Source organism: Diadema setosum, chromosome 1, assembly GCF_964275005.1.
Source record: "Diadema setosum chromosome 1, eeDiaSeto1, whole genome shotgun sequence".
Lineage (NCBI taxonomy): Eukaryota > Metazoa > Echinodermata > Echinoidea > Diadematoida > Diadematidae > Diadema > Diadema setosum.
The window spans coordinates 47,516,302-47,746,364 of record NC_092685.1 but is presented as its reverse complement, the minus strand read 5'-3'; the positions used below and the strand labels follow the sequence as shown (position 1 = coordinate 47,746,364).

The window sequence follows — 230,063 nt, the reverse complement described above, 5'->3', positions numbered from 1 at the left end:
CCGACGACGCAATGCCAGGACGATTTCGCTTCCCCTCTCAAAACCGCTCCGAGGAATTCCGAAGAACGGACTGGCATCTCAAGCTGGCCGACCAGAATTTATAGCCCCAAACACTTCATTTCAAGTCCATTTCCAAGTTGTGAAAATAGAAAACTATAAGTACACACCCTCCAGAACCCAGACTGAAGATGCCTTTACCTTCATGTCAGAAAAGATGTTTTTGTTTTTGTGTGGGTGTGATATATTTTCTATGCTATATGTTTGTTTTTTGGAGGGGGGGGGGGTATAAGTCTTCTCTACATATATGATCATTATGGAAAATTATGTCACCATGACATTCTTTCAAATGCCAAACATAAATTCAGATTCATGGCACTCTTTATGGCTTGGTGTATTTCCTGTTTCTTGTCATATAAGAATGCCTCCCACTTGGCAAATGAGCAGTGAGCTGAAATGATGATTTCTTACATAAAATTTTCTATTCTTTCTTTGATAGCAGCCATCTCTCGCATAAACTAGAGAGGAACAGAATTCCCAAGTTGCCAGTCATGTAATATTGTAATATGTAACAGTCTCTTTCCTCGGTGAATTTTAAATGCGAGTCTATTTATGCTACAGCCCCACCCATTTTACAATGACGATACAAGGTTTTTATCACTAATAAAAACTATTAAAAAAAAAAAAAAACCCAGATGACATACTTCCCGTGAACTTTTTGCAGGGGTTTCTCAGTGGGAAAAAAAAAAAAATCTGACACACTTTCATATACACATGTGTATATAGCAAAGGTTGCATAAGATATCATCACCTGCATCATGGCATTTTCTTTTTCCTAAATAATCAGTGACAATGCTGTCTCTTTTGAGATATCTGTATTTCAACAATTTGCTCTAAATGAAAGAAATGCAGTAAATATGAAAATGAGCACACAATGAAGCATACGATGGCTAGACATCAGTAAAAGACAACTCTTGAAAAAAAATGAAAAAAAAAAAATGAAGCGAATACACTCCCATACACCTTGTAGATCATTACAAAGACTCTGAAGCTACTAATATTAATCTTGATATGTGGACTATGTATGGCTACATTACAATACCAGTTTGTAGTACAATACTAACTGCCACAGCCTTCCAAAATAACACACACTATGCTTTTCGAAATGAAAGCATACAAATGGAAAAAGAAAGGTTAAAGGCTATTCAATTGCTGTCTTTACAGACTTGACCCTATAAATTCGGCTCTTCAAATTGCTGTCTTTACGAACTTGTCAATATAGAGCTGTGATAATTCTTTGATTCTTACAAGCTGTATCTGCCTATGGTATAGCATGGAGCTAACTGTTAGTAGCTCCATGATGGAAGACTGGGACATGGCCCATGTGATGTGCATCTGAAGTATCAAACTATTTGGGGTCACTTCAAATGCGGGTCAACAGAAACAGTTTTTCTTCTTCCTTCTTCTTCCCATACGTGTGCATTCGCTTACTTTCATTGAAAGTGTAGATAGAGAAATGAGAGGGGTGTGGTCCCTCCCACTCTACACACTCTTCGTCATCTGGAACAGATGGTATTGTATCTGGGGTAAAGCAAAACTCTGTAAATCTTGCCGACACTCCACTGAGCATCCAGGCCACAAGTTTCATTGCGCCATAAAACAGGGCGGAGTCCAGACAGCCTGTAATCGTTTGCCCAAACGAGGCAATCTGCCTCATCTTGATGAAAACATCACCATGGATGGTATTTACTATCATGCTCTTGTGCCATATTCAATAGTTGTTATCAACTTCGTGAGATGCTCTTTGGAGCTGAAAAGAAGAGACTATGAAAATAAAGAATATCATTTCCTGATGACTTGTAAACAAGCTAAAAGGGAAAAAAACTTCACAGCTACACTAGGATTTATGACTTGAGGGCAAAGATAAATGACCTTCTAGCTTCTAAAAAAAAAAATAATAATAAAAAAAATGTAAACACTCAATGCAAAATCAATTATCCAACAATCTACAACTGCTAAGCCTGACAGCTGCCCTGCTGATTGCATGTCTCCTACAGCTACCAATAACTTAGAGCAAGGAACTTTTTGATAAGAGAGACTGCAAGAAGACAGCTACCAAAACACAGAAAGAAATAGATTGACCTAGTAGAAAGTCTGCCCTCATTTTCAATACACACATGCACAAACATTGTTCAGATCCATGAGAACCATTATCTAGCAGGATGTAATTCTAGCATGTTACTAAACTATTGGCATGGATGAAGTATTCATTTTCAGCAACAATAGAGCGCATCATCCACATCATGTATAGACATATCACTCACCACACCCATGGAATCAATGCCTGTATCTATTCCCTACAATAATCTTGACAATGCTACCAACACACACAACACATGCAGCCGAGAGTTACAGTGACAGTATTTTACGCTGGCTAGCACACATACATCAAAAGAAAGAAAAAAAAAGTTTCCTTTGGGCAGTCTGAGCTGAAGACTAGGCTAAATATCGGCTTTGATTTCATTACATCCGGAAGGACTTTCTAAACCAAGTACAATAATGTATCTGTCAGCGTACTCCAGGCAGGATACAAATGAGGTATTCATCACAAATGGGCCACACCCAAACCATCCAGGGTCTCTATCTTGATTGATGACCACTAGATGCCATCTACAGCGTGTGTGTGTGTGTGTGTGTGTGTGTGTGTGTGTGTGTGTGTGTGTGTGTGTGTGTGCGCGGCATTGGTGAGGTTCCATCGTAAGGCGTGTGTCCCTTTTCCCAGTATTGGCCTAGTCTCTGTCACAGACACTTTCTGCTCGTATGTGAGACACCGGTGAAGCATTATGAAGTCCACGCAAAATGTGTAGATATAGAATTTGTAAGGAAAATCTTGCATTTGAACCTTACTTAACTCAGTTAAATAATAATGAAAGAATTCATTTGTGAAAATTTAAAATTTTGATACAATGTATTCACCACTTTCCATGTGTTACTAGTCATTATGTGAATATTTCTAGGTCTGAGAGAATACGAAACCTTTGTAATTTGAATGCAATGGGAGACGTAATTCACTTTGTTTCTCAATGTCTTTTTTTTTTAAGTGATTGGAATAAATACATTTCTTCTTACTACAGAATTCACAGAATTCACAGAAATGTCCACCTTATCTAATGCCAAAGATGCAAAAACTTTATCAAAACTTGCCAAGTTTGCTAAAATTATAACTTTAGATGTAGGCATCATATTCCCCTACTTAAATGTAGGACCCAGTATATTGCCATAATATTGTAAATATGTTATGTTTATATCTTAATTTTCACTGAACTGCTATCATTTAATTATTCTGATTATATTCAATACTTGATTTATTGTTAAATTTTCTCGATACGTTTTTGTATTCTCGTAATCCAGAAGGCAGTGCTGCACACTAACCCCCCCCCCCCTTTTTTTTTCTTTCTTTCTTTTCTGGTTTGACCTGTCGGTTGGACCAGTAGATACTCTGTTGGTCCATTCCTGAAAAAGTTACTGGTCCTACAGTGATTTTAACTGGTACTGGACTGTTGGACCAGTGCCAGTGTGCAGCATTGCAGGAGGAGTCATCAGAAATGAATAAAGTTCATTATGAAGATATTGACCCTCACTGGGAGGTAGAATGATTAAAGGACAAGTTCACCCTCATTAACATAAGGATTGAGAGGATGCAGCAATATTAGTAGAACACATCAGTGAAAGTTTGAGGAAAATTGGACAATCGATGCAAAAGTTATGAATTTTTAAAATTTTTGTGTTGGAACCGCTGGATGAAGAGACTACTAAGGCTCGTGATGTCATATGAGTACAACTGTATAAAGAAAATGTAAAGAAAATTCAACATATTTTCACTTATTTTGCATAATAAAAGAGCACTTGACTTGCCTCTTTCTTAAGGCAATGGGAATAATATTACCCGTAACATAAGTCAGTAACGAGTCAAGGGAATGTGTACTTTTTTCAAAAGATGAAATCTTGTGAAATTCTCTTTATATTTTCCTTATATTGTTGTATGCATGTGACATCATACACTGCAGTAGTCTTCTCATCCAGCAGTGACTGCACAAAAACTTCAAAAATTCATAACTTTTGAATGGATTGTCCCATTTTCCTTAAACTTTCAATGATGTGTTCTACTAATATTGCACTACATTCTCTCAATCCTTATGTTAATGAAGGTGGACTTGTCCTTTAAAAGAGGAAAATTGGACAATCTGCCTAAAAGTTATGAAGTTTTAAAGTTTCTGTGCAGCCATTACTGCATGAAAGGACTACACTTGTAAGTACTACTAACAGCTTATGACGTCACATATCATGTACAATATAACAAAAATACAAATAGAATTAGGCCCTGTACAAAATTTCATTATCTATGAAAAGTTCACTTTCCCTGGACTTGTTACTGACACATGTTTATGAGTAATATTGTTCCCCCTACTTTCTGCAAGAGGCAAGTCATGCACTCTTTCAATATTGAAAATATTCCATTGTTGATATTACCTTTAACACTTGTATTTCAGCATCACAAAGTGGGAATGTTGTGTGTGTTTCATATTCAAAAAAAAAAAAAAAAAAGGAAGAAAAGAGAAACACATGGAGATTCCACACAGCAATAGTGTACAACATGTTTCTCATGTGGCTAAAACAAATACCCAAATCAGGGGGGCTTATGTATTCTAATGCCAAGACATAATGTTTAAAAATTTCGGTTTCCTGGAAGTCTCCTGCACAATCAGGCAGACATGGCAGATCTGCTACACATACATAAACAACAACAACAACAACAACAACAACAACAACAAAAAGCTCCACTCCTTGCTAATGGTTCGTTGAAATTCTGAACAGTTGGCAAATATTTTTCTGAATGTTCCCAATAATGTCACACTGTATTAAATCAGTCTGTACACAGCACATTACAATAAGTCATCTGTTCATCAATGTACTAGGAGACCGTATTCTAGACCTTGTATCAAACATTACCACCCCTAAAAATATTTCACAATGTTACCTTTCGATGAAAAACGCATGGATATGCTGCGATCATCTATATTTCATAAGTGCGAGACATGGTATATTGTCTGAAAAACAGGGACAAAATCACCTGCCCAGCAGACTTCCATGTAATCATTACGCTGACATAAACATGCTAAGTATACGGGCGACGCCCATTAATGATTGCTTCCATTACAGAGTGTATGTAACATTTCCCACTGATATCATTAAACACGGAATGACCATATGAAAATTGTTTTGGTTAAATGCTACTCCTTGTGCCACTACGTTTGGCTTTGTTTTTCTTTTACCTTGCATGGCTGGGTGAAAACATTACTATACTAGCCAAAGTACCTTAAATGTACAGTGTACAGGGTATCTGGGGTAAAAGTGTGTGTGTGGGGTCAGTAGTGCTTACACTGTATGTTCTCCAAAAGCAGGGGTCGCACTTAACTTCTTTTTTTTTTTTAACTAGCCAGGCAGACTACTTAGAATCAATTTTGACACTGAAGCAATATTTTGGCTAGCCAGACGGACTAGTAACTTCAGAATTTTACGATTTGTAGCTAGTCCGACGTGATTTCAGGTGGCCAATGGCCAGCGGACCATGGCCAATTTCGAACCCTGAAAAGGTGTGTGGAACACACCACTTCTGCATACTACTTGTTCATCCTGTCCTTTGTGATGAGAGTGAAGAGAAATCCTCTACCTGCCCCACGTACTGGTGATACTCTCTATGGGCAGGTCCTCAATTTCATGTCTCATCCCAGGGGAAAGACCAAGTATTCTGCCACTTGATAAAAGGAGGACAACATTTTCACACACAACACTTTTTTGTTAACTTTTGGGGGGAGGGGCCTTGAGCCAGTTTCTCAGTGACTTGAATGGTATCTAGTTCTGTTCTACATAAGGTGCATTTATCAACTCACTTCTGGCACAGAATTCAGGTTTCCAAACAACTTTCAGGGAGTTTTGGGCAGTTGATAAACACAAAACTGTTGTGATTATGGAGTTAGAAATGCATTACTGAAATGCCCAAATAAAAAAAATAAATAAATAAATAAAAAAAAGTTCGACCCCAAATGCATTTGAGCCAGAAACTTATTTCTCTACAGTTGACAAATGTAAAGTCATTTTGAAACACATTTTATAGCTTGACCTGCCTACACCAACTACACATCTCCACTCCTCAGGTCCAACTGCCAAATAGAGAGCGTGTGCAGTGACAAGGCCTCCCAATCGACTCTTGACAGAGTTGATCAACAAAATCAAGAGATATGTGATCTGAAAGATGTTTGCAAACGTGCTTTGACAGTGGGTATTGAAATGCATTTCAAATATGGGGAAGTTGATTTATACACTACCACTGTCTATCTTAAAAAGCATGTTATGTATCATACACAAAAATCAAAGAGGTTGTAATACTCACTGCCTATAGAGGGCAGACTACAGACACTGTAAATAGTGTGATTATATCTGTGAATGTGATCACAAGGAGGGTTGGAGTGCCCTATTCAGTAATGGCAGACTTACTTACTTTGCTATAAGGCGTGTGCGTACCTGTGCTCCTCACTCTCACAGAACAATTGTACAGGGTTCCCTTGTATATCTCATGAAAGAAAGTGGACTGTAATCTTTTGAAAAATTTGACTGGCAGCTACTAAAATGACAGGAAGGAACTAATATTTTCATATAACATCAAGGTTTCATCTATACTGTATCAATTACCCCACAAGGACAATTCCCCCCCCCCCCTCCCCATGCCGATTAGTGATGGGGTTAGTAAAGATTAGGGTTAGGGTTAGGTATAGGATTAGAATTGGGGTTGGGGATAGGATTAGGTTCAGGGGAAGGATCTGTAGTAATTGTTCTAGAACCATCTAGACTATCAAAGTATCATCAAAAGAGTGACTATTCAAGTTTGAAATTGACTTAAGTTGAGAACACAAGCAGACACTCGATTCAATATCCATGTTGGTTCCTTGGGTGTAACTTTGTGAATGGTCACAACAGTGAAATGGCTCTGTGTCAGTAATGTAGACTTCTACATTCTTTTAAAGCACTAATACCCAGTTTCTAATAATAGATATTAAGTCCTCTAGAGGTCTGTGTCAAATTGTATCAATGAAAATGGCTGATTATTGATGAACTCAAAGGAGCAATGTTTTTAAAGCTGTTTTAAAGCCTCTTCCTATTAAATAACTGATAATGACAAGTTTGCAACAGGCAAATGTGACAAACAGGTAATAAGCTATTATGTAAATGCCTAAGGACATGCTGTGACAATTCACATGCTCAGACTAATCAAGTTCTTCTTGTGACTGCAGTATTGATCCTTGGTTTGTGTATCTGTTGAAAAAGTGTTCCAAGAGCTACTTGAGTACATCTAAGTAAGTGCAATTCAAGTTTGGTTTCATCAAGTCAGGCTCTCATGAAGTATTGGTAGCTCTAGATATATGTGCTGGTGCTAATGTACTTTCATTTCCATGCACTAGGTTTCTCATATTTGGAAAATCCTAATTGCACCAAAATTGTAGGAAATACCAAATAGCGGTAGCTTACAGGGGCTGAGTGCATTCGAGCGCGCACAACATGTCAGTTACTAGAAATGACACATTTTCTGTGATCCATACGCCATACATGTGCACATGCACAAGGCAGTGCCTAGGGTATAGTACCGGTACGCATGTATTAATACATGTATAACTAGTTAGCAACGCAGTAGATGCCTATATGGCTATACATGTACATAATGACTGCTTGTGAAAAAACACGCTTTGTTGATAATTGGTACATGTAGGTACTCTACAGTAGGAACGCTTCCAGATCATCATGATACAATGCAGATTTTGTTATTCATGCGTTTATCTTATTCAAACAGAAGTTAGGGTAAATAACACAAGCTGTCCAACTTGATGAGCTCTTTTCAGTACTGTTCCTTCTTGAGAAATCTGTATATTGTCACTAACTCAGTAACAGCCAAAACTATGCAGTGCAGTGCGCGCCTGGGCGTTAAACAGGAAAAGGGGATGTGCTCTTAGTGCAGAGGATGTACAGCGAATACCCAGCGCTATAAAATCTTATCAAACCACAACTTTTGATAAAACTAGTGTATTGAGATCTGTAAAGATCTAAAAAGTGCAACCGTTTCTTATCTATGAAAAGAAACATTAATCTCCAGTTAAAATCTACAGTTCCAGAAATTAGAAACTGCCCAAAGATTAATACTATAGAACCTACTCCAAAGTTAAAATTTGTCAAGCCTATGAATGATTGTACACTGAGCCCCCGAAATCAGGAAATTTAATGAAATGCCCATAGAAAAGCTGAAAACATGGACATTTTAATGCCAAAGTGCAACTCTTTCCTCTCATAGTCATAGAATAAAAACTGCATATTTTGTACAACTGTATGTAAACCTTTTAAAGTTTCAAATAAAATCCAACCCAAGGTTTTTGTAAAGAGTGACTTACTTCACATAGGGCCTAGATTGAATTACTACATTGTAGATCTAATCATAGTCAAATCAATCCATCAAAAAGCCCTAGTTTCGATGTTCACTTCCTGTGTTAAACAAGATTCAACGGGGCATGCAGAATAGATGCATGCAACTTCTTCATATGGATGTCTTCTGTTTGAATACTGGTATATGTGTAGACCAAGATTGCCGAACTTAAAGGCACATAGACCCGGTGGTTTAGTCGAATGCATACATGGCGGACGGTGCAAGTTTCCTACAGACACCTATGCTATCGACTCCTCTTCAGCGCTTACGCTTTGACCCATTGCCACGAGTCCGAAGAAGTCCGATCCACTGTAGTCAGTGGTCCGATCACAGTTCGGCTCATGATTTGGCTGATGATGACGGCTTTAGCGAACTTTTCCTGTGACATCATACTATTAGAAGCACGCACCTTGGCATGGCATCACTACACAGACTGCATGATGCGCAGTTCAGGCAACGTTACCTAGCAACACCTACGTGCTTTACTCAACAGCTCACCTTTGCCTTTGGCAATCTTCGTATCAATGCCAACATGATCGGTACTATCATCCAACACTGGCAACAGTGCCCCTGCAACTGCTGGGTCTATGCGTCTTTAAAAAAGGTTAACCTGTATCAAGGCTGTATCAGTGTATGCACAAAAATTCTCAAGCAAATTTCACGTATTGTTATTGTTATTTACTAGACAACCTCTAGAGTCTAGACTAGAGTCCATACAGAGTAATAAACAACACACAGTGAACAGAACCTCATGCGTGACAGACCTATCCTGCTGTGCCGGTTAGAATCTCTCCAAGACCACGTCTACAGATGGACAGACTCAATCTTGACCAGTCTAGAGTCTTGTTGTGGTGGTACAGAAAGCCGGAGCCCTTACCCAGGGCAGTCCCATATCTGCTGAACAGAATATCTAGACCGTTCTACTTTAATTCCAAGAAGTAAAGAATTTACCCGTAACACACTCGGCCACACACTCCATAAAAGGATAACATAGAAAGCGGTTATCATTGACATTGTTGTTGGGTCAAATGAATACTAGACCTAGGTCCTAGTAACCGTTTATAGTATCTACAATATATTACTACCAGATTACGGACTTATTACGGTAAAGTTCTAACCGTTAGTTTTGTTTAATTTGACTAACTTGTTAATATTAATATGTTAACGTTAGACAGGTTAATGACTAGAGACCAGAGTCTAAATGTGTTCTTCAAAATTGAATTTAGACGGGTCTACGAATCTTTACTTGTCTTTCAGACTTTAGCAACCATCCTTAAGTTATACACACTGCAAATGTCGTTATGGGATATATGTACGGCTTACCTTTTCTTCTGACAAACACTGACAAAAAAGGTAGAGAATAACAACCCTCAGACAGTCCAGTCGTACGCCAAGCTGTACGCCAAAAGTATCCTCTACTGGTCCAAGTTGTCACATACTAGTACACACGGCTAGCTAGGTGCCGCCCCCACTGCTGCCGCGTTCTGCCCGCTTCTCGCGTCGCTACCCCTTGCCTTCCCCTTGCTGGATACCAATGGCGCCTCACAGAAAGCTTTCGCACAGAAGCGTCTCGGGCGCGGTAGCATTTTTTTCTGTATCCAACTCCTACCACTTCTTCCACGGTAGCCTCAAATACGTCATATTATATTAAAATCCAAAGAGATTTTTCTCATTATGAGCTCTCTGTACAAATCCAAAGAGATTTTGCTATCTCTTTGTACGAATCTAAGACGTGAGTTTTACAAAGTGTTCGTATCTGGGGCGAGGGTGTGGCAACTCCATCAATGTTTGAATGAGTCCTTGATGTCGAACAACTAATCGAGGAATAATGGTATTGATTTATGCTTCTACTGCATGTGGGTTATTTCAAATACTCACTCTACACTTGAAATCTTTAAACATTTCAAAAGGGCACAAACGTACTGGTAATACTTGTAGAGCAAGTCTGTCATCTGCCGGGAAAGACCACCACTAACAACAATTGTCAGTAAATATGGGATATTGCAATATTATGATCATGTTCATATAGAGACATGAAAAACAGTCTTTGATCATTAAAATGTCACGATAGTATTGTTCTCTTATACTACTTTACCCAAAGTAAACTGTAGATGCCATATGAATCACAGGCAGACAAACACTTATTCAATTTGTTTTGCTCTTCTGTTGCTTGTTTTGTTGTATTTTGTTCGTGCTATTCGTTGTTTTTCTGTATCTTGTTTTGAATTCTTCTACATCTGTTATGTTCCTGTACCACCTCTCTGATCAAACAAACATATGAATAAAATATCAACATAAAAAAGAGGTAAGTCTCTTCAACCTGAAAACAATCGTCACCCTGAAGGAAATTAATGTTGAGTACAAACTTTACATTTGATAGGTCCTTCTGGCTAATAATAAATGGGTATACCAAGGTACGTGTATTCTTCATAGACACATCTAGCAGGAAATACATATTGGATATTTGTTTCATGAATTGAAGAATATTTTCGTCATCATTTGTCCTTTTTAGAAAAATGATTGCAAACTGTAATCACAAGCATCGTTCTATCAGCTTCAGGTAGTCCACTCTCTGGATATGTAGAATATCTTTTCTTGTATTTTTCTCTCTCACTCTATACACACTATATTGCATATCTTTCTACCATTTTCATGCTCATTCTTTTCTCATCTTCATGGCATTTCCAGTCCCCTGATTATCCATTTCTTCATTTCTGTGTTTCCATATGATAATAGAAGTTGTCAAAATCACCCGATATCAGATTTTAGTCGGTTTTCTGCCAGCTACCGATACAGAGGGCGCACGACCTTACTCTTCGGTTGACAGTGATGGAGCTACAACCAAAGAGTATAGAAGCTAGCGCTAGCTTCTATACTCTTTGGCTACAACCATTCCTTTATTATTACTACTATATATAATACAATCATTATTGTTTATTGAGCGTAAAAGCGGAAGTCCCCATTACCATATAGGTCTATCTAAGGGGCCGCGGGGCAACTTATCCCTTTAAAGTTGAATGTTGTTTGTTTGTTTTATAGACCAAGTGTGTATAATGTGTGTGTGTGTGTGTTTTGCAAGAGTATACAACCCGCCCCCTTACCATTTCTCGACTCCATGACACAGAATGTTTTGAAAAAGAAGAAGACGAAAAGAAGAAGAAGAAGAAGAAGAAGAAGAAGAAGAAGAAGAAGAAGAAGAAGAAGCATGGGGAGAGAGAACAAGAGGAAAACAAATAAAGAAATAAACAAAGAAGAACAAGAAGAATACTGGGAGAACAGACTAAGTTAGAGTGAAACGACAGTGATTCGTGGGTTGAAAAACATTAAAAATATGTCTTCTTATAACCGTCATAAACTTGAAGTTGCAAAACTCGTTGACAGGGGGATGAGGAGATCGGGCGATATCTTAATCAAATAAACGTTAAATCCCTTTTGGAAGTACATGCTCTTTCATACTTCATAAGAAGTATTACATTATCTCACTAAAAAAAAAAATGTTAAAACCTGAAGTATAGGTCTCAACTAAAACTATACAATCCTTTTAACTTATATGCCGTCATTGCTAGGTAAATAATGAAGATTACAACAGTTCGTGACGTCACAGTAAAACAACAATAAAGATTAAAAGAGAAGTCAACATTTTCATTTCTCTATAGCATAATGAAAGAGCACCTCACTTTTACCTCTTTCAAAAAGGAAGCGGAAAATCACCCTTAACAAAATCATGTCAGTATCAAGTCGAGGAAATGTGCATTTTCAGTGAAAAACAAATGTGAAATTTTGTGGAATTCGCTTTATATTTTCTTTTTATCGTTGTCCTGCAGTGACCTCCCAAACTGTTGTAGTCTTGTCATGCGTCCAGCGATGGTGGCACAGGAACTTTAAAAATTCCTAACTTTTGAATGGATTGTCTGACTTTCTTCAAACTTCACTGATGTGTTCTACTTGATATTGCTGCATTCACTCAATCCATGTTATTTTGGCAAACCTCTCCTTCAAGTAAGTTTGCAATGCTCATATTTTTCTTCACATGCAGATGTATACATAAACATCACTATCTTATAAGGATATTTTAATGTGATAAGGGCTTTATAAATATGATGAATTATTATATTAAACAGAGGCCATTCTTTAGATGAGGCCATCTTTAGATGAGATATCTCAGAAACTATACAGATGCTTGGATATTAGGAATGCGGGTATTGAAATCAACAGTCGAGTAACAGACTTTTCGAATAGCCTCACAAAGAATGCTATGATATAAGTTTAAACGATTCTCAATAGGGTGGCTTAAGAGCAGTGTATAGACAGCCGCCTTTAGGTCGAGTATTCCCAGTTCCTTTTGATAATCGTATGTCCCTGATGGGTAGGTTCTTAGCAGGTGTAATCCTCCTCTCTTCGGACAAGTTCCCATTGGGACGGAGTGGAATTCAACTTTCAGGATCAATATTCATTAATATGCATCACTCCTATATACGTCGTCATGATTTTGATTTAATAAAGCAAATCAAAATGAGTAAAGGGGAAGATGAAAAATATAAAAATATGAGAAAGAAGACCAAACAGAAAGACAAAGAAAATTGATATCGTAAATACATGTGTGGTCTCTACTGAAAGTACATGAAAAATGCATGCTCCATAATGATGTCACGATCGACTAGCCCAGTACAAATCTGTGACAGACTACACAACCTGTTTAGGAGGTGTGAGGGGCAATGATTTTCTGAAGTATAACAATAATGGCCTTTAAAAGGCTTGGCAAAACTGACAAGGAATAGGGCAAGAGAATTGAAACGAAAGCCAGGACTGGGGATTAGGTACCTATGGCTATAGATGGGAAAGACGCTGGCGTACAGAGTATCAAACAAACTTGGAAGGATGAACGTTAGAGATTGCGATGCCCCTGATGGGGGAACTTAGTGAAGAGATTTACGCCGGAGCCATAGGACTGAACAAAAGCTTTAAAAAACTGACAATAGCACTTGCCGATCATGATTGTTATGTATCGTGTGTGACTTTCGGAATTCAGGTCATCCAGGTAGGTTTCCTTCTCTCTCTGCACGTTCTTATCATAGACGTTTGGAGCACGGCTTCTGAGAATGATAAGAATGTTTTGGCGTCTGGTGGAACTATTGGGTGTATCAGAGTCTTCTAACCAGTGAATCTTGCTTTTTAACAAGACCTTCCGTATAACCAAGGAGGTATGAGAGAACCAGAATATGATGTTTACGGATTCAGGAGTATGCCTCCTCAAGTTTCTGCATTTACTCAAGCTTCGATTGCATAGTCCACGAGAGTTCGATACTGGCAAGCTGATTTTTTACGTCGCTATCAAAGCCATGGGATGTAGGCCCACTCTTTTTTTCATTAATGATAAATGGCTAGTAATTAATAATCTGTGTACTCAATATTAATCGTGTGTGCCGGTGCGCACCATATCCGCACGAGGTTTGATTTCTCGGTCACATGACCGGCCTATCACGTTGACCTTTGGAATCTGCGAATATTTATCAGTACACTCCCGATGTAAACGAAGAACAGCCTGTGATTTGTATATTTGGATAATATGATCTACAATGCCAGCGTTTGTATTGGGAATCACACGCCATTTGTTTCTTCACACTGACGCTTCTTGGACATACCCACTTTAAAAGGGATCTTAGTCCGAATGTATGCCATATATCTCACGGGAGAATGATCCAACGAAGTTCATTATTGGATGTCGACCCTGGGCAGACTTAACAACAATAAAGAAATCTTCGTGATTTCATTTACGCGCTTTGTTCAAACAGACAACATTCTCGTGGAATGGCAGCGTCGCAAGGATCGCCACTGATTTCTGTATGAAGACAAAGCTTTTACTGCATGTCCTTCCACTCTCATTAGCGCCATAGAAGCAGAAGAAGATTCATTATAGTAACAACCAAGAATTAGAAGCTACACAAGACGAGAAGAGCATTATCCATGTACCTGTCCCATTTTCATCCATGCGTTGCAAGTCTGCTGTTTAAGATTTCTGCTATTTTTATCACCACCCCGTGTACTTGCAGGTCAACAACGGTCAAAGTTTGATATCACCGGACCCAACGTCGTGGATTTCTTCCGAGCTGTATTTCTATATATTCGCCATATATACTATTTATATTAGCAGTCACTATTGCTGTCGTACTATCAGCATTTAGTCACACACTTGGAATTACAGCACTTCACCTGAGGCAAAATGACTGGAAACTGCTCCTTGATCGAACCTACGCTGGTTGAATTCATGGACGGTAATGTATTGAAAAGCCCAAATTCGATCTCGTTCAATTTGTAACGTATCGCACAGTAATTAACTACATGCACTTTGATATAGAAACAAACTTTGTTGAATAAATAAATAAATAAATAAATAAATAAATAAATATATATATAAATATATATATACACTGTATATATTTCATCTACAAGGTACATACTATAATATGCTTCAGTAAATATGAAATTATCTATACTGGGATTTACATTTTGAACTTCGCATTCTATGCTTTATGTGCTTTACATAATACTCTGTCATGAATCATAATAGTTCTAGTGATGATCACAACTACGGCTTCGTATAGCTCAGTTATCCATATTTATTATCATCAGAGTATATTCCTTTCAACAACTATGTTTTGCATCACCTCTTTAATTTGTAGCACAATCACCCCCCCCCCCCCCAAAAAAAAAAAAAAAAAAACAACAACAACAACAACAACTTCTGTTTCTCACAAAATTCATGAAATCAAATTTTGAACACGAATTACATAGAGAGCAGTGACTTCTATTATCGTTTCTCCAAAACTTGTTCTTCACTCCACTGAAGAGCTTACCAATCAGAATAATCGTATACAGAGAATCGACACAGGGAATTACGTTCTACGTGATTTTCTTCTATAGTATTTGGCACCGTTTTTATTGAAGCTGATAAAAGAAGGATTTCAGTGTGATGCTGTAGCTCTCGAACACTACCGGCAACCTTTAAAATATTTTGTGCTACCCATAAGGCATGATGCTAAGCACAGCCAGTCATAAAGGATGGCACAGTTTTTGGTTTGGATGGGGCTGCAGGTTTACAGCTTTTGTGTGTGTAATGTGTTTGTGAGATAATGAGAAACCTCTTATGAAATATGAAAGAACATGTAATTCTTAGAGGAAGGTAATTCTTAGAGGAACTCACGATTTATTTGACGAGAATAATGGTCTTGAAATCGGGCTGAGATCAAACAAGAAACAGGTCACGACTTTTATTGGGATCTCTCTGTTTTACCTCATTTTTGGATATCTCAGTCATTTCAAAATCGATTTTCATCAAATAAACTTTCAGTACCCCTTAGAATTATTGTATGCTCTTGAACATCTCATAGAGTGGTTTCTAAATATTTCGCAAAATGTTACAAGCTGAAGCCTCACCTAAGCCAATGCTATACATTATAAAAAAATATTTTTAAAAATCCGGGTCAGAACTGACCCGGAACCTGGTCCGTTGGGGTCACACCCCGTTCCGGGTCAAAAATGACTTGGAATTTGGTCATGAAGACCCGGAATGGGGTCACCCTGACCCAATTCATGACCATGTTAAAATGGGGTCATATCTAACCCCATTCCTTGTCATTTCTGACCCGGAACGGGGTGTGACCCCAACGGACCCTTTCTGGGTCAGTTCTGACCCAGATGTTTTAAGGGTGTACCATCTCTTTATTGTGATAGTAAGAAAACATTCTGATTACATAAACATGCCATTCGAATACTTCGAAATGAAACATCAAATAATGTATAAGAGTGCAACGCTCAAACACATAAATACACACAAAAACAAAACAAGCTCATTAATTCTTATTGTCTCTTTGTAATTCAGAAATCTCGGGAAACACGAGACTGCTGGTGACGATAATAGTCATGTCTGTCATCACTGTTCTCCTGCTTTTCCTCTTCACCGAGTCCATTTTCTTCATAGCAACCAAGATACCACACAGGGATCGCTCCATCAGCCTTATTTGGATGATGGGCATATTTCCGGTAAGGCGGCCGATAGTAGGCAGTGGTATTTGCCAAGGCTTCATATTCACTCTGCGTTAACACATTCATATTGCATATGATATCAAGAATATTCAAATGAATTTAATGATACTGAGAAAAGAGAATCGTTCACAGAGTCATATTCAATAAATATATTAAAAAGGCAAATAGAATACGATTAAATGTATCGTATAGTTTTGGTTGAGACCTGGCTTACGTTTCTAACTTTCTTTTTTTTTTTTTTTTGGTGAGATAATGAGGAATCTCTTATTAGATATGAATGAGCACGTAATTCCCAGAAGAATTCAACGTTTATTTGATGAAAAATCGGTTTTGAAGTGACTTTGAATTTCTCTTTAAACAGTATTATCTCTATGATATTATGGTAATAATGATACAGTATTATCACGTTCTTGTCTGTATAGTGAACGCTAATCAAACCCTGTACAGGTATAAAATCACACATTCAATGATTCTTGTATACCTTTCTATACATTGAAGTCACGTCGCACAAGTCATTATATAACGAGATTAATCCGCAGTCCTGTTATTTTCTTCCTCGTGGTGGCAGTCGATCTCATAGTTTTGCTCATCGAAACCATTTTCATTTGCATATATACCATAACTTTGTATCAAAAACCACTTCCTTTCTCGTCCATAGATTTTTGCTCTGACGTCACAAATAGGCCTGTTCATTCCGAGGGCAGTGGTGATGTGCAACCTGACTGCGTCAATGTGAGTTCAAAGGTCAAAATGATTATGTAGTAGCCCGGTAGTAGCGTCCAAGCCCCACGTAAGAAATTTTCCTTACCAACGCAAATACCCTAAAAATTTGTAGTTTTACATTTCTATACATCGTTTGTAAATCATTAGAAAAGTAAAAGATATCCTTTTGTCAACATTCTGTATTATTATTGTAATCATGTATTACATAAAACAGAATAATCAAAACATTACAAAAATCAACGAACAAAAAAAAAAGACTAACAACAAAATACTGAAAGGTTCTCAAGGAGACATTCTCATGTAAATACTAAGGGCACAAGACTTAGTGGCCAGAAGCATTGCAATATGTGTATTGTAATTATTTCTTCAAGTTAATAATCCGTGAATATTTTCTTATCATAACAGTATTCAGAGCAATTTAATGTAAACTTCGAAGTATCATTGCCTCTGCCTTATGGATTTTTTTTTTTTGTCTTGTGACATATTCGATCATTTTAGATACACAATGCTGAATTTATTGATACATAAGCTGAAATCAATGAAGAATGTCGTATCATCATGAAACGTCAAGCTCTGTAGAGGAATTAAACTGATGAAGGATGATGACAGTGCTGATGATACTGATGATATCCGCCATGTACTTTAAAACAACACTGTTTACAATCTGCTATCATCATTATATACACATCATTTAACATAATATGATCTAGCTGTAAGGTATAGATATATTGTGAAATGATATGTTATTTGCTTATTGTTTGTCAAATGATCCACGTTCTCCCCGTCTCACTTTTCAGTACGATCATCTTTTTCCATCGCTATTTTTACTTCTTTGTTATCTTCGCAAAGTATATACACATGCATCGTTTTTCTCATTATTTCTCTCATGTGATATACTATACAGGAATAATTCAAACCTGAATCATTATGAATCATCATCTGATCTCGATCACATTTTCTATCTCTCCCCCATATACAGCTACTTCGCCATCAGCATCTATCACTTTCTTCAGCTTGTTATTTACTACTACGGCGGCCACGACGCAACAGAACGAAAAATCGGAGAACATCAAATATTTCGGCAGATGCACTTAGCTGAGTACGATTACAAGTAGATATTTTTCCTATGATGCATGATACTATAGGTTTTCCCGGCCAATTTCGCACTTTTTTCAGTCCAATTCCTAATTTGTGCATTCAATTTAGCAGAATTTAGCCTAGATGGCATGTTCGGTATTTCAATTTTATAATCTTTTCATTCAAATTCATTTTGGAGCATTCAAATTACATTTAACATCATTCGAATCAGTACTTTTTCAGTTCAAATTTGTAAGACAAGCACCAATTCGCAAATCGTTCATTCAATTTAGCATGATATAGTCACGTGATCACGTATACGCTGCGCTCGTTCATTCGAATTCATTCTTGGGCATCCAATTTCGCATTTACTGCAGTCAATTTAGCAGACACGTTAAGCATTTATTCCTTCTTTTTTTTCCATTTTCATTCATCATAGGTAGTGTTTGCACGCATCTTAACATTTCATTTTTCGTATTCATTCTTTATTCTGATATCACCTTTGCAACAGTACTTTCAAAATATGTGTATGCGTTTAAAATGTTGGATAGCATTATTTCATTCACAGATACATTAATCTTGTTTTGTTTTGACATTAATTGGGAGAAGGAGGTTTCTTACATCTTGATTATTTCTTTCATCCTCATGTTTCATTATTTTCATCTGGTGGGTGCTACATTGCGGTAATCATCATTAAGAATAAAGTTCTTGGATCGGCTCTAGCCATCAATTTGTCAAGGTTGTTACCCTCAAATGCTTCTATGATTGTTTCCCTGTCTTCTTGAGAGATACGCCTGTATCTTACTCGTACTGCCATGACTGGACATAAGAAAGTGAAGTGATCTATGGTACTGGTGCATGTATAGTTCTGATAACATGTATAAAAGAAGAGGGGCGTTACAGAATAACAAACTTGAATTATTTAGGGTCAAAGATACCTTTGCTATATACTTAACAGTGTGTGGATGAAACAAAAATTCACCTTTAAACGTTAAATACGTATAAACCACGGTTCTCACCTTTTCAAAATAGAATTAACATTACGCCAATTTGAATGAACATGTTTGGAATTTGACTGCCCATACGCGAAATTGAATGACTGAAATACCATTTTCCGCCAGTGCTGGCGAATTTGAATGACTGAAGAGCACGTGCCAATTTGAATGCCCGTTTTACGAATTCGAAAGGCACATGTGCGAATTTCATTGATCGAAATGCTAAATTGAATGAACAAATTGCAATTATGAATGACAGAATGTGCAGTGACGAGGATTTTCGCTAAATTGAATGAACCTTTTATCAAATAGACTGACAAAAGTGCGAAATTGGCCGGGAAAACCTATAATACAATATAATTGAACATTGAATCATAATATTTATGAACCATTATGTGATCTCGGTGACATTTGTTCTCTTATTCCAGTTATGTACAGTTACATTTCATCATTAGCACATATCTAATAGCTATCTATCTATTATGTATATCTATCTATCTATCTATCTATCTATCTATCTATCTATCAATCTATATCTATTTAGACATATCTATATATCCATCTATCTGTACTATGGATGTATGTATGGATATAGAAAGAAAGATGGATAGATGGATAGATCAAAATATATCCGATACCAGTATATATACCTCTGGATCCAGTATTAGGGAGACAGTTTACGGAAGATGTGTATATAGCGTTGCCAGCAGTAAAACATAAAAGCAGGATACTGGTATCATACTGTAGTTGAAAATGGTGAGGAGACTCAAATTTGTCTCTTGAAGGGCCAGTGTCTCCTTAATGTAGTAAGTATGACCATCTATTGTCATAATGGAAGAAAGAAGTAGGTGTTTTAGATCTCAGAGATTTCGTTACATAGAGAAATGTTATAGGAGAGAAGGATATTTCACAATGCTTTACGTAGACCCCCAACTCAACTTGTAGAAAGTAAGCATATTTCACTTATCCGGCAATGTCTCTTATTCATTATGATAATAATGGCAGACGGTCCCGGCATATGACTGTATAACTGCACTATATTATTATGTTGTCTAACCATCGAAACCGCTTACATGCGTCATACACCATACATAGAGATGACAGTGCATGGATTGTCCTCACGTGTTGCAGTCGTGTCATAAAATCAAAATCAGTGGCAAAGCATTAACATGAAGTGAAACTAATTAATTCAGAGACAGAACTAACTCTCGATGGAGCAACCGCACCAATCGGCCTCTGTTTGTAACACTTTGTTTCGTCCTAGCTGCTCTTGTAACACAGAAATCCATATCTCTTTACTTTCAGGAATAGTTTCTGGGTGCTTGAAATCTGTATCTATCAGATGGCGATTGTCAGACCCATAGTCTTGTTTATCGAGGACATCTTGTGGTTGAACGGGACGTACAACACGAGTTCGGTATGATTTTTGTTGTCATTTGCATCGACTAAATTCAATTTAGTCTGTATTAACAATATTGTGCTGTGAACAATCATGAGGTCTATCTTCTTTCATTCGATGAGGATATGTTTGCAGTACCATGACGTCTGTATCATAATTATGACTTTGTCCTAAAATTACTTCATCATCAATATACTGTACACTGTCCCCCTGCTTATTGGCATTCCTGTCAACTTGATTTTATATGAATAAGAATTGGAAAAAAAATTAATCATTATTACGATAATGAATGCGATAAGGTACGTCAAAATTGCTCAAAATCATTCATTATTGTCAAATCAATCGCGCTTTCTGTCTTTCCTTGTACATAATGTATCAGTCACTTGTATAAACTTTCGTCATCTACCCCTCCTGTATCAGCCCACTAGACTGTTTCAATCCAGCACCCATAACTCAAGTCAAATCAAAAGTCATACGTTGGTATCCTTTCAAACCTTTCTTTTCATATGCCATGTTTTCCCCGTTTCTCTCCCTATCTATACGATCTGACCTCAGCTAACCCCTGACGACGCCTACCTGTACCTCAACATCTTCACTTTTCTCTCTTCGCTGGTGGCATCCATTGCTTTGCTAATTCTCTTGCTCGCCTCGTACCGACACCTGAGGGCGTTCTACATCGGCATCAAGTTCGGCATCATTGGACTCGCTCTTTTCTTCAGTAACATTCAGATTCTTATTCTCGACGTCCTGGTCTTTTCCAATGTCATTCAGTGTGAGAAGCCATTCGATTGGGAGTCCAGAGCGAACAGTAAGTGTGCGATGGTGTCCATTCGATGAGATATTAATGAAAATGAACAAGAAATTGTAATGAACAAAAAAGGGTCAAAATTAGAAGTAAACCCATGCTAACGTTTCACAAGATTTGTCTGTGAACTGGCCACAAGTTCAATCCACTCTTTAATATGAACTACATACCTTTCTGGATAGCGCCATCATTAGATCCTCGCTTTACCGCCCCCTTTTTTTTCTCTCCCCCCCCCCCCCCTCTATCTCTCTCTCTCTCTCTCTTTCTCTCTGTGTGTCTCTTCCATTGTTGTTGTTGTTCTTTAGAATAGCGAGCTTTAGATCTGCGACGCGAACTCTAAGAGGACGCCAATTAGGAAAAATGGTATTCTGCACATGTGCGAGACAGCTGCTTCCATTGTCCAACCCGGGAGGTTACGTTGTCTTAGCGTTCGCGTCGCAGATCTAAAGCTCGATGATATTGCCGCATGTCGCCAAATGAGTAATTCTCTATAGTTCCTTTGCCGCCGATGATTTCACCTGAGTGAAAGCTAGGATCTCGTACGCAATAACAGAATACATATTTTACCCTTTGTTATGTCATCTCTTTCTTCGACAGTGGTATCTCCTAACGACTAATAAAATCTTATACTGGACAATTAGGTGAATGGAAGGTTGTGAAAATATCGTAATGCTAAATTATTTTGAAAACGTATTCGGTTGATTTTATCACTTGAAGTCAGTATTTGTTAATCTATGCACATTGCAAATAACATGACAATAAGAAAATGAGTGTGGATAGAATTTCATATTTCTTCTTTAATTTTCCTCTTCCTCATCGATCTGTTGTACATCCTTATTATCAACATCATCGTCGTGTAATCGACATCGCCCTATCATCACAAAAATGCACAATCGACGTCATCCCAACCACCATCATCACCACCTTCGAATTCTTTGCCATGGTCTTAATTTCTCTGTTTCACTCTTATCGCCGTCATCACATCTTCGCCGTGATCGTGACCGTTGTCGTGCACACACACACACACACACACACACACTACTAGGTTGGCAGTGCGTACTGCTCGTCTTCGAATCCCTAATCCTCTTCCCCGTCAGCTTCCTCTTCTTCCGCACCCGGCGGGGGAACATCGTGGGCGTGCTGGAGATTCCTCACATCTCCGTGAAGTCCCCCGTGGACGGCAATAAGAACGACCAGGTCAGTGCCAGAAGTCCGCTCCTGAAGGACCCGAACCTCCTGCGGGTGAGAGCCGAGAGCGGGACCGGGATTCCACGAACGAGAAGCTCATCATCACTCTATAATTCCTACACCACCGTGTAACATCATAGGTGTATCTCAAAGTTATTCTTTTCGTACGTTTTGTGAACTGCTGCATCTTATATTCTAATCTAAGAATGAAAATCATAGTCCTTAAAACATGAATGAAGGACACTCATTACCAACCATTACTGTCAGACCGTGAACTCTGAAATGCTCCTGGAATATTTGAAAAACTATATTGCTTTTTTGTGATATTGATGTTGGATTTGTGCAACTGTTGTAGACATCAGGTAATATGATAAGCAACAGGGTGAACAGACAAAAGTCAGTGCGTTTTATCAAACGTCGTAACAGCACATTAGACCTAACTTGCATGAAAAGAACTGAAGAAAGTGATTATGGAGCGACCGCCTAGGTCGCCCATCACTTTCGTCGTCTGAGCGACGTCTTCCTGTTAACGCGTCACAAAGCATCCATCATCGTGAATATTCATGAGAACTACTCGGAGAGAAGAATCTTCGTCTCAATGATTGTATGTTAAATGGGAAAAGCGCGCCGTTTTAGTTGCCTTCACCACATTCAATTGCGTTTCATTGCAGCGTCACAATCTACTTGCTGTCTGAATGGAACTAGCGTGGCAAAGCTAATGTGACTAGTAGTTGACTGAATGAAATGTGAAATGCCATGGAGATCCAAAAACCAACAACAACTACCATGACTACTGTCACTGCCAATTTGCCATCGTCAGACAAACACACCGTGGGAACTACATTGCTTATTACAGTGTGTCTTTCGCAGCTGTTAACTCCACTCACGACAGAGTTGAATGTACTGTAGTTGAATATTTCATGATTTTGGCGCCTTGTTGCTTATGTTAGCTGTGAATTACGCATTACTTTCACGGTAGTTAAGTCATTTGGCTCTTATCAGTATCGAAACATTTATGAGTGCGACGTCAGATCTACATTACTCTACTAACACATTTACTAAAAGGCAATTTAAGAGGAAACTAAAAGGTGAGACACGAATATACAAAAACTCACACGCACCATAAAATCAGGTTTGCCAAGGTTTAGTAACATCTGGATCCAGTTCCGTGAGGCAGATTACAAAAAGCTGTATATATATATATATATATATATATATATATATATATACAGCTTTTTAAAGGGTGAAATTTAATTTTTGACGAGTAGGCAATAGCCAATCGTAGGCAATGTCCCGTTGTTACCATGGTAACCAAAATTTTTATACATTTTAGTAGACGGTTGCAAACCTATGAAATGGGTTCAAGATTATGTATAAGAAAAAAACAAAACATGAGTTCAAGCGTTTTCGGTATCCTGAATTTTGATTAGAGATAAATCCAGACCTCAAGCCCAAGTTTGGAAATTCTAGAAAGCGTATATATGATTTCTCTGAAGTTTGTTCTTATATCTTTACCCCGAATTAACGGATTGTGTGCGTCATCCACCTCTGTTTATACCAACTGATGCAACTAAGTGGGGGGTTTTCGGCAGATATATTCAGCCCCGTTATTTTCGTAACTGTCACAGCGTTTTGGAGATATAATAGAGAGCATAAAAGAGAGAGGAGTCATAAAGACAAAAAGAAGAAAAAAAAAACAGGGGACAGACAGACAGACAGACAGACAGACAAAGTAAAGACGGGCAGAAAGATAGAGTGAGAGGGAGGGAGAGGGAAAGAGAAGAGGAAAGGAAGAGAGACGTGCCAAGTGAAGTTCAGGTTTATTTTTTTCCCTCCGTCTCCAACATATTAGTAATCAATAACACACATACGCACAATGTAATCAAAATGAAATAGATGTGAACATTACGGTAGTCCAAAAAGCAGGGTACATAAGACTTTCAACGATGATTAAAGAAGTGAAACATTTCATTGATAAATGATTTGGAAAGTGGAGATGGGGGACCCACTAAAAAGCGAAGCTTGTAGATAGTGGATCCCGCGTGTTAACAGGAAACAGACGTACATGCTGAGAGAAGTAGATACGGGAGAGGGGGAGGCAGACATGAGTGTGAAATTAACAAAGTTTGACTTGCTTATCATTTAAAACAAACGACCAGATGTACTGAAGGGCATTTCTCTTTAGAGAGTCCTTAGTTCACAAACAGGAACAAAATAAAGTGGTCATGAGGAAATTGTGTGATTTTCTCTTAAATATTTTTCTTTCCAATGAGCTTGCGGTTTATAATAATATCTATCACCAAGTCTATATTCATATCTACAGTGCACTTTGCACCGTCCAGATTATATAAACCTGGTATCTACGGGATGTGAAGTGTTATCCAAAAAAAAAAAAAAAAAAAAAGAAATGTGCATTTCTTTGTTTAAAAGTAAAATAGAAGTCATCATAATTGAAGACATTGGCATAGCTAGTATCGACAGAAATCCGCGTATTGGGGTCATCCCACAAGACCGACACCCACAAGTCATACAGCCCACGAGTTCAACATTGAAAACAGGTCCATGAGTCATACAGTTCACGAGTCATACAGCCCATGAGTTCGACACTAGGTGAAAACAGCCCACGAGTTCGACAGATACAACACGGGGCTTAATGTGTCGGTCTCGTGGGCATTGTTAGCTTAGTGTCGAACTCATGGGCTGTATGACTCGTGAGCTGTATAACTCATGGGCTTTATGACTTGTGGGTGTCGGTCTCGTGACGTGCACCCCGCGTATTGACGATTTCAGCAATAAAATGCGTTCTGACGAAAAAGTTTCCGCCATACAATAATGGTTTCAATTCATATGTTCTCATGGTTATTATACAGTATTCATAGTAACGTACAGTGAACTTAAAATAATGATCTCATTTGTACCTCTGAATAAGCAGCATATATATAAATGAATATGTATATATATATATATATATATATATATATATATATATATATATATATATATATATATATATATATATATACACATATATATATATACATATATATATATATATATATATATATATATATATATATATAAGCTGTTGTCGTGGTGACTTCTTTCACAAAAAACATTTTCCCAATTCACCTCTACGTGTATCTCATTAGAAGATCCAGCTGAGGCACGCGGCTGGTTATTATTCATAACTCTCTGCCCCAAAAAGGAACGTGTGCATAAAGTCAAAGAGTTGAAAGGTTGGTCCGTCGGGTATTCGAGCTTGGGTCTGCCTGAACCGCTATGACGTCTCCGTGGCCGAGCGGTTAAGGCGTTGACGTTCCATGCCAAAGACCCGGGTTCGAGTCCCGGCGGAGACCAATTTTTCAACTCTTGCGCTTTTCCGAAAAGGAGGAACAGTAAGAGGAATAATAATGTCAAAGCTACGCACCGATTTTCTCCTTCCTTTCTCATATCTGACATATATGTATATATATATATATATATATATATATATATATATATATATATATATATATACATATATATACGTGTGTGTGTGTGTGTGTGTGTGTGTGTGTGTGATTCTATTCATCTGTCAAATACTGGTTATGCACTCACACCATCATTACATCTGTACTCATTACAATGTACCTGTACTAACAAGGTTTCAGTTATTGTTGTTTGCTTTGATCGATCCACATTGTCTCGTGTACATTATTTCTGTCACTAAAGAAAGTGAGACGTATGTAACTGTCGAAAAATGGAAATAAACTTGACCTTGAACTATTTCATAATGAGATCACTTTGTTTCTTACGAGAAGATCGCAAAGTTGTAAATTTAACAACACACAATCTATACTTATTGATATCCATAATTTGCTTTGTTTTCGGTTTTTTTTTTACTAGATTTACATTTTGTGGAGATGACAAGCAAATCTTAAAATCTATGATTAGTTGATATATCAGTAGTTATAGTATAGGATCGAAATATGATAGCAGATTAATAAATATGTATAATAATGATTGATCAATGATTCAAATCGATTCATCCTATGAATACATTTTCAAGTACATTTCTTCTAATTTTGCATACTTAGAATCTTGTTTCACAAATTTTGCAAAGGTTCCTGCAACGAGTAGGTGAAAATACACTCATCCTTCACCCTACCATACTCGGACCCGCACTCTATTGTTGAAGACTAACATTTCTTTTCGCCAAGAATTGTAACCCCCCATGAGATCGATACAAAAAGAAAAGTGATAGTAATATAGAGCTAATAATTAGTGATGTACACAAATACACACACACACACACACGCACACACACACACACACACACACAAACATACAATTTACATATGCATATATATCCATAAACATATCGTGCATCCATAAATCGGGAAATCCTAACACTTTATTCCATCATATTTATCACAATAAAACGTAGATCAGCTGGAAAAGAAGTCTGATTTGTGGTACATGTGTAAAACAACAACATCAGTCATGATTATGATGTGAATATAAAATCGATGAAAACAATGAAGTATTTGGCATTACATCGTGTACTCTCCAACCTAACAAACTAATGAGGTGTCAAGTAACCAGAGACGGTTTTTCGCAGTAACTTGACCGAACAAAATGATTCGACCTGTACGCAGCCTTGGCTATCTCCACGCTGAACTAGGTGTACAGGAAGATCAACCGTCTAATCTTCAAATCAAAGTTCAAACATTTCAAAACAAACTGACTTACGACTGGCATAAGGATTTTGATATCTTAACGACACTGATCATAATTTGCTTTGTGATCTCCACATACCCATGTAGATTGACAGAGGTCCCCCATTGTTCTACGTCAAGACTCAGAAACGACGCAATGAGGGGTCATTTAAGGTTCCTATTGACACATCCTGTTTATTCTGTAATCAACTAATTACAAAGATCATGCTTGTTGAATAACATGGCTAATGAAAAAAAAAAAGCATGCACAAGAACTGCTAAAGGTCTGGATTTTATCATAACTACAAATTAAACCTTGTAATCTGTAGTGGTGAACAGAAATCAAGGCTTGGTGAGTGTTTGAGATAATTGGAACACATTTATCTTTCTCACAAGGATGCCATAAACAGAACAAAGTCTATCTCTTTCCCAATTTCGTCGGTTGAGAATGATAAGGGCGTTAAGTGACCACAAAACCCATAGTGTTCGAGAAGACTTAAAGCCCTTCTCATTCTCAACAGACGATTTACGAAATGTGTACGTAATTTGAGTGCACTAATTGTGTTTTTTACAAGTGGAGGTGGCACCAGTGAGGACGCTGTATGTTCTTCTTGGCTAGTCCCATGTGTGGCGTCCCTATATCTAGACATTATTCTCGACCAGAAACGACGGGAGAGCCACTAAAAATCGTGTGAAGGGTATAACTTTTCTCTGACACGGTGGCTAACCGGAGCCAACTATGTTGCACGTCTACGCCAAGTCGACTCCAGAGCTACTGAAATGGGGAATCAGAACTGCACACTGGAACCCGTGCCGAGTTCAAGAGAACTCTTCCAGGGTAAAACTGGAAAGACCTCTGCTTTATTCCCTCATCTTTCACTCCTGTTATCATCCTGCTTATCATATCATCTAGCGATTTGACTTTGACAAACCATGACGATGTTGGACCATATTGATGCCAATGCTAATTATGATAGCAATATAGAATAGGCCTAATTGATAAGGACTCATAACTATTATTAATATTACCATCAATCGTTGTTACAAATAGACTTTTTTTTTTACTAATCTTATCGTCATATCTTTGAAATAAAAATTACTATATTTCTCTGACTAATTATGGTCGATTCATAGAAGTATGGATCTGATGAGAGCATGATATACCTGTCAGGAAGTTTTACCGATCCCTTAACATTATGTCTTATGTCTTATGTTCGTGTATGGTGTCAGCTGCTCGCTCAGTTATCTCAGAATGTTTTGTGTTTCTTTATGCTATGACCAACCTTTATAAGTCTTGTATATAAATAAGAATACACTCATTGATGAAAGCATTATAGCATTATCATTTTTCAAATACGATAATCGTTGAAATCGTTTCGCCTGTAAATCAGTTTTAAGACTTAAACCTTAGCATATCAACAATTTAGAAAGAATAAGTTATATTTTGTGCTTTTTCCATTCCCATTAAGATTAAAAAAAAAGATAATTATTAAATTTAAACTTATAAAGTTATCAAACTTTTTTCCTAAAGAGTAACACAGCGATTAAGAAGAATAAGTAATAAAACAGTTGATCAAGCCCACGCAAATTTTAACAATCACTGATTCCAGGAAAATTAGATGGACTTTCATATTTTATCTCTAGCTCGGCCCACTTGTGTTTCTTTATGCCTTTGTATTCAAAGAAAGATTATTTTACGACAAGACAGGAAGTCAATAAATCCCTGAATGAGTTATATTTTGTGCTTTTTCCATTCCCATTAAGATAAAAAAAAAGATAATTATTAAATTTAAACTTATAAAGTTATCAAACTTTTTTCCTAAAGAGTAACACAGCGATTAAGAAGAATAAGTAATAAAACAGTTGATCAAGCCCACGCAAATTTTAACAATCACTGATTCCAGGAAAATTAGATGGACTTTCATATTTTATCTCTAGCTCGGCCCACTTGTGTTTCTTTATGCCTTTGTATTCAAAGAAAGATTATTTTACGACAAGACAGGAAGTCAATAAATCCCTGAATGAGCTTTAAAGGAGGGGATTTTTAGCCTGTTTTCTCCCTCGAACCACACTTCTCTAAAAATGCAGTACGGAGTGGGCGACTAAAGCGAGAAAGAATATATCTTAAAAAGTGAAAATTTGCCATTAACGACAGGTAATAGGCAGGATGAAAATAATGCTGAAGATTAATTCTGTCAAAACGAAAATGTTATGGAGATGTACCAACGTTTTCTTTGGCCATACACATATTGAATGATGACTATATTACTATCATTTATCATGTATTATAGCGCAGATGGCCAGACGTGTGGTGTACAAAAAAAAAAACACAACAAAAACAAAAACAAAACAAAAACAAAAACGAGTAGACGAGGGGTGAATGACATGATTCAGAAGTACGGAATGATGGGATACAAAAAGTCATTAAAGTGGTTATAAGAGTAACAAAGAGTAGCCACGAACTGCGCAGTTCGAGACTGCTCAAGCGATGGCTGTCCCAGATACGTTAACAGTTATAACTTTCCAACGACTTGTCCAATTCTCTTCAAACTTCACTCATTTGTTCTTATAATACTTCTACATCCACTCAATCCACATATTCATTTCGGTAGTATCCCCATCTAAACTGTGCTTCAAGACAAAGAAATAAGTTAATGAGAGAGTTGATATATTAAAACTTATGGATTACGTCATTCTTCATCCAGGTGTATGAATGGGGAACTTGGCACCACCGTGGTATACAAATGGTAGATTGGTAGAGCAGTGGCATTACTAAAGATGCTTACTTCGATAAGGGAAACGATGTTATTATCATAATTATTCATTGCAAATTAGTCTTGCTGTGACTCACTCATTTTACCCAAGTTACATGGTTTCTTGGGGGGGGGGGGGGTTCGGGGTTTTTTTTCAAATCCATCAAGCATAAATCTGATAGTGGAAAGCTCCATTACAAAGAAAATATAGATGATGGTCTCGTCATTATTTTGCTCTCTTGGCCGCTAGACCTGAGTGAACAGCCCATTGCTTTGACGATCATCATTGTCTGCACAGCGATCACGGTTTTCCTGATCGTCCTCCTCATCGAAGCTGCGCGTTTCCTCGACAAGCGGGTTCGACCGTCGGCAGTCTCCAATCATCGGATTACGACCTGGTGGATGATTGCAGTGTTTCCGGTTAGTGATCGTTAGCATCGTCACACTTTGTCAAAATATATTGTTTGACTAACAGACATCTTTTCTCTTGCAAGTGTTGGAAGTACTGTGTCATGGCGGATAAGACTCTTGATGTTCAATGGAAGGTCTCGAGTTCGAATCCCGTCAAATGCATTATACGTCCTTGGACAAGATGATTTTACCAACCATTTCCCTCTTGACCCAGGTATATAGATGGGTTCCTAGTAACCTAGTATAGAGCACAATGACAGGGCCCTCTGGTAGAGCAGCGGCAACAATGAAGAGGCTAATCTTGTGCAAAGAAGACCGTATTTGTGTAACATCATAAATGTCTTGATGATGCAATATTTATTCTTCTATTCGAAGAGAAGGAAAAGAGGATGAATAATGACTTATGATGACTATGATATCAATATCATTCGTTAGAATGTAGAATCTGACTGTCTGGTCAGAGATTTAGGTTCTTCTCACAACATGTTGCTATCATGGGCCTGGTACGTGTAATAGAATATATACCTTCAAAGATAGCACAACCTACATTAGAGAGGACCAACAAATGTTCAAATTCATCAAGATCCTAACAAAGAAATGAGAATAAACAGCACATTGTCGTGACTAGTAATATAAATGATAAGTAGTTGGTAGGCAGCTTCTAATCCCTAGAAATCAAGGCGTCTTGCTCTGGATGTCTGGTTGGGAGCAGCATCTGTGATGGTCCTGTGTTATAGGACAATGCAGGAGTGCCAGTCATGGGTGCACGCATACGTAAAGTTGAAAACTTGCTCCCCCAGTACCTTCGACAGTAGATTTCTGTGGAATCCCCTTTGAGGATATTATATTTTCTCCTCCGCCTGTTGTGCTGTGGTCACTGAGGAGTCCTACATGTATCTTCGTCTTGGCTCGGAGTCTGGCAGGATTGAAGACGTTTCCGTCAGACCTTCTGCAAAGGTAAATGCCATCCGGCTGTTCCGAGGGCAGGGTCTTGTGCCGCACAGAGAACAATGAAGAAAAGATTCCGAACAGAATTGGAGATATTAGAACACATTCTTAATTGCCCAACTATGTCCGCTGTTCAGTTCGAATGGTGCAACAATGATGACAGGAGATGGTGCCCTCATCTCCGTGAGAGCATCTTATCAGGCTAAACAGAGTAAGATAGTAACTGAGCTTCGCCAGGATTTTTAAGAAGGTCCTTCCTGCTCACAGGGTCTAAGGCCTTAGTTACGTCGATGAAGGCATTGTTCAAGTCGTTTCTCAAACAACCATAGTATACTCAAGGCAGTGTAATATACTTAGTAAGTTTAAAGATTTAGTGTAACTGCAATATGGCCTTCAAATTCATGAAATTCTTCCGTCGAGATGTTTTCATTGCAACTGATTGACAAATTGCCCTACATCGACTTAAATAAGCACTGAATTGATCAGTGTTTTATGGCTACTACTAAAACACTGATCAATTCAGTGCTTATTTACGTCGATGTAGGGCAATTTGTCAATCAGTTGCAATGCAATATGGCCTGTTTACCATCTACCCTTCTATTAATGAAATTCAATGAAATTCAAATTTTATTTCATTTTTCGAAGAGAACATAAACATTAATTTGCTTTCTTTGGTAACAGAGTAAAAGGTTTTATAAGCCAAACAAAATAAACTAAGAAGAGTTAAAATAATTGTGGAAACTTGTAGTAATACGTTGTCATGAGAACTGAAGCGATAAAGATGAAATAATACCCAAACTCTAAAAAATGGAGGGACCCAATAAAAGCTTGTAGAATTTACAATCTTATTTGCGCAGCATACTTTAATGTATGTGTGTGTGTGTGTGTGGGGGGGGGGGTTCCACTCCAATGATCTGTAGTGTTGTATCATAAAACATTGTTTGCTCTATTGGTATACAAAATTATGAAATATGATAGACAAAACTTAATCTCGTTTTGTCGATAGACAAATCAACAGCTTAGCCGACCTATTCATTTACATGATTTCGGATAAGAAATTCTTAGTAGATAAAAGTTTTCAAACAAATTTGACTTTAGATAATCGTCTTTGTTAACCAGCAAAGTCACTTTGAGATGGCAGTCAAAGAATAAGTAGTGTGTTTTTGTTGTTACTGTTGCAATAGTTGTTGAGGCAGCAAGGGCAAGTTTTTGTTTGACATTGAGCTCGAGTATGGGTCGAACACGCAGGTATGAGATTGATGAAAACATTTGAAATGTACCAAAACAGAGTAAGCAAACATGTTTGTGAGTCTTTCTCTCGATTGCTGCGTTTGACCTTGCTCGTTGGACAGGTAATGAGTTGCGTGGTCCTACCGGGCATTTACTCACCCATCTCCGCAAGCTTTTGCCACCTGATCGCATCATTGTAAGTACACCAGTCGTTCCTTCATTACCTCGTGTATGCAAACAAAAATCACAGTGCGTACTCTTTTGTGCTAAGGAGACATTGGGCAGTGACGGTGAAGGTTGCTGTGTTTGCCATTGTATCTGTTTTCCCGCTCCAAAGTGTTCTCGACTCGATGGAATGAAACAAATATCTTGTTTGCCTTTGCCCCTGGCCTGAAAGTAATGTCGTTGAGAAAATCTAAAAATGTGGGCGACATTACCACATTTCGTTAACCCGGCATACTTTTTTGTTTTTCTTTAAAGCAGGGCTTTTACTTCTACTTCAATTAGTGTAGAAAATGAACAAACAAAGAGTCATTCAGAAAACCAGAAAGAGGTCAGAACAGATCAACAGAAACCCATTGATCCTAAAGAGAGAGAGAAAGAAAAAAAAAACACCAAGTCATGCCATTATCGACATAATTTGCAAATATTTTTTTTCCTTTCTTCTGAACCAGAATCCATAGGCACATTGGCTGTCATTGTGTGCTCATAATATGGTAAATATACGGTCTTTGACTAAAATCACTACCCAGCACTATGGCAACAGCAACAACAAAAATGAACTACAACTGTTCACATCCCGCACGTCTTATCGGAAATAATTGGCAAAGTTACATAAAATATATTCAAGTTCTATCCAATATTATGCATGCCAGTGTTAGTTAAGAAGGCTTGTATGTTTGTGTTTGACTTCTAAACATAACGACATAGATACTGAAGGAGAAGTTAACTTTGCTGGCACATCTCGTAGATTTAGCGTGAGGAGCTTTTCAAAAGACAGAAAATTGAAACATTGAACCACATTTCGAACTTGATCAGATAAAACAACAACAATAAATGCATTTGAAGTGATTTGAATGTTACTCTCTATCTCGTGAAATACAGATGTTTCTCCTTCACGATGTTCAAATTCTTGATAATCTTGGTGAACTATTATGGCGGTTACAAAGAGATGGTAGTCTCCTTCTCGGCTGAAAACACTTCTTTCTCTCTGGCAAGCGCTCCTCTTTTCTGTTGCTGTGACCGATGTCTCCCGAGAAAAAGACTTACCAGGTAAATCTTTAATAATATACAACTCGCTTTTATTGGTTTCATCATTTCATGGTTATGTTACAAGTCGTTCATGCCTGCTGTCCTTACTGCCATTATCACTGGCTTCACCACCACCACCACCACCAACATCATCATCGTCATGGCAACAAGCATTTGCATCCTCCCAGTCATCTTCTCCATCCATACCGTACCACACGGAATTTCATCAATCACATTTTGTTTATACATGTATGATACATATACAAAGATTGTCTTGAAAACCAATATAGAACAATGTATATAACAAAAACTGATAATCGTGTGGTAATGTGATTGTTTTCGTGTTATTCATCAGAGGTTCTTGGACTTACGTATTTCTGTACTAGATGCTCAACCTGCCTCGAATCTCCGTGGTCTGACGTTAACCAAGAGAGAGAGAGAGAGAGAGAGAGAGAGAAGGAGACATTGAGGAGCGTTTTGCGATGGATGTCAATGAGAGCTTTTAGCCCTACACTATAATTTCTTCATTATAAAGATATTTATCAATTATACATATCGTGCATCTTTTAGTGTCTCATTTGTGGAACTACAACAAACAACAAATAGACAGTACCACTGCTACCACTGCAAATCATCATAACCATTAATGTAGCCGGAAGCGACATCGACGGAAATATTGTCACTGATGGTGTAACTCGTATTTTTGTCACACGTCTGACATCGCCCGTCTTCATCCCTTCCCATTTTTTTTTATTCAATCTTTATTAAGAAGAAGAAAAAGAAGAAGCCACTTGAATAATAAACCGATAAATGTTAAGTTATATTCTTCAGAGTTCATGTTGATTTACATAATCCTGTATATTTTATTCATCAATAACCTTTCACGACATTGAATCCGTGACCATACCATGGTAACAGTTTAACATGACAGCATCGTGAGCAATTAACTGTCGTTCTTGTATAATCCAAGACAAGGGCAGCTGAGACGTCAACATTAGGTCATCAAGAAATTATGGAGTGTGTGCGGGATGGAACGTCGTCATGATTAATTACAAATATTCCGTGATGGAAATGACATCAACGGATACTTTTAAAGGAAATTTTGATGGTGTCGAAAAGAAAGGGCAAATGCATTTTGCGTTTAGCCTAACACCAATAGATGTTCCTCGCATTGCGTATACATAGGACCTACAGATATAATAGGTCCTATTTATACGAGAATGAGGTTTCTCCAGCCAGAGATATCTGTGGAAGCAAATGATGATGCTAGATATATTCTGGTGCACTTATAGAACACCATGGATACTTTGCATGAAAACAATTTTCAGGAGTCCTTTTCAAGAATACATCATTCATTACTTTTTTTCCTCTCTCCCATAGTTCTTCCCCAAGGAGTCCTTCCTCTAGGGTGCAACCCCAACCCCCCCTTTTTTTTTTTTTTTACTTTTCGGTAATTTTTGATTTCATGTTCGTTCCATAATCCGCGTTCTCCACCGGCTTCATGTTCTCTCACATCGTTTTTTTTTTTTTTAAGCATCATTTACTAATTCACATCATCATCATCACTTCTATCTCTTGTCTCCATGAATTTCCAACCACCCCCTTCAGGCATGTCAGGTCCCCAACTACTTCCTTCTTTCCAGTTCATCTCTTTCCTTCCACTGACTTTCAAATTCTTTGCCCTGATTCTCGCTTTATTCTTCCTTACAACTCTCCCTGCCTCTTATCCTTCCGTTTCCATTAGTTTAACCTCAACTTCCAGCTCACCGCTGCCCTTTCGACTGTCACTATTTGCCTTCCTTACAGTCTTCCCATGTCACTTCTCTCCTCCACTCTCCTCTTTACTATAGGGTCTTCTTTCCACAAACTGCAGTCATTTCTGGGACCGCTTACAGATGGTGATACCACAAAACTCCCTTTCTAAAGCAATTTCTGTTCTTGAACCGTCAAGAAACATCATGCATGTCTGAGTGACTTTTATTCCGTTACCGAATTCGATGTGATGAATTCGTCTCGCTTCAAAAGCTGAAGGTTTCGACGTGTCTGTGTGATGACTGCGTTGTTTGTGTTACTGGTACAAACTATACTGTGACTTTCACGCGTTTTTAGTGCTTTCTTAGATTAATTGACTTTATACAATCTAAAAAGGTGTCTTTGTATTCTCGGTATACCTTTATGTGTCTTAATTGGGAGCTATTGTATACTGTTAGGACTAAAAACGCACATGAGTTCTTCATAATGCAGGGAGAATGACGTCTTGATTTTTCCTAGACACACAACAGCTCATCTAACATTGAGACTGGCATATGAAGTTTGGAAGTTAGGTATATTCATGATGTATGATCTACTCTGACAGGGTGATATGTTTGATATACCTAGAGATGTCTCGAGTTTATCCAAGCTATTATGCCCCATCACTAGTAAAAAAAAAAAAAAAAGCATGTGCTTACGTGTCATGTATATCGACTTGTGTCATTGCAACGTGATTGCATTATGTTTCGAATCAATACCATCGAATAAAAGCGGATGTAATTAACACGTCATGAAAAGACACGTCTAAACATTATTTTGGTCTGACATTTCAACGATGAAAAGAGATAGGTGGAAATACAACTCATCATTTAGGATGAGATTGCTTTATGACATCCGATTACACTTGCTGCTGGAGTTCCAACAATTAGAGGATAAAAAAGAATGATGAAATATCTTTTGTGAAAAATTGATATCAAGGATTGCACAATGCAAGAGGTGATATTTACAAGCTTTACACGTCATGAAAAAACACTTCTAAACATTATTGTTGTCTGAAATTACAACGACTGAAAGAGATAGATGAAATTGCAACTCATAGTTTAGGATGAGATTGCTTGTTCTGATATGACATCGGATTTTACTTGCTCTTGCAGTTCCAACAATTAAAGGATAAAAAAAGAATGATGAAATGTGTTTTGCACAATTTGATATCAAAGCTTGCACGCTACAGGAGTTGATCTTTACAAGCTTCTGAAATGATCAAACGGTAACCAGTGTTTTCTGATGTATCAGTGTCGGCGGTCCATCACCATGGCAACGGATGAGGGAGACAGAGTCGCAGAATGCGAGAAAGTGTCTACTTCCGTATTGGATACTCGGAGTATGACAAAAATGGGGCATTTCAATACTCTCAGCTGTAAGGACGGGGTGATAATACTGGTAGCCAACGATAAAAGAATGTGAAGCAATTATTGTTTGAATCATAATGCAAAGAAGCTTGCCAAATTAGCAACAACAAAAAAGTCAAAGGCTGACATTAGTCATAATTTCTTATTACTATCAGTTAAAGAGCTGATTAGTTGTTCTTAAACATCATACAATACAACATTACAAGAATGAGAGGAGGCTAAAGTTCGTTATCCCAAAGGTTAGTTAATCTGAAAATGAAATACAGTTCCTTATTCCGAAGGTTCGTTAATCCGAAAACGAAATTATTTTCCCTATTCCGAAGGTTTGTTGGTACGCAGCTTCTTTTTGCATTTTGTTTTCGGATTAAAAGACCTTCGGAATAAAAAACCTTCTTCCTTTTTCATTTTCGGAAAATCGAACCTTCGGAATAACGAGCATCATTTCATTTTCGGACAAACGAACCTTCGGAATAGCGAACCATATTTCATATTCGAATTAACGAATCTTCGGAATAACGAACCTTCAGAACAAAGCTAAAATTCGGATCAACGAACATCCAGGTATAGGGAATTTCAGCGAATTTGTGTGTTTCTGAATAACGAATTCACCTTATTTCATTTTCGGGTTATTGAAGATTTGGAATAACGAACATCTCCCGAAAAAAGGGCGCAAGTTAACTATAAAAAGGTCAACATTATAGGGATGCCATAATGGATGAGCACAACACTCTGTCGATGATGCACAGGACACGCCTTTCGATATTGCCTGCTTTTACTCTGCAGGGGACTGTAGTTATCTTGCTGTCAAAGATAATTATGATTTCACGACCCGGGGTACACCTCTCCTTTGATTGCACTGCTCCTCCACTTAACCGTCTATACCATTATAATTACCTCAGCGGTGTACCAATGCCTATACGCCACTAGGCCTCATTTAAGGAAAACTAATCTGTAAGAAATTGTGTCCCTGCAATTACAAAAAAAAAAAAAAAAAAAAAAAAGAGTACAGGGTAAAAAGACTTGTCTACTTCACGGAAATGCCCCGCAGGTCAACTGGCTTCAGTATTACTTAGGCTGCGTCTGGCAGCTAAGTGAGAGGGTATGATGTCCGTATTTGTGATTCAGGATTGATGACGCAGTCTTCCCGCAGCGTGACTGAAAGAGTATTGAAAGGACCATGAAAATATAGCAACTATACAAAAAGCAAAACAAAACAAACAAACAAATTAACACTGACAATCCTACAACTGATTATCTTACTGCATGATTATTCATTACTATTGTTACTTTATTTCATATACATGTAATCATATCGTTATGATATTGTCATCATAAATCATCATCGTTGCAGCTATCATCACAGTTGCCATCGTCGTTTCAATTTACACTGCAAGTATCATACATGTTTTGTGTTTTGATGCCGGGATTATTGCGTGAAAACGTACATGTACTTTTATGTGCTGGATCATTTCATTTCATTTCATATCATTTACTAAGTTTCCACACAAATTATATAGTATTTTAGTTGCAACATACATCCATGACAGTGTAACACATAATTTGTAAATTCAGTATGATATCATTGCAAGTGTACAATAACGTTCCATCAAAACTACTAGGGACAATTAGATTGATCTCATAATTTGTTTTTCCTCTAATACACTCTGGTTTTCTGCCCTTATCTAGACGAAGCTTCAAGTGGCTAAAAATTGCCGTCCTGCAGACGGCCATTTTCAAACCTGTTACATCATTCATCGGGGTGGTGGTGTGGCTAGATGGCGTGTATTTAACGAGTCGGGTAAGAGATACGCTCCTCTCATCAATGGTGTGGTGTGCACACGCCTAACTTGTCAAACATACAGAGTGAATCAAAGATCGATATTTAATGATGTCAAATGATGTCTTAGTGTCGCAGGAGGCCAGATTCTTTCAAGCTTTCAACGTCCTGCGATATCACTTGTCATAATTTATCACACCTGTAATACACTCCAAAGACGACAAAAGCCAACACACAGTGCAGGCATCATACCATTTTATTCATAGCGATATATGTATATATATGTATATATACATATTATTATTATTATTATTATTATTATTATTATTATTATTATTATTATTATTATTATTATTATTATTATTATTATTATTATTATTATTATTATCATCATCATTATCATTATTACAACAACAACTACTACTACTACTGCTACTACTAAATATTGTATGTATATGTATGTGTGAACTGATGCACATACTAAATTTCAAAGAAAACTGATGTTGGATAGGCACCTGCACATACAGCATTAGTTGTACAGTGTGTAATCATCCTGTGTATATAGGTTATTGCTCTCTGCTGCGCGATATTACTTTATTGTGTTTGACGTGAAAATCTACATAATTATACAGATGCCAAAGTTTACTGATACAATGTCTTCTCAAACAGGATGTGTGTTATTTGCGCCATGAGTTTTCAAATCTATTCAAATCTAGATTATACACGGCATGACTGTTATACCTCAAGCAAATTCACGGATTTGTTTCATTTTGTTTTGTTTCCCTCTAATGTCGGTCTCCATTATACGAAAAAAGGCAACACTTGACTTTATGCTGAAGGCTGACATCAATGCAAATATAAGGCTTCATTTCTTTAAACAAAAAATACCGATAACAAATAATGTGTTGTGAAAAGTATGTCGAAATACAAAGAAATCACGTTCTGACGCAGAGTGTATCTCCATGTGTTGTTAAGAACCCAGATGTAGTTGAATTCTAAAGATACCGGACGTAGTTAGCGAAGGAGGGTGCGTATGCATGTTTTAGTTGCTCAAGGCCCCGTTTTTATAAAAAGATATAATCGATTATAAATTTCCTTACCACACGGGTTGCCACAGACTTACCATGGAAATCAACTATAATAATCAATTATAACTCTTCATTAAACACTGTCGGTTGTGGGAAACTCGCTCGGCCGAGATTAACGAGGGAGCGCCCGACGTTAGACTCATGATCGCGTGTCGCGCCAGACGATCGATGTAAACTGTATAAGCAGAACTGAGTAACATGACGAGATGTTGGAGAGTTCAACAAACTTTATGTCGATGTTCTTCATCAACGCTGTACTTGTATGCGGACAGCATTATCTTGTATCATCATGAACAGGATCGTCTGTTGTAGTTTACACTCATTCATTACCCGTTATGGAATTAAATTTTAATGGAATATCATATCACATTTTTTATACCTCCGCCAACAAGTATCGCCGGAGGCAAAATGTTTTCGGGTTGTCCGTCCGTCCGTCAGTCGTAGTTTTTGTGGACAGCGTAACTAAAGAAATGTTGAAGTCTCCCATCCCGTATCAGACTTATGCATACGAATGAGTGGACGCAGCTGCGCCTATCAACTTGTGGGTACGTGCCCGTGGTCAAAGGTCATAAGTCAAAGTAAAATCATAAAATTACACTATCCCCCATCTCTCTCTCTCTAAAAAAAAAAAAAATAAATAAAAAAAAATAAAAAGACGTGAAGGTTCTATGCATTTAATACCAGTTAAGAATTCTGATAATATAGGGAAAATTTTGGGCCATAAGTCAAAGGTTACAGGTCGAGTGAAAACGCTAAAATTACACTTTTTATCCATATCTCGGAAATGGCTCAAAGTATAACGTCATAATCCATGCTTTGGCCAACAATGATTTTCTTGATAAGTTTAGGGTCATGGGTCAAAGGTCAATTGTCAAAGGACAGGTTTGTGCTAAAAGTACACCATTTGATGCTGAAGTCACACTATTCTCTCCATGCTTTGAAAATTATTCAGTGTATCCACTTCAGGAAACTTGGTTGGCTATACACATGTACATGCAAAATCATTCTGCGGCCGCAGAATGATTTTGTAAGGAAAGCTTTGGGCGATGGGGTCAAAGGTCATGGAAAATGCTTAGATTTTACCGTTTTTCTCCATAATTATGTTCAGAATGTATTGTCAAAGTATTTTTATGAGAATCAGCGTGTATATATTACTAGGTAGTGATTATTTGGTAAAGGTTTTAGGGCCATAGGTTAAAGGTCAAGTGAAAATACCTATTTCACTATTTATGCATTATAATATTTCGGAATTGGCTCAAAGTTTTTCAGTGCAATTTATATGTAAATTAATGAAATCAAAAGTTGCAATCTCTGGTGCAGTTTTGGATGAATTGGGTCATGAAAGGGTAAGGACATTGACGCCAATAAGGTCAAATTTCAACAAAGTTGTATCTGAACAGTTCGCAGCAGCTGCAATCACGAAACTTCATACAAAAATTCTTACATAATTCTTCTCAGAATTACAGAATCAAAATTGCCATGCCATCTAAATGAAGCTTGTTAGATATGAAGGAATGAATACACATTTGGGTTTGTGGTATCATACTTTCATACTCTCAAACAAACATGTCATTTAAGTTTCTTGCCCATAATGTGAAACTGTGTTCTCACATTGTCAAGATGTCTGTAGATACTATGGCCCGAATTCACGAAGGTGGTACAAATGAAACCATGGTTTAAACCATGGACAAAAACCACGGACAGTGGCGTATCTAGGGGGGGGGGGGGGGGGGGGGGCAAGGGGGGCACGTGCCCCGGGCGCCACTTTTTGGGGGCGCCGAAAACGAAAAAAAGAAAAAAACAAGAAAAAAAAACGAAGAAGAAAAAGAAAAAAAGAAGGGAAAAAGAAGAAGAAGAAGAAGAAGAAGAACAAAAAAAAAAAAAAAAAAAAAAAAAAACTCGCCCGGACCGGGAAGGAGGGAGAACGGGGGTGGGGGGGGGGGGGGGGGGAGAGAGAAAACCAAATCAAACAAGATTAAAACAAAAAATGACAATGTTTATTGTGTTCACACAGGAATTCCATGTTTTGTAAGCTGACATTTTGGCTCGCTCGTTGCGCTCGCTCGCCAAAATTCATATAAAGAGAAAAAAGAAGATAAGAACAAAACGTGATGATGACGCGGACAAAATGACAATGTATATTGTGTTCACACATGCCATCGTTAGAAGGCAAAATGTTACACGGAGCAGCGGCTGCAATTTTATTTCTTTCGTTCTGAAGCGATCGCCTATTGGATCAAACGAGGGCGCCAAAGGTGTCGAACATACGGGGGGGGGGGCGCAAAAAACCAAATCAAACAAGATAAGAACAAAACGCGGAAATATACAAATTTCGGCTCACTCGCGCGTACTAATTTAGAGTATTTTTTTTCAAGTCCTCAGTTTGTTGGTATAAATCGTTATCTATAAGGCCGTCACCATTAATTTTCTTGATTAGAATTGTAAGATTTAATAAGCAAAAAATGACAAGAATTCCATGTTTTGTAAGCTGAAATACAAAAATTTTCGGCTCGCTCGCTGCGCTCGCTCGCCAAAATCTATCTAAATTTATTACATTTAAATCACCCTCATCTATAAGGCCGTCACTATATCTTTATTAGAATTGTAAGATTTAATAAGCAAAAAATGACAACAATTCCATGTTTTGTAAGCTGAAATACAGAAATTTTCGGCTCGCTCGCTGCGCTCGCTCGCCAAAATTTATCACACAAAAAAAGATAAGAACAAAACGTGATGATGACGCGGAAATATACAAAAATTTTCGGCTCGCTCGCTGCGCTCGCTCGCCAAAATTTATCTAAATTTATTACATTTAAATCACCCTCAAAAGACCCCTTTTAAGTGCTTGAAAAAGCATATCATGTAGACTTTTTTAAAGTCCCTACCGGGATGGGCTTGAGGTTGAACACTTTTTCAGAAATTAGGAGTGCAATTTTCGCGCTTGCCCCGGGCGCCGTTTTCCCTAGATACGCCACTGTCACACACCAAGTGTCGCACGGAATATTTCGTTATGAAATCGGTCATTTCGTCGAAAAAATTACCGTTTCGTTAACGAAATTATCATTTCGTGGATGAAATGTTCATTTAGTTACAAAATTTTGTAATTTCGTTACGAAATAATAATTTCATCGACGAAATGGCTGAATTCGTAACGGAATATTCCGTGCGACACTTGGCGCTCCATGGTTTTTGTCCATGGTTTAAACCATGGTTTCATTTGTACCACCGTCGTGAATTCAGGCCATTGGGAACATTGTGTTATATAACGGAGGCATGCCAGTCGCCATAGCGACATTTTCCACTTCTTTCATTGTATCTTGCTCTTGGTTGTTTACATCCCAGCTCGACGAAGACGAACCGTTCACCTTCGTCAACATCGCAAACATCCTGTCGTCGATGATCGCAATGATGGGCCTCAACATGCTGTACACGGCGTCCACGGAACGCCTGGAGAAGTTCAACATCGGGGTCAAGTTCACCTTCATCAAGCTAGGCATTCTCGTCTGCAACGTCCAGCCGGCCATTCTCGGGCTCTTCATGCGCTTTAGACTCCTTGGATGCGCGCTTCCGTACACCAACCAAGCTCGCGCAAACGGTAAAAACGGAGAAACATGGACTTAAGATTCCTATGTTAGGACCTATAGACATGGGCCCAGTTTCATGAAGATTGGGCGTAAGATTAATCGCAACTCTTTGGAAACAGGGCCATGGAGGAGGCAGGCGGCCAACACCGTTTTCCCATTACCAACCTGTCTTTAGATGGTTGTTAAAAGTCGTGAAAAGATTTCAGGCATTATGTCAAATTTTAATTTGATAGTTTTCAGTTATATATTGTGAGTGCTGGAACTATAGTCAACGATTGTGAACATTTTTTGTTTTTTCAAACAAAACATCTCCCAGACTGGTTTATACCTACAATTAAAATTTATGCATACCTTCATATTAAGAACAGTTTCTGAAAACCAGAAAGCTTGTATGAGGCATAAGAACAATAATCTTTAGGGCCTATACAAAGTGCATTCCAATCATTGAAGTGCATTTTGATTAAACAGGTGGATGAAATAGCCTGTTATGAGGCCATCAAAAATATCCGTTAAAAAATTACCCATAACACTCGGTACCACCGATGGAGATTTCTGACATTTAGCTTAATACAAAAGTCTTCACTGGTCGTAAAAGACTAACTTGCGAATTTTATCTCTTCAACTTTATGTTCAGCAGGAATGTAAAACAATATCGAAGTAAATCTATTTTGATATAGTTTCTAACATTAATTCACCAGTGCTGCTTTGTTCTCTTCCTTATCTCGTACATTCAGTTCTGCAGTGCATTTTACTCATTGTTGAGTCTGGGATACTGTTCCCCTTCGTACGTCGGTACTACCGAAGACCCAAAGGAAATGTTGTCGGGAGCGCGTCGCAAGTACCCTCTGGCATCTTGACCATCTCGGGAATCACAATTCGACCCGTCCAACTGTTGCCTCGCCCCTCGATAGCCAGCTCAGCCGATGGTAGATTGCGAGGATGGACTGTAATCGGTAGCGGTGATATCGAGAAGGAATTATCGACGATACCCGAAGAAAACGACTGTGACTGTAGCGTTCACTCAGACGATAAGGCTTCGCAGGCAGTGACTGAACAGTTTCCCAGCAGACAGACTCTTGGCAGGAGACATACAATCTGCTGACCTCTAAAATGTAACACCGTGCGCTGTATCGAAGTTACCCCCATACAGGACGCTTGTTTCTTGCTGCCATAGGTCGAATTATTCAAATCTTTGGCATTTGAGCATCCCTTGAACCAGTCTATTTCAACAGTGTACAAGGAAAAGCGATTACAGCATGAAGTGACAAGGAAAAGCCAAAATCTCCTCTTCAACCCTTGAGCATCACAAGATTAAGATCCATAAGTGTGATTTGAAGTAGTATGACGTGACCTAAGCTCCATAACGTAGATAAACTGCTTGTATTGGTTGCTTAATTTGCTCGATGTAGAGGGAGATATGATTGAAATAAACGTTTTTATTCTTATGCAACGGTACTTATCTGTAGATATCTTTTGGGATGTATCATAAAAAGAAATCAATTGAAATATATGGAGTCTATACATTATTAGAATCATGCATGGCTTCTGACGACTGCTGTGATGTACGCCTCCCCACCCCAGTCACACGAACAAAGACTCCCATGTATCATAGAATAAGTACAAACACACAAGTACACACACACACACACACACACACACACACACACACACAAACACACACACACGCACACACATACACACTTGTTACACAACAAAGGATATTCTTGAAGTTAAGATTGAAATTAGCCCGTATTTCCTGTTACTGTCCTTGTTTTTGACAGCTTTAATCGCACACAATATATCTCAAATTAACACGAATGGACTTAACTTGTTTAGCCATGAGGCTCATCATTTACAGAATTACAATTACATCTTTGGTCATTATTTGTGAAATATATGACGTATGTTTGTCTGTATGTATATGAGTGTTCTTAATAGTAAATAATCTCTCCTTTTTCTTCTGTCTCCACAAGGATTACCGGTCGTTGAGTTACATTATGTGATCCCTGTCCGCCGTTTTCTCAATGTGATTCAATAGCCTCAAGATAATGAGTTATTAAAAGACATAATATGTCCTTCGCCATGTAATGAAAACATGACCCTATTGTGTACACCTATATTTTCACCCAGTAATGATCTATCTGACTTTTATCTCCTCTTGCGTAGAAGATCAACCTTTCATTGCAACAGTGAGAGCATATGCGTCTTTTACGACATGTGAAAACGTGACGGAAGGTATTAAACGGCCTTGTACAGTGTGCTGTGATATTATTGTAATGGTTGTAAAGGAAATACGTTATCAAAATTATTTCTAATTATCTCCGATCCCTCCGCTTTATATCATGTCATTAATTCTTTTTCATGTATACACTGACCATAATCTTCTTATACCTCTATACCATAATTCTGTCTGATCCTACTATACAGTATTCATGAATATGCGATGATCCTAATTGCTTTCCCCGTGTCTGACATATTCTATCCACCTAATTATCATCATGATCCTCGTTTTTTTTTCTCTCACCCCTCTCAGTTCTTCTATCCCCTTCTTATGAATTCTGACATATTTATATATGTATATTCTTTCCATTTCATATGCGTTTTCCTTGTTCTTAAGTCTCTTTTGTAATTTGCCAAAAACCCCTTTAAACGTCTTGTGGAGTTCTTATTAGTCTTCGTCTTGCAAATTACTGAGATTATGTGTGTCCAGGGTGCTGAAGTGAAGTTCTGAGCTTTCATACCTTGGGATGTGATGATCCGTGGAACTCTTGCTCATTTCACTTTTAGCCCATCACCAATAAATGGCCTCGCAGTCACCTTAAAGCACAACATCTTAAAGCAAAACATATAGTGAGTAATGACAATGCAGATGCCACTTCTTCGTTTCTTCTTCTCCATCATTTTCCTCTTCCTGTAAACCGTCCAGGAACATCGGAGACTTTACCCCACATTACGTCTCAATGAATGCCTATTTATAGCATCATTGTTAGGATGTGAAGCTGTCATTCATTCATGGCGCAGATTATGAAGCAATTAAAGTCGCCTGCAATTTCAATGTGCTGCTGAGTGCAACCTGGTTCCTCGTATAAAAGGGAGTGGGATTTCCTATACACTCTCTGCGACGTTGATTATCTTGCTAGAGGCGGAGCATGCAGAAGATACTTTTTCTCCGTTTATTATATTTGTAAAACACACACACACACACACACACTCACACTCACCAAACAAACTCAAAACTTTAGCTTTTACTTTCTTGTTCTTTTGTGTGAAGATCTTGATGCCAACTATAAGCTCCATGGCCTCATTGTTTGTTTACAAAATGTTAATCTCGCCCATCGTTCTTGAGTGTACTGTTCGTAAGGAAGTATTTGCATTGTTATCACAGGTACTATACTGATTAATGTGCAGTCATCAAGAGTAAAACCTGTTACAGGGCAGGCATTGACACTGATGGAAACTCTTCGTAAGAGAGTTCAGACTATTCATTTAGATTTGAACGTTTCGTGGTCTGAACTGAGTTTGGAGTCATCACTTTGGTACTTGCCGAAGAGACTGACACAACTGGTATCGCTTAACCTAAACATCATCATTAACCTCCATGTATGCAATGTTAAAGTCTGTACAACTGCAAATACCATACAAGAAGAAAAATTGAGGTATACAGGGCAGTGAAAGTTTGAGGAAACTTCAATTAAAACTGAGAAAGTAATGATCTATTGAAGTGATCAATCAATCACAATTAGTTACTCCCACTTGCTCTGTGCAAAAATCCATAGAATCCCGGGGGTTGTGTTTTTTTTTCATTATTAATTTATATATAAACATATATATATATATATAATATGTATCAAGAGTAAACACAGCTATATGAAAAAAAGTCAGTCCAATTTTTTGGCTCCTACGATGTTTTCATATGACTGTTTTTACTCTGATATCTATTTACTACACACCGACGCAGAACTTTCATATTTTTATTAATATATATATATATATATATATATATATATATATATATATATATATGTATATATATATTATATATACATATATATATATATATATATATATATATATATATATATATATATATATATATAATATGTATCAAGAGTAAACACAGCTATATGAAAAAAGTCAGTCCAATTTTTTGGCTCCTACGATGTTTTTATATGACTGTTTTTACTCTGATATCTATTTACTACACGCCGACGCAGAACTTTCATATTTGAATTAATATATATATATATATATATATAATGATGGAGAAGTTGTATTGTTTATGTAAAAGATATCCATCAAAGGAGCATGTACAATAAGAAATTTAGACGATGGAAAAATCAAAATTTCTTCCTTTTAATAATAGTAGGCCTACAGAGCAAAATGATGGTGAGCTCGTGTGTGACATAAAGGAAGCGCTAAGTGTAATATGCGTTTGATTGCAATGATCATAACTCTATAAAGTCACAACTTTTACCGTTTTTATCAGAATTTGCTCATAACTTGAAAATTATGTTCCAGTAATTTTTCTGCTTCCATTCACACAGACTAATTTAAAGGACAGGATTCCCCTTCAACATGTTCAATGCATTTTGAGACGCCGGTCCAGAGGGGGTTAAATCGCAGAATCGGAGTCAATAAACTCCCTCATGAGACGTGACATTAGATGTAGATGATCCCTAATAAAACTGTGTCTGATGAGAACTCAATTTAAAATTAGATTGAGTGTGAAATGTTTAGCAACAGTCTAGCTGCTGGTAATTGAATCATCAAAGTGTGATTAGCACTCGGGGGGAAAAGAAGAGTCTCCCACTCATTACACGCATCAAAAGGTGCGGTCTTATATCGATTTCGAACGTCTTTGTGATTGTGATGAAGACAGACAAGAAAAAACAACAACAACGAAGAGGAGGAAAACATACCAACGCTGAGAGCTTCATGAATACGTCAATACATCAATTTCCATCTCCTATATAGGCCTCTTGAGTACATGGGAGGGAACGACTAATGTTCACAAAATGAAAGACGGCAACATAGAACGAAAAAAAAAAAGCGAGCAGGACTTTATAAGGAATTATTCATCCTTTCTCCATTGATTCCGCATTCTATAGTCGGCATTGTTCGCCGACTTCGTTCTTCTCTTGGTTTCATGAATCTTCACTTCTCTCTCCTATCTCCATGATTTTCCAACCTTCAACTCCTTCCTCTTCCTCTTCCCTTCCATTTCATCTTTCTCCATCTAACGATTTCCGAACATCTTATTTGATTCTCACTCTATTCTTCCTTACCACTCTCTCTGTTACTTTCTCTACCGTCTCCACCGTTGTCCACTAGTGTAACTTCAACTTCCAGCCCATTGCTGTCTCCCACTCTTCACTTTTTGCCCTCCTTAAAGCCCCCATATGTCGCTTCCTTCTTCAATTCTCCTCTTTCTAGGCTCTTCTTCTGCCAAGCAACGATCCGGTTAAGGACTACGTACACATGGTGTCACTACAAATCTTTCTCCCTCAAGTAGAGTGGAGTTCAGTTTTTACACTTGTAGCTCTCACTAAATTACATGGTAGGATAATGGAATCGCAAAGCATAAAAAGGGTATTTTCAGGAAGATAACTTTTGGTCTTAGAAAGAATACCTATATTTTTGGAGATACAAGTTGGAACATGACGTCTATGGTCATTCCAAGTTCAGTTTTCATCAATAAAAACACCTTAAAAAATTAACAGAACTTTTACCTTCAAGAGGTAAATCGTCAATCATTATATTGGATACAAAATCATTCGTGTGAGTATTTATTTACCTAAAATGAATATGATTAGTTTTAAAATTGTATCAATATTGAGTGATAATCTATTACAATAATAAACCAATTTAAACCAATTCAATACATTTGGTAACTGCATTGAGGTTGAGGTGAGGATTCAGCTTTTAACATTTTGCGAAATAATTAGAAACCACTTTGTGTGAAATGTCAGAGCATATCTAAGGGGAATTCAAAGTTTATTTTGATGAAAATCTTTTTTGAAAGGGCTGAGATATCCAAAAACAAGTCAAACAAAGCGATAATAATAAACGATGGGTCCCACCTTTTATTATGATTGCTTGTTTCAGATAATTCAGCCATTTCAAAACCAAATTTCATCACGTAAATTTTAAAGTCCTCTTAGAATTAACATGTTCTTTCATATTTTGTTGTTGCATCAAGAATAATAGCACAAATTCTTGACTTCTCAATAGCAATCAAAGTAAAGAATATAGGGCCTGCATATATAATATACACAGTGATTGTAATGATGATTTATGTCATACACAACAATTTAGCCATTCACATTCCCTTGATTATTTTTTAAGCTCTTGATTGAAAACTCCAAACTATTCCACAAAAGTGTGCACTATAGATTGTTGCATGTCAGTTCTAGAAATGCCAAAGCTCCCTCGTGTGGGCAGGGTTTTTTGTTCCCCCTTCGACACCCTCCCCGCTCGGTCGGTGTTCTGTGTACACATTGGATTTCAACTAATTTGATTGGTTGATCAGTAAAAACACAAAACAAACAAACAAAACAACAACAACAACAACAACAACAACAACAACAACAAAATCAGGCAAATAAAAGCTTTCTCGTGCGGGAGAATTCAGGTTGGGGAGGGAGAGCCCCTTGCGTGCGGTTCCCCAAATATTGAACATGATTCTTTTACCCTCCCCTCTATGAAAACCTTTCTGTCTATGAACTCGACCTCGATCGTCTCTTGCACTCCTTTACGTCTGTATTACCAGAAAGTGATGAACCCAACAAAGGTGTATGGTTGACATCTTCAGCAACTCGAATCCAAGGAGGATAACGCTGAACTTGTCACGTCTGCTCTAGGACTGTCTGTCTGTACCATGTGTGTACACGTTTCCTCCATCCAATGCCGGAAGCGCTTCAGCCACCAACGTGTTTGGCCTTGCAAGGCTTTCTTCATTAGCTCTGCCTGTCCATTGATTATGTTCTTCGAGTCGATTGCGTTTCCGTATTTTAACTTTAGCAAATCGCTTCTACACACCGATCAGATGGGTGATTACTGTTGTGTAATATTCATAAGGTTGCAGCGTCGAGTTTCTGTCACGTGTCCATGTTTTGACTTGACCTTATCAATGGTAACCGAGGGCGTTTTTTTATAACCTTAATTTGCTCTTCTTTTTTTTTATCATATTTCAACCTCCCGACATTAGTCTACCTTTTCGATTAACAAATATATAGGAAACCAAAAAAAAAAAAAAAGTTAACACATTTGTATAGTTACCAGGACTGGACGAATGCACTTCGCTGTGTATATGGCACAGTTTCGCACTGTAGTAGGAAACTGACAACTATTGAGGCCTTAATATTAGCGGTAAAATACACACAACACCCCGTCTTCTCCATGCAAACTGAACAATACAGCTCGGGTCTTCTTGGTTGTGTTCCTAGTGTGGAGACCCTTTTGATAAATGTTTCTAGTTATATTTTAAGGGAAATGGATTCCGGATCCGTCACAGCAATGGTTTTGTTGGATCTGTCTTCGGCCTTCGACACTGTAGATCACAGAATTCTTGTCAATACACTTAGAAGTTTGGGTATCCAGGGACAAGCTCTCGAATGGTTTAAATCATACCTATCACACCATTCACAGTCTGTTCTTTTGAATGGTGTCACATCGTCTTCAAAGCCATTAGGCTGTGGTGTACCTCAAGGCTCTGTTGGCGGGTCCACCCTTTTTTCTATCTATTTGATCGGTCTGCGGAAAATATTTCAAAGGCATTCTGTTCGGTATCATCTATATGCAGACGACATACAAGTTTTTGTATCTTTTCCGCCACATCAAATCCAAGCATCTCATGCACTGCGCTGTCAAGAAAATTGCATCATTGATATTGATGCTTGGATGAGGTCTAACTCATTGTTTCTAAACCACAGCAAGTGTGAATTTATCCTTTTTGGTTCTAAATCTCACTTGAATAAGTTGGATATTAATTGTATTTCGATTGTAGGTAATGATATTCCTCTGTCAAAATCATGTCGCAATCTGGGTGTTATGTTGGCTCTCACATGGCTATGTCCGATCAAATCACTAACATTTCTAAATCAGTCCGTTATCAATTGCGCAATATTGGTTTTATTCGCAAGTATTTGACTCGCTCTGCCACGGAAAAACTTGTTCATGCACTTATTTCTTCACGCCCTGATTTTGGTAATGGTTTGTTTTTCAATCTACCAAACTCGCAAATTGCCCAATTACAAAAGCTACAAAATGCCGCTGCACGTATTGTTCCTTTGTCAAGTAAACGCAGTCATATCACACCTATCCTGAAGAGTCTTCATTGGTTGCCTGTACAGGAGCGTATTCGGTTTAAGATACTTCTTTTGGTTTATCATGTTATTGAGGGAACAGCTCCTGATTACAATGTTTGTTTGTTTCGTCAATGCCAACCTTCACGAACTCTTCGATCCTCAACTTCAGGTCTCTTACATATTCCGTTTTCTAGGAAATCTTGGGGGGAACGTGCTTTCGCTCACGCTGGACCAACACTGTGGAATTCACTTCCTCGTGAGCTGAAAGACTCAAGCTCTATAACATCTTTCAGGAGTAATTTAAAATCCTATCTGTTTAGCAGTGCATTTTGAAGACCAGTGTCTTTTGAAAACAGACTTTCATGTCTTTTTTTTTTCTGCTTCTTCATCTTCTTCTATTACTGTGATGTACTTGTATTTCCAATCTGTTTGCTTTGATATACCTATTGTAAAGCGCCTTGAGCATTTAATCAAAGTGGAGAACGGCGCTATAGAAATTGTATGTATTATTATAATTATTATTATTATTATTATTATTATTATTATTATTATTATTATAATCCTGAATACACACACAGACACAAACGTTATACGATATGTATATATATATATATATATATATATATATATATATGTGTGTGTGTGTGTGTGTGTGTGTGTGTGTGTGTGTGTGTGTGTGTGTGTGTGTGTAATGGTCGAAATACATGGTAATGTCGATCTTTATGATTTGACCGTTGTCCCTGACTATTTTTTCGAGTACTTATACCGCGCGGATCTTTCAAAGACAACGTTTGCTTGCTAGATTGTCATGAAAATTTACGTATAACAATGTTATGTAACAGGTACGTAGTATAGTCAACAGACTGCTGTTTAAGTAAAGGCCCAAGACTACGTCTCAATCTACATAAGATAACTGTGACCGGTAGAGTCTGACATGCACGGACGTATAAACCTACGTACAGCGAATCACTATTGAACCTGTGCAAAAGAGAGAGCACTCCCTACGCTCCCTCGACCGCTATACACAGAGCTTTCCGTCGTCGATCTTGATAATGGAGATGACGGCGATCGATCATCATGCCATGCGCCATCTAACAGCGCACTCTTGAATCCCCTATCTGTGAACCTTTAATTTCACCTGACAGCCTCATAGCAAAACCATTCAAATCGGAAGCCATTATCCCAATTAATCTTATGCAAGGAAAAAAAAAATACATATTGTATTGTAATATCCCAAAGTAAGAAAGAAGGTTATCCGTCACAATACATTACAAAACATTATTACAAATATCATTTTTATCAAGCAAGCGAGAAAGTTATCCATCACAATTATAATATTATATCATATTAGAAATATGCTATAATTTATTACAACCATGTACTTCGTAAGTTGTACAGAATGTACAGAAAATTCATTACAATCAGTGCCGATATCCATCTCATTCGGGGGTAAAAGCAACCAATCTCTCAAAATGGGTGCAAACAATGTGGCAGCATCATTCGATCAACTCAGACAACCGAATTGCACGAGATGTCTGGTATCGCACAGACCTGTCAAAGACATGAGATGAACGCTTTTGGAAATTTCTCTACTAATATGGCAAAGTCAATCACGTGTGTGTTCTTCCGACATACTATATTAAAAGTCTATACAAGCGAATTCATCATAATCTTGTTTTAAAGCACGATAAAAAGGCCATGGTTACTTCAATAGATGTCCCATAGTAAGCTATCCACTATACGTATAACCCTTAATTATATGATATTGGATGGCCTTGAGGTTAATACAAGGAAATATTTTGCTTAGCGAGTCCAATATTTCCTTGTATTAACCGAAAATAGGACATCCAATATTATCATTATTATCCTACAGAGGATTTTAGCAACAAATATTTTCACCTGCCCTTTCTGTCTCTGAATGCTGTATGGTCTCCTACTGTACTTGATCCTGACATGGGGTATGGTACACTCTTCAGTGCAAGTTAATCCACTTCATTCCCAGATAAACAGTGATCTATGTATTTTGATGTGCAATTTTAACTGATTAATATATGAAATTTGTCTTAATAAACACATAACTTTAGAAGAAAAAAAACACGATATTTTAGTTAATTCGTGATTGACCAATCACAGACGTTTTTTACTTCATATTTCGGGTCATCTCGTATATCTCAACCAATCACGATGCAGTTTATAAAACATTTGGGGAATCCCCCTCTTGCCGTCCAATATTTTAGATATTGGTCGCCTCGGCAAAAAATATTGGTCGAGTTCAACAAACTTTCTAAGTGGGTCGGAGGTCATGAGGTGGGTCGACAAAATAACACTTGTATTTGGGCTCTAAAATCCTCTGTATGGATAATAATGAGATATATTGTGTGCCATGAGGGGCTTTGGGTAATAATGTGCAACAATATTTCTGTGCCATCAATCGTCAGTCAAAGCACACAAAGGGTTAAATTACATCAATCCTATTGACGGGTAGACATCCCCCTTCGGTCCATCTGCACCAAACGTATCAATGCTTATAGTACACATGCAGAAAACACACGCGGAAAAAGAACTGACAGATATAACGATTCATATGTCCTGTATAGAATTTTCATTTTTATTATTGAGATTGGTAATTTCAAAATATTCCGCCAAAGAGTGTAAACCAAAGTGTTGGCTTTCATTCCTAAAAATTCAAAGGCTCCCTCGTCGGGGGGGGGGGGGGGGGGTACCCCCTCCATAACGACCTCCCCCGCTTGGTCGCTTCCTCGCATGTGTGTTCCCCGAAATATTGAACATGATTAATTTTACCTTCCAAAAATATTCCTGCATACGCCCATGTTTATAAGCATCACAATATTGCACATGGTATGGTTGCTTTTACTACCCGAGCCTTTATAAGAATGTGTAGGCACAGGCACGTAGAGAGGGTACTGTTTTGTGCAATCATTGACAGATTTATAGAATAGAAATCAAAATTATTAGAACTTAAAAAAAAAAGGTTGAGAGTATTTATTCTTGCTTGGTGCATGATAACGAGAAATGTAGTCTCTGATTTTATCCGAGGATTTATTCAGCGTCAACGGCTTGCATGCATCTGATCAGTATGGTAATTGCAAAATGAGCTATCACATAGTACATCATACACTTGTTGATGATAGAAAAGATCTAGCATACAGAGATCGTATTTGGAGGGGGTGTTATCCCTCTGAGGAAAGTATGGGATGAATTAATTCAGCAATCAGAAAATTTATTGAAGATAGGTGAGAAGCGAACGTTCTCTGTGCGCCTATATGCCCTCTGTCACTTTGTCTGTGTAATTCTTATGAAAAAACAAACAAACAAACAAACAAACAAACAAAGAAACGAAGAGGTAGAAATGTCAACGTTGCGTGACTGAAATCGACCTGTATGTAAAATGATTAGATGAAATACCAAATTGTAGCATAATCATTATCTATAATGGGTAAAGTTGGTAACATTCGATCACCCACCACAACACTGCTAACTCCCCCCCCCCAAAAAAAAAAAAAACAAACACCAACAACAACAACAACAACCAAAAAAAAACACACAAAAAAAAAATCAAGTTGCTAAACCCGATATGGAAACAATAATGTATGACGAATATCAACTCGAACGGCATAATGTTCTTATATTAGGCGTTCGAAGTGAACCGATCGATAGGTACAACAGTTTAACACGCGGAGCTCTGACATGTTTTTATCGATCGAATTAGATGTGTTTCTGAGTGTGTGCATGTATGCATGCGCGCGGGTCATTGAAAAAACAAAACAAAACAAAACAATTATTGTACTTGCTGAATTTCCAGTTGTATATGCCATACATGTCCAGCAGACCTACATCTGTCAGGCTTGACATTTGTATTAGTTTGAGAGGAATTGGTAAAAAGAATCATGTTGCCTCCTGGCATTGCACGGAATTGTGGTCCCTTTTATTTCAGGCGGGAAAAGAAAAAAAAATAGATAATACCTTCAGTCATGTCGTAATGCATTGCTATTACTATAGTAAGTTGTAGTTTATGATAAAGAAGATCCATGAGCTGGGATTCGACAGAATATATGAGTAGTAGACCGCGCACCCTTCTAGAAATCCCTACACGACTTCTCATTTTCTAAGATGTCTTGTCTGAAGAATACTCAAAGAGTGGTAAAAAAAATTAAAAGTTTATCACAGCAGTGAAAAACCGATCAAAATTTGATAATTATTAAGGAAGTCCTTGAACAGTCAGAACGAGCATATTATGTATATGAGGGAGTTAACATATCTCCTCACAACGTGCTATTTATAGTTTGTACACAAAATCATGAAATTACTGTTACCAGGTGGGCTTTTTTTTTTATTCACAAGCGATATTATACCCCATGCAGTCTCAAATTTTGACACATCTGACTGACCATTATTTTGAAGTCATTCAGCCAAAAATAACATCATATTTTACACTTTTATATCAGAAAAAGTATCAAGTTTCGTCAATTCTTTTTTTTAACACCATCTATGAAAAATTATGAGGTGATGACATCATCAGCTCATTCACTTGCATCTGTATATCAACTGGTTGAGACTCGGATATCTTTGTAATACTTTATTCCTAACTACTTGTACATGTATGTGTGCCAGAAAGAGAACGCGTCGTCTACTAATGAAATTCAGGCCGGAATTTCTTTCAACAGGTTTGCATAGGGAAGTGAAAACATTCCGTCGATTAATGCGCTACTAAGTTTTCTTTCTCCTGGACGTGACTTTACACCATTAAGACTCGATTTGCTGCGATGAATGGGCGAATATTGTGATGCTTTTACCATTAAAGTGGAACTTTGGAATACCTGAATGGGAATACCTTTTTAATGTTTTAGGAAATCTCAAGGGCAAAGCGCGCAGTGATGAAATAATAGGGTATAGTGCAATCAGAGTATCCTAGGACCTGGAATTAAACTATGGAAGGGATGTAAGTCCCTGGTTTCTTTCCTCTGCGGGCCTCCCGATAGAACAATGACAACATTACGCAAAATTACAAGCTATTTCGTTGTACCACCTTATTCGCTCATTCCAGGGAGGTGAAACAAAACCCATTCCTGTCGTGACGTTGATATCATCAACAACAAAAGAGAGAAGATGCATGGTGCTCGAAAAGATACCCAATCACAAAGCCATGCTCGCCTTCAGCACTTTCCCCCCTTTTCTTTGCATGCGTAAACAGGTGCGCGGATCGTAGGTAAGACAGTCACCTGTACAATTATTTTAAGTGCTCGGACGTGCATAAAACGACGGAACGAGACTTCGATACCTTTTAGAGCAAAACAGTGCCGCTTGCGAAGTCAGTGGTAGTGTGGATGTTGGCTGCTGGTGTATACGAAAGAAAAGATACCATTCGGAGCGCATCTTCATGAATTGATTAATGGATGGACACACAGCATCTCGCTTGTTTGATTAAGCTGGAAAATTAGTTCAAGTGGAGAATGATGAGATGTTGACGGTTACAGTTGAAACGGTCATCGTAGTTTTCAATTGCTTCCTGCCCGGCAGCTCTGCCGCCCTGAAGTTGACTGAAGATTGCTATCGTCTCCTCACAAGGTGTAGCAGAGTGTAAACATCGTTATTCAGTTTATTTAATGAGAACTGCCGTCCACTGTAAAATTTCGCTCCAAAAATATGAGGCCTTTCAGTCAAGTCACACATCCTATTCAGTATGCTTATACGTATTCAATTTTGGTAAAGAACAATCTCTGAAGTTTAATTTTTGTCCCAATCGTCGCACGATTCGTTTGTTGAGGTATTGCGTTAAAATTCAGTTCAGATTGCATTATTACGAGCCCATAATCAGTCGCGCTTTCTCTCCTTGCTGAGAATAAATAGAACGGAATATTTCTATGCTATCTGTGTAATCAGGATAACCAAAACATAGAGGACTCTATATTGTTGAGGGAAAGAAACTAGCGCTCAACTCTTGCCTGATAAAGACAATTCAGTGAGAAAGGCATTAGGTCTAAATGTGTGTAATTAGTATAAAAAGACAGTATGCTACGAAGCAAGATGAAACCTGCCTTAGTAGTCGGCGAACAAACCGAGAGTTCACGGATTGATGAAGGACACGCAAGCAGTTTATAAGTTTACCTGCCCAACTATACAACTCGAGAAGGCCTCATTACATCGTTCCGTAGGGAAAAAAAAAGAAGAAAAGGAAGGAAGAGAAGGAGGAGGAGGACAAGAATATAGGAGCTGTGAGTAGTGTAACGGTGAAATGGTTTACCAGGTAGCAAGCGCCGTGGAAGCAGGAACCAGTTCCTCCGTAATAAAGGCTCGTTCTACCGGTCATTCTAAAAGTAGTGATAGGATCGCTTATGCATTATCTCTGATAGTTCGAGATGGTGGTTGTTAGGGGCCTAACATTTGCAAATGCTTGAAATGCCGAAGAGTTGAAAACTTGATTTCATCGTGTGACGACATCATTTGCATCCTTTGTGGCTTATATTACTGTGTTTCGTTCATTAAGGGAAAATGTTATCTTCGCATTAGTGAGAGCGTATCTTGTTCATGACACAATGAATAACAGTGCCGATTCCAACCCGTTGCACGGGGAAAGTGATTTCACCACAACTGAAGAATTAGAAACGACGTATGGAGATGGTGACGCGTCCAAATCAGAGTTGAACAAACCCCTCCTGATCATCGGTTACGGACTCGTCATCATCGTCACAGTCGCGGGAAACCTGTTGGTAATCATGGCCTTCTGCCGCTACCAGAGAGTTCGTGCCATTCCGACTAATACGCTCATCTTTAGTCTGAGCGTGTGTGATTTTCTCACAGGGCTCATGGTGCTAACGGTCAATCTTGCGTGGGTCTACAGAGGATACTGGCCATTCGGTGAGGTATTTTGTAAGTTCTGGTCCGCACTGGACTACACTGTGACGTGTATGTCTTCGATCACAATCGTGCTAATTAGCCTCGATCGATTCTTACTCGTGACACAGAAGCACAGGTACCGCATTGTATGGACTCGCAGGCGGGTATCGATCATCTGCGCAATTTGTTGGACCCTCACTGCCGCCATCTTCACCGTCATTGCCTTTTCCTTTCGCTTCGATCTTGTTGACTACCAAGAAGAATGCGAACTGGAGGCCGTATACCTCGTTCCTGCCACCATTGGTCTTCTCGTGTTCGAGTTCGCCATCCCATTTCCCTTGATCGTGATACTGAATATCGTCGTGTTTTACCAAATCTATCAGAGATCAGGGAAACTGAAGCGCCTCAGAACTTCACTGGGAGTCCCTTCTTCTGTTACCCGTCACCATGACGACGCGAACACAGAACAAGACGGCCGTAAGCTGGATGGTGCAGATGGAGAAGCCCGGAGTCATGTTCCTACCGTTTCGGGGGTCGTCAACCACGCCAAGTTGACTCATACTTTACACGATGGCTCGTTGCGACCGCCTGGCTTGCCCTCAACGTACGTTCAAAGTCCTCAACCCCGATCCGATCACAGTGGCGGGAACAGAAACCTGACTGAGTTCCGCCAGCAGCAGACTCAATACGCGCGGCATCGGAAAGCGGCCATCACCCTGTCCATCCTGGTAGGTACCTACCTCTCCTGCTGGCTCCCCTACGAGATTATCAGCATCCTACAGGCTAGGTGTGGCGACGACGACTGTTTCTCTGAGATAACGTGGGAAACCGTAAACGGTCTCCTCTGGTCCAACGCCGCCTTGAATCCCATCCTCTACGGACTGACGAACCCACTGCTTCGCTATCACATGTCATGTCTTCGCTGTAGCGGATCAGGTGGAAGGGTTGCGCCAACGTCGGTGCACTTCTAGCATGGAGCTACCGTAGCTCCAAGCTTCTAGTTTGTTTCTTATTTGGTAGATTGACTGGTTTATATTAAAAGTATAATTAAAAAGAAATTCTAATCAACTTGCAAATATGATTTCCTCATGAGACTTGAGACTTAAAAGTGTAGTTTATATTGTTTAATTGAAAATAAATAATTAATGAGTAAGGTGATATGCAGTATTTTGATGATTCATGTCGGAAAGAGGCAGTTTTAAAACTAATTTTCAGTTATGGGTGAGAATATTTTCAGATAATTGTTATCATTCTGTCACTTAAATTAAATAATGATTATTAAGAAGTAGCTGTTTAATTCAGAATAGCTCTCGACGCGGAATGGTACATGTCGTTCGCTATTATCCAGCTCAGTTCAGCCAAGATGGGTCAATGGTTAATATCACGAACTATTGATCACGAGGTTTGTGGTTCAAGTCCTATGGCGATAGCAGTTGTGTCCCTATAAGAAAATTTAATGTTCTTTTTCCTCACTGCCTTTATTAGTCTACGAAGGGACTTAACGTCACTGGTCTCGTAAGTTGCTTGCTTAGAAGTAGTCATGGCATGTTCAGTCGCCATGTAAAACAAACTAATCACAAAATTAGTTTAATTGAATTCATTGGAGTCACTCTGGTTGATACCTACCATTATCAGCATCATCCTTATTGCAAGGAAGTGATTGTAAAGTACATTCTCGAATGTCTTGTTTGATTCGGTGGTGTTTCTACTCAACGTGCTTCGCTTCATTAACTTTGCGATAGAATATTACATCGTGGTTCCACTGCCTGTATCAGTGATATTCTATAATAACTCTATCTTCTCATGTTTGTGTTGGGGCGTAGGGAACCCAAGCACCGACGTTAATAATGTTAGTAAATGTCATGTCCAACTTCACCACTTGAAATTGAAAGCTGTCACCATTTTAGACGCAGACTTCACGGTCACATATGGATTATATTCTATATATACCTGTAATTATATCTTGCACATCACCATCACGAACTGTCAGATTTTGGTTTGGTAACAACAGTGAATTCTTGCCATCGTGTATATACAATTGTCATGGTATATATATATATATATATATATATATATATGTGTGTGTGTGTGTGTGTGTGTGTGTGTGTGTGTGTGTGTGTGTGTGTGTGTGTGTGTGTGTGTGTGTGTGTGTGTGTTATTTGTTGACCTAAGATCACCACTGCACAGCATCTGACAACACTGATGCATTCCCTGCCTGAGTTACGGCAGCGACAGGTATCATCAATCCGTAATGACGAGTGGCATCGTAAAACACTTACGAGCGTGTGGGTAATTAAAAGAGCCAAATCAAACACGCTCACTGCAGCTTTCCCGACCTAGGTTCATAATATTCTCTATTCCTCTCTTTCTTCGTTTGGAGGCAATCCATATATACTCATGTGAGAGCTTTGTTGACATTTAGATTTTGCATAATTCATTTTATCTGTCTAACGTTGATAACTGAGGTGAATCTGCAATTATGTCTTGTGACGCGATGCCGAATACACAGATATTTCTTATTTTTCTTCGTTTACATCACATATTCACAATCTGTAAATACACACACACACACACACACACACACACACACATACACAATCACATTATGCATATACACAGCATACGTTTAGATGCTTTTAGAGTTGAACCTATGTATAGATATATATGTGTGTGTAATTATTTTTTTTCAACAGCTTTTAAATGAAGAACAAAATGTATGTGATGCCTGAATTTTGTTTCTTCCTTCTTACTTCATAGCATACAACCACACGGTGCTCTTTATTTGCTATGTATAGGGGCAGCGCTTACTATGTATAGTATTGTCACACAGGTTATATGGATCTATATCTAATGCAGAAATAATGATTATAATTCTTTATATATTTTATGGGGGAACCATTCTTTTCCAATTTAACGTATACTGTTTACGTTTGACGTAATGACAGAACAGAACTGATGTTATCATATTTTCCTATTTCTAATAACAGCAAAAACGTTGCCAATTTTAAAGTAAATCATATTTGGAATTATTGTTTGGTATAGAGCGCCACCAAAGGCAGTCCATATTGACACTAATTGCTGGTGTGCAGGCAATCATTCTATCTTCTGATCAGACTAAGTTCCTTTTCCTTGCCTTCCCAAATCACTGCCTTCACGCCGGGTCATCACCTAAGAGTCACGAGTAAAATACCCTTGTTTTTTTTTTGTTTATTAAAATGTATTAATAGTGCTTACTGTGTCTACGGAGTTACAGCATGCTGTACAATCCGCTTTGAACGCATGCACTCGACTCCCGTCTTCGTATTATTATATTGTGTGAATACCGATGACGGATTGTAAGGTTGTAACGTTCATAGTGAAAATTCGATTCAAGCATAGTTATGACTGTGAACAAGAGGCAGAAGTCCCATGTTCTCTTCACTCTATAATACTCTGAGAAGAGTTGTAGCGCATTAGTTTGTTCGTTGGTTTACTTGCGTTGATCCTCTAACCATGGTAACATTCCAATATCATAAAACTTTGCTTTTCCTCACTGTCGACGTTCATATATTCCCAACACCATCAGGCTAATAAGCATGTGGGAAGATTAAATACAAATCCATCCAATGCTCAAATTTGTAATTAGTATAATTGCCAGACGTATGCAGTCAACCTCGCATCGCCTATAAGTCTAATCCAAAGGGGTCTTAGAAAATTCTTCGCCTTAAGCGAGGTTGACTGTATATTGCAGATTGAGTAGTACAGAGAGGGAAATTATACTTAGAAGGTTGCAGACGCGTGCCTTATATAAATTTTTAAAAAATGAATAAAATCTAAGTTTTGAACGTTTCTAAGAAGATGTATTGTATAGCAGCAGCCACTTTAGGTATGCTTGACGAGGCGATGATAAAAATAATGATTATCATATCTTCTGTACAGAAATGTTTATCAAATTTCTCTTTTGAAACAAAGTTAGAAGATGTGTCATTCATATCATAATAACATTACTTGTGTATATAGGCCTACTAACAACTTTGAAGGGGGTAGTTGCAAGACAATACGTACCCAAAACAAATTTGATTTCAATAATAATTTTGGTGTACTAACCTACAAAAGAGTCATTAAGTGATGATCTGATTATCGACTCACCAAACTTGAATAGAATATGTGGTTTGCGACCGTTTCACTCTTTCATGAAAGCGTAAAATTAGAAATATTATTGTGTAACTTAATCGTAAATGTTTGGTATTGACCGCGCTTCTCCCATTCTGTAAGCAGGGGCCGATCCAGGAATTCCGTAAAGGTGAGGCGCAAACAATATTTCTGGCGCTACTTCCGGGTTTCATCTCATTTTCTCCTCTTTATTTCTTTTGTTTTAACAGCAAATAAGAGGGGGCACGCGCCCGATGCGCCCCCTCTGGATCCGCCACTGCTTGTAAGAAACATTTCACTTTATCTCTTTTTGTTTGATAAAGTAAACTCGAGTAGCACTTCACTTTGAGAGAAAAGTTGACATGAGGCTGATATGAAGCTAATACAATGTACTAAAGACAAGAAGTGGGTTTATAATTATGTTATAACCCTTACAATACCCTCTTATTTGTGTTTTCCACTAAAAGTTCTTGACAATGTTACATGGTGATGTCTTTTAACATGCCGCTGTAGATAATCAGCTCACATAATGCAAGTGATATTTACATTTTACTGCAGAAGGCTTCCCTTTATTAGATATTTTTGTACAGTGATGATCTTTGAAACGCATTGGTATCTGCTGGTGTCAGACAAGAAGATCTTTTGTTTGGGATAGTGGTAAACCTTTCTAGGTGTAATAGAGTGGTTGCTAACTTTGAGTGATGCATGTATCTCCAATGGAACGGTCTCGAGTCTCTAGAAATGTGATACAATGCATGAGAATTCCGCTATATAAAATATGCAGAAAAATATCCCAGAGATGTCATTTTCACGAATAGTTCATATCCGTATAAAGGGGTGTCTTTCTATGGAAGAGAGCATTAAGAGGAGTCGTGATAAAGGTTGTGTGTCCTAGAAACCCAGCTAACGGTGCTACTTTACATGCATACACATCCCAAGTGAATCAAACTAAGTTTCCTACCGATATTAATGGTGTATGCTGATGGAATCTGCCTCCGCGGGTGAAACGGGCCCGCTCCCTATCCCCACCATGCACACTCTATCATTTTCAAACGCTTTTTCTGTACAACAGTTGTTTTGGTTCTACACCCAGTTTTCCATATTTTGCGCCTTTCTTGTGTGGAATTCGGCGGTAAGTCATGTCGCAGACGATCAAACATCCCGTTTATGGGCTATCAGCAATTTTCTAATATTTGATTTTGAACAGGCACATGTAAACTGGATCACATAATTTGTTCTTGCACTTAGTAGTTTCTGTACACATCTATTCGCCGTAGTTCTTTTTCTTTAAAAACGAACATTGAGTCGTCATATGATATCGGTGCTGGAATGTGATGTGGTATTTATCTTAAGCCACCAAAATGATCGAATCTAACATAAAGACCTTTTTTCGTCACTCGTGCGGCGCTCATATGCACATCCCCATTATCCATCCAGTGTGAGGATATCCGAAATATTGTGATATTGTAGTTGCAGAGAACAATCAATTGTCCAGAAATGGGTCACGTTCGTTATTCCGGAGGTTCTGTAATTCCGAAGCACTTAAGCTCCGTGTATATGCATAGAATGTTCGTAAATCCGAAAATGTAAAAGGGCTCGATCATTATTATTTAAGTGGCGGTATTCCTTAGGTTCATTTTTCCGGAGGTTCGTTTATTTGAAAATGATACTGGGTTCGTCATTCCGAAAGTTCCTTAATCCGAAAAGAAAAAAAAGAAAAAAAAAAAGAGAGTATGTTATTCCGAAAATGAAAAGAATGCGAGTACATGTACTTACGAACCATCGGGAGTTCAAACCTTATTTTCGTTTCCGAAATAACGAACCTGCCTTCAGAATAACGAACTTTCGGAATAGCGAATCTGACTTCATTTTCGGATTAACGAACCTTCCGAATAATGAGCCTTCGGGATAACATACTGTAATCGCAGAAATAGGCCTCGTTATGTTATCGAAGAGTTTTATCAGCATTGAAACAGTTCTAAAGCTTTGTGGGGTTTTTGTGTTCTTTTTTTGTGTCATACATTTTGGATACAATATGCTCATCGTGTTCTTAATTAGTCTTATTGCTGTGTGACTGTGGTACCTTTTTGAGCACATTTCTCGTGTTTCATTGATGTGGCCATTCACATGTCTGCACAGAAGATTACAAAGAAGAATACCGTGTACTGTGTACCTCTTTACTCAGTTCGAGACAGAGTATAAAACCCATTCAATTTGCACAATAATTACCTGGACTGTCTTGTCATGATTACTATTTCTTGTGTTTGAAGGTAACTCTTGCATCAGCCGTTGTGGTCGTCCGGTGATATAATTGCTGTGGAAATGTCGGAGAGCTCATAAACAATGACAGCAAAATATTTTCACTTCAGTTATTCTCAATCTATCCGATAACCCATTCACCCAATTGGCAACCGGATCTGCCATGAATACATACATTTGATATTTGGAGACTTACAAATTATGTTAATGGCATTTAGTTAGGTAATTGATTTCAAAGAGTATTTTTGGTTTATCATACTTTTCCCTATTTTTTTTTTACCAAGGTAATTCATGTGCTGTTGCACACACACAAAAAAAAGAGCACGGAATATAGGATCCTTTCCTGTAAGATTATCCCCCACTGATGAATAACCTTCTATACTGAAAATTCTATCAAAATGACCTCTTTGAAATTTCTCCCGCTGTCACTTTGAAATAGTATGAGAGCGCCAAAAAGGTCATGTGAGTAAAAATAACATTGCTATCAGCCTATGATGTTGATGATGTTGAAGAAAAATGTCAATGGTTTCATATATTAGCATACATAATATATGAAACCATTGACATTTTTCTTCAACGACATTCGTGGTATAGTGCAATATACCATCAATAGTGCAATATACCATCAATGTCGTCATGTATAATGAGAAAGGCTAAGACATTGAGCGCGTGTGTAAAGTGCTTTTGATTTCGGCCTTACAAACCACTGCGCATTACATTGATCATCTGCGCTGCAATGCCTGAACAATTTGATTTAAACACTTCCACTATGTGTCTTCAGATCCGTTGGAGAGATATAAAACATATAGCATTTTCGAGCTATTAATGGAATTACGAATTCCTTGGTGACAAATATTTCACAATTTTCTCCGGGGCTCCACCCCTCATTAAAAAAAAAAGGAAAAAATGCTATTCTTGCCATCTAGGAAATATGATTTCAACCAGAGTTTCTCAAGAGCGCGAGATATGCTTTATTATATTTTGTCGCAAGTCATTAGCCTTTGACGGCACAAAGGAGGAAAGTGGCAGTCTGAATCCCCAAGAAGTGGTTAGTATACATCTTAAAAGCCGTGACTGACGTATGGAAATCCTTCTTACTGTTTGACTAATCCTCTCAGTGTATTGGTTAAAAGGCAAAAAGGGTGCACTGCTCTTATAGTGGCGTAAAATGTCCGCAATCCTTTATAATACCCTTTGTGGGTATAGCATTAACTTCTCCATGCCACACAAACGTTAATGCAACTCATATGTAGGGCGCAGGCTCATTGTCATCTTTATAGAGATATATGGGATATAAATTTCATGCATTAGTTCTATAGTATAGTGGGCTGTAATGCAAAAAATCTTGAATATTACATGAAGGCTACACAGAGAATAACTACGACGCAATATGCCAAAGTGTTTTGGGTTTTTAAAGAACTGTAGAAATGGAAACACCTAAATAATATCATTACGTGAAGGCGATGCAGAGAATCATTCTGACATGATATGCCAAATTATCTTCTTTGTTTTTTAAAGCGAATTGTTGATTCATCGTCTGCTTTATGTAACTCTGTTACAGTGTTATTCTGCAATTTGTTTTTGTTGAAACGCTATGGTTTGTGCATAACTTATCTAGATGTTATTCATCGAAACAAATCCCTGCCAGGTCGGCGGCGAGATGTGGTATTCCTTTTACATCACATAGAAGTAGAGTAAAGATTGTTTTATTATCGTAACTGAAGAATGATACAAATATAATCATGATTACGTCTGATGGGGTTTGATTCGAAAAGAAATTACCCTGATTTGCCTATTTAAATAGATGTGCAAGAATCAACAATCCAATTGGAAGATTCTATCGACTATGCAAATGGTCTTTACTTCTTCAATATTTTGTATAATGATACGACCTCCCTTTTCATTTACCCTTGGTGACGGGAAAAGTCACCATTACATAACGTTCATGAAAAATCATTCTAAAGGGATGCTTGCATTAGAGGGATTATTAGTGTTTATGCCTTCAAAAGTAGATTTGTTAACGTGTTACTCAATAAATTACCCCGAGTCTACGTCATATGACAGAAATTTCGAGAGGTTGCGGGATAAAAAAAAAACCAAACACACACACAAACAAGAGGGGATGTTTGGGCCTATTCAATTCAATTCAAGTTTATTTCATTTTCCGACAAAACATAAGTTACACTTCTTTTGACAACAGAGAATAAGGTAAACAGAACATTATGTATTGAAAAGAATGTACAACAATTGAGGACCTTTTAGTAATTATACATTGTTGTAAAGAAAGAAACAGAAGTGATCGAAATGAAGTACATGTATAACTTTGCTTAAAGTGGAAAAATGGAGAGACCCACTAAAAAGACAGAGCTTGTAGAATGTGGGCCCCTCTGGAAAAATAACATCAGTGGGAAGATTAATTGAAGCATCATAAATACAAAAGGAAAAAAGAAGAAAAAAAAAAGAAGAAGAAGATACTATGATACTTTCAGCAGCATCATGACGTGACAAGACATGAAGTCATGGTATACTTCGACATGGCCATCATCAAAAGTGCAGCACGCATATTATTCATATGCTTGAATGGAGACCTGCTATTATGAGAATATGAACTTGAAATCTTGTCAATTTGGATTTTATTATCCTACGATATATTCACACTGCTCCTGACACTCATACCCACATTGGCCCCGAATGAAGGTGACATACTGCAAATTGGGCATACAATATAAGGGAGCCTACTCGGGCATCCTAATTTGTAATGTACGTTCAAGTTGATTGTTCAAGTTCAAGTTCAAGTTGTTCAAGTTGATTCACTCCATTTCCAAGAAACAAATATTTTTTTTTCAGCAAACGAATAATTTGTCTCTAAGATTTATTACGTTTGTTTTATGTTGGTATTGTCTGGGCAAGTGTTGTATAGGGCCCCAATTGTTTTTTTTTTCTCTCTCTTCTTTCTTTAAAACAACAACAACAACAACAACAACAACAACAACAACAACAACAACAACAACAACAACAACAACAACAACAACCAAATAATTATGAATTCAATGAAATGTTCGTATATACAGATGTCAGGGAATCAGTACAATAATGCGATGAACATAATAACATGTAATAGAGATACAGCTAAATTATCAACAGAGATACAAATAAATGTTATGTCCTTATGGTAAAAGCAGAAACAAAATTGCTGAAAATGGAGGGGACTGCTAGAAAGCAGAACTTGTTGTATGCAGCCCCCTCATTAAAAAAAAAAAACTGAAAAAATGCAAAAAAAAAAAGAAAAAAGAAAGATAAAGAAAAAAAGAAAGAAAAAAAAGAAGAGACGTTTGTCTCTCTGAAATCAAATTTCCTCTGCAATGTAATTTTCGTGACTTGCATAATATTAAGACCCGCTTTAGACTCTATACAACAAAATTAATTGTCATTTTATCATGCACGCTACCAACTCTTGAATCAAAGGAAAGCAATTATGTCAATTTCAGCAGTACTTGTATTAGGATAAGCCTGCCTAAGTTATGCATGAATCATCGTATGACTGGCTGCTGTATACATTCCAAATATTAGCTATGCAGGAAAAAAAAAACACTCGGGAAACAACTAAAAAAAAAATCTCCAAAATAAAATGCCCTTTTGCCTTCGAAACGGCACACATCCATATGGGCAAATGCATCATCGGATGAATTCAAATCAAGTCAGATCTTGCGATGGCTTCTATTAAGTCATTCATGGTGACTAAACAAAAAAGAAAAAAGACCCCTCGAAATATCAAAAAAAAAAAAAACCCGACAAAAAGCTTTACAATAACATTCAGCTAGCCCGAAGCCCATAACAAATCACTACACCGCTATATGCCTCTTGTGTCAATGCCGATAATGGACCACATTCACAGACATTTGAATGACTTGACGAAGTTTCTGTATAAGAGGAAGAGTTATTATCTCTGGCTATTCGAGGTAGATATCATACGCTGAGAAGCCTTCGTTACCTTGGATACCATGATACCTCCGCGCAACATCGCTGGTATGATCTGCCCCAACAGTAACAAATGTAAAGCGATCGAATCTTCACATCGATCCGGAGCCAGAGAATGTCTGCGAGTATCACGACACGGGCAGACAGAAGTATTATAACCAAATTAGAAACATCGAATTGTGAATGACCCATTAAATCATCAATGACAACTGATGCATTATAAATTCACGAAATGAGACCACAGTGTCAACCTATTGACGTAGATAGAGACAGAGAAATAGATAGACAAAGAGATTATAGTCGGACTATGATTATCTGAAAATTTCTCGATTTAAGTATTTTCAGAACGCTCATTTATTGAGCTTTAAAATGAATTAAACGTTGTTATAATTTCGCTGTAATGGTGCCTCATGATGGTATGTGATCAGCTGGACAATAGCTATTCAATCTCTTCATTGTCTTCATTGCACAGGACTATTTTTTTTTTTCCAATAGTGGAACACCATACACAAAACAGAGTTTAATTAAACAGGATATATATAGAGGATTACAATGTATTATATAGATCCACAGCATTTGTAACGCGCCATAATATATAATTAATTATCGAAAATAGTACCCAAAATACACAGTCTGAGCAAGCGATATAGAATATAGTAGTCTTTGATATTGATAAAGAGAACTGCAATGCATTATTCTTGACCGATCATAATACTCCTAACCAAAATATGACAACGTTTAGCTACAGGATTGAGAGATAATGATCTATACAGCGTTGCTGAAAACTCTTAACCTTTTCCCTTACGTCACTATTACAACACAATGCCAAGAGTGCCCTCCTAATTGATCTGGAGAAGATATCTATATGGAATTGGCGCTTTATAAGATGTTTGGATCGAGGGATAATGATCCAAATACAGGATTGCCGCAAAACTCTTAACCTTTTCCCTTTATGTAATAGTATTTAAACGTAATACCACAAGAGTGCCCTCCTTCTCCTTGATCTGGAGAAAATATGTTTGTATTCGGTACTTTGATGTTTTGATACAGAGATGATGATCAAAACTTATTACAGTGTTACTGTAAACCTGTTAACTTTCCCCCTTTATGTAATAGTATTTAAACGCAATGCCACAAGAGTGCCTCCTTGATCTGGAGAAGATTATTATCCGTCTGTATTCGGCACTTTGGATGTTTGGATATAAAGATGATGATCAAAACTTATCACAGTGTTGCTACTTCTTGTATGTAAACCTGTTAACTCCCCCCCCCCCCCCACCCGTATGAATGCCTTTTAAAGGGATAGTTTTAGTATTGGTGGAGATGAGAATCTGACTTTTAACTATTTTTTCGAGATTCCGGGAAACCACTTATGAAATAGAATACAGAGGATACCATTCTAGGAGGAATTCAAAGTTTATTTGATGAAAATCGGTTTTGGTATGTCTGAGGCACACAAATACAAAGTAAATTGGTCTTTTTGTCTTATGGTTTCTTTGTTTCATCCACTTTTGATGTATATCAGTCAATCGATCATATAATTTACGTGTGGGGGGAATGCACCCTACAAGCCCAGCTTTTTAGCATTCCTCCCCATTTCCAACATTTCCGTACACTTACAATTTTTTTTTGTAAACTTATCCTTTATTTTGTATTATGATGAAATCTAGTTTTCAATTTCTGTAATATATTTATTATTTTGTTTCTGTTGGAAATGAAAAAAATAAATGAGTAAAAACAAGTAAATGAATAAAACAAAGCGATCGTAATAAAAGCTGGGTCCCACCTTTTAATAGGATCGCTCTTTTTTGGATATCTCAGCCATTTCAAAACCAACTTTCATCAAATGAATGCTGAATTCCTCTTAAAATTACATGCTCTTTCATATTTCGTAAAAAGTTTTGCATTATCTCACCAAAAAATGTCAGAAATCTGAAGTTAGGTCTCAGCCTAAACTGTACAATCCGTTTAAACACAATGTCACTAAGAGTGTGCTCTCCTTGTTCTGAAGAAGATGATTATCATTACAATGTATGCGTGTAACGGCGCTTTGGATCTTTGAGTGCATTTATTATACGTTGACTTTCCAGGGTCCTGATTCTGGACAAAGGTGTATGTGGATGTCCAACCGCACCACCACTTCCACTGTCATGTGCTATTCTTTGCGTCTATTAAAGAGCATCCAAACATGATATTACTATGATATTCTGCAACTACGTCGTAATCTGGAGAAGATATTTGAAATTTGCTTACTTCTGTATGGGCATCTCCGGGCCTGCTACACATACTGGGGAAACATACCATCTGATACTTGGGTATCTAAAAGTAAATACATTTTAGATTGTAAATCACAGAATAATAGCAATATAACCCACAGATGACACAACTGAAGTGCATGTAAAGTAGAAGAACACGTTCGATGTAAAGTTATAAACATGTAAACAATAACAGTTATGAAGACCATGAAAGATATAATGGATTAATATAACATTAGCTTTATAGTTATAGTCTGGGAAACATCCATAGAGTAGAAGGAAAGCTGTAAAAGGGATGCTGAAGAGAGAGAGAGAGAGAGAGATAAAAGACATACCGGAAATTACAAGTAAACGAAGAGAACGAAAGAGAAGGGATCAGATACAAATTTATGTCAAAGGTACCGTGACGATCCCAGCTTGTTCAACGACAGTAACTAAAACACCAAGTAGTGTATAATACGCGTTACTCACGCACCACTGTACAAGAGAGGGGGTAGAGTTGACAACTTTGACGCCAAAAATACCTGGCTTTCATTTTAACTTTCATGATAATAGTCCGTACCTCCTCCCCCCCCCCTCTCTCTCTCTCTCTCTCGTTGAATTAGCAAAGAACAGTGCGACGGAATGTCAACACGCTGAAAATGTGTAAAATGGAAGCTTCTGTAATGCATGCATCTCATGATAACATAAATCCCTTACATGGTAAGATCTGCCAGTTGATTAACGCTCATGGGGGAGAAAATTACGTTAATCATTACGTAATGCTTTATTCAAGGTTATGCAAAAATGGTGTCATATTACAATATTGCACCATGCCATAATATATCGTAACATATCATACCATCTTATCATATCATACATTGTCTATCATAATCGTCTACCATATTGTCTAGCATAAATTGTATATGTATATATATATATATATATATATATATATAACTTTTTTTTTCTCTCTCTCTGGTGGCTGGCCCATTTGGGCCACTAAAATCTTTTATTCTGAAGTTTTGATACCCCAAAATGTTATTGTAGTGGTCCGACGTAAAGGGAAATATCAAAGTTTATTTTTAACATTAGCTGCCCGATCGGGCTACCAAAAGATAACATTGTTGAAAGTTTGGTGGCCCAACATCAGTTTTTAGTAGCCCAGGGCCACTGGGCCACCGCTGATGTCGATCTCTGCCTATCATAGTTATGATATCATATATCATATATCATTTTGAAGACCAGTGCCTTTTGAAGACAGACTTTCATGTCTTTTTTCTTCTTCTTCTGCTTCTCCATCTTCTTCTATTACGGTGATGTATTTGTTTCTTCAGTCTGTTTGCTTTGATGTTAAAGCGCCTTGAGCATTTAATCAAAGTGGAGAACGGCGCTATAGAAATTGTATGTATGTATATGTATGTATTATTATTATTATTATTATTATTATTATTATATAACATATCACATCGTATCACATCACATCGTATCATAATAATTATAACATCGTATATACATCACATCACATCGAATCATATCGTTTCATATCATATCATATTGTATCATATCATATTGTATCATATCGTATCATAATCGTAACATATCATATCGTATCATATCATATCGTATCATATCATATATATCATATCATATCATATCATATCATATCATATCATATCATATCACATCATATCATATCATATATCATATCAATATCATATCGTATCATTATTATATTATCATAAAATTATCGTATCGTATCTTATCATATCGTATGGTATCGCATCGCATCGCATCGCATCGCAGCACATCACATCACATCACATCACATCACATCACCATACTGAAAAAAAAAAAAAAAAATCTCTCCTCGGCTATCAGCAAAGTGATGCTTTCGGGCTTTTAATACCCATTACCAACCTCTTTTCTTAGTGTATTATGAATCATCATGTTTAGTGTTATTCATCTCTCACAGTAATATGTTTGACGTGTTGCCCATCTTGCACTGATTCAAGTGTTTTAACGTGCGAGCTTTCGCGCCTGTATCATGCTTGCATTAACGAAAGAGGGCATAAACTTAAACAAATCAAAAATACCCCATCCACCCCCTCAAACAAAAAGGCGATTCGCGTACACTCTACCAACAAAAAGATCAAAACCAGCAATATGATGACATTGCAAAGTCGAAAGCTATAGATTCTTCATCCGTTTACACTTTTGTTTAAGGGGGAATACGAGGACATTCATTTTCATTTCCTTCTGATTGTCTCAAATGAAATAATTTGGGATCATATTGGTCGACTCGTAAAAGGTAATAGAAACTGTGATATTGAGTATTGGCTAGATCTTTCGGAGGAGAGACGGGACAGGCACCAAATTCTTCACCAAACAAGAATGAAGCTTCGTCTCCTTCTTGTTACAAAGCAATGTACTACTTACTATATACAACTAGGAACTATACAAACATTTTGTAGTACAAACTGGGAGGTTTGCTGACCAATGAGGGGAGGGGTCAATATAAGAGTAGATGGTATCCCCCGCCCTCCCCCCCCCCCCCCCCCCCCGGCAAGAATCTCCGCCGGTGGAACTCTCGGAAAGTCATGGGGTTTTTTGTGATTATTTCAGCTTTTTTTTTTTGAAGAACCATAGCCGCCTCTTCTATACAGCGAGAGATTAAAAGTACATTAAACATTAATATTCTCGTACATTTGAACATAATCAAATACTACCCAAACACACGCACACAATATGACATATTTGATTTATAATTCACACATAGTTAGGTCCACGAAATGTGGACTTGACCTTCCTCGTCGAACTTCATCTACCCCACGTTCGTATTAAGATATACAGATATAAAGCAAAAACAAACAAAACAAAACAAAACAAAACAAAAACAAATATTGTGACGTAACCAGAAGGGGTATCTTAATTTCTCCAGAAAATATGTGTAGGCCTACCTAATAATGAGCATAGTGATAATGCTTGTTCAAATCATTACCATTGTGGTAGATATTGCTTTTGCCAGCAGTTATAGATTTATAACAATGATATAAACAATGACAACAACATAGAACAGTATGGCATCAACAATAATGACAAATGATTATGACTTTGGCTATTCTCTGTTTCTATTGTAGTATAGCATGCATGCCAAGGACACTATAGCATGGTATCTGCCAGTGCATGACCATGCTGCACCTCATAAGCATATCATAAGATTATCATATCTGAAACCTATATAGGTAAACCATATAGCTGAGAATATACTGATAATAAATAAATAATAATAGCAAATGATAACGCTAAACATCAAGATGTTCTTATCGTTAAATTGTTAATGAGAATAAAGGTAAGATAGCAATAACTATCATCAACATCAGATTGATCTTTAGCCTATAATACGTATAAATCGGTTTCACAGCTGCATGTTTACAAGAGGAATAGCAAGAGAATTAAGGAGCTAAATTGGTCTTCGCAGCATGATATTGTCTTCCAAAATTGAATGCAATTGAAAGGGATTGAGACCTAACTCCAGGTTTCTAATATTTTTTGTGAGATGATAAGAAATCTCTCATGAAACATGAAAGGACATGTAATTCCAAGAGGAATCCACTATTATTCATTTGACGAAAATTGGTTTTGAAATATATATGGCTGAGATATCCAAAACAGAGAACGATCCTAACAGAAAGGTGGGACCTGACTTTTTAATATTTCGATCGCTCTGTTTTACTTTCTCTTTGGATATCTCAGCCATTCCAAAACCAATTTTCATCAAATGAAGTTTGAATTCCTAGATTGGTATGCTCTGTGCTATTTCATAAGTGGTTTCTTGATATCGCTCATTCCTCATCTCTACCGATACTAAGATTGAAGCTGACCTGTAGTCGAGAAGCGAGGTGCCCGAGATTGGGTAGCAAAGTCAGCTGTCACTGTAATAGATGTTAGAGCGAGTACACGGAGAATGCGTGCTCATCATCTGCATGCTGAAATCGAGTCGGCCAAAGTGGCAAGGTGAGGGATGAGTTCTGAATACGCTTGAACAGTCATGACCAATAGCTTGAATTTCAGTCGTACGAGTGTTGTTTCAATGGGAGCAAGTGCATGGATCACATACCGATTGGGCCTACTCTATGCTTCATGCAAGTAGATTCTAATATACTGATTCAAATCAGGCCGCGAGAATGGAATTCAGTTCCATCTAAATCTAACATGCGATTAGAGAATAATGGGGTTTTAAGATTTCAGTACTTTCACATGTTTTAGCGTGGCTTTCACGAGTCATGTTACACTTGTAAGACCACGTACATAATCATAGATTAGGAGAGGCGACAATGCAGATCAACTCACTGTATAATATTATCATAACAAATCAGATCTTAAATCATCTTTCAGATCATAATAATTTATGTTTAATAAACTTATAACATAACAAGCAAACAAACAACTTTACATGCTTATAATTTTGTTATCCCCCATCCAGTTTCTTGTATTTATACAGCTCTTTGTGATAATTCATAGGCCCTACACATGTTCATGTGAATCATCATGTAAACGTAGTATTGTAGGGACCCCCTACTGTTTGTTGCTATTTTTAATCTTAGTTGTGTTTTGTTAATATTTTACCTGATTGAATAGAATACATCTTAATTATTTTCAGCACTAGCTATGATATGACTGGAGACACTATAACATTGCACATCACGCTGGGTATTTCATGAAGAAATGAGTTTGCATAATAGATATGAGTCAAGCCACTCGTTTCCCTCGTTTCATCTCTGTCATTTATTTTTCTTCATATCTCCTTGCAATTTCGTCCAGTCTTGCAATGAAAATATATGAGAACACATACTAAAGGGCTTTTTACACTTGTAAATTTTTGCTTAGCCCCGGACTATCGGTGGGGCTAAGGGGGGGCCTTAGCCCCACCGATAGTACGGGACTATCCTTAGCCCACTTTCTGTTTACACTCGTTTTTGCCAAAGTGGGCTAGCCCCACCGATAGTACGGTACTATCTGGCCCTGCAAAATAGCAGGGGTTAGCACCGCAATTGCGGTGCTAGCACCGCAATTGCGGTGCCAAGCAAGTGAGTGTAAACAGAACGAAAAAATAATCCTGGGCTAAGCGACGGAGACGAAGTGCGACCCTCACTGACCAATCAGAAACGAGGTAATCAAGTGCTGCCGGTGCGTGCGTGTACGTGTACAGTACACAGCGTAATTATGAATATTCATGTGGTTTGGAAAGTCCGGGGCTAAGAAAGACGAGTGTAAAAAGGTCAGTTTTCTCCTTAGCCCCGGACAAGAGATAGTACGGGACTAATTGGCGAGTGTAAAAAGCTGAAAAAATTGGTACGGGACTAACGATAGTCCTGGGTCAGAGAAAGTCCGGGGTTAAGAAACACAAGTGTAAAAAGCCCTTAAGTAGGCCTAATGACAGTGCTTATCAATCCGTCGTATCGCATTGTTCAAGAACAGAATCACCATCGCACGCACAAGTACGAAGCGCTGCTGGTGATAAGCGTGTCAACCAATCAACGATCGCCCAGCGAGCGACCGTGGGATTTTCAAACTTTGTGTTGACATGATATGACGAGAGAGTGACTGCAGCTAATAAAACATCGTTGCCAATATGACGTTTTCTTGGGAAATCGACGACGTTGAATCACTTCAGCTCATCGTAAAACGAGAACTGAAAAACTTAGGTATAAGAATATCCAAGAAGAAAGACGTAAATCGCAGTTTTCAGGCTCACGTAAGTTTGGAAATTTCGATGTTTATTCTTCGTTTGTGATCAGATGGTGATGATCTGTGATGTGGTGCGTGTAGCAATGTGTGTTGTGGGTTAGTCCCAAACGCGTTTTCCTGTGTCTTCCCAAATACGAAGTACGCGTACGCCGACCGACCGTACTGTGCCTGGCTGCGGCTGTTATGGAACACCACGGTAGCCGTTGATCAAAGTTGATGGTCCCTAATCTATTTAAACTCGGTCTAACAAGTTAGGTACCGGTACGTAAAGTTGAACCATCGTCTGTGATCATCATCTGGTCACATTATGAGGGCAAATCCATGAAAAATGTTACCCAGGGTGAGAAAGTGAAAATCAACATGATCCAACAAACATGATCAACAATAAAAGTTAAAACATCAAGAAACATCTATTCTCAGTCTTTGTTTTACCCTGGAAATATTCAGGAAGGGTCATACTCATAGATAGCATAGAATTAAAGAATAGATAACTTAAACTAACTAACTAAACTACATCTAAATTCAGACAGAAAAATTAATCTGTCTGTCATGTCTGTCCGGAGGAGTCTTATATCAGTTCGGGAAACCCACTCACAAGGGGGGCCCCTCCTTATAAGTAACCCGTCCCCCTTATAAGTAACCCTGTCCCCCTTATAAGTAACCCCCGGGGCACCCCCTATAAGGAGTCTCCATGCTTTTTTGCAATGCAACGCGAAAATGAAAGGACTGCGGCAATTCGCTTGATTATGTCCATAAAGCTTCACAAGTTTCCTAGTTACTCACGAAATTTGAGCAAAATCGGTTCGAGGCATCATATCTAAAATCATGTATTTAAATGCGATGTCAAACGGCCCATGCGAATGCTGAAATGCGAGCGATTACTGGCGTGAGTGTCGCCAGGCGCGGCGGCGCGGCAATGCTTGAGTGCAGACGTGGCGACTGAGTACGGAGACTTTCGTTCATTCAGGTGGCTTTGATCAAACGACCCATGCGAATGCTGAAATGCGAGCGATTACTGGCGTGAGTGTCGCCAGGCGCGGCGGCGCGGCAATGCTTGAGTGCAGACGTGGCGACTGAGTATGGAGACTTTCGTTCACGAAAGTCTCCATACTCAGTCGCCACGTCTGCACTCAAGCATTGCCGTGCCGCCGCGCCTGGCGACACTCACGCCAGTAATCGCTCGCATTTCAGCATTCGCATGGGTCGTTTGACATCGCATTTAAATACATGATTTTAGATATGCCTCGAACCGATTTTGCTCAAATTTCGTGAGTAACTAGGAAACTTGTGAAGCTTTATGGACATAATCAAGCAAATTGCCGCAGTCCTTTCATTTTCGCGTTGCATTGCAAAAAAGCGTGGAGACTCCTTATAAGGGGTGCCCCGGGGGTTACTTATAAGGGGGACGGGGTTACTTATGAAGGGGGACGGGATACTTATAAGGAGGGGCCCCCCTTGTGAGTGGGTTTCCCGAACTGATATTACTAGAATCATTTTTTGACTTTTTATCGGCTTTCCTCGGGAGGGGATTCCGTTAAGCTGAAGCCAGACACAGTCTGTGTGGAACATAAACGAACCCCAGCGCAGGGCGCTGTACACAGTAGGCCCTAGGTTCTACGTGTTGGGGTCGCTGCTGCGGTTACGTGGAACATAGCCACGGGCCACGCGACGACCACAATACAGACTTATCTTTCGGTCAAAACTAACTGCAACCAGCACGATTAGACCTGATTGCGAACAATTTTCAACAGTTTACAACAAAGGGGTGGATCCATATCCAGGAATTCTGGAAAGGAAGGGGGGTGCAAAATGAAAAAATAAAGGGGGATGCACGTGCCCCCTTTCATTTTCTTCTTTAAATTTCTTTTTAATATTCTAACCAAAAAACAAGGGGGGGGGGTACCCTTGGCGCCCCCTGGATCCGCCACTGCAACTGTACGAGAGGGAGCGCTAGCCCCGTAGTATGGAATTTACTGCAGGCTACACTAGAATAGTATGTCATATCGTGCTACAGCCCAGTCGCTGTAAGTAGAGCTGTGTGCTGTATTCGCACAGCGTACTATTAACAGCGTCTGGTCGGGCTACTATATGATGAGACAGAAAAATCCGTCTGTCTGGAGGAGTTTTCATCATTTCTTGACAACGGCTCTCCTCGGAGGGGATTCTGTGAAGCCAGACGTAGTCTCTGTGGAACATATCCCCACCGACCAGATACAGACCTTTCTTTCGGTCAATACATGTAGTAGTACTAGCTACAGCTGGGAACAGTAGTTTGAAGGCTTTGGCCTGATAATATGGGGAATGTATGCTGATAGGTAACGACAGCTTGAGAAGTTTGTGTCCACGTCAGTATACTCATCCTTGTCACAATGTCGTTTATTTGTCTTAGCCTTTCACACATTACAAGTGCAGACTTCGTATCATTTCTCCAGGAGTCGGCAAATACATTGGCACTATTTGGGAAGACCCTGAAGGCATATTCCATCATCAAAGATGAAAGCTCCCATTGCTGTGTTCCAAGGTAAGTATATTGATCTAGGTTTGAATGTGAATTGAATTACTGTTTGATAAAGCAAAAATGATTTACAGACAGAGCTAAAATGGCAATATACCAAACTAATAGTCACACGCATACACTGATCATGATGACCAGTATTATACAGCAATATCATTCTAAAGATTATCCCGAGTAAATCCATGAAGTTTTGGAACATTTTATTTTTTGTTTTTTTTAAACAATAACAGAGCTGCCAAGTCTCCCTGATTCTGCAGGAGTCTTCCCTGAAAATGTCAAAATCTTTTTATATCTGAATAAGAGAATATTAAAATCTCCCTGATTTGGGAATTATTTTTGCTCATTGAAATGCATGTAACACATAGATATCTCCCTGATTGCTGTGTGGAATCTCCCTGATTTTGATGTGGGAATGTTGGCAGACCTGCAATAATCTCTGATCCTTTTACATAAAAAGAGAGTATCCATTACAAACCTGAGCCTAAAGATACTGTTTCATTTAATTAAATCTAATTCCTATCCTATAGCTATTGTGGAATATAAAGCTCTATATGTGTGATAGTGTAAAAAATTGAGTACACATACATGTATATGCATGTGTACGAGCTAAGCCCATGTATCTTAATACCTCTCTTTAAAGGTTTCTGGTAGAGTGCGTCACATTTCTTGACAAGCACCTGAAGCAGGAGGGTATCTTTCGTGTTTCTGGCTCCAAGGCAAGGCAGAAGTTGCTACAGGTAACTTGATATGTTGTGTGATTATCTTTTGTTTTGTTTTCTCACGTCTTGTTTTTGCTCTTTCAACTTGACCCTTGAAAGGAATGTATTGAATTGCTACAATACTGTAGTCCCTTTCTTCCTCAAAACTGCTACTCAGTGAAAGTATGTTTTTGAAGACATTCTTTTACAGCTGCGTTCTATAACAGTACAAACTGCAGGTCAACTGTAAAGCATTCCTGTTAGGTAACCTGGGTAATGTTTTGGCAATCCAGTAGATTTTTTTTTTTCTTTTCATGCAGAGGTGTCACACTTGTGTCAACTTTTTGGATAGAATGGTTGCAGTGCATGTGTATGATTGATGTACCATACAAATGCACTAGTCCGCTAACACAAAATTACTTGGAGTATCAATTAGCTAATAAAGGTCTGTCCATGCCTACAATTGACAATTGTGTCATCTTGCCTCTGTATCAGAAAATGTCATTTATATCTGTGATGATTGCATCATGATGAATAATCACATGCAACATTTTTTTAGCCTGTTTGTTTGTTTTTGTTATGTATTTTTGTGTGATAACATGTATTGATACTTTTTGAAGGAGGACTTCTCAGAGATGGATTGCATACTTTCGGCAGGCTGGTGGTCGACGAGGGATTTGAGCATCAGATATGGACAAGCTGATTCTTTAAAAATATTAATTATTACTATTATTTATTTATTTATTTATTTTTTTTTTTGCATGACATCCTAAAAACAAAAATTTTGAGCACTATGGCTGAATTATCCATTCCACAGGAAAAAAAAACCAAAAAAGAAACCAAAAACGTATCAGGGCAATTATCCCCCCCCCCCCAATACTGGTTAGTGATATAAGGTGAGAGTAAAGAGTAGGGTTAGGGTTAGGGTGTCAGGGAAAGGTCTGGGGTAGATGCCCAGGGGTAAAGAAAAAAGAAGGCACTGTTGTCATTGTCTTTGTCTTTACTCTCACCTTTTAATTGCCCTGATACGTTTTTGGTTTCTTTTTTGTTTTTTTCCTGTGGAATGGATAATCCAAAATAGTTCTTGCCATGGTGCTCAAAATTTTTGGTTCTTCGATGTTCTTCTCCAGAGGGGCCCACATACTACAAGCTCTGTCTTTTTAGTGGGTCCCTCCATTTTTCGCACTTAAAGCAACGGTATACATGTACCTCACTTTGATCACTTCTGTTTCTTTTTTACTATACAATGTATGATTACTATAGGTCTTCAGTTGTTATTGTCCTTTCATTTCACAATGTTCTACTTACCTTATTCTCTGTTATTAAATGAAGTGAAACATATGTTTTGTCGAAAAATGAAATAAACTTTGAATTGAATTGAATTGAATTGTAAAACATGGCAGCTGCACACTCCTTTAAGTAAGAAAATCGTGGAACATTGAATTGAAGTGTATTGCACATGATTTCTTTCTTACAGCAAAAACTGGAGAATGGCCACCCGATTCCTCAGGATGCCACTGCAGCTGATGTCTGCAGCCTCTTCAAGCAGTTCTTCCGGAGCCTGCCAGAACCGCTGCTCACGCCCCGCCTCCAGAGTGCCCTCCTGAAGGGCCACCAATCGGATGATGCCACGGAGCAGCGCTGGATCATCCTAAACATCTGCTACCTCCTGCCGCCGCTCCACCTCCAGACCCTGCGATTCCTCATGCTCTTCCTGCACAAGGTCGGTGCCCAGAACGAGCACAACCGCATGGATGCCTCCAATTTGGCGAAGGTCTTCACGCCAAACATCATGGGTGAGATCACACCTGCAGACAAGAAGAATCCAGACAGAGTGATCGGCCTGCAGACGTCGGTCGTCAAGGTGATGATAGAGAATGCCAAACTGATCGGGGAGGTGCCTGATTGGATGATGGACAGAGTTATGATTGCCGGCCACGGCCGTTCAAGAGAACATCTGGATCGTCTGACATCAGAGGATGAGCTGGAGAAAAGTGATGATAATCTTGAGGACTCCAGCCGTTCTGTTAGGAGGCGGAGAAGGAAGAGTGGTTCATCTTTCCAAGGTTAGGCATATTGTGCAAACTCCCTATAAAATGAAATATGTAACATACATTGTATGATCTATCATGTATTTCAGAAACAATATTTCTCTCTATGAACTGAAAGCACAGGGTAACGAAATTTATTTTCAAAATGAGTCAGTTATCAAAATTGCCGACTCCAAAACCAAGTCAAAATTTAATTTTATTGTCATTGATACTTTTTTTCTTTCTGATAACTGATTTTTTTTTTACTTCCAATATTATGTCTGATGACTGCATTTTTCCCAACAGTCTCCCTCTAAAGTCTGAGTTTTAATAATTACACCCAAAGAGGCCAAGTCTTCCTAATTCTGCAGGAATATCTGTGACCAAAAGCAAAAACAAAAACAAAATAAAACAGAACAAAACAATGACTTTTGCCTAGTACTGAATTGTATGCAACACACGCTGTCAGCAATGTTAAATGTGAATGTTACATTGCAACCCTGCATCTGTTATAAGGCAGAATGCACAATTGTATGTGGCCCTGTAGTTGATTAATTGTAAGGTTTTACGTCAAAAGTAACTCTGAACTACCTTGGATATTTGGACCATAATCTACTCATAACGCGGCTGTATGTAAAACACCGGGAATTGATTGACTTCATTAAACTTGAGATAATTGCAAGTAAAATATCAATGAAATGTCATCATGTTAGTAATAGAAGATGACTCTGCATCTTGTTAACACTGCATACCAACATTTTGTAATGTTTCTTACAGTTCTTGTGAATGGTCTTGGTCACAGTCTTGGTATTCGCAATGGCCCAGCTTCTGGTAAGTGTACAATCTGTATTTTAAAACGTGCATTTTCCTTTGATCAAGTGCTATCATCTTATGATGTGGGAAGATGGATTCTACCCAACTTTTAATACAGTGTTGATTTTGCAGTGAAAAGTACTTGTAATTGTTAGTCAAGTGATCAATAATGACTGCTCAAACTACACATACATAATTCTAGGTGGGCCAGGGGTTATCAATCACATTTAGTGATAGCTTTAGTTTTGTTTGTGTGATGAAAAAAAAAGATCTTACTACTAAAACTATACAAGTACGTTGAGCTCCTGGTCCTGTCTGCACCAGCAGCTATGGGAAATATGATAATTAGAATACATGTAGATATATTCAAGTTTTGTGTTTTTATGAATTACAGACAGTCTGCTATTTGTTATAATATAAGCTTTCTCGGCCATACAACCAGCAATTTAGAACAAATTTATATATTATATATATATATATATATATATATATATATATTTTTTTTTTTTTTTTTTTTTTTTTTTTTTTTTTTTGCATTGCACAATGTATACTGACACCTGAAGATAAAGTAGGTGATTTTTTTTTTTTTTTTGTTCCATGTCATTAACCCTCACACAACCTTACAGTAGAAATTAGGAATGTCTGCAGAGCTAATGAGAGATCCTTCATTTATCCCATCTTATCAGAGACACCAAAGATCATGAAGAGGAAAGCTAGTGAGGATCTTGGTGGTTCAGTTCTATCCAGCAAGAGGTGAGATATTCCTCAAGGGAGAGTTGGAATCATTATATTCCAATGGATGAACACTGTGTTGATATTTCACGATGCTTCCATTACAACAAACATGGTTTCACAGAAATTTTGCTAGAACAAAGTAAAAATTCAGGTCCCTATATTATTATCATTAAAGTCTATAGTGCAAAATTCCCTTTGATTATAAAGAAATTTAAATAGGACAAAAGAAACTGCTGGACCTGTCAGTGTTCTGTCTGGCTATGATAATGTCAGCGATGATGATGATTATTAATATTGTCATCATCATAATCATCATCATTAAAATTATTATCATTATTACGATATAATATATTACCATTGTTGATCTTCCTAATGGGAGAGCTGGTATCATAAACTCCAGTGCATGTACACTGTGGCCAAAAAGTATTGTTATGGCTGAACTGTAATAAGGTGTCATGTTGCAGAAATATTGGCGTTAAGGCTGACTGGTGTAACGGTAATATATATACTGGTATATGTTTCTGCAAATGTTGAGAAATCACTTCACCAAGGTTTGTGAATGCCATCACTGGTCTTAGAAGCAAGAAATAGACATGCCTGAGAATAAGTTGCACTGCTTCATAGCCACAACCCATTTGTGTACATCAGTTGGTTGAAAAAAAAATATAGTCATAATGTATTTATTTTTAGAACAGCAATTAATTAATGCAAGTATCACTGACATCAAAATTGTTATTACTTCATGATTTCAGATGTTGACTTCTGCCTTTTGTAATGGCCAGTCCTTATATATAATCATTCTTGTAAGCCTTGTGTATTACCGGAAACTCTCATCAAATGCAGATAATAAGATATGAACTGCATATTCACATTGTCCAATTTCATCAGAGATAACATCTGAGTACCTTTTTCAGTGTGCAATTATCTAAAGCAATTCTATGTGATCATGGCTCATATGTTGTTACCCTACTGATGGACCACTTTTGTGGACGACTCTATGCATTTCCCAGGAAAGCCATGCTGCATAAGATGACGATGGATCCCCAGTTCAGCAAGCCAGGCCTTCATCTCCACAAGTCCCAGCCACAGGGCTCCGGAACACCCGTCACACCCCTCCAGCCAGCCAGACCAGCCCTGGGAGAGACAGGTACAGTCCACCCCCTAGGGTTGGCTCCTCATGGATTCACCATGGCATTAGCGGGTCCTACATTATGAATAATCTCTTCCAACTCTGTTGTAGTTTTAACAACATGTAGAGAAATTGTTACATAATTTTGACATACAGTGTATCAACTTTTACAGAAATAGAGAAAATGATTATATAAATATTTTGAAGATAAATTCTTACCTACCTCTTTATTTCTTCATTTTTATGACCTTGATAGAAGCTTTAAAGAGATAACTGTATCAAAGCAGTAAATTTTACATCATTAAAACAACCATCAACAGTATTTAGTTAAGATATTGACATTAAATATATTGGAATTTATACCTTGCATGTATATGTTATTATATCCTATGTATCCATCACGAATCAAACTACAAATGTATACTGATGTATTAAATTGCATCATAAATTATAACATTTCATTTATATATTTCTCAATCAACGTTTATCATTTTGTGATTGACTCAGATGCCATCACTGCTGACGGGGAGACCCTCTTCCGCTTTGGAACGCCCTCCATCGTCTACGCCGATGACTCGTTTGCGGGGCACACTCCAAGCAGACTGGCCATGAGTGAGATGACCAGCTCAAAGGGTGGTGACCACTGGCAGGAGACGCCAAAGAGCAAGCTGAGAAAATTCAAAGAACTCAGTGCGAAGAAGCTGAAAAGGTACACTTCCCTTGCAGTTGGACTTGGAATGCTGGTCATTAAATCTGAGGTCAAACCTCATATCACCATTTGGCACGTAAATAGAAAAGCAGCATCTGTAAGAAAGCTCTTTTATCTTGTCATAGTTGAAGGTAAATTTTAGTTTTGTATGAAAACCTTCTGAAAATTAAACTTTGTGTTTCTTTCGGAAAGGCACACTTGACTTTGCCAAGCACTATTATGTAGTGGTAAGATTTTATGTAGTGGTAAGAAAAATGATAACTAATAACTGTGGCTTGATACATTGAACATACATATTGACAGTCATTTGACCCAATGATGTTTGAAGGCAATAATGAAATCACATTATTTTCAGCCCGTCAGCCTGAAATTCTTGTGGCTGGTGTTAGCTTTAGTTTTCAATGTAAACTGGACACAATGAAGTGACATCAACTATAACAATTTGAAGAATGGAAAGATCTTTTTGATATGGATGGTTCTAAATTCAAGTGCCATATTTGAAAGCTGGATAAATTTCCACATCTGTTATGAAGCTCATGAAAAGATAACTAGATCCACTGAGACAGAGAAAAATTTGCTGATTCACTTATTACACATCTATTGTATTGCAGAGTATTGTCTATTTTTCTTCCATGTTGAAGGGGAAAATGCAGCATAGTCGTAGGGAGCTGACATGGACACCTTTTTAATGGTGATTATAGCCTATTTGCTCAGAAAAATGAACACCACCAAGCCTGATGTTCTTTTGTTTCCTTTTGCTTTTCAGGAGGTCCATTGTACAAAGTTTTGAGGAAGGTTCTTCTGTTTCAAAGTCTTCAAAGGGAAGCAAGGTAAGAAATACATGACAATATTTAATAGCTAATGTCATCAAGTCATCTTCAGAGCTGGGATCATGCAGAATATAATTGTCCTACTTTTCAATAGATAACATTTGAAAATCATCTCTCTCTCAAAAAAGAAGAAGAAAAAAACAACAACAAAAACTAAACAAAATGAGTTCATCATTCATATGATTCAATAATGCATTTAACATTCAATCCAGTCACTAAGACAAAAATGCTCTAACCAGTAAACACCATTAACCTTACTCTTTAATAACCCGTGAATTCCCTGAACCTCTTTGCTGTGATTTGGTGTTTTACTGTTTTATTGTGATTTTGTACTATGCATGTGCAGTGTCTGTTTGGGTGGAGTACAAAAAATCTCTTTCTTATGCTCCCTTTGGTCATATCAAATTTGTTTTGTTTTCATAAGTCTCATATTTGCTAAATTTATTAGTGATTCTCAAATTGGTATTTAAAACCTTATAGAAATCAAAGTTCCTGACATTTCTTTCTCAAATTGGGAAAATTTTCCAATTTTGTGTAGAATGAATAAATTCAACCACTTCCATACAATCTGTCATCAGATATGCATTGATATTCAGAGGAGCCAATTTTATGACATGGTGATAATCCCTGCAGCCAAAGTCCCTCACGACCTGATGGGATGAGATGATAGTCCATTCTTGATCTCTTACAAGTACCATTTATCATGACAGTGTGCTTCATCTCATCTAAATGATTGTTTTTATCTCTCGCAATGATGACTGATACCAAAACCACTCTGAAATTCATTGGAAAAAACAAACAAACAAACTGAAGCTGAAGTCTGGTATGATGCCATCACAGCAATGAATCCTCATTTGAGCTGTCACAAAACTCAGAGCTAAAACTTGAATCAGTCCCATACCCAAACACAAATCTTGGTCTGGTTGAGGTTAGGACAAAGTATGACAGCAACATGACTACAACAGCAGCCACCATTGCAACAACGAATTAGTTTAGGGTTTCTGTTTTATTGTAAGATGTTGTTATGATAACTATTTTGAGGAGCTATGGACTGATTCTTTGTGTTTATTGCAACCATTGAGAATCTAATATTGAACATACTTGTAGCCCACATGATGTGCATGTGTGTGACTTTACATTTGATGATTTAATATATTTCAGACCCCACTCTGCAAGAAAAAGGACACCAAAGATGTTGGATGGAGGCTGGCCAACGCTTCCCCACCAGAAGGTGCCCTCGACACCATGAAGCTCTTTGAGGCGCCAGTGCGACCAAGTCCAGACTTCAGCAGCCCATCACGGCAGCGCAGACATGTCAAGGCCCCCAGCTCACCGGCCCGGCTCCTCACTGGGGCATCCCCGGACCTGCCCCAGCCCTGCAAAAAGCGAAATGTGGAGGGGTGGAAGGATGCACACACACCCGTGCGTCAGGGAGCGATAAGGTTCTCGGCAGGGGAATCCCCCAGGGTTCTCATTGTGGATATGCATGACGGCCAGGCCCAATCCCCGAAGGTTGTTGTGGTGGACACCCACTCGGCTATTGTAAAGGGGGATGATCTCACTGAAGAGTATGTCAAGAACCAGCAGGTACACACCTCCCACTTGATCGGCAGGCAGCTGGGAAAAGAGCGAATCAGTCCATCAGTGACGGTGTCGCAGAGCACCAGGGAAAAAATTAAGGCTGCAGAAAGTGTCTACACCACTCTTGACTCTGATGATACATTGGAAGCCAAGAAGGGTCCTGGGATAGCTAACTTGCAGGCATCTTCCACGGACAAAGAGCAGACAGCAGGAGCAACAGGGAAGCCACTGATGCAATCAGTGAGTCAGGTTAGCCTGTCCAGTGTATTGTCTGGCATCAGCAGCTGCAGTCAGAAATCAGAGTTCAGTCAGTTTGGGGTTGAAACACTTGTATCATCAGAGAACCAGCAACAGGCCCCATACCTAGAAACTGCCATTGGCTCTCCATGTGTTGTTGAGTGTGTAGATGCAACAACCAGACCACAAGAAGATCCTGTCAGGCAAGACCAGGATGGCATACAGGATGTGGACACTAAGCACTCTTTTAAAACAGCAGAGGCCTGTGGTACTACCCCTGGGAATGCCTCTGATGAGATGTGCAGTGCAAATGCTGAACCGATTTGTACTTCTGGGAAGAGTGACATCGGCAGTGGCCAGGAAGGTGGTGTCCAGGAGTTGATAAGAACTGTGAAAGATTCCAGCAGTCCACCAAACCGAAATGAAGTGGGTTTGGGAGATTCCGTCACTGCTCCTGCATTTGGAAAGCTCTCCAAATCTGAGTCACAAGACAGTGGCAAGGGATGTTCCATGGAGGATCTCAATGAAGTAGAGGGTGATAAACACTCATTGAATTCAGGTTGCCAAGCCCAAACCATTGTGACAGAGGAAGTGGATGTTGGCATTGGGGTTGGAGAGGGTGAGACCGGAGACGTTGTAGAAAATGGAGATGTATGCAAGAGGGGAGAGTCCAATGACTGTGCAGAAATAGTTGGCAAACTACAAGTTGAGGATGAAGGGATTAGTAAAGGAGACTGTACTGCACATTGTAATGATTCCAGCGGTGCAAAACCACCAGAAGAGCAAAGCAGCTGTGGGGAGTTGCTTGATATTGAGATGGATAAAGAAGAGACTAAGATGGGAAGTTCATTAGCTGATTCCTCAATAGGACAGGATCATGGTGGCAGGGACCAGGACATCTTTAAGATTCCTGGGAGCTGTGCCAACAAAGCAAAGGACAAAGATGTGTATGACATTGTTGAAGCTCTAAGATCTGACTTGAAGAAAGCTCCGAGCCAGTCGCAGACATTGCCAGTGGCTGGAGACCTGCCAGCGTGGAAGGGCAAGCATAACGCTAGCATTGTCAAGGCCAACATCAAGCTGTTCAATTCCATCTCGGCGAGTCATCAAGAACTGGACTCCATTTCGAGGGGCGTGGAGAGAAAGCCCCGAACCAGAGGAGGCAGTCAGAGGGAACCGACAATCCATCCCGCACCCCGTACTCCGCTGACCAAATCAACCAGCATGGACAGTGGCATATGCAACGTCACCGCTACCATGGCGAAGGACTTGAGGAGGAGAGACATGAATGACTCCTTCCTGGCAGCTGTAGGAGGAGAACCCAACAAGAAGACAGTATCATCCTCTGCCTCAATGGAGGACATCTCCACACCAAAGCAGACTAGGAGTGGCTCTTCCAGGGCTGGTGGGAAATCTCGCTACCCAATTCATGGGTCACAGTCAATGCAGGACATCAGCACACCCACACATGAGAGCCAGCCCTTGACTCGACGCTCTGAGAGAAATACAAAGGTCGTGCCAGACATGTCAATCAATAAGAAAGGGGAAGATCTTGCATCAACTCCCAAGAAAGCTGACGAGCTTACCACACCACGATCCATCAAACGTCGTCGACCTGTCTCACAGAAGCAGAGGGCAGCCTTCCTGGAGAGAGAGTCTTTTGCCAAACTACAGAGGCAAAAGTCCTTCAACAAAGGGGAGGGCGAGGCCGTCACTCCACCAGTCAAGCCCCTGGGTGACAACAACTCCCCTCAGCTGGGTCGGCCCAGAAGACCGGCACCGCTCGATCCTCGCAGAGCCACCCCACTCACTCCAGTGCACTTGGCCCAGAGGACAAGGATTCGCTGTCAGGGTGGCAGGAAGGCGGTCATCAAGCACAGATCTCCTGTGAAGCCGGTCAAGCGGCTGGGAAAGTCTCCCTCGCCTGCCAGGTCCAGACACACCCCGGAACGGGAGAACAGGACCCCAAAACAGTACCCAAGGTCTCCTCGGAACCCTCTGACGCTCTCCTCACCGCAGACTAGAAAGTCAAAAAGTGCTGTGCCTGTGCATGTCAGAGAAGAATGGGAGTTGTAAACATGGAGCTGATCAGATGAAATAGAATTAAAAAAGGGTTTCAATCCTTTTATTTTCCTGTAGGCATATGAGGAGATGATATACATGTTGAGTTTTGTAGATTTTGGGAATGATCATTCCAATCTCAGAGTGATTTTTTTTCTGTTATTTCATCCTTTTCCTGTCTTTTCAGTTCAAGTCCTATGCGGCCTTTCTAATATTTTAAAGTGATTTATGAGATATTGCAATTTGTATTCCATTGGAGTTTGTTACTGTGATGTCGTAAAGCAAGATGTGATCTTCACTGAATGTCTTCGTTTTTGTTGTTGAATTATGTCTGCATTCTGTTTTAAGATAAGGTTTCTTATAACTCATGCTTGCCTTTTACCTTCATTTCATCGCTCATTCCATGGGCTGGTGGAGATCAGATTCCATAATGTCACTGTTCTTCAGCATCACACGCTAATGTCTTCATTGTCTTCGTGATCTACATGTATGTTAGGTAAAATCTGTCATTACCAGCAGCATAATGTCTGTAGCAAAAGTATTTTAGACCATAGTCCTGAGATGGTGAAATTGCTATGATCGTGAAAATTATGCAAACACACAGAGGTGCCTGATATGTGCAACTCCCTGCCTTAAACTGCAAGAACTTTGCTACGGTGATCTGTCTTTGACTGTGTGAGTTCACAAGACCAATGTACGTGACAACAAATTGTGACTCAAGTCGGCAAGGTAGTCATCAAACCTGTCTGAGGTGTCTCTTCCAAGCTTTATATTGTTATGACATCTGTACACGCTGGTACAGTATCTTTCATACTCGAGTCCAAGCTGTCTCACACTATGGACAGGTTAACCAAAAACAGTTACAAAAATTGAACTCTCATTGAGAAGAGTGCCATAAGATTATAAAGTATTAACCCCATTGTGTATAGCCCTGTAATGTTGGCGCAGTATTGTCCTTATTTAATGTTGGGAACAAGGAGTGGGTATGAAAGAAGTTTCATGAATTTCATTTGGTCTTCAAGTACTGTAGTTCCACCTAGGTGTAATCTGGTTTCCTCAGCTGGGAATTTAATGTTACAAGTACTGTATTTGTATTTAATGTAAATATGATAATTGACAAGAACAGAGACCTTTCTTTTTTCTTTCTTTCTTTTTTTTTTACTGAATTGAATGAATATGACATATGACATTTGTAAGACTCCAGTGAAGAGTTCATGAAGGGTTCATTATATGGTTTGTCACACAGCGTGTGCGTGTGCGCTTTTTTCACATCTTTTGATTGAATTCAATCATTTTTCCACCTGCTGTTTGAATATGATGAGTGTGTGATGTAGAATTTGCTTGTAGAAAAGGTTTTCAGGTGTTGTAATGTGAGCTTGAAGTAAGCCACGATATTAACTCGATGCAGACATATAACAGTAAATATTTTTGTACAGTACAATGTGCCTTGTCCCAAAATCTGTTTTTAAGTAGCAATTATATGTGCTAACAAGTTTGCCTATGTTAATTCTCAATTCTTTCTTCAAATAATAAAGTCAGATTTAGTGTGAATTATGATAATTGATATGCTGTTCTAAATCAAGAACTTAATGAAGGCTAACTTATTGGTGCTAACTTTTTCCCCTATAAATTGTAATAACATAACAACAGTACTACACTTTAACATAATGTGATGTAGCAATTTTGATACTCGTAAAGCATAAAAATGTCAGTAGATCAATTACTTTTTGATCCACAATGTATGTCAGTTTACTGTAATATTTCGTAACACCTAAGATGTGAAATTGCAACAATAATCTAATTTAATGTGTACAGCATTGTTTGGTTTTTTAAAGCTCTTCATTATTAACAGTTTCAAGTCCCATTGGCAACATGTTTGTAGACAAGAAGTCAATAGGATTTTAGGCTTGAGGTCTGATCATGATAATGCTTATCACTACTTTATGGATATTGTATTATGAAAACTATACACATGAAATCCTCAAGATGTTTAACTTGGATATACTGTATGTGTAAGATTATTTTTGAGGGATTGTAACAAAGCAACTACTGGATTGGACAATAGTGGCATTATTTAGAATTAACATCTGTATTTAATTCAAATGACTTTGTACAACACATTCTAAAGGAATTTACTGTAAAATGAGGAATGTTCACATGCATTTTAATTTCGCAAATTTCGAGAGCGCCAATATTTGCGAAATTAAAATGCACGCAAAATTTCTTGTCTGCACTATATGCATTGAACGCCAGTGGCAATTCGCGAAAATTTCATGCTACGAAAAAGGCTGTCGGCTCCAATTCGCGAAAATTTCATGCCGCAAATATACTGTATCATGTTTTTCAGTATTTCCCTGTTAGTCTGTCAGGCTAGTGTAATTGGAGCTGCCAAGAAGATTGCTGCATGGATTGTAGATCAATGGACATTACAGATATTCATGTAATGTTTTTTGTATGTGATTGTAATCTAACCATCTGAAGGATTGGTCATTCTCCTTCCCCTCCCCCCCCCCCCCTTTCACACGCTCTCAGTATGTCACTCATATAGTTTTCTGTCTTTTTGAACAATGACATGATATAGTATGATATTGTATATTAATTGCCAATCTACTGCTTTGCTGCCTCAAAATGTGTGGTAAACATACAGCAATTGTACTTGTACTGGCATTTGAAGTCCTAATGTTTGTGTTATCTCCACATGTTTATCGTATTTACACACCAAGTACGGTGGTAAGTAATGTGAATGTTAATTAGTGTAATCTTTGTGTGAGAGAGTTCTTGAAAGACCTGTAGCTTGCACCATGCCAAAAGCTGCCCCACCCCTAATATTGTACACTGTACTTTACTTTTTTGGGTTATCTCTCTTATGTTGTTTGATGTGGAAAATCAAGCATTTGTGCATCAAAATACAGCCTTTTCTCTTCATATTTGTGGCACTGTAAGTGGATGTGTGGTAAAGCAAGGCTGTACACGAACCCATTTTTTCCACTGGTCTGACAGGGACAGGTCGGACCAGGGGGGCGTTTCATCAACGAGTTCGTCGGAGGTTTTCACCGACGAATTTGCTATCAGCCAATCAGACGCAAGGATTTACACTGACAACTTTTCAAAGCTAATGAAATCCTTGGTCTGATTGGCTGATAGCAAATTTGTCGGTGAAATCTCCGACGAACTCGTTGATGAAACGCCCCCCCCAGTAGTTACCCATTTTTTTCCATATTTACTGGTCAAAATCCAAATTTACTGGTCGTGTTGATTTTTTATTTATTTTTTTTTCTTTATTTTACTGTCCCCAACAATATATGTATATTTTTTCACCCGTCATGTTGAACCAATAAATTTAGCAATTCCTGAAAAGTTACTGGCCCGACAGTTACCTTTACCAGTCTGGGACCATCGGACCAGTGCCAGTAAGAGTTGGGTAAAGTACTGTGATAAATAGTTGTAGTCTTTTCCATTGTAGTTTGCAGTGACTCTCACTTGTCCTTTTGGAATATGATATTCTCTTCTGTGGCCAAACCTTTATCTATCAATCTCCTATATGGTGCAATACTTTACCGGCATCACTCGATCCTGGGAAACACTTTTTCTTTTTTTTTTATGTGGTTTAGGTTTAGATTTTTGTCTGATTCTGGTAATGTTGTGCAGACATTGTTAGTACAGTATGCAGTGTAAGGAAGTATGTTCTAAGGGCAAGTGTAGAAGATGTAAAGTAGAAAAATGTGTTTTGGACACATATCAGTTGGTTGTTTGAAATATTTTGAATGGAGAGGCACTGTTTGATGTGATAGGGATCATAAGCGTGTGTGCAAAGTTTCTTGGGTTGAGTTGTGTACAATTTGCGTGTTTTTGATTTTGTTTTTAATTTTCACATGTCATAGATCATGTATTCACTGGTTTGCAAGGTTAAAATTTGCAATAATGTACACTATAGGCCTCTCTAGTTCATGCCAGGCTATAATGAGTGCAACTGAAGCATTCATTCAGTAGTTTGGTTTGAATATTGGAATGGCAGCAGCACTGAACTAATATCAGTACCTGAACAGGGGACAATTTTTTTTTTTTTTTTTTTTTTTTTAAAGATGGGACAATACAAAAGGAATGTCACATAATTTGATTTGGGATGAAGTAGATATACATTGTACCGTGCAGTTCATTTCATCAAAGGTCGCTGTGGTAAATGTGAACTGGGAAAAGCACTCTTTGTTTCCAAGTATGTATTTTGTTTTTTCGAGCATTCCAATCAAATGCCTGTAATAATTGGACAATTGCATTGACACAGAAATGTGGATAGAGTATTTTGGGTACATTGGACAAAAAAAAAGAAGAAGATGTAATACATGTGTATTTACATACAAATGCCTCATGCATATCTTTTAAACCAGCTATATTTAGTATTAGTACACTTTCTGCTAGTTTTAATGACATGTGGAAATAACATCTTCTCCATTTACATATCCATGATGTGTTTGCCCTCTTGTCAGTGAATGTTGGTAATTGCTGGTGCAACTTGTGAAAAAGAAATTTGAATGTTAATCCTTTCACATGCTCATGGCTAAATATATGTATACAACTTTCTATATGCTACAAGAGTATTTCCCATAACTATTCCATGCTGTTCTAGGCAGGAGAGCAGTGTCATTCATCATAATACTCCTGTTGTCAGGGACCTTTGAATCTGCTATTCGCAAATGTAGTGGGAATTGTATGATATATCTGGGGTCCGTTGCATAGAAGTTACTATTATGGTAACTTTGCCATCCAATGGTAACTTCCATGGAATTCTTGATTTTGATTGGCTGTTGAGTATTGTTGCCATGGTAGTTACCATTGGATGGCAAAGTTACCATAATAATAACTTAAATGCAACAGGCTCCTGTACCGATACAATGTCCGTTTTTGTCTATCTCACTTATGTGTCTAACTGTCCTCATTTTCAGCAGCTTGTCAAGATGTTTATCTTGAGTAATTCTGTTTTTTTTTTTCCTTTGCTGTGTATGTTACATCTGCTAGATATAATAAAAATACTACGGAGTAATTTGAAATATTTGAGTACCCAATGTCCATTTTATTCTTGTGGTATGGAAGAGCTGTGAAGTCATTCTAGACCATAATACATATATGCTTTCAAAATACACAATTAGCCCTGCACTTGTGCTAATTACCTACTGTATTTTTTGTGAACATAATCTAGTACCTGTACCTATAGTGCATCGAACTTCACGCTCAAATACAAGTAAATATGGGCCGTGACGCGAGAAAAGGGCCCTTAGGGCATTAAATACCGAAAACGAGTTTTCACCTCCATATTGTAGAAGAAACTCTGACGTATTTGGATATGCAAACCTTTTTCTGAAATTCCACTCCTAAATGCCCCAATTACGACATTCAAAACAGCATGTTTGTCCAAATCCCGTCACTTTTTGCTGCGTCTATGCACGTGCGCGTAGTTAGCTAGTTGATCTCTTTTGCGTGTATTGCTTTGTTAAACTTGCGCGCCGTTTTCTGGCGTTTGCGCGCAGCGGCGCTAAGGGCCCTTTTCTCGCGTCACGGCCCATATATATATACATATCGTCGCTGGGGCTACGACAAGACCTCGTATCTACAAAATGTCAAATGTTCAGGAGAGCCAAATAACATGGCGGCCAAAGCACTGCGGCAAATGGGATAGCCTTTCCTTTGACATGCCGTGGTGGCTTCTTTTTTGGAGTAAGACAGTTGGGATTTGGCCAGGACATTATTTAGCCATTATTTGGCCATTAATCCAAAAATGTCATTTTCTCCAAAATTGCAGATACAAGGTCTTGTCACCCCAGTGACGATATACAGTATATATATATACATGTATATATATATGTGTGTGTGTGTGTTCATTACATACATTACTTGGTGTTGACAAAAGATTGTACTTTAGTAAACTGAAGCATGAAAACATTTCTGAACAAGCACAATGTGGTTAAGTTGATTGTACCAAATAATGGCCTTTTATTACCAAGCGCAAACTTGATATCAGTATTGTGTAGCCATGTCACATGTGACCATACATACAGTAGGCATGAAAACTGCTGATCTTACATTCTGCCGTTGCTTGCAATGGCTGCTCATCTCAGTTTTGACTGAAAATATTTAATTTGCGGAGGTCTATGTTTATCTCCTTCATTTTTCTATGCAAAGAAGAGGTGATTATTTTTTTTCCAATCACTAGCACATGTTGAGTTTATGACTACCCCACAACACATGACAACAATTTACAACCCCACACCCCTAATTCTACATGCATGGAATGTCTTGATGCACAAAGTCAGTTAAGTATGGTACATGTACAATCTACACAAGAATCGCAAGTTGAAAACTGAGCATAGTTGGCTTTGGTACTCAAAGACTGCTACACATCAGACCATTGATGCTTGAATTTTACCAGCACTTGGTCATGCACAAGGTACACAAATTACTATACTACACTGTATATTGGGTTCCAAAATGAGGATATTACACATACAGTGTACATGTAATGATTGGCATGTTAGAATGGTGCAATTAAACTGCAACAAAGTGTGAATAAGTCAATCAACAATCTGCAGTAAAATCTTTACTGTGAGCAAAAGATTTGCTTTAAGTTGGCAGTGTTCCATTATACAAAACAGAACGGTTAGAAATTTAAACTTGAGGGATTATTAATTGCATCATAATGTATGCACTCGCAAATTACATAGTTAGCTGTCCCCTGCTAATACAGTGTACAAGTATGTATTTCAAATTCAACCAAACATGACTGTTTGTGATGACATCAAGCTAACTACTACACTATAAACTGTACCTCTAAAATTGTACTCAATATGCAAATGAAGTTGCACTTTTGAGTTGCTCATAACTAAGGTCAGTTAAACATAATATGTTCATTGTAACATTGCCAAAAAAATAAATGCTTGTTTGCTTTCAACATAAAAGGCATACAGGCTTTATTTCATGATGACATTTTCAACAATGTTGAATCACTTAAATATAAAAAAAATCTCTCCTTTTATGTGCCAACATATGAGGTACATACAATAATATTCGGAAATCTGCAACAAGACATACTGTATCTGTCACTCAAAAGGGGTAGTATTGCAGATACACAGCAGCACAGAAAATACAAAAATCCTCTTTTTTCATTTCTTTGTACACATATGATGTACATGTAGTTACCTGGCAGAAAAGAATGGGTAATGACAAATTCACAGGTCTATCACGCTAAGCTAATAGAGGGATGTCTCAATCATTGCAAATTGATGAGTTATCTCTCTGGAGGTGGTATGATGTGTATTCAGCACTTTGCTGTGACACTTTCATTGCACCGATAAGAATTGGCAATTGTGATTTGGAAGCTTATCTTATAATTGCTATACTTGGCTTACAAGAGTTTTAGCTCACATATCACACTAGATCATGTTTGATACTTCATTTAAGTATTTCATTTGATAAGTATTTGTAAGTATCATTTACAGAAGAGATAAGTGTCTCCTCCTTTACTAATCCAAATCCAGATATCTAAAAATCAGGCATCATTCATTAATGCACTGCTTGACCAAATGTGAATTAAATCTTGAAATAGTAGTCAACCTTTGGGTATACTATACTGTTCTGTTGTAGGAATAAGAAATTCAATGTACAGCAGCACAACATCACAAAGCACTAAAAGGGCTGTCAAATGACACTATTGGAGCAATTTACATTGCATACAACAGCCAATAATTGGGACTCCTCATACATGTACTACGCTTACACATATTCTCACACATCATAATGTAGCACATTACTTTACAGTTTACATATGTATCATAATATATATAATTTTGTACATACTGTTGAAAATACAACCTCGATGCAACTGCATGCCTTGCTACCAAAATGTCTGCACATCAAACCACTGCTCATATTATGTTTATTTTCGTGTTAACATGAAAGGAACAGTATGTAAGAAGACCAAGGAACACTTTCCCACTTTCATACTTTCCAAGTTTATCTGGCATGGATACTTTTACTAAGTAAAAAAACTGAAAAACCAGTGTTGAATGTTGCTCATGACACTTCTAAAAATGTTCCATCAAATTCTTGACCCCTTAAAATTGTTAATATTTCAATAGAGTGTGAGTGGTTTTTCATTACCTTTCATCGCCTAAAGCGAAACATTCAGGTGGTAAAGACTGAAAACAAAACCCAAAAAAACTTTTATGTGACTTTTGAAACTAGGGTGACCCACTTGCAATCATTTATCACTTGATGTGCTTTAACATAATGATTGTTTGGACAAGTTTGAAGCAGACGAGAAGGTATGGAGTACACACTAGTCGTGTCACTGACAAAAGGACAAAAAAGCACAGTAATTGAATACTGATGACTTCAATAGCTCACATCATTGAACAACCACTGCACAGATATTTCTTTGTATGCTACCAGATGCAACCTATCTTAACCCGTTGAGGACGAGTCCCCGAGTATACCCGGGCAGGTGACTATGGGAAAAGCGTGTTATAGCAAAATCAGTCCGTCCTCAACGAGTTAATGTTGTACAGGAACAGATGTGTGACAGTTGGCTCTTATTGCTTCCATCACAATCCATGGCAATGCTCGATCTGCCATGAAGGGATTGCTCTAACACTGGCATCACATTTATCGACTATGAACAGGCCTTCACAAAAAAGATGTACACATCAGAATGCTTTCATAGGGCCTACAAATCTTCACAAACCTAATGCATGACATAACCTCAGTTAATAATTGCGCACGTGAAACATATTTCTCACTGACATAAGAGATACTCTGAGACATATTTCTCTCATATTTCTCTATGCAGGCTGCCAGTATGAGAGATGTAGGAAACACTGCTATAATTGTGAGCAGGAATTAACATGGAATACTTGAATGTACAGACATTTTGAAGCAGCTTGCATTGTACAACATTAAAAGAAAACAACAACAAAAACATACTACTGGAAAACTTGACCTACTCTAACTGCCCAAGTGTCATTAACTGTTTGAGGACTTTTGTCTGACTTGTTTCCCTGATTTCTCCCGCCAAGAACATCTCGTCGACAACGGAGTAAACCTTGTAGAAATTGAAAACTAGATCCAGCTCACACACATTGTGGAAGTACTCATTCAGCACCTGCAGAAAATGGGGAAAACATTGTTGCATCAGAATTCCCCGAGAGGGTTGATTCATTCAAAATTCTTTTTAAGACATGACACTTAAAGGTCCTGTTTTCCTTGGGAGCAGTGATTTAACAAATGTTCAAGATATCACTTTTGTTGCATATGTGTAGGTCAGTTGTATCACAAAACATCGTACCATATAAAATTTTTGCAATAAAGCCTAAAAGATAAGGAGTTATCACTATTTTTCTCATTAACCCTAAAAGGGCCGGGGGGGGGGGGGGGGGGGGGCGGAACCCGCCCCCCCCCCTCGACGTTTCACGCTATAATTCTGTAACGCGAGAAGGCCTCATCGCGAGGCTTCTTGACTTTCTTCGTTCAAGTCTCGCACAACTTTTGAGACCAAATTTGCAACGTCCGCGCATACTTTTGCGAAGCCACGCCCATTTTTGTAACAGAATGTCGCTCCAAAACGGGCACAATTTTGTGATTTTGTGTACATTTCCTATGGAAAACAGTGCTCTGTCATGAAAGGCATAAAAACCTGATTATTTTTACAATTAATCACTTTCATTGATTAATTTTGTGCTAATTATGGTAGAAAAGTGGTCAGTGACAATTTCCAATGAAAAAACAAAGAAAAAACAAAAGTTGAAAAACAAAGAAATACATAAGAAATTCTGAAAACAATAAAATACATAAGAATTGAAATGAGTTTTGGAAGTTTTTGTGATGTACAATTGTTGAATATGCTAAAACAGATTTACAGATCAAAAATTAGACTCTCAACGCTTTTAATTAAGCTAAAATATCACCTTGAGCTTAATTTGCATAATTAATTAATTTAAATTAGAAATTGATTGTTTCAAAAAATCTTATAACACAATCTTGTAGATTATGGCGCGGGTCTCACGCATGCAAAATTTCATCGCGATAGCACCACCGATGGCCGAGATCCCCCCCCCCCCCGGTCTGAGCATAGCCAAAAAAGCCCGGCCCCTTTAGGGTTAAAGCATAACTGTAGACAGCTTAGTTTGGAAACATTCTTATTATAACTATTATTCACATTTCATATATTTAACAATACTTAACATTGATGATACTGGTTCAAATCTTTACATTGGTTGTTTCTATTCCTAACTAACATTTTAGAACTATTTCGAGGCACTAATGCTGGGTTTTCATTTCATCTGCAAATGGTAAATTATGCCTTTAAGGACGTGACAGTGATGAAATTGGAACAACACAACACACGGGTGCTGTAGCTTAATTCTAGACTTAACTATGACCATGTGACTATATTCCCCTATCCCTTCTTTTCTTTCTTACTCATTCACACTGTCATTCTATGTCTACCAGCTATACACTCCCAGAATTACTTTTCGTAGCAGGAAAATGTTAGGACAGTCATGAAAATATACACTGTATCTATCAATCACCACACAAAATGGCAAATTAACAGGCAAAAATGGAATGTGATCTCAATATCACCAATAGTCCATGCATTGAATATATGATTACAATTCTATTACACAACACATCCTGCTGTGTAAAAGCTGCTAACAATCTCACGTCTGTGCATCCTGTCACTGCTGATACTTACTTCCACAAAGTTGTGTATAGCTTCTAGGTATGCCAGATTGTTGTCCCCAACGTCAACACAGATACAGAAATAGAGACCCGCGTATCTCCTGTAGACAATCTTGAAGTTGCGATACTGTAAAAGAAAGGAGCACAAACAAGCGTCACTACATGGTGCACACACGCAGGGCATCGCAGACAACACTCATCCATGCAAACAGTGACACCAACAACAATACGAAGTGGTGCAAAACTTTCAGATTTGTGCAGTGGGATGATGAATCCATGCGAAATACTGAAATGTGTCCTAAAAGTCATTATTTAACACTGAATCCACTCTACAAATTGTATACTGACAGCCTAAATAATTCTGTTTCCATCTGTTCAGGGATAGAATAATGCCTATACAAACATTACTTCTTCTTTTTTTACCATTTTACATGGGTCACAATATCATTGGTAACAATATCTCATGTCTTTTACAGTAGGATGAAGGTAAATTTGGATAAATGAAGGACACTTTACCTTTCTTTTTGACATGACAAAGAAAGATGATAATTGTCATGATCAAGTTGAAGTACTGACAAATTTAGTCCTGCGAGTATATATCAGTGTAATTTTGTCAAGTTCCTTCAGAACATACACCTGTTGACAAGAGAAATCTCTTTGTCATGAGGTACTTCATAGTTTAAGGCTGGTCATTATAGTATAATGATAGAAAGAGATAAACATATAACATACAAAATTAGCAGTCATCTGAAAGTTTGAATATTATAATATTGTATGTCAAGAAGACCAATTCGGAATCTAAATCAAATGCAAACACTAGAGACACAAAATACTGCTTATCAGTCATTACATGTACACTATATGTGGGAAACTGGTTGAAAGATGTTTGTGCAGCATTCTGTAATCTGTGCCAGTTTCTTCCCCATCACCTGATACTAAACAGTCAAGCTGGATAACAAACCAAAACAAAAACAGAACAGTACAAGGGGGAAGGAGAGAGAGAATGAATGAAATGAGTAACTCACTTCTACAAAGTTTGTGTGTTTGGCATCTCGTACTGTGACAAGGGCGTGGACCTCCTCGATAAGCTTTTGTTTCTCCTCATCATCGAATGCCATGTACCACTTGGCCAGCCTGGTCTTGCCTGCCCTGTTCTGAATCAGGATGAAGCGAATCTGCAGAGGCAAAGAGTGAAACATGGGCATTGACGATTCTATTTCTTTACACCAGACATTAACCTCTACCATCTTACCTTGCCTGCAATACATGTACATGGATAATTTATATACATACAAGCACACAAAGAATATTCCTGGGGGAAAAAAACAGAAGATACCTGTTTTGGCTTGAAGTGTAACAAACAACTAGAGAGCTTAGTACACAGATGCATGGCTGAAAGCTTTATTTGAAAAAGAATCCTACATCTGCACAATTGCATATCACTGTAGATTAAATAAGTTTCCAGAGCAGCATTATAAGAAACAACAATGTACCAAGAGTACTGGTAATCTTGATTTGAAGCACTGGCTGCCTCTTTGCACTGGTAAAAATTCCTCTAACTCTAACCCCTCATTCCTTCCCTCCCTTTCTTCTCAGCCAATGAAATACATAACAAAGATATTCAAAACATATGTCCAAAATGTATGAAAAGTTGAGCAGTTTGTCAGTATACTGATAGACTGTATCTTGTCACTAACCAGACGTATGAACTACATGTAAATCTCTGACACGTTCTTCTGAAATCCATGTGCTCCAGATCGTCAATTAATTGGAATAGACTAGAAAACTTTTTTATCCTTGTTGAAAATCTGTATAATATGAAAGGTTGTTCTATGTATCAATCATTCATTACAACCTTGTAACCTTTGTCAGAATTAACAATGGAATAAATTATAAACAAAACTTAAGTATATAGAACCCCCAGCATATTAGTAAACCCTGAAAATCAGGATATCATGCTCTACGAACTCAGTACAATCAATCTAAGACACTGTACATTCGAACTTGAATTTTTAAACAGTACAGTTGATAATCACAATTCACAGAATTCTAGATGTACGTGTAAGTACTGGGTATTAGAATGATAAGTCATGGAAAGCACCATATCATTTGGGAATAACTCTCTGTCAATGTTGATATAAAAGTCTTTTTAGTACATTTACAAACAGTGAACACAACTCTTTGCTGTAGGTCCTGCAACGGTATGTTCTGCAACCCAGATCCCCCTCTTGTCATGACTTATGTGTTCACTTCCACAGGTACAAAGTATTGTAGCAGCAAGACAATACATAGATTCAAGAAAGGAAGGGTATACACTTATAGATGTTAGAATGACTGTATGTATTGTGGTACAAGGTTGCCTTAAAAAGTCACAAAAATATGGCTTCCTGTGTACCAGTGATATGTTTTGTGTACTGTTGATAGTGGAGAATCTTTTTGCTCATATAGTGGTCCTATCAAACAAGCAGGGATTTTTTTCCCCAGTTTTCTTGTGGCTTGCCATAAAGTCCAAAAATAAGTCTTCAACATACAAATATTACAACAAAGTATTGATTTGTAGCCCATTATCTAATTAGCCTGGGTTTTACTACAGATTATACAAACATCAAGCTCAGTGTCATACTGTCATGATATGACTTTGAGTATGAGTTATGGCAGTTGCGATCACAATACATTTATTCATCATAACTGATCATGTCATTCATGATTCATCCATCCATTGAACAAGATCAAGATAAAGATTTTAGCAAGCAAAGAATCCTTGAGAAATGTGGCGCTTTACGGCGCATTCATAGAGCTATTAAACGAGTGGAGTAAGAATTCATGACGACTGTTGTTTTGTCTGCAAGAGGTGATTACATGAAAAATACCCACACTTTCTAAATTCACACAGATACAGACACCTCACCACATGTCATAGAGGCCACAGGCACAGCACAGAGTTTTCTTATGAACAGACAACTCCTTAACTCACGTCACAGCCTAAAAACGAATATCTGGGACTACAATAGTTTTATGTTTCAAAATCGTACACTTTATACCATATTCAAAGAATCTGAATACATGTTCAACAGAACATAGCAAACAGACGATTCTAATTTGGTAAGCGCAATAAGTACACAGCATAATCTTCGAAAAATAAAAGGAAATTACCATCTTTAAAGAATTTTCTTGGAGGGCGTCTTCAGAGCAAATCCGGAAATGATCTTGCTAGTTCCATTAAAAGATTAGGTAAAGCATGGTAAGCAGGAGATGAGGTAGGGTTTGAGGGCATTACATCTTTTGCAACATTTATACGTTCGTTATTTTGGATACTCAATGTTGTATAAACTATTTCTGAAAAGCAAACACGATGCACGCGATAGTTTTTTACTTTTCTACGCAAAACATTCCAGTGCATTGTACACAGTGTATAAAAATGTTTGTTTTTTCGGAAATTTTACCCATCTTTAGAATGGACTTTACCAAACCTCAAGTGCGAGGTTCCCGTTGTATTTGGGTACGTGGATAGTTGGCGCATGCACGGTCAGTGAGTTATCGATAGCGCGCGTACACCAGCCCACAGAACTCTTACACCAGCCATGCCAGCAGAGAACCATGCGGCCACGGACGCGCACTGAGAGAGACACGGGATCGATCGCGAGCTAGGAGCAGCGCGCCGCCGACCGTACCGGCCTAGGCTAGCTACTAGCGCCTCGGGTGCGGACGGGAGACGTAAGACCAGCGCCGTGACATCGCCTCCCAACGATCATTACGATTTCATAATTTCTGTTCTGTCAGGATTTTAGTTCATTTCACTCATCTCTTGTTGCTGTCTTTCAAGAATAAGACACTAGTAGACAAATTTACTTAGGAAAGGAGACGCGGCGCGGGGAGAGAGCTCGAATCACAAAGTCAGTCAGAGAGCAAGGATCGCGAGCGAGCGTGTGCAACTATGGAGGAAATGAGAACACGTGTTCGTCTGCTGGAACATGGAGTTGATAATGTAAGAATATTTAAACAACAAGATGTCGAAAACAGCCGTTTGTATATAAATTTATATATATTTTTTTTAAAGTGAGCTATGAGTTGCATCTGTGACGAAGTCTGACAGTGACATGTTTGCTAGCTGGAGAAGCTTCCATTTTCACTGATTTTGTGTGCAGAGTGTGAATTTTGTTCCGGACTGTGTGGAAGAAAATTGTTGGTTCAAACAGCTCAAAAAGTACCGTAGATCTTCATAAAAGTCAAATTTCAGTACTGCTCTCTGGGCTCTGCTGCCGACTGTGAGATAAATACGCACTTTCACGAAATTGATGGAAAAAACGGCATAAATTGGCACGGCAACGACAAATTTCTTTCATGAAAACAATTGCATTAATGAATAATCTTGTCTGATAGGGCCTATATGAAATGGTTGAAAATAATTTGCCTGATTTGTTTACAAGTTGAAAAAACCATTAACAATGCTTAAATTGCCGCAAACGGGATATTTTACTCTAGACCTAGTTGAAGGCCATCATCGATCATAGCCATGCACAGTTTTGAGTAAATTAATCTGACCTCAAAAGACTCTTGACGGTCTCTTTGTTCTACTCACGTCACTGTAACTTTTAGATCTAAAACAGCCTCATGCTTGTGGCATTTAAATTACTCATGGGCCTGGCATTATCCATGACCTGGTGGCTATGGCCCAAGTCCAGTGCAACTGGCTGGACAACTGAGCTAGACCGTTTCTACATCAACATGCAATGTCTTACATCACACACCACCATGGCATTACAATTTAAAGAAAATTGTAGTGAATTAAGATAAAGGCCTACAGGGCACATGTACCTGCACGTGTACGTTTTTACGTACGGGTGTACGTTGCCCATATGTTCATTGTCTTAATGACATGGACCAGCAGGCCCAGATTTCAAATGCTTTTTAGTAGTTTATGTAAAATTTTAATACACATTGTCTTTTCTCAGTGCCTTTTTTTTTTTGTCTTGTCACAAACATTAGTCTGTTTAATTGCCGATTTCACAAGTGTCATCACTCTATGATTTGCATTCATGGATGTAAAACTGATGATGAGCACAGAATTTTTTATTTTCTAACTTTCGTTCACATGTCAATGATTGTCTCTCAGGTACACAGCTCAGATTTCCCCGGGAACTATGTGGGATACGACGATGCATTCGATCTTCACAAGTTTGCCGAGGTTAGACCATGATTGAATAACATCTAAACTGTGTGACAGTCTGACACTCGGCTATAGTTCGTTCCACCATGAACACATCAGTTATGCCCACACAACATAATGTGTCACATACCAATCTGAAGATCTTCTTGTGTGCAACACTGCTGTGGTGTCCTGGTACTACGTAGCTGACAGCACTAGACTGCTCAGCGATGTCTATCATGCATTGACCATATGCTAGGGATGCTGCAGAAATGGCTGATCATTCTGTCAAGTCGGATCGGTGTACTGTAAAAGTGGATATTTTCGTGCGAATAATTTTTCGCGCTCCACCGGGTAAAAAGAGTTTCGGGTGTTCTTAATTCAAGTCTTGAATCAAGACATCAACTACTTATAGTAATTATATGATTTAAAAAAAAACAAAAAACAAATCTGAAGTATAAAATGCCAAATGATAATTCCCAATAAGAATGATGGCATTACAATGGAAAGTATTTTGTAATATGGGAACTGATGACCAACCTGTACAGACCCGTGTAGGAAAATCTATGTCCATGACCATTAGAAATGATGCATATTTGATGTTTGAAATTTTTACTTGAAGCTCAAGTTTTTTTGAATGATACCTAAATTTGCATTTGTTCTTACTTACTGTGAATCCGTTTCAACCTGTTAATTTTGTTTTCAAATGACAAAATTTGATGTGTACATTGGACACTCCAAGGTTTGTTTGTAGCAAGAATGCACGATAGAATAACAGTTTTGCTCCAATTTTTCATTCTGATGCAGAATTTCCGGATCGACATTGTGCGGCTGACAGACACGGAACTAGAGTTTGATATGGTGGGCGTGGACCCAGCGATCGCAAATGCTTTCAGGCGGATTCTTCTGGCTGAGGTAGGATAGGTGACAAAACTCTATTAACTGGTATATTGCCCCCAAACCTCAGTATCAGAAGTAGGCCTAAGTGGTGGCTCAGGTTTTTACAATATTTCCTATTTTATGTAATCACATAACAGACATTTCAAGGACCCGCAAAATTGGCAGAGATGTCAGATATTTGAGTTTAGTTGGCTTTTTTTTTCTGTCATTGGTGTTTTATGGTACTTGCAAGGAATTTGGTAGGTCATTTTAACTTAAAGTGTGATGATTTTGACCTTATTAGGTCACAGAAATGTCAAGTATTTCACCTCCATTCAAGTAAAATAGTTTTCCAGTGTAAATGTAAATATGATACATCAGTGTTGTTTCCTACGGTAAAAAAGTTTACAAGTGTATCGTGTGTGTGTGTATGTGACTACAGAAAGTTTGTAGTTTCTCTTTTGAGTATGAAGATCAGGATAATCCTCAGGCACATCTGCCTATGACAACCTAAATAGCAGTTTTCAAATACTAGAACCATGCCCAACCATGCCCAACCTAGCACTGAGTCAAATGTTCAGTGTGCATTGCATTATACATCTGAAATAACTTCAGCTGTTAGTAAGAGGTGAAAAAATGTTACATACATTGAAAGAAATTGTGAGACTAGCACATTCTGTTGGTATTCTTGCAGGTTCCCACCATGGCCATAGAGAAGGTATTCATCTTCAACAATACCTCCATCATCCAGGATGAAGTCTTGGCTCATAGGCTGGGGCTGATTCCCATCAAGGCTGATCCACGGATGTTTGAGTACCGCCAGGAAGGTGAGCTGACCACCTCAGTGTAGAATACTGTAGGCATAGCCTGTGACTTGGTGTGTTTTGCCTTATAATGATGCACAGCGCTGTACCCTGGGGAACCATCATACCCTGGGATACTGCGTTATATGGTTCCATCTCAATGTACATGATGTATATTTAGACACTGCGATCATGGCAGATATAGGACTCAGCAATAATAATCCCCAATACCAATTCAGCCCTGTTATGGATTTTATATACCTTTAAAGATAATATAAAGTTTTGGAACCTCAAAAGTTTCCCTGAATTTCCTTGTCTTATTTTGTGTTTCAGGTTAAAGTACCTTTCATATAACTAACACTGTGAGACTTACTCGCCCCAAAGTGCTCTCATGTCTTAGTAATCATGCAATAATGGTTTCGTACCAAAGGCGTTAGTTTGACTCGCCGCCGTACGGGAGAGCTACACTGAATTGACGGCCAGCGCATGCGCACACAGACATCTTATCCGTTCATGGGTTTGAAATTTGTGTGCATGTGATGTGTGCGCATGCGCTGGCTGTAGTATTCAGTGTAGCTCTCCCAAGGTCCTCTCGACCGAGTCACATTCAGTCATCAGTTCGAACAGAAAGGGACTATTGGCAGAACCAAACGTTGCCCGAAGCCTGTTTTCAATACTTCAACTTAACTGGTAAGTCTTCAAATTGAAGAAATTTTTGGATTTTAAGTTGATATTTACCCACGATACTATAGTCTGTCATGATCCTGAATGCTACAATGCGAAGCCCCATTACGCTATGCGTATGGGGCTGCTGGTCGCAGTTAATTGCATGATTACTAAGACATGAGAGCACTTTGGGGCGAATAAGTCTCACAGTGTTAGTTATATGAAAGGTACTTTAACCTGAAACACAAACTAAGACAAGGAAATTCAGGGAAACTTTGGAAGTACCAAAACTTTATATTATCTTTAATTACAATATTGATAAAAGTAATGACCCCTTTTTTTAAAAGTATTAATACAATTTTGTAAGTGTACTTGATTTTGCAAAGATGAGGCTTAGTGTAGCAAGATTACAATAAGAAGGTTACCGTGGAATGTTCACATAATCTGTGGATTGCCCTGTAATTCTCTTGCATGATCATTAAAAAAGAATGTCAGCATTACTTCTGAACATCTTTTGAATTGTTACTTGAGAGGGGATATGCCTGTGTATGTTGCTTCTTTAGGAGATGAAACGGGTACAGCTGAAGACACGTTGGAGTTCCAGCTAAAGGTGAAGTGTTCTAAGAACCCCAACGCACCCAAGGATGCTACAGACCCAGACGAACTGTACAAGAATGCCAAAGGTACATAGAGATTCCATTCATGATAGGGTTAACACATTCATTATTCTTCCTCTTGTACATGTTTTTGTTTATTTCTACAAAACATGTATGACACTTCATTCTTGATGTATCTCAGAAAGGACAAACAATATATGCTATTGTCTGATGTTTACTTAAGCTATTACTTACCAGTGTAGCTAAATCTGAAACATAATCTAAAAATACATAAGACGAGGCTTTGAAGATATGCTTTGGTGGATAAAGTTTCCATTAATCGAGCTGTCAGAGAGCACCAGTCAACAGAAAATCTGGCAACAAGATATCACGATCTATAATCCCTGAAAGAGATGAAAAACTGATGATTCATCTCCAACTTTCTATTTAAAATTTGCTTGCCTGCCTGTATCAGAATTTATTGGATGCAGCAAAAAAGGCTACTGAAAACTGCTTATCCATTTGTGGCGAGCCAATGGAGTGAAATGGAATCAAAAGGGGCCTGAGCTTTTGATCCTAGCAGAATCTTTGTCAGAGGCAAAAATCAGACTTAATTTATCAAACTTACATAATTAACTGTGACTTCAAGTCAATATCAGATTAATTTAGAGGTCACTGTTTATTTTCATTTCCATAATTGCAATTGATTTTCTGATCCTCTCTTTACATGATTTTATGATTTAATCCACATATACAAATATGTTTTCACCATCAATCACACTTGTTCAGTCTCTTTGATCTCTCTAGATTGATATAAGGTGTGTAAATCATGAAACTTTATTCACTTTTGACATAGCTAAGCTGGACTAGTGACATCTGTTCTGGTGGTCATTGTGTATTTGCTAAACGTGAATATCTTTCCTTTGTTTTCATCATTTGCTGTTGTTTATGGATTCTTTTGTTTTGTGGTGTTATATTTGTTTACTCTATAATGAATCACAATAGACTTGGCACTTTTGGGATGACTAGGGTTTCACTGTAACTATTTTACAGAGATACATTTCTACTCAAATCAATTAACGGTGTGATGGTGTATTTATGTATTTGTTTGTTGTTGATTTTACCAGTTACAACAGAGCACATCAAGTGGATACCCTTAGGAAACCAAGAGGAACTGGTGAGAACTTAACCATTTATAACTGACATGATTCGTGTCTTCACTACATTCATGTGTGCAGTACATATTGAGGCCCTGACAAGTGGGCGTACCAAGGAATAGGACCAAAGGATGATAGGTCCAAAGGATTCAAGGTTTCACTAGTACTAGGAAGCATTATTTGCCTTCTCTAATGAGCTGGGGATATGCATGTAGACCTTTCTAAACAAGAGGGCCAACTATGACAAAATGTTAGCTAGAGGACATGATTACTTGTGATCAACACCAGTCATTATGGCAAAATGGTTGTAAACAGGCTCATGGATATTGACAAGACTACACTTTCTTTATGACTGACTTCTGCATCAAAATTGTGTACAGACTATTGGTGTTCTGTGATACAATTCAGGAGACCCAAATGGATATAAATGATAGTAGATTGAGTGGATATATTTGTCATTCTGATCAGGTTGTGTAAGGGGATAGAGGGAATTTCATTGTCGGCATGAAAACTATGAGTTTCTACTTATCTTCGTGTAAACTTAAGACTGCCTATTGTTATGCCTCCGCCACTTAGTGTCACCGGAGGCATTATTTTTATTTTTGTTTGTTTGTTTGTTTTCAGTATGGACCCAAAGGCATTGGTCCCGTGGACAAGGACATTCTGATAGCCAAGCTGAGACCCGGCCAGGAGATTGACCTCAAAATGCACTGTGTGAAGGGAATCGGCAAGGACCACGCCAAGTTCTCACCTGTCGGTAAGCATGCTTGGTAAACTTGATGTTCAGTTCAAGTGTCAGTGTCAAAGACTTATTTTGACAGCAAGTAGCTACAAGTGTACATTTTGTTCTGATGTCAAATGCAACACATTGTTGCTCAATCAACCGCTATAAATTACTGTAAATTCTATTGAAGACCATGTCACGACAATGATCAAATGTGGATATTGGTATGTAGGACTGGTTCATTCTTTCAAGCGTATAGCACAATGTGCCTAGTTAATGCTGTTCCCTAACTGTTGCTAGTCACCTGGGGCGAACGATGAGGAGTCAGCATCATTCGCCCGTTTTTCTTGTGTGAGTAGGTGGGGGACTACTTCATTGGGTTAGCACCCTGCTCTTTGCGATGAATAAATGAATTTTGGTCTTTCATGTGTTTGAGTCGGGCCTAACTCACACACAGGATTGATGTGACTTGGCTAAACACAGTCAAGTGATGGAGGTACATTCATTATGTTAGCCCATGGGCGAACATTCTTGTTATGTTCTCCCATGGGGAAAACATTTTCACGTAACAAATACCCGCGCACACAGTGAATTTGGCTCTGCGCGAGCTAGTGCGATCGAGTGCGTTGTGCGCGTGCTGGCCATTGGACCTTATCGCTAAGAATACCATGATGTCAATAAGGTACGGTACGGTTTGATGCGCCACTTTCAGAGCGTGAAATTATTTGATAATGATGGTATTTGACCAACCCATATAATATAACAGATGATGACTTTTGTTGTCCGGAACATACCAAATGTTCGACCCTCAGGGTTTGAAATGCTATTTCGGGAGGCTATAAGTCCCTCGACTTCGTCTCGGGACTTATAACCTCCCTCAATAGCATTTCAAACCCTTCGGGTGGAACATTCGGTATGTTCCCTTCCCCGCCAGTCATCATCTATATAATATGTCTGACCAGTATGGTTGAGTATTTGTGACTACAATTACCAGCAATTTTTAAGACTTGACAGTGTAAGACTTGACATAGTTCAACCAAACATTGTTTGCTAATACTCTGTTGATACTTTCCAGTTATTTGTCAAATATCAATTCTCCACACAGTTCAAAATTCAATCATTGCCCTGCCCTTTGCTGTCTTCCTATCATCCAGCCACTGCATCGTATCGCCTCATGCCTGAGATTGTCCTGACCAAGCCGATCCGAGGGGAGAATGCAAAGCTGCTGCAGAAGTGTTTCTCTCCTGGTGTCATTGAGATTGAAGACAGAAACGGTAAGGTGATCGCCAGCTAGACAAACAGGGATCTCACCTCAAGCAGTTTAACTAATTTTAGAATGTCTTTGTACATAGGCTACATTGTGTCAACACACTCACATCAGTGAATTATGTATGTTTTTAGAGTGCAGCAGTGTGTAGAGGACACAAGTGTTTTTAGGATGGAGACTTTCATGCAAGAAGTGAGGGAAAAAATAGATTTGAGGGAGAATGCGACCCCAATATTTATATGGATTGAGTGAATGCAGCAGTATTGATACAACACATTGGTGAAGTTTAAGAAAAATCAGACAGTCTGCTCAAAAGTTATGAGTTCTACACTTACAGCATTTCATAATGTTATGTACGGACAGTGATGTCAAGAAATTGTGAACAGAATTCAACATATTTCCATTTTTCTGGCATAATGAAAAATCACTTTCAGAAAATTGGGAATTATTACCCTTGACAGGCAATATGTCAATATCAAAAGGAAAGGAATGTGTACCTTTCACGAGAAATTAATTTCTATGGATTTCTATTTATGTTTTGTTTATCTTTGTTGTCCATGCTTGGCATCACAAACTCTTGTAGTCTTCTCATCCTGCAGTGATGGCACCAAAACTCTAAAAATTCATAACTTTGGAAAGGATTGTCTGATTTTCCTCAAACTTCACTTATGTGTTCTACTAATTTGCTCAAATCCTGTACATATTTGGGTTTCATTTCCCTTTAAGGCAAATGAAAAGAAGAAGACTAAGAGTAATTTCTGCATCTGCATTCCATGAAAACCCCACACAGTCTGCACCATTGGCTGTTGTGTCGTATGAGGAATGCTAGAGCAAAGAACGACCCGGTCGTTCAGGGTGGACATCCAATGTGGCTGCCGAGAACCCCTTCACGGTGTGACACAATTTCACCCCACCCACATTCATCCGGTCTGATCTCTCATCTTATCTATCAGCTCCATGGAATTTCTCACCCATTTTCATAGATGCAGATGTTGAGTGAGCAACAGTACTGTGGAGAATGTATGTTAATAGCACAGAATGATTTTGCTGCATTACATAGATTAACAATTTTCATAGAGTTGGTCAAGTAGGAGAAAAGAATCAGATCAAGCTCATGGTCACTTGATTAAATAAATTGATGCGGAAGGACTGCATAGTGAGTGCAGTGATTGTCAAGTTTGATTTTCAGAGTACTGTAATTCACTTAGCTGAAGGGCAATTTTGTTCAAAGATATTTGAATGTAAACTACAGTATGATTATCAGATAACTTTGTAGGATGTGCTGGAATGAAATTGAAGATGAACTCCCTAGAATTTGTTTGGAACGAGTAATTATGCTCAAAGTTTAAATGCCTATATTTTCTGTAATTTACTGAGGTTGTAAGATTGCAAAGAACCTATACACAAGCCCCCAAAGGAGATGATGGTATTTGATGCGATGCATTGCTAATCAGATAATGCATTTTTTTTTCCTTGTAAAAAATATACAATATTTAATTTATTTGATTCTGCAAAGTATTCAGTACAAGAGTTTCCAAAAGCATAATTATGGTTGAATGGATGAACAATCATACTAGTCCAAGATTTTAACTTCTTTGATGATGTAAATGTGTGTTGGTCTTTGCCAGATGATGTTAATTAGCCTGCCTGACACAGCATAATATCTGTTTTGTGTTGGTTGTATCAAGGTGTGCCAGAAGCAGTTGTGGCTCATCCCAGGAGAGATACGTGCAGTAGAGAAGTCTTCTCGCATGATGTAAGTATCTTTCTCTTGGGGAGGGGAGACGAATTGTTGTTAACATTCAAAGATGTGGTAGTGGGGATTCATGGGTGTCCTGATTCCTTCGCGGCCCACTGGGCATCGGGGTACATTTGAAAACCAGGAATAGCACCTGTCAGCGAATATGTGCATCGAAGCGTAGGCTCATCAGTAATGGTCAACTCAAGTTGAGATTCTTTGGCTGTGTATGTGCTTTACACAGAGATCAATGATAAAGCTGTACATGATTCATTACTGAGATTCTCAAATATATCCAAGCCAGGCTGGTCTTCCCACTCCGTGATTTCTCACACTACCTGGGGCCCATTTCATAAAACTTGTCATCAGTGACAACTGCCACATTTCTATGACAAATTTGCTCTCAGCCAATCAGATGCAAGGATTTCAGTAGCTTGTCACATCTATGACAACTTGTCACTGATGACAAGCTTTATGAAACGGGCCCCTGGTCTTTAAATGTATCATCTCTGGCCCAGATTATTGAGCAGTGGGTGGACAGAATTCAGTGCATGAGATTTGTGTTAGATATCAAGTTGTCTGTGTACTACACAAAGTTCAATACATCTGCCTTAACATCACACTGTTAAGTTGCCCTCTCCAGAATACCACTGACAAGCTCAGACTGTGTTTGTACCTGTATGCAGTTCTTACATCATTGTCAACAATTATGTGGAATACCTATTTCGGCCATGGCTGGTCTCATTGTGAAGAGGGACTACCTAATTCACATTACATGTGTGGCAGTAGTAGCTCCTCAGATACTTCTGAATTTTCTTTCCAAAACATACTTTGGATGACTTGTGAGAGTTTATTACTGTTATTTACCTGTGGATTCAATTTGGTGTACATTTTATTCTCTTCCTGTAGGAAGATAGATTTTGAGTTTTTACAGATTTTGTACAAATGTCTTGTGAAAAGTGTGCCCTGTCATATCTCTTGTCCATTCCACTTTGAGCAGAAAAAAACAAAACAAAAACATGCGATGAAAATGCTACCATAATATTATCTTGTTAAAGCAGAGGTCAAATGATTCAAGTTTCAGTTGATAAGTGGTGACTGTACCTGTTTTTCCCCAGGAGCTGAAGGACTGCGTGAAGCTGAACAGAATACGAAATCACTTCATCTGTAAGTATCACGCTTAGTCCCATGTATTAGCAGTATATGTTGGGGTGATGGTTATGAAGAGGAAAACTCCTAGATACTTGTATGTCTTTAGACAATGTTGCTGTCCCATAGAGATACTGAATTTGAATTAGATGTGTGTCATGGACAAACTGAAAAATGAGCCATTTTCATTTTTGAATGATATTTATTAATCAGGTCATCAATCAATCAATTTGCCAATTGGTCAGCAATTGCTCATAAATTGAAAGCTGTTTCTGAATGATCATCTCAACTTTATACTTGTCATAAATTAATTGAGAACAATGAAATTACTGATTCTTCATCATTGTGAGTACTGCAATGTTTTTGTTAGATATTTCTCATAAACTTCTTAACTTCTGTGTTGACCTTGCTTTGTCATTCGGATGTCTGCTTTCCTCCATGTCCATCCCCAGTTTCCGTGGAGTCCACAGGAGCTCTGACTCCAGATGTCTTGGTGTCAGAGGCCATTAATGTCTTGAAGAGCAAGTGCAAGACATTTCTGAGTGACCAGGAAACCATCAGGCAAGGAGAGGAGACCTGATACGGGGAGGAGGTGATTTCAGGAGCCTTGTGGTTTAGTGAACTGCTTCCCGATTGTGAACAATCAAGCCAGAAATATCTTGTGAAAAGAGGCGAGTTGGAAGAGAGATAAGAAAACTCTGGAGTGAGCCTTTGATTTGTGATGATTATCATACTCTGAATTATTTTTGATAGAGCATGTCTCACATCTCACCATAGTGCTCAAAGCGCTCTACAACATGCTGTTACCCAGGTCCTGGAATTGAGACACACCCAAACCTAAGGTGCACTCTCACTTTCCATCAGGTGGGAGTATTCCAGCCAGGCTGTCACTCTCTTTGACTCACACACGCAAGATCCACTCACCGAAATGTTCGGCCTCCCACAGTGAACCTATTCATACACCTTGATAGGTGTGAGCATATGTGGAGAAAGTGTCTTCATTCGGAGATGTAAGTGTTGTGGGAAGACTTGAACCTGTGACCTACATGTCAAAGTGCGGAACATGACATTGAATGGGACACCACCACAATGAAAGTGGGCATGTGAGCACGTTCATCAGAACTATGGTTTTCTTTTAAGATGGACTGTGACCAGAGACCTGTGTGGGATAACATGCAGCCTCCTGGCAAGTTTTGTCCTGTGTTGGTGAACAGACAGTGTGGGTTAGATTGGAGTGTTTACCACTGTGGAAAACTTCCATGACGTTGGACTTGATCAAACACAGACTGGATATGAACATTTGGACTGCAGGCACTTGCTAAAGCATGTAGATATTGCAGCAATTCATTTCTTCTGCATGTTACATGGAATGTACTTTGTATAATACACAGCAGGTACAGTTCTAACCTGACTACATCCTCATTGTCCAAATTCTACAACAGGGGAGTCCCATTATATAGCGAGGTCAGATATAACAAGATTCCATTTTAATGACATAAATTGTCATAATTGTCCAACCTGTACATGTTCAAAATGTAGGAATTCAAATTTTCTTCTAATGCAAGATGAATTTCGGGCCAAGAAGAAAAAGTGGGATTTGTGCGGATGTATCAAAAAGTCTTGGTCCAGACCAAACAGTGGGCAAAATCATGTGCCATTTGAAAACCAGCAAACTTCCCTTCAATTAAACCACTTCCTATACCTGTCTGCAATGATGCTCTCCTGTTCATCAATATTGCTTCATACTATGTGTGAAACCCTCTCATAGCTGAACATGTTCACTATTTATGAGTGTCTTCCAAGTGTACGGTTGCAACAATAGTCCTGATATAACAAGGTAAATAAGTCGGATCTGACACCCATGTTATAATGAGATTCCCCTGTATCCATGACAGGCTGTGACCAGTACACCGGCCTGTTGGCCATATCATTGGGTCACGAGTGTTTTTCTGAATAAAGGCAATGAAATTGCAAGTAGTGTATACCAATGTATTCTTCAGCAGTGATTCGTCTTGGACCCTTAAAGGGGAAATCGAGTTCCAATATAAGTTAGTCTGATAAAAAAAGAGTAAAATCTTACAAGTTCAACGGTACAAATTTCTGACTGAAATCAGATGAAAAATAGGGAAGTTATGACATTTTTAAGTTTTGCTAATTTCTGCATTAGTTCTTGTACAATGGGTATGAATATGCAAATGAGTGAGGTAACCATATCATAACCTCACAATTTTCCATGTATACATACAAAAAATTAAAAAATTCAATATTTCTGTCATTGAAGTCTGAAACATGATGTTATTCCTGGTTGAATAACTTCAGAATAGTGGATGTTTAGATAGAGGATTTGAGCCTCGGGTATAATTGCATGTGAATGAAAGACCGGAAATTTCACAATTTTATGTTCAAACTATATGGCAAGTTATGAGGGGATGACATGCTCACTTTGCCATTTGCATACTGTATACGCCAAATATTTTGTGAGGTTTTTATTTTCACGAATTTCGCGAGTCGTGTGCTAGTCGTGAAATTAAAGACACGCGAAAATATTGACTCTGATCCCGCTGTGGATGTGACGTACACATATTCATTTCTTCGTTCAGTACAGGACTCCACGTTCGCGAATTTAACCACTCGCGAAATTGTCGGGAATTCCCGATTCGCGAAAATTTAGACTCGTGAAATATATGGCCTATACAGTATTCATATTGACCGTTCAAGAACCGTTTCCCGAAAAATTAACGTAACTTCAAAATGTCGTAAGTTCCTTATTTTTCATCCGATTTCCAGCAAAATTATACTGTTGTACTCGTAGTATTTTACTCTTTCTTATCAGATTAACTTATATTTGGACTGGATTTCCCCATTAAGACCTATTGAAGTCCTATGCCCAAGCTACGTTTATGGCCAGGTGGTATAACGGCCGTGGGGACTACACTTTTTCCTATCTCAAAGGGAAACTTACCTCGAATGTACACATGGATTCAGCGAATGCAGAAACAGTGATACACATTAGTGAAGTTTGAGGAAAATCAGATTATCTGTTCACACAACTATTAACATATGAACAGGGAATCACCAAGTGAAAACATTCAGTGCTAGTACTAGTATTGCTGTGTGTTACTCATTCTTATTTATTTCTTGAAAGGTAAAGTGGCAAGACCTGAAAATGCCTGACAAGTAGCAAATCATGAAATAAATATGCAAATTCATGAAATTCTTCCGTCGAGATGTTTTCATTGCAACTGATTGATAAATTGCCCTACATCAGCGTAAATAAGCACCAAATTGATCAGTGTTTTAGTAGTAGCCATGATAACATTATTTATGTCGATGTAGGGCAATTTGTCAATCAGTTGCAACAAAATAAATATGTTCACAAAAATTTCAGCTCGTGCAGTGTATCATGCCTAGTTCGGTGGTTGTGGTACTATGCCAGTATTACAATTGACAAATTGCCCTACCTTGACGTCAGGTCCAGTTATGTGTTCACAAGTGCACACCCAGATTTACACTCGCATGAAAATCAGCATTAGTCCATGGAGAAAACAGACACATGAATCATTTTTGTTTTTTTTATATATATGAACTTGACTTTTATTTTTGTCTGTATGCATTTTTTCCACAGGAGAAAAACAAAAGAAACAAACAGGACGACTTTATGACAAAGAGGTACAGATGACACTAGGTTCTCCATTAATTGGTCATGCATGCAATTCTTTTACAGTTTACAAGCAAGTTGCAATTTTCCTGCTGTTTCCCTTAAAAATTGACAGAAAAACAAAACATCTATAATTCTATGCTCAATGACTACAGGTTTACAAATCGTGGAGAATGTCTCAAAACATTATCTATAGATAGACACATAGTAATGGCAGATTGATAACTACAAAATGTACAGATTTTTATACTTCCCACAAGAGCCAAAGTTCCATGCAATAAATAGAAAACAATTTTGAGAGTAGAAAACAGTATTCAAAGAAAGTGATAACAACATGGAAACATATTTTAAACATAATTAGAATTCACCTTCTTTGTTATCTTTGGTTCATTCTTCCTGTTAACTTGGTCCACCTGTTGGCTGTAGAGAAAAGGAATTTAGTCCTGGAAGAATGTGAATGTATATTGTATGTCCAGTGAAGACGGATAATAATTATTATGTGTCTAATTCTCAAATATCAAACATGGGGGGGGGGGGGGGGTAATCTTTAGTCAATATGGTGTCATGACTCTTTAGTGATGCTCCAGACCCGGTAGTGTGGAGCATTCATGGGTTGGTCCGAATTAATTGATCCATATTTGCTATCCAGTGAGATACATTAAAAACCCTAGTGACCGTTGGCAACATGTTCGCGAATATGTACATCGAGGCATATGCTTATCAGTAGTGGTCGACACCAGTTGAGATTTTTTCAGCTGTGTGTGTACTTGCGTAGAGATCAGTGATAAAGCTGTACACAATTCCTTACTGTGATTCTCAAACATATCTGAGCCGGACCAGCCTTCCTACTCCATGGCATTCCCACACTACTGGGTCTTTTAAGACATCTAACTTCTAAGCCTACCAATCACGTGTCTATCAATTGGCAACGTAACATTAACCTGCTTTACATTACTCTGGCAGGCAAAATCTTGGGAAAGTTAAGGTAGACAGACAAAATTTGCCATCCAGAAGTTGTATCACTCTCTGCATGATCACAGACATGTCATTTAAAGCTTACAAGAAGTTAGAATTTAAGTCCTTAGATGATCACTTTCCACCTGGTACATAACTTTTTAATTCAAAGAAATCTGCTATGATTTCATTGCAAATTTCTCCATCTTTTAAGGTACAAGTAGTCCCTGGGAGAGGATTTTTGTCATATGTACATGCTTGCCACAGTATCCATTCCTCTCTTAGCAATCTATAAAATGCATACATGTAATAGCATTTATATCAATATTCAGAGACAACAACAGTAATATTGCTCTTTTATTCCTTCAAGAAAAAAAAAAACCACAAAATGATAAAAAATAGCACTTACGAGTAAAAGACTTTTGTCCACACAATGAATGCTCTCCACAGAAGCCAACATTTACACATATTTACAGTTTGAGCTTTGCAAGCATAAATATGACAAAAAGCATTGCTAAAACGTGACATTACTTTGTGTTTCCTTTCAAAAATAGCAATATCTGAAAGGATTTCCAAAATATAAAAAAAAAAGATGAAAGGCTGCAGACTTGTCAGGCAAACTAATGTTGATTGTTGGGTGATTCATAAAAAGACGATAACAAAGCCTTCCTTGGGAGTCATTAAGGAACAGCAGTTATCACACAGAGTGTAAAAAAAATGGAAGTATATTACTTATTTAAAAAAAGAAGAAGTAAAAAACATGAAAATAGAAAGCAAAAACCAAGAAAAACAAAAACCCACAAGTGACGCAAGTAACTATGGCCTTTTAAAAGATCAATATATGACAGTTTAGAATTTTGGTGGGATGGGGTTCATAAATTTTTATCAAAATGCAGTACCTCATATATTTGAATCAAAATGCAGTACTTCATATATTTGAATCAAAATGCAGTACCTCATATATTTGAATCAAAATGCAGTACTTCATATATTTGAATCAGAATGCAGTACTTTGAAAATTGGAAAAGAAGCCATGTAGAGTACAAGTTGCAAGGGAAGGAAAAAAAAAAAAGAATGCTTGTGTGTTTCTTCCATGTGAGACTGGCATAACACATAACCTAGTTTGCAATCCTATCATACCATCGTAGAAATTTGTGACCGTAATTTATCATCATTCATGAAATGTTGTGATTAGAAATTACTGTGTTCGTCTCATGGGACCTGCCATCGATCTTTGGATTCAGCTCTCCAGTTACTGCATCAAAACTTGATGATCCTGATGCAGTAACTAAAAGAGAACCAAAGTGATGATGTCAAAGTTTTTCGTTATAGTTCGGGTTAAAACCAGGTGCACACATGAACACTCTGGCCACACAAGGTCATTTAGAACCAGTTTCCATAGCGATGAATGGCTATGACATCACAATTTGGTACTCTATAGAGCAACTTGAATCTCTATGCAAGCTGTCCGAATGAGACCCATGATAGAACAGACAGTTGAAATAATTTCAGGTGCTCCATTACAAAATTAACCTACATGTGTTCATGCACTGATACAAATTAATGGGGAAAACAATGAAGATGGCAAGATAAAAAAAAATCATAATTTATTTATTAATTATTCAAATTTTGAAAACATAATTACAGAAGTACATTAATTTATTGGCGAGTAACCTGTGACCGCACATGCAGCCAGTGAAAGCGCTGTAAATTGTGACCTGATATTGAAGATCCTTGAATGCTTGAATACAATAGTTCTACGAAAGCTATCTTTACATTTTTTTTTTTTTTTAAGTGGAGCCAACAGTCTTACATTTATCATTGACATCACACAATGTGAAATACAACGAATACAAATCAATAACTTAGATTTTCCCTACAAGAAATACAAAAATTGAATATCAAAAGATTGTTGAAAACAAATATGTCTGAATGAAATATTTCAAGATGAATTATGAGTCAAGAGTACTGGTAACAATGAATACAAATTTGTTAAAAAGATTAAAAGACTTGATCATCAAGCTTTCCAAGTGACCAGTACTATTTTGCACCAAGAGAATATTTAGTATAGATGGGAGACTGCTGCATACACTAAGAGTCAACTTATGCCAGCTCAGACAATTGTAAAGGAGGCTTGATTAAAAGTTACTGAATTATGTTACTTTCTCCTATATCACTGGGTGAGAAATGGTAAGACATGTAACATGAAAGTTACTCTTGTGTGCAATTTCATTCTTTCTAAAAAAGAAAAACATATCTCGCTGGTCCCCTTTATGCAGCATATATTCATCATAAAAATACACACACACACAGACGTAGCTCTCTTAGATAATTTCTCAAACCAACATTCACTTCAAGGTAAACACCTGCAGATATTAAAGGGGGGCAAGACCCTTGTTTATAGGGGTTAAGTATTCTGTCTTGGGTATTGGAGAATTATGCTAATTACATCAGGTACTTATAATGTAACTGGCCAAAACTAACAATGAACAGAAGGATCTGTACTAACATTCCACTGTACTTGTGAATTTTAAGAATTTGAAAGACCTCACAATTGCTCATTTCAAATGTCAAGTGTTTCTTTCCAACTACAGTATACTCCAACTATAACAAAGTCCTCAGGACCGGTGGTTTTTATTTCATTACATCAAAATTTTGTTATAGCCAAACAGTATAGTGTGTAAAGATATATAGATTATAACTTTGGGACTTGAATTTTGATTTTGCTGTGACAAGAATTTTGCTATAGCAGTGTTTGGAGTGCACTGTACTAATATCTAGCACGCCACAGATTCTCTGAACTTTTACTTTTTCGGGGGTGGGGGAGGGCATGGTTCTGTCTTACTGCACCAGGTTGAGACTGTAGCAGCTAATGCTGCTACACAAAAGAACACAAACATCTCTAAGAACATATCTTGACAGCCACAACATCACTCTGCTGCTCCAAAACAAGTCATGCCCGTTTTGAGAGCGGATGAGTCTCTAAATGAAAAATTCTCACTGGATAAGTATACCCTGTGCCATATGGTTTTCCTGAACGAGGATTGCCAATGTATGGAAGCATTAATATAACAGATGGATCAGTGCACTTCTTAATGGAACATGTACACACAATAATTCTTGCTTTTGTAAAACAATTGGACAGCAATTATGATTTCTTTGTTTTGTTCTGTTTTGGTCAAAATTATGAGCACATTGAATTTGGAAAAAACTGGTATAAAGTCAAGAGATAACAGACAAGACTTGAAATTTACAAGACCATCTCTGTCAATTGGGGGTGGGGACATTAGTTCAATGCTTGTGGCAAAAGAAAATGTTCAATAAAAAACAGGTTGGCGACTTGTAAGAGTTGCGACTCGTAAGTAGCACCCCAGTAGTCAAGTCAAGCGTGGATCGTTGTTAGTCGGTGACTGATACCAAACTGAGCAGCTTGCCAATGACAGTAAGCACTCTAGACTAAAAGGACAAAAATATGGGACAGATTAACTTCAAATGAACGAACATGTACAATATCTGCAAAGCTATGATCTCAGCACAGTGAAAAATTTCCCACGATAGTTGCGATGAATGAAATGAAAGCTAGAGCACCCTGTATGGATTAGGCTACCCAATAGGAGTTTTCTTTTGTTTTCTTTTTTTTTTTTCTTTACATCAAGACTCTTTAAGCCTCGCAGTTTTTACATACACTTAAAGTTACAGTATTGCATCTATGTACAAGTCACCACCTAAGACATAAATGTTCGTTTCCTCCATGAAACAGCGATGCTTCTTGCCATCTCATGAGCTAAAGCTAGTCCAATGTTTTTGTGGCAAACATTATGAATGACATGCTAGACATGAAAACATTATCAATTTTGTACACGAGTTTCAGACTCTTGCTACATCGGGTATAGTACGCTGTATTTGAACCCTCTCAAATCTATCCACAGGTAATCCTATATAGTCAGTCGCATCTAATTTTCCCTCCAGTGTTTTCTTGCATGTTGTTACAACGATGAACGATGATTAATGTACAATGCCCTGTGATATCAACAAATGCTCGATACTACTCACACAAGTACTATGCGTATGCTGTACTAAGGTACTGAAACACTGGAGACATAGTACTGCACCTTGGGGGAAGAGTCTTCAAAGGCTTTGCAAGGTATAGTTACGTTGAAGAGATTTATACACACATTCTCCACTGTTTCAGAGCTCACAACACGTATCATGTACACATCTGATCTCTGCGACGATCAAATTTGGCAATTCGAGGGATGGGACATCAAAGAGAGAATGAATGTCTCAAGATACGTCTTTCACATCAAACATATAATCTGTACATTGGTCAAATTTGTTAATACATGTACAACACACTGGAAATACTGATTCACTTATCAGCATCCTCTCTTGTACTTTTGTGCCCATATGAACAAAAAATGTGCAACATCAGGTACAGGGAAAATGCATGCATTGTTAATCTTCTCTGAAGGATCTGACATCATGACTTTCCAACACATAATTCACAGATGTAATCTTGACTGCTAGAAAGAAAAAGATGGTCAAGATTTAGAACAATATCCTCTGCAACATATCTCTGAGTTTCTCAATACACATATGATGCATGGTGCATTATTTCTCTTATTCCCATCTCTGGCATCTTTCCTTCACTTGCACAAGTTTGGCAATGCCCATTGCTTCACTTACTGAGATTCATGATAAGATTATGAGGCCCCTCAATGAGCAGTCTCGCCTTACGTTACTTTTACAATACTTATCAACTTCAAAATAAGCGATTAAAATCCACTTGAGTTGCTGCGTTTCCGAAATGTCATCAACATACACAAGACATAATTCACATTAGCACAATAAATAGTATTTAGCCAGAAAATTGCAACAACAAAAAAGAAAAGAAAAGAAAACAACTCTAAATTTCTACTTAATAGTCTTACACACAATTCATTTTTTGAAATCTCAGTGGATGGATTATACAAGATGGCCTCTCTTGCAGGTTTGTCCACCCCCTGAGAGAAGGGCACAGCGATTGCAAGGGGAATTTACTGATGTCACTCAGCTCAAACAGGTCAACAATATGTTGCTAGCAACGTGTTTCCTGGAAGAACTCTCGACGGAATATCCCATCTTTAAAGCTTTACATTAGACTTGCGCATGTCTCACAGAACATCTGTTTACGTAACAAGCAGCCTGCTAAAACCTTCGATTCTCTCCCGATAGACGGTGTCTATCGCTCTACCGGATCTACCTCACAGAGTGCTTGATGCATAGATTGGTATTCCATACCACACTCGCAGAACGCAACAAAGCTTTAGCCAGTTCACCCTATGCACATCCGGGACCATCCGCAGCACCAACTGTGCGCGCAAGCCTGCCGCAGGGAGCGGGCACTGAGCGACGGCGTCTAGACCTGACTGTCTGTGGACATGCGACCCAACTGGTGGACAATGTCCCCAAAAGAGTGTCGGTCCTTTGGACTGTCCGCCCAGCAGCGGTGCATCATGATCTCCACCTCCTCCGGCGTGTCGGGCGGCGTCTCCAGCATGAGTTCGCCGTCGATCATGGCGCGCATGACGGCGTCGTTGTCCAGCTGCGAGTAGGGCAGGGATCCCTGGCTGAACACCTCCCAGACGAAGATCCCGTAGGCCCAGATGTCGCTCTTCGTCGACAGCTCGTCCTCGAAGATGGCCTCTGCCGGCATCCAGCGCACCGGGATCAGCTTCTGGTGGTACTCGTGGTACTCTGCTCGGTACAGGTCCTGGCTGACTGACATGGTGCAAATTTTCACCTCCATGGACGGAGAGAGTAGACAGTTGCGGGCAGCCAGGTCTCCGTGGATGAAGCGGTTGTTGGACAGGTGTTCCATGCCCAGTGCCACCTGGTTGACAACGTCAATCTTCTGGCAGAGAGTTAGGGGTGGAGGCACATTCTTGGTACCATTCTCACCCCTTGTAGCTTGGAGAAATTGCTTTAGATCACCCTGCAGAAGAAAATGTATTGAACATGCCACTGAAGATATTGCTTCCCATATTTTCTCGCATCTAGCTTGCAAGCAGAAATGAGCCTTAAGGAAGCTCAGATTAGAAATTAATTTAAGGCAGGAATTATGGAACCATAATCACAAGTGATATTACTAACGAGGACCAAAAGTTCCCTTCAACTCAATTTGTAGAGCTGTCCCATCAGTAACCTCTTGGAGGCTCACTCAAATCCCTCAAATCAGTCCAATAATTTCTTCCAATGATGATGAGGGCACTCAAGTAAGTTCGTGGCTTGATCACTTTTCATTTTCAGTTTTCATTTTCCCTCTCCTTTTTCCCTTTCAATCTCTTTGAATATACACTGGAAAGATTTTGCTTGAGCTAGCTTCAGCTGATGACAGACACATCCAAACTGTATGGCAACAGGTAGGGATAGGAACAAGTAAAAAAACTCTAGGATGGAGACAATCAAAAATTCACATACCCTTGTCAAACGAGCTAAGATATAGTATAATCCAAAACTCAGTATACGTGTCTGTGAGTGTGTCTGTGTATGTGTACATGTCAATGTCTGTGTTTATGCCTGTGTTTGTCATTATGTGTATGTGTGTGTTTGGGTTTGACAGTGTGTCTGTATATGTGTATGTGTATGTGCACATGTATGTGTCTGTGTATGTGTATGTGTCTGTGCCTGTGTCTGTGCTTGTCAATGAGTGTGTGTGTCTGTGTCTTTGTGTGTTTGTGTTTGTGTCTGTGTCTGTGCCTGTGCTTGTGTTTCAGTAGGCCTATGCTTTTGTCTTTGTTTTTTGTGGTATGTCTTTCTGGAGAAGACACTGGAGTTGAATGATTGAACACCGGGTAATCTGGGAAAAGGAACTCACCCAGTCCAGGTACTCTGTGATCATGAGCTGAGGCTCGGCGTCGCGGCACACACCCAGCAGCTTGACGATGTTCTCATGGTTGACCTTGCACAGCATCTCAATCTCCCTCCGGAAGTCCAGTTGAAGGGACTCCTCCTTGGTCTGCAGGGCCTTGACCATCACTGTGGTCGCCTCCTCGCCATCCTTGATGCCCGCTGCCCTCGCCAGCGACACCTCGCCGTACGCACCGTGACCTGGGAAAGGAAACATGGCCGATTGAGATAATGCCTTCCTGCATAGCTAAATACAAATTGCTTGTGACACTGTGCTGTTGAAATGTTCAGTTCAGTTTTATTTCTGCATTCCATGGCCAATACAATGTAACATAATTAAACAGAATTTAACAAGTGTCAGTATAATTATATGAATTATATGCATCAGTATATATTACATGTTGTACAATTGAAAAATGTATACAGTAAAGATGTAAAGCAGTATGATATTGAATGTGCAATAACTAAGGAAACACTTTGAATAAAGTTGTAATTTTTTTAGGTGAAGTACATTCTCTTCAGACACTGCTGACAGTATATTAGCAGCATTATAATGTTTCAAAACAATTTATTGATCACAAATAAGAATCACATGTATCTCTGCTTGAAGTTGATCAGTACCAAGCATATGCAAACTGCTGACTAATTTCTTGTGCTGCTATCAAACACGTCTGAAATCTACTGATCATTCTGTAATAATTGGAGAAACGGACCCTGTTATAAATGCGAAAGCCTGAAAAACTGGCAGAAAATGACATGATTAGCTGACAAGTTATCAATCACTCTCCTTTTCGGCAACAATGATTGACAGGTGATGACGCAAGAAGTAAAAGAGAACAAAATGTCTCCATGACCTGTGAAGTAAAGGAGACAGCTGATCTAACTTTAATAACAAGTACCCAAGATAAACTGGCACACACTCCAGCTACCAATCCCTGCTAACTGATTGACTGACTGTTCTTTGTTCTACTGAGACGACAGAGCACTCTGGTTACAGATAGTTACCTATAACGGTGATGGTCTGCATGTCATGTCTTGGGAACTGCAGTTTGTCATAGCTCCCTCGTTGGTGGTTCTTGCTGGGCGTCGGGTTCAGCGCGATGTCGCCGTCGGCCACCTTGCCGTTCTCCTCCTCATGGTACTCATTCAGCATGCGGTTGTTGGCGGTCACAACTGCACCGTTGGGCTGCTCCATGCTCTTCATCTTGCGGCGGTACCGGCGGCGGCGCTGCCGGCACCACAGCATGAGACCGACCACCAGCAGGATGTAGGCCGCTGCACAGCCGACTGCTATGGCGATGGTGCGGGTCATGACCTGGGTTGGAACCGGCTGGCTGTCGGGAGGTGTCTCCTCTGCAGAAATTATGGAGAGAAAAAAAAAATGATGATTATCAACCTACTCTACTATTCATGCATTCCTCCCCGTACATTGCTTTGTCACATCTAAACACCACACCTTAATTTTAAAAATTGCTTAATGTTTGTACAATACAATCTTCCTCAGGACAGTTGCCAGCAGACTAAAATATTGGTTATATCGCTGATCAATTTGTGGTAATGCAATACTGCAACACTTATAAATGCATAGCAATGCACCCTTTCAGAAATAATGTAAAGATTGGAGAGGTAATGGCAAGTCTTGTAACAAAAAACACAACAAAACACAGCAACATAATCTGGATTACAATGGGCACTATGCCTTCATATCCACAAACTTACATTTCTGTAGTACTGTTTTTGTATGTGGCATATTTTGTGAGTTTTTTATTTTCGCAAATTTCGCAAGTCAGGTGGTATTCAGGAAATTAACAACATGCGAAAGTATCAACTCTGATCCCAACACGAATTCAACATGCACGCATACATTTTTTCCACTCATCACTGTACATCCCAATCGCGAATTTAACCACTCGCAAAATTGTCGGGAAGTCCCCGATTCATGAAAATTCAGACTCGCTAAATATATATATATATACATATATATATATATATATATATATATATATATATATATATACAGTATTCTTTCACTGCCAATCACCGTCTCCACTTTAAATCAACTTATACGACATTAAATCAACTTATACCACATGTCACTCTGGAAGAAGACTCAGATCAAGTACAACACAGGTAACAATGTGAACTGGGCTAAAGAGACTTGGTGTCTGCATCAAAACTGTCAGGTGACAGCCCGTACTTGGTGTCACATGACTCTCTCACTTACTGTACACGGTGAGTGTGATCTCGGTGATGTTGAACCCAGCTTGGCTCCCAGCAATACACTGGTAATTGCCAGCATCAGTGGCATGGAGTTCCGGAATGTAGAGAGTTCCGTTGGGGTATTGGACAAAGTGATCCGGATATTTGCTGAGAGGTTTGCTGATCCACGTCAGGGTGGGGAGAGGCTCACCATAGGCCGAGCAGTCAATCTGCAGAGAGTAGCCCTCAAAGCCGGAGGTGTTTTGGGGCACAATGCGGAATTTGGGTTTCACTGAAATACAAGACAAACATGGAATTGAAGTATTATGTCACAGAAATTGATAGGCAGAAAAGTGGAAAAATAATGTCAACAAGATGAAGACCATTCAATTATCTTCTTACTGTGACAAAGATTGTATCTTGTTCATGTGTTTAAAATGCCCTGATACATGCAGCTATTGAGGAAACACATTATTTCTCAACACATTCATCAAACAAACACAGACTTGTGATGACCAGGGTGATATTCTTCAAACTTTGAGATTGTGCTGATGATCCATTCACTTTGCTGTGACAAAAGATCTTGCTTACACCAGAATAAATGACCAATGCCTTCATAAGAGTTATCATTTTCATCAAACAGCTTCACCATAATAATCATATCCCATCAAATCTGTTGCTTTCCCTTTTCTACTACTGAAATTCAATTCTACAATCTTCATCTTCTTTTTTCTCATCATCAGCATCATCATCACTGTCACCATAATCAAGGGCCATCATATCATCCTCATTGCCATCTCCATGATCAATATCATCATCATCATCATCATCGTTGTCGTCATCATCATCCTCATTGCCATTTCTCCATCATTGTCGTCGTCGTCATGGTCATCATCATCATCATCCTCATTGCCATTTCTCCATCATCATTATCATCATCATCATCATTATGACCACTATCAACATCATTATCATCACCACCACACCATCATCGCCACCACACCATCATCAACATCACCATCATCACTACCACCACTATCATCATCATCATCACCATCATCACTACCACCACTATTATCATCATCATCACCATCATCATCATCATCATATCATCCTGGTTTTCACTAATGCTACCAACAGCTTGTTGACAAACCCTCAAAAGCGCAGTGAGTTATCAACGTACCCACAACCTCGATCTTGACACTGGCATTGATGCGCTCCAGACCGGTAGACGCGATGCAGATGTATGTGCCCTCGTCACTCTTCATGGCTGGCTCAAATATCAGGGTCCCCGGGGTGGAAGCAGTGATGTGCTCCGGCCAGGTGCCTAAGTGTCCCCTCTTGTACCACGTGATGTGAGGGTCCGTTGCTGCAGTGGCATGGCACACAAGGTTGCCTGTCTCACCCCGCTCCAGGGTCTTGTCCACAGGGCGAGGGTTGAATTTCAGGATAGCTGCATTTTAAGGACAAAGCGATTGGTGCTGTTAGTTAACTCTGGGAAAACTTTCTATGACTGTTCATGTTACTTTGTTTTTCTACTATTGCAACCTACTACTACTGCTACCAGTACTACTACTACTACTACTACTACTACCACTACTACTACTACTACTACTATTATTACTACTATCATCACTTCTACCACTACCACTACTACTACTACTACTACTACCACCACTTCTACCACTACTTCTACCACTCTCCTTGTAAAATGTGCTACTAAGTAGTACATGATACAACTAGGCCTTCGCTGACTTGTGCTGTATATGAAGCATTAATTTCTATGGTCACAACCAAGAAACATCAAGATTAAAGGACAAGTTCACCTTCATAAACAGAAGAATTGAGAGAATGTAGCAATATTAGTAGAACATATCAGTGAAAGTTTGAGGAAAATTGGACATTTGATGCAAAAGTTATGAATTGTTAAAATTTTTGTGTTGGAACCGCTGGATGAGGAGACTACTAAGGCTTGTGATGTCATATGAGTACAACAGTATAAAGAAAATGTAAAGAAAATTCAACATATTTTCACTTTTTTTTCGCGTAATAAAAGAGCACTTGACTTGCCTCTTTCTAAAGGTAATGGGAATAATATTACCCATAACATACTATGTCAGTAATGAGTCAAGGGAATGTGTACTTTTTTCAAAAGATGAAATTTTGTGAAATTCTCTTTATATATTCCTTATATAGTTGTACGCATGTGACATCATACACTGCAGTAGTCTTCTCATCCAGCGGTGACTGCACAAAAACTTCATAACTTTTGAACGGATTGTCCGATTTTCCTCGAACTTTCAATGATGTGTTCTACTAATATTGCTACATTCTCTCAATCCTTATGTTAATGAAGGTGAACTTGTCCTGTAAGTAGAAGTGGAAATAAGAAAACATGCCAAGATGACCCACCTTTCACGTAGACCGTTGCAGAGGCGGAGTCCCAGCCGGCAATAGTGGTGGCGTTACAGGTGTAGGTTCCATTCTGGTGGTTCATGGCGCTGTGGAATACCAGGGTGCCATTTTTCGTCACCTCAATACCCATTTTCTGGAGCCAGAGGAGGAGAGAGAGACAAAACGGATGACTGGTGTACAAGGAGGCAACTCTTGAGTGTACCTCAACATGATCTGGCGTTTGTGGAGGGATTCTGCCCTACTCACTACATCATGGTGATAAAGTAACAAACAACCTGAACAAATCTGAAAAAAAAATCTCTTCAAAGCAACATATACTAAACAATTCAATGAGTTGATCTGCTTGCTTGAAAATAGCTAGAACCTCAAATTGGGGGAAAACTGGACATAAAGCTCCATCAAATATATAATCCCTTCAAAGCTTTAAAAAAAAACCCTCCCCAAAACAAAACTGCAAAAAATTAATTCTATCTCAACTTGAACTTTCTTTTACTTAATAACTTGGAAATGGAAATCATTTCTTGAACTACATTCAATGAAAACAATCCTTGGCACCATATAGATGTGATATAAACAGACTTGACTCTGCACCACTATCTTTCATGCTTCGCTTCATTGCTTTTTATCATACAGGGGGCACAAGGTGTTGTAAGGTCCATGATAAACCCCTTTCAATATTAACCCGTTGAGGACAGGCTGATTTTGCTACAGCACGCATTTCCCACAGACACTTGCCCGCGTATACTAGGGACTTGTCCTCAACGGGTTAACTTGCATCTTGTTCCATGTGCATAATCAATCAATGGTCAGTCGCACTATTCAGATTCTATCGCTCTTCCTACTTACAGACTCGACAGGCCTGCCATCAAATGTCCACCTAATGACGGGTGAGGGGGTTGCCGTGGCCGCACAGTGAAGAGCGGTCTCTTCGTACTCCTTCACGTGAACATCTCGAGGCCGGGTGGTGATCGTGGGGGCAGCTGAAGACAGGATGAAGGAAAAGTTTGTTGAGTCTATGTACATATAAAATCCAGTATTTGGATAAAGTCTGGACAGGAACAGAAGTGTCTTGTAAACAGACACACATGTAAGAGAGACATAAATACTGATAGAACAAATAATAGATAAACAGAAAGATAGATAGATAAACAGACAGATAAATAGATACACAAAGAGATACACATATAGGCATACAAACAAACAAAGATTTTTGTTTGCTTTGTTCAGTTTGGACTATCATGTAGGCAGCTCCCCTATTTGTGGTCTTCTTTTGCAGAGCAATCAAAATTTTGCTTTATTTTAGTCAAGAAGTATGCAAACAAATCCTTTTTCAAACTAGACGATGAAATAAATTCCAAGATTCAAGATGCCTTCTTTGATACATTATTTACAGTCTGAGCTATGATAGATTCATGGTTAAAACACAAGGCAGAATCAACCGATTTTCAGTACGTCCACACATGAAATTGACAGCATCATATTAGAATTCTCAATTTTGATCAATCCAATGTACCGCAGCAATGGAGCTTGGACAGAGCACTAGACTTACTGGCTACAAGCAGCTGCAGAATCTGTGTCTCCTGTCCGGCGATGTTGGACGCTCGGCAGGTGAAGTTTCCCTCGTCCTGCTTCCTGACCGGGTTGATGACCAGCTTGCTGCCGTCCTCCCCGCTGTAGATGCGCTTGGTGTTGTTCCGCGACACCTCCCTACCGTTCGGCTTCAGCCACTGGAGGGAGGGTGCCGGGATGCCCCCCATCTCGCCCTCCTCGTAGGAGCAGTTGATGGACTTGATGGTGTTCTCCACCACTGTGATGGTCTCAAATGGTGGCAGGGGGTGCACAGCTGAACACAGGGGATTACAGAACATGAGAACTCATCATCAATTCACAGGTGATTGAAGAAGACAGCATCACAACTGTCTGGGATGCTCCAGTAATGGTGGTAAATATCAGAAAGTGTGAACACATCATTAATTCATGGGTGACTGCAGGAGACAGCAACACAACTGTGCTGAAGCTGCAGTAATGGTAGTGGATATTAAAAAGTGTGAACACATCATCAGTTATCATGTGATTGCTTAAGACAACATCACAATTGTTCTGAATGCTTTAGGAATGATGGTGGATATCAGAAAGGGTGAACACATCATCAATTCACAGATAATTGTAGGAGACAACGTCACCATTATTCAAATGCTCTTTAGTAATGATGGTGGATATCAGAAAACGTGAACACATCATTGATTCACAGATAATTGTAGGAGACAGCATTATGACTACTCAAGATGCTTCAGTAATGGCGGTGGATATCAACTACTGATCTAGCAAAGTCTCCTAAAGTTTGTCTGTATTCGTACCCACTGCCCGTCCACTCTTAGTCTGGTTCATACAATCAACACATGATTTATGGCCATCATGAGCACTGATATGATCTGTTTCAGTGATTTGTTTGCATGAGATGAGGTGATAATGTTTATTGCACGATGTCATATGTCACCATCCCTCTTATTTATTGCCCTCATCAATGGGATGCAGATAAACTTTGGGACACGAGAAGCATACACTCTGAAATATCTCTGAATATTGACAAATATAAATATTGAGCGGTGCGTCAGTTGTTCCGAGTAACTTCTGAAATTGGCAGCAAATTTAATTTGACCAAAGTACATTGTTCATAAATCATCTGTAAGTTCTGGTTTTTGTTTTGTTTTGTTTTCGATTTTTAGAACTGTTGACCGAGACATACGTCTGTTTGTATTTTGTAACGAATGTGTACAGTGAGTGGCAAATTACATGGTAATTTGCTGCAGTTTGAGATTTCAATATTCATTGATTTTCTTTGGGTCCAGCAAACAAGGTAACAATAGAAACTGAATGGTAAACCCTGGCTTACGTAAACTGCCAAACCCTTTTCATTTAAAGGGGATGGCTAGTAACTGATCAGTGGGAATCAGTGGGGATGCTGGGGGATGATTGTTCCAATCCTTGTGGGAATCATTTAAGAGCACATTATATATCTATTGTTATGTGAAAATCTTTTGCTTCAGAACGGTCTCATATTCAAGTAATGTGCAGTTTAATGCCCCGTCACTGTACAGGCATGCTAACCTGGAAACATTAAACTGCACATTACTTGAATATGAGACCATTCTGAAGTAAATAATTTTCACACAACAATAGATATATAATGTACTCTTAAATGAATCCCACAAGGATTGGAACTATCATCCCCCAGCATTCCCACTGATCAGTTACTAGTCATCCCCTTTAACTTAGCAAAGTGCTCTGGCTATCCGGGACACCTACAGAATACTATATTGGTAGGGCAGATCTAAACGAAGGGGGTAGTGGTCACAGGGTTTCTGCATGCTTTTGTGAGTTACTCAGATGTAAATATGTATTTGTACGAGTGTGAAAGCATGTGAAAGCATTTGTGTAGTCTTTTGTGCAATAAAGAAACCACTGAGTAAGTTTTCCTCTTAAAGTCTGCCAACTACCCTCATGCACGAAGCTAAAGCAGTTTTTCCTTAACAAAAACAGAACCACCAAATACACACAAAGAGTCTTTCACCTGAACTCAAAATGCACAGAAAATGGTGAACTTATTGTGATAGTTGTGTAAGTACAGATATTTCTGTACTCATATCTACATGTGATGTTTTACCTAGATACAATAAAATTCAATTTCTGTTGAACATCAAATTTTTGAACTCAAGTGCATCAGTTATGTAATTTCCCATTTCCTTATCCTCTCTCTGCCCCAAGAAAAACAAACTCATCTCCCTATTGGCATGATTTCGTTTCAAATTGAATATATTTACAGGAAAAAAATGAAGTAAAAACAAATCTTTACGATGGGGGATTAGAAAGGGAAACAAGATTTTTCTCCTCACAAGGATTTCAAAAAACACTGTGAGCATGAAACAGAGCGTGGAAATGAAGTTCAATTTTCCAGCACCCACAATTTCCCCACCAAAATGAAATGCCTGCAAAGCTTCCAGGCACAAATAAACGAGTTCTTTCTGTACAGACAGGAATGAACATTATTACATCTGACTACAATATTCAAAGTCAATACTGAGCTCCTCTTGCAGTTCATGATATCATGGTTATATCTTTGTACGATTGCATGCTCTATGCTGAAGTAAATGTCTGTTGACATAAGTCCGTAACATAAGTCGACAAAGACCTGAACGATTTGTAAGGAATGACATCGATTTGAAATGAGGTTGCATATGTAACCCCATCATAAAGGATGGCATGCTAAGTCTATGATTGAACAAGTGGGGAATGCAACATGGGGGAAATGCTGCACCGTCCTGTTGGTAAAATGTCCTAGTGTTTGTTTTTGTTTTTTTGATATTCTGACTACAGCACAGCCTAATTTCCTCTGAGAAGGGATAAAGATTCTGTTATTACTATCAAACAATAAATCAGTGGATTTCTTATGAGTCACAATGCTCAGATTAGACTGGAGCAAATGGCACTGTGCTATGAATTGAAGAATGACATCATCCATGTAAAACCTGGTTGTAAGACAAAAATTATGAGTGATATCTGGGTATTAAAAAAAGAAAAATGATGTTGAAAATGTCATGGACAGTGTTCAATCTTTTTGCTCTTTATTTTTCTGTAGGCTTTTTGACCTAGGTTATTATCACTCCCTTTTAATTTTGTATTCCCATCATACTGTAAGATTTCAAGTCAAGATTTACTTTATGTCATTTATCTATTAATCTATGCCTCTCTCTTATTTTGATTATATCCTTATGTGCAGTTGAGTATATTCTAATAAAAACTGTGCAATACAAATCTACAATTATCATAATTACTATCATTTTTTTTTTCAACCCGTTGAGGACGGGCTGATTTTGCTACAACAAACATTTCCCATAGACACTTGCCCGAGTATACTCGGGACTCGGCCTCAACAGGTTAATACCACATCACTTGTCAAAACAGAATAGGACAATTTAATCACAGTCATTTGGTAAGTGTTTTCATTGAGCTGCAGTAAGAGAGAGGACATCCTGTATCACATATACACAGAGTAATATTCATACACAACAATCTTATAAAAAAGCCATAATTTTGAGGTGTGAAATCCTGAAGTGGGACAAAAAAATCCTGCTGTACCAGCCCAATAAATCCACACCTGTGTGGCTACCTTTAGATGTTGACAACTGCCATGATCAACTGCCATGGTCTCCTGGAGGATATTAGATTTCATTTCAGTATTGCTCCATCCACACTACCAGTATATTCACAGCAATGTAATTTGCAAATGAAATCATTGTGGGTTAAATTCAGTGAGTCCTTCCTAAAGTGAAATTACTGCATCCATTCATATGTATCTTGGAGTTTCAAAAGGAAGCATTTCTGAATATGAATAATTTTAGCCTCACTATAAACATCATTCCTTTATATACATGAATGCATGATGAGGGTGTTCAACATAAACTGCTCCAGTGGCCATGATAAGTAGCTGACATGAATCCTAGCAACGCTAATGTGTTATTTTGTTTACCCTTACAAAATGCTGTATTTTGTGCACAGACAAACACAAAGACTTGCTCATACTGTTTTTCCCTACATCCTGGTCTTTTTCTCTTGATTTTGAGTGGAAAGAAAAGCCAGGAGGTCATTCACTGCCGGGCCTTTTGTTTAGTTTTGTTTTGAATTTTATATGGCTGTTGTGTGCATACAGACAGGTGCGGCATGCATTCCAACAGGCTGGCAAACACAACCACAACTAAGGATCACTATACCAGCCACTTGGACCAGTAGGTTTGATGGCTTCTGGTCCAAATGTGCATGCATTTCATGAATTGGGGCCAATGAGAAAAATCAAAACTCTAAAACACACGGAGACACACACACATATACACACACACACACTCACTCAAAGATCGGGTTTTAGTCTGTTGTTGCTGTTGTTGTTGTTACTTAAAGGCGCGCCATTCAAGGTTGAATATTTATGCCTATGTCTATAGCATTTTTGTTCGATAAAGTTGACACTGGGGGTTACTGTCTCCCTCCAGCTTAAAGTTCAAGATGTGGTTTCTCAAAGAGTTGAAAGTTCAACTCTTTCTCCCTCTTACAGAGAAAGTCTGAAAAAAAAACTTTGAGAAACCTTAGCCACTGAGGAGAATGTTGTCACTACCAAGCAGCTGTTGCCAGTTTGACTCTGGTGCTGCGGCTATCCCATGAGGCTTTGCAAGAAGAGGTCAAGTTATTGACCCCTTTACTGACAGAAATGTTTCAGAATTTTCGTCCTGTTTGAACATACCACTGGATAAAATATCTCACCAGAAGACAACCAAGACCTTCTTCTGTCGAGGGCTAGAGCTGGGGGCATGGGGTCCCCACTCTCTGATAAATGTCTGGGAGTTATGAAGTACAGAGGGGATCAGTTGCCTTGTCTGGCTTGAATTACTTCCGTCAATAGGACAGGATATAGCACTAATATCACTTAATTTACAGAATTTCCTGGTGGTCCCCAGAGATGCACTTTTTGAGCATACATCATTTCATCTGAACCATCAAAGACACCCCACACATTCCCAACACCTGACGTTCAAAGGAAAACATCAAAGAGTATGTACCCAAAGGAGACATTTCTTCTTGAGCGTGGGCGTAGCAGAGCAAAAGTCTTGGTTCATTAAGAATCCGCAAGAACCGAGACAAACAATCAAAAGCAAAAAGTTACGGAGATATGAATGTTAACAGAGTCATCCACCACTATGGACAGCTCATTATGATCATTTTCATCTCTGATAATCCTCTTGCTCCATGTGTGGAATGTTGTTAACCCGCTGAAGACTAGTCCCAAGTATACTTGGAAATGCACATTAAAGCTAAATCAGCTTGTCCTCAATGGGTTGATCTCCAAAATTCTCAACAAAACAAAATCAACATATTTCCTTTGTACTGTGTGTACCCTATGAACAGACCTAGGATGGCATGTTTTTACACATTCTTTACAAACAGGAATTTCTTCTGTTCATATGTCTCTAATAAATATCACACCTTGCTCTACTTTTGCACACACTACATAATATGAAGAGTCCTACATGTGCGTTTTGGGGGTTGTCACCACAACATCCCTTTCAGTGTCCCATTCTGCTCTGTACAAGATTCATGTAAGTTCCCGTGTTCACAGTAAGAGTGTCATCGAACGGTAAGAACTAGCATGAGTCTCTTTATGACAGCGTCTGATGGTGCAATGTGTAGTCTGCACACCAGCTTGATCTTACCTATAGATGTGATTAGCCAACTGTAGGCATTAGTCCCACTTACTTGCGATGGTGAGAGTGGCGGAGGCGTGCGGTCTGCCATGGTCACTGATGCAGATGCACTGATAGCTGGCCTCGTCCGAGTCCTGGACATTGTCCATTCGGAGGGTTCCATTTGGGAAAATGTATGTCCTGCATGTTTCCATGGATAGGTGAGAAGTAAATGTTAAAAAAAAAAATAAGGAGGATCGCATATTTTTTATTTACACCACTGCTCCGTCACAATATAAAAAAAACCCCACAGAAACGGCTCGCGCCCTAAGACTACGAGTATAGGGACTCTACCCAAGGAGGTACCTCCTTGCTCTACCTAAGACAAATTGTGTTTGCATAGGGCCTACGTCTTGATGACAATGACCACCGATCTCGGCATCACCTTGCTTTGGCACGGTGAGTTGGGGCTTGGACTGAAAATCAGAAGGTCCGGTGTCACGGTGGTTCGACTCCCAATCGGGGTCTTGCTCAACATCTTGCTTTCATTTTTGCTCTTAATTTCTAAAGTATATGTAACGGGTTATTCCGTCAGGCTCAAGGCTAGAGAGAGTAATGAAGTCAAAGACTTGATAGCCGTTTCTTTCGTATGTCTGGGAATTGTGGCGGAGCAGTGGTGTAAATAAAAAATACGCTGCCAGGATAAAGGTAAGATGCACAGAGGCTCCTGGTACTCTGAGGCAGCTTGGGTGAACATTTCCCATCTCTTTAAGTACTAATTCACTGAAACTCAGAAATCATTCACCAGCATTACACCATGTAACTCAATTTAAACAGAATGTAGCTTAGTGTTGCACAGATTGTATTATGATATCCCACCAGTGAACAGTACAATGGCTGTGGTCCTAAAAGGTGACTGAACGCAGATACTCACATCCATAGACATGTCAGAATATGAAAAGTCTCTTCCACAAGACACAGTGGAACCTCAGTACATTGAGGTCAGATATAACAAGATGCCTGATATAACAAGGTAATTTTGCAGGTGCCATACCTTTCATATTCCTTTGTTTTTATCCCTGATATGACAAGATACCTGATAAAATGAGGAAATTTCAGTGGTTCCAAACACCTTGTTATCATAGGGTTCTCCCGTAAATCATGCGCAATATATATGTTTTTCAATTCCTGTTCTATGAAACAGTATTTCTCTTCCATCTTCAGATTTGGATATCCTTTTAGAATGCTTTCCAAAATGAATGCTAGACATTCTCAATTCATATTCTACAAAACAATATTTCACTAAGGCAAGCATTTCTGCTGCAACACATTTCTCTTTCATTTCAAAATAAGAATATCAAACATTCTTCCTGCAAAAGGCTGATGAAGTGACTGCCTGACGTTGAATATTCTCACAATATCACTGTACCATCATCGATCCCCAGAGTGGTGTACCCTCAGCCTGACTTAGCTCCAGCTGTTTGATAGCCCCCCAAAATATTGATTCAAATTTCTCTCATCGCTAAACATGACGTGAGATAGAGAGTTTGATAGATAGATGGAAAGAGAGATAGCCTCAGATAGATAGATAGATAGATAGAAACATAGATAGATAGATAGATAGATATAGAGATAGATAGATAGATACAGTAGATAGATAGAGAGATAGATATATAGAGAGATAGACAGATAGATAGATAGATAGACAGATATATAGATACATGTAGATAGATACAGTAGATAGATAGATAGATAGAGAGAGAGATAGATAGATAGAGAGACAGATAGAGAGATAGGTAGATAGATAGAGAGAGAGAGAGAAAGAGTGAGAGGAAGAGAGAAGGATGGAGTAAAGATTGCAGGATATCGAGCAAGCAGAGGATAGGGTTCCGCGATCACGTACCCAGTGCTGGTTTCATTCAGGAGTGCCAACGGGTCTTCTCCCTTCTTGTTGACGAACCACTCCACCGGAGGTGAGGGGTCACCGCTGAAGATGCAGTCGAAATGGACGGAATCTCCCCTGACTCGGAGGGCATCCTCGGGAGGGGTGACAATGACTGGTATGTTGGAATCTGCAATGATAAAGAGGGTTCAAAATACTCACATAAGGGTGTGACATATCACAAGTTCGAAGGTCATCAGCAGATATACATATCTTGCAGTATCAGGTTTTGTAACATGTTCAATGCCACTGATACAGCACCCTTACACAGTGCCACACTTACCCATGCATTGGAACTGGACTGAACTGAACTGAACTGAAATAAGAAATTGAATGGCATGGATGAAATTGCTTTGAATTACTTTGTATACTCTGTTTTTGGTCGGTCAATTTCACTGCAACTTTGTGAATGATGTGTGACACATTGTGGGAGCCGAGCACCTTTGAATGTTTCTACTGATAAATGGCACAATATAAATGCTGTATCATTATCATCATCATCATTATCACTGTAAGAATAAAGTTTTATAGTCTCCATGACTTAGCTCACCAAATATGAACATGAAATGAAGAATACCAGATCAATATCCTTTGAAGGGCAAGCATAAAAATGTTGGAGCAGATGATAACACACACACACACACACACACACACACACACACACACACACACACACACATACACATAAACACATATTACAACAAACCTGAGTTTTATGTGTATCTTGTGGGGGAAAAAATGGTCAATCCTGACCACTTTATCAAACTGGTCAAGTTGCATCACAGGTCATGAAATATTGCAGACAACAAATAGCCCAGAATGATTTAAAAAAAAAAAACATCCCAATCCCAGCCTGCCCCTTCCACAAAACCCTCGCTCTACAACTTGAGAGTAGACTACAGGAAATATATACTCACATCTACATGGTCTCCTCCAAATATACATTGTATATGTATCTCTCTCTATCTTTCCCTCGTACAGCTGAGAGGGAGTTCTAGCTCAACACGACAGTTATAAATGATTAAGATGGAATTCTGTTAGGAAAGCCTTGAGGGAGAAATGAGTCACATAGAGGAGATCAGTGGTCTCTGAAACAAGGTAAGAGCATCTCTTAACCCCCTCCCCTCCCAACCCAGGGAAAAATAAAAAGGAAACAGAGAAAAGGAGAGGAGATACAGAGTTAAAGCATACATTTGGACTAAAAAAAATTAAATATTGGTCTGTACAAAAAACAAAAACTGATAAAAACATTTGATCTCAGTTTATCACAACTGAAATTAAAGAAGAGAGATATGAGGTATACGGAAGCACAGTGAGATATAAGGATAGTATTGAGAAACAATAAAAGACAGTTCCATCTCACAGACAGAGTGTACCTGTATTCTGACACAGCAAACATAGATTTGAAAATTTCTTCAGATACATACGGAGACAGAGATGATCAAATGACAGATTAAAATCTCCTGACATGAATAGCAAAAAGGAGAATCAAACAAAAGACTAGTTTGACGAGGCTGACATAGAAAATTGTGGCTGTATGTGCAAGGAAATGCATCATTTCATATCTAAAACCTGCATCTTAGAATCATATAATATAAACAAATGATCATAGGATAAAAGCTATGCATACAAAAAAAAAAAAGACTTTAGTTCAAGGATGGACACTTTTCAATCATGGAACGTGAATCAAGATGTCTTTTGAGCTTGCCGACAATGAGACCCACAATAATCCACGCAGCTCTCATAGGATTACTGTGAACTTCAATGCCACCATGTTACAGCTTGTGGACTGCCATAAAAAGTCACTGGGTACTGTAATTCATATGAGATATTACATGCACTGGTAATTTGTCAGAATAGTGACAGCTCAAACACCCTCAGCCTCCACCGCCAGCCTGATGACTTGCTTGATTCTTTATAGTTTTGATGTCCCTCAATCTAAACCCTTCTTCATCATACTCACTTGTTGCAACCAAAGTAATTTACCCTAAGCCTACCATTACTTTTCATTAATTAACTCCTATTCCTTCTGCCTCTGACAGAAAGCACAAAGTTTTCTGCAGTACGCAAATATCTGAAGTACTACTTGTGAGTTAGTATGCCAAGAAGCCATACATGGCAAAGGCAATTTCAAAATTTGCCCTCTACTATATAAAACACATTTTAAATTGATGGAGCAGATTCTAGTAAGATTAAAAAAAATAATAATAATAATAATTTATGTACACGTGACCAGGCATTTATTTTGCCTTAACACATAATTTTGCTTTGTGCATGAGATTGGTATCCAGGATTAATCTACAAGTACTTTGGCATTTTTGTCCATCAAATAAAGTCATTCCTGCTTACAACAAAGAAAAACAATTTAAGAATGAAGGTCTGCTACTGTAGCAATTTAGGGCATCCCTTTTGACTCATGAAGGAAGTATGGATTATGGTAGATGATAAGAATAACAATAACAACAACAAACACACTAACAACTTTGAGGAATGTAGCCTTTGAAAGTGGGGGGCTGGCAGAATTCTTCCAGCCATTTAGCTGACCTAGTGTGGTGGAAGAAAACACTTCCCCTCATTTTTCCTACTTACTTCCAGCAAATGCACCAAAATGTGACCGACTTCGCACCGACTTCAGCCGATGCATGGCATGCCAGATGAGGCATGCATGAATGTTTCTTAAGCACATTGTGCAAGCCCCCCTTTCCCCATTCCCCCTGGAGGTTTTAAGAACACGCAACTCTGGGCTGGAGTGCCGGCGCTTGCCCCAGGGTGCATTTCTCGTCCCATCAAAGGAAGCGACCTGCCCCGGCCTTCTCCTTGAGGTAGGACTTCTTTTTTTTTTTGACAGCACCGGAGGATCAGCAAAGATCCTAACAGGTTTTAAATCATGCTCGATTCATGTTTCCTTTCCCCCATCCCTCACGCAAAACTTCTGGCAGAATAAGTAGCAGAAGAAGAAGGGGGAAAAAAAAGGTGGAATGGGATTAAACATGCTTGTTAAACATTCATGCGAACCTCGGAGGACCTGCCTGCAAGCCCTGGGGCTGCTGGAACCCATTTTGATAAGCGGCAAGATTTGGATTGATGAGGGCGCATTGGGTTTCGGCGTGGCAATGGCTGCGTGAAAGGGAGAGCCGTCCTGCGAGTGTGCGGAGGCACCAAATATAGGCAGGTTGTTTCCCCCGCATCCAACATCTCAATCTCCATCCGTAATGTCACACCCCACTCCACTCGGAGCACACGGAAACGGAGGAAGACTACTTGAAAATTCAAACACAGAACGAGCCTCAGCTGACTCATTCTCAACAAAGTTCCATCCATCTGGGTCGGCTTCATGAATTACAAAAGTGCTGTCGGACACATCATGCGTGTGTGTGCTATGGTTCCAGAAGGAAAACACGACAATTTGGACATTCTTGACGGGGTAAATGCTGACTACCGATTGCTCCACCATCTTGTCTTGACGTCTTCCATGAATCATCATTGAAGATTCAATAGTGTTAAGACAAAATGGCGGAATGCCAATCGCGATCCACATGCCATGATTTTTTTTAACGTCCGTTCAGAGGAACAGAAATATCCCGATATATTTGCCGATCAAAATAATCTGTCGACCAAACTGTGCATGCCCGACATCTTATGAAATGGTGCCCCTTACCCTTGTGTTCATGTGCTGTTGTGATGTGTGTTTTCAGGGAGGTGTTTTGAATGACTAAATAAAAAATCTCAAGATTCTTTCTTTGCTGCATATTCCCACACTCACTGCGGTGCAAATTATCACACTATTTCTCAAATCATCTCGATAATTCCGAAATAACAATTGCAAGATTTCTTGGGATTCCAATTGCTATGCTGATCACACTGGCTAGTGAGATTTTTATGTCTATACAGGTAAAGATCTAGTTTCTGGTTGCGCAAACTGCGCGAAAATTTCAACACCGCGAAAATTTCCACTTTTACACTACAGTAATTAGTATCAGTGTGAATCTCACTATAGGCAAAGCACAGAGACCTACAGATGTAACGTACAGCTAACCACAGCACTGAAGGGTTTTTTATTATTGTAACACAAATTAGGCAAATATTATAAGAAGTTCCTCTTCAATAATGGAAATTTCTGCATTCATATTCATATTCATTTCGTATTTCAAACCACCCATAATAATACCCCACTGACACTGCCATTCTGAGAACACTGGATTAGTCAATAAACCACTGCTGGATATAAGCTACATTACAATTCTTACAGGTACTTTTTAGTACAAGTTTATCCTATTGTGCATCCAGTAATTGCCGCAGACGGCGGTATTTTACAACACGAATTGAACCCTCAGATGAGCTTCTGTACACAAGACCATTGTACTGGCACTCAATTGTTGTTTATTCAGATTAGATAACCAATTTTACTTCCGACTGCACCTCAACGGTTTCAACCAGTGGGGCGCATATCCAGCCCGCATAACACTCATCATCGAAAAATGCGCAAGCAGTCGGCCAAATAGGACAATAGCCTGCTCAGACGGGGCAGAGTTCAGCCGCAGACCAGTCTGTCTGGTCTGGCAGCCACAAGGCTGCTGGAAAACCAAGGAGGGCAACCATCTAGTTCTACTGGCCAAGGGTGAGAGATCACTGTGGTATTTCAGCTCACTACACAAATCTCCACGCACAAGCATTGCTAGAAAGTAGTGAGCACAATCATATTTTGTTATTTCATGGTATGTCAGTGCTTTGCTGGCTGGTACCAGAACGCAGAACACAAGACATACTTGTACAGTTGTAGGTGTACTCTTGGAAGTGGAAAGAGATCCCAGCTCCCTGATGTACTTGACAATTATCATAAAGGGCTGGCACTGTACTCAGTCGCTGGCAGAACTCATGAACGATGAATACTCTTTTTCCTTTGCTTTTTTTTTTCTCTAATGGGGGGGGGGGGGGGGCAGTTTAATACAATTGTCAAACACATATAAAACCATGCTACTGTAGGCAGATTTTTTTTTTTTAATTCAGGGCATAGTTTTGGTACATATCAACTGTAATCATCAAAGTGGTTTCAGAATGAGAGATGTTCAATCTTCAAACCCTGTACTCTACAGTATCTTGAAAGACTCTTTCATGGATTAAACACAAACCAGTAGGTCTATCTCGAGTATTTGAGTATCAATAGTGTCTCTAACCACAGCCTCTTTCTTTACCCCCCCCCCCCCCCAATCCAATATCCATATTCTCAAAAACCTTCAGAATTGAGCAGAGGCACATAACTACAGAAAACCTGAATCATGGATTAAAATGCACTCGAATTCCTTCCTGCATGTGTCACTTTATAATCAACAGCAACAACAGCAAGAAGGTCAACCTTGACGAGGTGTTCATGATACAGATACCTCATAAAAGATACTGTCGATCTATAATTCATAGTGAGGAGGGATCCCTCTTCAACACCTCGGTGGATCCTCCAGTCATCATTTATACATTTCTAGGTCACCAGTCTGCATTATAAACCCCCTATACAAGTCCATTTTCACTTAATAAATGATCTCTTAGCACCTCTACATGTAACCCTCGAGTGCTAATACCTTTGGCAATCTCCCACAAGTACGGGCCCCTTTGGGAATCGAACTATGCTCTTTGATGAAGCATAACATGACAAGCCTGTGAAAATTGAACATGCAGTACCTTTGACAGTTATACAGTATCAATTGCCTTGAAGACTAGCAGAAAAATACCCACACATACTTGATAGTGGCAGTGCACATGAAATTAAAGACTTCTTACATTTTTCATCGCTGAAAATGTAGGTATACATAGTTTATTCTGTGATGAATCCTACAATATCACTTGCCATCTCAAAGCACATCTTCTTAGAAATCAGAATGGTTTAGATATCAAGGGTTTGATCATAAAGACTGAAGACAGTAATAATCATCTACAGGGTAGAAAGAGCAATTATGCGCAGCTACCATGGTTTAAAAAAAAAATCTTGCAGGGCATGGCAGGTAAATGGCACTTCCATCAATCCATCCGCCAGAGCTTTCGGATATGAAAGATGAGCCTTTTGCAATGATGCCATTGGTCTGATGGGATTGCATTGCAAATAAAACCATGTCTATGCATCTAACCAGTTGAAAAGTGTGACATTCAAATATTTCCCTTTGTACTCTTTATGTCTGATTCAAGTTGTTGGAAAAGCAGATTTTTTCTCTCTTGTTGTCAGAAATAGGTGGAGGAAAGAAAAACAATTCCAGGAGCCCAGCTAGTTCTTTCCCAATGCCATATCTGAGTCGTCCCTTTAAGGCTGGCTGATTTTCAAAGGTCTACACCATGGGATGAAGTGAGGCATGAAACACCTTGAATTGAGGTAGGCGGCAGTCTGCCGCTACCCTCGCAGAAGAAAAGACATCCAGTCCATCCCCGCGTTTGATCCCGGCGATGTTGCAACAAAGTCTCCTCAAATCTCCACAATGTGCATTTTTCTCCGCGGGAAGGATTGTTTGCACATTTCATTTTATGCGTGTGCCAATGCAGTTCCGCATTATGCGACTTTCTATAGAAACTTTTCTCTTTCCTTCTTTTTTTTTTGTCGACATGTATCAATCTGTTACCAACTGTTGCCAAAGTCTACGCTGTTTCTATTTCATTCATGAATTTCTAATATTCCATGTAACATATCTTCTCTCTACCACAATGGTGTGGAGAGAGAGAGAGAATGAGAGATAGAGAAAGAAAGAGAGAAAGTTAAAAAGAAAGAGATGGAGAGAGAAGGGGGGTCTGCCAGACTATTTGTACACAAGTACATTTTCGTGAAGTCATTCAGCAAAGCAAACAAAACCAAACTATGTACATTTCTGCCTCAGTGAATTTTTGTATCTGATACAAACATGTTTATTTTCTGCCATAATCCAAGCAAAGCTTTCAATGGCAGCACAAAAATACACATTTTCACAATTAGGAGGGTGAATTCGTTTCATAGAAAAACACAACATAGAACAACACAAAGAAAACAGAAAAAGAGTGCAAAGAGAAAAATCAAGAAACCAAGAAATCACAAAACAATATTCATCTCATTTAACCCGTTGAGGACAGACTGATTTTGCTACAACACGCATCTCCCATAAACAATTGCCCAAAGTATACTCAGGACTCGTCCTCAACGGGGCAAGAAGCCGTATTGCACTGCACACTTGGCTTACTCTCTGTATAATTCTTGTTCCGGTTAAGGACAACCCATAGACAGCGTGAAATTGCCTCATGACCCTTAGCTTTAATCAGCATTCAATAATCCATTCAAACTTGACCTAGTTGTAGATTAACAAGCCCGCTCAGATATAGAAATGTGCCACAGACTGTTTCACAATGGTCCAGAAAACATAACTGCAATGCTGAATTACAATTACCATCGCAACTACATTCCGAATTATCGTCTGTACACACGACTGAGGAAGGATTAGCAGATTCTGTGATTTTGAATTTCAGAGCAAGGAGGGGAGGTGTGGCTTCTTTCTGAGTTTCCATCAATCAATTGACTGGTATAAGTAGCACGTGCTTTGACTGCAGTGCGAGAATTTGAGGAGCGCAGTTTGTCTGCATAAGTGGTTGAAAGGACACTGTAAGCACTGCCCCTGCAAAACGCGATTCGGAGGTTGATCCGTACACATGACTGTTTCATTCCGCAATTTTGGCAAATCAAGATTCGAAAACACCTCCAAACCGTCATTTGAAACACGACTGGAGTTATGATTTAAATCACCCTCCATGATTCCAGTTTGCATTCACATGGCAAAAATGCACGATTTGAATCAAGATTCTTGTGATGCATCATTACAATCCTGTTTCAAATTACGCACTCTCGGTGCATGTGAAAGCAATCTATGACCCACTGGGAGACCATGGACGTGACACAATACGGATTAGGTAATCTCTTTTCATTGACAATTAACTTCCAGACATCTGTACCAATCGGTGAAGACAGCACTCAAGCGTTGCACGCCGAACGGAGAACAAAGCGCGATAAGTTTTAGATAAAGGAGTGTCCATCTCATTTCATCATCACTGTTTGACAAGATCAAACTAACTTGAACCATCAATATATACAGAAATTCTGCAATAACTCACTGCCACATTCAGCCTGCTAGTTGCCGCACCATCCTAACAAGCACGATAAAAACCGCAAACATATCTTTATGGGAAACACATGTCCATTCTCAAAATAGCAGGAAAGATACATATATCTATATTTTTTTTTTCTTTGCCATAGCGCACATAGAGAGAGTTCCAGTGTATCTGCTCTCAAGTAGCCAGGCGTTTATGGGGGGCACGAAATGCAGGCCATTTTCGATGCAAATTGGCCCCCCTTTTATGGGCAATTTTTATCGCCAAGGGACTTGCCCTTTTGCTGGATAGTGTTTGTGCAAGGAGAGGCTGGCAACGATCATAAAAAAACACAAGCCAGCCGTTAGCCTGGGGGCTGGGGGTAAGACAATTGTAACAGCAGTTATTGGCTCCTTGGTATTCTAGCACCTCCTTGTCAGGCAGCCTGCTATATGGCACTGCCTTCTGTTCCCTCTCAGTACACAGAACTGGCATCCGATCGTGAACTCTCCCTCTTTTGAAAGAATTTTTTAAAATGGTGTGAAACCACAAATATCTGGTCATTTCTGCCACATCGTTTGTTGTCAAGGCAGGACGATGTATGCTCATAGTGATTCTTACGACCCTCAAACTGTGGTTTTGGCCCAAGAATAAAACAGCCCCCCCCCCCCACCCAATAGCACATAATCAAACCTGGGGATATCTTCACATGTAGTATTTGTTTGTTTGTTTGTTTGTTCATTTTCCATATGAGAAGATGGCCGGATCGCCCATATTCAGCTACAAACTAAAGAACTTCCCACAAATGCATACAGGACACAAGTGTACAAATTTATACTAAATTCATAATTTCTTTGTCCAGAGCAATCTTTGATATTCATCAGTCAGAGGATTTTCCCTTCCTGTTATGCATTTCCTCAGATATATAAAACTATTTACCTTTAATTGAAAAAGCAAAACCCTGACCCAAATGCCATCCTGCCCACAGCAATATAATAGGCCTTATATCTCAAGTGATGATTTGATATGAGCTACTGAGCATTGAACAATGGAAATATTCACGGATGATAGAGCACAATGATAATTACATGCACTTGATATTGAAATGCTTTGGTTGGGTGGTCAAAGTAAACACCCCACATGGCAGTGGTCGATGACTGACCAATACTGTCCATTCCACTTCACAGTCTTTCACATCATAGTTTTCATTTCATTTCCTCGCGACACCTCCTGTATTTATTCTAGCAGCGTCCTTCACTCCATCTCTGCCCAGGTGAGTGGCTGGGGATCGCAGCGGAAAGGGAGGATTCCGTTTGCGAGAACATCTTTGGCACCCGGGCCCCCGCTGCTGGGAAACATTACTCACCACACCAGCGATTCCAACCACGGTTTGGGATGCCTGCCGCTCGTATCGATTACAGCAGGAGCATGATCAATACTTCCTCTATCCATCCAAGATCTCATTCGAGCGAGGGGTACCGCTGTGGGAAGAACATCTACCATCTACTCCTCTTCCCAGTTACACGTTCTTTCTTCCGAGCTGCAAGCCTGCCCTCACTTTCCCTCAAAAAGTGGTATCCTCAACTTGTCTGACCCAATTAATGGAAACTGCTACACCCGCTGATACAGTCATAATTGATTTAAATGTACTGATACAAGTGCACTTAGTTGTGAAGTCGCAGACCCTAGTTAACTCTTGTTTTGACATTTGATCCTCATTTTCTTTTCCCTGATATTTTACCATCCATAAAAATAAGACAGAGGATGTAATGAGACTGCAAAGCACAGCATCATTATTTGATTGGAAGTAGAGTTGACATGTCCCTGTCTTCCAGTAGGCTTAATCCCCCCCCCCCAACCACTTATTCTTATTTTGTAACAGTCTAATGGTTGTATCTGGCTCAACTTTTCCATGCTCCTAAGTACCCTCGCTGATATTACATGGTTTGGTTATTCACATGCACATGATGCAAACAAAACCAGAAGGATGGTGCTTACATAGCCCCTGTGAAGTCCTCACTTCGTTTACACGCTCACGTCCACAGTGATATCAAATGTTTTTGGCAATACTCCATGAGCCCTCATTTATGATCTTGTGGTACAGAGGACACACAGACAGACAGACAACACACACAAAAAGACACATAGTGTGCAATGCATGTGTGAGAAGTCAGGTGCCTTTTAAAGCAGACTTACTGGTCGTATCTGGACAAGTCACGAAACGTGTGCATGTACAAGTTCTCATACAAGTAACAGCGACAATTCTAGTCCAGTCGCGTTCATATAATCGCCTTTTTTTTATGGCTAGGCCCTCATATTTGCCGCATCAATGATTCCCTAAAAGAGGCATAAAACGTTGCAAGATAATTTCCATTTCAAAGCTAATCAAAACACGTGTATTCTCTCTCTCTCTCTCACACACAGACAGACACACAAACACACATACACCATATATCTCATGATATCAATCCCCCAACCCATAAGCACCTGCAATCACTCCCCGGATTCATGAGAAAACATGAATAATTCAATTACTCCTTGCTTGCTCCAAGCATCTCCCCCCATCCCACCCCACCCCCGACTAATCCTAGCTCTCGGCAAGATATAAATTGATAAACTCCGGGCACAGAAATAACAAATACGGCAGACATCAAAAGCAGCCTTGTCGGCAGCACCACTTCTCGCGACAGCATCTTTCGTGGAGGATATGATATTTACATTTTCAACTGTATCTCCCTCCGGTGCTTCTTTGAATCGCATTTCATTCAAATTCTCACGGAATCAAACAAATATTCTGGCTAAATCTTGGCAAAAGAACATTGAATCTAAAAAAAAGAAAAAAGAAAAGATGCATTACCAAGGTAAATATGTGATAAACAAATATATATTCTGTTCATCTAAATTTCAACATTTGAAAAAAAAAATCTGATGTCTCACTTTGAGAAACAAAATACATAATCATTATTCTTAAACAAAACCCATCATGGAATTTCAACTTACAAGAAACTAATGAAATATTTTCACAATTATTTTGACACTATCTTGCTCTAGTTTTCTTTTTCTCATTTGTTTGTTTCTGAGAACTTAATATTATGATACCTCAAAAGAAAAATAAATCATCAGCCCTGGATTCATTTGACATTTCTGCTGGATGGCCACTATGGGCAAATGGTACGACAGATCAATATATAATAACAAAAGTAATATCTGGAGAGGCTGCAACATGCGGCTAAGGGTGTGTGTTTGTGTGTAGGGAGAGAGTGTGTGTTGGAAACTTTGTTTTGCATTTAGGCTTGTTAAGAATTCATGTACGAGAGTATCCCGTACAAACCAGAGTTCTATCAATTCTAAGGACTCTCTGTAAAGGGTGGTAAAAGCCCATTCTACATTCACATTAATTCAAATGATGGATAAGAATAGTTAAACCCGCAGAATAATCATTATTTCATTGGACTTGGACAAACAAAGAACTCAATTATGAAATGTACAAATTTCACCTGACTGCACATCAGTGAAGTTGGGCAAATAAAACATAGATTTGTGCATATTGTATGCAATAATGATGTAACCCTCTTCTAGAAGTTAGTTTGCATACATTATAAATCCTCACAAACTTGTCAAAATTCAAAACAGACAAAACAATATCATTTGCAAAGAAAAAAAGCCAAAAGAATATCCCCCCCAAAATATATATATATATATTCCTTGCAAAACAGTAGTCTAGAGTATGAGTAATGTTGAGCAGTCCAACTTTTTAGATGAGAGAGTTAAATTAATTAATCTAAGACAACAAACCAAAAAAGTTTGTATTTTCAACAAACAAGATAAAATAATAAAAAAAAGCCAAGAGTTGTGATTTGATGACATCACCAACTCATCCTTCATGGGTTACGTGTGACCAATCACTGCTTCATCAAACACATGAAAATCGTAACTTCCAGTACTTTCTATTTTCATTCTGATTTTTACTGAAATTCTCACTGTTATGTCTGTTTAAATTTGTTTGTTCTGATTAAAAAAAAAACATTACAGTTAACATGAAAATGGAGCAGTGTATTCCTTTAATGCTTGCCTCAAGAGACAGTGCTGGTCTGGAATTGATATCAACCATTCAGCACTTCGGGCAACTGATGATTTATCACACGCCTGATACGTCATGTCGCGGCCGCGATACGACCACCAATTGAGAGCTGCCATGACTTTTTCTTGATGCCTTTACAATGAATTCATTTCCGTTTGAAGGATTCCCCGGATCGGTTGCGACCGGCCAAGGGTTCCCCTCCTATTGTGGGTGTTCTCCTTAACTTTCCATGCGAGGTTATCAATCATGCTTGCCGCCTGACATGTGGATGACTTGCTGCCATGCAATGTGTACACAGAACATTGATTCAATTTCATGCATAAAAAAGGGACAGATTGATACAAACCTTTTTGCATGTTCCTTCCTGCAGTCGTAAGGTCTCCCATCTTGTTTCCTGTCATCCCTCACTCCATTCCCACCCGACCTCCCCCCCCCCCCCACCCCATCGTATCTTTTATGAATGTGTCAAACACGAACTTGAAACTTGAATATGAACATAAAAATAAGAATATTCAATTTGCAACAAATTAATTACTAGTTTAAAGTACACAAAAACTGCATCAAATCTTGTGTAAAACAGCAAGCAATGTAAATCCTGACACAAGTCATGGATAAATTTCTTGTGGCCATATGCAGAACTTAAAATTTTTGTGTGCTGCTGCTTCACTGAGTGAACTATTCAAATTGTAAGAGTGATAAGGTAAGACAGCAAAAGTGCAAAGCTCCCACGTACCAACGATATCTAGTGTGATACCATCAGAACTCCTGGATGAGCCTGCCGAATTCGCAGCGAGGCATTCATACGACCCACTGTCCTTTGCAGTCACGCTCTTGATCTTGAGCCGGTTCGTGGTGAAATCCACGTTGGAGCTGGCCGCAAGCTGGGCGTTGTCCCTATACCAGGTGATATCCGGGGTGGGGCTGCCCGTGGCCTTGCAGACAAGGGTGACTCGGTCCCCCTCCTCAATCCCCTCCAGCGAGCCGGGGCTCTTTAGCTGCACCCTCACGTCACTACCGACCCCTATGTCATCGTGGAGAGATGGAGGCGGGGCAGAGAGAGAGAGAAAGAGCGCATTCAGAGACGAGCATTCCATGTTAGCAATGGCAACAAAACATTCACTGCAGGGGTTAATAGTCAAACGTGGAGAATGTAGCTGTGCATTGTGAGCATGGCAAATGAGTGTGAAAATGGGCAATATGTGATGTATTCCTGACGGTGGAAGAACATTTAACTTGCCGATGAGATGAAATGTATAGACAAGGCTAATAAAATCAAAAACCAAAATAGGTAATGGTCAGCCAACTGGACTTCAACATCTAGTTGCAAAGTAAATCAGTCTACTGATTAGCTGATCAAATGTAACATTTGGGTGCTTTCATGATGAAAATATTAATTTCTTATCTCTTTGAACTTTCAAAACAAGCCGATTATAGTATAGAATGATTTTGATATGACCTGTGAAAGTTCATTTTCACTTAAAGTGTATATTCAAACTCGTATCAATAGGTCTCAACAGGTATATCAAAATTTATATCTGCATTCATAAAATGTATATCTATTCAAGTGCATATCTATTCTTATGTAGATATTTGTTCAATGTTTTCATCCTAACATTCAAATTCATATTAATTTTATCCATCTTTCCAGCTTTGTCAAGGAAAAAGCCAATCTGTATTCTTGATTGGCAATGAAGTCGCAAATTTCCCTGGAAATTAGTAGACTGTGATGACTGACTCAAACAAAATACAAATTTTCTGCAGTAATTGAATAATAAAATTGTATCATGCACGTTTGAATATCTAGCCATGGTGATGATTTCAACACAAAGCAATCTCTCTATCACAACATTATAAATTAGATGCTGCATGCTAATTGTGGAGATACAGAATATGAAACATGATATGCAACAAGACAAACGGAACAATAGCAAAAAATGTGTGAATCTCATTCAAAAAAGGCATCTCCTCTGTCGAGAATAAAAAATGGTAGAAATAAACCACATGGTTATATGAACCCATGTGTTATCTTGTAGACACTGTGTACACATAATAATACAAAGAAAAAAGAAAATAAACATTTATATATTGCAAAATACATTCACATTCTTACAAAATGTTGATGATAAAACAGATTAGTGTATAGTTACCTGGATGTCATTTACACTCAGGTATACTCATCACATGTCTATATCAATCTAAAAAGTGCATTATGTCCATGAGATAGATATGCAGATTCAAAGATCAACAGTGGGATGAATAAAGGTTTCAAGTTCAGGGCACGATAAGGGCACACAGGTGAGATATCCTCACACAATACTGGGGTTGTGGAGGCGACAACAACATCGGCACAGCAAAGCAGCCGTATTTCCAAACATGGAAGTACTTGTATCCAGCAGATGACACCACAAAAAAAAAAGCAAGAAAAAGAAGAAGTAGAAGTATAAAAAAAAAAAAGAGAGGGCATATTGGATCAGATCATGCAACTTGATCGCTGGAAGGCTGCCATCGACGACGACGCTCTTTGAAGTGACAAGTGCCGCTGCAGCATATTGGAGATAATTGGTAGTTGTGTTACAGTGTAACCCAGTCACCATCTCATGCTGTTTGTGTCACTTTCACTTTCCCGGCTAATCCGCGCATGTTACGAGTTTTGGACACGCTGGGGGTAATAACAGGCAAGCCATGCCTATGTTAATAAGGGTGAGATGCCAAGTACCTGGACTGTCAGTCTTGTTGTGTGCTTAAGGTATATGGGCTAGGGCTAGGGTGTCTCATGGATGAGAATCAAGCAGTAACGTTCTGTATGTCAAAGCACTTTCCAGAAGAATTTATCCGATTCGGAGAAAGCTATTTTTGAGTGAAAGGGGAGAAGCCCTTACAATACCAAAGTGAAACTTTGAGTCAAATCTGACAACGTTACAAGCAATATGAGCACTTGAATATCAGTGGGCCAATCACCACTGCCTCCTATGGGTATGCATAATTGTCTGTAAAGTTGACACATTTGTTTAGTACAGTAACTGTCTCTTCTTTCGAACAATGTCTCAAAAATACATTTAAGTCACAGCTTTTTTCAAAAAGCAAATGCTACATGCTCTTCTTTAATATTGCTCCTCCATGACAGAACAACTTCGTGCAAATTCTAACAGGAAAATGTGTGTACATATTAACTTTTCAGTCCTTTTGGACACATCAAGTCATTGGTATGCAATAAATATCATATTATATTTACATAGGCTATACAGTTAAGCATTAGCTCAAGATAGAACATGTTTGTATAATGACAGATAAATCATTATAACTTTCTCATTAGATGTATAATTGCAATCAATGTAGAAGTTCCGAAACCTTTCCTTAATCTGCTGATTTACATTGGATGATTATCATTCAAACAAGCAATACCAACAGAGTAAATCACCTGTCTGGAGTTGATCAATTTAGTGAAGCTGAACGTCTCTCATCTTCGAGCACCAGCTCTGGTTCTCTTCATTTCCAGATAGAATTACAGTTTTCATACTCACGCGCAAGTAATCCTTGCCATCAACAGATTCAAGAGTGCCATACTTCAATTAGATTATCAGACTCATGAACCATGAACAATGATTTATGAGCAATCCATTTATTCTTTGAGAGGCTTTCTGTAAAGCTGAGGGTGTTCAGGATGAAAAATATGCAGAGATTTCTGGGATTTTTTTAAATCAAATATTGTCCAGACATAGGGACATTTCTATGCTAATCCTTTTGATCTGTTAAATAAATCATCATTTGTGAGATTTCATAACTATTCGGCAGACACCCAACTGCCATTAAAAACTGATAACCAAAGTGATCATCTGCACATTCACCAAAATTCTCAGACACTTGAAAAGGCATGAATGTTATGATGATTTATTCATGGTGGTCAGTTTAGAAATAGAAGGGTTTAAATGCCATAGAGATTAGCATCCTTTTGGTTCTTAATCCTTTGTGTGCTTGGAGCATTCTTTGGCACAGTAAATACCATAGCACTATATACACTGTTAAATGTTCTGGCACCAAAAGTGTTAATTACTTTACTGCCTTAAAAAAAACCACAAAACAAAACAAAACAAAAACAAAACAAAAAAACATTGCAATTTCCCTGTGGGACATGACACATCTATCTCCTGTAAGCAATGGTACAACCTCTGACTCTCAGCAAGCAATCATTTGAATACATTCAGAGTTTGGGGCACAACTTTCTGAAAGATGAAATCATCCAACTACGTTGAAGAAAATCATTCATCGAACTGAGCATGACTACAACAAAAGAATGTAACCTCTAACAGCAGATCTGGTTTTGTGTACTGTGAGATACATGGTTCAAATTTGTCTCATCCAAAGACTTATCTCAAAATCTGCAATGACATGGTAGATTGATGTAAGATATTCCAGCACATTCCAGCCAGGCTCGGGGAGGTTCTCTGCCCTGCTCGGCTGGGGTAAGATTTCTCCAGATGTTGGGGTAGAGGAAAGGTAGGATTTCAGGTCAGATTGTGAAACCCACACCAAAGTGAGCTGGTCGGATTAGACGGGTATGTGTCCTGCTGCACTTTCAGACTGCAATATATCCTTGTTTCTAATCATGTTTAGAGTTTGGGGTGTTCAGACCAGCAATTCAAAAGAGTCTCCCTACCAACTGCTCACGACATTCTAAATGGCAGTTATGTATATGTCAACAACTCTAAGACATTTCAATCAAACACACAGCTCTCAGTGTATGTAAAGATGCTTCTTTATGCGGACGTTCATGTGTATGTATGCTTTGTAAATGTAAACATACATCTAGTAATCGGAGTTTATAGTGAAGGGCTTGGAGGACAAAGGGAGTTCCCCTTCTTGGTGTGCATTTTCAGCGGTTGAATTGTTCAGACTTCAAACACACATGTGAAAATCACCACAAAACCTTGATCAAATAACACTTCCGAACCACATTTGGCCAAACATGACTGAAAATGTGTGTGGGAGAAACGTGATTCCAGTTTGCTTCCAGACCTACAAAATGAATGGCTCAATTAGCATGGAATGAAATATGCTTTTAAAACAGTTCTTTAGCAGACACAAGTAACTTATAATCTCTACACATCATCCCTGAGACATCTTCAGACCTTTGTCAAGTAGACATGAGCATGTCTGGAAAGATATAGCTTTGAGTTCTCTTTGTGTTCTCTGTGGCCTCTTGAGTCCTAGGATAGATAAAATATGTATCAAATTTTGATCAACTTAAAAAAAAAATCAGAAGATATTTCTACTAATTCTAATTCATTTCCTGAATAGATACAGAGTGATATAGAGCCCCCATATATTACACCTAAGACACAGGTTCTATCATGGTGACATCAAATTCAAGTAGATAGATAATTCACATTGACGGTCAGTACAGGGAGAAAAATAATTTTCATAGCGTTGTATGGAATTAGTGTGAACTGAAGTATAATATATTGATTACCAGTATGGCAAAATATGTTTGGCAAACAGCATCACACCCACAATTATGTCACTTTCATTCAACAGAAATATTGCCACAGCCAGAAATATTTCATACATGATATTCTATCAAACATTTTAATTAAAAATCTCAAGATGTTGTCCTTGGATATTTCACAACAAAAATTAATGATGTACATGTTTCAAAAGCGTTTTCCTACTTTTCCTGGTGACTGTAAAATCTGATAGAGGGGGAAACAGCCTGGGGGGGGGGGGGTAAAAAGATATGGAAATTTGAACTCTGTTTGACTCCATACAATCCCACAGCTAAACCACAACTCTGGTCACACAAAGAATTTGTCAAGTTGGAGATCAAAGTCTCCATTATGGGACAAACAAACAAGTGACAAGCGAACTGTGCAACCTGCATCTCGTAGTTCTGAGCTGACATTCTTTGATGTGAATACATCAGTGTGCATTTTATTATTTCTTCTCAGCTATATTACTTGATTTTTTTTTTTTTTTTTAGGGGGTATATATAAATTTCTTTTTTTTTCAGTCTTTGTTCTAGGTTAATTGTATCCTATAGACTGGCATAACAGAATTTTGCATGATGTAAAGCACATGAACATGGTAGGACCACCCTGCTGATTTGCAAACAGAAGCCTGGCCAGGAGACTGCACACCCCTGCTGATTTGCAAACAAAAGTCTGTTGAGGAGACTACATGATACATGAACATGGGAAAGGATCACCTCGCTGATTTGCTCACGTCTTACCGTGTGTCTCAACCTCCTACGGAGGAAGTGCATTGGCAATAGGAGAGCAAATACAATCAGCAAAAGCTGCTTTTCCACCATTTCTTTCATTGCCCAATATCTGGTTTCTTTTCCAGGACTGGAAGGGGGGGAAAAAAAGAGGATGGGGACGGAGGAGGGGGGGGGGGCAGTCAAACATGGCCACAGGATTGGTGTGTGTGCTCTATGGATGAAGGAGGTACATTACGGATAATGGTAACTCTTCTCATGTAAAGGGATCTTATTGTGGACTGCATGCATTTACGTGTATGAGTTTTTGCATTACCCCACAGTGCTATATCTATGGTAGAGATATGAGACTACATTTATGCACCCCGGACTTCTTCAGTATATCTAAAACAAATCTACTAGATGCTAATTTCTTCTAAAGTTGCGTGTTACTTGATGTCGTAAGTCACCTAGCTCAGGGAGAAAGTGGTAAATGAATCCAGACTTTGTTACAATTTTATCTTATCTAAAAACAAGAAATCACATCAAACCAAAAAAACAATAAACAAAAAAACAAACAAAACAAACAAACACACACCCGTTCTGTCATTCATATTGTTGGGATCTTCTTACTATTATGTGTAGCACAAAGCAACAAATGGTTATGCAAATCATCAAATATTGTGTAACAACAAAGATGGATACATCTGTTCCACATTTATTTAGGCCTATACATGTGGGTTTTTAGAAAAAACCAGTGCAATATTCTATGTCGTGGATGTATTTCTTGTTATTGGGTGTAAAGATTTCTGTGTTTTTATATAATGAATTAATGAAATGTTTCTTGGTATATTAGTTCTTGCGTTTCATTTTGGAATGTGTGCTCTTTGTACTTGTAATTTTATGCCACTAGATTTCATGAAGACTTTCCATTTTATGGACAATAAATGAAATGAAATGAAATGAAATAAAAAAAAGGCTGAAAAAAATTTACACTATTTACATACAGATTGTGTCATAATTCATAGTAAACAATTAATCTCTTAATTCTATGTCAAATTTTACTGATGTTTACAGTGATAGGGTACACTGTAAAGCTAAGCCACCATTGTGAGAAGCCTATGGTAGTGTTAAAAAACAAAGAAGAATACTAGATGAAAAAGAGGAAAAAGAAGAAGAAGAAGAAGAAAAAGCAGACATTTTCGCGAATTGAAGCTGATTTTACAGCCTTTCTGCAGCATGAAATTTTTGTGAATTGAGTGTAGACAAGAACTTCCACATGCATTTTAATTTCGCAAATCTTGGCTCTTGCAAAATTCACAAAAATTAAGTCAACATTTCTGGTTATGCAGTGTCATCATTTAAAACCTCCCACCCCTAACCCCTCCATCTGGCGAAAAAAAAAAAAGAATGAAAACAAATCTCATTCCAAACTGCTTGTCATTTTGTAGAACATCTCTTTTTATTGTGGGCAAATTGGGTGTGCTTGGAGGATAGTGGCAGTAAAAGAGAACTTAATGCCTTTTAAGTTATAATGAGCCCATATGACTCATTGATCAGGGGTAGACATAATCAAGCACAGCTGGCCTACTTTCATTGGGGGGGGGGGGGAGGGGAGGTAAGATTCAGCCGAATTGTAAATGATAAAAAATTTGCCTTCTTTCTCCATTATAGCTGGTGAGACATGTTTCAAAAGGAGAATGTACAAATTCAAATCTATCAAGGAGAAATGTGACTGTAATTGCTGTATATGCCATATCATTTTGTGGGATTATATCTTATATATTCACAGATTTCGCAAGCTGGGTGCTATGTAAACAACGCATGAAAATATTGAGTCTGATCCCACCATGAATGTGACATCACATGTATGCGTACATTTCTGTGTTCATAAATGTATTCATGATCATGAATTTAACCACTCAAGAAATTGTTGGAAGTTCCAATTTACAAAAATTGAACTCGCTCTTAAAGGGACTGTACAGTAGTGGTTGAGGTGGGGATTCATGTTTTGAACATTTCTAAGTGAGATAATGAGAAACCTCTTATGAAATATGAAAGAGCATGTGATTTTAAGAAGGATTCAAACTTTATTTGATGAAAATTGGTTTTCAAATGGCTGAGATATCCCCCAAAGTGATAATAATAAAAGGCGACATGCCCCGCCTTTATTAGGATCTCTTTGTTTCACCTTGTTTTTGGATATCTCAGCCATTTCAAAACCGATTTTCATCAAATAAACTTTTGATACCCCTTAGAATTGCATGCTCTTTGACATCTCATAGAGTGGTTTCTGAATATCTCGCAAAACGTTAAAAGCTAAATCTTCACCCCGACCAGAACTGTACACACCCTTTAATATGCTACATACAGTACTTCTCACAAATACACAAACAATTCACAATTTCAGTCTTTATGAAAGGCTTGAAATTAAGTGTTTTGGTATTCATCCTGTCCTGTTATTTTCTTTCAATATCAATTTACTAGGAAAGAGACAAATAACTTATTTCACTTTGCATCTAATAATGATCCTCCTGTATAAAACAGAGTCTATATAAGACATCACCAGCGATAATGGCAAAAGAGAGAACAAAAATGTTGTAGAATGATGTCTGAAGAAAGCAAATGACAGACTGTCAGGAAACTCCACAGGGGAGGAAAGGTTTTCTTCTCATCCTCCATCACAAGCCAAATGGATTTTGCCCTCTAATCTGGCAGAACAAATGATTTGTCTTTCACGGTGGAGCGGGCGAGTTAATGTACTGTGATGCGAATCGTACCACTTGATTGATAATTGAGGAGCAGTATCATTTCGCATTACTGCTCCTTCTCCAAACATCTTCACCCCCGCCTCATAAGCAGTGGAGCAGCGACTCTAACTCTTTACTAATTGGTCCATGGAATGATTAAGTCCCCATTAAACTGGTGCACATATTGGATTTCGCTCCGTCGGCAGACATAAAACAACATTGGATGGCTTGACATAAGGAGCAAGAGTAATGAAGATTTCTCGAACCAACAGAGAAGAAAAACGGAAAACTAGACGTCCGTGCCCTGTACCAAGCAATTTCTTCTGTGGAAATCACAGATGAAACGCTCATAACATGCATATATAACATAGCTTAGAAAAATCAGTATTATACAATGATCACACAATAGGCCTATATCATCAGCAGCAATATTTCCAACAGACCTCTGGTGCACATCATGTTCATTAATTCCCAAGATCTTTTTCTTCAAGCCCTTTTGGAGATATGGGAACATGAATAATGATTAACCTGGTTTCCACCACAGTCACATGTCTAAAATACCATTGGATATCATTAGCATGGAAACAAATTGACAGAACCTTCTTACAGAAATGCATTCTTTGTACTTTATCATGTAATGTACAATACCAAGAGTAAAGGCTAGCATAACAACTAGAGGTATAAAAGTATCTGCAAAATGAAAGAGAGACCCGTAATCCTCCCCCCCCCCCAAAAAAAAAAGAGAAAGAAATATGATGTGTGCAAAAAGTGAAATATGCTATATGGATACTGCACACGGGTGTTTAGAGAACCCGAGGGCTTGATGACAAACCATGTTTCTCTTCTTTATTTAGTGATCATAATCTTGACACCTTTCTCGATACTATCCCTTCCTCACCCCTTCCCAACTTTAACTCCCCCCCCCCCAAAAAAAAAAAAAGTCTGCTAACTGGCCTTGAAATCCAGACAGACACATGGCTGAAATAGGAGAGTGAGGGTGATACATCATGGATGCAACATCAAAATCATATTGCATTACTGAGTAGTCTCATCTGCAGTCAGACCCTATTTCACTAAAATGCCTCCACTGTATATAGACACACTTGTACACACACACACACACACAAAAAAAAAAAAATAAATAAATAATAATAATAATAATAAGTATGTCTGTTTGTTACAAATCTATAACAGTAAATAAAGTGAACACAATTATTTTGTGGAGTTTTTGTACCTGCCATTATAATCAAGTTTGTTTGTCTATTTGTTTTTGTTTGAGTATGTTAACAACTCATCCATTGATTTTCTGTGAGATATGACAAGGGCTACAACTGTAGACCAGACAGGCATCATTTCAGCCAAAGGGTGATGTGCATGATGGAAACTGCTAGGATAATTGGGATTACTGCAGAATGCAGCATAATTCTCCCCTAAGATTTGAATTAACCCTCCTAACCCCCATCCCAGGTTTGTTGGGGGATTACCTTATAAGGACAAGGTAAGTGACCCATTGTTCCAGGAGGGCGCCAGCCGATAAAAGACAAGGATCAAACTCATATATACGCACTCTGCTGGGGCAGAGTTGACGCTCGGCTGGTCTTTATCAGGTTATGACAACACGCTGATCTTGATTCATCTTGTAGTGCCTGGCAAAGAATAGTTTTTTTTTGTTTTTTTTCAGGGTCATAACCTGGGAAAATGGAATTTATAATTGCACATGGATCTACAATATGGTACAACAGAAGAACTTTGGCTCTGATAAGTTTAAGTACAGCAAGAGAAACACCATGTACAGGGTTTGAACAGTTTACGGAGTATTTGTGGGAAAAAATCTTTAAACTTGTTTTTCAGTTCACTTCCATTCAATTTGATTTTATTGTCCATTTCTATAAGATTGTTTTGTTTGCATGCATCCTGTACATAGAACACTTTCTGGGTTGGTATTCAGAGTTTCTACTTTTCAAAATGTCTTATATTTCCTAGGATTTCTCCATACATCTCAGCACCTTACCAGGGGAGGACCAAAAATTGCATGAACACTATTTCGAGTCACTTCAGTTTTCAGTATCATTCCAAAACAATGTCAAAGCCATGACATGTGAAGTTTATATTTCAAATCAAAATGACTGTCCTTACACACACACACACACACACACACACACACACACACACACACACACACACACACACAGAAATGAAAATAAAATAAAAAGATTTCTATTAGGACTTTTATACATATGAAGACCTTTATACACATCAAGAAAAGTAAACAATTATTCTATTCGTGACAGGTCATCACATTCACAGGATTGGCCCTACATTAGTTTGAGAACCAGTGCGGCATTCCATTTGTATTTTTTACATGGAATTTAAACCTACTGCATCCGAGCACAATACATCTTTTTTTTTTTCCTGTCTGCTAAATTTCTAATTTGTCACTTAAAAAGACAGCTCCTGGGACAGAACTCCCCCCCCCCAAAAAAAAAAAAATACAATAAAACTAAACTAAAACAAAACCCAAAAGCGAACTGAATGAACCCACTAAACTCATCCTGTATGTAGTTGTCCATCCCATTTACCACACATACATCAGACAAATTGATTCTGTTTCAAACGCACTCATGAATCATCCTATTTTATCTGAACCTTATCTGGATTCACGTCTCTCCAAGAATGCAGACCAAAATGGAGGGGACCATTAGCCACTCTCCGGTGATAGATTATATTGGTCTATCTCCTCTGTCGTCACACACACTGCGACTTCAAGCGTTAGTCTGTTATCGTGGATGGGGGGAGGAACAGACAGTAGAAACCTCTTTCAAGATTGTTATTGTACTTACTAGAGAACAGACTGACAGACATGCCAGGGCTACGTTAGGACACATTCATACTGATGTGGAATACTGTGGTATTTCACATGGTATTTAGTAATGTGAATGCAAATGCAGCATGACATACTGTACATCACAAAATACCATAGTATTTACGGTAGTAATTTAAACTTTGCACGAAATGCACAAGTGAGATTTGAGTGCAAATCATGTCAGGAAATACCATCAATGTGTCATGTTTCTCATGTGATCTGACACACTTGTGTCTTTTCCCAGAAGAAGATGTGCACATGCACAGTGCTTGCCACAAATATGATGGTATTTCGTAAGTGAGAACTGTACCAAGTGAATGACCACAGAATCTAGAATTACCGTGGTATCTGACCAATGAGAATAGTACCAATAAGGACACTGAGGTATTTGATATCACATAGATTCAAATGTGAACACACCTACTGATTAAACTTTTATTACTTTGCTTGCGTTAAGAATCTGTTAATCTCAGATTCTCTCGACAATTTGCCCAAACTGCATGATGCTGTCATTATCATTTTTGGCTCCTTCCATATACCTACAGGCTAGAGGACGAGCCTCTAGTTAGACTATTCCAAAACTACTCAGCAGTGGGAAAACTGAGGGGACTTTTTAAGTTTACTAGTTTGTCATATCATAAACAGACAAGATGAAATGCAGGCACACAACAAGCACAGCTGCTAATGAGATACTGTTGTCATTGTTCAGGGCATGTCTTGACATTCCATCATTTTTCTTTTCTTAAAGGACAAGTCCACCTACATATACAATAAAGTGAATTGAGTGAATGCAGCAATATTTGAAGAACACATCAGTGAAAGTTTGGGGAAAATCGGGCAATCCGTTTAAAAGTTATGAATTTTTAAAGTATCTGCATAGTCACTGCTGGATGAGAAGACTACTAGAGTGTATGATGTCACATGCATACAGTGATACAAGGAAAATATAAAGAGAATTTCACAAAATTTTACTTTTTGAAAAAAAGGTGCACATTTCTCTGACTTGTCACTGACATATGTTAAGGGTGATATTATTCCCCCTTGCCTTCTGAAAGAGGGAAGTCAAGTGTTCTTTTAGTATGCAAGAAAAGTGAAAATATCTTTAATTTTCCTTATACTTTTTTATATCGTTGTACTCATGTGACATCACAAGCTGTAGTAGTCTTCGCATCTAGCAGTGACTAAGCAGAATCTTCAAAAATTCATGACTTTTAAACGGATTGTCCGATTTTCCTCAAACTCTTGCTGATGTGTTTTATTAATATTGCTGCATTCACTCAATCCACATGTCTATGAAGGTGAACTTGTCCTTTAAATGCACAAACAAGGACAAGCTAGGATGACTGAACAGACAAACAAGAGGAAAGAAAGACCAAAACTGAAGTCTAATTCACGAATACCAAAGTGTGCGCAAACAGATGCATTGAGGGGTTCTACGTAGCTTGGTCTTGCAGAGCCTATCTATACTCGGGCAATCTCCCATCAAATACGTCGGGCAGAATCATTCATCACGGAGGAAAGGTGGCTTTGTCGTGCACAAACGGCCGGGTTCCTGTACATTTCTAACCATTTGCGGTTGCTTCTTAGAAAGCAGATCTGTTTGCTGTTGTTGTTGTTGTTGTTATTCCTGGCTTCTATTCTCTTCTCTCGCAGCAACACCGCATAGCTCACAGCCCGACTGTGGCAAGTCATAAAAGTGTTTTGACCCATCTACTATCTTCGCCTCTGTCATCAATCAAAAAACCGAGCATGACTTTTATTAGGTCCGGTTCATCTGGGCAGCTGTTTCATCTTCATAAAAATGGAGTAATATCATCGTGACCATCCTTCTCTCCCCCAGACACAAAAATTATCCAAATTTTTCCAATTCCTTGAAGGTTTACCACAAGTCCTGCCCACACAAAGACATAGTTTGGGTCCTCTAAAAATGCCCTCTTTTTTTTTTTTTTCATTTGTAACTGGAATTACATTACATTTAGTCTTTTAGTTTGCCCGTGAGTCTATTAAATTTGTAACTTTGGTATATTTCTTTGTTTCACTGATAGTAGTTTGTTAGGCAGAAGATCATATCGCAATTTTGTATGAATTTGTGGGTATCACAATAGGTAACTCAATATATTGGGATCAATATCACTGCAATATAGAAAGGAATGTCATCAATTTCGTACAGCAAAGGACTATGGAACAATACATTTTATACATGAAATATTCACCAAGACCGCATTTTGATAGTTGCTCTGTAGTACAATAAAATTGCTCAGTAACCATATCATACGCTCTGCATTCAATTTTTTTAAGTGACATGTTTGACTCTTGCTGTTGTAAACTGAACAATAAATAAAAAGAAACTGTCATGTAGTTTCAATGTACTTAGAAATATGAAATAGAATTATTCTAAAATCAATCTTTTATTCACATCTACACCTATTGAGCTCAGTTTTTATGCTTCACATGGGATTTAAAGAGAGACTGGAATATATACTGCATTTATTGCCATGATGGCGATGATAGAGCAGCAGCCATAAGAAGAATCACAATAACATGCTTTGCTGTTTTGCTGCATCATGAAGTGTTTTTCATTTGTTTGGTTCTTTTTTATTTTTTCTTGTTTATGGGGGGGGGGGGGATGGGGATGGAGAAATCTGCAGAACTAGAGGCAAGATTTGAATTTTCAATTGCGCTCCAGATGCAATGTTGTGATGGCTACGAATTATTTCTGGCTGCTTGCTGCTCTAGCCCGGCGCCAGCTCATCAAACACAGATCACTAGGGGAAAACTTGAGCACTGCTAATGGATGTTTCAATTATCATATTAATCTGATTCCAAAAGATGTTAGACGTCGACTTTAAGGAAGTGACGTAGCACTTGTTTGCATAAGCTTAAAGCTCATGGCTCGTACAAATTGAAATTCAAGGACTTGTGAAGGACTGCACCCTGCAACTATTTTGATCCTTTCTACTTTCATCTTTTCACCTTCTTTCCACAAATCCTGAGAACTAAGAGAGATTGAGGAAAAACCAGAAAAGAGAACATTTTCCAGAATGGAAGATAATATGAAATTCCTGAATTCACACAAAAAGTCAACATTTTCCAGGGATCTAAGTTAAAATTCAAGCACAACTGCAGTACAAAGACAATCTGGAATATCAGAAGAATACAACCAGTTTATTTAATGTGCAAATGAGGTGTCCTGATACAGACAGCCACATAGGAAAACTTCCTCTCCCAACTACAATGTATGTTTACACTCCCGACTTTTGATTTACTCATGTTTTAATCAAAAAAGATAAAAATCATTAGTTAGTTTGACTTTCTCCTTGAAGAGAGGCAAAAAAGAGATGAGGTTTTTTAAAAATAATTTTCCACATCATGTTTAGTGCATAATAAAGAAGAGAAGCTCTAGACTCTTATCTTCTCTGGCGATGCCAATGCTCTCCTCCTGACACTTCACTGGGCTCAGCCTCATTTCTGACGCTTTTGTAGATGCGTCAAATGATTAGCATCGCATGATGTATGCGAATCGTTACAGCGGCGACATCTCCTCTCTCTCTCTCTGTGCATAACTTGCTTCTTTTCTCCCGAGAGCACATGAGTTGATGAACTGACAGCATCGCGAAAGCACAAGATGTGAAAAACAGTGTTCATTCAAATTGGATTCATCAGATAACATCTTCCTTTATGTTGATGGAACAGCAAATGTATAAAGGGAAAGAGAGAGAAAGGGGGGAAGGGGATTGAAGAAGCCCCATAAAGAGCGACAAGAGTGTTTTTAACTCGTGCAAGTACAATGTAACAATGTAACTCCTGGCAGTGACTACACGCACATTACATCGTCGCTAACAAAACATAATGGACTAGCCGTGTGCAGCCACGGCTGGCACACTCGCACTGTCATGCTCGACTGTGTCGTTTAATCTACATTGTTTGTGGGACTGGCTGGCAGATCTACATCAGACGAGATGGGAGCGGTAGGCAGGGACTTTTGTTGGTGTGAGAGGGCAGGCAGGCAGGCAGGCACACAGGCAGGCAGGCAGGCCGGCCAGCCGGCCGGCCGGTCGTCCAGTCGGTACTAAGAGGCGGCTAGCTTTGAATCATTATCGCACCCCGGTTCTCTCTGCCATCTGTGTACCTCACCACATTAGGGAAAGGGGGAACAAGAGCGCGCTTGTGATGGCACAATGAAAATGTCCACTTATCCGTGGCTGAGCAAATCTCTTCTCATGGCTTCCATGTATCTAAGTTGCAATAATAATTTGCAACATGAAGTCATTCAATTTAAAGGTACTATCTGTGCCGGGGTTCCCTTTAAAGGCAGTCTGGGAAACACATACTATCGTACATGAGGCTTGCATCTAATGGGATTGTACAGTTTTGGTTGAGACCTAATTTCAGGTTTCTAATATTTTTTGGTGAAATAATGAGAAACCTCTTACGAAATATGAAAAAGCAGGTAATTCTATGAGGAATTCAACGTTTTATTTGATGAAAATTGGTTTTGAAATAGCTGAAATATCCAAAAAAGATTGATTCTAATAAAGTGTGGGACCCACACTTTATTATGATCACTTTGTTTTACTTTGTTTTTGGATGTTTCAGTCATTCCAAACCCGATTTTCTTCGAATAAACTTTGAATTCCTCTTAAAATGGTATGCTCTGTACTACAGTTGAACCTCTCGTATCCGGACAAGTCGGGACCGGGTCTCATCCGGATAAGGGATTTGGCCGGATACGGGAGACTCGATGCTTCATACATGTACCGTACATATACAAATGTACTGATGTAGCCCATTGTAGTACCACATGCAGTAATGTGTATACTGCAACCTTTTCACTGTTACATTTGGGGATGTTTGGGGATGTTAAAATGTCTGAAGGTAAGCAATTTGGAAGGAAATTTGATGTAATGTATGTTAATCATATTGGAAGTAATATGTAATTCATGTGTGTTTGTGTAGGAGTTCTCAAGGAGTTGAGAATCCCCCTTTCCTCCCGTAATTATATTAAAAAAAATCACGGCAAGATTGCGTCCGTATAATAGAGAGATCCGGATAAAGGGAGGCCGGATAAGAGAGGTTCAACTGTATATCAAAAGTGTTTTCTTGGTATCTCGCAAAAAGTTAAAAGCCCAATTCTCATCTCCACCAATACTGTACCATCCCTTTAACTGTTTTGGACACTGCTATTATACTTCATTGCAACATATTTTTCAACTTTACTACACAAATTCTAACAAGAGCATAAGTAATCATACCTATAATACAAGCAAAATTAACAAGAGCTGTATGTCTAGAATATATTTTCAATTTTCAAAAACATTCACTGGAATACCAGCTAATACTACTGGGTACTCCCAAGCGTTTTGTGGGGTCCCCTGGTGTTACAATAGCATCACCACCTGAATCATAACCAATATCCAAATGTATAGCCCAATTTCTTGCTCATACTCGGCATCCATCAAGCCACTATACTAACTAGAAGAGAGTCATGTCATCATTAAAGTAAGCTTAAATACATGTAGCTCTTATTCCTGTGTACTGAAGTGTGGTGTGTATATCCTAACTTGAAGACACTGTCTACTCATTCTTTTCTCTCTTTTTTTTTGACATTGTAACAAACGTAATGGCAGAATGGATCTGTTACAAACTGTCATACTACATAAGAGGAATACATTACAACCCCTCACTGCCACAGAGATAGACAACTTGAGGGCAACCATCCTTAGCACTCAGTACGATTCCAGCTATCAACCTTGAGTAAAGGCTTATTCTGAAATGCTGTCAGCCTAATAGAAACATGAAAAGAGAGATATAGTCCGAGAAAAAAAAAATACAACAACAATGCTGCAAGTACCATTTGCAAGTAGTATATAAACAAGATGGACATGTGATAACAGCTGCAGCAAGGAACATAGGGGATTCGGGGATTTTTCACCAGGCTCCGTCAGTCTTGATACCAGTCAAAATGGACGAGACAAAAAAGGACAAAGATGTGGGAATGAGTCATCTGACCTTTTTTCGTCTTTCTTTTGGGGTTTTTTTTTCTCTCTCTTCTCTTCAGGAGGACAGCAAACAGGGTTGGGATTCTCCTGTCTGCAGCTTATTACAGCAGCCACTTCATTAATGGTAATTGGCAAATTTGCTCTCAGGTTTAGCGGTCTGAGGAGTGTTAGGACTCGATTTCACTCCAAGGTGTCTGTAACTTCATGGGGGGGGGGGGGGTGAAAGCAACGGCATGATACATGAACCACAGTTAAAATACTTGCCCCGGGCATGCAAAAACATGACTGGGCAATCAAAATTTGCCATCCTTGCTTGCCCCGCTGGGAGGAGCTGATACCTTTGCTGAATTTTCTGCTCGGAAGTTCATTACACAAAATATGCATCACAGGCAATACAATTTAGGATTAATCATCCCTCACAAGAAAGGTCATTAACTTTATGGGGGTTGGTAAATGGAACATTTCTCCAATGAGTACATCGTCATACATCAACTGCTGTGAACTCAATTTCATATTTGACACCAATAAACATTAGTTTTAACGCATTATGCATGGATGATTGTGAGTGACGGAGCGTGACATCATGAACCTGACTACCTGAATTGCAGTGATGACAAAGTCACTTTTCACACTTCTTTTAGCTCAAAACAAAAACAGCTATAATCTTGAAATACAGAATGGTGCATTCTTGCAACAGAGACATCAAGAAAACAAAAAATAAACATTCATTACATTTCTGCATGAATCCAATCTATTCCCCTTATTAATATAGGTCTAATATATTCATATACTCACAGGCTTATATACTGACTGGCTTAATATTCATATACGTCACTGGTTCAATCAACTTACAATATCATCTTGAGATATTTCAAGATAGTAATTTCTTCCATCCTCCTTTTTTTTCACATTTCTCTCATTTTTATTTTCAAACATTTCAAAGTAGTCAACATGAAATCAAGGGGAATTACTTTCTATAAAGAGCCACATTCTCACAAAGGTATAATAATTCCCTTTGAACGATTTCTGTATTGACTGCTGTTTTAGGGTTCAGATTTTCTTTCAAATATGTGCGAGTCTGTTCACATGCTATATAATCTGACAGACTCCTTCCACTGCCAGTCACGGAACTCTCCAAAATAACTCCCTGGATCCGGAATTCATTTTCCCCCGTAATTGAACACTAGATTGGGTTTCGCTGGAGCATGCTTGGATCTTTCATTCTATCACATTACTGTGACGAGAAGTCGCGCGAGAAAAAATTCTAGCTCATTGTGCTCCCCTGTTTGTTGTACTTTTACGTTCGTGCATGTCTTCATTACTGGTAATGGCGCATCAGCAGTTTGCGAGGAATATTTAAATCACAGAGAACACTCTTCAAGGGAGAGAATCCTTGCAGGATGGAGGAAGAGCTCCAGAGGTTGTCGTTATGTAAACTAGAATCTGATCATACAGGGCTCGACACTAACTTTATTGTCATTGGGCCACTCAAATCTTAAAATCTGAAATTTTGGTAGCCCTCCCCCCCCCCCCCTGCAATATATGGTGACCCAAAATAAAAGCAAAAGGAAAAATCCATTTTGAATCTTCTTTGCCCAAACGGGCAACCAAAAGATACATTTGGTGGCCCAACACCAATGATCAGTGGCCCTGGGCCACTGGGCCACTGCTAATGTCTAACCCTGTCATATGGAGCAGTGCATCAAAGTCACCTTTGCTGCTTTTTCTGTTTTTTCCTCCAAAGAGAAGTCATAAATTCCCTAACATTGTCCAAACCAAATTATCCCTATAAGGATTTTCAAACTCATTTTTCTCAGGTTTCTCTTTATGCTTCTCATTAGAATGTGATAAGAATAAACTCAATTGTGGGAAAATGCCATCTGATCTGTATGGGGCAGATAAATATTTGAAACTATAAAGTTTTTAGATTAAAGTGATGAAATGGTGACTTGCAAGAGAAGAGAGAAAAAAAATCTACCTTATTCCCCTTATTAAAGCCACCACACCCATGTCTGTGCCAGTGGTGTACGATAGCAGACAGTGTCTGCAAATTTTCTGTATGCTCCACATTTTGCTCATGAGGACCGCTCCATGAGTGTGAGGTACATGAGCATATTTGAGCACATTGTATGCCATGTAGTACAGTATTTGCCATGTTGTACCATTGCTCCGTCAGCGCTTGCCAATATCATCCAGCGCAGTGTAGTGCAGTGCAGTAAATGCCATCCGTATATGATCCAATTAGTATTGACTGATCCATGATCACCGTAATCACGGATGCTTATTGCCCCTACCCCATAATTGAATAGAAAGAGCACACGCATGTAATTGAACATGAAAAAGTCGCATCATAGGTCTTTCATAGCATTAAAATCCCTCAGCACAAATGATAATAGCCTTGGTTCCAGACATGTGCGTATAATATACTGCGCATTCCTTCCATACAGCTCATCAATGGGAAGCCAATGCATTCTCTATTCCTATCAAGATACTTGTTTCATCTTGACAGATTTATGTGGCACGCATGAACCTGGCACTGTGAGTGGGGTGGGGAAAGACAAAACACCTTACACTCACATAATAGGTAACATATCTAAGATTTCTAAAAAGAAGTGAGCACGACATGGCAGTATAGAAGTAGGCCTACATGAAAAGAAGCACAGAGTAAAACCATGTTTTGATGGGAGCAAGAAAGCTCCACTTTACAACAGAGATCAGCTAAATACCCCTCTGCAATCTTCAATCTGCAGCAGTTAATGAGCTTGATGTATAACGTAAATAGACATGCACTTCTGCCTCAATCATTTAAAAGATGGCACAGTTTGTGCCATCTTTTAAATGATTGAGGCAGAAGTGCATGTCTATTTACGTTATACATCAAGCTCATTAACTGCTGCAGATTGAAGATTGCAGAGGGGTATTTAGCTGATCTCTCAATTTCATGACTGCTAAACATATCACAAACCATTCACCATATCATCTGGATAAAGTTGATAAATAAGTTCATTTCCTCTATTTAAATATGTCCTCAGAAGGATGAGGCTTGCACGCAATGGAGTAGACAGCATCCTCCTGGATAGATGACATTTATTGGGCTAGGAAGGGCACTACTAAAGGGGAAAAATCATAAATCCTGGAAGGTAGGCTATAATCATGGATGTAAGGTGAAGGAGGATGATATCAGGAAAGGCGTATGATCAGGAAAACAGACCTAGCACCTCCCAAGAGGTACGGACCATATATTTTTTTCTCTCTCGCTCTCGATCACTTACATATATTCCAATAGGAAAGATGCCCCGCAATTAAGCGTAATATAGGTTTCAGGAAAAGAGGAGGGGGGATGGAAACCTTGGGTCCAGCTCTCCTGTTTCTGTGGTGCAGCGCAGACACCAGCAACTCTAATGAATTGTCTTGCCCTCTGGGAATTCACCTCACAACTCAATTACAATGCTGCGAATGGCTCATAGGTGAAGTAACAGTCAGTCGACGTTCTCTTTCTGCAATGACAAATCATAATCTTATCATATTCATACATATTGCATGGTATATATATATATAAATGATATGTCCCACGAATCACACATACCAGATAATCTTATTACTGTAAAAGTGGATATTTTCGCACGACCAATTTTTCGTGCTTGGTTGGGTGTTTTTAATTCAGCCGAATCAAGACAACTACTGGAACATACGCCAAACAATAAATATTTACATGATTTTATTTTTGCGCTGGTTTCTGGTTGTGCCAAATGCACGAAAATTTCCACTTTTACAGGATGGGTTTATGCTCGCATATGTCATTGTGATATAAAAGGAAAACTACCATTGTCAAATATATCATCATAGGAGAAACGGGAGAAATTTAAAGACTTTGCACACTGCTTTTGCTTATCAAGTAAAGATATGTACCATTTGATTTGATCCTAAATTAAAATAAGATCAAATAGAAGATTAAAACACATCTAAATTCACAAATGACTCATTTGAATACGGTATAGATAACTTGCCTGCACCAAGACGATTGATAGATATGGGGAGGAGGTTGTTGTTGCTGTTGGGTGTTTTCTTCTTTTTTTTTATGACTCACAAATGTGGACACTCAGATAATGTTCCAAGTATAGATTGCATACAGCAACCACTGGTACCAACTAAATTCACCCACATTGTCGGATGATGATTACGTTGCACACACATTTGCACATTGAACTCTTGAAGTTCTCTTTATCACCTTAATAGGCCAACATTCCAAGATATAAAAACCACGAAGAGATCCATACAAGATAACAATATTTGAGTTTAGATATTAAATATGAGTAAATGATTACACATGAATGAAGTACACAACAATGACAATGAATGTAAAGGCCATACAGTATGGATAGTTTTTATCTTCATTTGATTTCAGTTCATGCATGGATAAATGTCTTATTCCATCATTCCACCGACTTACAACGTATCTTTAAAAAAAAAAAGTTCTTGCCATGAAGGACACTGCAATGAGTGTTGCGATGTGATGACATCATTAAATCATCTGATACCTATGTAAATGTGACAATATTACTATTCTGTGAGAAATATAAGAAACTCAAGCATATCATAACTTTTCATTTTCTTTGACTCTACAAAATGTTAACTGTTCTACTTGGTTCACTTCACTCAATCTATCAAAGATCATCTTGAAAATGATGTGGATATTTTCTTTAAATCATTAACCATGGATTCAAGATAAATGGAGGTATTACCAAAGTACTTGAAAGGACTTCCATTTCACATGATGAACATGAGCTGCACATAATTGAAGATATTGATGTAAATGGCCCACAGTCCACAAAAGCAGCAGGAGGTCCCATTCATACAAGGTCCACTCTCTGCAGGTTACCCCTTCATTTTGGGGTTATGAAAACATGGGTGTGCACAACACAAACCTACAATTACTGGGAACACTGAACAGGAGGACTTGTTGAGACCCAAATGGGATGAAATACAGCACATACAATTGTATATATCCATTTTCTTCTGGAGGAGTAATATGACAAAGATTGATGAACATCAATTACTATCAAATAACCGCTGATTTGTTCATGATATCAATCCTATGACTTCGCAGATGATGCCCTATTATGCTGTTTACCAAAGCAAACCAAATGCACATATTTTTCAAGAAATAATGCTACCAAGTGATCTGTACTTGCTGCATTTACCTTTTATACAAAACAACTAAAAATGATCGGAAAAAATTATCAACTATTTTTTGTTGCTTTGTATGACATGGGCTTGTAATGATGTTACAACATTCTTTTATATCCAGAGCAAATTACTTGTCTGAACTGATGTCATTTCCTGTCTAAAGTACTTCGGGTTACCATGGTACTTCATTATTTTTAAAAAATAGATAAACAGATGACCAAGGATGACCAAGCCCATGGCTTTTTGTACCATGTAAAACATTGAATTTGTTGCATTTGTCTCAACAATGATGATCCCACCTACAATGGTTCATATTTCACCCTTTACGGCTCCCAACATACATCGCTTGTCACATTTCATTTTTCCTCCTGGATGTCGAGACATGAAGTTTGACCCCTTCCAGGTCACCATGTAGAAAGGCATGTCACATCGGAGTCATCATTCCTGGCAAAAGCTTGGCAGAGCAACCTGCAGATGGGAAGGCTCGGTTCCCAGTCGGTGAAAAGCTTGGCATATTGTGGTACAATTACAGCTCTAACATCTCAGTATGCAAACAAAATTCAGTTCAAACTTTACGTTGTATTCAAAGGATACTAGAACTGAGAAAGCAGGATGCTTTTGTTACATTGTAAGAGATATTCTTTGTACAATCATTTTCATGAAATGATTTGAGGAAAAATTTGGAGTACACCTCTTGTTTTGTCTGTGCAATATGATATACATGAGTCTCAAATCCCTTTCTTTTTTTTTTTTTAAGACCCTAAAATGCTTTATGACTGTCAGTTGATTAATAACATTTTAAAGCTTTGGTTTTTTTACAGATGTTCTCAAGCAGAATTCTAAAATAATATAAGTGTACATCTCTTTGTTATGACCAATTTACTACATGCTTGTAATTCTCTAAGCAAGAATGAAGAGCAAGAAAAAAAAGTGTCTTTGTCTTCTGCACCTAGTAAATAAGATATATTTTAGTTATGAAACTGGGTTACACACATCTTAAAAAAATTAATTATTCTAGGCACAAGTCATTATACCAGATGTCACATAGGCATCCTATTTTTGTCATCTTTTCTTTCTAAGAAAAAAGCGGGACGGCTAGATTTCCACATACTCCTTGCTTACAAAGTAATCTTTAAAGGTAAAAACACACTTACTGAACCAATGATGTCCTTCATTTTGTCGAGAGATTGAAATGACAAATATTGAATTGACAATTCAACCCCCACCCTCCACAAAAAAAAGGTCTTAATTCAGAACTCCCTGATGCACACAGCAGAATCGAGGCCACACCTCTTTGTCACGCTGCAGTCGTCACGAGAGAAATCTGCGCCCCATTGCGAGAGCTTCCTACCCCAATTTTCACACCAGCTTTCTCATCTGCTCTCCACAACGCTCGCACTTTTCCCCCAGCTATGAGTCACCACCGAACTGCACCACCGACCGTCTGGGTCTGCAAAAGTGGATCCACACTCTTGCTGACCCACCCGATGTTGACTGGACCAATACTGTCCGTGCTGCTACCACAGCTTTAAAGGTGCAAAAAATGGGACGTGATGGAGGCACATAATGAAAAGACTCCTCCAGTGACTTTTGCACCAGGTTAGTGCAGAATTTAGCTGGCATGACCACGGAATCCCTACCATCCCTGCAAACGCTTTGGCTTTTACTGATGTGATGGAACTTACCTCTTATTTCTAGTGTCCCCACTCTCTATCTAAACTACTAACTGATCATATCAATGCAACATATTTCTATGAAATCATGAATGCAGTATTCTCTTCATTTCAATTCATACCAGTCCCTTCCATTCCAGTCGAATAATTTCGACAACTTTTTAGATGATTAATTGTAATAACACTGAACAACTTACAGATAGAGTATACATCACTGTTCAAGCTGATCATTCATAAAACTAAAATTGAGACAAGAACAAGACTTCATTTGAAGAATAAAATCACTTTGAATGATTCTTGTACTGATCATGGAAAATTTCACTCTAAATATCAACTGTAGAGTGATTGAGCAATCAGGTATAGGCCTACATAACAGGATTTTAATGGCCCTCAAATGATTTCATGGTCCCCTGTTTCATAAAACTTGTCATAAAAACTGCCACATTTCTATGACAAATTTGCTCTCAGCCAATCAGATGCAAGGATTTCAGTAGCTTGTCACATCTATGACAACTTGTCACTGATGACAAGTTTTATGAAATGGGCTCCAGGTCTAAATACGCAAATCACGCCATACATCACAACCGTGAACATGTTCTAGTCTTGAGCGTGTTTTGTGATGTGTCTTGAGATGTGTAGCAGGACTGTTATCTTTATGTGACATCAAAGTTTGAAACTTCTACCTGTCCATACAGCGGCTGCCATCAGTAAGAGCCCTGTGCCTACCTTAGAGTTACTGGCTGGTGTCTCTGTCAGTGTTCATACTTGTACTTCTTTGCCTCTTTGTTGTCATCCTTGAGAGTTGGCAAATACATAAAATACTCTTGTCCCTTGCAGAGTTTGAACAGACTAAACTGCCCTACATACAATAAACACATGATCCAATAACTGCCTTGCAAGGCTATTTTTTTTTTTCCTTTTTTTTTTTGGGGGGGGGGGGGGAAACAAACTATATTGCTCTACAGAATGATCCAGCATCTGGCTTGCAAAATTTTGGGAAAACATATGTGTGCAGTTCCTTTGAAAAATGCACAAAAAGGCAATGTGTTCTAGAAGTCTTATGTTCAACACTCAGGTCTGCTACAATACATTTCATGTCTGTAAATAAATAACGGCAGATTGTATGAGCAGCAGTTTCACTGAATATTTTCTATGCACAAATGGACAAAAACAATTGAAACAATCAACTGATATTGAGGCAGGTTATCATAATACCATTATAACATGCTCCATTATACCACTTAAAATTTAATTAGAATGTATAGGATTGATTCTGTGGTGATGATCACTCAAAAAGATTCCTTGCTACCATACTAATAATAAATCTACTGTATTGAGCTTTCCAGCCATCTACTAACTGAGATAAGATAGACTAATGAATATAATGATAAAAATGATGTAAAAATAAGGTATGTATACCTGTAGACAGAATGCTAACTAATGCAAGAAGATGGATGGAAAGACAATTTTTTTCTTTTTTTGAAAAGGCGATATCCTCAAGAATCATACGATTTTAATTTCGAGGACTTCCACACAAATTCCTAGCAGCATTTAAGATGACACATTCTCAAACAGCCCACTTGAGCGCCTACTTAGACTGTAACATTAGAGAGGGAGATTGATGCAATGTAAACTAATCGTGGGATCATTCTCCACCATTAAGTCTAATGGCAGATCGCCTCTCATCAATCAAGATGTTCTCCATTTTGGAGCAAGAGCCTCTCTGTGGCTGCACAGCACACTTGAAGTGGGGGACTGTTCATTGCCAAGGCTTTGGCCTGTCCAGTCACGTGCGCTCGTCAACTGATTTACAAGATTCTCGACAAACATCAAACACATTTAGCGGCTGTAATTTATCTTTCATCTCTCAACATCATGGCACTGCTCCCAAGGCCTGTTTGATTGCTGTCCTAATTTCTGCACAGTCTGATATATAAATTGCAGGCACAATTCTAAGGTGAGAAATGGGATAGTCTCCTCATGGGCAGCTACATACTATGATGATACTTTTTAAGCTCACATTATGGTTATGGAATAAATCAATTATTTCATAAGATATTGTTTCTATTTTGTTTTGAAAGCTTACTGTAAAACTTTAAAATAACCTCAAACACTTGAATTTGTAAACAAAACAAAAAAATCACTAAAGTTTGCCATGGACTATTAATACTATAAGCCACTAACACAGCTATCTGTATGTGGGACTGTCTATCACTGGCATGATTATCTTTCTGTTGAGAAGAGCTGATTTTTTTTTTTCTTCAAATCTTATTCGTGCAAATTTTTGGAATAAAAAAAAACTCAAATAGAAAAATATTTCCAAAAGAAATGTTTTCCACAATTCACACCATCTAGCAAGCTGCATTGTATTTTGTTAGGTTGTTTTTGCTCAGCTTTTATAGGGGGGGGGGGGGCATGGTGTGTCTCAAACATCTTTGGGAGGTCAATTTAAGACCTCTTGTTAGCTTTAAACAGTCAGTGTTCTATGTTCACATTAAAGAACATATTTTATTTCTTTTTCAAGACTTGTACTGTTGACTTGATTGATTTGGAATGGAATGAATTGTTTGATTTTGATGTTGATGCCATTTTGTTCAGCCATGTGAGTTCCCACTGTAGAGGTTGCATCCATGACAATTCTAACAGTATTGGATGGCATATGTTTGCGGGTGATGAAGTTTTTCTGCATTTCAAGCCATGCATCAGAAAACAAGGCTGAAGATAACGGCATAATGATCCTTTCTTTTGTTTTTGTCACACAATACTGAAACATAAGATATACAAGGATGACTATCACTGCCAAAAGGGGCGCACACATACACTCATTTCTCTGTCCTCCCGTATAACATGAACTTGTATTTCAAAGTCCGATCATTTCCAAGTATACTCCCTTCCCACTCCAATTATCTCTCGCAACTGTTCCATTCTTGCGGTAACAAGCCACTACAAAGACGGGGCATTGTGTCCAACTTGTTTTCAAATTTGCTAGAATCTCCCTTTGTCGGCGAGTAACTTCTTCTCCCCGTGATAGGGGCACTTTTCTTGTCAAGAATTGTCTGCCATTTTCGACTTATCGACCTCTGCCCAATAGAGCATGACAGTTGCCTTGCGGGAGGAAAAAATAGGGGGGGGGGATAGAATAAAAGGCATGTAATCACAAAGAAAATAAAAAGATGTATCTGCACTAAGCTTGGAAGCTAACACCATGAAACCACTTGAAATATACATTAGGACGATATAAGTCTTTTCTGTGGCTTTTGTCAACAAATTAGTGCACGAAGTCAATCACATGACCTTTAGGAATTTTGATTTCTTGTGGACGAAGTGCCAGCACCAATGACCCAGAAAAATGCGTGCTGATAAAATCGTCCACTGGCTACAAGTGCAGGGCAACCATGCTTACTTCGTGCAAACATATGCTCCCCATAAACAGACCAATAACCTCCATGGTCTCACGTCATGTGACTGTCATTTTACTCGGCCCTTAGACGAGACATAAAGCGTTATTATCTGAACCAATTTAATGATAAGAATCTCACAATTTGGAGAGGAGAATACAAGACTGAAAAGGAAACCTTGTTTGGACAATGCACAGGGTCACCAAACTGATGCATTCTTCACTGGTCAAAAACTTTAATATTGCAGTTGGTAAGCCTGCTTGAAAGTTAGAAGCCATGCTGCTTTTTGTGGACGGTGATTTCAGCTTGAGATGGGTAACTAGCACACAGACGAAGCAGTCTTCACACAACGAAAAAATTAGGCCTATGTATCTCTACTTTGAATACTTATGACATCAATCTCATATGTTGTTTTGAACTCTTGATTTGAAAAGATTCACTTGGATTCATTTATAATCCAGAAGATCATGCCCACTTTTTTAATGATACATGATAAAAGTGGACACAACACTTTATCCTCGCCAAACATAATATTTTCAACAAAGCAAAGTTCCAAGCACTTCAGGCATGGAGACACTGTTTTGTTTTTTTTTCTTTAAGTTCCTTGCATATTTTCCATATACCATGACATGAATTATGGTAAGACAGTTTCAAGACTTTAACACTGTAAAATATGACATACATGGGAATGTTTCTTAAACATTAAGTGATGCTGCAGAAGATGTCATAAATAAGTTTCAGTGAAAGAGAGGTTCCAGGGGGTCATACTCAACAAAAAAAAAAAAAAAAAAATGCATGATGTCTCGAGTAAGCTGAGCACAGAACCCATGTTTAATGTATTGGAATATTCAATCTAGATTTCTCCTACCCCTTCAGAGTCAAAAGTCCACTTCCATGCATATTCCAAACAAAAAAATCTCCCGCATCTTTGAATTTTTTGCTCTTCCCTGCACAGCGCTTCCATCCATGACTCATACCATGCGACCGGAGAATGAGCGGTTTGACAGCACGACAGATTACTCAGGAATGTTCATATCACTCCATTATTATCACAGCCCCTTTTATGCATCATCTTACAAACTGCACTGGATGAGTAACCATGCCCGTGTGAATGAGTATTTGGTAGCACTCTACTGTCAATCCATACAGTCTTCAAATTTCAATATCTGTGTTTAAACCGCATTGCTTTCGTGCAGGAGTGACATAATATCGCGCAGCACTGAAAATTGAAATTGGACAAATTCTAAAATGTCCATTACCCACCCCCCACCATCCATCCACACGCAATTTGCACATTTCATCTCTACCTATTGAAATGGTAATTGTCGCCTGTCACCAGCAGATGTATGAGGATTAGGAATCTTCCATCTTCCCCTCCCGCTGTGAGAAATGACTGCAGTATCTGACACTGGCAAGCTGGCTTATGGTATCTCTGTCCATGGTCAGACTGCGGAAAAAAAAAAAAATCTCATGTTTCTGAGCCATGTTTCTTATGGTGTTCAGAGCTAGGGAGGGTTCACACATCGCAATGAGCCTCCTGACATGTATTGCAAGTTGCAAATTACATTTCATGCAACAGCTGTGTCACAAACATACACTATATGCATCTCACACACATATCTGCAGAATGTAAAATCAAAAGGAACAGAAGGTCAAGCTAAGCTCTGCCTCCACAATAAGGTCAAACTTTTCAAATTACAAATGCTCATTAGAAAATATCTCTAGTCGAGATTGCATGGCCAAACAGGATTTCATGCTTTTTTCTTCTTTTTTTTTGAAAGATAACTTGCAGTTTGTGATCATATTCAGAAAATATCATTATAAGCATAGTTCATACTTAACATATAAACTTGCTTACAACTTCATATAGTATGTGAGTGTGAAAGGGTTTTTCATCCACAGCTATTACCCTTCAATGTAATCTTCAACACTGTATGTCAAGAAAAACATTTTTACCTGTCATTATACTGTCAGAATATATAAAAATGCATGGTTCTATATTTCTTGAGTTAGTTTAATTTTGTTGACTATTTCACTGAGCTGGTGGGTCTGTTTTTTGTTGTTTGTTTGTTTTTACAGTTTCATTGAAACTATTTTCCTCTTCTGTTCTCAGGACATTTTCCATCAATCTTAAAGCAGAAGTAGGTTTACTTTCCTGTTAATATTGCATGATTTATGAACCAATGCTGTCTATTTATCCTTTTCTAAACCCCATACCCTTTAAAGGCATAATTTACCATTTCCAGATGAAAGCATTAGTGCTTTAAAATAGTTCTAAAATGTGAGTTAGGGATAGAAACAACCACTGTCAAAATTTGAATCCGTATAATCGATGTTAAGTGTTGTTAAATACACAAAATGTGAACAATAGTTATAATAAAAATTTTCCAGACTAAACCGTATACAGTTACGGTTTACTGAGAAAAACCCTGATATCTCCTTATATTTTAGGTTTTATTGCAAATATTTCATATGGTAGGATGTTTTACGATACAACAGACCTACACATATGCATCAAATGTGATATCTTGAACATTTTTGAAATCACTGCTCCCAAAGGTAAACTGGACCTTTAACAGTTTCCTATCAAAAAGGATTGTTTCAGTGATGAATTAAACAAATGTCAAAACAATGACCTGCACAAATCCATTTTTTTTTTCCTTTTGAAATTCTCAAGCCAAAGTCAACATCTCCACAGTGCATACACTGTATATTCAGAAGTAAGTCTCTTGAATCTAATATTGATATAAAGCCTGCATGAGTTTGATCCTGTCAAACTTGCAATCAAGCAGTATAGAGTAACTGCGTCAGTAAGCGGCCGTGCAGCCGTCCGCGGCAGGTACAAAATACACCGTAATATACAGCTAAACACAGCATTGCACTGTTACATGCACACTACACATATACTAACACACTAGCAATCAACAAAAACCAACCGATAAAATGGGCACGATCTCTGACGAAAGTGAAATTTTCTAACCTAAATGACAACGTATCGCATCCAAAATGAAATTTTCGGTACTTCTTAACATAACAGTTAAGAAACAATGGTCCAAGAAACTGGATTTTTTTTCGTTTTCTCGATGTTCATGGATTTTGAAAACATATCCTCACGTAAAATAGAATTTTCGCGAGCCGATGTGGGCCGCCATTTTTTTCAGAAAGTGGATGTTACCATCGGAAAAAATGAGAAAAACACGAGAAAGACATCAACAACACCGCCAGAAGTGCAATCTTGTTTGCGGCCAATGCATGTGCGCACGCTATTTTCACGTGCTTTCGCAATGGGAATTGGCGCTTACGCAATGTTCGCGAGACATGTGAAGGCGTTCAGCTAAAGATCGCGGAGCACGCGCGTATTGCATAGGGATTGTACATCGTGCCGCAAGCAGAAATACTACGTCGCATATCGCCCTTATCGGCGAAAATTGTGCCGGGTTTTGCCCTGGTAAATCATGAAAACTGCGTTGGTCAATGGTAAATTTCTTTCATGAAAACAATTGCGTTAATGAATAATCTTGTCTATGATATATGAAATGGTTGAAAATAATTTGCCTGATTTGTTTACAAGTTGGAAAAACTCTTAACAATGCTTAAACTGCCGCAAATGGGATATCTTACTCTAAGTAAATGTGCATGCACCTGCCTGCTAACCTTGAAACTGCATATGCTTTATTGATACTGGTGAAAATTAAATGCGCCTCAAGAGGAAATTCAATGGAGTACTACTCTTAACAAAAAACAGCAAGGAGAACTTTTTAATCACTAGAAATACTGAGTTAATTATCTTTCTCTCTCTTTCTTTCTTTTTTCTTTTTTAAGGGGGGATATTGCAAAACAACAATTACTGAGTAGTCTTTTTCACATGACTTTCTTCTAGGCATGGCTTTGGAGAAAAACAAAACAAAAACAAAGACATACTCACGATTACAAGGATTTTTAAAAAGTATTTCTGATCAAAATGATTACATATCTGGTGTTCACATACTCGATTTCAATTATTTACAAATGTTAACTGATACAAAACTAATATAATTTAAGTACTTTTTTTTTATAAAGATTAAAATATGCAGCAACGTCTGGATCTGAGGGACGAGCTAATTTAAATTGAAAAACACTTGGGTCTACAGCATCTGTATGTAAAATAAAAAATATAAAAGAACACAAAACTGGTAGTGTGTGTAGTGTGTGTGTAGTATGTGTGTGTGCATGTGAGTATGAAAACATTTATGATACAAATGTGGTAACGGGAAACTCTAAAACTTTTAGACTTGTGACCACCTTTTTCTCATCTCGTTTTAAATCTTTTAGTATCTTGCTGTATTAAGCCTTCCTTTACTTATCATGACAGTCAATAAAAGTAGAGTGCTGCAAAATTTCCTAAAGTTATATCTCAAAACCGAAAGCTGGCTTTGATATTGATGACAAAAGTGCCTCCTTCCAATATCTGCTTTCCTGAGAATCATATCTAGATAATAAACATTTCCATTCATTAAAAAGAACAAAAGAAGGGCAAAGTGGATTTACTGTATACTTGGCAACAAAATTGCCATGTTAGAGACAATGCAAAGCATAAAGCTGATAACATGCAATATATGCTTCACTTCAATCCGACCAGATACGGAATCTGATTTTGCCGAGAAATCTAATCAAATTTGAAGGAAGATGAGCATGCACTGAGCAAAATCATACCTGCAGGAAAAAAAAAGTACAGATAAAGGTCTCCACAAGCTATCATCAGATTTCCATGCTGAAACACATATGGTAACACAAGGTATGAAAAATGCTTGAGGAATTTCAAGCACACGGTGAATCATCCCTGACTGGAAATGATAATGCGAAGACCCCCGAAGACACGGCGAAGAGCGTTTTTAAAGCATGGTAAGATGGTGAGAATGAGATCTACAGGGAGCGGGGACTGTAGAATGCCAATAAGTGAAAGTAAACTCCGCAGCATGCAAAGCTTCCAGTCTTTGCAGTGCAGACGCATTTATCTGACGACATCTTACTGCTGTACCTAATCGGGGAGTTTGCTGGATTTGTATTCGTCTCGCCTTTTCTACCATCTATCATCCCCAGCACAGAAAATCCTGTGAGAGAATTTAGAGATAAAAGTAGTCAGACACCAATAGAATAGTATAATTCTTGAGGGCTTGAAAGCATTCATGTACACTATCCTGAAAGCCTAAAAGATATATCAACCATTTAGGAAAGTTGTTCTGAAAGACCGGCAAATGTTTGTGACGAAGTTAGACAATTGAGAATTTTGAAATGTATAACACATACTTATGTCAGCAAGTAACAAAAGTATGGTGTATTCTGGGTTCTCAAATGAGCCAACTTGGTCTCATGCCCATGCAATCACGTGCAGAGAATTTCTCATTTGTTTTGTACTCAATAATAACAGAATATAATCTTGTTTCAATTTAAAATGAATTCTCCCTTTTGTCTTGCCAGATGGGCAATTACATCCTTGCTGTATGAGTCATGAGTCAGAATTATGGGGGAAAAGTATTTCCTTGAAGTTGATATGAAATTACAAAATATTTATATAGAAAACATACTGGTACACATGGCGCCACAGTCAGATGATCTAAGAGGATTTCTGAAATCATTGAACATAATATACAGTGACTAATTGACAGTTATAAGGTCAAAAATTGAAATCTTTATAAACTTTGCTCCAAAAATGTATTTGCAAGCTTCTGTTGTTTTATTTCATTTCTTCTTATAGCATAGCATTCTTTGATGGGTATATCCTCATCCAAAAGCTCTGATACAGAATAAGGTTATCTTGAATACAAGACAAAAAGCAAAACAAAAGGATAAGTCTGCATCATGGTTAGTGACTGAATAGATATTGAGTCTGGTCTGAAGACTAGGCTGCAAATTACCCATAGGCCATATATATCGCGAGTTTGTTATTCCGTGCTCGAATTTAATTTTATGACAATCCACTCGCTATGAGTATAAATAAAACTCATCAACATACAGGTGTATCTACCATCAGCAAAGTATCATGAATTGCATGTTACCACATCCCCTGTGCACTACAATGATAGAGATGAGACTGAAACAGAAAACATTAATATTTGCAAATGAATTGCATTTTTTTTTTCAGCAGCAGCAGCTCACACGCATTCATCAATTTAACACACTCGCATTAGAATCCATACAAGTATTATATATACACTAAATCTCTTTTTGGGTATACAATGTACATCCTGTGTTGTTGTTTACAATGTCAGTATTAGGAGTACCTTTTCATGTGAGCTTGTGAACATGTAGGCCTACAAAATGCACATTCCCATCACTGTCAGCAGCAATTTAAAAAAAAAAACAACAACTTTGCCTTTTTCCACTGACAGTTTCTTGGTTATAGAAATACCTCATGGATATATCTTGTACATTTGAGGATGGTTTACAAATTTGTCTATGCTCTCTGTACACAGAGCTACATGAGGCATTTCATTATTAAAGAATTTATGGGAATTATTCATATTGAATTTCTTCCCCTGTAGCACCTACATTGTAAAATATCCAAAGAACCTTCGGTGACAGGTGTAATGTGAGGGAAAAAGGTTCAAATCTTTTAACCTGAAAATGCATGATAGAACAACAGTGTAAAAATATAAACAAACGATGTTAAAAGTGTAACATGTATATTACAGCTGTAGGGATCTTTATAATGTCTTCAATGCAGCCCCGGTGCTACGGTGCAATTAACTCACTGATAAGAGGCCAAAGCTTTTGAATTCTTAACGGTCATCGAAGCGCTGTGCGGAGGGAAGGACAAAAAATCTCGAAAGTTCACCTCCTCGTATCTCCCTTATTTTACCACCAAATCCCTTGAAACTTCACACATATATCAAATATGAATATATCATCCTTCATATGATTTTTGGGCGAAAACGCTGATGTATCTTTCGAGATATGTGTATTTTTCTGCTTGAGTCGACTGTGGGAAAGGGTTACGATTTTTTCCCGACACAAGTCTGCGCCTGCATGAATATGCATTTGATCAACATATTACTAGTCTGTATACACCAGACTCACTACCTGCGAAGTCTCGTGTTTGTGCAATTAGTAGTTAGGTAAAAATAAGAGCAAAAAGACAACCAACTTTAAGAGAAGATACTGGACATGCACAACTAGATCATCCTCCCGCGCATGCGTTTTCTACTGGTGAGTGCACGCTTAGCCAATCAGCGGTGTCAGGCTTGGCGCAATGCGACAGAGGTCGATTTTCGGTCAGCAGGGTGGTGAGTGGGCAAGAGAGGAACCCTGCTTTGTGCTTCAACTGTTTCAAGCAGCACAAAAACCAATACATCGGACTGCGTATTCCTTACGCCATGGATTTTACGTGGGTCACGAGTGACAGTGATCTCGATTTTTTCCAGACATAGCTGTGCGCCAAATGATACAGAAAAGATATTTGGAGAGCAGCATGGATATACTACCATAAGTCATATACCGAAGTTTCATTTTTGTGCAATGAAGGAAAATGTGAGAAAATAACACTTGTTTTGAGACCAAATTTTCTGTTTTGGAAGCTAAGTTTCGACATTATTTTCACACGTTTATCCTCAATAAAACCCCAAATAACTAACATTACGAGTTAGAGAATAGTTTCTTCTTCAGTTTGCTGTATAGATTTAATCATTTGATGGCTTTGAGGTGAGATATTGCGATTGTCCTGCAACACTTCCCCAGCGGTTTTACGCACACAAGCTGTCTACTTTTTGCAACTGAGGCTTCGAGGTCATAAGCTTTTGGCGAGTTAATTGCACCCTAGCGCCGCGCCTGAATGATAGCATGGTGCTACATCTACTTATCTCTGGCCTTATGCAATCTGTCCAACTTGATGCTTTTCCAGCATTTGATTTGCAGTTAGCTTCACTGGCAAGGCTGTGGGATGGTTATTCCAACCTAGCAGCTGGTCTAGTTTGCACTTAAAGGTACTGTTGACCATTGGAAGCAGTGATTAAAAAAAAAAAAACGAGTTATTACATTTGATCCATATATGTAGGTCAGTGTATCACAAAACATCCTCCCACACAAAATGTTTGCAATAAAGCCTAGAATATAAGGATACATCATTATTTTTCTTAATAAACCATAACTGTAGACGGTTCACTCCAGAAACAATTTCATTAGAACCATTGTTCACATTATGTATATCTAACAATACTTCACATTGATTATACTGATTAACATTTTTACATTGGTCATTTTTATCCCTAACTCACATTTTAGACAATTTTAGATATCGAAGCACTAAAGCTTGCTTTTTGTTTCATCTTCAAATAGTAAACATTACCTTTAAATGCAGCCTCAAGTTGAGGTTATACATATGCAAGTATTGAAACTTCTGGTAGCCTCCTTACAAGTTGATGCACTGACCGCATTTGACAGCTCTTGCCATTGCTAACGAGGAGTGGGGGTGGGGAAGCCCCTTTGCTTTGAAGTCAAGCTAACACAAGACTTGTAGACTGCTCTCATGTTCATTTACGCATATCTCACATGGATTCATAGAGTTGAGATAGAGATAGCAAATTCTTTGTCTCGCTGTATTCAGCAACACTAAAAATTGCATACTGGTACTAGATGTCCGTAGCATACTGGATTCATATACGACTGTATACGTGAATTGTCAGCTTTACTGCAAAGCGATAGACAGAGAGAGAATTATCAATGCGGATGACTGGAGAGCAAAAGTTCTACTATTTGTATAACCAAATTATCTGTGAAATTGTTTAATCACAGTTCACTACTCACAGAACTCAACCCAGGTCTATATTTAGTCACTCATACAATGTCAAGAATTATGACGAAATCATGATCCAAATGTTTACTATGAACAGTTTGACATTAATGTATGAATGTGTTCCTGTTACTGTCACAATTCTTTTCACACAGCTCTCTGTGACATACTTCATTTCTTAACTGATGATACATTTAGATTGTTGTAAATATATGTGTACAAAATCTTACTTTCTGTGAAACTTCTCTCATGTTATACTAAATTTCCATCTCAAACTTTGAAAGCTGATCTTTGCTACATTTATTAAAATGTCAATATCAACTCCATTGTTACACACTGCAGTCTTGATCTGGGTATTATCATGTATATACACTCCAGTGCTCCGTATTGATTATTATCTGAAATTAAAGGGTCCATGCATGGGCTCAGAATATAAATACAGAGGAACAATAACAAGGATGGATACGGTGAGATGCCTGATATACTCAGGTAACTTTGCAGGTCCCATTCCTTTCACATTCTTTTGTTTTTATCCCTGATACTATGAAATATTCGATATAAATTATAATGAGGAAATTTCAATGGTCTCAAGCAGCTCATTATAAAGAGGTTCCCCGATACTTGCACCTTGAGATAAAACGAATGAACTAAAAATCGACAAGTATGGTTGAGAGCTGGGTTTCACTGCTCATACCACAGAACTGATGTGTGTTTCACAAATGAGTTAAGTTTTGGGGGATTGCTTTCAAAAAACAAAAAACAAAAAATCTTGTCTTTTACTCAGTCAACTGAAACAGGTGAAAATCAAATGTCTGATATTACTGAATTGTGGGTGCAGAACATCACCAGCTTATTGGAGTGGAGGATGTCGATCAGCAGCGAAGAGCTAAATAAATACTTTTATCTTCAATATTGTAGTCTTAAACGTAGTCGTAAACAGACTGAACATCTCAGGCTGATATCACTGCTTGCTCTTCTGCAATTCTTGCAGAGCTAAATCCCTCTAGTGCTGCTACAAAATCAAGGGGAAAGGATGTTATGAGGATGCAAAAAACACACAGCAAAATTCTGTATTTGAGTGAGGGATTGAATAGCCTTCAAGAAGCCAGGAATAAAATCAGCATGTTAAACAGCCTGTACAGGATAGGGCCTATAACCTGTACACTCTTGGGCAAGACTGAAAAGCAGTGATATGACAGAACTGCTGCGTGATTTAATAATACACTGATACAATAAGAACATATGTACACTGAATAATTGTAAAATGAGCTGAACAGAAGTGGTCACTTTGTATGACACATTTCACACTGACCAGACAAAAGTCAGATTTGGATCTTGTGTGAGAAGATAAGTTGGTGCTATATAGGCACAGCTATGCTATGTCATGTCAGGTCTCTGAATAAGACTAACAAGGAGCGCATCATCTAGTGGCCAGGTTGCTATGAAGGGGGGTTGGAAGACAGGAGGAGGATGGGGAGGATGGGCAAGCTGAACTGAAGAGGATGCATGGGTGATTCATCATGCATTCGTCCCTGGTGTGTACATAATCTCTGCCCAACCCTACCGCCAGAATGGATCAATATGGACAAGGAGTGGCTAGTCTACGCATGTAGTCTTTGACTTGATTTTTATAGAATTATCTTCCAGAATCCTTCAAGCCTCTTCCCCCATTTCTATAACATAGTGTACATTAGAATACAAACGCATTACAAAACAAAAATAAGGAATGTGGTTTAAACAGACATACACATCACAGGAAGAGTACGATGTATATTTTGCTATCAATTCTGAACTTTATACCAGAGTTCCACTCTAACAGACTAACGTAAAAAAGTTTTTTTCTTTATCATGGCAGGAGAAAAAAAAAAACACAAACTAGATCATGGAGAATTATGTGCCTTCAAGGAAGGAGTGTCAATTACAATGATAGGACAGGAGAACTATGAGCAGCATTATGATACACACAAACCATGCATCTCAAATTCATATGTACTTCTTAAAACTTATCAAATCCATTAATTAAAACAAGGTACGGTACTATAGCTTGGGACTGATATATTTCAAATTATCAGTTGTCAGTTTTTTATGAGAGTTTGTTCTCTTGAAACTAATTAACTGCAATACTTTATATTCTATGTAAAGAGATACTGTCAAATTGGCAAGACTGGATGAGTGTGGGCGGTGGATCGAGGTGAGAAGCAAACTCTAGAAAGGAGATACGCATGCATGGCTCTGAGATCTTGTTTTCCATTGACACGCCTCTCTGTGGCTTTCAATACAACAGCCTGGTCTACTTGCCCATTCTTTAGCAAGAGTTCACGGCAGGCCGTTGGCCTGACACACAAGCTAGGCAAAATCACTTTCACTCAAAGGGAGAAGACTCAGGGTGAAGGGGAAAAGTGGGCAAAAGTGGACAGAGATTTGAGCTACTCAGAGAGATCAGAAAAAAAAGGAGAGAAAAAGACATTCATACCTGTACCATGGAGCCCCATGCCTGTACACAGGGTATCGTGTAAGAGATTCAGCATTCACGTAGAGATTCAGCATTCATGAGGTGAAGGGCTGACAACTGATTAACTACTGTACTGTTGTCATGACATTAGTTACAGATCTTAAATTGAGAAACAGGAGGTCTTTAACATATTATACAGCATTAAAACCTGGTTAGTTCTCAAAGAGAGAGAGAAAAAGAAACAGTGCATGCCATGAGTATCAGAACACCAATGATCTAAACAATGATTGCCATTAAAGTAGTTCCACCCTTTCAATCCTATCTGTGTAACATGACTAAGTACCAGATCAATAGCACTTTACAGATTGGTGGTTTTGAGAGGTTTACCAGTAATATTCTCACAGTGAAATATAAAGAATTTGTTGCAGAATGATGTGGCTGAGTATCTCAAGAACATCCCCTTGAAAACAACAGATTCTGTCTGAAGCTGCCATGATGGGGACATTTTTCAATTAAACGATGGATATGCTTCCGGGTGCGGCTAAATTGAACTTTTTGTAAAAGATATCAAACAACAGAATTTGAAGACAGTAAGACTAGGCTCAAATTAGGGTCAATTTTTTTTTTTTCTTTTTACATCTTTTTTTTTTTTTTTTTTTTTTTTACATTTTTTACATTATTTAGTTCCGAAAGCTAGTTTTCTTTATTTCCTTATGAGGTCTTTGCCCTGTCTTTTAACAACCCTTCTTTCATAGCTTTATGTGTTCCAACAGTACAAGCCATAGTATGAAGCTTGAGAGAGGAAGACAAATCAGCCACTATGGCTGAACTTTAAAGGTACTGTTTACGATTGAGAGCAGTGATTTAATAAATGATTGAGTTATCACATTTGATGCATATGTGTAGGTTAGTTGTACCACAAAACATCCTACCTTATGAAAATTTTGCAATAAAATCAGAAATATAATGAGATATCACTATTTTCTCAATAAACTATAACTGTAGAGAAACAATTTAAATAAAAAACTATTGTTCACATTTTGTATAATTAATGATATTTAACATTGATTATATACTGGTCAACATTTTTACATTGGTTATTTCTATCCCTAATTCACATTTTAGAACTATTTTGAAGCACTAAAGCTGGGTTTTTGTTTCATTTGCAAAGGATAAATAATGCCTTTGAAGACATTCCAGGATAAGGATATGGGTTTCAGTGGTTCTGTGGGGGAGGCATTGTATCACTGGTACTTGTCTGTAAGCCATAAATCTCACTATCAGCTTCCTGAGCTTAGATTAAACTCATCTATACATCTCAGTAATCCTGTTAGCTCCTCTTGAGAAATGTACTTCTTTCAAGCACTTTGATCCAGGATCCCATCAACTTTATGCTCTGCAGAGCGACCAGTAGGCAAGCTTCTTTGTGATTAATCTCATTTGTGCTCTAACTTCCTATTTCACAGTTACCTGGTTTGGATTAAAAGTGTCAAAATTGGGGTAAAAATTTGTCACCGCTCAGTTCCCAAGGACTGATTTAAAGCGATCAGATAGTTTTGGTTGAGACCTTACTTCAGGTTTTTATTACTTTTTGGTGAGTTAGTGAGAAACCTCTTATGAAATATGAAAAAGCATGTAATTCCATGAGGATTTCAACGTTTATTTGATAAAAAATGATTTCGAAATGGTTGACATATCCAAAACAGAGTGATCCTAATAAAGTGTGGGACCCACACTTTACTACGATCTTTTTGTTTTACTTTGTTTTTGGATGTTTCAGCTATTCCAAACCCAATTTTCGTCAAATAAACTTTGAATTCCTCTTAAAATGGTATGTTCTGTACTATCATGTTTTCTTGGTATCTCGCAAAAAAGTTAAAGCCCAATTTTCATCTCCATCCCTTTAACATAGAATTTCAGAATTCTGAATTAAAAGAACATGCTACACAAGGTATGCCCCAGACTGTGAATGAGAAATTCCTTCAATTTAATATGGATGCATGACTAAGAAATTACACATGTAATCTGTTATGATGTTTGTTTTGTTTGTATGTTTTTTGTTTGTTTTGTTTTTTTGAGGGTGGGAGAGAGAATATCATTATTGTTAGCATATATGGATATCATTTTTTCTTTCAAAGCAGTGCCTATTGACTGCAAATAGATGCCCTTAATTCAATTACAGTCAATGAACTTGCTTGAACAGTACTATAGCTACTCTTAAATCTAATCAATACTCTGTAATTTTGTCAAAAGCTAATCTTGTTTGTTCCATTTATCTGTTTAGGAGACAACATATGTGTCACGGTATTCTTGTCACTAATTACGAGAAAGGCATTATGCACATGGTGTAAATCGTATGCAGAAATATCATATTGTAAGAAACCAATTTCATTGCACAAATAATAGGCCTACTTTCTTACGGTGTGATATCTTATTGTTATACAACATGTACACTCCTGTATTTTCAGACATAAAATACAATTTACACCATTAACATCATTAAGATTTCCATCGGAGAGAAGTGGTGACCACATCCACATATATTGACAGCACCACGCCATATTGGATGTGTCATCGCAGGAAAAGTACGAACTCAGGTATTCATAATCGCTTACAAAGCCCGATATCAAAGATTCATTCCAGGAGACTGACTCACACTCCCCTTTTTCCTTTCACAAATTAAGTGGCGTAATGAAGCAATTAATCTTGAAGACTGCATCAGGTAAATCCTCTTGAATTAAACTTTGCTGCAGGAGGACTACGCCACATAATTCTGACTCAATCAATTCCATTTCAAGCCTGCATACTGTTTGTATGACAAGGCATACATCTTCCAGATATATGACCTACAATGTATTTATTTTCGTTGGTTTCATTTACTAAATGCAGAAGTTTTGGCACACTCATTTCTACCATATTTCATCGGAAGATGACAGATAGTGCTAGAACAGTATTAACCAAAACATTTCCTGAAGAATTATCAGATCTTTTTTTTTTCTAGCATTAATTTTCATCAAACATCAATCACATTTTCAAGAAACCTTGTAGGCAAAATAATCTTCTTTCTACATGTATAGCAAATAATAGATATCACATTACAACTGGATGTGTGATGCTGTAAAGATTAAGACATGATATATTTACTTCACTTGATGTGACTCCAGAGCCAAATAATACCTCACAATAAAAATGGTGATACTTGACCTATCTCTAATGATAATGTAGGGAAAAAATGGTTTAGCATTGTATCTGAAGTGGATTTTAAATAATCAAACCTAAAAAAAATCAAAAAATATTAGACTGATATTAAAGGTACAATATGTATTTTTAATACTAGTATCCTATTTCTACATTCACAGTGATTTGCACAGGAAGGTTAGTTACTACCTTTAAAGTGCATGAACTTCTCTTGCACAAGAGCCGGTATTTCTGTGTCCCCCACTATCATTCAATTATGAACAATCTAATTAAATATGATCCACCATGAAGTAGACACATGAGGCTGGATGGGCCATCTCTGATTTCATTCACAGCTAGACGTTCAAACGGACATCACACCAACGAGATCTCACGCGGAATTTCTATCACTGTCTAATGATGCCTTGATCACCCCCAATTAGTTTCAATATTCGGGGAACGACCATCCCCATGGTGATAATTGGTGTCTAATGACGAGATGCTTGAATTGTTCGATGGTACAACTGGACAATATGGTCTAGTCTCGAGTTCAAGGCTGTAACACTTTGTCACCCCTTTCAACAATAAGAAAAGCAGACAGCACGAAGGTTATATCAATTCATGCACCAAAAATGTCTGATAAAATATCACAGGATAGGCTACAGATGTACCATAACCAACGCCAAATGTAAAGATTTGAATTAAACATATGACTTTGCACCCGGCATGCATCAATGTTTTCCGCGGAAGCCTTGTATGAGACTAAAGAGGTCCCAGACATTTGTACTCTCTCCCTCACTCACGCACACATAGGGGATCAGAGACAGTAATGATAACATAGAGCAGACAGAGAGAGACAGGGTAAATAGCAGATGGACCCAGAAAGATGCCTTCAAACAAAGCCGTGCTGTCTCTTCGACAACGTTCGGTCACAGACAAAGATGGGCAAAGATAAACACTGCTGAATGATGAGAGTGACGATACCAATAGCACAGAATTCACCCATTGTATAAACACGACCGACAATCCAGGCACAATGCAGACTCTATGACAATTGCAAGATGAAAGTGCAATGTTGCTATCAACACCACAGTGCAAAATCTTGTTTGACTTAACATAATGTCTCCAGGTAACATAAATCATAACACCTTTAAAGACACACCTTTAATAGAGAACACAAATTTGGGCTGCTCCAGACTTTCCTATTCTGGTTTTCCTGACACACAAGACTAACATTGGCTCTAAGGATATTTTCAATACATCTTCAAGGCCTATCAGTACCAGACATGTACATGATCACACATTTTTGTAGTGAAGATCGACCACTTGCATTGCAAACAAAAATATTCCATGTTTCCATTTTAGATGCATGCCTATAAACACAAACTTGGCAAATCTGTAGAATCAATGTAAATTGTGGAAAGTGGGGGCTCGGGGCTACACACACGCACATGCACATGCACATGCACACACACACACACACACACACAAACCACTTTTGGGGGTCCAAAGATACCCCTCCCCCCTTTTTTTTTGGGGGGGGGGGGGAGGGGGGTCTGCAAAAGAAAAAAGAATGCATGTAGAGAAATCAAAACACCCATATATTTTCCAAAGGTTTCATCCTTACAGATTGTACATGTACATGTACATTCTTCCCCTATAAGTGGAATATCAAAGGAATCTTTAAAATATTTTTGCTGCACTTTTATTGACCTAGTCAGATGCTCCATCATTCTCAGCAGTATCACTCCATCTTGATGTGGAGAGGAAGGTCACAAAAGATGCTTTCTGGCTGCTAGAAACCCGACACGTCTGAACTCTGTCGAACAGGGTCCGTCTGGATAGAGAGGAGAAGTGACCCATTCTAGCCAAGGAGAAGTACAAATGCCTTTGTCAAGGCACCTGCCTCTAACCCTTTTACGAGGTCAAATAAAATCAAATCAGGCTAAACCAGTATACTTCTATTTATACATCTCCTTAGCCTTTCCAGGCATTGCTCTAATGAGTTGAAGCCCAAATAAAACCCAGGCAGACTTTTATTACTGTCACTGAAGGTGTTAGAACTTATTATTTTTTTGATCAGTCTGATTTCGCTAAAATTTCTGTATTGCTTTGTCTTTCCTTTATTATTACGTGACACCCCTGTGGTCAAAGAAATTCTTCCTCCTTCAAAAGAGCAAAATACCACAAGATCACATTACAAACAAGAGAATCTGCAGAGCTTCTCAAAACTGGAATGCATCAAAGGAGACAGAGAGAGTGAGAAAGTGAGTAAATTTTATACATTTACATGATATTCAAATATAGCGAATCTGTCAACAACAAAAAAGAAGAAAATGTCCTGTAGGGAATTCATCTTGGAGCCCAAAAGTTAAACTAACCCATGATGCTACTTCAGTACAAGATGTGCCCAAAAAGGAATGCTTCATGAAAGGAAGCTGCTCTACATGTATGAATATTAAAAGAAAAAAATCCATCCATGAGAATATTTTCCATCCACCACGCAGCTGGGGGAATATGTCACCACTGCCATGAATATCCCAGGCTGCGGAATCGATACTTGCTCTGTCGATAACACACATCAGTGCCAGGACACATGACATTACTTCATTGCATTCGTGAAGGTAGGTACCTGTGCATTTTCATTTATGGCAAAATACCACGATTTATCAAACAGTATTTTGTGAAAGCAAAGACATTGAATACAACTCAAATTACATCAAAAAATGCTGTGGTATTTGGGGTGAAAATTTATACTTTACAGGCCATAATCACATCACTAGCCCTTATTCCATCACTAGCCCTTTTCCATCACTGGCCCCATTCCATCACTGGCCCTATAGGCCCATTCTCTTGACCTGTTCCAGAATGTGCAGAGAATCATCCAGACATTGAGATATTCACACACTACGTATCAAAGCACAATTTACGTAGAGCTCAAACACTGTATCTGTTTATTCATCTTTCCTGAGGGAAGCATCACTGAGAGTACCCAGTAGTCTGAAACTCAAACTAACCCCTATGCATATTTATTCTGGGTTGTTGGTGTGTTGTTGGTTGTTTTTAAACCAATGCAACCAAATAGAGCCTGTTACTGTCAAGTTTCTCCCTAGCACAGGTGCAAAAACCACAAGTCTGACCCTAGTGATTAAAAAAAAAGGGGGGGGGGGCAAGGGAACAAACGGCATACTGGATAAACTTGAAGAATTTCAGACTGGTGCTCTACCCTATCGTGACAAATGGAAGTAATCGCACAGCGGGACACTGGTATGCCTCGTTCGCGTAAACTTGATAACAAAATCACAGGCTCGAGAGAGAAGCGCAGTGGATTTCAAAGAGCCCGGCGCATTGGGGTGACGAGCACAACTCTCACTGACTGCGACTAAATCTAGCTGTAAGCTCCAGGATGAGGCAGGACATTCCAGCTTCACCTCACGGATGGTTGAACCACGAGGGAAAAAAGGTTGGAAAAAAAATGTTCCAAAGGCCACAAGCAATGACCCCTGTACCTGACCATAAAAATACTGATCTTTGCTTCTATTTACATCACGCCTGGGATGCATAGAGTCGAAAATGTTGCACAGAGGCAAACAATTCCTCCATAAAAATCTGATCTTTGCTTCCAACGGGTAAATCAATACAATTTTGTTTTCTTGACATCACAGTTATAGCTCATGTAAGGTTGCTAAACCTTGAGCAGTATAATGGAACAGTCTTTAATGACAAAAAAAAAGTAAAACAAAACAGAATGAATAAGAAAAGCAGTGTCAAAAAAAAATATATATCAACACCAAAGGATGATTTCTACATGTGAAGGTCACTGAGTTCAATGACCTTATAACTCATGTTACCTGTGCTTTGTACAGACCTACTCAGCTGTAAAACAAGAATGCAACAAGTTCACAGTTCTCAACACAGAATGAATTATTGTAGAAATGTAAATGTTTGTGAGTATTTTTTTTTTCTACTCTTACTCAGGTAAAGTGAATGTTACACATGTGTATTAAAGAGATAGAATATCATTACATATTACACAGAAAAAAAAAGATTTGCACCCTTTTATTTTTGTATTCATTTTTTTTTTTGTATTTTTGTATTTCAAGCGAAATGCTAAAGAATTTCTCTTTTAAAGCATGAGCCTTTGAACATTTGTGCCTCCTGGCATTTAGTATATTAACTCCAAGCTTAATTAACTTCAGTTTGGGTATAGGACCTAAAACCTAGAAATGCAGTTACTAAAGCATTGCTAAAATTTCTCTGTATTGCCTTTAAATATGACAGTTGTCTTCTAGTTAAGACTTATGATACTAAAAGGGTATTATTTGTCACACAAACAATAACATTATGACACTGAGACCTTGAACTTCATAAATATTGTCATAAACTAAAAATAGCTGAAATGGTACTGCTCCTTTGTTCACTTGCAGTTGTACTTGTCAATCGCTTTTAATCTATCTTCCATTGAGGGCCACTGCTTTCAAGATGAGGTTTGTCTCATGTTGCAAGGCATGGCTATATTCAACTGTAAATATTAATGATGCTTTTTTTGTCTATTCAGTATTAAGCAAGATGCCTTGTCTACAGAACATGGAGCTACAAAGCTCCATGTATAGAATAAGGACGCTTTATTGCTAAAGACAGATGTAAATAATTTCATGATACACTATATTGTTGTGACATAGGACATGCAGAAACATACTTCACGACGTTTCTTATTTACCTTGTCTACTATGATATATTTAAAAAAATCCTGGGCTCTACTACATAAAAATACAAGCAAATCTAACATAAGTCAGGTATATCAATCAAAGTTGAGTATTCAGAGACTTGCATTTGATTTTCTGATTTATGTCTGATCTCAACTTTTACGCAAAAGGGCCCTGGATTGTGATGAACATTCCACACCAAGTTTTGAAATTGACTAGGTCTTGGGAACATGAAGATGCTTCAAAATGTATTGCAGGACAACTGAATACTTAAAGGGTGTGTACAGTTCTGGTCGAGGTGAGAATTTAGCATTTAACGTTTTGAGAGATATTCATAAACCATTCTATGAGATGTCAATGTGCATGCAATTTAAGGGGTATCAAAAGTTTATTCGATGAAAATCAGTTTTGAAATGGCTGAGATATATCCAAAAACAAGGTGAAACAAGGTGAAACAAAGAGATCCTAATAAACGGCGTGGCCTGTCGCCTTTTATTATTATCACTTTTTTGGATATCTCAGCCATTTGAAAACCAATTTTCATCAAGTAAACATTGAATCCTTCTTAAAATTACATGCTCTTTCATAATATTTCATAAGAGGTTTCTCATTATCTTACTTAGGAATGTTCAAAATATGAATCCCCACCTCAACCAGTACTGTACAGTCCCTTTAATATGAATCCCCACCTCAACCAGTACTGTACAGTCCCTTTAACATTTGAACAAAGACAGATGGAGATATTCTTATCTCTCAGTAAATCAATCTGGTGTATTTCTTTATTCTAGTTTCATTTGAATACTATTTTTATTTGTGTGTGTGTGCACTCTATTTACTATATAATCACTTTAATAGTCTCAAATCAAAACCCAGCATGTATTCTGAATAACCTCTATGGTGAAGGGGGGGGGGGGGGGCTTGCTCATCTCTTGGGATACAAACAATAGGAACCAAGTCATCGGAGGTCAAATGGCATTATATGCACATTAAGAAGAAGGGATGAATGAAGCTGTGTGAAGTCCACCACCCTAGGCTTCCATGTGCCTTTCAAGAGTACAATGTTCCTGTCAAGCGACATATTTTATGTTTGGGGGGGGGGGGGAGTGGGGGAGGGGAAGAACAGAGAGTGAGAGAGAGTGAGAGAGAGAGCAATAAAATGCACCTAGGTGTGTGATTTATAGCAACGTGGTGAGTGTTATTGCTCCCGTGGGGGCCCAAATCATATTTGCCTTGAATGGTGAAGTTTAGTGCAACAGGATATTACACTTGAACGGAGAGTTCTCCTCAGTGGGCAGACACAGAGTAAAGGTCATGACTTTCTTCTTCTCCATTTAGGAGATATTCAATTCTTCAGTTGCTTCCCTGGTGGCATTTCCCCAGGTAAATATACTGCACAGTCTTGAAGGCAAATACCTCATATCATCAAACAGATCATGGGACTATCAGCATCAAATTGCTCCAATCGCAATGGAATACCTTTATGAATCCTGACAAATTGAAAAGCCTCATGCATTTCAGATGTTCCATCAAAGATTAAAACAAGGGGAAAATGTGTAAAAGAATGAGTAGGCCTCATCATTTGTGTATTGTGTGGACTCTCTTTGAGAGATCTATGTAAAAATGAAATACTATAGTATTCACATTTGGTTGTATTAACACCATGGACCTACAAGTAGGTCCATGGTAACACTAACAGTACATGTACCCTTGTATGTATCTTATTAAAAGAGAATGAAGCAATCGGCTGTAATCACATCTGTACAAACACACCCAACATAATTTTACATTGTGACGACTTATTTCTTCAAGATATATATTTTTTAGTCACACTCAATATTTGTAATTTTTAGGGGCAATCCAACATTGCTGTGATGCTACAAACCAGAGTATACATAAACATGCACAAATTTCCAACATGCATCTCATTTGCCAGTTAGCATTGAGAATGCTATAAACAAACAGCCTGGCCCACGACCATCCGATCTCTCCTCTAGAGATCCTTATCTTAAAAAGTTTTTTTCTTCAGCGATTTGAAAACGGGGATGCTCAAGCATACAGGATAGGTGAGCCGACCGACCATCTTGGAGAGGAACAGACATCTACCGGGGAAGCTCTTGGAATGCGCAGGCTGAAGGCGGCTCGGATGAGGAAATCCCTCGGCTATGACGGAGTGATTTAACGCAGCACATGCTTCTTCTATCAATCAAGACCTGGCATACTTTTGAAAGCTATCTTCCCTTCATATCACAAATAATATCATTTCATTCTTCCTCAGAAACTGACTGCTTGGCTTTGCACTTTCAGTTGCCCTACAATTAATAAAACTTCATATTATTATTGAGAGACACATAAAAAAATGCCATTCACATAATGTTCAGCAATTCAATGCGTATATCCAAAGAACGTCTACATATCATTTGATGTGGTCAATATCACAAAAATGTAGGCTACGATGTAGCACACAGAGCCATGGAGTGCATCCAATTCATTTAAAGGGATGGCATAGTTTTGGTTGAGATGGGGATTTTGCGAGATAATTGGAAACCATTTAAAGGAGCATGCAATTCTAAGAGGAATTAAAAGTTTATTTGATGAAAACTGGTTTTGAAATGGCTGAGATATTTAAAAACCAAAGAGGTCCTAATAAAGGGTGGGTCCCATCTTTTATTAGAAAAACTTTATTTCACTTCGTTTTTGGATATCTCAACCATTTCATAACTGATTTTCATCAAGTGAACTTTTAGTTCCTCTCAGAATTGTATGCCCTTTAATATTTCATTGAAGTGGTATCTAATTATCTTGTAATTAGAATCTGAATCCACCGTCTCAACCAAAACTACACCATCTCATCAATATACATTGTACATGTATAGAGAAAAAATTTCAATCCACTTATCTCAAAAATTTGCTCTACAGTACATGGGAATATAATTTCAGTCAATATCATGTAACTGATTTTGTCCCAGGATGAGCTGAGGGTTGCAATATGGGCGACATCCTGGAATCAAGTCTTGGAACACAGCAAAATGAGACCATGCATGCACATGCTATTCAATGTGGGACTGCTGGATGAAGATTTCTTTTCCAACAAGCAGATGCTCGTTCGTTTGCTTGCCCCCATAAAAACCCCTGCAAATTAAGCAGTGAGAAGTGGGAGTGAACGTTACATTAGGACTTGATGGAAGGGGCTGGGAATTACATACGTCTTGACAAAGGGAACAAATTTCAAACTCCCTAATCGGATCTGTCTGCGCGAACCGGAGGAGAGACCCAGTCGTGACCGACCCAGGGAAGAGAAATCTCCTGTTTGTGCAAAGGGGGGAATGTTTGGGATGGGGAAACCATGTGGGACCGCGGAGGGCCGAACATGATCGGTGAACTTAACTGACACCACAGCCGACACCCATCAAAGTCTGCCAACACATGTTAGGCATGATCCTTTGTCTGGGATGATTTTAGCCAGTATGCAGCACAACAAAATCTGCACAAATATCAACTTGGCAGAAATAATGTATAAATCAATGATTTTTCTTTGTGCTAACATCCCCACCAGAGGAGTTTCAACCAGATGAATTTCAATCACTCAAACCTCCCCCCCCCCCCAAAAAAAAAAAACCTCTGTGAAACAGTACATTGTGCAGATTGCACGAAAATGCTCCAATCGCCACTACACAGTCAAATGTAACTATGCTCATTTGCTTTTTCATATATCACAGTCTGATACATTGTACAGGTTCGATTTTGGGAGGGGGCACCAAGTAGCAGTCTTTGACCGAGATTGTTACAAAGATGACAATTCATAAAGTAGAAAAAAAAAGAAGGATGATACATTGAGATCATGAATATAAAAATGCCCTAAAAGACTATAAATACCAGGCTTCGTATCATAATCAAAACAAATTTTATGTATGCATGGAAGATGTCAACCTGACACCATCATAGTGATTACAGGATCAATCATCATGTGGTATGCATTACAGATGCATGCAGAATTGAGGCGCCACAATTCATCACAATAACTAGTTGAATGAAGTGAGAAGAAACACCAACATTTTTATTGATGCAAAAAAGATTGAGCGCAGAAGAAATCAACTTGTAAAGATCACAATCATGAGATGCACTGCAGGAAAAATGCACTATAACTCTTACGACAAAAATACCAATAACATTCTACAACAAAGGGATCCCAAAAGGCAGAAGCAGCTGTTGTTGACCATGTTTTATTTCTATAAATGCCTTTTCTGAACTACCATCAAATAATGAGAAGCACGGTGCATGATGTTTTTTTTTTATGTATTTTTAATCATTATTAAAAGAAAAAATTCCAGCAAAATTAACTATAAATTTGACTTTAAAAAAATCAAAATGAGACAAAATAATCAAATACCATAACTCTAGACTTTGAAACAGCTTGCATTTGTGAAAACTGGAAACAATCTATCTACTGCTGTTCCTATGGCTGGCTTGTTGTGTGGGGCAGACACATTAGTTCCTTTGAAGATTGGTTATTCTATCCAAATCTTCTTTCCTCCTTCATCACTATTTTAAGAAGCAGTGACTAACCTAAAGACAGGATATTCTACCCGTCTGATGATAAGTACATATATTCAAGGTACTTGAACCACATTCTGTAACAATCGGTTGAAATAAAGCTTCATAAGTTTTCAAAAGTTTTCTGCAAATATAGTAACTTCATGTAAAGCATCAATATTGGCTTGTACTTCTGCCACCACATGGGCATACCAAAAAAAAAAAAAATCTATCGCTGTGCCACATCATTCTAATAATCCTAATTCTATCAAAGAAAACATACCCTGTTCAACATAACATCATAACTTTAAATCAAAAGTGACAATCTATTAAATATGAATAGACTTCCAACCAATCAGAATCTAGTATGAAGCACTCACACTTGATTTTTAACAATTATGCCATGATTAATTGTGTCGCTAGACAAGTACCTGTACTATCATCTTTATAATGTATTAAATATCTCCACCATTTACAAGCATTTATACAGTAGCTAAATTGATTTTGAGCTGATGAAAGGATGGGGGATAAAGTATTAATGTGTTACTCTGGCTTCACTGTGCATCGGATCATGCCACTCTTCATTAACTGTTGATTCTGGCTCTTATAAAGAAAGTGCACATAAATCTGAGTAAACAACAGAAAAAAAAAGAGAAAAAACCTGTCAAATACAAAGTCAGCCTACCATAGCTTGATGAGATTAGCAAAGGCCTTAATAGTCATTGGGATCACTCCTGGGGGAGAATTGGTAGATCTCTCGCCTGTTGAATCCCAAAGTAATGGCACCTTGTCTCGCTGGAGTCTACTGCAGTAAAAGGGTTAATGAGCCGTGATGCCCAAATGACTGTCAGTCCACATTTCATGCCCCACTTGAAGATGCTGCAGAGATAGGATGGTGCATGGCTTTCACCACACGTTGGTTGCCATGGCAATAGAATCACAACAAATATCCCCAAGCTATGATCATAGCCCTGCTGTCATACTTATGATATCAGGGGAAAAAATGAAATGAATTAAAAATCTGTAACTGTAAAACAAAATGGACTCGGAAAGTCATAAGTGATGAATTCTTGTTTCCTCATCTGTAACAACTGCAAGAATAAAGCCTAAAAAAAATACTGGGTTTGTGTTAAATAAATAGAAGAAACAAATGCTATGATGACTAGTCTGTAGTGAGAATAGCTCCTGGTATAAAGTACACTACATTTGTATGTGGATGTGTGCCATTCTGAGGCTGATAATCAATCATGTGTCAATTTGATTTTGCTGTAATTCACTTCAAACCAAGCAAAGAATTTGGCAGGTGCAGAATTGAGAACACCTTCTACAAGCAGCTTCTTTCCTCGCCTGTTTATTTAATTTGCTTAATTCACACCAGAATCAATCACACACACACATTTGTATGACTTTAATACGAACAGTAATTTGGTAAACCAAACCATCCAAAACAAAAACTGCGCAGCACAGTAAAATGGATGACATTCTGAAAAGAAGGTATTTTTGTGGTGTGAAATTTTCATGAATTGCCACTGGCATTCAATGCATAGTGCAGACAAGAACTTTTGGGTGCATTTTAATTTTGTGAATCTTGGCTTTCACAAAATTCTCAAAATTGAAATGCATGAGAATATTTCTGGTTTTACAATACACATCCCACTTTTCTTCCTGATATCATGCATCCTTACCCCATCTCATCCTAACTAGAATGATTTTGCATTGTGCAGTAGGGTACAATGTACAATCTCTTTTCTACCACTTGACCAGTACCTTGCCTTTCATTCATATGTCAAACCACCTTCTCCACCTGAGAGACAGACATTAATGGAAATTATTTCACAAACTGACATGCTCTGTTGATTGATAGCTCCCTAACAAGAACAGACCAATGTCTGTGTGGGAAAAAAAAAGGTGAGAGCTCCTTGTAGCTCATGTAGTCTACATCTCCAGTCCAGCTCCAGTAATAAGATTTTTTTTTCTCTCTTTTGTTTCTTTTTAATGGGGGGGGGGGATTGACTATGGTACCACTCATGAAAACTTCATTAAACATTGTCTTTGAGTAGCACCATGAAAGTAAATAAGTTGAACCTGTAAGGTGTAAAATACAATGAGGGTCACCTGGCAATTGTTAATAACATCTTGCAGTTTGTGCAAATTTCGGCATCAAATCTACTGTTTTCATTGTCTCACAAATGCAAGAACACTGCAGATGCCTAGTAGAACCACACCATCTCCCACAGCATGCTCACATAGCATCTTGGGCATTAGATTTACTGCTCATGGGGATTTGCAACCATGGTTTCTATAATAGTGGCAACACTAGCCTTCCTTGTGGCTTGTGTCTGAATCTGAGAAGAGCTGTCATGCACAATCCCCTACTTCATCTGCGAAACAATTCACCGCGCCGGAATGATAATTGAAATGAAAAGCGGCTCGCTAATCGGCATGTGTGGGGGTATGACGACAGTTAATCAAACCGCTCGCACCAACAGCATGGCTCCTGCGTCTCCCTGGGTGTAAGGGGATGTGAATTCAAACAAGGATTTCCTTCTGAAAGGCATCTACAATGTACTTGACTAAAAGGCATTTATAATTTACCATTTGCAGATGAAACAAAAACACAGCTTTAGTGCTTTAGAATACTTCTAAATTGTGAGTTAGAGATAGAAACAACCACTGTAAACATTTTAATCTGTATAATCGATGTTAAGAGTTGTTAAATACACAAAATGTGAACAATAGTTATGATAAAAATGTTTCCAGACTAAACCAGACCTACACATTTGCATCAAATGTGATTAGACTGTATCTTTAACATCTTTTTTTTAAATCACTGCTCCCAAAGATAAACAGACCTAAAACCTTACTATGTGCTTTCCTTTTCTATCATACATCAGCTTTGATCTACTACTACAACAAAAACAAAGAAAACCAGTGTTCATTAAATAAACAGAATGCCTTTTTGTAAGATTTTACAAGCCATTTTGTTGGTTTTTTTTTCTCTGTTTTTTTTTTTCAGATGTTGCCACTGAAGATTCAGCATAAACCTACCATTTTGTTTTAACATAGGCCTACATGTATCACAGAGGCACCTTCCCATAAAGCAACCTTGGTTGTGAATACACAAAGACAATTTGGGGAAAGAATGGAAGAATGTATCTGTCACTAACAAATATGAAATTGACCCCAGCTCTGATAGTGAGCATCACCCCCCCCCCCCCCCCCCCCCCTTTGGAGCTGGTCAAGAAGAAAATGTGAAATCTCACTCTCCTGGAGGAGCTTACAGCTATAAACAGGAGGTTGGCACAGGGTCATCCATTATCCATTCCAACCTGACAAGATACTTCTCCGCCCCCAACTGCCTCCTCCCCTTGTCTGTTATGGACGCTTGTTTATGTGTCTTCATGCCAAGGTCTAGCACAGGGCATCAGATGATCACTTCTACTGTTAGCCTTCATCCAGACTGACCAATCCCCCCAAAAAATGGAGGCATCATCTTCACCAAGATTACTACACATGCTATCAACTATCTCCTTCAAACACTGTAACGATGCATCCTCCTGTCCTACTAAGCCTCTCAGCAGCGCTGTAAGGCTTCTCTGTCGGTACAGCATCCTTAGATACTGAAGACAATCACAATGCCTTGTCAAGTGAACAAAGGGTGGTAAAAGTCTCACTGGCACAGTGAATGCAAAGATGGGAGTTACCGATTAGCTTTCAAGGTTGTGACAGTTGGGCTCACAATTCATTAGGCCTATACATGGAAGTTCTCAACAGTCCTTGCCAAAATTATGTGGGACAAATACCAAGTGGTTAATGTCCAACCCCACTGAGTTGGAAGGCCAAATTTCTCAGAACGCAAGGAGGCAGAGAGCTGGAAGAATGAATGTGCAGAGACGATGTAATTATCACTGTGGCTCAGATTTCTTCTGAAGTAATGGAAAGACCCAAGAGACTTATGGCTGAACTTCAGAAACAGCTACAAAGAATCATCAAAAATCACCATCCCTCTCATCCAACTACTGATGCTTAAAAACCCATTAAGGATGGGCTGATTTTGCTACAACATGCATTTCCCAAAGACACTTGCCAGAGAATGTACTCGGGACTTGTCCTCAATGGGTTAATTTACACTGTAATAAATGGAATCAAAGACGTGACTGTGTGACTTACAATGGCATAGTCACACAATGGAAGTCAATCTCAGGTAACACCTCTCTACTGAGTCATGAACTGAATGGACAAGTGAAGGGACAAAGTGAACATTCTCACTTTTTACGGCAAACTCCACAACATTCCATAAATGTAGAGGCATATTTTTAGCAACCAACACATATTTTCAGAGCAAAACTCAAGCAACTGGAATATCATATCTTCATGAGGAATGGAGCAGATGAGAGAGATCACTAAAGGTCAAAATTTTCAGTACCTTGTACTCCACATTCTCTCCTTACTTGCTCCCCTCCTTCAACCTACCCCCCCCCCCTTCTTTTTCCTAAAATGGAGAAAGGCAAGTGACATCTTAAATCAGATCATGTCTTCCAAATGGGTTTTAGGCCAGGCCATTTGATTTGTGAGCTGTGACAGTTGTGACCCTCTGGGACCACAAACATTAGAATGATAAATAGTTGCTGGCTTGTGAGATGCTGACAAGGAGACAGGGATGGTTACAAACATACATTCCTCGACCCAGCTAATTCCTATCCAGTTTATCACCAATGGAGATGGTGTGCATGAATTGCCCCCTTTTCAACGGCATCACCAAGAGACAAAGGCACCATGACAGGCACAAATATACATTTCACAAAAATCAATTGCTAACACAAGATGTAAGTAGTACGACTTGAAATGGAGAAAGCAGCATGAAAAACAAACGTTAACTGTACTACTGTACCATATCAGCAGTATTGATTGGACCATGGAGCTACTAACTGGACACTTAATAAATCCAGCTCCTGTCTAACAGCATTCATTATTTGAAGTTACATGTAAGTGTTTCTTTTCTTCCATGTCCAAGAAGGCTGGTGTCATGATGTGTTTTGAGTCACTTTGTTAATATTGTTGTTGTTGGGAGTGAACAAATTTACATGTAGGCCTACTGCCTCAATTTGGAGGCCTTTCATGGATTTTTGTCTTTTTTTTTTTTTTTGGTGGTCATTACAACTAATCAATAGCTATGCAAATCTTGAAAAAATGATACCCACAAAAGACAAAATGAAAGAAAGTTGCAGGTCCACCAAAAGACAAAATATACATGTATCAACAAGTATACGTTGTACCTGCTAGACTTATTCCACATTCAATAAGTTCTTAGAAGAGTTTCTTGTTCTCAGAGAGAAAGGCATTTTAAGTAAAAATTTACCAAAATTGGTGAGAGATCAGAACAAAAGTAAAAGTAAAATTTGACAGGGACCGACAGGGACCCTTGTTATAAAACAATGATATCTCTGTCATGCACCCTCTCTATGTTTTCTCAAGTCTATTATAACCAAAATATTACTTTTCTTTGACTTGAACAAAAAGAGTTTCCCTTTTCTTGAAGAATGTGACATTACACTACATGTAATTATTAAAAATTAAATGTGGAGCTTTGCATTAGTGATATCAAAGTCATAAGGTATTTATTGAATGGAACTGAATTGAAAGGAACTGAATTTGTAATCCACAAGACTCTTTAGAGGTACATGTACCATGGAACATCATACTATTAAATGGCATTGGATGATCATGAATTTTGAAATTACTTTAGAATGATTTTTCTACACTGTTTAAACATCTTGCTTTAATTTCACAGCGTTGATAAATACACTGGCTTCTTGCAGTGTTATCTCCTTTGAGAATTCCAGACGAGGGACTTGAAGTTGGTTAAGACATTTTGCACTATAATGCTCCATGAACATTACGACGAGGTACATCACACTGCCAAGAACTGGAGCACAAGCTAATGCTCAGTCAACCTGGCGGTTTGCACTTCTTGCTTTGTGTATGTGCCAACAAACATGACCTTTGATCCTGCACTTCGGTCTTCTTCGGAAGTACTTCAAAATCAAAGGCATTCACAAATCCACGCAGAGTATTTCATTTTATCTTAATGAATGGACCATGCTAGTTTCTTTATTTACTGATAGAAGGTTTTCCCTTAAAGAAAAAATATAGGTTGCTGGTACTGCATGGTTACTGATCATCATAGTGTTTCACTGCTAGTTTTTTATATGTACATGGTCTATCTGATTTCATTGTTACATTGTTTAAATTTTACCAATCCCGATTACAGCACTGGTAACTTTTGAACAGTTCAATGGCAGAAGTTTGCCTGTGAATATCCCACTGTTTTCCCTCTTCATTATTACTTACCCTGTTTTTCATTCTTGTCTTACCCATTTTTCCCTTCAGAGAAGAGTTATAAATCATTCGAGGATAAGGAAATACTTCATAAGTCCATAAAATACTGTTTAGGGTTACTAAGTAACATATAAATGCTGTGCATGATATTGCATTGCAATTATTCTTGCTCTCATCACTGCTCTGATTTTCTTTCAATTCATCCCATCAGGGTAGCAGGATTGCCTCTTCATTCAAGCGTGAATGCAAGTTTACCAATTCGCTTCACAATCACATGGAGCTGTAAAATTGACAAAATATGTTGTCCAGCTTTGGGATTAATTAAATTCTTTATTTTTATTTCTATTCATTTTTGTTAAAGTCCATTTTGTTTATTCCCCAAACTACATGGAGCTTGTGCTTCCCATACACCTCTGGGATGATTTATGACTTAGAGTCAACAGTTAGTGGTATCTTTAAAAGTGGCATATCATTTCTAAACTTGTATTCTGGTTTTCTCTCATATCATTTGTAGTATATAATTAGTGAGGATGTATCCACCTGGATTAACACTGAGCTTTACTAAACAGGTCCCTCAACAACTAGAACTGCTCGAAAAATTCAATACATTGTATTCAATTTACATGTCTGCAACATATTATAAATCAATGTGGCTAGACAACTGTTTCTGGAGCAGTCGATGCCATAAGAAAAATTGCCAATTTTGGTCAACCATGCTCCTCTAGCAATTCCTCAATCATGCTTGGGAGGGAGCTTTTTCAGTGCTGTCAAAGACAGAGACAGCTAGCAAGTGCCGTAGTAATATTTGGGGAGGGGGAGAGGAGAAAATGCTGCAGTCACTGAGTAAACATGTACCTCCGGCCACTGATGTCATTTTGGGGAAGTTATGAATTCATTCTGGTCTACCTGAGACGAGAGAGAAGCGACCCTCCCCCTTCGGTGCCCTGTAATTCCATCCCATCCCAAAAATGTATTAAGACATGGGGCAATCAATAGATTAAGAAAGCATGGGCCTGTTCTCCCTGCTGGCTATTTGCACAATCTAGAGGCAATGAAATATATTTTTCGGCTTGAAAGATAGGCCTCATTGAATGTCTTTTCTTCCCAGTCCCATGCTAACCAAAGAACGCATCCTTCGTCTCATCTTCCAAAACACAATCCAGTTTCCAAATTAATCGACAGGCTCTCCGGCTATGGGTATTGACTCGAGTGACACTGAATAATTCAGAAGAAAGTCTACTGGTATTGATTTTAATTAGAGGAAATCTTTCCGTTTCATCCTCTGCAATATTTGGTTATTTGCAGACTGCAGGCAATGCCCGTGGATGGCTGGCTCACTTGATATTTCTCAAAGTTTGAAGTTCACGCAACGCACATCGTCCGTCCAAAATTCTTGTGTGCGCAGGTTACCATGTTACTTCAGTCTTCTTTTCTTCACACTGACGAGGCACTGTGAACCAACTGCTCTGCCCAAGAGGGATGGTGAGATGAAACATCGCCTAGTGGGATTTCATCAAACTGGCCTATTTGGTCCACCAATGCTTTTGTAACACTCCACAAATATGAAATGTATCATTCAAAATGAGTGGATTGTAAATTCTGTGTCCCTACATAGATTTGATAAGTCTGTCTTTGATTCTTCTCTGCTAATTTCTGGGGGGGGGGGGGGGGGAATGGGCTGAGCCCTGTCTCAACAAATGTATAGCACACTTTGAACACAAGAACTACCATTACCATAGCAACAGCTCAGTAACAAAAGCATAAAACAACAACAAAAAGATAATCAAGTGCGGTACACATGCCAATTATATGGCGTGTACCTGGACAGTAGGCCTATAATGTGCCAGGGAAAACAAAAATCCTGCAGAAAGAAGAAATCCCTGTAAACAAGAGGGTCTAACATTAGAATTTACATAATGACAATTAGACACGCACATGATCACACAAAAATCTACATCAACTTACAATTAACGATGAGCATCCCCGTCTCGCTGGTGGCAGTATCCCCAGAAGGCGTGGCTGCAGAGCAGGAGTAGCCCCCTTCATCCTCCATCTGTACTCCAGTGATTTTCAGGTTGCCTCCTTCCGGAAAGAATCGGGTCTCGGCCGGTAAAGTGTTTCCATCTAATAACCATGTGTATGTCACACCTACTGTCTCGTCTGTACCACAGGTCAGCACAATGTTCATTCCTTCATTCACTGTGAGACTCTCGGGCTGCTGGGTAAACTGGAGAGCCAATGTTGGCTGACATATACTGACAGCTGTGGAAGAAAAGAAAATGAGGTTATGACAGGCATATTATGACAAAGAGAACAGATAAAGCATGTGATCATTAGTTTTTAAAAAAGTCATGTTGATTTTGTAACATATAGAGAAGTTCTGTGCTAAAAGATGAAGAAAAATAATGGTACAATGACTGTGCTTCTCTTCATTCTTACTGGAGAACATTGCAATGTTCATGATTCTTATGATTTTTTCTTGTTCATCATTCAAGAGTAGACAAATAAGATTTCCCTTCTCCAGCTGAGCTGGTCACCAAATGATAGCTCACCAAATGACAGCTCACAATATGTTGCAAACGTTTGTGTGCAATACGAGAAATTCTATCATGTGGAGTGAGGAAAATAATGACTGGATATGTGTGAGCAATCTCATCAGTGCAAATGGCTGACCTGGCTTGTAAAATATTGGGAATATGATAAACTGTGGGATTTTGTGAACACCTATTATGCCGAGTGCATCTGATAAAACAATCAAGAACAGGAAGATGAATGCTCTGGGCTACAAGTACTGAAATATTGACATAAGATGGTCAGTCCACTGCATAAATTCTACAGCTCGAGTGGCACTGACCACTCATTCCTGTGAAGTGACCGCTAGGCTGGCTGGAGAGTGTACAAACACAGAGAGGAGAGGCCGCTTGCTATGCTAATTCCTTTGTCTTCTTGTCTGGGAGCTTTGCACAAACTGAGCTGACCATGCCAAACAAAGCCAAACTATTCACACTTCCCTGCAAAGAGTTTGATAATGGTCTCTGAAGTCTGAAGGGCAATTTTGGAACACACTTTATTGCAATCTTGACAATGACCACCATGCTAAATAGCAACTAAATACACCTTGATGTGATAAGCACAGTTACTGTGGTGTGAATCTGCAGTTTGCTACTAAACATCAAAGCTATTCCTTCACAATTTGGAGTAAAGGTATTTCTGGAGACAAATCCACAGCATCATCGACTGTTGTCAAATCAAGGTGTGATATCGCTTTTAGCAAAGGCATAGTTTTCACAACAACCAAGTGCGCACTGTATATAAAATTACAGACCGTCTTTGTTCCATTCCTCATGAAATAAACAAGTTTCCTTTGTGTTTCATGATCGATATATCTTCTGAATATTTTACTTTTAATAGCTCTCACGAGTTTTGAGAGTATACAATTTATTAATGACCTCATACATGAACATACTTTACTTTCATCACAAGATATGATTTTGAATGGCAGGCTATGTACAGTTGAGGATAGCATCTCCATCTCGTGGTATCTACATGTAATGAATGTCTGAGTCATCTGCATTGTTCAGGGGAAGCGGCATAGATCACAATAGAGGTTGTCTCCCTGTGGTACACCTGTACTGGCACACCACACAAATGTATGGTAGATCTAGATGCGTGTCGGCTTCCATGCTTGTCTAAGCGCAGAAGGAATGCGCATGACTCATATCAAGCACCGGCTGGTCTTCAAACCTGATTATCTCACAGCATTCATTTCTAAGAAAGATGCCATTTCCTTCTCCACCGGAGCAGTGGGGTAGATGTGGCTCAACATGACAGGATTTGTGTAAGTAGATAGATTTATCCCAATTGACTTGCAGCATGTTGCGGTCACTGAGTAATTCAAGAGTGATACAAAAGGAAGAAGTCTTTACAAGTATAACTGTGTGCATTTTCAAAGATCCATCATCCATTTTTTCTTTAGACTACCTAATGGCAATGTTTCTGTCTGATAGATTATGCTAATGTCATAGACAGATGGGAAAGACATGTAGAAAGTGCTTGTCTCAAATAGTCAGTCTTTGGTAATCTAAAATCAATTTTTTAGATACTTGTCCATGTTTAAATGGAAAAAAAAAATACACATGAAAATAGATACTAAAGTCAGTTACAAAACACAGATCTGTAAGATTAAATTTGGTGGAGACTCATTTTTGGTATTCCACTGCCATTTATTTGGTGTTGCTGTGATAGACAAGTCTTTTGCTTGTAATAAATTTGGCAGATATACAGTACACAAGATGTGAATCATTATTCTACCGAAATTGGTTTGAAATATTCAGCATTTTTAAACAAGATGGACTCCTAAGACGTACTGTAAATTCATGACTCAGTATGAGTGGTGACCATGCATCCATTATCAATGCATTCCTACGATAGCCTTAATCGAATAATGTAGCTAGCAACAATGACTGGGCACTAAACTCACTCACGCCAAAAAGGAAAGCATTAGTGGCCACATCAAAGTCGGCTTTCCCTTGAATCGCAAATCCAATTAATTCTGATAGACCCAATACAGAAGCAAAGATGGCATCCTGTGTAATTTCATTATTTCCACTTTGCACTTACATTTTGTACAGAAAAAAATGTAAAGTAAGAATGTCATCTTTCTACTCCTTCTCTCTTTCCTTTTTTCTCTTCTTCTTCTCCTTCTTCTTCTTCTCTCTCTCACTTTCTATCCCTTTTCAGATGAGCTTTTCCATTATTTTTTAATCACTGACCTGGTTGCTCTCTTTGCTTGACAGATAAACTCAACAGTGTGATATGTAACGGTATCTTTATTTCAATGCAATGTACAATGTACGTTTGTAACACAGTCTGAAATCTAACTCCCTACTATCATAATCCAGCATAAAATAATGGCACGCCAGTTAGATACACAACCTCATCTCAATTAAAATGCCATGCTATTACACAATGTTCAGTTTGGCTTCAAGAAATAGAGCAGATCAAACAAATAAGATGGAGGAAGGTGATTATGTAATACTTTACACTGTACATTTTTATATGTCTGTGATCTTGTACGTCTACAGTATGTAAATGTATAGTCAGAAGCAAATGTATGTTCAAATACAATGTATGGCTTCTATATCAGTTACAGGGCATCACTTCAAATACAATTTGATATGCAAATCAATATGACATTCAAATTTACTTTTGAAAGTACATTGTAGAATGAAGACAGAAAATGAACAGAATGGTTGAAAATTCACCAACATTTGACATACAATTTGTACAATGTAAAATTTATAAGCAAAATGATGCCATTATAAAACTTCAAATATTTTCATAACACTGTGAAAATCATTAGAAACAACCTCACATTGCAAATTACACAAGGTAGGCCTAATGACGTCATAGACCTACAATTAAATTGTCCCTTGTTTTTCAATATCAGGTATAGATCTTCTATCTTCCCCATCAGTCTTTTGTTATGTTCCAATGTATTAGAGCAATTATGGCTCGCAGAGGAAAGGGTTGTTAATGCAGTTGCCAAATTATCAAGCAAAAGCATGATGTTTATATTATTCCTTCTAGCACATGATTTGTGCAATGTGAAATGATGACCTCGTCTTAACTATCAATTTGCATTGTGCGTAGTTGAGACTATTATCAATTTGCTTCTATGATAAAGATATTCCTTAATGCAACTTTCTTGTCCATGTTCAATGTTGATGAAACTTTTGTCTGACTTTAATCAACCTGAAAATGATCATGAAAGTGTACTTCAAGGGGTGTTACTGTAGGTGTAGTAATGATTTTTGGACTATAAAACACTCACACACAATGGATAGTTTTACACACACCCTCACATAATCACAAACACTGATGTTAATACTCTCCCTTTTCCTTGATCATATCCCCCCTCCTCCCCCAATCTAGTTTGATCTCATTTTTGCCACTTTGCACATCAGAATAACAAGAGCTGAAATCCCATTTGTGTAATCTTAAGCCTACAGACAGGAGCTATACAGAGTGAATGGAAGGACATAAAAGGGCCCATAAAGGAGCCAAACCACGCAGACCAAATCAGGTAACAATAGCACATGTCATAGTGCCCAGACTCCTGCACAGCACGCTGGCTGCCGCGGCTCCCTGACATTAACAAAGCCATCACAAGCATCCCATAAAGGTCTGCCTCTTTTCTATGCCCGACTGGAAGGGAAACATAGCACTTTGCCCACAGAATAGGGGGAAACTGTTCCTTTTCACAAGCTCCATTCATTGGGAGGTGGTGAAAGAACAGCACAGGAGACTGCATAGAAGGAGAAGAAGGGGGGAAAGAGTGAACATTCCTGGCTGCTAAAGGCAGACAGACCATCGAGGAGTTTTAAAATTGTGCAGGAGTGACTTGCCAGTATTTTCTTCATGAAGCAGTTAATCAGGAAAGGATTGAACAGCAAACACAGAAAGGGCAAAGAAAGGGGAGACAGTTCTTGGTTATTGGTGGCCCAAAGTGACCATTTGCATTCACAGTCGATGCTGCTTAATCTCCATCTAAAATGCACACTTGCCAAAAAGAATTCAGCAAAGACTGTTTGGATAAAATGAATTGCGACCAAGAAAAGAATGTGCTGCTGTTCTGGAAGGCTTTGATGACATGACATTAGACGATGTGTTTACTTGGGATTAAAAAAAAAAAAGAAGAAGATTAAATTATGGTCAATTACATTCCATCCCTAATAAATGGTTTGATAACAAAATGTTATTCACTCTTACTGCACTGAGAAATCAATTGAGAGGGAGCAGCAATTCATGCAGAGCACAGTCTTTAATCTTGGGGAAAAAAACATCAACACAGCATCAACAGCCCTTTGGTAAATAAGAAACCTGTGATTGTTGGGGGAAAAAGATAAAATCTCTCTCCTTATTACAGTACATTTGTGCAAGTAAAATTATTTCAATGTGAATAATGACATTCTGGGTAAGTTGATGTACAATTGTATAGAATTACATTTGTATTGCGAACAATTCACCCAACCATCAAATAGCGTGGTTTGATGATACATTGTATATTCAGATTTTACCAGAAGGCTTGCAGGAGGGTTACCTTGCGACAACTAGGTAAATTCCTGCCTATGCAACTTAATGGGAGGGAGCAGGTGTATGAAATGCTTCATTATAAGTAATACTAGGCTAAAGGAAAAAAAAAATATTCATCGATTGTTATTAAAGGATTACAGAAACAGTCTATTTTCATGTACAAAATACGTATTGCTTGAAATGAGACACTCCAATATTTCTTTTTTTTTTTTTCTTTCTGACCTTTCAACTGTCTCAGTTGTAAAATATTCAGTTACACCAATGAGAAATTTTACAAATACTTGAATGATTTACAATATACCATGTTACCTAGTGGAAGAAAGTGTGCCAAACATCTATAGTTCAAGATATTACAATGAAACTTACATTTTAACCCCATTGTTATCATTAATCAATTTCAGACAAGAACTTTCCAAATAGTAAAAACAAAAATCTGCTTAAAGAAATTTTTAAATCAGTTACCAGACTTAGGCCTAAATGGTAATTTTGCCACAAAATATAAGAGGCCACTTCATAAAATGCAATATATACCTGGCCTGGTATACTACTGAATTTTGTGTGTTTCCACGACAGTCACAGCTCATGATCAGGCTTCTTTCATTTAATCTGCAAAGATCATCCAGTGTGTACTGTTTGACTGCCTCCTGTATTTAACCAGCATTGTACTAGCCGAATACCACATTCTTGTATAAGACTTAATTGTCAAAATTAGAGGATTGTATCTTCTGTAAAGTTTACTAACGTTAAACATTACAATTAGATAGAATCTAGATTGATGAATGTAAATTATGTACCGGTATGTATGATTGGTTGTGCTGTTGTTAGCAGCAGAATTCGATTTTCGATCCAAACATTCATTCTAAATCATATATTTGCGAGGATAACATTATGTGCAATAAGTAAGCAGTGAAGACTGGTGTTTGTGGACAAGTAGAACCTGATAAGTTTCCTGGAGGACCGAGTAGAAATCAAACTTGGCTTGTGGCCGTAAACGACTTCTTCAGCCGCCTGCTCTGCTGGGCTGAAACAAATGGCCAAACCGGACAAAGTCCCAACTTTGCTAGATGTAACTTGTATTCATATCATGACCAAGTTGCGCACTTACCGACTAAAACTGCAGATAAAAATCGCCACCTTAGGTACTTCCACTCCATATTTAGAGTTATTCTGGTGTATTCTGGATGTATTCCTGAGAAGTGTCCTCAAAAACCCGTCGTTTTGCTCCGGCCTTGCTGTGTCCCTACGGTCGTTCCGAGGTTGAGCCTACTCAATCCTCAGGGTATGGTAAACGAATGATAGAGCTGGCTAGCTGGAGACACAACACGGGGGCATGCAGAATGATGCAGCGGCGCGGGACGACGACGGGGAGGCGCTACTACTTCCACCACACATTTACCCCCGTCTTCACGGGCGGGGAACCAACGTCAGGCAGGGCAGATTCTGGAGGTGGTTCTATTCCGCGGTAGTCAATACATCGCACGGCTACAGTCTAGCGCTAAGCACACGGGAAATGTGTAGAGCGTATCTCTCCCAAGGCAATGTACCTCTTCTTGAAGAGCGCCGCGTACGCGTGAGAATAAGTGTGAGGGGCCACATGAGACTCGTTGTTTCTATTTTGGCATTGTAGCAGTACCTAAAGCTACACGCAGGGGTGAGCCGCTCAAAACGAAATCTACGCATAATGCCTCCCACCGATGCACCTGCTCCACAAGTTTAGAAAAATTTTCAATCATAGATGGCGCTCATCATCATATCGAAGAAGCGTTGTATACTGACACCCGTTTCGCCCAATAACGTGATATCATTTTTAACAATGATATGGCAAAAATTCATGATATCCAGATAACATTTTCAACATTAGATGGCCAAAATTCACGGTAATGGTCACAGAGAGAATAAAATCGAGATATCATTTTTAACAATGATATGGCAAAAATTCATGATATCCAGATAACATTTTCAACATTAGATGGCAAAAATTCATGGTAATGGTCACAGAGAGAATAAAATCGTCTGCAGCAAAATACTTTTAATTAAAGATTCAACTCTTCATGTGGAGCGATGTTGTGCGACCTTCATTCCTGTTTGTTGGTTGGGTCGAATGATAGTGTAGACCTTGATGGAGATAATCCTTATCGCATGCAAAATGGTATAAAAGAGCACATAACGGTATTTTCGCTTGGCGGAACACCTGAATGTTGTTTAGACGTAGAGCGGTCTACAGACTGAGAAAATAAGTACATGCAAAGCGTTTGAAATTGATTTAAAAAAATTGAGGTAAACCTATTTGTTTCAGCCTGTCATTTTTATTTGAAATAATTGCAGGTGACTCATATAGCATCGTATTTCTAAAATGTTAATTCGACGTCTTATGTTGAATCATGAAATGAGGAGCGAAGCTTTAGTGTTCCAGATGTTATGTACAGATGCCTTTTTAAGTATAGTGAAAACTCCAAAGTTGCATTGAAGAGATTGCACTATCTGGCAATAAGGTCCGGCGGTAAGGGCGAAAAAAAAAAATAATAAGATTGACGTAAAACTGTTTCAACTTTGATCGGTGTAAGATTAAATTATCCCGAAGGATAACAAATGTAGCATGTTAGCGCTTCTCTGGTGAAGTTTAAAAGGATGGTACAGTATTGGTGGAGATGAGAATTGGGCTTTTAACTTTTTTGCGAGATACCAAGAAAACACTTATGAAATAGTACAGAGCATACCATTTTGAGAGGAATTCAAAGTTTATTTGATAAAAATCGGGTTTGGAATGACTGAAACATCTAAAAACAAAGTAACACAAAGCGATCGTAATAAAGTGTGGGTCCCACACTTATTAGAATCGCTCTTTTTTGGATATCTCAGCCATTTCAAAACCAATCAGTTTTCATCAAATAAACGTTGAATTCTTTATGGAATTACATGCTCTTTCATATTTCATAAGAGGTTTCTCATTATCTCACCAAAAAAAAAAAAAAAAAAATGTTAGAAACCTGAAATTAGGTTTCAACCAAAACTATACGATCCCTTTAACCTTTATCACAAATTGAATCTTCAATAAGGAACTTTGAAGGCCCCTATTATTTTCGGGTGCTTTTGCAATTATATAAACTGCAGCTGTGATCTGATATAAGTGATATTTCCATATCAGATCACAGCTGCAGCTTAATTGCAGAAGCATCCTAAAATAACTATCACAAGGGGCTACAATGAGTTCCTCATGATAATAATTAAGGTCTTATTTATCCAGGGTAGCCTCTTCAGTGTTTCCACTGCTCTACCAAAGGGCCCTGCCATTATTATTACCTCGCGTTGCCAGGTATCCCATTTATACACCTGGGACGAGAGGGACATAAGGTGGGTAAAACATCATGTTCAAGGACGTAAGCACTGGGCGGGAATCGAACATGGGTCCTCCGGTTGGGAGTCGAGAGGACGTATATGCCACAGCGCCCCCACTTATTGAAGATTCAATTTGTGATAAAAGGTTAAACTTCACTAGAGAAGGTACCGTATGTCCCCCCCCCCCCCCCCCCCAAAAAAAAAAAAAAAAAAAATTACACCGGGACCCTCCGCAATGATATCTTTAAAAATATTGAATCAATCTAAATACAAATTCAGGGTATGAAATTATAACTCATTGCCCACATCTTACAGAAAACCCCATTCGATTTGCTTCAGTGGTCAAAGAGAAATGAGGAATTTTGTAGAGGATGTCTGGAATCTCTTCCCTCCAAGTTCTGTCTATTGTATTTACACACAAGATTTTCGAAGTGCTAAACTTGGAAGAATCAGACTCATGACATGCTTTACAACAATCCACATTTCTCTGTGACCGCTTAACCAAATCAAAATCAAAATAGGGTTTTCTGCCAAATAGAGCTAGAATGTTATATTTTAAGACCCTGAAGTAGCATTTAGACAATTTAATCACATTGGGTGTTATCAATGCGAAAATCTGATTGTATTATTATTATTTTTTTTTTTTTTGGGGGGGGGACATACTGTATAGTAGTGCCATCTATCTCTTTCTTTTCTAGTTTTATTACTCTTTAACGAAAACGTTAGCCCGATCAAATTTGCATTCTTCAGTTATTAGCACAAGCTTTCTGGTTGCTGAGGAAAGCAATCGATTGTTCTCTACACCATTTGGTTGTAAGTTATGCAAAATATATAAAAACTATATCACGAAAACATTCCGTTCCTCCTTTTTCAAATCTTAACCCGAAATTAGTGTGTACTTACAATGTATGCTCTTAAGAAAGAATACAGTATAGGTGCGGAAGTGTATGATTTCATAGTGTTTTTTTTTTCTCTCTCTCTCTCTCTCACACACATTTTTGGAACACTTGTACCGCAACTTCGACGCCAAACTGACTTTTGGTTTAATGATTTGAAGCCCGCGGTTCATACATAAGATTTTACCTCATGTATTTAGGTTATATCCAATACATCAGCAATAAAGACCAGTCAAGGACAAAGAGGATGAATGCATATTATGGAACTTTTATATTGCCAATTTAATGATATTTACTTTATTGTTGTTGAGCAAGTTGTCGCATAGGTATATGCTTTTTGTTTTGTGTAACATGAGTACGGCTCTATCTTAGTTTAGGTGCATGTACCACTGAAAAAGAAGGGCATTAATATAGGTGCTGTTTATATGATAATCAGATCCAAGCAACTGTTTCAGAGAAAGTGTTCCTATGGGTGAAGCTCATAGGTAGAGTCTATTATGTTCGTTATCCCAAATGTTCGTTCGAAAATGAAATGAGGTTGGTTATTCTTAAGTCATGGTTGATTTAAGATTTAACAGAAATTGAAATGAGATGCGTTATTCCAAAGGTTCGACAGACCGAAAATGAATTAAGGTGCGTTAATCCTAGAATGGAAAAACAAAACAAAACAGAAAGAAAACGGGTGCGTATACAACGAACCTTCGGAATTTTGAGGAATTTTATTTCGTTTTTAGAACTAATCGAACCTTCGGTTTTCGGAACAATAATTATTAACGAGCCTTCCTCCTTCGGATTTCTGCCTTCGGAGTAAGGACCATTTGACAGAATAACGAACCTTATTTCATTTTCGGATTAACGAAAAACAATAACAACAACGAAACACTCTTCATATTCATATTAGGCCTACATTGTACTGTCGTAAGGCGGGCTTTCCCTCTCTCTCGTTCCCTTTCTCACTCTCTGTAGCGCGCTACTTGTCAGGATGCTTGCTACACACACAATAGAGATGCTCGTCCACGACTTGAATTTGTGGTTGAAGGATTTTCCCTCGCACTGCGAGAGTCACACAACTTGAAGCATATAAGAGAAGACGAAGAAGACAAGAGGAAGAAGGAGTAGAGATAGAAGAAGATGTATAAACAGAAGAAGAAGATACAATAGAAGAAAACACAGTAGAAGAAGACGCAATAGAAGAAGACGTATGAACAGAAAAAGAAGACCCCTACGCATGCAATACCACGAGAACCACTCGACGTTCTCACTCCGCAACATACGCTCTGCGGACGATATCAACGGCTGCTGCACTGCCTGAAATGTAGAACTTTGTTTCTCCTCCTCAACGTACCCAGACACTTGGTACTGTCACTGGTTCAACCCGAGAACCCCTCGAACGGAGAAACCAAAGTCTACTTTCGGCTTTCTTGCAGCCACACCCGATTGACTGTCCACCTCGCTCAAGGGTCAGCACAGCAATGAAGCACATGGTCAAGTTCTTTATCATATGGGGGGCACGTACGCTTGACCGACTCACCCTTATCATCACTCGATATCCTTCCCCTCATCTCACCCATTATACAACAACTCTTATGTGTACAAGTTCCAATTAATAAGATATACCATGGAGGTGAGACCTCACCTCCCTGGATATACTTATTACACCAAACATGAACATTAAAATTGATTTGATGTAGATTTCTCACACCAGATAGTTATTTCAACATATTGGAACTATTTCTGACACATGAGTATGAAGACATTCATGTTCATTTATGGTAGTTCGGTCCTCCCTACCAGCAACTTTTGCCACCTTACAGCACAGATTGGTGACTAATCTTGTGTTCTCTACCCTAAGGACAATACATGGTCAGGTGTATAGTGCAACACCTTTGTCCTGGGATTGGCTTGTAGCTGACTCTTGTGTCTTGGTGCTACACAGGTGTACCTACAATCAGTATATGATACAGTGTATATACATATATATACTGTGCATCTACATGTACTATGCATGCACTATTTATTATGCACTATGTAGTATATGACACAAATATCTATATTCCCACAGTACATAGACGAATATTCCTGCGTACGTGTTGGACTTTTTACGTAAAGGGACAACAATTTTTGAATCACGATGACAACGCTCACTTAAAAAAAAAAGTCAATTTGACTACCAGAAAAATGAAATAAATGAGTGATTGCTGTAAGTGGGTAAACGGACATGTATAAATAAAGGAAAATTAGTGAATGAGTGAATAAACAAAATAATTGGTTCAACTGATTTACGAAACACGAAAACAAAGGAGTAAACAAGCAAATACAGATAGGAATCCTAAATCGATAGGAACAGAAACACTTTTGTGAAGCACAAACTTCTTCTTCTTCTTCTTCTTCTTCTTCTTCAATTCTGAAGGTCGAAAAAACACGAACAACATTTGAACAGCACTAGCACTATCGAACTCCAGCTCATCAGTGACATGCGGCACGAATGAGAGGTTGTGATGTGACATACATTAATGTACAGTAGGTATGGTTTTTCACGGTGGGGTGGTACAGTATGCAAAAACGCGTGTTACCGACGCATAGCAACATACAACAATGGCGGCTCCGGGAGACCCGATCAGTCTCTACTGGACTTGCGATCAAGTAGCAGACTGGATAGAGGAACTTGGATTTCCACAGTATAGGGTAAGCATGAAGACTTACTATTTTTCCTGCTTGCAGCAGAGTAAGGGGCTTTCATTGAAGGGATAGTTGTGTAAAATGATAATGAAATGTATGAAATTATATGCCACTGAAAAACATCGCCTTGGTACGATTCTGCCCCCGCAGGTCCCGCAGCGATGGTGGCTAGTGACCGGTGACATGCTGTTCAAGGCAGCGAGGAGCGCGAGAAACTTGGCTAGAGGTAGTAGTTGTGGTAGTGCACTGCAGCTGCACTACTTCTTACTAGCTGTAGCTAGCTAGACTCTGGATAATCTACTTGTTCTTGTTAATCTAATTTGTGGAAGTAACGCAGTAGGCTAGCCAGGGTAAAAGTACACGAAATGATAACTGAGTCTGGTTCTCTCGTGTGATTGTGACTAGAGTAGGCCTACAGGAGAGAGCTTAAAATAATCGGTCATTCTAATATTTTTAGACTCTGCAAGTATGCCAGCTTCCTGGTTCCTGTTGTTTTAACTGTGATAGTATAAAAGATGCTTCTATGATTGTCACTCATGAGTCGCAGACACTTTTCATTGAAATTTAGAGAGGAGATGGCTATGCAGTGGAGGCGGAAGTCCATAAACTGTAGAGCTCTAGCTAGTGATGTGTTAGAATCTATGTATATGACAGCAATTGTGTAGGCATTAGGCAGTAGGCACCTATATAAGCTATAGCATATTACTACTAATACTATTCCCATGGCCCGACCAGACGCCCATACAGTGTACAGTGACTGGGCTATGTATAGTTAATAGCATATATGAGTAGAGACACCCAAGTAGGTCCCTACAACAGTATTGGTTTCCTGCATTTATTTTCAGTAGCTTGTTGTACAATGCTACAGCATACCACTGCCAGGATTTTCATACCAGGAACGGTGGAATTATCACAGGGTAGTGCATTCAGTGCAGCTATAAAGCCTACATGGGCATTAAAATTTCTTTTTTTTTTCTTTTTAAGATTTTAGCTCAGAATGTGAAGATATTTAACATGAATACAGTGTATTCCTGTCATGACGAATGCAGTTATTATGAAATTTAGATACAATGAATTAAAATTCAGGTCCAAAAATTATTGTAAAATAATTGTATATTGTATATTATAAAATATACTTTACTTGTTTGGCTGTGTAACAAAATGTTGATATAACCAAAGAAAACTGCCAGTCCCAAGGACTTTGTTATAATGGGAATCACAATAGTATCTTACCTTACTGTTCAAGTATAATTTCTAGAAGAGGAATATGGTTCTATGAACAGAAAAGGAAGTGGGGGTAAAAACTGTGCATATGCACTGAGGTCTCATTACAGTAAGTGTCCTTGTGTGTGCGACACAAAATACACATCTCTAGGGCCTATGATGTGTCCTGTCATCAACATGTTAAAGGGGTGGTATAGTTCTGATGAGATAGGAATTCAGATTTTAACTTTTTACATGTTAATTAGAAACCGCTTATATGAAATATTAAAAAGCATTCAATTCTAGAGGAATTCAAAGTATTATATGATGAAAATTGGTTTTGAAATAGCTGAGATATCCAAAAACAAAGTAAAAGAAAGTGATCCTAATAAAAGATGGGAGCCATCTTTCACTAGGACCACTTTGTTTTTAGATATCTCAAGTTGGTTCCAATTAACTTGCAAAAAGTAAAAATCTAATGTTCCCATCTCATATGCCATCCCTTTAACTGGCATGCCAGTATTTTGTGTGGAAAATAATCATACTTGTACAACGTACAATTTCTTATATCGTTAAGAAATAATTGCTGTTATCTTTTTTTATTTCTTTCATGTGTGTATTTTCTCTCTTTCTGCAGGCCTGCTTCACAACCAATTTGATAACAGGCAGGAAACTCATTTTAGCGGATGCATCAACATTACCCTCTCTGGGAATCACAGACTTTGAACATATAAAGGTATGATGTGGATTAAAGAATTTGTCTGGCATCAATCAATAATTCTTTCTAATGTAATTATCAATGTTACACTTTTCATGTCAACTCTAATAATAACTTTAATAGCACAAACAGAGAACACTGATATTATAAACTATAGGCAAATATCAGGAATTTCCTCCAAACTCCAGAGAAGGTTTGCTGTCATGCTCATTGGGGGGGGGGGGGGGGGGGTTAAGATGAGGTTTCTTGCTTCTTTTGCAACATGCTTGGCATTTATGGAAATTATCTGCCTGATCCAAGTCTGCATGTTGGTAAACTTTTAAGGGTGCATTCGTCCCTATCGGAAAATCAGTAATCGCTATGTATGACATTCTGTGATTACTTGATAAACAAAAAGCATCAATAAGTTGAGATTACAGTTTTCATAGACTCACTGTTTTCAAGTTATTCATTCCACATATGTTTAATTTTGAAATATCGAAGTGAAGAAAATCTTTCTATGTACACCATGCAATGGACAGGTTTGAAAAAAATTTCAGAAATTAGCAATTTTAATTTCTTTTTAACATATGCCTGGAGGATCCACCTCTACTCTTGGTAAAGGTAATTCATTGTACTTTTGAAAAACACATTAATATTGCAGTAATATTTCCTTGAAGTTATTTGTTCATGCGTAACTGAGTAATACTGTTCTTAATTTGTGTCTTTGTGAAATGCAGTTCATTGCCAAGAACATCCGTGATATGTTGGGTATTGAGGAGCCGTACTGGAACCGCAGCATCTCCTTGCCTCACCGGGAGCTCAAGGGCATGTACCTGGAGCGGAAGAGCATCTCTGGGATGAAGGCCGATGCCCTGACGATGAGCAAATACCAGAAGGAGCTGAGGAGGATAGAAATTGAGAAGGAACAGAACTTGCTGAAAAGCGATAAGCTGAAGAGATAACTTCCATCCTGAATTGCTTGTCTACCACCTTCACAATTGGAGCTTATTTTTATCAAGTGCTAGCTACGTCTGTGCTGAACTATCTAGAAGAAGACTTTTTATTTTTGCTGTTTTTATTTCACTTTATGTGAACAAAGTGAAATGGATACATTCATCAATGGAGATGGCAAACTGAACAATAAAAGCTGTTTTTAGAGTGCTACAGTAAATGCTATGCTAGTTTTCAGAGAAATGCATGATTCAATATTTACTTTATGGTGCAGGGTCTGAGTTTTCCAGGCTTACAGTATATTCAATGTCTTTTCTTTCCTGTGCAGGTTGATGATGTATGGGCATATTTTGAAAAATTAAAGTAGTGCTAAAAAGATGCATAGTCATGACATCGTGCTGTAAAATAAAAATACTCAGAAATCGTTACTTTTTTAAAGATTAGATTTACCTCTGCCTGACTGCTTTATTGATCTAACATCGAATATGAGTGGAAAAGTGTTCAATATATCTGTGATGTGCAAAAACAAAAATCAGTACTCAAACTGTCTTGTCCCTTTTATGAACATTTAATATCATGTTTGAACAAACTGAATCATGTCAGAATATCAATAATTGTGCAGAGCATGCCAGTTTTGGTACATTGTATCTCAAAATTGTTATCACTGCAGTAGAACAACTATTATATCAGTGTTGGATCAAATTCTTTAAATTTTTGTAAGGCTGATTTGATATTCCTTACAATATACTGTTAAAGCTGCTATTTTTGTAATTAACAAGGTCACAAATATTTTTGTTCGATGTATTTTATCGTGATTTTAAGTGCACTAATGCCTGTCTATTTGTGATATTTTTGCATTTGTTAAATCATGGCCCAACAGTGATTCACAAAATTCACAAAAATAACAGCTTTTATGGTAATAAACACTTTTTTACACAAAGAGTTGATTCTCTGTTATTAAAATTTCATGAAAGAAAAAACAATTAAGTAATTTCTATTGATCAAAAAATTGTGTTCATTTTGGTGCGTTTGCTAAATGTGACAGTATAGAATTTGATTATTTGAAACCATGTTAATTGGAATGAAGAGTAGCCAGAGGGCAATTCTTCTCCCAAAACTGTGCAGAACCTCCTTGGAGTATATTTGCACAGCTGATGAAAGGCTCTCATGAGTGCAGTCTTTGGGCACCATTTCTTAAAATATGTTAGGAAAGCAACTCTTGCTGGAATGGCAACTTTCCAACAACCAATCAGGAAGCTGGATTCTTGTCATTACCATGACAATCGCCATTCCAGCAAGAGTTGCTATCATATCAACTTTTTTTTTATGAAATGGGGGCCCTGGTGTTAAAAAAAAAGAAAAGTTGTTAGAATTGTATCAGATTTATTATCCTCGTGTTTGTGCTAGCTGTGATTTTAGTATGACTTCCTTCCATGCACTAAATTTGTATATTCTCAGCTGGTAACCAATGATGTTAAAATCTGTGCATTTTTAAATACATGTACTTCTTGTATTTTAACTCTTTTTTTTTAATTACCTTTGTTCAAAGCAGCAAGGCTTAACCCTATTCCCACGGGGGGGGGGGGGCAATTTGGCCCCCCCTCGACGTTTCGCGTGATTTTTCCGCAACGCGTGATGCTCTTGCTGGGACATTCTATGACTTTTTTCTTTCAAGTATCGCGCAACTTTTGAGACCAAATTTGTTGCTCCTGGGCATACCGTTTTGAAGCCACGCCCCTTTGAAAAAAATTTGTCGACCCAAAAATTGCTCAAAAACATGATTTTGTGTACAAATCCAATGAAAATTGTGTTTTTGCAATTAATTCATATAAAAATAAATGTTTTTACTTTCAATGGCTGATAATGATTTATGTTAGCCTGATTATGCTTTAAAAAGTTTCTGCGACAAATTTTGATGAAAATAAACAGCAAAAACAAAAAGTGTAAAAACAAAGAAATACATAAGAAATTCAATAAACAATAAAATACATAAGAAATAATTATGAAGCCGAATTTTTGCTTCAATATTGTTGTTGAGGATACTGAAAAGAATATGTTCACCAAAAATTAGAAATCTTGGAGCTTTATTTTTTATTTATAGGCAAACAATTATTTTTGCATAAATTAGCATAAATCAATTAATATAAAATATGTAAATTAAAAATTGAAAAATATAACTATACAATATTGTAGATTACATTGGCCTCTACCTTAGTGCAAATTTTCGCGAGGATCGTGCCATCCACGACAGAGATCTGAAGGGGGGGGGGGGGCCAACCCCCCCCCCCCCCCCCCCCCAAAAAGCCCGGTGGGTTTGACTGGGATTAGCTTTCAACATCAACCAACATGGTTTAATACTGTGGGAACAGGT

The 230,063-nt window shown here is 38.4% G+C and overlaps 8 protein-coding genes across 8 annotated transcripts; 6 read left to right on the top strand and 2 right to left on the bottom strand.

Moving 5' to 3' along the window:
• Window positions 1–14,664: 14,664 nt before the first annotated feature.
• LOC140231550 (organic solute transporter subunit alpha-like) lies at window positions 14,665–23,373 on the top strand. Its single transcript, XM_072311690.1, has 7 exons — window positions 14,665–14,796; window positions 16,404–16,564; window positions 17,226–17,299; window positions 18,270–18,389; window positions 20,668–20,779; window positions 21,317–21,569; window positions 22,612–23,373. The coding sequence occupies exons 1-7, from the start codon at window positions 14,745–14,747 to the stop codon at window positions 22,884–22,886; spliced, it is 1,047 nt and encodes a 348-aa protein (XP_072167791.1). The 5' UTR covers window positions 14,665–14,744; the 3' UTR covers window positions 22,887–23,373.
• A 4,858-nt stretch (window positions 23,374–28,231) lies between these two features.
• On the top strand, window positions 28,232–44,756 carry LOC140242535 (organic solute transporter subunit alpha-like). The gene is made up of 7 exons (XM_072322311.1): window positions 28,232–28,289; window positions 30,455–30,624; window positions 32,916–32,989; window positions 33,898–34,065; window positions 38,892–39,003; window positions 43,413–43,665; window positions 44,389–44,756. The coding sequence occupies exons 1-7, from the start codon at window positions 28,232–28,234 to the stop codon at window positions 44,754–44,756; spliced, it is 1,203 nt and encodes a 400-aa protein (XP_072178412.1).
• Window positions 44,757–58,514: 13,758 nt separating this feature from the next.
• On the top strand, window positions 58,515–59,786 carry LOC140242434 (5-hydroxytryptamine receptor 1F-like). Its single transcript, XM_072322203.1, has one exon. The coding sequence runs from the start codon at window positions 58,515–58,517 to the stop codon at window positions 59,784–59,786; it is 1,272 nt and encodes a 423-aa protein (XP_072178304.1).
• Window positions 59,787–77,052: 17,266 nt separating this feature from the next.
• LOC140242341 (uncharacterized) lies at window positions 77,053–90,637 on the top strand. The gene is made up of 10 exons (XM_072322103.1): window positions 77,053–77,175; window positions 79,604–79,689; window positions 80,324–80,420; window positions 81,859–82,447; window positions 83,189–83,246; window positions 83,861–83,977; window positions 84,970–85,106; window positions 85,596–85,797; window positions 86,564–86,627; window positions 87,789–90,637. The coding sequence occupies exons 1-10, from the start codon at window positions 77,053–77,055 to the stop codon at window positions 90,519–90,521; spliced, it is 4,206 nt and encodes a 1,401-aa protein (XP_072178204.1). The 3' UTR covers window positions 90,522–90,637.
• Window positions 90,638–96,462: 5,825 nt separating this feature from the next.
• Window positions 96,463–104,449, bottom strand: LOC140236708 (AP-2 complex subunit sigma). The gene is made up of 4 exons (XM_072316633.1): window positions 104,385–104,449; window positions 102,257–102,406; window positions 101,245–101,358; window positions 96,463–99,654 (listed from the first exon to the last, which is right to left on the bottom strand). Exons 1-4 carry the CDS (start codon window positions 104,385–104,387, stop codon window positions 99,493–99,495), a joined length of 429 nt encoding a protein of 142 aa, XP_072172734.1. The 5' UTR covers window positions 104,388–104,449; the 3' UTR covers window positions 96,463–99,492.
• A 487-nt stretch (window positions 104,450–104,936) lies between these two features.
• LOC140236697 (DNA-directed RNA polymerases I and III subunit RPAC1-like) lies at window positions 104,937–117,338 on the top strand. Its single transcript, XM_072316621.1, has 11 exons — window positions 104,937–105,216; window positions 106,345–106,416; window positions 107,185–107,292; window positions 107,951–108,083; window positions 109,289–109,408; window positions 110,449–110,498; window positions 111,103–111,235; window positions 112,357–112,476; window positions 114,158–114,225; window positions 115,326–115,374; window positions 115,809–117,338. Exons 1-11 carry the CDS (start codon window positions 105,166–105,168, stop codon window positions 115,934–115,936), a joined length of 1,032 nt encoding a protein of 343 aa, XP_072172722.1. The 5' UTR covers window positions 104,937–105,165; the 3' UTR covers window positions 115,937–117,338.
• Window positions 117,339–123,381: 6,043 nt separating this feature from the next.
• Window positions 123,382–219,170, bottom strand: LOC140236681 (inactive tyrosine-protein kinase 7-like). The gene is made up of 13 exons (XM_072316604.1): window positions 219,033–219,170; window positions 212,798–213,094; window positions 153,538–153,825; window positions 140,600–140,768; window positions 138,770–138,897; window positions 133,020–133,313; window positions 132,317–132,450; window positions 131,468–131,603; window positions 130,239–130,508; window positions 129,081–129,347; window positions 127,862–128,209; window positions 126,825–127,057; window positions 123,382–125,942 (listed from the first exon to the last, which is right to left on the bottom strand). The coding sequence occupies exons 1-13, from the start codon at window positions 219,079–219,081 to the stop codon at window positions 125,367–125,369; spliced, it is 3,189 nt and encodes a 1,062-aa protein (XP_072172705.1). The 5' UTR covers window positions 219,082–219,170; the 3' UTR covers window positions 123,382–125,366.
• Window positions 219,171–224,729: 5,559 nt separating this feature from the next.
• On the top strand, window positions 224,730–228,172 carry LOC140236670 (sterile alpha motif domain-containing protein 15-like). The gene is made up of 3 exons (XM_072316597.1): window positions 224,730–224,844; window positions 226,679–226,777; window positions 227,479–228,172. The coding sequence occupies exons 1-3, from the start codon at window positions 224,755–224,757 to the stop codon at window positions 227,701–227,703; spliced, it is 414 nt and encodes a 137-aa protein (XP_072172698.1). The 5' UTR covers window positions 224,730–224,754; the 3' UTR covers window positions 227,704–228,172.
• Window positions 228,173–230,063: the final 1,891 nt, after the last annotated feature.

What these genes read in the sequence shown, in the direction of transcription:
- LOC140231550 (XM_072311690.1), top strand. Translation starts at nt 14,745, where the DNA reads ATGACTGGAAACTGCTCCTTGATCGAACCTACGCTGGTTGAATTCATG. An exon ending in TGCAACCTGACTGCGTCAAT is followed by an intron (nt 17,300 to 18,269) that starts GTGAGTTCAAAG and finishes CCCCATATACAG; the next exon opens with CTACTTCGCCATCAGCATCT. An exon ending in CGGCAGATGCACTTAGCTGA is followed by an intron (nt 18,390 to 20,667) that starts GTACGATTACAA and finishes CTTTACTTTCAG; the next exon opens with GAATAGTTTCTGGGTGCTTG.
- LOC140242535 (XM_072322311.1), top strand. Translation starts at nt 28,232, where the DNA reads ATGGGGAATCAGAACTGCACACTGGAACCCGTGCCGAGTTCAAGAGAA. An exon ending in GGATGATTGCAGTGTTTCCG is followed by an intron (nt 30,625 to 32,915) that starts GTTAGTGATCGT and finishes CTCGTTGGACAG; the next exon opens with GTAATGAGTTGCGTGGTCCT. An exon ending in CCGAGAAAAAGACTTACCAG is followed by an intron (nt 34,066 to 38,891) that starts GTAAATCTTTAA and finishes GCCCTTATCTAG; the next exon opens with ACGAAGCTTCAAGTGGCTAA.
- LOC140242434 (XM_072322203.1), top strand. Translation starts at nt 58,515, where the DNA reads ATGAATAACAGTGCCGATTCCAACCCGTTGCACGGGGAAAGTGATTTC.
- LOC140242341 (XM_072322103.1), top strand. Translation starts at nt 77,053, where the DNA reads ATGACGTTTTCTTGGGAAATCGACGACGTTGAATCACTTCAGCTCATC. An exon ending in CAAGGCAGAAGTTGCTACAG is followed by an intron (nt 80,421 to 81,858) that starts GTAACTTGATAT and finishes TCTTTCTTACAG; the next exon opens with CAAAAACTGGAGAATGGCCA. An exon ending in AGTGCGAAGAAGCTGAAAAG is followed by an intron (nt 85,798 to 86,563) that starts GTACACTTCCCT and finishes TTTGCTTTTCAG; the next exon opens with GAGGTCCATTGTACAAAGTT.
- LOC140236708 (XM_072316633.1), bottom strand. An exon ending in AACACACAAACTTTGTAGAA is followed by an intron (nt 101,359 to 102,256) that starts GTGAGTTACTCA and finishes TTTCTTTTACAG; the next exon opens with TATCGCAACTTCAAGATTGT. An exon ending in CTATACACAACTTTGTGGAA is followed by an intron (nt 99,655 to 101,244) that starts GTAAGTATCAGC and finishes CATTTTCTGCAG; the next exon opens with GTGCTGAATGAGTACTTCCA.
- LOC140236697 (XM_072316621.1), top strand. Translation starts at nt 105,166, where the DNA reads ATGGAGGAAATGAGAACACGTGTTCGTCTGCTGGAACATGGAGTTGAT. An exon ending in GTTTGAGTACCGCCAGGAAG is followed by an intron (nt 108,084 to 109,288) that starts GTGAGCTGACCA and finishes TTGCTTCTTTAG; the next exon opens with GAGATGAAACGGGTACAGCT. An exon ending in AATACGAAATCACTTCATCT is followed by an intron (nt 115,375 to 115,808) that starts GTAAGTATCACG and finishes GTCCATCCCCAG; the next exon opens with TTTCCGTGGAGTCCACAGGA.
- LOC140236681 (XM_072316604.1), bottom strand. Translation starts at nt 219,081, where the DNA reads ATGGAGTGGAAGTACCTAAGGTGGCGATTTTTATCTGCAGTTTTAGTC. An exon ending in TTTATCTGCAGTTTTAGTCG is followed by an intron (nt 213,095 to 219,032) that starts GTAAGTGCGCAA and finishes TTTCTTCCACAG; the next exon opens with CTGTCAGTATATGTCAGCCA. An exon ending in TCTGCAGCTGCTTGTAGCCA is followed by an intron (nt 132,451 to 133,019) that starts GTAAGTCTAGTG and finishes TCCTGTCTTCAG; the next exon opens with CTGCCCCCACGATCACCACC.
- LOC140236670 (XM_072316597.1), top strand. Translation starts at nt 224,755, where the DNA reads ATGGCGGCTCCGGGAGACCCGATCAGTCTCTACTGGACTTGCGATCAA. An exon ending in TTGGATTTCCACAGTATAGG is followed by an intron (nt 224,845 to 226,678) that starts GTAAGCATGAAG and finishes CTCTTTCTGCAG; the next exon opens with GCCTGCTTCACAACCAATTT. An exon ending in CAGACTTTGAACATATAAAG is followed by an intron (nt 226,778 to 227,478) that starts GTATGATGTGGA and finishes TGTGAAATGCAG; the next exon opens with TTCATTGCCAAGAACATCCG.